Raw genomic sequence first — 285813 nt, 5'->3', positions numbered from 1 at the left:
AGGGGTTACATTCCATGACCACCACCAGTAAATGGTGAAATTCTGCCTCTTTCTCTTCTCTGCATAGGGCCTCACGATCCATGAGGGGCCTGATCATGCATGTGCAAAGGATGATAGCTGCGCACATACGGCACCAAGTCAGCCCAAGGCAAGAGAGAAAAAAAGGGATGAGTAATCTGACACGCACATGTTGCCGCAATGATTGGCAGCACGCAGCATCTGACCAATCAGCGGTCAGATGCGCTGACAGGAAGTTGGATGCAAGTGTAAAGATGGACTCCAAACGGCAATAAAAATCGGGAGCAAAGAAAAGAAAGAAAAGTCAAAACAAGAGAAGGCACGTGCTTAACATGAAGCACTTGTGCTTCACTTCAAAAATAAAATTCTGCTTAGGGCCCCCGATTTGGCCTGGGGCAGCCCTTTGTGTATCATTTCGGGGGGTGGACCTTTCCTTTGATACCACAGTGATGCCGACGGCAATAATTAATTCCTGCATAATCATATTTATTCATGCTTTTTGCTGGAGTTATGATCTGGGACTGGTTGTGGATGGTAAATAATTGAGGTTCCCTTAAAAATATTTATTTTGACACACTAACACAAACCAAAAGGGGGTCATCAAACCAAACGCCTCCCTCATTCACACTGCTCATTCATGGATTTCTAACCCGCAAAGCAATCCGGGTAAGATCATGTTTGGGAGTGTGTGTGCGTGGGCTTCCCAGCATGCCTTGCGGGTTTTAAACAGTATTGTTTTGTGTAAGTGTCTGTTTCAAAACCTGCATCGTCCATGTGGTACAGTGCCTTATTTTTGTTGCACCGTGAGTGAGGTGGGCATTTGGGTTGAAAAGCTCCTCTCAGTTTGTGATGTATGAGTATGCTAGCAAGTTGGAGTTTGCCTCTGACTCATTTCTGTGCAACTCAAGCTTTACAATTTAGGGCTAATGAGATTGGTTTTCGACCAATAAGCTGCTTGATTATGGAGCTCAAAAGAGCAAAATGGCAAGTTTTCCTACAAGTAAAAAAAATGTCTTTGCTTCAAAATTTGTGGGGTTGCAAATGCTGAATCTCCACTATGCAGGGATCCATTGTATATACTCTATGTACAACAAGACAATGTAACAATCTCAACAAAATAATACAATTATTCTCCTTGTCGGTCTTGGACGTGGACGTGTACTTTGTACGAGCCATGCTGGACTGAGTGCAAACAGTAAAAATGAGAAATGACAAGACAACGAAGGGCCCCAAGAGGGAAGAGCGTCACGTGTGAGGAGGGAAAGTCGGCATGTGTCGGTCCAAACACCTTTCAGCTGTTCTGGGTTGAGCTGTGTGCTGGATTTATTACTACCACATGACACTGACGCAGCCCAGAGGAAACGGGAATCCTGTCCAAGAGCTCCCATCCCTCAGAGATCACTACGAGGTCAACGCAAGCAGACCTGCTAATGCGTGGGTGATGTCACAACCTCGGGGTCTCCTGTGATGATGTCAGGAGTGTATGTGTGTGTGTGTGTGTGTGTGTGTGTGTGTGTGTGTGTGTGTGTGTGTGTGTGTGTGTGTTGGGGAGCTTGACAGATAATGTGAGCATTTGTGTGTGTTTCGGTTCACTTACGACACACAGACACACTTTGTGTATGTGGGGTCCAGGAAGTAAAGTAGGTCCCAAGGCTGAGGGGAGGATGTCTTATTTCATCTGTAGTCACTTCCTACACAACAATAGCGTTACTCTTATGCATGTTGTACTCTTGTTTATTGCTCTTATGCTGACACCAGGAGAGAGGGAAGTACACCTCCGGGACATCATTGTGATACCAGATGGGAGATTCTCCCAGAAGACCATGCCCACACATTGAAGGGAGTGCATACAGGCACGTACGTGTTGTTTTGAGGAAATTCACTGAAGCTGGACCAGTTTGTGATGTCATTTTTACAATTTCTAAGTAGGATTCTGACCCCAGTCAATCATTGAGAGCTGGGTTGCTACATTTAAGTGATGCCTTAAGTTTATTGTATTTCATTTTGTGGTAATCTAGGAGGACAATCAGTGTTGATGAAAAAGTCTTATTCAGTGGGAAGCTGTTTTATGGAATACCGGTAAGTGAATACATGCATTAAATCTTTAATAGTGGTACAAGTACGCTGTACATTTTACCTGTATTGTCATGCATTTATAAACCATTATTGACTTATATAAATATATATTGCTCTGTCCTGATTTCTTATTTTTTTGCATGTTTGTCACACTTAAATGTTTTAGATCATCGAACTAATTTAAATATTAGTCAATGACAACGCAACTAAACACAAAACGCAGTTTTTAAATCAAACTTTTTATTATTAAGGGGGAAAAAAACCCTACATGGCCCTGTGTGAAAAAGTGACAATTCCAGCGTCCCTTGACGGCCCAAGGATCCAAAAAATACGTAATTACTAATAAAATTAGTAATTACTTAATAAAAGGGAGACAATGTGATTTTTTTTCATGGGACCCAGAATTCCTGGTTGCACTCCTGCTACTGGCTATATGATACGAAAAAAGGAACCATAAAAATCACCTTAATTTAGACAAAAACATACTTTTGGAAGAGATCATGAAAACGTACTTTTGGAAGAGATCATGAAACTTCCAGAGGATGACCTGTCTTCTTTAAGGAGACCTTGGATGTGAGAGTACATTGGTGGAACTTTCACGTAAGTAAAAAAGCACTCGGCGAACTCTATGTCTTCCGCTGCTGAGAAAGGCTGGTCATCTCGCCCGATGAATTCAATTATTTTTCGGGTTATTAGCGTAGCCTTCTGACTTTCACACACGCGCGAGTGTTAGCCACACGACTACGTTAACTGCGTTTTGTATGATGATCACACCGTGACCCTCGAAAACTCACCATACTCTGTCAATTGTTTGGTCTTCAAATACCGTATTAAAGCTTTTTAAAGGTTTAAAGTTCCACACCGCAGACATGATTGTTTTTGTTATGGCACGCCTGTGAACTGTGAAGCAAAGTGGGAGGAGGACGCTGCCCAAGTTAGGGCAAGTCACTACACTGTGCTGCAAGCTGCCATAGTACTAGCCACAGGTGATCAGCTTTTCTGATCGGCATTGAAAGGCATTTATCGCCACTTGCCGATCACGTGATTTTTTTCACGGAAATCGGCCAATACTGACCAGTGACCGATCGATCGGAGCCTCTCAAATGGCAACACAAAGGGGAAGCGTGATGATGACAATAGAACCACAAATGGAACTTACTCTGTCGTAGAAAGTGATCTGGCTGCTCAGTGCAATATGCAGTAAAATATCAATAACACAATTGCATTTTACCAAGCAGATGTAGCTGAAAGCATAATGGCTAATGACTAGCATGAAAATTAGCCTTACTTTTCCTCACAAAGTATAAAATTATCAAAAAAGCTTGCCAAAAAGCTATATGTTATTTCCTCACTGGTAATGTGTACTTGTTTTCAAAAGTGTTTTATTTTATTTTTATTATACTGTGGTTAATTTGTACAGTTAGAAAGTTACAATGTTACTGAAAATAATCCCTGTGCAGGTAATAAACGTTTTATGATGGAAATCATTTCATGTTACATTATTTCCCATGGGAACTGATATTATAATATTATTCATTATTAAGTCGACCACATTTTGTGTTAAATGTCAGTTCTTTTTCAATGGCTGACTGTATTAATAGGCTGCTTCTTGGCCAACAAAAATCATCATGCAAGTTCGACTATAAAAAGTTACTGCTTCCAGCCAAAAATTGGTCAACGTATGAAAATGCAATTTCCACTTTCCATAGTATAATTGTCTAAAAACTTAACAACTTTAATATATGTTGACAGTGAGTGACGGTATATAGGCCTTGTGTGCCCCATGTCCTGAAAAACGTCCAGGTTTTCCAGATGTCCTCCTGTTTTTTTGCCCTATGGAAAAGTAGAAGCTTGCATCCGACGTGAGTTGACACAAGAAGGATGAGGCAGGTTATTCCAAATCTGTGCGTTACGCTCCCACACTTCCCACTGGTCAGGATAATAACAGTGGCTGGAAAATCCACTGGCCAAAGCATACAGGGGACTAACCAAAGCTAATACACCAAACTGAAGAACTGAACTGTATAATGTTTGATTAGAAAATGCCTTGGGTGTTACTGAAACAATCATGCCAAGGGTTTTCTTAAAGCATCTTGTCTAAATGACACATTAAAACCTTCGGTAGGACAAGACAATGTGTTTATATCTCACAAAAATGGTAGCCAAAAACTAAAATATGAATACATTTAAAAAGTACAGACTACGGGGTGATTTTCATTTATTTAAATGACTATTTTCATGGCAACCTGTTTGACGTGCCTTCTAGTTTGGTAAATACAAAAAAATTAGATCAATGTAATAGTTTGGTGTTTAACTCACAAATTACACTTGATTTGAACCAGGTGGCATAAAAATGCTCTAAAACCAACCCTGTTGTTTTGAGTGGAATTTACTTGCAGGGTGTTGATCGTATGAGTTTTACATTCAAACATCTGTTGTTTATTCATGCAAGTTCTTACATTCTCTTAAAGGGATCATGTTCCCAGCTATATACATGTGAATATTCTCATTCATCCTGGTCATTGTATTCTCATGGCATTGAATCAACCACAGCTGGACTGTTCTGTCTCAGAAGACATTTTGCCTCTCATCAGACTTCATCAGTTCATGCTCAAAGACTAGATAGGACAACTGTAGTCTGAAGGGATGGTGTGGGATCCAAGTATTTATTCTTTAAGATAGAGGCACACCCCAGCCAAGAACGGTTTCACTCTTTGGGATACAAAACGACTGTCGTTAAGATACAGTGGCTTGAGGCCTCTACCAGCGACAGTCATTTGGGTGGACTCTCCCTCCATTCAATTCAGTTGTAGTGACGGTCATGGACGCACCTGAAACCAAAAATGTGTGAGAAACTGCCTATCTGGTAGCTGTCCTTTCACCAAACAACTGTCGCTTGGCTGGCAGAGCCTCACTCTGCTGTGTCTTAGTAACTGTCATTTTGCAGAGTGACACCATTACTGATTGAGTGTGCCCCTACTTTAGAAGATAAGAACAGTAGTACCTCGCATAACGTAAACCCCCTTTTACGTAAATTCCACTCAACGTAAAGAATTTATTTAAAGTTTTTGCATCGTATTACGTAAGAAATTCCATATAACGTAAAGCGTCAAGTCGGTGCAAGTTCAGAAATTCCATTTGAATAGCTCACGCGACAGAGAGAGGGAAACAATTTTCCATGACTAACAGAGTACACTTGGTGACGCCTTCTGACGCTTCACGCTCTCATTGGTTGATTTTCGGGGCACCGCCTCCGCTCTCATCTCATTGGCTGATTATCAGGGCACCGCCTACGCTCTCATCTCATTGGTTGACTTATCCAGCGCGTACGTGAGTTTGTGTGAGAGACAGGCTTCTCCCTTCAACTTCCCTTCCTCATCGTAGTCGCCCTTAAACTAGTTGATTGTTTTTGTTTTTCAGTTTTATTCATTTATTTTTATATTGGAATGTTACTCTACTGTGTTTATGCTAACATTTTCTTATATTTTCCCACCATATTTGGTGGACTTTGAATATTTTGAAGTGGCAAAGGGGTGAGTTTGGGAAGATCTTGGAACGGATTAGGCTATTTACATGTATTTTACGCTTCGTATAACATAAAAACCCTATAACATAAACGTTCTCGGAACGGATTATTTACGTTGTAGGGGCGTCTACTGTACATGCAACCTGCACCATTCCCTCAGACTAAAGCTGTCCTATCTCGTATGAAGCTTGCTCTAATGAGAGCCAACACATCTTCTAAGAAAACCCGAACAGTGCAGCTGTGAATGACTTAATGCCCTGACAGCGCTGTACATGTGAAAATCAGTATTTTAAGGGACATCACAACGATGTAAGCGTCCATTTTTCTCACACTGCGATGACATAAAAATTTGCATTGCCCCCCTCCCCTGGCTGCAAGGATGACTGAAGCCTTTTTCCAAAATACACATCAGAATAAAGAGGCTCAGAGACATGGCGGAACTGACTTAAATGCTCTCCCTTTTGGTTGGCATAGTGTAGCAAGCAGCCACTTAGCTCCACCTTCACAATATTATGTCCATGACCTTCTTCTAGTTGATGCCCATTTTGCAAAGCAGCAAATTGACGCCATTGAAATGCGACAAAAACTATTTCAATATTTGTGCTGTCATTTCAGCTATTGAAAAAAAAAAAGCAAAACCAACTTTTTAATACGATAAAATGTGTCCCCAGACCCCCAAATGTGAGAAAAATCATCTCCCTAACACATCATGTTTTTCATTTCCTCTTCTGCCTTCAATGTTTTCCAGCTCAGGCTGCTAAGGGAGAAGTTGGAGAGCATGGATGTGGATGTCCCTCATCACCTGGATCACCAACTATGTGACGGGCATACCATGTGTCTGACTGTCTGATCAGCAACATAGGGGCTCCCCATGGAATAGCACTTTCTTCCTTCTATACTGTGGAATTTTCAAGTGTTGTTCCGGATCGTGTCATACAAGAAAACATTTGAATGACAAGGACAGAGCACTGGTGGATGACTTTGTGATGCGGGGGAATCATCTTCAGCTGAATCTGAAGAAAACAAAGGCGATGTTTGTCAAGTTGAACAATAAGAAGGCCAAGCTCCTCTCAATCTCAAACGCAGATAAATTCTTTACAGGTAAGTACCTTGGTGTTAACTTGGACCGCAAGCCTATGTGGTCCACAGAGGCACACCTGTATTTCTTCAGAAGGTTTAGGTCCTTTAATGTTTGTACGAAAATGCTCCATATCCTCTACCAGCCAGTTGTGGCCAGCGCCATCTTCTTTGCTGTCACGTGTTGGGAAACTGGAGTCAAGATGAAAGATGAAAACAGGCTGAAAAAAAGACCTACCAAAAAGGCTGAGTCAGTTGTGGGCATTAGGCTGGCTACATTGGAGGAGGTGATCAGAGACAGAACGTTGGCTGAGATCAGAGCGATCGTGAACAATGTCCCTCACCGTCTCTACATCGCTCTGGACACAGCAACAGACTTCTGCAGCCCAGATGTGTAAAGGAGCGCTACAGCAAGCCGTTTCTGCCAGAGGCTATCAGACTCTATAATTCACATGTAGCCTCCAGAGTTTCTGTTGTTCTTGTTGTGTTTATGCTGGATGCTAAAACATGACTTTCCCCTTCTAGGGGATTAATAAAGTTTATCTTCAGGATTGGCCACAACCTATGGCTTCTTTACGTACAAAAAAAAGCAAGAAATGCCGAGGTTGCACGTGTGGCGTGCTGATTTGCGAGCCGTAGACTGGCCGCAGACAAGGTTCTTTATCATGCCAAACAAACACTACGGGCGCCTACGTTTTTTTCAGGTCGCATGGCAAACTTACACACTTCGTATGTCTTCGTGCGTCGTCCGTACAGCCAACGTGTGTCTTTCGTCTGTTCTGCTGGTGTCAGGTTTGTTAAAACCTGACACTTTTTTGTACGTCGTACTCCTATGTGTGTCGTGCACAACACATGCACCCCACATGCATAATTACGGCGGCCACCGCACGTTCAGATATTTCGTACGTCTTCCATGCGCATCGAGATCTTACTCCTTCATGGTCACCACAACCACGTTCTCCACGAACAAAAAAACCCCTGCATTTTGCAGAACGTCAAAAATGGGACGTCCTGTTGTGAGCTAGGCTTTATGATGTTACTTCATTTTTCCTCGTTTGAGCCTAATTTCTTGAATTAAAATTCACAATATGAAGTGAAGTTGGGATGACAGCCTTACCTGTTTTAAATGATATGCTGTTGGTTGTTGTCGCGTGATACGTAAGAAGCTGCTAACTCAAGTTGCACTTCACTTTCTGGAGTGATCTTTAACCTTTTCAAAATACTTCCACACTTTGGATGATTTTTTTAGCAGCCATTATTATGAGGCAATAAGTCGGTCGATGTTGACAGTGTTCTTAGTGTTCAAAGCTCACCTCAGCTCCTTTGGATTGTGCCACTGAAGCGGGTGATTTTATTAATGCGTGGTAAGTATAGGTCTTCTGTTAAACACACGTCATTTTAAATTCTTTATTACCACAAATTAGGCTGTTTTTGCTCAGCAGCAGCTGTGGGAACTCCCATGTTGGCAGAATGGTCCAATCTTTAACATTTTTAATAAATGTTACAAAAATGAGTAGGTCTCTGCCATTTTAATTTGATGAGAGCAGCTCTTACAAGAAAAAAGGTTGAGGAGACCTTTGGTGTATTTGTGATTAGTGGATAAAGTGGACAATAGCACTTCTTGTCTGAGACAGGTGTGGACAGCTCATTAGCATTAAAGCTACAGACACACACAACAATGTGTTCGCAATACTTCGCAATACCCGTTAATTCTGTTTGCATGTTCTAATATACAGCAGCAGCCAAAAGTATGGACATACCTTCTCATTGATAGCAGTGAATAAATGCGTCCAAACCTTTGACTGGTACTGTGCCATGACTTCTGGGCCCCATGGAAAAAAAAATCTCATTGGGCCCCCCGGAGCAGCTTTTGTCACCATATCTCTATTTTTCGGGACTCGACCCTTGGAATTGTCCTAACATTTCCCCCCATAATGTGCCCCTGACTGTCTAAGACAAACTTGTCTGAACAGTACAGGTTCCCTTTAATTTGTGAATGAAGTGAATGAGTTCAGTTATGACATTCTCAGTCAAAGCAAATGTGTAAAAATAGCTCTGATTTTAACAACGTGGTTTATAATTTAGATCTGTAGTAGTAATACAACGCTTTAGCTAAGGCAACTTTGATCCTTTTTGATGGTCGATGTTGACGCACGCTGCAGCAGAACGGGGTTTGGAGCGAAAGTGGCGAAACGAATCGCTGATTTATGTGTTTTGATGAGGCCTCATTTTCCAATCCGGTGGCGGTTTCAGGCTGAGTGAAATGCAGTCTGACAGAGCTGTTGGTCTTGAGTGGGAAAGTGCCATGTTTAATAGTTCTCAAATGACCTTGGAGGAGCATGAAGACATGGAGCATTTAATGGTTCCACTCCCACTGATACAAACCCATAGCTGCTGGTCCCAGCCAGTAACCTCAGTTCCTCACAGCAGGAGGCAGCTTTGTGGCAACACTGCAACAGAGAGGTGAAGAGCAGACGTGGCAAAAAGTGCATGCTTGTCAAGATTTGACCTTGTACTTGGAGTTCTTTACCGATCTTAGCGGGAAAGGTGAAATTTGCTGTCCTTCTGTTTCGGGAATGCAGGAACAGGAGCCTTGATGATGGTCTCCACATGAATTTCCATCTCTGGAGACCTTTATACTCCATGACGGGTCTAAATAGAGAGATTCTGAACAATATGAAGTACAAATGCATCTTCAGTGAGGTCCAGCATCGGAGTTGTAGCAAAATTCTGCTCCTACAAAGATAATAATGCTAAAATTTAGAGATTATATTATTGGCCGATATTGGCATTAAAATAAGATACCGGATCATATTGGTATTGACTTTTCTTGATACTTGATACTAATAGCACCCCCCAGGAAGAATCACTCTAAGCCACATGTATCTGCAGCATAATAGGAAGCAACCAGTGGTACTGAAAAAAAAAAACTACCTCGCTATAACCAGTTTAGAATTACACAGATTATATGACTCCAGTTTTATACTTTGCACTTTACTGTGTTCTTATACCGATATTTTTGCTACACAGAAATGTGCCGATGTTGTGCAAATGTTCCAAAATGTATTATTGCCGTTGATAGCAGGACATGTTGTAATAGTTGACTACTGGCCATGGTTGTTTTGAATGAAAAAATGTGACACGTTCTCTTTTCCTTTGTGAAATGCAACCAGTGGCATGACAGCAAAATAAAAGAAGCCTAATGTGTTCATTACACAACAATAGTTTGACGGAAGAGCTGCTGCCAATATGCTGGCAGTTTCGGTCGATATCGGTATCAGTAACGAAGTGCTGGAGAATATCGTTTTATATTGATAAGACAGCCATTACTGAGCATCTCTACGAAGTGTTTACGACTGAGTTTAGCTGGAGGTGTTTGTGGATGAGTGTAGAGTGCAGGAGCAAAGACACTTGGTGGATGTCTTTCAGTGGATATAAAAAGCATGAGGACAAAATGTCACACAAGCGCCTGTCTGCTTACACAACAGCACTCAGCGTTTTTCTCAAGCAAAGATGCATCCACAAAAGATCCTAACCCGAGAAAATGAGCACTTTGAAATAAAAGGACACAGTGGCCATGGCAGTCGCCAAGTGGTTAACCAAAGAAGGGACCAAAGGGCTCGAGGTTTGATCCCCCTTGGAACCTCCAAAGTCGACTACTTTTATATTTATACCATTTGGAGTTCAACCAAGTATAACTTAAATGTAAACAAAGTTTTAAAACTCCTTCATTAAGCCCAAAAGGAAAGGAAATAGGAAATACATCAATGTCCTGGCAACACTTAAGTGTCATTAATAAAAGAACAGTGATTCACCTTACAGCCACACCGCAGCACGGCTTGCATACGCCTCCACCACACCTCATCACAGTTCATGGTGAGTGCACAATGTGTCTTTCTCAACTTGCATGCCAACCTTTGCTATAGACGAGCAGCAACACTTACCTGGATGGTGCTTTTTCTTTTACTTTTATAAATGTACTTCATATTTTGTTGTGTTTTGTTGATGTTGTGTTGTTTCACTGTAAATAGTGAGAAACTTACAAATACACCTGTTCCATGTTGAGCATATAAAGAAAGTCATATAACTAATAAACATTTAATAGAATTCAATTTTTACATTACAAATTTGTGTTACACGCGCGGGGGCAGTCAACGGGGGAAGTTCAACACCACCAACCCCATTGCGCATCCGAAGCAACACCACAAAAAACAGCATGAGGATCCTCCACTAGACCCCGGAGGTGAAAAACAAACCTTCAACCCCCCCCAAGCAGCCAACACCATCCAAAACACTCATGGAACATGAGAAATTGAGTTTTTCTCTTACAGTACCTTCTGTCGCTGACTATAGTTCTACGTTTGAGGAACATCATTAGATCAAGCCTTTTCTAGCAGTCCACACCCCAAAACAAGTAATAAAAGTATGTATGATTTGTGCTGATATTGGATTGGATTGATATTGGTCTCGGCTAGGGATGCTCCGATCAGGGTTTTATGCTGCCAATTCCGATACCGATCATCCATGAGTGAGATTGGCCGATACCGATCACATGGATTAACTGTACATTTTTCAATGTTTTTATGATGACTGCTATTGGCCAGGGCCGCCAGTAGACAATTCCAAGGGCCCCTGGCAAATAGGTCATTAATTTAACAACAACAACACACAAATAGTGTTTGGAGGACAAGACATACAGTACGTAATTAGTATGACAACAATAGACACTTGAAAAAGTTACATAATATCCACTTCCCTGTGGGACAAAAACAAGCTCCAAACTAACTGCATTGCTTGTTTGCTTTAAAAACAAAATGTCACTGTGGTAAAAAGCCACATTTGGAGTCCAAAGACAAGAAGCTAGTCGGATAATTGTAGCTGGCTAGCTTGCTAGTTAGCTGCAGACAGACTAGTGTTGATTCTTGGCATTTACCGGCATATGCCGAACACACGGTGGCCGATCTATCGGAGCATCTCTAGTGTCGGCCAGCACTCAATGCTGCAATGTCGGCATGGTATTGGAGGTGAAAATGTTGGACCACCCAAAAAGTAGAACAAAGCAGCGGTTTTCAAAGTGAGGCGGACATCCCCTGGGAGGCACAGAAAAAACTTCAGGGGAGTCGCAGCAGCTTTTTTTTTTTTTTTTTTCAAACTGCTAGGCTAACTTCAGTTATTTCAAAGGATAACTGCCAAGAAACCTATTGGTTGGAATGATTATCCGTTAGAACAGTATTTCCCAACGTTTTTTGTGTCTTTTTGTCTTACTCATACGTGTTGTTTATTTTCCACAAGTAAAATGTAACACAACTGTTATGATTTTCGAACAGCTGTGCCACAGGTTATTGCCTCCATGGGGGAACTAGTTTTAGCGCACATGTTCCATTTTATTGTCTGGCTTAATGTGAAATGATTGAGAATATTTACTTATCATCTTGGAAATAATTGATTAAATGTTTCCACATGCCCCCTGCAATTTGCTCAGGGTACATGTACCCCTGGTTGGGAAGCACTGCCTTAGAAGGTAGTACGCCTATCCCTTAAGTCATGAGAAACCTTGCATCGTTTTTACAAAGCTATGCAAACCAGAAGCTAGGTACACACTTGGCACTCCCACAAACCCACGCATGGCTTATTGTCAAAGCTGTTCAAAGCTTGACAAGCTTGCTCTGCCTTCACTGTTTCGCAGACATCATTTATTGTCTCCAAGCTTCTTTGTTTTGTTCTTCTCCATTGCCAGCTACTTTACATCTAAGTTCCACGGAACAAACTGTGCTGTGGGTGTATAATGGACAAATCACAAGGAATAATCTCAATTTATAAGACTTGTTTTCTCACCAGGCTGCATTTATAGTTGAACGAAGTAGACAAATGTTATTCTGTCCTTTCAAATGTGTTTAATCCGGCCTGTTTTGCAGACATGTCTAAATTGGGCAGAATATAAATATAAAGGACAGCGTGGTGTGTTATACAATGATGATACACCAAGGAGACACCTCAGACATTATAATGTTTGGACGGAGGGGTTGAGTTCTGCCCCACTCAGTGGGTAAACTCCACACACTGCAGCCATTCAGCCTGCCCGGCGCACTGGATAAAGTTAGGATTGTTTGTCGGCTGGCCGTAATGCCAGGAATGCTCGCTGCTGCCCCCCTCCCCTCTGCGTGAGTGAGCATCTCTCACACTATATTTTGCATCTTCGGCTGCACTTCAGGCTTGCGGTGACACCCTCGTGCCCCCTGACATCAGTAGTGGAACAGTTTCTATTTCCCCCCTGAAAGCTATTTTGGGACACATCCTGATCACCTTCTGTTGAGCTTGGATATACAAGTATAACCCCCCCCATATTGGCAGTGAAGTTCATTCATTCAGTCAGCAGAGCATAAAAATATCTTTAATGCATTTGACTTGGTGCTAAATCCTGCCCAAGCTGGTGCTGCTGTCAAAAAAAATGTTGGCTTTGGCTCGGTGGAAGGATGGCAGCGACAAGCACCTTTCCAGCTCACACACACCCACTGGAGTACTGCAGCGCCTCAGCGTATGACATTTTCGGTATTTTATTGTCAGAGTAGCAAGAATAATGATGTCACGCTTACGTTAAGACATATAGTGCACTCAGCCAAGTTCATTTTCTTCTTCTACTCAGAGGGTGGGCTCAGCTTGCACACTTAAGCCAAGAGAAGAGATTTGGTGCAGCCTCATCACAGCGTTTTGCCCTGTACTTGATCAGGAAATGTGCAAATTCAGCGATTTTTACTGAAGAAATTTGGACTCACGCAAAAAGTACACTTATAAGACACTTCAATGGAAAAATATCAATATTTATTTTATGTTGTTATTCGATTTTTACATTGGTCATTATGACAGCTCCAATGATCGCCCACCACTGACAGTAGCATGTTGGCGTTGTATGTCTTTGAGAGATTGGGCATCGTGGGCATCAGGCAGCAAATTTACATGTTATAGACCCTGTGTATAGCAGTCACCTGTCCAACGCGGCCAGCGGGCACCCATTTTGTCTCCCTTGGTCAATATCTGACTCAAGTAGAAGCTTCATGCATGAAAAAGTTTCGTTTTTCAATCAATGAAGCCGTCGTGTGTAGACTTTAATTACTGAGTCCTAGCTCAGTCACAATCATTCACAAGATCCACACAAACTGTCAGTTGTTCCACATAAAAAAGCCATCTTCTTTTGAGCTTGCTATTTCCTGGTCAAACATGTAACTTTAAGAGCATTTGCACCAAAACATTACCGCAAAGTAGGCTGGGAACAGGACGTGCTCCCAGCGACGCTACAATAAAAAAAAAAAAAACATACGCTAGCATGCATGCGGCAGCGGGAGCAAAACTGAGTTCGGTTGTACTTAATTGAAGTATTTTAGAATGTACTCACGTTATTTTTCATCAATCCTCATCCACAAATCCATCAAAGTCCTCATCTTCTGTATTCAACACAAACAAAGCCGTCTTCTTTTCCGTTCGCTACTAGTCTGTTAACTTGTCAGTGTTATTCAGCTCCGAAGCAAAGAAGGAAACTTCTGTTGCTTCTGCCAACTTTATTTATTGAACGCGGCCACCAGACAGCAGCTCAGAACACACACACATCTCTCAGCATCGTCTACAAGCCCCACTACATAGCTGTCCAGCCAATGCCTGTAACAAGTGACACCGTTTATTTCCTGGTGTGAGACAATGTGCACAATGTGTGTCAATACTGTAATGCCGCTTGTTGTGGGGAAGGAGAGACTCACGTCGCCGATGCACTTTAATGGCTTTATTAACAGCGAAGAACACTGCAGGACTTTACATCCACGCCAACATAAACACACTTCCCAACTCTCTCAAAACTCACAGCTAGCACTGAGGCTAGCTCTCCTGCTCGGGACGCCCACCGTCACTTCCCGTCACTTCTTGATGAACTAAAGCTGTAATGACAACTCTGCCGTATAAAAAGTAAAATATTAAAAACAAGCGTAAGACATTACTAGCACAGCTTTGTTCTGTGGGTCGTGGATATATTCTATCAGTTATTATTAAGCCTCTAGCTTCCTTTTAGTAAGTAAAAACCTTGGCTATGATTGCACTACATTGTCACGTAGACCTAAAAGTACACTTGGAAGAACAAGAGGTGAATAAATGTATTGCAACTGATGTGAAACTGATGAGGGGTAGGATTAAATAAGCTTTGCTTCTTCCTACGCCTTTTTGGACATGCAAAATTGTGAATTGTACTATGTGATGTGCTACTGTTTGACTCATATGCATGTTCAGGATGAAATAAAACCATGAACCATGAACCATGATAATACTTGTAACAAGCCTAGTAGTGCTGTACAACTTTTATCCGCAGTCCGCAGTGCCCTCTACTGGTCAACATTATTATTTTTTTCCCCTTTTTTTCTTTTTTTTCCCTCTACTGGTCAACATTCAAACTGTACGCCAACCTGTTTATAGAGGCCACCTGTCTATAGCGGCCACTTTTGCAGACTCCCTCTAGTGGCCACTATAGACAAGTTTGACTGTATATTCATTAAAAAGTCATAACGCGGTCCCTTGCTGTTTTGCGGTGAACTATGGCCTATTTGTAGTCAAAAATATCCATATTTAAGCAAATGTTACTTGTTATTGGCCTAAATGAAGAATTTCAAGCATAAAAATGGCTAAATTAATAAGGGACGACCTGGGTACGCGTAACGTAGCCTCATCATCATCATCATCAAACAAGTTTCAGTATTTGCACAGGTTAGTGGTTGTGCAAATCCTGCGCGTGTGTGTAATTCTAATGCACAAGCACGTAAGAATTACTACTATATAAGCGTAAGCTAACGGGTATATGCGTCGGTGTTTCAAGCGACTTGAAAACAAGAAACTTGGGAATTTGCTAGCCCAAAAAAGCCCAAAGTCGCTTATGATAAACAGATCTGGCAACACTGGTGTGAGCGTGTGTGAGTCTATATTTTGTCTTATATGTTTTATGTGTGTTTAATTTCTGTTTTGATGTCTACTGTATTGGGTAATATAAGTGTAAATGTGACTGTAGGGGTGTTATTTCATGTCGAGAGGGCTCTAATGTTACAAAACCGTATTTAGAAGGTTGTAAACAGGTTTTCTATGCTCTAACTACAAAAATGATCATTAATAATTGATTTATAAAGAAGGTTTGGATACAATTAACTGAAATAAACAAGGAACCACTGTACTCCCACCCAAGCACAGGGAAAACATGAAAAATCCACACAAAGCGGTCTGAGCCGAGAATGGAACCACGTGATTGAGGCATGCTGGCTGCTGGCTCATCGGGGTCTGACATACATTTAATATGATTTTAGCAAAGCTGTCTGCTGCCATTGTGGCTGGGCTAACAAGCAAGCTACTCCTCCCACAACGGTCATATGATTTAATGAACAAAACTCAATAACGCTGGGATTATGTAGTAGTATGTACAAAGTGAGAAAACAGTTGTAGAATTGATTTGCTGTGAAATAATATACTCTGGAAAAGAGACATCACCTCTGCTCTGACAGCTGTCTTTTCTCGAATCTATGTATCTGCGTTATGGGGGGGGGGGGGGGGGGGGGGGGCCTGCTCACTGACTATCGTCAGTCAAAATCAAGGACGGCCGCTGCTCCGTAGACTCCCAGTGAAGCGCAGCTGCCCTAGTAAGTGGAATTCTTTGCCTTTTATCCAATCAGGGTCTTACTTTCTCACCATGAGCTTCCTTGCACTGAAGCTCGAGCTTCAATGGCAATTTAGCATAGCGTCCGTGTTGCTGCCAAGGGAAGGGATTGGTTCAGAGAGCAAAGTCACTCAACAGCAGATTAATGCTCAAACATACTCACAAAACTTTTAATGTTTAACTTTTAATATATAACATATAGTTTTAAGTCTACATTTATTTTAACAATGCGTTTTTGACCAGTTATTTGATTAAATGTAAAAATGAAGTTTAGCTTCCATTATAGTCAGTGAGCAATCACCGCAATTACTTCACTGTGTTTCCCTGTCATCTGCCAGCATGTTCCCACCACAGACTCACCTATTTTCTTTAATGATAGGTTAAAGTGTGTTGCTAGATTAAAAAAAAATCCCGATCGTTAAGTTGAGTACATAGGGCATGATAAATATGCAGAAAGCAGCCAACTGGCTTCACATATGAAATGAAGCTATTGTTTTGGTAATTGCGTTGGAAAACAAAAAACAAGCTGAACATAACAACAGGTTCTTGTGCAGTGATGAATACTCAAACAATAAATAACAACTGTCTTCTCTATCCACCCTGTTTCTGTAGCGTTGTAGCTTTGATGGCATCATATACTTGTACATTATAACTCCAATATCGCCCTCTTTCCTTCTTCTTTGGTGTTTGTCGCCTTTCTTCCCCTTTAGGAGTTATTGTGGGTTGGCAAACCAGCTCATTTGCGCATTACCGTCAACTACTGGGCTGAAGCGTGGAGCACGAGTTTGTCACCAACAAAAAATAGTCAATAATAATCAAATAAAATCGTCAAATTAACTGGTCAGGTTGCCAACTTATAGCTAGCCAGCTGCCGCCAGAGAGACAGTGGAGCCAGCCAAAATGTGTAAACAAAGATGGTAGAAAAGTCGAACTTCAATGCAAATCAAACGTGAGCAATCACACACGCTGGCATCGATAGGCTTAGGCTGGGACAAGCTGTCGTCAATTGACTATATATTTCACAGACTATTTTTCATCCACGCGGTAATAAGGGACGTCCCTTGTCAACTCAATATGGGACACATACTTTTATCTGGTCGCACACGTGCGAGGAGGTGAAAAATTCACTCGCAGCGTCTCATAGTTTAGTCGCAAAATGCGACCATTTAGTCACAGTCTGGAGCCCTGTTGTGGTTCTTTGAAAACCACAAGCTGTAAAAAACAAAACCAAAAACAATAGGCGAGGTCATAGTGGCATGCGTAGTTCAGCCTTGGTTAAAATGTAGGCTAGTAATGTACAATTAATTGCAATCTCAATGCAAAGAACTGCAACTACTTCATTTGCATTAGTGCAAGCAGGGCATGTTGACTACATTTACATGCATGTTTTGAATAATTGTGTTTTTTGCATGAGTTACAAGAATAAAGCATTTATCAGTGAGCATCAGGGGCACTTCAGCCTGTGTGTGTTGCTTAATGTAGTCATCTCATTTACATTTACGACACAACAAAAGACTGTCATCAGTTGTTGAGTTGTTGTGTGCAAACTTCTGCAAAAACATGGACAGACGTGGAAAAAATGGTTGGTATCCTTTTGTAAAAGAAAGAAAACCCCACAATGGACACTGAAATAACTCGAAACTTACAAAAGCAATAAAAACATCAGTAACATCATTCACCAAGCTTTGGATTGTTCACCCACTTATAGGGAACGTGAGCTGGGCTTACAACAGGCTTTTATTGCAGGTAGATTAACTCACGACAGGCACAATAATACTAACATAATCATCATAATCAATCATAATAATAACAACATGGGCTACTGTTGCAGCCATAACCCACGACAAGCTAAAACTCAACTCTGAACCCCTGAAGTCACTTCCTGTCCGCTACCCACTCTGCTCCACTACTACCACCAGAACACATTTACTGTGACAGGCATGAGTTTTATTTATGTCTCACATGGCTTTTTTTCTCTGATTATACATAATATATTGGGTAATAACAAAGTAAAGGTGACTATATAGGTGCTATTTCATGTTTAGAGGGCTCTAATAATATTAAAAATACATTTAGAAGATCGACAAGGTTTTCTACGCCATAATAACGAAATTTTTCCATTTACAAAGAAGGAATCCTACAATGCGGAAATTCACATATCATCACCAATTATCGCTTCTTATTACAAACAAGGAATTAGTGTACATGCAGCCTATCCTTGTCCAGGAAAAGCTTGGATACTTTGGTGTTCAAGATCCTGTCAACTCCTGGTCAGCTTGGGTACACGCTCCTCATCACAATTTTAAGACCAGTTGAAAAACTGTAAGATCTGTAAACTGTAAGAGGTTCTAAGTAGAGCTTCAAAATGCAATAAGAAGAAATGGAAGTGAAACAAAAAAAACAGAGTAAGCAATTTATTGCAAACAACCATAAAACTGAAGTAGGCTGATCAAAAGTTTAAGGCCATAGCTCAGAAAAAAACTAAACCGCCCCCTAAAATAGAAATAAAAATAGAACTCAGTAATGAGTAGCTGGGCTATCCTTGGTACTTAATCACCTCAAAAATGGGTGTGGGCATGCTTGATGCCAGCGTTTCCAGGAAGCTAGTGGGAATGTTGCTCCAGGTGCCATCTTCATGGAGGGCATGCACTGTCTGGAACTGGTGTCCATTTCTGTAAACCTTGCCATCCATCCCCAAATGTTCTCAATTTGATTTAGATTAGGGGAGCACACAGGACAGCCAATGAAGTAAGTAGCATCAAATGACTGTCTTACTGCGTCCAACCTCAGCAGCAATGGCGCGCTACGAGATGCCTTGCTTATGCAGCTCAACAATCAGACCGCAGTCAAAGGGAGAAATCTTTTTTGCCTTTGCCGTCAAGAGATCATGACAGTGTGAATACCTGACAGATCCACATTTTTGCCGAGATTTGGCCTTTTAAAGGCTGTGGTCTTTAATTTTTGATCAGCTGATGAACAGCCTATTTCACTTTCATGCTTGTTTGCAATAAATTGCTTACTCAAAAATGCTGTCACTCTTTCTGCATTTTCTTCTTAAGATCCAGCAGTGCAAAATGTAATTTCTTGCAATTTTTCAACTGACCTTAAAATTTTGATCAGGGTTGTTCTGTATAATCCTCCATTTTGGCAGTGAAATTGATTCATTCGTTTAACAGAGCACAGAAACATCTTCCATTTGACTTGTTTGTAAATCTAGCTCTAGCTAGCACTACTGTTTGTGTATTTCAGCTGTCTATGGAAGGACGGCAGTGAAAAGCACCTTCCAGTTTCTGCACGCCCAATCCTTCGGGATAAAATGAGTACTGCAAGGGATTTTCTTGTCGGATTAGCAAGACAAATGATGTCACGCTTACATTAAGGACATTACACTATTATTAAAATAACTACTTGTGCTACTTATACACAGACATAATGTACGTACATAAACATACATGTTTATGTATGGTTAGCATGTTGGCCAACACAGGAACAGCCTGGAGATCGGGAAGACCTGGGTTCGATTCTCCCTTGGGCATCTCTGTGTGGAGTTTGCATGTTCTCCCCGTGTGTGCGTGGGTTTTCTCCGGGCACTCCGGTTTCCTCCCGCATTCCAAAAACATGCATGTTAGGTTAATTGGCGACTCTAAGTTGTCCATAGGTATGAATGTGAGTGTGAATGGTTGTTTGTCTATATGTGCCCTGCCATTGGCTGGTGACCAGTCCAGGGTGTACCCCGCCTGCGGCCCGAAGTCAGCTGGGATAGGCTCCAGCATGCCCCCGCGACCCTAGTGAGGAGAAGCGGCATAGAAAATGGATGGATGGATGTTTATGTACCACAAAAGTAAGTTTAAAAGTTTGTTATTGTTTATGTTTTGTAAACTTTTCTAAGATCGTGTATGTAACCATTAAATTGTGTATCAGTCTGGGAGCTCTGATGCTAACAACAGTACAATAAAAAATTATTCAATCACGTTGACTAACTTTTGGGACATTTTGTCTCCATCCACTAAAGTGCAAGCGAACGTTCAATAAAAGTTTGATCGTTTGTCACAATGTGTCTTGCCAGTAAATCAGAAGGCCTTTTTTATTTCACTTTTAAATGATAACCTTGTAAAATATTTTTATATCAAACAATTTATTTTGCTCTTGCTTGATTGACGTTCTTTGACGAACATTTATTAATAACACGGAACAAACTAACATATTGACAGTTTGACATTGTGTTCTATTATTAAACCTCCATTTCACTTCTCAAACAAAAGTCAATGCAAGCCAACTAACTTGGTTTTGGAGCAGGGCCAGTGGTCATCGGTACTTAATGTACCTACAAACCAAAATAAGCGGTCCAGCGTAGGTGATGAACATTTCACATGGGCACACATACTCAGCTGTGGTGCTCATGCCACAAATGCCTGTTTTTTTTTGTTTTTTTTTACAAACGGGGAGTCATTTAAATACTATACATGCCCTCCTTTATATGTATATTTTAAAATTCTCTGTATACACACCTTCTTTTACATTTTCATACTCCCTGTTTATAATGTTGCTATGTGGTGAATTGACAATAAAGACTCTTGAATCTTAAAAAGGGGCAGCCAGGCAGGACGTGTTGTTACATCAATGAATTTATATCAACCAAACACATTTCTAAATATGGAGTTTTATGTTGGGCCAGGGCCTGCCAACGCAGATGAAGCTTTGCAATGAACAATAAAATGCATAGAAATGCCATACGGGAGGCACTTGCAGTACCAATGCTTCCTGAAGGGGTCAGGCGTGCGTAGGCTGGAAGGTGCTTGTCAACTGCCGTCTTTGCACGTAGGAAAAGCCAGCGCATTTAAAAAAAAACTTTATTGAAATAAAGACGTGCTCTGCTGAATGAGTGAATGAATGAATTTGACTGCCACGATGGACGATTATATACCCAAACTCACCAGGAGGGGATTCGACTATTACAACAAAGTAGCAGAACTTTTCCAGGAGAAGGAGGGGGTGCATGTACTTCATATACGGACAAAAGGTAGGAACACAAATGTTTTTCAGTTCAGAAAACATAAATAAATGGGAATAAGAAGTATCTGAAAACTATTTGAAAACATTTCCGACATACAAAGGCTGCCTCTGACGTTTTAAATGCTTAAGGAAGAAACACTAGGAATCTGTTGAAACACCGGAAATACAGGCACCCCGGCTTGTTTAAAGAATTCAATGTGAGTAAGTTTCAGTTTACCATCACACGTGTCACGTTATACATGATTGGCTTAACAGCCAGCCTACTATGCTTGTAGAGCCGCAGGCTTCTAATACTCGCTCGCTCCCTTACGTGAACAGAGATGGTTGACTAACGATGTAACGATACCTTACGCGTGACTTTATGAGATGCTCTCTAACAGTCTCTGAGCTTGTGTTATTTGAACTAAAACATTATTTTTGCTTTAAGTTGTAAAGCAGAGGTCTCAAAACAAAATTTGGCGTGAGTGCTGTCTGTGAGTGTTCCCTGGGAAGTTAGCGAGAGGCACTTTAGCTTGCTTAAAGGAAGGCAGCTCTTTAAATTGGGCAAGCAATAACCAGCACTAAACTCACAGTGAGTATTGGATGTGTGGTGGACAACCATACATTTGCCCCGCACACCAGGAAGTCACACTCCAAGGTTTTCTCACAAGTTGGCAGCCCTGGTTTAACAGTCATTGGTGAAGTTGCAGCTATTTCTAGCAACACACACACACACACACACACACGCAGTGTCACACTGTCCTCCTCCAGCTGAAGCAGCATGGTCAGCTTGGTCCAATCATGAGACATGTGGTTCCCTTTTGCATTCACAAGATGATGTCACTCTCATGTGCTCCCCAAGTTTAGCTCGACCTAAAAACATCCCCACATCCTGACTCAGGGCTGTGTGATCTGGACTGACTCTTCATTATTTGGCCTACATTAGGACACACAACCTGAGTGCATAAGTGTACAAAAGGAGGCACTCCTTCAGACGGATATGACACGTTCTCCAAACCTGCAGAGATCTTTCTAGCATCTTCTATTCGACGTATATTTACAAATTCTTAGTTGTGGGTGAAATGGAAATTGTTGCGTTATTGCTGTATAGTGACAATAAAATGAATCTTGGATAACGTTTGCTCTTTTCCTGATTAATGATGTACGCTAATCCTGGATATTGGGGGTGGGGGGTGGGACACAAAAACCGGAGAGGAATATCATGGTTTTATTGAGTGGCTCTGATGTTAGCTGTAATTGCATCCTGTAAAATGATTTGCAGTAGAAGTCATTATCGATGTGCTGTTTGCAAAACACACACACAATTTCTGCTATGGTAATGGTAATGGTAATGGTAATGGTAATGGTAATGGTAATGGTAATGGTAACGGTAATGATAATGGTAACGATAATGGTAATGGTAATGGTAACGGTAATGATAATGGTCACACAGATCATATTGGCAAAGTAGAGGAACTTTGGAAATCCAATAAAAATAGTTATTTATTGTGTCCGCCGCCTTCACACACGTTTATTATCGTGGGAAGCGCCTTGAACGCCTTCTGTTTTACTTCTAACACAAACCAGCTGCAAAAGCTAAGCTATAGTTCTAGTTATAGGCTAAACTACTTCACCTGAATGAAACGCTAAGCTCTCTTGCTTTTGTGTTTATAGCCTTGGTACACAGACTAGTTCAGGGTGTGTTGGATTATTGTTAGGTTGCCATTTGGGCGATGGTATCAGGCTATAGACAACCTCTCATTTGCGATGATTATTATTAACGAGTCGATCAGGTTTAAATAAGGTTTTGTGTTTTGTTTTTGCAGGCATTCAGTGATCACCATGCACACGCCTTGGGATGGTTTCAGTGCATACGTATTTACAGTAGCTCTCAAGCCACAATACCTTCACAAAGCACAAGTTACTGTACTTTAAAGTACACCACATGTTTGCCCTTGAGCAATATATGTCCGAAAAAAGAAGTAGGAAGAAACAGAGCTTACAATCCTACTGCTTTCCCTTGTTTCAGATGTTATAATAAATAAATAAGTAAAAATTGACAGAAACATTATACAGTAATAAATAAGACCAGGAAATATATTATTAAGTTAATTAGATAATAATAATAAATAATAATAATAATAATAATAATAATAATAATAATAATAAGAATAATAAGAATAATAATAAAAGAATAAAATCTGATAGACCCCTTGTACGATGACTAGGCAAATCCAGAATGTAATGTAAAGACAAAACTAACAGAAACAATACAGATTCATAACTTTTGATCAATGAGGAATTCAGGATAAATGACATCAGACATTGTGGTTGTCAGCATTGCTCTTCCCCCATATATCTTGTAAACACCATATGCTTGGACTGGTTCATGGTAGTACTTTGCTTGCGGCCTTACTCAAGCCCTTCCAAAAGAAAAGGATTTCAACTGCACTCACAGACTCCGTCCTTTTGTACGTCTGCATACTCTAATGACATTCTACACGTCATCCTGCCTTTACAGTCATGCTAATGCTAATGCTAAACCTTTTCAGTGTTTTTGGCTTCATAGGCAATCAAAACCGATGGACAACCAACTCCTGCTAGTTTGGAAATGTGACGCGGGGGTCTTTTGTCACAATCCAAAAGACTGGTAAGAAAGCATCGGCTTACATTGTAATAGCACAGTTTAAAACAAGGTGTCAAAGTCAATCGCACAGGGGGCCAAAACTCAAAGCCTACTTTAGGTTGTGGGTCGAACTGGACATTACCCCCCCACCCCAACCCCCTTTGTATCTTTCCTATGTACTGTATATTGTATATTTCTGCATATTGAAATAATTAAAAAGCTTAAAAGCGTGTTGTCCTTTTAACCAACATCATTGGTGAATGAAGCACACTCATATGCATCGTCAGTGCCCACACACAGATGCTCGTTTGAAGTTGCCAACATGACAGGACGTGCCCCAATAATCCAGGCTGAAAAAATAGTACTTAGTATGGTCAGATTTGGAGAAAATGTCTCATTAGCACGGATGACTAGATAAGTAAGCAGCCTACACACCGTTTATACTGGTACCCTGTTCTATTTACTCTTTCACTGTGTCAAAATAATTGCTGTGAACTTTCATATTAGTAGTGGCCTAAAACTTCTGCCCAGTACAGTACAAGCACAATGAATCATCCTCACATGGCGATCAGTGTTACTGAAAATGGGAAGGAGTCTTCCACAATGGGCCTCTGTGCCAGCAATGACAAGTCATCGATCAAGCCACGCAGCCTGGAGGCTTGTGATCCTGAAGGGCTCCAAAAGCAGCGAGGTCCTATGCAATGTTTAGCACAGGGATCCTGCACATCTTGCTCTGGAAATGTTATTTGTTGAGCCTTCAGTTTACACGGTGCGAGCATTCTGAAGCAATTAACTAAATGACCGCAAAGTAGCACAAAGCTGCTTCCCCGGCGTGGAAGCGATGTTTGTGCCGACTTGACTGGAATGTGGAGGTGAAATGGTTGATACTCGCAGTAACAGAGCAGGTGGGGGGTCGGGAAAGGCTGAGCAAATTTTTGCACAGGGGCCCCTTTGGATGCTTAATGTGACCATATGTGGAGGTAAGTAAGAAATAAGTTCCCATTGGAAACATCAAATAGTACTCGTACCATCCAGGGACTTTATTTCCTACTTACTATTTTATAATACCTTCTCAAATGGCGTCTCTGACCTAATTTATTCATTTTCTAAAGCGCTTGTCCTCAGTAGGGTCTCGGACGAGCTGGAGCCTATCCCAGCTGACTTTGAGTGAGAGGCGGGGTACACCGTGAACACAGGGCATACGTACACAAACAATCATTCACACACACATTCACACCGATGGACAATTTAGAGTTTCCTAACGTGAAACCTAATTAAAAACCATGTTTCTTCAAATAGCGGACTCCTTTCTAGTAGACGGCGTGTATCAATTAATTGTCCACTTGAAACACATAGTTCATTGCATAATTATCTTTATCTGAATTTCACTTTCACTTGACATACTGACTACACAGTAGTCCTGGGGTTACGAACGACTTCCGTTCTTAGCCTGTGATGTAAGTTGAGGTTTAGTGTAAATGGGAAATTGTTTCAATTATACCAAAATGAACTCCTAAGTAGTTCACGCTGTACACAGAACACATGAAAGTCATATCATAAATAATAAATACATGACATACAAGACTTACATGAAACAGTAATAAAAAGAGAACGACTCCTTACTGTGGTTATCTTGCAGGCCTTTCTACCTTCTTAAAATATTGACCAAGGCTCGTCTGGAAAGATAATCTTGTTTTCTTCTCCCATATCTCCTTGTAACAGCGCATGGAATCCATGACCCCCGCTAGCATTCAATAATCTTTATCCTTAATAGTCACTAATAGTCACTAATGGTCACTACAGGTCATCCAAATGCTATTTATTTATTATGCAATGTGTAAAACTAAGACAGGAACATCAAATTAAAAGCACAAAACGAATACAGACCCACTATCCATCAGTACAAGCCTGGAGTTTGTTTGGGATTTCTAACTGTATATGATTTTTAAACTAAAATAAATCCCATATTTCCAAAATTGATTATCATTAACATAAAATTCAGCGAACTTCAGAAAAACTTATTTATTTTTTAGTTTTGATTGCTTTGTGGGTTTTTTTAATCATTGCGCCTAAAAGTTTCCCAGCCCCGTGTTTGGGAATCCCTGTAGTAAATGACAAAACACACATTATTAAGTGAAAACATTGTACTCACATGAAAGATTGCCTCAAAAAGGATGCACATTTTGAAGATTTACGACATTTTCAACGGGTTTCCTTGTTATACGCATGCACAGTAGCACTAACTGGCAGAACTGGACGAGGGCACACGTCTCATCATTGCACCGGCGCAGTAACGAGCTAGACTCTTGAGGGAGCCTCATGTTTACCGACCGGCATTACATTTGTCATTAATTTATAATTCATTTGTAATTCATTTCGTATCTATGAAACCTCATAACACAGAATGCCGTAAACCGAGGACCACCTGCATTGTTGCTGGTCCTTCCGGGTTCGCTTGGACCACTCTGTGGGAGTGTGCATGTTCTTTCCGTGCGTGCGTGGCTTCATTCTAGCTACTCTGACTTCCTCTCACATCCCAAAACCATGCACGTTAGGTTAAGTAGGGACTCTAAATTGGCCATAGGTGTGAATGTGAAAACCTGTAGAAAAAGAAAGGAATCAATGACCAAATATAGACTCTCTGTGGTCTCCTGCCCGTCTTGTTAAGAATAATGTAGCCAAACAAGCAATAAAAAATGATTTCATGCACGGTGTCTCCATTCACTTCCATAACTGTCCTTGAAAACACATACCAGCCCTTCAAACCACACCTCCTCCATTTGCATTGGAAACCATCAACAACAAAACAAAGCATTGAAGAGGAAAGCTAATTCCTTTGTTTTAATGAATGTTGGCAACCTTCAACGTAACCATGAATGTGAGGTACATTTTGGCAAACAAAGTCTGATCGACCAGTTGGCTGAATTCGCCATACAACTAGGAATTATGCGTATTTAACCGCAACACGCATGCCGGTTGCTCATGTTGTTTTATCATGCAACACTTTGTTACAAGCTGAGAGGAACATAGACGACATCAGAGACATCGCTACATTTACGTTTCTTTGTACACCACGGATGTAGAAGTAAAGAGCGTTTGCTTTGTCAATAAAATAACATGTAGGCAATCAGCATGCAGCTGTGAAAACATGGATCTGTTTCCGGTGTGAACTCGTAAAAGCAGGCATTTGTGTTTGTATGATGACTTTGTATGAAATAAAATGTGCCTGAAAAAGCCAAAAAAATGTCAACAAAATTTCAGTGCACAGCAATGGTAAATTAGCATATGGGTCAGTCGCCCGAGACACCTTGAATAAAGAGAAGAAACAGTGTTGAATATTTTCTTCGTGTCTGTTGTCTGATGTCAATTTCAGCCCGTTTGTACGTGGCTATTTTGTGACATGCACCAAAGCGTGTCACAAAAAGATGATGAAATAAATCATACAAAACAGTGGAACTTATGTTTCACCTGCTGTCATTCACAAAGTGGAACACCTCATTGTGTACCAAACGCGTTTTGCTGCATCCAAAACTCTGACAAAATGTACATGCGTCGCGATCGGAACCAGCATAGTTCGCACACAATGTAACTAAAATTCAATAGCGGAAGGGCTGATTTTTTTGAGAAGGCATTTTTGGGATGCAAATGTATTGCTCTTTTGAAGGCATATTGTTTTGAGAAGCCAAACTCTTGACTTAATTGTCCCCAGCAACTAAGCGGAACTACTTTCTTCATCGCAGAAATCTGCCCAGAACTGGACTTAGGAGACCAAGTGGGGGGGGGGGTCGCTGTTATTGGACTACAATGCTGATGGGGATTGAAAGGATGAGAAAGCGAAAAATGGAAAACGAGATTTTAGTAAAGTGCCCTGCTGCCAATGAAATATACCAAAAGGTGATATTTTCAAGCAGGTTTTTCTTCACAAACTGAAGCAAAACAAGTGATACATTATTTTAATATACAAATTGATTAGAAAATAACTTGAAAGTTTGTTGCTGTGTCACGCTCTTGGGCTCCGTGTCAGGAGACAGACCCCATTTTTGTTATTTCAATTATTATATAATTATAAATATTTGTTTCTGCTAGTCCAGTTGGGGGTTCTCCATAGAGCTTCAATCATGAGTGATCTCCCCTTCCTGACGCAACCCTCCCATTTGACCGGACTTGGGACTGGAACACCTCCAATCTGCACCGTCTGCATTACATGTACCATTACGCCACCAGGGCGTGTAACTCATTTCAATTAAGTGTCTCTTAATGTGGTAGAAATATTTACAATTTATTACATATAATTAAAATGTGTTTGTAATAAACACCTTGCTCCTAATAGACATTTGTTGCTCTCTGAAGTTGGCTAAATAAACATCCCCAGCCACGATATGAGGAAATACGGTATTATTGAATGGACTAGCTCAGAGGTCGGCAACTTTTCACATCAAAAGAGCCATTTGGGCCCGTTTCCACCAAATTAAAACCCACAAAACCAATTTGACCACTAAGTTCCATAGTTCCAGTTCCAATTCCACTCTCCGTATTGCTTTAGTTGCCATTGCTCATCAGCGACAAAGGAAACTAACAAGCCAAATAGTTGACCAGTGACTCACTGAGTTGACCAACCAGAGAACACTGCCCCAAGCAGTCCGGTGAAGTATTGCTCAACTCCACGCAGAACTTTGAAAGGCATGAAGGCATCAGAAGGGACACCGTAGTGACTATGCAGAGGCATAAACCAGCTGGAGCCACGGCAGAAGGATAATCTTTAACCTCGTTGTACCTTGTATAATGACAATAAAGGTATTCTATTCTAAGAGGTTGCAGACTCCTGGACTCGCTAAACGATCTGCCTGCCATGAGGCAGCATGAATTTCAGTAAAAGACACCTTTTTTGTCTCACAAATTTAAAGCTGAACGTGACAAGAAGGCCTTTCTGGAATGCCCCGGGTTGCATCTTCTCCATCTTTGCTGTCGCTGTATTCGGATATTGTGGCAGTCAAGCAAACAGGGCTGGCTTTCCAGTATCATGGTAGGAGAACAGGCCAGCCTTTGTTAAAAAGCTTTGGTATCAGTGGAAAGAAGCCATTGTGCTATAGAAAAGGCTCCTTATGGTTCATGTCCTCAGATTGTAATGGATCCTCAGGCATCGCTTAACAAATGCAACTCACTCCAGCCAAAAGTATACATGCCTTTCAATGGACCTGCTGACTGGAAAGCAGCCTCCTTGTTGAGATCAAGTAGAGGACAAACAAGCACTCATGGTATGCATCCATCTATCCACAGCAGCACCTGCTACTTTCCTTTCGTACTCTTCCAAATGGTTTCACTCTGTGCTTGTAGTAATGATCGCCGTGCAAAGCTGAACATTTATAGTCATCAAGGTCTGTTCTCAAGCCAGGATTGAAACACAAAAAAAAACACAAAAAAAAATGAGTTTTCCTTTTTTTTAATCTCAGAAAAATGAATGCTTCTGCTTCTTAAAGACAGACAGAGTATTCTAGAAAAAAAAAAAACCTGAATGCACAGTTTACAGACGTCTCGAGAACATGTCACGGGTCACGTCAGGCACTTGGAATCGTACACCAAGAAACACAAATTCCCTTTCTAAACGAGAAAAATACATCTTTGGTCCATTAAGTCATTTTACAAAAATAAAAGCCAAGAGTATGAAAAAAAAACCAACCAAAACACCAGCTTTAAATGTTTCGTCTTCGAAAGATTGCATTTTGAACTCATAAAGCTTTTTAGTTTTTTTTGTTTTTGTTTTTAAATAAATGGCTGCATCTCAAAAAAATGACCAGCAATCTTACAGATGTCTGTGTTGGCTCAATCGGACGTACAGCAGAACAGGATTATGTTTTTAATCACATTTGGCAAACTTGTTTTTGTGTTGTCCAATGCGGTTTCTGTAAAAAGATACAAAAGCAATCCATCTCTGGGAGTGTTTGCCTCAGCTGCAGGGCAGCCATGTCTGATAGGAAGTCGTGCATGGGGACACCTGCGGCGCTTGCACGTGTGCAATGTAGTAATTGCTGAAGTTAATGTCCTGCACGTACGGAGCCGGCTGGTAGTAACACGTAACGTTCGTCACCGTGGGGATGGCATTCTGCTCGGCCAGCACCTTCAGCGCCAGCATGGAGATAAGGCTGAGCGTCTGGCGTCGCTCGTGACCCATCAGACACACGGTGCTCTCGTTCACCACCTCGTACAGCGTCATCAGGCACTCGTACCGTTTGTGCTCCATGCCGGCAAAGTGGTTCTGGAGATAGGCCTCCAGTTTCCTCTTCTGCTCGCCAATGTCGGAGAAGTCAATGAAGAAGCGCGAGCACATGTAGCGCTGCATCTGCTTCATGTCCGCCTCGGAGGAGGGCCGGAACCCTCGCACCAGCAGATGGCAGTACTTCAACAAGCCGCCCCCTCGGATTTCTTCAGGGCTTCGCGTGGCTATAGTCTTCCGACACAAATGATCCATGGCCTCCTGGAAGTCGCCGTACACGCTTTCGCCGACTACTGTGGGGTGAAAGCTCTCTGACATGGGCGTCTCCGAGCAGCGGTCAAACAAGAGCAGAGAGTCGAGGCAAATCTGGAAGGAGTCCACGCTGAACTCAAACTGCCTCCTCAAAGAGTCTACAAATTTAAGCTCCACATTCTTGCCCGTGTTGTTGGACAGTGAGATGAGGCTCCAGCGGTCCGTGTCGTTACATACTTTCACCAGTTTCTGCACGTAGGCCTCTTTGAGGGTCAGCGCCGTGATGCGTTCCTTGGAGACCCCGGCCGGAAGGAAATCAAACAGGCAGTCCAGCACCACGTCTTTCACCAGACGGAACACCTGGTCATCCTTCAGCGACACGCCAAAGATCAAGTCCAGGTCCTTATAGCCCAGTCCGGTGTCTTGGTGGAGCACGTGACTGGCGGCCGAGCCATTCAGTCTCACGTCTTTGACACACACGCCCTTGTCCTCCAGCCGAGCCCGCACCACCTGGACACACACACACACACACACACACACACACAGCAGGTCAACAAAGATGGTCGTACAGCCAAAACATCTTGAGTGAAAATCAATCAAGTTTGCGAAGGTGAGATCAATGCTCCTCCTCTGTGAAGTCCATTTCATCATTATCAGCTGAAGTTTGAATGAAAGCCAAGAAGGCTAAACACAGAGCAGCAGACTCGTCTCATCTCACACACACACACACACACACACCATACAGTATTCCAGAGGACTCTACACTGGCTGGTGGTTGATGAGAAAACCTTTGCTTTGTGGCTTAACTTCCCAACCTCTGGGTCATTAGGGGTCAGAAGCATTTCCCTTCCCCTCTCCTAGTGACCTGGAAAATGGTTCAACGAAAGCGTTTTACCACACATACGATGAGGAGGATCCACTGCTTGGAAAGAGGCTGGCAGCATCAACCCAAATAAAAACACGCGGGAACGTGCATGGATCCAAAAGGATCCATAGGAAATAATGTTAATTTATCGGTTGTCTGTTCTCACATCCTTTATCAAACTGCTGGCCCTCGCAACTTTCTTCAGCCCCATCGTGGATTATTTAGCGGCCAGACTCAAAAGTACACTGACAGTGAGTCAGCAACACATAGGGTGCTTTGTTTGGGTACCTGATTTTGCGGAACGATACGGTACACGGCAAAAAGACTTGTTAAGTGCAATACTGTACAAAAATCAAGGCAAACTTTTAGGAAAAAGGAAAACCAAATCTGTGGGCATACAAAAACACAGGTTTGACTGTGTTCTATTTTTTAAAAAATGCTAGTTAACTAGTTACCAAAACATATTGTCCTTTTTGAATGGATTATTAGTGGGTGTATCATTGCAAATAAACGGCTCAGGATCCAAAGCATACCACACCAACTGTCTATCAATGTACTGTATGGAACAGAATGTAATAACCCAATTTACACGACAATGGGTCGCCGTCTAACGCACTCGTACACAATCCTAATTCAGCCCCGTGGTATTGACCTGTCAGATTAGCGTCTGTTAACTCTCTCCCATGGTGATCAGATAACAAGTCGGATCTATTTATACAAACTAGGTCAGGCTACAGACATCCACTTCTTTCCTTTTTTTTTTTTTTTTTAAAGCAAAGGCCACCTCACGCAAATGAAAACTGCATCATGACTCAGCCTGAGAGCAAATGCAGTTCAAACTCCAGCGAGGAATTTTCGAATTCTGCCTGCGTTGATGTCACATCCTGGAATGTGGATGCTCCGATTTACATTATGCTTCTTACTGGAGCTGGGAGCGTGGCTGCCGAGGTGAAATCCTAGCAGGGACGAGGCGCATGTCTTGCCTTATATAGTAAGAGACCATTGATAAAACAGAGAGTGAGAAAATGAGTTGTCAACGCTGGCTTGCACGTAGGAAGTCAAACTAAACTAAAAAAGGGGCGCATGTGTACATGATAAAACCATGATGAAAGTTGTTGCTATCAACCCACTTCCACCTTGGACTTAAGCACTTTAGCATGCCACGGCTGATGTTCATCCACATGCATAAGCAGTCACTGCTGGGGATCACTATTCCTACTCCTGCAACTGAATATTTTAGCTGGTATTTGCACACACCCCCAGAGAAAAGCATATGCCTCCACTTCAGGGGGCTCCAACCTGCATTTAAGCTTCCTGCATTGCTCAATGGAGCATTCATCTTTCCATAACCACAAGTATGAGCTCAGGGCTGGATATACGCTCGCTTAGCTCATGCAGGGTATGTCAACGTGGGAATAGAATGACTGCGGCGTGACTCTGAGGGTTGGGAGAGACTGTAGAAGTGGAATTTTGACTCAGAAGAAGCAGCTTTGCAGATAAATACGTAACCAACTGTCTGTCTAGACGCCACAAGCAGGGAAAAACAGTGTAAGTCAGACACTGGAATTGTTAGGAAAGAAGAGGGGGCTCTGGCGTGTCTGTTTCATGCATTTAAAAGCCCTCTTTGTGCTTGATGAATGACAGCCACTCATACAGGAGACAGAAAGCGTGAGGTTCAAAACGTTGTTGAAGAAAAGGATTTACATGAATGTTCTCTGCAAACATTTGTAAAGTCACACTAAGGTAAACTTTACTACTCAACTATACTTTGATAAATTCAAGCAGGGAAAATTTAAACGCACCCAGTGTCACGTCATGTATTCATAATGATTTTGTGTTTACCTGAACAATCTGTCGGGGACTCATGGACAGAGTGGGGAAGTTTCCCCGGCCGTGGATGGGCACAGCCTCCCCCAGGATGGAGTCCAAGCGCTGCACCTGATCCCACGACAACACGCAGAACCGCCGACTGTGATCCGAAGAATCCACTTTCTCCATAGCGAAGGACGATCAACACCCCGACAGATAATTAAAAAACAGGACAAAAAAAATCTCCTCCTGTGGGATATTCCTCTTGGTGTGTTCCGGTGGTTGGGTCTTTGGTTTCTCCTTCTTCTGCTGGAGTTTGAGGAAAGCGGTGTTGGGTCAGCTGGTGTGCGCCGAGAAGTCCGCCCAGCCTGCAAAAGAGCAGATTCATAAGGAAAGTCTCGTGTTTAAAGCTCCTCCCGCATTAGTATGAAACCCTCTGATTGGCTGCTGTGTTTGGTCATTAAGCACAGACTTGCAGGAAACACCCTTCTTATGACGTCATCATCCCCGACTCCCTAAGGTGCATTCTGCTGACTAACTCAATGCTTTTGAAGCTGTGCATTCCTGCACAGTGTTAAAATAGCTTCCTCGGGAGCCATGTTGTTACAAAACGACTGACAACTTATGCAAACTCTGCTTTATTTGCTCGAGGTATATTTGCTGAGCATGCCGGATGTTATTTATTTCTGCAACGCCCGCTTCACCACCCTACCTGGCTGCAGGCCTCACAGGCACCCATGCAAAACTAAGCTGGGTTTTAATTTACATATGCTTTCCTCCACCCTTGTCTTATTTGAAATAAAGCACCATGGTTTGGCGGTGTCTTGCTCAAGGGGCACCGCTACAGTAGTCCAAAAGCAGACCAGCATTTTCTTTTTGTCCACAGTGTCACTCGAACCACCACTCATGACTTTCTGGTACCAAAGCTCAGGACATCTTTACGCAAAAAAAAAAACCCACATAGTACGAGTGGTACTGTACATAACATAAAATGTTGGTGAGGATAAATGTGCAGGAATTTAGTTTCACAATGGCACCATTGGAACATAATCATAAACTAACCTGCTAAATAAGAAATCTGTACGCCAACCATACCTGTCATCCCCGTCGTTTTCACCAGAAAACTATTGTATTTTGCTCTTCCTTCCTTGCACCCCCACATTTTCATAGTTCCATTAAAGAAATATCCTGTCTGCTTGTGCCGGAGCAGCACGGCTTCTGGTTCATTCAGCCAACATCAGTCAGGCCTTCAAAATAAAAGAGGCATGGCAATAAAATAACAGGGTTGCACCACAGCAAGCAGTCAGGTCTGTCCATCCGCACCCCTGGGGGGGGGGTCGGGGACACAAGTGTAAATTCTTCTGGAAGATTATAATTTCACTCACAGTATATTATCTTATTTTCCTGAAATATTTCCCTTATTTTATAATGCAAATGTTGACAAGTATGACACCAAATTGCAGGATAAAATGCAAAACTCCTCTATGAAATATGAATTATGTAAGAACTGCATTTGATTTTGCACTAATCCAGAATACAGACAAAATTTACAGTCAGCAACCAATTCAGTGATAAAAGTTTGCATACCAACTATTGTTTGCATGGTCATGGCAGGAAGGACAGAAAAGGCTGCAAGATGGCCAGCAGCAATGTCACTTTGTATAGAAACATGACACATATGACGTGCACCAACTGCTTGTGCTCCTGAGCCTTATTCAAACCGGCTTTTAAATACTCTTCATTAGCATAGTACGACGGAGTATTACCACTTTGAAAAAAACAAAACAATCGTAGATTTTGAGAATAAAGTCGTACATTTGCGAGAACAACGTCGTACATTTCCAAGAAAAAATGTAATATTACGAGAATAATGTCGTAATATTACATGTCATCGTGTCATACGTGTCAGAGGGAAAATAGAGCATAGGTCTTCTTCAGCCCTTCTCACTTCCGTTTTCCATAACCTGCCCCCTCCACCTGCCCAAGGCCAAAGGTCACATAAGTCCCCGCTTTTCATAGCTGTCTCAGGCAATGCCTCTGTTGCCCCGCCTGCTAGGACTGGTAGGGTACTGATGGCCCATGGGCTTGCCCCGGCGCGGCTGGGGATATGGCTTGCATACCGCACCTGGCTGCTGCCTGCGGGTAGATTGCAGGGCACCTGGCTACCGGCTGAGGGAATCTGGGTGGCTAAGGAACTCTGGTGCCTTCCTGCGCTGGGGGGGCTGGTTGCTGCCTGGAAGAGGGGCTTGGTTGCCCCACATCCTCATCCGTGGAGAATTTCTGTGGGGTGGATGTTTGCGGTGCACACTACGGCCTCACTAGTCTCCCATCAGGGCGGTGCACAGGGGGGCTGCAGCTATGGTCCTTTGTCTCCTCTGCTGAGGGGTACCTGTGAAAGGGCCTCCATTTCCTGGGCATTGGGTGGTCTGCCCACGGCGGGTTTGGGGTGTTGCTGGCTTTGGGGTCCCAGGTCTGAGGGCCTGCTGGGTATGGCCTTTGATGATCTCTGGCAGTCTCTGCCCTCGTCCTTCCCGTTCCTGGGGGCTGCCTCGCGGCGGGCGGTGTCCTCATGCTCCGCTGTGGGACCCTTGGTGGACTGGGCACGAGGCTGCCAGGAGGCGGGGTTTCCACAGAACTCCAGTGCCCTTGGGAGCTGGAGGGGGGCCCGGGTGGTCTTGGCTGGGCCCTTGGTACAACCCGGAACACCCCCGGGGGGAACTAGCACCAGCTGCAAGCAACAAATTATAACAAACACTAGCAAGCATTTACAGTCTGTTTTCAGCATCTTTAATTTGCTACTGAATATGATTAATATTATTGTTATCACCGCTCTTTCTGTCCTTGCTGTTATATTATTATGATAGTAATGGCAGTAATCATAGGAGTAATAACAACCATACATAAAGATGCTTTTACTATAGTTATTGCTGTGTCTGCTGGTTTGTCTCGCCCTCTCTTCTCTTTCCCTGATTATCCCCAAGTTCTCCAACAAGTCTCCATAACCAGTCCGTAGGTTTTTCAATCAGGTCTCACAAATACAGTACACCCTATGCTATTCCTGCACCCGCTGACTATCTGGCCTATCCAGCACTAAACCTGTGGCTACATCTTAGTCCTTTCTCTTCCCCCAACAATTCCCCAATATCCCCTACTCAGACTCCAATCACAGTCAATAATGTGAGCTGATGCTGTCTTTTCTCTCTTTCTTCTTCTTCATCTCTCTAGCCATGTTCTGTTCGGTGGTTTTAACAATAAATTTGCAATGCAACTAGAACAGGAGGAGTACACCAGACTCACCTGTTGTAAAGCAAAGCTGTTCTCGGAAAACAATCATACAGTTCACGCACACTGCATGACTAAGCTGCTGAACAGGACTGGTTAATTAAAAAAGAAAGAAGGAAAGAACGGACGGAAAAGGCTGCAACATGCATGCCAGGCCACTAGCAATGTCAGTTTGTAAAGAAACATGACACACATCACGTGCACCAACTGCTTGCCCAGATGGAAAAGCAATAGAACAAAAGTTTATGCTTCATATATTGTGCATCATACAAGGCTTATATGATTTACTCTTGGAATCGGCCACTTTTGCATTTTTGTCATACAAAAAAATCATTTATCATATATTTTTCTGGTAAGTACCCAAATCATACAAGTTTCATTTTCTACAAATTTACTAAGGATCCTATACCTGCTTTCACTGTCTGATGCATTACATACAAGTTTCACACAAAAGTGATACAAAGATTTATATACATATATATATATATATATATCTTTTCCATACGGTGTGCTCCTGAGCCTTATCCAAAACCGGCTTTTGAATACTCTTCACTCTTCACACAGTAGTAGTGTAGTAAATGAACACTTTGCTGGAGAAGTGTTAGAAGCCCAGTGGTCCACCATTGTTGTTTGGGTTGTGTTGCAGTATCTACAGTATCTACACTAAACACTTTCCATTTCCACAGTTGTAAGTGTTGAGACAGAAACACACTGAAACCTCTAAAGTTGAACACAGTCCAGTCCGTGATGCTGGTTGACTTCCAAATTGTTCTAATTTCAAAGCAATTTTCCCATAGAAAATAATGTTAACTGAATGAACGTGTCCTAAGCTCAAATTTTCATAATCAGAAAATGTTAATTCTTAACTGTACACACAATGTTTTAGGTAACAATTGCACGTACAACAGAAGTTACCACTGTACAACAAAACTAAAATAAAGTATAACGACTCTTTTTTGGCTTAATAATGAGACATTTTGCATGCAGGACCTGAAAAAGTGATATAAAACATTGTAAATAAGTCATCATATACGTACTACACTGAAATCCAGAAGCTGCTTGTCCACGTTTATGTGATATACAAAACCATAAAACATCGCTTGACAACATTATTGCATGTATCATGTCGTTAAGGCGAAAAAAACAATCATTCCGTCGCTCACGATTGAAAACGCTGTGATGACCTTTAAGCTTCTGCTTTTTCCTGTCACTTGATGGCACACATATTTACACATTCTCCACAGCCGCAGCACTGTATTCATATTCATTCTCAATGTGCCACACATTTCTAGTTCTGCGGTGGAGAAGCCAGGATGGAATCCAGTAAATGTAGGACAGAACCTTAACGACAGAACCAACACAAAAGTGTAGACATTACTCACAATAGCAGACATGACTCTTTCACTGGAGAGACCTTAGGTTGAATTTTCTCTCTTGTGCTATTATTTCCCCTTCAGTGCTTTTATTTTGTTATTTCTGTTTCCTGTCTGGTCTCATAAGCAGTACCTTTACTCTTGTTAGTAGAAGCTGGGAGCACACCTGGTTGTGATTTCTATGTGAGTTCTATTTAGTTCAGCTGGGGCTTCTGCTAGTCATCAGTTTTTGCTTGTACTTGATGTACGCTGCTGAGATTGGCTGGCGACCAGTCCAGGGTGTACCGCGCCATGCCCCCGCGACCCTAATGAGGAGAAGCGGTATGGATGGATTGATGGATGGATGGATGATGTACGCTGTTTGTATTTCCGGTGTGTTGTGCCTGGACTTGTGTTTTTGCCTTCCTATTCCTGGGACTCTTGTTGTCTGTGTGTTGGATGCATTGCATTGCAACTTCAGTAGCTGTTTTCTAGTCCTCTGGTATTATTCTCTTGCTCACTTGCATTCCTGTTTTCACCTCCCATGGAGGTCCCAGTCCCAGCTGTGCCTCCTATCCTACTTTGTCTTTTTGTGTGCCGTTTTGCTCTGTGTGAGCTGGGGCCTCATCTATAAAACTTGCGTGCATGCAAAACAGGGTCAAAAAGTTGCGTACGCCGTTTTCCATGCCAAGGATGGTACCTATAAAAACACAACTTGACGTGAGAATGTGCGCACCGGTACGCCACCTTTGTAGTTTGCGTACCCACTTGAAATCATATCCATTCATACATTTTCTATACCGCTTCTCCTCATTAGGGTGGTGGGGGTATGCTGGAGCCTATCCCAGCTGACTTCGGGCGACAGGCGGGGTACACGCTGGACTGGTCGCCAGTCAATCACAGGGCACAGATAGACAAACAACCATTCACACTCACATTCATACCTATGGACAATTTTGAGTCGCCAATTAACCTAAGCCAATTAACCGGAGAAAACCCACGCACACACAGGTCTTCCCGATCTCCTGACTGTGAGGCCAACATGCTAACCACTAGGCCACCGTGCGGCCCCTTGAAATCATATATTAGAAGTAAACATGCAATGGAAACCAGAAAAGATTTATCCATCGCTGCATGAAAATATCACGCCATTATTGATTTGAAACATTTGTGGAAAGTGTTATTTGACATGACACTAATGGATATCATTTGTCATTTATCATAAACACCATTTACGTACCAGCGTACAGTACCTTCACTAAAAGATATAGGAAAAATACTTATAACCATAATTATTCCATTAATATGAATTATAACAAACATCAGGTGGTCGGTTAAATAATTCACAGGGCTAACGTGTCCTTTGTGCTCAATTTCTTGCTTTTTGTCGGACAATTTGTCAAAAAAAAGTTTTTCGTTACATATGTCAAGTATGTCAACAATAGTAACATTTATGTACCAAGCACGGCCTTTATTTGTGTGGGCAGTGTCAGGGCCGTGCGCGGAAACTTCCTCTTTCCTTCTCCACAAGTGATGGGCTTTTCTTTTGTTGTGCATTTGAAATAACACACATTAAAAGAATTATAAGATACCTAATATTTTGATGGTGTTAATGTTGTCCGCATCATGGGGTTCAAATCACAGCAGGTGACAATTGCTATCAAAAGTCCTTTTCCTTTTCTCCTTACATTACTATCGTTTATTTTTTACATCATATTTTCTTGCCAACGAGCAATGCAAAGGTTGTAATTTCCCTTTTTAAAATGACCCACATATTTCATTGCACATAAAAAACATCCCAGGCAGTCATATCACTCCACACGGCACATAAGTGCACCCGTAAAATGTTTATAAGGGAGTGAAGTTCATTATAGGATTGACCCGTGTGCAGTTTTAGTGACTGTAATAAAACGGATACACAGAAACACATGCTCGTACGCACTTGAGCATACACGTCATAATATTTTCCTCAAATGTGTGTGTGTGTGTGTGTGTGTGTGTGTGCGCGTGAGCTGAGTTCCCAGCAGGAGGGTCACTGTGCATCCAGGAGGTCGGGTGAGTGGATGAACCCAGAATTTTGGGTCCCCCTGTGGTGTCAACAAACAGTGTGGCCATGACAACACCATCCGCCCTTGTCATATGGACAGATGTGCTGCCGTCCTGACGGTCCCCACAGGTGCCTTTGCGAGACATGTGCGTCATAAGACTATAAATAACACACCATGTGTCATCTGTGCATCCTGGGAGCAAAAAAACAAGCCAGCATTGAAAGGTTATAATGAAATATAATGGAAAATAAGTAAAGTCTAATAACATTGACGTAACGATTCTGATGAATACAAAGTAATCAAGCCACTCAGGTAGGAAATGGAACAAAACCAGCAAAAAAAGGTGATTTCGGGAGCTCCCATCAATGTTTGTACAGTCATAATATAGTTTCATATTAGTTATGTGACATCAAACATTGACTTCATTGTTTGTTAAACAGATTTTGTAAACACAAATTGACTTTAATCTTGTTATTTATTTTTTTTTTCATGTCAGCATGTCCCTATTGGAGCCTTGTCATTTTAAACATAATTCATAATAATGTTCATGAAATAAAATGACTAAAAGATCCAAACCTTTGTGAAAAAGTGATTGCCGCCTAAACCTAATAACTGGTTGGGCCACCCTTAGCAGCAATCAAGCATTTCCGATAACTTGCAATGAGTCTCTTACAGCGCTGCGGAGGAATTTTGGCCCACTCATCTTTGCAGAATTGTTGTCATTCAGCCACATTGGAGGGTTTTCCAGCATGAACCGCCTTTTTAAGGTCATGCCACAGCATCTCAATAGGATTCAGGTCAGAACTTTGACTAGGCCACTCCAAAGTATTCATTTTGTTTTTCTTCAGCCATTCAGAGGTGGACTTGCTGGTGTGTTTTAGATCATTGTCCTGCTGCAGAACACAAGTTGGTTTCAGCTTGAGGTCTCTCTTTCAGGATTTTTTAGTAGACAGCAGAATTCAAGTCATCCAGGTCCTGAAGCAGCTAAAACAGCCCAAGGCCATCACACTACCACCACCATATTTTACTGTTTGTTTGTTTTTTAGAAATGCAGCGTTACTTTTACGCCAGATGTAATGGGACACACACCTTCCAAAAAGTTTAACTTTTGTCTCATCAGACCACAGAGTATGTTCCCAAAGGTCTTGGGGATCATCAAGATGTTTTCTGGCAAAATTGAGATGAGCCTTGTTCTTTTTGTTCAGCAGTGATTTTCGTCTTGGAACTCTGCCATGCAGGTCGTTTTTGCCCAGTGTCTTTCTTATGGTTTAACTTGAGGCAAGTTAGGCCAGCAGTTCTTTGGATGCTGTTGCGCGATCTTCTGTGACCTCTTGGATGATTCATTGCTGTGCTCTTGGGGGAAGGTTCACCACTGTTCCATGTTGTCGCCATTTGTGGATAATGGCTCCCACTGTGGTTCACTGCAGTCCCAAAGCTTTAGAAATGTCTTTTTTTTGCAAAACAATATGCATTCAAAAGACTAAAACATTTGCGTCACAAAAATGCCTCCTCAAAAAAAATCCCACCTCACAACCGCTCTGTTGCTTTCTCTCCCGTCATGTCACTGCATGCTGTGTGTTCCACAGTGTTTACATGCACAGATGACGAAGCCAAACTCTTGACTTAAGTGGCCCCACCAACTAACCGGAACTACGTTCCCCATCACCGAAATCCAACCAGAACTCGGCTCACGGGACGAAGTGGGGGGGGTAAGTCGCTGGTGATGCACTACAATGCTGTTGTGGATGTCAGACGATTTCATGTCAAAAAATTCAAACCATCCCTTACGCTACAAAACCACATGTTGACATAAACAGACCGTTTGTTCAGAGAAATGATCCCTTTGAGTTGGCAGTTTTTTTGTCTATGTTGACTTTAGTGACCACTTTTTAATAATAATAATAATAATTAATAATAATAATAATAATAATCGTCATAACAAGGTGAACCAGTACTTGATGAGTTGGTCGACTTAGACGGGTCGTCGACATAAACTGGGTTATTTGTATATGTTTACTGCAGTAAATACTGTCAGATATGAACCCAAGACATTTACTGAGCACACTAAAGATATTTATGCATCTATACACTAGTTTTGTGCACAATTCCCTACTTGACTCACACCACCGTCATTGGCTCCTGTGTTTATCCTGCCTGATCCATGACAAGTGACACTGTGAGTCTAGTAGGTGCGGTGAGATATCCTGTATTTAAACACTCCCTAGACAAATTAGACATTTAAATGCTGCTGTCTTAAGTGTGGCAAAACCCTGGGAAGTTCTAAAACATTTGGGCCTCGATGAATTTATCGATTCCTCCATCAGCTCACGGATGTCATGGAGGAGAGGAAACATACGTTCCACCCTGACATCACAACCTGCGCCCTGTAAACATGTTGAAATGTCGCCGAGCAACCAGCTTTGTAGTCGTATTTTACACACGTGCAAGGGCGGACCTATCACATTGCACGCAGCCGTGACAGCCAATCACCTCTCTGCATTAGCACAGCGCAGACATGTTATACTAGAAGAACAGGTCTTGGCTATAATTAGATATGTGTGTACGTAACCAGGCAGCCAAACAGCTGCTGTAATTACTCTGTTTGACATTGCATTGTCTAATTGCGACGTTCATTCTCCTGTTTTCAAAGATCATCGTGACACATGATAGGGTTTTCTCATTCATGCTGTCCTCTGCTCTTGGGTGGACAGGGCCATCCGCACCTACACCTGCCTCTGTCCACACAGAGAGAAGGTGTGATAAGAGCTTTGTTGACTTTTCCGGCTTGCCCCAAAAGAAAAATCTATGGGTGAGAGGAGCGTGGTTATGCAAGTACGCCGCACTGTTGACGTCAGAGCCCCTGCTTGATTAATTACAGTGGTACTCAGCGGTGTGCTCAAAACAAACCACATTACAGATGAACCTGGCATGTGTTTAAATGGCAATGATATAAAAACTGTGACTCTTTAACAAAACAATCACAAATGTGTTTTTGAGTTATGTCCTATTTGTCTGAGGATTTTCCCTGGTGGTTTTACGTTTTAGTGGTGGCCCAGTATGGGAGACGTTATTGCATAGCTGAAGTGCTCTGAGGCTCAACAGTCAAATATAGTGTTGGGCTATGTATTATGTAACACTCGCTTCATTTTACGCACTGCGAGGACGGAAAAGCAGCCCTTCGATATAAGCTGTGTGGAATGTTGAGGGCATTATAGAAAGAGAAAAATGGAACGCAAACAGTGGCCGAGCGAGACACGGAGCTACACAGAAGTGTAGCCAGATAAGAAATTCCTTTAGAGCAGGGCTGTACAAACCTCAGGGAAATTTAACCTTGATATTCTTCTCTTTTGTGTTTGGAAAACACGCTAAAAACAAGGTCATTTGACAAGATACAAAATAGAGGCAATTTTTCAGATATGTTTCATCTAAAATTTTTATTCTATCTAATATTTTGTGCAAGTCATATATAAAAGTAGACCATGGATTATTTTTTAAAAGTTGTCTAATTTACAATAAAAAAAATTAACACATCATTCCTGTCTTATGTTATTTTATGTGAATTACTCCCTTTAATTAAGTACACAAATAGTTACAGCGCGGTGCGCCGCAGAAACATTGGCTTTGTGCAGCTCACACGCAGCCACACCGCTATCAACAGCGGACAGTAGCGACTATAATTAACGATAAGGATTGTATTGGAACGCCAACCTGGACGTTATAAGGATGACAAGGATGGTGTCAATCAACAACCCCTTTATTGCAAAAACAAACTTCACTGAAAATCAACGGCAATCACAAAACACAAACCTGCCAGGTCGCCGATTCCTTGAAAGCGACGATTGTGACAGAAAGTTTGGGTGTGTTTTGGTTTTTATTTTTTTGATTACTGTTTTATTTCATTCTTGTATTTTGTGTTTTATCACTGCATGACATGTCCTTTGTGTGTTTTGTGCACAGTGTCAGTGACTTGGGAGTTCATTTAGCTATAATTTAGGTCAAAGATCCAACTTACACCAAAACTCAGCCTTCATCACAATCCAGGAATGAAACTTGTACGTAAACAGACTGCTACTTTTTTTAAGTTGTTTAAATATCTATTTACATTACGTTTAATAGGAAATTTCTGTAATTCTTTTTTTTACATAGCAAGCAACACTTTGCTCATAAATGTTTATTGTTTGCTTGTCAGTGTGGCTCATATCTCTACCTTGGTAATGTTCTGATGCAGGTGGTTTTTATTGTGTTGTTTTTTTTTTATATGCAGAATCAAACAAAAAATAAGCTGCGGTCTGCAAATAGACCGCGGGCCAGGCTTTGGACATTGCTGCTTTAGAACTTGTGATACAATATGAAGTTCCACGTTAAATCAACTGCCTTGCCTTCATAGGGCAGATGAGAGAGACTACGCTGCAAGATGTATATATTTTTCTGCCAAACGTCTCTTCACCTTCAAGGCTAGAAAAGCCAGCCAAGCACATACTGTATATGCACATTGACTTACTGTATAGAGGAGGCTGTGTAGAAGAGAGGAATGTATAGCTTTGGTCATAAAACTCCTGCACCTCCCTCTCCAGGATCTTCTCACTTGGATAGATTCCTTAACGGGAGCTCAAATCATATGATGCAGTGGTATCATGACGACCCCAATAGTGCACTTATGTGTTTTCCACTCAAAAACTACACAAAGGAAAACAAACCCCATGTTGCTTTACTTTTCAATCCACATTTGACCTTTCCACACTGGAGCGAGAAACAAGTAGACGTCTAACCGCAATGTGCAGACACTGGTTTAAGAATAAAAATAAAATATACGAGTGCTGCCATTTTCCCAACACGTGACCCCAGTGTTGGAAGCCGTCATATGAAAAGCTTCCAGACTGGAGAACTGCGTCCTTTCAACTTCGGCAGAGTTTACCAGAAGCAAGAGGGGAACCCCTATTTAGCAGAGAGCTCTGGTTTCATTCCCAGAAATCACGCTCGCCTCTGCCCTCACGTCCCAACAAACACGAAGGAGCCAGGTCCAGTCGAATCACCAGGATGCCTATGGGCCCCGATAAATTCCCTCAGAGGCCGTATCTGTTAAGATCCTCCCCGCGCAGTTTGAGTCATGTCAGGAGCACATTTTTCCAAGCCTGCAGTGTTCTTTAACCAGCGTCCAAATGAGCAACCAGTAAAAAAAAACATGTTGCAGCACAATTCTCAGCTCATTATCCACATTTCTTATCGTCACTCCCGGAGCGCCCCCCAGGAATGCGTCAGCTCCAACATGGGTGAGACATCTGGATGTCCTTATGCGCTTTAATGCACTAAATATTCAATCCCGTAAGAAAACTCCCATAGAGCAGTTCAAAGCTACAGTATATTGCTTTTAAAAAAGAAGTTGGAATGTTATGAGAAAAATGTTGCAAATTTGCATCAAGTTGATGACCACTGAGGATGTTGTCAAGTTCTACAAGTTTGACAAACAATTCAATGTTTTGGTGTTTAATGATCTAACCAGATCAGGGGTCGGCAACCCGCGGCTCCGGAACCGCATGCGGCTCTTCAACCTCCTTGTTGTGGCGCACTTTGCAACCCCACTGTTTGGCATCTGTTACACATGCACACTGTAACAGGTCAAATTAAGACAGATTACAACTTTTTCAAGTTTGTAAGCTATTGTATTTTACGGCTCCAGACAATCCAAACAATTTTTCTTCCGTGGGCGAGCGGGCGAAATGGTTCTTTTTGATAGTGATACAGATATACATTGCCTACAAGTCAGATATTCACACACAAGATGAATAAGACTTTGATCTTGTAGCTCCCACGAAAAAAAGCAAAAGACGTCTTTGGCAGTCAACGTTACTTTTTGAAAAGACTTCAAGAGACGTCTTTGGCAGTGAAAGAGTTAATGTGTTCTGAAAAGTACTTTGCACTTTGTACATTTTTTTCTAATCTACTTGACTTCACTATAAGTGGTTTGTTACTTAATGACCATGGTAGCACTTTCATTAACCCTGATCTAAAACCCAAACATTGCCATAATATCAATACTGTACATACATATAAACTCATGAGAAAGAACACAACTGTCACCAAACGACACCAAACATGAATCAAAAGTCCCTCTGTCAAGAAACGATGTGCCTGCTTGATGATCAATAAAAGCGGCAACCAAATAAAAACTGACCTGTAACCCATTTTGGGTCCCGACATTACGTTTGGGAAACCCTGCTAGAGAGAGAAATAGCTGTTTGTGTGGGAATTTTCAAATATATTTGCAATACACTTTTCACTGAAGAGAAAGGAGCTTATTGAGTGAGAGCTGCTTGGTTATAAGTTTAGAAGACTCATGGTGCAGGCTTGAGTTTCACAAGCAGGGAAAAAAGCACACATGGCTCGAAGCTGCTGTGAGATTTGCAGCTCTGACGGCCGATGTCACGTTTGAGAGCAAGTTGCAAAAAAGTACTCAATTAGATTTGAACTGTACATTTGCAACTGTGTGGCTGTCGAACACAATGCCTTAGGTATCATTTCACGCAGAAAGCTTCCTTTTAGATAAACATGCAAAACACTTTGGGAACATTTAACCCCTTCTAGACATGCAAAGGCATGTGCAAAAGCTTGTGCTATAAATCAAATAAGGTATGCCTGGTCATGCCCTCACAGTGACTCAGCATACATCCAGTTATCTGTCGGTCACCCCGTCCCACCTCTTTTTTTCTCCACCTCACTCATTTTATTGTCATTGCCGCATAAACCTCAACCAGGTCCAAGTGTTTGAAGTCCGGCAGCCTTTATTGCCCATTGCATAACTCCAATTCTTACCAAACCAGATGTTTACAATTTATTCATTTTTGCAGTACAGTACAGCAGTGCAGGAATTTTGCTTTAGTCAAATCAGAGATAGGCCGAGTGGTTAGCATGTTGGCCACACGTTCAGGAAGACCTGGTTTGGAATCTCTGCTTGGGCATCTCTGTGTGGAGTTCGCATGTTCTCCAGGTACTCGGGTTTCTTCCCACATTCCAAAAACATGCATGTTAGGTCAATTGGCGCCTCTATAGGTATGAATGTGCGTGTGAATGACATATGTGCCCTGCGATTGGCTGGTGACCAGTCCAGGGTGTACCCCGCCTCTTGCCCAAAGTCAGCTGGATAGGCTCCAGCATACCCCCGCGACCCGAATGAGGATAAGCAGCATAGAAAATGGAAGGATGGATCAAATCAGGGACACGCTGCCAAGTACGATGTAAATGTAAGTGCACTCAGCAAAATGTACTCGAGTAATTAGCGAACAACAAACATAACTAGCGTGAGTGCGTGCTTGCGTGACATGTTTCATACTCAAAGCAGAAAAAGGCGAGACATAAGCTGACAATAGTTTCAGCCCTGAACAAAAAGAATTCCCTGCTAGGTTGGCTGGTTACGCAGTGTCTGCACCGATGTGAGATGTACTGCCAAATCATTAAGAAAAAAGAAGTTGTGGGAAACCGGCAAACAGATTAGCATGCAAATTGCACACGCCCTCACATTGTGTGGTGCAATACTACATGATAAAAGGAACAATAAAAGTGAAAGAAGATTCCAGTCACAACCTGTGCAGCTCTGTCAAATTACATCTTTGAGAGGATTAAGGCTCTGGCCACAATTTGGCATGTTCACCGTGAGGAGTATATAATTGTGTTGCCAGATATTTAGACGATACTTGGTATTTACTTATTTTCAAAGGAAAATATATCTACACTGCTTCTAAGCTGCACATTGACTACTCTAAGTTATATGCAAGTTTCATTTCTATAGTATGGTGCCTGGTCGCTGAAATGTCAGGAGTGTACTCACTTTTGTGAGATATTTATCCATCTTAAGCCAATGAAACAATGATTGTTACACTGTCAAACACCGCAATCAATAGATAATTGTATCCACCCACGTTCCATCCGTTTGCATTCCACTGTGGCTGGTACACATTGACACACATACCTGATGATTAGGTAAGCCACTTTCAACATTCAGCTAACGTTTGTGTTCGCACGTGCCCAAATTCTGCTAAACATACTTGTAGAAAAAAAATCAAGGGAAGACATGATCATGGATTATTCATGTGGGGTGGCCAGAGGGCTTGCTGTGTGTCCCAGCAAAGTGTCAAGAGGATGGAGGAGATACCAGGAGACAGGCCATGATGTGTTACAGACTGCCCAGGAGCTGACTGATGCCTTGAACTACGTGAGACGGGAAACCTCCAGTAGGCAAACCGTTGTTGCATCAGAAGCATGTCTAGATTTTGTAGGGAGTACATACAGGCACATGGAGATCATACACACTACTGATCATTATTATGAGGTGTCTGGAGGATGTTCACAGAAATTGGACAGACCTGCGATCTCATTTTTCAATGTATCATTCTGAAGCCAGTTGTCAATTTGGTCATTTTTATGTTTTGAATCTGGGATGTGTGATTTAAGCTCCCTTTAATTTTTGAATCTATTTTAACTTAAGTCAAAACACAAACGAGTGAGTAAAAAATATTTTGTTGTTGCAGCCTTGCAGAAGAGCAGCGGGCTATTTGGTGGCGCTGTAATTCAACATTGAGAAACTTTATCTACAATGTGCAGGCTAACCACTGGATTCCGCAGCTTCATGTGACAGTGACAGGGACACAAATGTGGATTCCTTCCACTCAGGGTGAACTACCTGCAGCCTCAGGCCACAGCACACTTAAAACTGACTTTGACATCACCAGAATGAAGTAATGCAAACTGACTGACTCACAGCCACTTTTTTTTTGTTCTAAGAGACACATGAATGCACTGATGACAGCAGGCTAAATGTGTCTCACTGAAGGGGAACGAACACATTAGAGCAGAGGTCACCAACCTGGTGCCCGCGGAAATGCATTCTGAAATACGAAATGTGAGTTGTGGGCACCAGCATTTTGTTCATGTTCTGGTAAAACAAGCATATTCGCTTTGTTTGGGTTTAAAATAAGCTCTGAAAATAAATGTTACAAAAATGAGTAGCTCTTGGCCATTTTCATTTTGTAAAAGTAGCTCTCACAAGGAAAAACGTTGGTGACCCCTGCATTAGAGAATATACCTGTATGTGCCCTCTCACCCAAAGACAGCTGGGATAGGCTCCAGCATGCCCATGACCCTAGTGAGGACAAGTGGTGTAGAAAATGGATTGATGGATGGCGGGCGGTGCATTTCGTACCTGAGCCTTCAGTGGGGGACTTAAGCGATCCAATTCATCTCTTAATACCACTACTATCAAAATAAATAAATAAATACCACCACTATCACGTCACAATTATACAAACCATCAATATTATACAAAAATGCAATATAACAATGTATCATTACATACGAAAGCAACAAACCCACTCAACCCTTCTTTGAATGCATCATCTCTAAACAACTCCAAACCTCTACACTACAACATTATCTGCAGCAGTTCAGAATCAATATTTATCTAACAACATGTCAAAAACATTCAATATTAAATAAAATACAACACACTCACTCGTAAGCACTGGTCTCGAAGACTTCCAGTGGAAGTGGCTAACAAACCCTTACATATAAAAAATATATATGCATACAGCATACAGTTATATGTATATATCCTCACTTATTTGTTCATATATTTTTGTACATACAATGGATCAGAGGACAAAGAAATGCTGACGTTCCTGTACGCCTGCTAGCTGGCCCTATGAGGTGAATGCGAAATCAGATTGGTTAAAGGAACAACCCCATTACCAATAGTGTTTAAGTGACATGGGCCAGAATTCCGGATTCTGGCGGCCCTGGGGAGATTACATTGACATGGCAACACATAGAAGCTGAAATCCGATTGGACAAAAAAAATCCAACATGAGTACATCCACTACTGGAAGCAATGCAGCCAACAGACACGCTACCAGATGAAGATATAGACTGTTGGGAATAAATTAATACAATTTCATTGAACAAATACTAGAATTTCAGTTGTAAATGTAGGTCAGTGCTTCCTATAGTGTTTAGGCCAGCAGAAAAGGCTTTGTTGGGCCTGACTGTGCACCACTGATATGATCTACTATAAAAGCCGTGTCAAATATAACCCTTTTACCATTTTAATAACGCTCAGTTTTGATTGACGCTGTAAGAATATTTTTAATCAACAATATATGCAGTGGCTCCTCAGATATTCACAATTCAGCACATTTGCAGATTTGTAATAAAAACATTTTTTTTTTTTTTTTTTAGGTATAACCCATGCTGGGAAGCCCACGCACACCCAACATGCTATACTGTACTTCCTGCTGGTGACGTCCACAGGAAAAGAGCCCCAGAAAAAGATAATGACGCTGCAGGAGAAGGTTGAACTTCTGGATATCTTAAAGGAAGGATAAACGTTTGCTGCCGTCAATTGCCCTTATGGAGTGAATGAAGCAAGCATTTTTTAAAGTTTAGAGTGTCAGCTCACATTGTGCCTTATATGTCTTCATCCATCGTTTATTACCTTTCATAACTGTGTGAGGCTTAATTAAACTTGGATTACATGATGCATTTAGCTTGCAGGAGAGTTTGGAGAGGGACGAGCGAGCCTGAGCAGCGTATGGTGGTGCCTAGACGCAGCAGCATAACCAAGACAACAGGCATCTCAATTACATGCGTTTTGCAGGTGGTCTAGGAATGTAACCCCCACAAATAACATGGATCTACTGTATACTGTTTTGTAGCGCCAGTAGTGGTGTAAAATCCCTTGCAGTAGTACACCACAACACACTGCAAGCACTGTGGTAAACGTTTTGTGAAATGAATAATAATATGTCACTGAAAACTAAGTAGAAGAGGGATGTTTCTTGTGCTGGGTTTCATTACAGCGTGCAGCTGTAACCAACGTTTTGAGCTCAGTCACAACAAAGTGACTAAAGTTTTGTCTGCTGTGACATTGTACCCACATGTCCCTTAAAATTGTGGAAGAAAAGCAGCAAAGCTCAGCATTTATCCATCCACCAGGGCAAAATGTCTGTCTGATCTAAGCCATTCTTTGGTTTAAAAAAAACAAACAAAAAAAAGGCCTCTTATTTTAACTCAAGTGCACCCTCTTATTGCAAAAGCTGGCCACTGGTCTGGCTGACTGGGTGGCCTTTTCTGTAGCAGCTACTCCAGTTGAGGTTAAAGAGCATGTTACACTTCAGCAAGCGAATAATCACCAGTGGCCACACAAAAGCATGGCTGACAAACAACAACTCTGCACCGAAAGGCCACCGTCTACTCATGCCACCATGTTAAATCACAACATTGTCCGTTCTCAGCTTTCAATCCTCTTGCTAACATTTGATATTCTTCCTGGCAGTGAAGGGCCCTGGTTCAGAATACAACACAGCTGCTGAGCTTGTGACGTTTTGGCATTTTCCCTCTGCAAGAAACAGCGCCAAAGTCAGGCCATCTGTTTCAAGTTTGGTTGTGATGTACTGGTTGCCAAACAGGCAAGGCTTACCGTGGAGTCTTTTGAACTTCAATGGTCGTAACTGTGACGTTAAATTTGAAAGAAATCCATGAAAGTTGGTGCCCTCTGAGTTGAGAAAAAGCTGAAAAGGTATTCACTTCTTATTTAAGTAATGCACCAATACTACATGTGCAAAAGTGTTACTAATCATTTAGTTAATCAAGCAGGGTTTATGTTCCAGCATGCCTGTACCATCGTGAAAAAAGCAAGCTCAATAAAGGCATGTTTGGCGCATATCTGTCAACATTTGCGGTTGAGTATAATGGAAATATCAGAAAATAAGGGTAATTGTGATTGCGTGTAAAGTCTCGACTGACTATTGTGGTGTGCATTTCACTTTCGGCCACAGCAAGTCGGCGAGATGCCCTTGCAACCTTGTTTTATTTTACTGGCATGCTTTTATTTTGAGGGTCTGACTTTAACGGCTGTACTGCTCTGCCAATACCGGAGATAATATTTTTTCATGACAGTTAAAATATGATTCAAATGCTAAAAACTGTTTGAACAGGAGGGTGCTGAGAAAGGCAAAAATACAAACGTTTCCTTGGGAAAACGGGAGAGTTGACAATTACGGCTTGGATGAGTTTGGTGTAGAAAAACAGCAAAAACATTAGACAGACAATTACAGTGGGACCTCCAAAGTAGAGCACAGTCCGTTACGTGTGGCTTGTTGATTTTCAAGTTGCTTCTAAACATTCTTTACCGGAGGAAATAACGTACAGTAGTCCCTCACCACTTTGTGCTTCGAATTTTGTGGCTTCACTCTAACACGGCTTTTCAAAAATCAATTAATTAATAAATCATACCGTTTCGTGGCTAAATATGGCCTATTATTATTTAAAAATGCATATTTAATAAAATCTAACATATTTTTTTGCCTAAATTAAGCATTTTTAAGCATAAAAAATGCTAAATGAGCTCAAATATATCAATATTACCAATGGGTACTGTTCACATTTGAACCGATACGGTACCAATTTTCAGTTGTTTGTGTGTGTTTATGTGGTAATAAATGTTAATTTACTATTCTATTTACTTTTCAATATAAGATATTTACCTCGCGATATTAAAACTTTAACAAATATATCAAAACTGTTGTGACTGTGTTTGTTGTAACATTGCAGTTCTTTCACAAAATTCTTCAACATGGAACTACGAGATGTTTTTTCTTAATAATCCCCAAATTAAAACCCAGCTCTACATACTCCTACACCTTTTAATATACTTCCCAGACTGAAGTAATACAAAATGCAAATGAAAGTGACGCAAACTCATCCATAATTGGTTAATTGGATACTACATTTCAGAGTCTCAGATTAACCTAACATGCATGTTTGTGGACTGTGACAGGAAAGCGGAGTACCTGGAGTACACACACGCACGCACAAGGCTCATCATGCTCCTCTGCCTCCAGACAAATTTCCTTCAGTAATTACAGATTCAGCTGTCTCTTAAAAATCTAACAGGGCACAGAATAAACACAGGGCTATAAAGAGAGCCAAGCAAAGCAATTTGCGACACTTTGCTATTATATTCCCAATGTTTTTGTATGGTGACGCCACAGTGAGGATGAGTTGTTCTCACTAACACACACACATTCCTCACCTGTCTTCCAGTATGGCTTCAGAGCGCCTGCTGTCCACATTGTGAGATCACACTTCACACGCAGTCTGAACACATGCGCTCAACATGAGCCTCCTCATTGTTTCCATGAAGGAGCTGTCAAGGATGTTTGACGCCAACTATCACTGATTTACTCTCACCACAGTTGGGGAGGAGGGACTCTAGGGAAGCGAAAGGGAAAAAAGGAGCAACAGAAGTCAGCAAAGTCATCGTTTTATTGAACGTTACAGCTCCACTGTGACATCCTACAAACACTAATATGTTTGTTCATACAAGCACTGCTCGTATTTGTCTACACAACGCAGACAGTCAAAATCTATGTGCCGCATTAATGCCCACTTACAAAAGAATACAACACCAAAAGGCCTTTTAGATCTACTTTTGCAGCTGAAGAGCTGCCGTCTAACTCGACTGCAAGTTCACAGCCTGCCCCCTAGTGGCAATAATTAAAGTCTCACCAGGTCACGTTTCAACCAGCAAAACAGGAAAAGACATTAAAATGACAGGTGACGATGTCGTCTCATCACATTCCTAAAACATAGTTGCTGTGAAACAATTGAAACCTGCACTTTAACGTCAAGCTGTCATTGCACCCTGAGGCAAAGAAAACAGAGGCTGTGAAACCAGAGCTGAACAGGAAACTGACTCACCAATAAACGTCGTTTTACAAGGACCAGAGGCCTGACACGAGTTTGACTTAAGACTTTTAAATAAAAATTTAATGCAACAGCATAGCAAACATTCTAATTAACGCCCTACCATGTTGAGAGTAGAGCAGGACAAACTAGCAATATTGTGATATATTATCGTGATATCTCATACAACTAGATCAAATATCGATACTGTCGCATTCTGATGTCACATTATGATATGCAATGGAACCTCGGTTAGTGTCCGAAAATGTACGCTACAATTTGCCTCAGTTTGCATCCATTATGGTGGGCATCTTCTCGTGTTATTAATACACTGCGTGAGTTCAACTGTTTTCTTCATCTTTTTTTTTCATCACAAAACATCGTTCCTTGATAGCATCCTACTAGCTAACAAAATGGCAACCAAAGACAGAAGTAACGTCGCCCGTCTATGACATCATCAGCAGTTCACTCTCAAAAATGTTAACAAAAAACACGTTTTACAGTTTTACAATTACAGTATAGTTTTACATGCATAAAACAATTCTAAATGCATATAAATGACGAATGAAGGGGATGATTGAACATTTAAGGTTATTTTTACCTTAATTGAAGACATGACTGTTCAAGACAAGATGTGGCAGCAAGATCAACCATCGCCACCTTCCTGTTTTCGGTTATATCAAGAATCACACCTTCCATGAAGGTAAAAGTAACCTTAAATGTTCTTTTACACCTTTCATTTATCATTTATATATATTCACATGCATTTCGAATTGCTTTCTACACATAAAAGTAATTGTAATACTATAAAAATGTCTTTTGTGTTAACATTTTTGGCTTTCTGGAATGGATTAAATGGATTTACATTACTTCTTTAGGGAAAAATTGATTTGGTTAACACGCGTTTTGGTTAGAGTCAGTCCTTCTGGAACGAATGAATGACGCTAACCAAGGTTCCACTGTATTTCACTTTATATAACGTCCATCCCCAAATCACCTTGCCACCCTTTCACCACTGCATGCATAAAGGAATAAGGTGATACGTCATAATAACAAAATGTAATTAGACCTACAAGCTTTTCATTGGATTTTAGATTCATGAAAAAGTTCATTTTTGTATGTAACTAATGTTTTGTACGTTTAATGTGCAAAGCATTTGTTTCTATAAGTTTCCCTTAAGTTAGACAACTATCACAGATGCTTTTTCACCAATATATCGATTAGCACACAATTACTGAATCAAATAGACATTATCGCAGTCTGTAGTCACATTATTATAAATCTGACTTTTTAAGTTCCCTTTAAGTTCCCTTGCCAGGCTTCCTATAAGTAATGTTTTTTTGCCAATATATTGATTATCACGCAATCGCTGTATCATGACTAGTATTAATATTGTTGGAAAAATACCATCGTGTTATTGTGAATTCCACCACTAGTTGTGAGTCATGCTTAAGCCTTGAGTAATGTGTGTAGTCTGAACTACAACACATGTTTGTGAGTTTGCAGGTCACATTCAAGTGGAATATCAAAAACGGGGGCTCTGCAATTGAACAAATTCACATATGGCTCATTCTGGCCGTGTTTAAACTGCCTCCTATTATCGTATCCTACGAGGACACGGTCTGCAAACCTATCAAGTAATTACATTTGTCATCGGACAATGATTCCATAATGCGCATAACATGCAGCACAGATGACAAAAACACAAAAATATTTACAGATTTCATGACCAAAAAAAAAATAAGAAGCTGCATCTTAACCTCCAATTCTATACGTCTAGTTGTCCAGCTAAAGCAGGGGTTCCCAACCACCGTGACAAGTAGAGGTAAAGGGTCGTACACCAGGAGATTTGACAAGATATTCAAATGTGTAAGTGGTCAAAAAGGCTGGGAACCACTGATCTGACCTGCCACTTCACTGTAAGTCAATAACTGCTATCCAGCTGACTTGTTCACAGATTTGAGGACTTGTTTGCATAAAATGTGAGCAGGAAATGAAACACTGCAGCTGACCTGACTCTATGGCTTGTGGTTCTGTAAAAAGCATGTGTGGAGTGTCTTGATCAGTAAATTAATATTGTGCTTTTACTAAATTCTATAGGGAAGTAACAAACACAACAGGAGCGCTTGTGAGAAAGCCCCTATTAGTCCTCCAAAGTAAGATGGGTACCCTCACGGTAGCGGGATAAACCCGACGTCAGGTGTCCCACCGACAATCAATGGGGCGCGACCAAGTGAGGGCGAAGGTGACGCCAAACGGAACGCCGGGTTGATGGAGTGCATCGAGTCGCTCGTGATGCTCCCAGTGAACAGAGAGCAAGGCTTGACCGGGGGCTTTCGTGAACACCCCAGTGTGAGTGACGACTCAGGGGCGGCGGCTGCCGAGTTGGAAACCTCCAGGCCCAGTGGGGTAGTTTTGGGGGTACCAGGAAGGCAGAGGCCGTGAAAATCAGAGAAGTGGAGCACCCTCTCGAGTACGTCCTTAGTCCTCTGTGTGCACTGTGTGAAGAAAAAGAACAGTTAGGATCAGGGAAAGCGGCATTCTTCTGTTAGTGTGACATCACAACACTTTTAAAAGGTTAGTTTGTAAAGCATCCAGGATTATGAGGGAAGTGAGCACACTGACAAAAGATTGGTTTTAAACACTCAATTGAGACGCACGGAAAAAGGTTAAATGCTGACAGCGCACACAGAATGCAACCATATGGAAGACGGTGAAGATGGATGTGAAACTCCTCCTCTCTTCCCTACTGTGGCTCTGAGGGAAGTGGGAAACAAATGTATGTTTACTTGCATCACCATGCATGCACTGTACAGGAGGGACGTTTTATCCAAATCAACAAAGCACAGGATACGATATCAAGGAGCGAAACGTGATCTCGTTCCAACAGGGTGTGTGTGTAGACATTCACTTGGCGGTGCAGACCAAATGGTAGTGAAACATGCACACTCACACGTTCAGACATCCAAGACAAACCATCACAAGATCACACCCAATAGTACCCTTGATTTGCACAAAACAAAAACAAGGCGCTCCAAAGACTGAAGCACATCATGGAAGAAACAAAATGTTGTGGATAAGTTGTGATTGGCTTCCCACTCAACCTGACTCTTACCATCCGCAGTCTGCATGCAGCCGTACTTTTCAGGCTGTGCAGGACAAAGAAAAATCCTGACAGTTCTCCTCCTGGCGGGGTGGAATGGATACAGCACAACACTGAGCATTAAAAGGTACAACACTAGTATATATGTATATGTACAGTATATGTATACACACATACACACACAGTGTATATTCATTTTAAAAACAATTACAGCGGGTATGATGTATGTTTTTACATATATGAACAAATAAACTGCATCTATGACAGCCTCCATGTTGTGAGGCTTTCTACATGAGTGTGTGTGAGTTTGTTTGAGGCAGGTTCTTCCACACTAAACCTATCCACTATGTCTTTATTAACCTTGCTTTGTGCAATTGGAACAGAAAAGGGCCTTTCTTAACTTACTCCCACAAAGCTGGAGATACTGATATACAACTGTCCATAAGTGCTCTACAGTAACCTCTCATTATTTATAGAGGTGTGTCCCAAAATTTTGGTCCATTTAGTGCAGGGGTGTCCAAAGTGCCACCTGGGGGCCATTTACAATCTACGGGTGTTTAAAAAAAAAAAAAAAAAATTGTATTGGCCCTTGGCAGTTTCTAAAAACACAGCTAAACAAGACAACTAAAAAAATAACAGTGAAAAATGAAAAAAGAGAATAGTTTTACAAGAAGACAAAATATGAAGAGAGTAAAGTCATGATATTAAGCGGGGGAAAAAAAATCGCATAAAGCGGGAAAATTAAAGGAACATTTTTTTGTAAAATTAGGTTGAGAAAAAGTTATATTACAATTATAAAGTTATATGATAATAAAGTCATAATATTACAAGAAAACATGTACACCAAGAAAGTTTTTGAAAAAAAAACACATTTTTAAAACAGCAAAACGTGCAATGTACGGAGAAAAGGTTCATACTAATAATACACTTTTGTTACTAATAACACAAAGCTGAGATGCAGGCTGTTTTATTTCTTTGAATATAAGAATCTCTGCCTATCTACCAGGGTTGGTTTAAAAAACATAAAAGATGCCCCTGCACCCTCTGACTCACATTTTCATCATGCAGCCCTTGGTGGAAAAACTTGGACACCCCTGATTTAGTGTATCAGGTACACAGGGAATACCGAAACAAAAATACAAAAAACTTACATCACAGACCCAATAGCCAAAATAGAAAAATAATGTTTATTTACATAAAACACTTGCACCTGTGTTTAAAGAAATAAGGCACACAACATACGGTACATAATATAATGCACAACAGAGCAGCAAATGAGCAATAAAGTGCAGATGTATATACTGCAAACTATGCAAAGCATTGGCAAGGAGGTAGACCCAGCAACATGTTGACTCCCTAAAGAGCCAAACAATCGGTCAATTAGCATATAAAGAAATGTGACAGGTGCCAGACATTGTGCGTTTGTAGCGGTCTGACCAGCTCAACAACTGAAACATCAAACACACAATCTGCCTGTGCATTTTGACTCTCCCTTCTAAGATAAGTCACACCAGAAATGTGACTTCCAGAAAACAAAGCAAAAGAAAAGAACAAAAGCATTTATTTTACGCATTTTGCACGGAAACCAGTTCTTAGTCATCACTCCTGCTACAATATTTGACTATATGCAGACCGACTTGTGTTTGAACGAGTATTGGGGTCATGCTCGAATGGAAAATCAAGTTGCAAGTTGCAATATTAAAGAAAATTGGGCAAATGTTTGTACTGCTTACTGAGAAAGAACCACATAAAAATAAATAATCTCTTGTTGGCTTCACACCATCATCTAACCATAAGGGATTAATATTAATGGTTCCCAATTATACAAAACTAATTTTTGTTATGTTTTTATGACAGTAAGAGTTGGTTTATCAACACCAAGACAGAAAAAAAATCATCTCCCTCACTTGTTTGCTCCACTTTTGCGGGCTGCGCTCAAGTTATTAAGTTTTCACATCATAAATGAAAACCTTCCCCTTGGACATGGCCGCCCTGACCCACTCTGTGTATACACCCACCAATTCACAGAAAAGAGTTTTGCATATTAAAAAAAAAAAAAAGAAGCAGGCTACACATCTTAAAATAAAAATAATAAATGGAGTGACTATCCCACAGGATCAGTAAGTTTGATTATCTATTTTTCTTCCAACAAATAACACTAACCTAGCATGATTTTAAAATGTGAGTATAGCTATGTTAGTGTTGCTGACATTTGGGTCCTCCTGTCCCACTCCTTAATGTTACGTTAGTGTGTGTGATATGACATCTATTATGTTGGACTGGTGCAGAGTTACGGTGTACATGTAAGAAGAGCATAATGTGCACAGTAGTGCTTCTTGGACCCACACACACTGTCGGAGACAGGCGTGTGCTTAACAAAGTGTTCTCAGTAGGGCTTACTATAAACACTTTAGAACTGTCCAAATTCCAGCAACAAGGCTGGATTTTGGGCAGCACACTTCAAATACACTATTGTAGGATTTCTTATTTCAAATTGTTAAAAACAAAAATTACGATATGGGACATTTAATATCTGACTCTCTTGAGACACTCAAAACTGATGCATCTAGGGACTTGACATTCACTTTTTCTTGCAATATTCTTTATTTCTCAAAACTTGGAAGTATTTACTTTTTTTTTCCAGATTGCCCTTAATTCACCGTCATACTGTTTGTAATTGTTGAGTTGTCTTAGATTTTCCTATTGTTTCTACTGAAGGTGAAGCAGGACTTTTTATTTTTATTGGATGTGTTTAGTTCTTATCTATCAAATGTGTGCCTTTCTTAGGTAGAGCCAGTGACTTTTTATTCATTCAACGTTCACACGTTTACTCGTGCCTGACTGAAGATTTAGAGAATGAAGGTGTAAACACACAGACACACGCACACGAGGAGAAGACACTACGACAAGACACGCGGGGAGGGGGGGGACCACAGTTTGGTTCACCCTACCATGTGTGTGTCATTCTTGGCTGCAAAGGAAGGCAGCTCGATCTCTGAGGCAGAAGCAGCAGGGACGGATTCCTCAGGTGGCAGGAAGCCTCTCCTGTCAATCAGACTGCAGAAAACAAGAAAGACATTATGTCAATGTAATGCTAAGTTATAGGAACATCATACAAAGATTATGAGTTGGTTATTTTACCCACCTTGGAGGCATGGGTCCACATAACGTCACACAGCAGTTGGCTAGGATACTGTTGTAGGTGTACGGGTTCCCAGACTCCTCTGCACCTCTTTTACTTGACCATGAGCCCTTAATCTATGAAGTGAACATAGAAAAAGGACATCCATTATTGCATCACTTCTACAAAACAGGAAATACTAACATGACCTATATGGGGTTAAGATTACTTACATCCTCATTTGTTGTGAGATTAGAGGCTACAAGGTAGGTATGGAAGCCTGAGAGTCCAAGAATAGACCAGATGGAGAAGAAACAAATGACTAGCTCCACCACAGTGCACGAGGACAGTTAAGAAATACATAACACACCAACACATCACAAAATGAGGTACACTTGCATGCAGTCATATTTTAAAAAACTGAGATTATTATTATATAGGTGTGTATCATCGTGGTTGTACTTTGCTGGGAGATGTTGGATTTTTTTTCAATTTTGTAGCGAGTTAGAGGGTATGCTAAAATAACAAAAAGACTACCGTAATTTCCGGTGTATACGACGCTACGTTTTTCTTAAACCTTGAACCCTGCGGCTTGTACAGCGGTGCGGCTAATTTATAGCTAAACTCTAACCTTGTGACATCTCCTTTACTTCAGAACTACTAGTGATTGTTTAAATACTCTACCGCTCGCAAGTCAGTGAGGAAACGTTAGCTCTTTCTTTGGCAGGAGCCAATCACAAGCTATCAGTGAACTCACGACAAGCTTGTCAACCCATTAGAAATCTCAGGAGGTCATAACAATTTGACTCACGGTGTCATCTTACAAAGAGCGCTAAACTCATCACACAGCAACTTAACATTCAAAAGGTAGCAAAAAAATATACAATAGAAGTACCAATACAAGTTTAAATTTTTTTTAAAAAAAACAACTATTTTAACATTTTTCCATAATGCATTGCGTCCAACCAAAGCATTCACTGGTGCCTGCCAGGGTGCTGCAAAGATGTCAGCCTCCCTCTGGGCTCCCTCTGGTGGACAGAGGCAGCATTGCAGCGCCTCCATTCATTTTCTATGCCGCTTGTCCTCCAGTGAAATACTTTGCTGTGACAAAATGCATTATGGGAAAATGTTGAAATAGCTGTTTTTTTCCATTTTAAACTCCTATTGGTACTTGTAATTTCCTAGCTACCTTTTGAGGGTTAAGTTGCTATGTGATGACTTTAGCATTCTTTGTAAGATGACACCGTGAGTCAGACTGTTATATTCAGTAATGACCTCCTGCGATTTCCAATGGGTTGACAAGATTGTTGTGAGTTTTTTCATAGCTCATGATTGGCTCCTGTCAAATAAAGAGTTGCCTGGTCCTCGCGGACTCATGTGTGCCACAATAATGTTTTTTTATGATGTGGTCATGTGTGGCTTAAAGTCTGGTGCAGCTTATATACAGTATGTCCAAATTTGTTTTTTCCTCTAAATTTAGTGGGTGAAACTTATGCACTGGTGTGGCTCATACATTGGAATTTACAGTATATTCAACCTAGCTACAGAATAAATTCCAGAGAATGAGAACAAAAATTCTCTAATAGCCATTTTACACACAGTAACTGTCTATACAACATTACATATGTGACCAAAAATTTAAAAGTGATATTGCACCTTGCAAGGTCAATTACTACTGTCCACAAAAGATTCATCTAATATTGTTGTTGTCACTCTTTCCAGTGTTGGATATTTGTGGCATTGTGCTCACAAGTGCTAGTGTTTATGAGCAAGTCCCGGCCCTGTGGAAGACCTCCTGTGTGGTCCCGATCCCAAAGACATCGCGTCCCAAGGAGCCTACCCACTTCAGGCCTGTTGCCTTGACCTCTCACCTGATGAAGACCATGGAGAGGATTATCCTGCAGCACCTGCGACCCCTGGTGGGCACTCAGCTTGATCGGAGTGGACGACGCAGTGATCTACCTGCTGCACAGATCACTGCTACACCTGGAGGACAGCGGGAGTGCTGTGAGGGTCATGTTTTTTTACTTCTCCAGTGCCTTCAACACCATCCAGCCGTCACTACTCAGAGTGAAGATGGAGAGTGTGGGAGTAGACCAACACCTGACTGCATGGGTTATAGACTACCTCACCAACAGACCACAGTATGTGAGGCTCCGTCACTGTGTGTCTGACATGGTACTCTGCAGCACAGGTGCCCCTCAGGGTACGGTGCTCTCCCCTTTCCTCTTCACCCTCTACACCTCGGACTTCACACACACAACTCCACACAGTGTCACATCCAGAAGTTCTCCGATGACACAACCATCGTTGGTTGTGTTTCAGAGGGGAATGATCTGGAATACAGGACGGTCATCAGGGACTTTGTCAGCTGGAGTGAGCTTAACCAGCTGCAACTCAACACCAGCAAGACAAAGGAGATGATCATTAACTTCCAGAGGAAGACATCTCACTTTACACCGGTGAACATCCAGGGAGCGGACATAGAGTTGGTGGACAGCTACAAATTCCTGGGTGTTCACCTTAACAACAAGCTGGACTGGTCCGTCAACACCCACGCCCTCTACAAGAAGGGCCAGAGTTGCCTCCACCTGCTGAGGAGACTAAGGTCCTTTGGTGTGTGCAGGACTCTTTTAAGGACCTTTTATGACTCTGTGGTGGCCTCAGCCATCTTCTATGCTGTGGGCTGCTGGAGAGGGGGCAGCACGGAAAGGGACAGGAGCAGGATCAATAGGCTGATCAGGAGAGCGAGCTCTGTCCTGGACGGTCTTCTGGACTCCGTGGAGGAAGTGGGGGAGAGAAGGATGTTGGCTAAGCTGACATCCATCATGGACAACACCTCTCACCCGCTACATGACACTGTTGTTTCCCTGGGCAGACTGTTACACCCACGGTGTAAGAAGGAGAGGTTCCGCAGGTCCTTCATACCGACCGCTGTCAGGCTCTACAACACCTGCACCACCTGAACCATGTTGTAGTCACTATGCATTCTTTACACTGTACTCTTTACTTGCGTATCTTGCTTGCTTGCTGCTGTAACAAGTTAATTTCCCCGCTGTGGGATAAATAAAGTACATACAATCAAAAGAATGTTCTGAACTTCTGTTTCCATACCAGTGTCTGTTTGGAAGCGCAATGCTGCCTGAAGGAGTTGAGCCGTACCTGAGTTTGTTTTATGGAAGGTGTTGAGGAACTTTGCCAACATAGTGTTCAAACTAGTTGAGCCTGAATCAACAGTGAGAATTTTGCTGGTTGCAGCCAGGTAGTGCTTATCATTTTGCCTCATTTGCTTGAAGGCAATCAGTTCCATATATGTTACCAATCAATTAATCTACCTATCCTTTGTTTCAAACCTTCGAATCTGACGCTAAGAAGAGAACGGAAGTACTGTATGTATGATGACGTCAATACACTGACATGAGACTTGAAAGCCATCTGCCCTAGAAGCATTGCGTTGCAGGGTGCTAATACTGATCCTATTACGCACTGGCTTAGACTGGAGAATGCCTCCACAACTGTGTATTATTTCTTGCCACAGTCACACAGTGGAAAGATCGCACCAATTTCCAAAATAGTTTGATTATCCAAGAAAAACCTTGGCACGTAAAAAGGATATCTGGCAGGGCTTTCCTGGATGAATTGGATAAGGCTTTGACCCGATTGAGAACCTGGAAAGAGACATACACATCAGAGTTATTTTTTATACTACTCCATGGCTCTAATGGCAACTGAGCAGAGTGAACTTACGCAGGGTAATATGTGCTATGACACAGCCAAATATGAAGGACGTCAGGAAAGAAAGAGAGATGATGAAACTGTAGAAAAAGCGGTAATTGCGCTTGCCTACACAGTTGCCCACCCATGGGCAGTGATGATCGAACCTCTCTGAGAACAAAATATCCAAACATTTCATTGTAGTTACAGAAGGTCGACAATAAGAGTTAAAACCTTTAAGAAAATCAATGCACATGTTAGAGGGTTTGGATTTATCCAAGCACCAAAGTTCATTTTTATAACAACAATAGTGTTTCTGCTCCAAAAGACTTAATAACTGAAGAGAGAATACAGTGGAACCTCCGCAGTAAACTGCAATCTGTTCTGTGATGACGGCAAACTTCCAATTATTTTTCAATTAGAGTTTAAATAATCAGTTTCAGAGTCAAACTGTGGATATCATTAAACCTTTACTAAATGTATTGGCAATGTTTGAAGTCATATTTAAACTTTAACGGTCATGCAATGAATGCTAAATAAATACAAATAAAATAAATATGCACACATAAATGTGCATGCCCAGGAGACCGTAGGGGTGCGAGGATTGCTGAAGGCAGCTGACTTCATGCATCCTGCTTTTTAACATTGTTGACATTAAATATAAAAACCACTTGATATCATACTTTGAGTCTTTGCAACACTGACACCCTTCTGTGGTAGCGTCACAAAAAACATTTTTTTGGGTTGAACGCCAAATCGTGCAACTTTTGGGGCATTCAACTTTGGAGGTTTGACTGTACTCTAAATAGCAACTTATTAGCCACATCCCTTACCCACACAGTTGTCACAAAGGCTGCAGTGTGAGGTCCGAGGAGGGCGGAACATTTTACAAGTAAAGCAGTACTTGAGCTTGACCACTTGCTGGTTGATGAGGATCTCCTTAGTCCGTGGAGGAGGGCGATACGTGGAGGATCCTGAGGTATCTTCAAAGACACACAACGTGACTACATAAATGTGCCAAAAACAAATGTGCAGCTGTTGTACTTTTTCAATAGTGAGGCTCAAGTAATCTGATTAGGTTTTGGTCTGCAGTTAAATCAAGTCCCACACACATCCCCCATATGGCAAAGCTCTTTTACCCATCTGTCCCACAGTGAGTGTTGAGCTGGAGGGTGCGTGTTTCTTACCTATCTGCTTCTCTATGTCTGCAGCTTCGTCTGGGGTGGCCCTGGGTAGGATACCTGGGTCTGTGAAGCTGGTTCTCAGCAAGGAGAAGACCACAAACACAAAAAGCACCCCTCCAATCACTGGTATGAAGACGGTTAGATGCTCCACCAGAAATGGGCAACTACAAAAAGACAACATGTTTCTCTTATTTTTGCAGTGACATGTACCTGTATACATTGCAAACAAACATTGTGGTACCACTTACTCGAAAGCAAAAAAAAGGCCACAGGTGATAATGATAAGACCCAGGGTCAGAGGGAGGACGCCGCTCTGTCTGGCTAAGATGATACGCCCGTCGCAGAAAAATCGGTTCTTTCCTGGGAACACTTCCCATTTTCTTCGCAGACGTTCTGCTTTCTTGTCGGTATGGTTCTGTGCCGAAGCGGGCGATACCGACAGAGCCAGCGGGTCAATCTGCTGATACTCACAGTTCCTCATCCTGTCAGCAGAACCACCGCGGTTCGGAGGTAGATAAAGGCACACGCTATAGTTCCACAGGGGCTTTCAAAAGAAAAAGACCCGGGTTTTGAGTCATTGCAAGGGGCTGACAGCGTTAGCGTCCCCCAATGTCTGCCATCCTCAATGCTAACGTCGGCTAGCTAGCGGTCCCAGACATTCTTCTTCGTAATTGACTTTTACGACGTGAACCTTCTTCCCAGTCAAAATGTCCATTATCATATTTGGACGTTACGCTCCAACCTGGAAAATATTTAATACATTATTGGAAAAATATTACAATAAACAAAGTCCGAGTTGAGGCGAAAACAGACGAGCGTCGATTCCAGCTTGATGCGGCAATTCCTTATCGCTTCCCGTCCTCCAGTGACGTCACCACAGAGTTGTGAATTGACTTCGCTTTAGAACGGAGCAGCCTAATATTTGTACATCAGCGAAATATTTATCAGTTGTTCAGATTCAATATTTTTTACCGTATTAAACCGAATGGAAAACGACCCGTTCTTTTTAACACAAACTTATTTTGTTAATCGTGTTTTGTTTAAGGGAGTCACTTAGAACATTATTACCAAAAGAAATAATTTATGGGAAGCATATAGACTCAATTGCAAAATGTAAAAAAAAACGTCTTAAAACAAACTATTTTTTTTTCATTTAATTGGAATCAACCCTGAGGTCGGTCTCCTAATGAACATGAAGATTTCCCACACTTATGAATGCATGCACGTTTAACGCCATGATTTTCCATTCACATCTAAAAGTTAAAAATTAAGCAGAATATTCAAAACATGTACATAGAGCACAGTTCTTCAACACAAGCATGAAACACATTCAATTAGCATTTTTCTCCCAGAATTACAATTATGATCAGGACTCGCAAGAATAAACATAAAAATTTCATGCGCACCCCACTCAGGTTTGTATTTAAGGACCGTAATAATTACAAAGACACATGATGTAAATTACTCAGTTAATCGCAGCTGCTCTAAGCTCTTTGTAGAACCAAAATGAGGCACAACATTTTGTCATGCTTTGACTTTTCCTGTTTTCATGTGTAACAGGTAACGTTAAAAATAGTTCTCTCACAGATAAATATGGTATTTTTGTTCAACATACTCCAGGTTATGTCCATGGTAGAAAATTACAGTGCAACGCTAAGCCCAACAGCCAGTAAGAGAGGAAATATCCCAGGATGCTTTGTGTGGTGGGGGAACAGATTTTAAAGTGTGGTAGCAGAGCAATGATGGGGTTTTGGAATGGGTGCTTGCATCCATTTTTGGAATGGGTCTTGAGTTGAATGTTGGGGGTTGAGGTTTTCCTTCGGTGAAGAAGCGGCTCGTTGAGGAGGAGCAGATGAGCGCTGATCCAGAAGGGAACAGGAGACGAGGAGGCCATAAATCTGGTTAGGACCTAGAAACACATTGAAAAAAAATTTTTTTGTGGAATTCTTCATGGCATATTTTAACAGAAATACTTGCTTTCCTTACCTGCACATGCATGCACAAGGTACCAAATACCAGTAGAACAGTTGAGTGCACAACATATACAAATACTTTTGGGTTGAAAAATCCTGGTATGGGTTTATCAAGGCCTTTATTTGAATCGGTCTCCCAAAGTCCAAGTCTTAGGCAAAGCTCTGGGTTAGCTTGAAAATAAGCATAAGCTGCCATTACACCCAGAGTTGCCATAGGAAGAGCCAGAAGAAAGTTTGGTATTTGCCTCAGTTCAAAGTAGCGGAGAAAGCCCACGTTCCAATACACATCCTGGATATGAGAGTAAAGCAGGGGGAGAGGTCGCATGCACCAAAGAGGGGGAGGACTATTTTCATCTGGAACACGGTAGCCCTTCCGCTCAGCCAAGGAAAGAAGAGCTTGGGGGATGCGTTCTAAAGAGGCTGAAGGCGTACAAAAAGTTCTATAGCCGTAGTACTGGAAAGCACAGAATGGAAGGGCAATGATTGCTGTACCTAAAAGAGAGGTGAGCAGGAGACGGGTAATGACCCAAATGTAGTGCAGCATTTTCCTGTGGCCTTTTGTCGTTGCGCGATATAAACGAATCTGGGAGACAGCGTGTAGTGTTGGAAGATAGAGTAGAAAGCCAATATTAACCAGTCCAATGGCTCGAGCTGCAGTTGCTATACTGAGCGCCAGGCAGGCTCGAAGGGTGAACCCTTTCTCCAGGAGGAAGAGCCCGCCAAAGGTGAGAGCAGAGAACAGACACTCAGAGTATCCTGCCGTCATGAAAACATTAGCAGGTGTGATGCAGTAGAGTAAAGTGGAGAGCAGGGCCAGGCGCCTGTCCTGCAGAACTGCTCTGCTGAGCGCGTGCAAGGCCACCACACTCAACAGGAAGAAGGTACTGTTCCCAAGAGCAACAGCCACCATCAGACGGCCCCTTATGCTCAACCAGCTGCTGAGGGGCCACAGCAGCATCTCCGCCAGGCCTCGCAAGACAACGGGGAAAAGGGGGAAAAAAGCAAAGTTGTGCTCATAGATGTATCCTCTCTGTGCGATAAAGAGGAAATGCTCAGCGTCCCAGTGACTGAGGCCACCAAATAACCACTCCACTGCAGAGTCCAAGTAGAGAGGCTCCTCTGTTCGTGGCGGTCTGAAGGCTACAGCGTCATGGTCGGGGATGGCAGCATTCAACAGAGCCTGTTGAGTAAAATTAACATCACATGAACTGACGTTTATAAACTACAGTTTATAAAACATATACGCGCAATTTCAATATAGTCTGTTTTCCAGAGCAGAACTATGCTCTGTTACATTCCATTCCTATTAGCTAGTGGCTAGATTATAATAAGATTAGCCTGTCGCTCATTCATGATGCTTACCTGCAAAAACAACGAGAGACCCCTGGTTACAGTCGCGAATTCTAGAACAGTTCTGTAATCCATGATAGTCGCAGATTGAAAAGACAAAACCTGTTTTTCATAAGACTCAACATCGTCGAACGACGCTGAAGTTGGTTTCCGATTCGCTAGCTTCCGATTCGCACTTGGTGGAACACTGGACTTGTCGCATTTTATATTAAATACAACTAATGCACTAACAAATTCAAACCAATTTTCAAATGACTGCAATTCAAATTGCTGCTTTTGTTAAGATTTCGAATAATAGGGATGATAAAAAATATATTTTCTTTCCTCTTATTGTCAGTCACGCTACCTTCGCCCTACCCAATTCACTTCGGTGCCACGGCAAATATGCTTTTCAAAATAAAAGCTTAATGAATGAAACGAAACTCCTGCAACCAATGGGTGTCATTATCAGATGCAAAACACGTGTTCACGAAGGTTTGTTCGACGTGTATTTACTAACTCTGTTTCATTTTGCAATCAGGCAGGCTAAATTTATATCTTGTGACCACATAATGTGCTTTAGTATTCTCGCCAAAAGAGGGCGCGCTAAACAACTGCAGTCGAATCAAAACTCAGTAGTGCTTCATGCGTCTGACTGCTTTGGAATACCTTTAACGCACCTAATGACGTTTGTCTGTTTCAGTGTACAGTATTAAATTAATTTTACATATGCCCAACTTGCATCATTGCAAAAACATTGAATTTGACGAAATGTCTGTTATTTCACTAAAACAAACTGTACAAAGACTAAATTAAATTCTGTATAACAAGACTTGATTTTAAGAAGCGGTAAGACAAACACCATCAAACAGCTTAGGAAGATTTAATGTACATTTATTCTTACCACGTGGAACATATAGTATAAAGATTTCATACTGAATAAATGATATTCATTGAGCCAAAAAAGGGAAAGGGGGGAATTTACATGTTTTAGCTACATAGTCTGAAATACAAATATGAAGAATTCATGACTGAAGAAAAATCGTCAAATGCGTGTACTTCATCTAGTTTGTTGGTACCAGGAAATAACAGGTTTGAGCTGTGTCTGTTGCACTACAGAGCTGTGGAGAGACCTAATCAGCAGGAAGTGGAGGATGCCGAGTCAGCCTCCATCCCTCACCAATAATATGTGAGAATAGTGACACAGACAGAGACAGACACAGGAAGAAGTGTAATGTACAACATTATATATACACACCACAGCAAAGCTGTATTTGAAGTTGAAAACCAGTCTTAAGAGGTGATTTCTTTTCATAGGGGTATTCATACAATCAAGGGATAAGAGGAGGTAAGGGTGTTTTTTGATACTTTGGGGAAGAAAGCCATTTTCTGTTTAACAACCAAACTAGGACGACATCAAAACTCTAGCAGAGCCGCATCGTCCTCTTCTGTGTGAAACGCGTTTTACAGATTGCTGTCACTCAAGAGCAGTATGGTACAGAAAATGTCCTACAATCTACTGCACACTGCACAGGCCTCCCTGGTGAAGGTGTCTATTGGCAGCATGTTGCTGCGGGTTGGTCTGACTGGTGATAATCCAACTACAGCAACTATAACCAGTAGGCCACTTTTGTCGGTCTACGTCACCTCTGAGACTCATTGTGCCCTCCAGGGGAGAGCGAGGGCACACTGCGTCTCCCAAACTCACTGTAAACGAGACAGCAACTTTGGTTACAGTTTTTGTTTTTCAGCTATTTATTTATTTATTCATTTATTTATCTTTATTAAAAAGTACTTTCCCCCCAAGTGCAGAACAGTTTCTCAACTGTGGCGGCGCTCTGCTCTCTGTCATCCAGTTGGCATTTCTTTCACAAGTAGTGTCACTTTGTGGGCTTCTCTTGATTCTATAATCCAGCACAGCTCTGTGAGGACAGTCTAGGAGCAAGGATCATTGAATGGAATCTGTAGATTTTCATAAATAAGAGTCACTTTTAACCTTTCCTTGCCCTGTTACACACAAGCCATGATACCAGGGGAAGAGGAAGTGGGGAGGGCCTCCCCTCCCCCAGAAAAATAGAGGAGCCACAGCTCCCTACAGCTGTCAGGACTGGCCAATCAAAAAGAGTACATCACAGATAACATGAGAGACCAGCGAGTTCATGAGGGGTGACACTGAAAGGTCAAGGAGCCGGGACTCATGTAGTGTGAACTCTGACTGGTTCTCCTCCACCTTGGCTAAAGCATGTAGAGCCCGGGCAGCTCGCCTCATCATGTCCGGGCTTGTGGGCTCGAAGTGCATCCCCTGCAGGTGTAGTAAAGAACTCTGGCTCTGCTGAAACTGAGTGGCGGCCAGACTATCCTCCAGGAAGCCCAGCAAGTTGCCCACACTGCCCTTCTGAACGGCAATTGCCCGTGCCGCCAGAGTATCACCCTGGGCTAAGTTGGCCAGTAGAACCACAGCCATCTCCCTGCAAACAGCTACCTTCCTGTCTCCAATTTGCCGCACAAGATTCCCATAGAGCTTCTCCAATCGACTAAAGGGTGGGGTGGCCAGGATGAGATCCACATTGTTGTCTTGGATGCTTAGCTTGCTCAGCGTCTCCAGGACCAGTCTCTGAGGAGACAAAGCACTGTGTGGACCCAAGGTGGGGAAAGGATCTTGGGCTTCAGCTGAAGGGCAGACAGCCCAGTGGAGAAGACCATCCAAGAGAGGCAAGCAGATACTCTCGGAGTAAACAGACAGGTCTAGTTGGCCTGAAATGTTTGCCAAAGTGACCAGTGTGTTCTCCCTCAGGAGCTCCAAGCAGTCCCACCACCATTCATCCCTCTGGCCCATCCCCTCCTCCGTGTCCTCGTCTTTCTCATAGGTGAGCGGGGCCTGTTTACGCTCAGGGTGTCGGTGGTGGAGCAGAATGAGGCGACCTAGTAGCAGGAGCAGGCCTGGATGCTTGGACATCTCGTGGTCATTGCCCGGAACAAAGGAGAGGCTGCGGACGATGTTGGAGATACAAACGCAGCGTCGCGCCAATGAATCCTGCCAGTTTGCTAGTGAAACAAGTGGGCCCTCATCTTTACTGTGAGGCTCATCCTCCAGGATGGCATTTGCCTGATGTGTTAGCACACTACCCACAGAAGGAATGGGTCTGTTATTCTCCTGATTATTCTCAGACACTTTTGACTCTGAACTGGATTTGTTTTCCTCCATAGCAATGGTTAGGCTGTCTAAGACTGTGGCTTTCCCTGAGGAGGATGCCTCCTTCGACCCCTCGTCTTCCTGATTCTTTTTCTCCTCTTCTATTGGCGAGTTATATTCAAGAATATCTTCTCGGACTCGTCTTTTAAGCAAACTTTGGGGCACGGGTATTCGTTCTCGACGTTCCAAAAAGTCTTTACGAGGTTCAAAATGTGTCTGAATGTGATCAGTTGAGTCTCCACCACCTGCACTCCAATGAAGTAATCCACTGTCAAACTCTTGAAGTTTGCCGTGATTGTTGGCCTGGGCAGCAACAAACGGGTCTCTCTTTCGTACCACCTTTACAGGAAATTTGTCAAACTTGCTGCCCTGTTTAAGTTTGTCCTGGGCAGATGAACACTGTGATGTGCCCGTTTGGTCAGATGAGGAGCCCTTGCACTTTCCATCGTCGCCTTGGGCCTTGTCATTGCCTTCACTGGAACACCCCTTATGCTCGTCCTCCTGCTTTATATGAGCTGGCGTTTCCATTTCTTGTTCCTCCTCATCCTCATCGTCATCATCTACATCTACATCTTCTGTAAGTGGTTCTCCCTCCTCCGTGCCATCCAAGACATCTTTCAAGGCGTCCGGATCAAGTAGTGTCCTCTGGCCGGGGTCCCCCACCTCATATTCCCGCAAGATGCCAAAGATCTCAATGAGACAGCGTCGGAAATACTCAACAACCAACTCTAGTAGGCCAGGCAACTAATGGGGAAGATAAATATGACAGTATATTATAGACATTAATACCATGTGTGACATAAATGCGATAAACCAACAACTAGAAGGAAGTCTCACCGTATTGAGATCAAAGGTGGAAATACTGCTGTCATCATAAAGGAGAATGTTGATTGTGTCCAAGGCCCAGGTACTCTCAGCCAGTAAACCAGACTTTAATGACATCATGACTCTCCAGGCCTCTGGAGTTCCTACATCAAGAAGAGGGGAAAACAAACTATGACCACCAACTCTGAGATGCCCACTCCATCATCTATTTTGGTTAGCATGTATAGGGTCGAAGGGACATGCAGCCTCTCTCAGTCTAGCAGCAGCAGAGGACGGCACTTTACAGGCAGTCCACAATTAACCAAACATGGGGAGAACTCAGAGAGAACCCGCATAAGCAGAGAGAACACATACAAACAGTATACAGACTCAAAGACAGAATCTACCCGAGATACCAGCAGCAAAGGGACAGACAATTTCAACAACACGATGGTAAAGTTCTGCTAGAGATACATACCAATATCTTTCATGGTGAGTCTCCGGCGTGGTTTCAGGAGAGGATGGCTAGCTTCGATAGAACCCATGGGGAAAGGCATGTCCCGTCTTATTAAAGGTGACTGTGCTGAGGAGGGCACTATATGTGATGCAGGCACAGGAGGGCCAGCCTTTTGCATTTTCATTACTCCGTGCATGTAGGGGGATTTACTTGGGGATGTCCTGCTTTCCATGGGGCGGGGCATGGAGGCTGGGCTGGATACTTGTGGAATGTGGTTCTGCACGCCCTGTGGGGACTGGTAGTTGGACTGCACAGAACGAGGCATCGGTTGACCTGGCCCGGCTGGACCGTAGGAAGGCTGCCGCGGTCCCATCTGACTACCCCACTGGTTTTCATGATTCATTCGCTGTTCTGATGACATCATCTCTTCAGAGCGGTTCATGCCAGGGTAACCAGGTCCCTGGGTTGGGCCCCCAGGACCACCCTGCCGACCATGGTAGTTCTGATAGTTCATGTCTCGTGGTCCCTGCCACATGCCTCCCTGAGGGCCCTCTGGGCCCGACTGCATCATCTGAGGGGGTATGGTGGGCTGAGCATTGGGGCCGGTCCCTCCCTGCATCCTGTCACGGCCAAAGGGAAATGGGTACTGATTGCCTGGGCCAGGGGGGCGGCGGTCAGAGCCTGGGTAAGGTCCACTCCCACTGTATTGATTGTATGGCTCTTGCTGTCCCGAAGAGGGTGCAGGGACACCGCCTTGCTGTTGTTGCTGTGGTGGTGGTTGTCCACCTGGGAAAGGCCCGCTGTATTCTGACTCATGACGTTTTGAGGGAGGGTAGCCTCCTTCCACCGGACGCTTGTAACTCTACACAAAAAAAGGATGACAGCGGGAAAATTAATTCACACTTTTTGCAGAAACTGAGAAACAATAGCATGGCTTTACAAAACTAGCACAACTGTTTTATATTTGTGCTACAAAGCACAAATATAACATGGTTGGAATCCAGTGTACTAAACTATGCACATTACCATGCAGTTAGACATTTACCTGCTGTTGCGCTGGGTACATTCCAGGCTGCTGATTGGGGTAAGAGCCAGTAGGGGGCGTTCCCTGCCCAGGATACTGATTACCATAGGAATCATGTCTGCAAATGATACACTGTCAACGTCTTCTTGGCCATGAAAATAAAATACATCTCTTATTCAAAGATTAATTCAAGGCACAGTAATCCCTCATTTATCGTGGTTAATTAGTTCCAGACCGGACGGTGATAAATGAATTTCCAAAAAGTACGATGCCTTATTGATAAATTAAATATTTTCGTAATTTGAACATAAAAAACTCATTTACGACTTTCTAAATGTGGGATTTAACATTAGAACCCTCTAGACATGATGTAACAAGCCATAGTCACCTTTAAACTCTCATTATCCAATAGAGAAAACGAGCCATTTAAGACATAAAGAAGACTAATGTTGTGTCGGGGGTTCAGAGTTGAGTTTTAACTGGATTTCAGCCACAAGAGTAGCCTGTCTTATTATTTTTATGATGATGATTTTTATTATTGTTGTTATGATGATTACATTATTATTATTGTGCCTTTTGTGAGATGATTCAAACCTGCAATAAAAGTTGTTGTTCCAGCGATCAAGTCTGGTGCGTGTGTGGTTTGTGTTGAAATAAATGTGTTTTGGGACATGTGGACAGGAAGTCATGTTGAGGTTTCAGAGTTGAGTTTTAGCTGGATTATGGCCACAACAGTAGCCCGTTTTATGATAATAATGATGTTATTATTGTGCCTGTTGTGAGATCATTCAATCCTGCAATTAAAAAAAGCCTGTTGTTCTGTCAATCAAGTCTGGTGCGTGTGTTACAAGTGACCAGTGTAGAATACATTTCATCAACATCTTTGAATGACTTATTTGTATTTTTTGTTCATTTAGCCATTTTTATGCTTGAAAATGATTAACTTAGACCAAGACTAACAACAATTTGCTTAAATATGCATATTTTTTTTTATTAATAATGGGCTTTAGTCAACCACAAAACAGCAACCATTTATTAATAAATTTTTGGAAAAAAGCTATAGAGTGAGATTTCAATGTTCGAACCCCGAAGTGGCAAGGTTAAATCTTCTACTCTGACAGTCAAGTCCACGTTTTTTTTTGTTTCAAGAGCACTTCTACCAACATTTCAGTCACATCACAATTGTGTGGGTCTGGTACAAATTCAAGCATAATAAAGTCTCCTTTGAGTATGCGGTCATATAACGCATTAAAAATAAAACTAAAAATTCGGCAGTCTTTTATAGTCATCTTCCATCCAATATGTAAAATGCCATGATCATATAGACAACATCGGCACAGTAAAGTAAGACTGCATAAAGAGATTTTGTTAACTGACCGTGGTTGCTGTGGTGGGAAGCGATTTGGCGAATACATCCCAGTGTCGGTGTTGGCAGGCATCATCGAATTTGGCTGAGGAGCACCAGATCCCATGTTGCCTTCTGGACCTATTCCTTGCTCAGATCTGGGAAAGAACATAATCACCACAAAGCATAGCAATAAGAAGCTATACAAAGGCTAGAAATACACAGACATCCTCATTTCAACTCAATGCAAGTCATATACTGGATAGACTGAAAAATGTGCACATTGAAATCAATTATTTCAAACAAAAGAACTGTCAGACTAAAATACAAAATGGGATTCTTGTGCACCGCATCATGACCAGATATTGGTGGTCTCTTTCAAAAAGGTCTTGGACAATTTTTTTGAGCAGTATAATAGTGATTCAGAGTGTAACTAAAGTAAATCCCTTTGTTAATTAAGATATTAATTACACATACAGTATATTTTCCTGACCTCCAAAGGAAATTAGCCTCTGGTTATCATCAACTGGCTTTAGTGACCTTTAAATTTCAAACTACCATTCACTATTTCTGACCTCCTGTCGTAGCCTGGTCCATAAGGATACTGTTGTCTGGGCCCCATTGGCATCGTGCCCATAGCCCCGGGTGGTCCTCTGTTGAATGGAGGCTGCTGTTGCTGTTGTGGCGGTTGCTGCTGGTCGCCCACCCCGCTGTTCGGGCCATGGTTAGCAGGAAGAAACTGCTCCCCAACTGAAGATGCAGTCACAATTAAAGTCAGTTTAGTGCAAATTAACTTTGCCGTTAAGGAAGCATTTTATGATCCATTCAGCAAGCCGTTTACCTTTTCGCATGTTGCCGAAGGGATCCTTGTTGGGTTCGTAGGGGCCCATTCGCCCTTGCATGTCTGGGGTGTTCATGACAGACTGATAGGCAGAGTTGGGTGTCATGTTTTTACGCGGGTAAGCGGGGTCGCTTCCTTCAGAAAAGGGGTCCTGCAGGTTAACACTGCTTCTAGGACAGAAGGAAAAAAATGAGGGTGTGAAGGATATTGTAATAGTGGGAAAGACAGGATAGAAATTAATTAGTTTCACCAATATAATGTCATTGAAATATTGTAATAGTGTTATGAGAGAGTCACCTGGAGCCGGGTGGCATGGGGGGCATCTGCGAATGCGGAGTGGAGGCTGGGGTTGGAGGCTTTAGGTCTCCGCCCTCAGCCATAGAGCTGCTGGTTGACTGAGGAGTCTGAGGGCCCTGCAGAGAGCCCGACCCAGCTGTGGAGCAGAGGGACGCTTCAGTTTGAAAGTAGAGAGAAGCACACAAATATGACAAATCACTTTAATGACATGGAAATACAAAGAACATTAGAAAAACAGTGCAAGGGTTTGGTTCTAACCTGGTGAGGGAGGTTGGACTTTTGCAGTCTGGTTCTTCTTGTTGTCCGAAATCTCAGGAGGTGGGTCTTCACCACGCTCAATCTTACACTCAAAGGCGTACAAACACTGGATGTACTGCTTTTTCAAAGAACTGGCAGCACTGCTAGATGTACCCACATTCAGGCTTGTGGCCAAATCACGCCATTTTTTGTTCTTATTCACCTGAGACACAAAGAAAAGACATAGTCACGCAAAAGAGACAAGAAGATATAGGAATACATTCAAATGAGAAAGATCAGTAACTACCTGGGTCATGCCGCCAATGTCTTTAACTGACACATACAGCCGAAAGAGATCAAGAGGTTTGCGTCCCACAGCAGGTAAGTTGGTCATGCCCATGGCCTTTTCCTCAATGAACGCCAAATAGCGGTCAACCCACATCTTTCTTTCAGGCTCTGGTCCTAACTCATACAGGCGTGTTATCTTTTCACTGGTTGTGGTGGAAGAATTGGACTTCTGTTTTGTACGAGAGAAGTTAAACCCTTGTTTACTAAGTGTACATGTTTATGAAAACTATCATTAACCTAACATAATACATTTACCTTAGATTTGGACTCTGGTTTAGGTGTTCCACCACCATCTACTTTGTTATTCATTTTATTGTTCATCTCTGGACTCGCGGCCATACCTAGACACATTGAAGGATGTTAGTAATACTACTTGAATTACTTGGCATTGAAAACAAAATGTTAAATCTAAGTGCAATCAATCTGTACAGTTTACCACTTGAGTTGTTGGCCATGTTTGGCCCCATGGGATAAGGCGATCCACCTTGCGTGTTCATCATTCCGGGCATATTGTTCATAGGAGAGCCATAAGGAGGGCCAGAGCCCATCATGCCTGGAGGCATATTGGGATAACCAGACATCCTGGATAGGGTACAAAAATCAAGAGTGTCTAGCACTACAACAGAGTCAAGTAAACCAAAAGGAGGCTTGAGCATAAACCCACCTGTTGTGCATGGAGTTAGTGGCAGGGTGTTGCATGGTTGCAGGATCCTGGGGCTTTCTGTTCATGCCTGGGGGTGGGCACATCCCAGATCCAACCTGGGGTGGCATGTTGCCCATGTTTGGGGGCATGTTTGGGCCCATGTTGGGACCCATGCCAGGGCCATAAGGACGTGCCCCTATTTGATTCGGCGGAATCCTTCCTGGGGGCATGCCAGAGTATGGCTGTCCCCCACCTTGACCTGCCATTGGACCCATGCCAGTCCCTGGGTAGTTGGCATTGGGCATGCTGCCATAGCCAGGTTGGCGAGGATAACCTAAAGAAAATAGAACATATCACAAACTACTCGATATCTGTGTATTAACACAATTAAGTGAAAAGTAGATGTCTTTCTGCTATGTGAGGCAGACTTTTCATTCAACTGTGTGCTAGCAGTGAGAGCTATGTTCCCAGAGCAACAAGCCTTCGTCACAGTCTGAGCTCTACTGACAGGAGGCTCTGCTACGTCAGCTGACTTTCTGCTTCACAGCTATTAATAGCTGCAACAGAGTTAGAGGGAATGACTAGCGATAGCTTGCTATGCTATGCCTGTGCGCTGTAGAGATGGAGGCCACAGGTTTGTCTACTCGGAAATGTACACTTCAAACAGGTAGTAAATCAAGTGGGGAAATTGTTTGATACACAATGATACACACCTTGGGGGCCATATTGTCCCCCCTGTTGTCCATATCCCCCCATGGAGTTATTTTGTTGATATGGACCCATCCCAGGATGCAGCTGTCCACCTGAAGACTGGCGTGGTGACAATGCCGAAGCAGACTGAGGGGAACCGTAAGGTGGCATCTGAGGGTTTCTCTGCATAAACCCTGTAATATTTAAAAGGAGACAGGTCTTGTTCAGAGGCCAACCAATATCTTACATCACAGTTGCACTGAATGCCCTACGTATTTAAATGACAAACCCCTCTGTGTGTGGACAGACCCTAGGTTCCCAAAGTGAGGTATGCAGATTGCCGTAGGGGGTACGTGAATAAAAATTAAAAACAGCTTGAGTATATTAGCGCAGAACACTGAGGTTTACCTAATGTGCTCGAACGCCTCATGTGAACAGTCACAGCCGGTAATGCAGTGCAGAAGAAAGGTGACAGCATGAAGTTGTTCATTGTTCTGTGTTCATTAGATGAACAAATAAGTAAGTTTGATGATGGACATTGTACATTAACTGTTTAACCTTGAGGATTTTTCAAGATCATTTACATTGTGTGCTAAATGAGAGATGTCTTCTTACGTGGTGCTGTGACTAACTACTTCTGAGCTGACATTTGTTTGCATGCGTAAGTAAATTTATGTTTTATGATTTCACAAATATGTCTTGATTTTCGGCGGTGCCTGAACACACCATGAGTGACACAGATTGAGACTTATGTGTATGGCTTTCTCCAATGCTACACAGACAAACACGTATTTTTCTATTCTTCCTTTCACCTTGTCCTTGTTCAACAATGTCAATGTTGTGCGTAAATGCACAGTGGGAAGCTTTAATAATGTTATATTCTGTGCATTTTCACTTGGTGCATAACCTGATGCAATATGTGCTCATATGTCCATTTGGCTCAGTAATTAATTCCCTTATTGATGTATGTATGCGATGTGCCTTTGTTTTCATAATTATTTATACGTTTTCGTGTAATATTAGTTGCATTGTACTAAATATTTCCATGTTGTTACAGACCAAAGCACAGCAAAAGAGCATAAAGTCCATCACATCTTACCACAGCTCGTCACCACTTAAATACTCAACACACATACAAATAAATTCACCAAACAGAAGACAAAAACTGTCAGCAGATACAGTGGTGTGAAAAAGTGCTTGCCTCCTTCCTGATGTCTTTTTTTTGTTGTTTGTCACACACACACACACACACACGTTTCAGATAAAAAAAAAATGTAAATATTAGTCAATGACAACACAACTGAACACAAAATGCAGTTTTTAAATTAAACTTTTTATTATTAAGGGAGAAAAAAAATCCAAACCTACATGGCCCTGTGTGAAAAAGTGATTGCCCCCGGTTAAAACACAACTTAACTGTGGTTTATCACACACCGTTCAATTTCTCTAGCCACACCCAAGCCTGATTACTGCCACACTTGTTCGCAATCAAGAAATCACTTAAATAGGACCTGCCTGACAAAGTGAAGTAGACCAAAAGCTCTTCAAAAGCTAGACATAATGCTGAGATCTAAAGAAATTCAGAAACAAATGAGAAAGACAATAATTGAGATCAGTCTGGAAAAGGTTATAAAGCCATTTCTAAAGCTTTGTGACTCCAGCAAACAACAGTGAATACAGCCAACCACAAATGGTGAAAAAATAAAACAGTGGTGAACCTTCCCAGGAGTGGCCAGCCAACCAAAATTACCCCAAGAGCGCAGTGACGACTCATCCAAGAGGTCACAAAAGACCCCACAACAACATCCAAAGAACTGCAGGCCTCAGTGAAGGTCAGTGTTCATGACTTCATAAGAAAGACAATAGGCAAAGACAGCCTGCATGGCAGAGTTCCAAGACGACAAGCACTGCTGAACAAAAAGAACATTAAGGCTCATCTCAATTTTGCCAGAAAGCATCTTGATGATCCCTAAGACCTTTGGGGAAAATACTCTGTGGTCTGACGAGACCAAAGTTGAACTTTATGATAGGTCCTTGCACCTAATGGACCTAATGCTGCATTTCAGAAAAAGAACATCATACCAATAGTAAAAAATATGGTGGTGGTAGTGTGATGGTCTATGGCTGTTTTGCTGATTCAGGACCTTGCTGTGATAAATGGAACCATGAATTCTGCTGTCTACCAAAAAATCTTGAAGGGAAATGTCCGGCCATCTGTTCGTGACCTAAAGCTGAAACATACTTGGGTTCTGCAGCAATAAAATGATCCAAAACACACCAGCAAGTCCACCTCTGAATGGCTGAAGAAAAACAAAATCAAGACTTGGGAGTGGTCTAGTCAAAGTCCTGACCTGAACCCTATTGAGATGCTGTGGCATGACCTTAAAAAGGCACTTCATGCACGAAAACCCTCCAATGTGGCTGATTTACAACAATTCTGCTTAGATGAGTGGGCCAAAATTCCCCTACAGCGCAGTAAGAGACTTGATTGCAGTTGGTACTGCTAAGGGTGGCCCAACCAGGTATTAGTTTAGGGGGCAATCACTTTTTATAAATAAAAAGTTTCATTTAAAAAACACATTGTGTTAAGTTGTGTTGTCATTGACTAATATTAAAATTTGCTTGATGATCTGAAACATGCGTGACAACAAGTGTGACAAACATGCAAAAAAAAAAAAAAAGAAATCAGGAAGAGGGCAAACACTTTCACACCACTGTATCATCTTACCCATCTAAAACCATCTCCTTCTTAAATTAGTAGTCTATGTGCCGTTGAAAAAGACATTATTTCTTAATTTCTTATGTGACTGTGAAAAGTCACTGCGTCCACATACAACAGCATTTTGTCCACATAAAAACACATTCATTAGCTATATGTGTCTTGGCCAATTAGAAACCCGGAATAGTAAAATCAGCTGTCTCGGTTGGGCATTTTGACAGTTAAGTTCCTCTATATAGTGAAATACACGATGTAGTTTAAAATTGGTGCGCCACTGTACAAAGACTGGTACTTGCAGGACTTTCTTCATCCTGAAGGGGTAGGGGCATGCGTGAGCTGGAAGTTGCTTGTCACGGCCGTCCTTACATATAGAGGAAATGCCAGCGTTTTTGACAGCAGCAAGTCAAATGCATTAAATATGTTTTTAAGCTCTGCTGAATGAATGAATTAATTAATTAGACTGCCAAGATGGAGGATTATATACCCAAGCTCACCCAAGGTGATCAGACTTTTACAAAGTATTTGAACTTTTCCTGGAGAACGATAGGGTGCATGTACTTCATATACAAAAACCGTAGTAGCACAAATGTCAACGCAAAGTGGCTCATGAATGCGGCGCCCATGTTTAATGACCCTTGATTGCATTTCGCTTGGTTCTTCTGAATCATGGCAGCTCAGAAGTCGAAGACGAAAAAGCGAAACTTCACTGAAACTGAGGTGGAAGTCTTAGTTGGAGAGTGGGATGCTTGTAAAATATTTTATTTTAGAATATTTGGAGGACACACAGTGGCATTACAAACAAGAAGATGATGAGCGGGTGCAAGTAGCGTCCTCGGTCAACAGGGCGCACCGTGGCAGAACTTAAAAAAAAATGGTCTGTAATCAAGAACCACATTTCCATTTTTGTGAGCATGTTTCTACATTTTTCCTAATTGATACTACATTTTAGATGAATATAAGCTCAGCAAAATCTGTTTAATTTAAAAGGACGCAATGACCCTATAAACCCTCTACAATTATTTAATTGACAACCCGATGTTTGTTATATTAATCAAACATTATCATCATGATAATAAAATAAAATTAAGTATTCAAGCGCTGCCTAATAATGTTTATGATACATGACAAATGATGCCCATCAGTGTCATGTAAAATAGTACTTTCCACAAATGTTTTAAGTCAATAACGGTGTGGATGTTTTAATGGAATGACGCCGAAATCTTCACTTGCTTCGATTGCATGTTTATTTCTAACAAATGATTTCACCTCCCCACTTAAAATGTGCGTCACTTTTTGCTGTGCCTCAAAAGTGCATACGCCAACTACAAAAAGTGGCGTACCGGTGCGCACAGTCTCACATCAAGCTGTATTTTTATAGGTACCATACTTTGCATGGAAAATGATGTATGCAACTTTTCGTCCCCATTTTTGTGTACGCAAGCCTTACAGATGAGGCCCGTGGACACATTGGAGCCGGATAATGTAGCTGGGGAGAGAGAAGTCTGGGCTTCCCTGCTTAGGTTGCTTTTTAGATTTTAACACTAATTTTAAGAAAAACTACAATAAAAAAATATGACTGGACATAATGTCATTTAACCGAGTCACGAGGCTACACTCTTGTGCTGCATTAGTGTGTATGCTAGCAGGCCTACCTCCTCCATAGTGGCAAAGCTACTGTACGACTGACAAGATGTGTCACTCTGTTCGGCGTTATTACTGTATATGAAGTGTGCTGAACCAATGCACAGAGTGAACTCTCTTCCTGCCTTTTTGGAGGTGAGAAATTAGGAAAACAGACACACATGCACACGGCACTATATGGAGGCCATCAAAATTATGAAGTTCATTTTCATATATCATTAATTTTTTCATTTATCGCAAGATAGTTTTTGTTCTGAACAAGAAATCTCTTTTTAAAATCACAAGATCTCGTGACACCCCTGCTATTAAAAAAAAAAAGAAATCCAAAGGAGTCAGTGCCTCACCAGCCATTAACCTCACTACATGTCACTGGTCTTAACCGTGGGCTGAAGTTTTACAAAAGATGATTTATTTTTAAGGCAATAATGTTTGCTTGTGGGCAATAGGCCAAAGGGCATATCCATATTTATGTGGACAAAGCCTTACTGTTTTACCTGAGAGTGGCAGTAATAAAGTATATAAGATGCACACAACAGGCTATTATTACACTTTTCAGTGTTTCCCACAAGACTGCAATCCGTCTGTGGTCTTGGGGTAACATCATTGTGCAATTTGCATAATCTGCCATGATGACATTTACAGTATCTTAGGTTTTTAAACCTTATTTAACAAGAGAACATGAAATTGACTTAAGGGTGTTGTTTTGTTTAGTGATGCGGTAGACGCGTGTGCCTTACAACACGCACAGGCATTTGAAAAAACAAACGTTCATGATGAAATCTCGCCATGTTTTAATCTTACAAGATCTTGAGATCTTGTGACAACCCTACTATCTACTTCACTGGTCACCAACCTTTTGGAGCCCAAGATCTTTGGTCTCGGCCGTGAACCTGCGCAAGATCTACCATTTGATTTATTTTGTAGAAAGAATTTTAAAGTAAATTAAAAAGTGATTGTATTTAAATACAAAGCTTTAAATATCAAAGCTTTGTGTTATTATTGATTGTTGGTGTCAACATTTCAGCTTTTTCTCAATGTGCCCTTTGCTCTATTTTGACCATTGCTGTTTTTTTTTTTTTTATTAATTTTATTTTTTTTCATCAGTGATGCATTGACAAATTAGCCACGGTCCGCAGATGGCCCCTGGGCCGCACTTTGGCCACCCCTACTTCTGTGGATCTTCGTTGGGGTCAGGCTTGTGGCGTGAACTCTATGAGCAAACTACAAATCAATTTGGCTTGTTGACTCAGTGTCGTGGGCGAGGGACGCGATGGTGGTTGAGAGGAGAGGGGCTGCGTTACAATAGTCAGTCCTAATGAGTAGCGTTTTTTGGAGGTGCACATCTATGGAGTTATTTTTGTGCCTTAATTTTGAGGTAGCAAAGGCTTATTTTGAGCCTCAACGTGCAATAATTACTGTTGCATGAGCAGACACATCGCTGTGCGCTGACACTTTCTCTCGTTGTCGCTGAACCTGTGAGCGTGAGGCAAGACGGTGCGTAAGGTGTAAGGCGTACGAGCGTGTTCAGTGATCAAAATGTGTGCCTGTTGGTCACTCTCCGGGAAGGAGGGCACTCATGTAATAATATATTTTTTTCCCTAATATTCTCGCGAATGAATCCCACAGATCGACTAGTAGCTCGTGATCAACAGGTTGGTGACCCCTGATCTACTGTATAGAGTTAAACAACAAGCTACACAGACAGTACCATTATAATATGTTCATGAGCAAGGTTGAACAGGTAGCTCCAAATGTATCTGTGCAGGTCCAAATTTATTTGTGGCGGACCTCCTGATATAAATACAGGGAAATACTGTTTTTACTTCTGCATCATGCTTGCTAAATGTAATGGGTTCAAATTTATATTGCAATTGCAGTTTTTCTACACGTTCAAATCCTTACTCTATATGGACAACATATGACCAAAAAAATAATTTGATTGTAGTCTTCAGCATATTCGTACCACCATTCTTCATTGACATCTTATTTCAAAAGAAGGTATCCATCCATCGATCCATTTTCTATGCCGAGTTGCTAGGATCGCAGGAGTATGCTGGAGCCTATCACAGCTGATTTGGGCGAGTGGTGGGGTACACCGTGGACTGGTCGCCAGTCAATCGCAGGGCACATATAGACAAATAATCATTCACACTCACATTCATACCTATGGACAATTTAGAGTTGCCAATTAACCTAACATGCATTTTTTTTGCAATGTGGTAGGAAACCGGAGTACAAAGTACACAGAGAAAACCCACGCACGCACGGGGAGAACATGCAAACTCCACACAGAGATGCCCAAATGGAGATTCAAACCCAGATCTTCCTGATCTCGTGACTGTGTGGCCAACACACTATCCACTAGGCCACCGTGCAGCAAGAAGGTATCCATCAGTTTTAAAAAAGAATAAATACATGCAGGGCAATTACATAATATGGCGTGACTATGCATTTACTGAACGTGGTTTTACAGTTACAACTGCCTCCTCTGAGGGCAACCATAAGTCCAATGCAGCTCGCAATGAGAACTAAATTTGACACCCCTGTTTTACAAGATAATTGCATTTACAGTTACCTCGGTCCGGACCCATTGGAGACTGGCTCATGCCGGGGTGAAGGCTTCCATCTGACTGCACACTTGATGGCCTTGGCGGCATCTGATTGCCTTCAGAACAATATTAGCTTGGGTTAGCATGAATTTGAACAAGATAGTTATAATTACACAGTTAACTATTAATGTGATTGAAAGGCAAGTTGTGTGTCGTATCTAGCTATCGTGTTGACATAATCTGATAGATATATACAGTATGTGTGTGTGTGTGTGTGTGTGTGTGTGTGTGTGTGTGTGTGTGTGTGTGTGTGTGTGTGTGTGTGTGTGTGTGTATATGGGATGTCCGATAATATCAGCCCACCTTCTCAATATCGGTCTGATATTGGCATAAAAATGTAATATCAGTCAATATCCCCATAATGAAAGCCAATAATAAACATAATGCTTTTTATTGGCTTATGGGCTCCCGTATTTTCCAGTGTGCATACGATGACCTCATCAAACCGCCTCTCAAGAGTGTAAACAACCGTGGGTGGCTATCAGCACGCTAGCTCGCGCCTTCCATCCATCCATTTCTATACCGCTTATCCTCACTGGTAGGAATGTTAAAATTATCTGAAGTAAGCGACGGTAAAATCTGACACTGTGTGCTCGCTCAATCGGGAGAGTCCGTGGGGACGTCCATGAAAATGCTGCTTTTGCATATGATATCAGGTGTATTTTCATTTGCATACATCTTTGTTGGGTAAATTACTTCTTCCTCTTCAATTTTGTATCGGATTTACATCGAATGTTGGACCACATCGACTCATACAATGGCTTTGAAACTCATGGATCAGAGCTTCAGGACAAGACAAGATAAAAAAAGGTATTTAGGATATAAATTCACTTTAAAATATATCTGCAGGTGAAATTTCATTAAAAATGGTCCAAAAATTGCAAAGTTAAATACACGACAGGAGAAATGTGATGTTGCACATATTGGTATCGGCTGATATTGGTATGGGAAATTGAGAGTTGGACAATATCGGCAAAAAAACGGACATCCCTTATATATATATATATATATACACACACACACACACACACACACACACACACACTTTTTTAATGTGACAAAATCAGCTCACCTGGCATGTTGGCAGGGGACAGCGGGCCAGTGCGAGGTGTGCTGGCGCTGGCAGGGGACCCCGCCGGGGAAGGTGATGGGCCTCGGATGCCTGGCAGGTGTGGAGACGTGTGAGGGGAGAATGGTGATTGGGCCGGGTTGCTTTGCTCGCCCTGACTGCTTGAAACCCCCGGCGTGCTCACACCAGGGCTCAGTGCACCCTCGGTACCAGTAGGCAGGTCATCAATAGATCCTGATAGGTCCTGAAAGCGTGTGAGGGAGCAGACTTAGAGTACATTCCGACTGTAAATTGATTAGGCCTAACTTGACATCAAAACTCTACAGATTGTCATAGTTAATGGTTAGAGTATGTAATTTCCGAGGGATTCATCTGATATACATACAGTATGCTTTGCCAATAATACTAAAATTAAAACCACAGAATAATCTACCTTTGATGGAAAAGCAAAACTGTACTTTGAAAAAGAGTTTGTATTCCAGCTGATGCATACATGACTGACCGGGAGGCTGGAGGGCCGGCCTTGACTATCCTCTGGACCACTTTTTGGCTGTGAAGATGGTGGTGCGTTTGACTGAAATGAGTCCTGGGATATCTCCTAAAAAAAAAAAAAAAGCAACACACGCTCAAGCACATTTCCAGACATACAGATTCCTGTGAAGTAAAACATGGTGGTAGAATAGGATCCCGATCTGAGGGCAGCACCTGTTGTTGAGGAGGAGGAAAGCGCTGATAAGGTGACTGCTGTGCTTGCTGCTGAGGGTTCTGTGGGTACGCTCCAGACTGGCCCTGCGAGTGTTGTGGTGTCTGGGACTGTGCCTGCTGTTGCTGCGAGGGCGTCTGCTGTGGTGGTTGCGTGGATGCTGTGAAGTTGGCCTGTCCCTGGGATCCTGGGGGAGCCTGGGAACTTGGCTGCTGTGGGGTCTGACTGCTTTGGCCCTGCTGCTGGTACGGGGACTGGCCAGGCTGTGGGGCCGATGTTTGGGAATAGGGTGGCTGAGACTGTGGGGGCCCTTGGGGTGGACCCGTTGGGGGCATATGAGGCTGCTGATATGGGGGTCCTCCTTGGGTATGCGACGCTGAACTCGGTGGTGGGTGCGGTTGTCCGGGGTAAGGGGTTTGGCCTCCTGGTTGCCCTGGTTGGGGCTGAGAGTAGGGTGTTTGATGCTGGCTGGGGTGGGGCCCCTGACCAGGTTGGCCATAATATGGGCCCTGTCCCTGTGAACCGTATCCACCAGGTCCTTGCTGTCCATAGGACCCCATCTAGAACACAAGACAGATGGTGAGCACAACTAAAGAAAAAGGCAGAAGATCAACAAGATCAATACAGCCGTATACCTGTGGACCATAGGGCATGCCGCCCATGCCTCCAGGGGTCCGTCCTTGCATTCCAACTGGGTATCGTTGAGGACCTGGGGGGCCATATCCCTGACCATGATATCCAGGACCCTGCTGCCCTGTGGAAGGACCCTGCTGTGACTGCTGACTGTAGGGGCTACCAGGACCGTATGGTTGCCCTCTCATTTTCCCCATCGGGTCCATGGGACCAGGCTGCTAAAAAAGGCAAAAACACCAACAATAGTAATCAAAAATATGAATAATCACAAGCAACACACAACTAAATAATATAAAACACATTGTTGTAGAGTTATAAATTCCACAGGGTTAAAAAAAAACAATTACTGTCTGTAAAACTGGCTTTTAAAAATTATTTCTCACGGTTGCTTTTTCCACCTATTTCGCCATCATTTCACAAGTCAACAGTGCTATATATATCCCCTTTCAAACAGAGGGCAGTCTGCCCAATTACAAACATATCCCAGCTGTGCTCCTGTTTTGAGCCGTGTCCAAGTATTTTTTTTCTCCCTGGAGAAGGCAGTTTGGCTCTGGATGAATGACACCAGAAATTAAGGAAGTACTTTCAAAACAGCCTGGGAGTGAAAGAGAAAGGAGCGTGACCTCATTCATAGTCCAATAGCAACAATAACTCTTCTTAAATATACTTACATGCTGAGAATGCAACACCTCACCTCGATTAAAAAAATATATACCAACATGGCCATCCTTTTATGTAACACCAAGAGAATTTCCGAATGTAGTGGAGGAAAAAAAAAACATCTGAACAAGCTATTTGCAAGTGGTATGCCTGGCGTGACATTTTGCAGATGCAGGGTAATGAATTGAAATAAATAAAAGCAGCACATGGCTAATCTGCATAAGACAGAGAGGAATGCAGAGAGGAAACTCCCTTGGTGGGTGAGAGATGGTGGACTGCTTTCTGATTGGCTTGGGTGGGGAAATTTGGGGGTGGGGGGGGGATTCTTTGGAGTCACACTTGTGTAGCATGCCAGACACAGTAGCGACAGGCGCACATCTTCACAGCCTGGGCAGCAAATGTTGCCCCATACTGTATTTCTATGAAGATTTAAATGAATCTAGATTTCGCGCATCTGTATTTATAATTAGCACAGAATCAAGAAAATCTCCAATGACCAAAAAAGGTGGCGTGGAAATGTGTTCATAAGAAGCACAGTAGATTGTGCACATTGCTTTCAATGTAGGGTAGCTGCAAACTTAAACACCAGACACTTTACACTGCTATAGCTACAACATTTGCTTAACTGTACTACTTTGTAATAAATTTTCAGTACTACCCCTCTCATATTATCAGCATTTTCAGTATTATTCCTAGTATATTTGCACCATAGTACACCCATTCAATATTCTGTTCTATATATTTGCACACATCTGGTACCTTCATTCACTCAACTGTATTACCTCTGTTATGTTATATTTGCACCATGGTGAATTAACTCTGTATTGCTATGTATATTTGCAGTATCTGGGATATTCTTTCCGTTTCACCACTGTTATGTACTGTATATCTTGTACCTTCGTTCATTACACAATATTACTTCCGTTATGCTACATTTGCACAGATTCCAATTCAGTCTGGTGGCAGGCTTTTTTAATTTCATCATTTATATTTTAATTTCTGATGTTTTTGTTTTTTATCCTTTCTGCACAGTATTGTTTGTTTCAGAGAGAACCGTTTTGTCAATTCTCTGTATGTAGAACACATAGTAACTGTGACAAGATAGAATTAAGAAAAAGCTTATTGAAGCTCAGCGATTCCAAACCACTGTGCAGCGGCACAGTAATGTGCCACAGGAAATTGGCCAATTTCACTTAATTGGCACGAAAAATTATTATTGAATTACTACAAATGTTCGTTTTCAACTAAAATGCGCCAGTTTCCCCACCAAGTAAGTACATTTTAGAGTAAATTGAGATGTGGTCGTCCAGCCATTGCTTCACATTCTCAATTCAAAATGTAAGCAAACAAAATATTGTTTCAACAAGCAATATGGTGGGAATGACTCATTAGTAATAGATATGACGAAAGGGGTAGGATTAAAGAAGCTCTGCTTCTTCTAACTCAATTCAAGTGTTGAATTGTGTCACTGTAACCGTGTGATGATTCTTAATATAACTTATGCATTTGACACAAACCATACCATACATTCATTGTTTCAGTTGATACAGTTTTGTTTCTAATGTAAAATATGTGCCTTGGCTCAATAAACACTGCTCTGGCTGGCTAACGAATACCTTTTGGCCTGCAACTATTCCAATGGTTGATTTGTTTGTACACGTCAGATGTAGGGGAGGAGGTTCTGCACGTGTTAGTAATGCCATCTGCACCATTTACCATCATGCATTAAGACATGCCAAAGGTAATTAGAATATACGGAATTGCATTTAACACGATAATCAGCAACACTATGTGGTGAGTTTGTATAAAGCTAGTGGAGGCTGTAATACCTCTCGTGACCGTGATGAGTTAACGTTGCTCTTATCAGCAACTGTTGCCTTGCATCACATGTAATTATAAATGGCCATGAGCTGCGACCGAGGAGCCAATCAGATCGGAGCTAGCATGTCAACCCAAGACCAACTATCTCCTGGCTTTGACAGCACGATTTTACCTCCACAATTCAAATCCCTGTTGCACGCTGCAATCTTACATTTGCAGCCTTGCAGACAGTCGCTCGATGTGCCCCAAAGCTTGGCCGTTTACGAGCGACAATCACTCTAACCAGACTCACATAAGCGTTCGTATTCATCGCAAACAATTACGTCATTTTGGTGACATTTTACTGGGGATTTAAGGTTGCTGTTTTTTTAAGATGCTACTTATCTAACAGAGGGATCATTAGGAACGTAAACGCGTTCCTTCTGTCATAGCCACCAAATTATACCTTTGCGCCAATAAATATAACATAAGGGGATCTACAAACCAACTCATAAAAAACACGATAGATTAAGTATATTCGATTAAGTATAAACAATGAGAAAGCTAACGCATTTTTTAAATATCTAGCTAGCAATGCTAGCGGGGTTAAAACGAACCGTTGTCCCTCGATGTGGATTCTAGCTTGTTCACAAAGTCGGGCCTTCGCAGCTCAGTCAAAGTCCTCAACGTTGCGTCGACTTACATCACTATCAAACCTCACTCTGGTGTCCGTATATAGCTTTAAAAAAAAGAGATAAAACGACTGTTTTGTGGACTGCTGTGAGTGAAAACACACACACGAGAGGCAGCCATTTTAGAGTCTTAGCGAACTAGCGAGACAATGGCTGGCCTACTACGTTTTGAACTAGTTAGGAGGAGGGAAGAAGACGTTGGGGGGGAAACATATCAAGTTAGGGTTAAAATGTGATTTTTTTTTTTACCTGGCTTCTAGCTAGCGGTTGCCCTGCGCTTCCCGGGCTCATAGGCGACGGGTGATGGCTTCTTTGTTGCCAAGCCGGATTGCTGCCTCCGTACTGGCCGCTAGCGCCCATGTCTGCTGGTCCCTTGCTAGCTCCCTCCTGGCTACCGTAGTCACTAGACGGGTAGTTTGTATAAGCCCTTGTGGAGCTAGGGGAGGTGAGAAGCTTATTGAGTGTCGGTGTCGATGTCGGCTGAGGGTTTCCAATGTTATATCTCTGGTTATTGTAAGATCCAGCCATCGCTGTGGGTCCTCCCGCTGGTGCTTGCTGCTTAGCTGGCTGCCCCCCAGCTGTCGGCGCCTGTGTACTGCGAGGAGAGTTCATAGCGTATGCTTGGCCCGGGTACGGCGTCCTGTTCGGGAAAGGGCTGTAATTGTTAAACTGGTGGTTGGAAAATCCTTGCTCATGCGAGTTAGGTTGATAAGAGTCCATAATATTGCTCTGCTGAACCACCGGACCTGCCGCAGCTGCCATGCCAGGGCTTTGTTGTCCGCCATGTTGATGAAAAGGGGCCCGACTGTAGTGCTGACTGTATCCGTACGACGGGGGAGGAAAAGCGGGGTTGTGGTGATGCACCATACCAGGGTGGTTATTTCCCTCCGGTCCAACAGTGTCATTCTGGCTATTATTGTTAGCCCTGGGCGGGTTCCCATTCCCGTTCTTCATCTCAGATTCCCCTCCTCCTCCTGCATTTCCACCGTCGGCGCCGTCCTGCAGATCCCCCCGGCCCGGCGATTCGCCGTCCAAGCCGGGCTGCTTTTTATCGGACTGCTTCTCCCCCGGTACCGAATCCTCCTTCGGTTCTCGATCCGGTTTTTTTAGCTCAGAAGGCGGGCTTGTGTTGAGAGTGGCGGCGCTAGCGACCTGAGCGGCCATGATATTACTCCCCCCACCTCTCTCCCTCTCTTCGGCGAGTCAGTCACAATCAAAAGCTAGCATTGAACGTGAATAATTGTTTACAACCATTTATCCCGGTGCCGATTCATCCCCGCCCCAAGAACCGGACTGAATCCGGCTGCCACCCCGGTGGTTCCGGTTCCGTAAATGGGGTTAAAGAGCTGATGGAGGCTCCATACAATGCGTGGAAAAAGAGCTAGAGAAATTGTTGTGGGAGTTGTGTTAGTGCGCCCGGGTAGAGGCAGGGAGCGAACCCAAGCAACACGAGGCTTGGTTAGATACAGCCATTTTACTGAGCCGCACGGAGGCCTGCAAAACCCGGACTGGTATCAGGCCCTGGATCGCCAACTTCGGCATTGTGTTTTTTGCATTACGCTTATTTTCTTCACATTAGAACCGAATCGTCCCACAAGTATACTAGTGCATAACTTTACACAAATCACAATACACTCAAAAAGTAGTTAGCTGTTTGTTATTTTTTCCCTTTTTGGTCTTCTATGTAGGATATTTTCAACTGAAACCACCACATAAATTATATTTATATTTTTATATATATATACACACGCACACATATACACACACCCCAATTGTTTTTCCTCCAACACTGAGCTGCATTAAAGCGAGCAAAGCCTAACCTTGCAGCAATAGACTAGCAATGCACATTCCCCCTCTTTTGCATGCCCCCTCCCCTCTGTGGCTCAGTGCTGTGCAGGGTGTGGGGGATGGGTGCAGGCTGCAGCTCTCTCACCCCAATAACATTGAAGCCAACAGCCAGACCTTATCTTGCAAGCAAGTGAGGGATTGGAGAAGGGTGTTAGTGCAAGTATGGAGCAAAATTCTCCCAACAATAACAACATTGGTGCTTTGGCGTCCATGAAACGCATCGTGGGTGCGTGCGCAGAATCAAGCAAGGGTGTGTGTGTGTGCGTGTGTAAAAGACGGATACTTGCTGATTAAATGGGTGAAACGCAGAAACAGACGATTACTAGGCTAGATGGTGTATTGATTTAAATTAAATGCAAGCCGCTATCTTTCCATTTGTCACTCAAAGACTGGGTTCTGTCTCTCTCGCGCGCGCGCACGCGCGAACACACACATACACACACATCATCCTCTAGGGGGCTTGAGAGAAAAAAGGCAGGAAGTACCAATGAGAAGGCATAGTTGATCACATGTGCAAACATCGGAACAGAATTTAACATTCAGCCTGACACACCCCCCTCAATGCATGGAGCCCATATGAAACGTTATCACTCTCACAGACACAGACACACACACACACACACACACACACAGCAGTGATGTCATTTCACAGATTATTTTAGCATGAGTCCACTGAGGAATGAAAAGTGCATGCATTTTTAACGCTATACATGTATGTTTTCATATTTTTTTTCCATAAACATGGTAAAGACACAAAAAGAAAAGTAGTGGTCTCTACGTAAAAGAGTTGGAACAGAGAGAGAGAGAGAGTGTCTTCCATCCCAAAGACCAGACACAGGGCCAGTTGTGCAGAAACACAGATTTAATGTGGCTTCCTCTCCCCGCCTGACTTAATTTTTCTGCTCTGGCTGAGGACAAAAGATGGAGCAGAGTTTTAGAGATCAGACTGGAGGATTTGTGAGCACATCTACTGCCATCTGCTGGAGGAAATTACACATGCACCTCCCAAAGGATAGTTTGAAGTCACCTTCTCACTTTAGCCAATTCAATTCTAGCAATTCAAATTGAACATGAATGAATAAAAAACTAAACTGGAGCTTTAACAGTTAAGGTGTTTTAATAAAAATATGTGCAGTCATTCAGTGCAAACTTCAATACCATTGTTCCTGTTCCTGTGTGTCTATTCTTTAATGGAGAAGTCCAGGTCCGATGGAAAGGTCGACCAGGTTTGTGTGCTGGCGTTCAGCAATTCAAAAACTCCATCATTTCCTCCTCCACAGTCTTCCCATTTGTTTCAACATAGCGTTCTTGAACTCCGAGAGTGCTGGGGAGTCAGCTGTTAAGGTAGACATTAACAGTTTTAAGTGTTTATTTCAACAATGAGCTTACAGCTGACATTAAACTGCAATGAGAAAAGCAGTCAGCTTTTCAGCTCGGTGCCGTAAATCGTGGGGGTTAAACGGCCTGAGTCATAGTTGAGTCACCAGAGCTGCAAGGAAAGGATACGAGCCGAACTGGAAGTCTGCCCCCACGGCGGCTGACATCATTGCCTGAAGATTTCTCTCCTCCAGGTCTCCAAAGCAGTAGCCGTTGGCCTTGTCCACTGCCTGCAACACCTGCATCATACTGTCTTTGTCCTATAGAGAGTAGAATATAAGACAACAGAATAATAGCATAGAATGCATTCAGCAGTCTGACAGCCAATGGGACGGGAGAATACTACTGACTGACAGATGGGTATGATGGGGCCTGTACAAATGTTACCACAGTTACCACAGCCCAGAATGTCTGCAAGACACTGACTGACATCCAAAAACCTTGTCTCACAAAAAGTTGAAATATGTGCTTGGTTTTGGACTTTTAAAGTGATAGGTCTCTGGAATATGGGTAGCCATGGTAACAAGCAGTCATTCAAGTCACGGTTAGTTAAATAAAACGCAACATGTAGCTGATGCAAATCAACTCCCAACGGATGCAATTACAGTGGAACCGCCAAAGTTGAAAATTCAACACATTTTCTTGAAAATTAAAATCGAAATGTAAAAAAATGTAAGTTGAACAGTCATCGTGCTTGATGTCACAGGAGACCTCAGCATCAGGGAACATCGAAAACAGGAGTGTTCAATTAAGAATTCCATCAATATAATGTATATAAATGACACTAGTTGACAGTATCACTCTGTAGACAACTCCCTGTTCCATCTTTAAATCATGAGTAGTTTTACTTTATTTTAGTTTTGCATTATATTGTATTATATTATGGTTAACTTCTGTTTTTCTTGTATGACAGTTAAGAATGTCATTTTGCATGTACAGCTAATATCGATTTCATGATGGTGACCCTGGAATGAATTAATTCACTGTACATAATTTCCTGTGCAAACAGATGTTTGGAAAATAACTTACATATAACACTGACACACGTGGCATGGAATAACCTGAAATAATGTGTTACTGTATATCAAAAGCAGGAAAATTCAGATCTGAGATTAAGTAATCTTCTGCCTTTTCTTTTTTTTGCAAATGTTCTACACAAGAGGGAAGAAAGCTAACGCCAATAAAACAAGCTTCCATTTGTACTTCTTTGAAACTTCCTACACATAATGAATAAATTACATTTATGTTTGTTTAAAAGAAGCTGCATGAGCCATGGTTTTATGAATCACACAGTGACCACTGCCTTAGTCAAAATATAAATGGATGCTGCCATGGCTCAAAAGCTGTAGCGTGAGCCACTTTGTTTTGTAAATCAGTGCACCGTTACAGTGCTTGTGGCCTGAATACATGAATAAAATATGAAAGAAAACATTACGTTAGCAATGTGTAACTAGAAACAAACAGTGATACCTGAACATTGAGAGACACAAAGGAGACAAGGCTGTAATCTTCAATGACTTCTGCCAGCTTTTCGTTTAGATGGCGAAATTTTTTAAAGAAGGGATCTGCAGCCAGGTGATCCAGTAGATATTTCAGGTCCATCACTTCAGTGTAGAAGTCAAGATTAAATGCTGTTTAAGAAGACACATATACATTCATATTAAAAGAAGCATTATTACTATAATGAACTGAATTAAGAGCAAACGGTATTACAGTGGAACATATATAGCTACAGCTGAATAAGGTCCAACAATTGCCTTCCAAAAATACCTCGAGAGTCTCATAAAAGGCAGGAGTTCCAATCCATGATGTCACACTACATGTCAGCTTATCACGCAAGACATCAGCATACCGTAAAGCACCGTGTATAAACCACACTTTTTTTTCCCCACTGGTATGAAGCAAAAAATCGGGGTGCGGTTTATACACGATGTCAGGTCTGTGAACAGATGCAGAAATTGAGAAGCCCATTTTAGAATAGCCGTCTGTGGGTCAGACAGTTGCTTTGACTTTAGCGCCCTCTGCTGTACAGTTGCTGAAAATGCTTGTCTATGCAATTTCTTTGTAACTTATCTGACGGCTGTCTGTATTTTCACACAGTGAAACGATCTCCTTATAAACTGAAGCTAACCTAAGCTTCCAATGTAAAATACAATACAACGTTGGAGTTTATTCAAATTCACACTGAAGCAATGCAATAAAATAAAAATAGTGAAAAAGAGAAGCAGTGAAAGATATCAAATTATTTAGATTTTTTAAATTATTATTATTATTATTAATAATCTGTGCTTAGCCATAATATTAAAAATCTAGATGCCGAAGTTCAGATTTGTCCTTTATTCTTCTTTTTGAAATTGCTTAGTACCTTTATGCATGTTGATTTGAGATGAAAGAGTTGGCAAGCATTTATGAACTAAAAATGTTTTTTTCCCCCGCCGTGAGCCTGAAAATGGGGGTGCGGTTAATACACGGGTGCGGTTTATACACGGTGCTTTACGGTAGCTCACAAGAGCTCAGTTCAGCGAGCATCAATTATGTTTTGCTTTTTCTTTGGTTCTTCACTTACTCCAAAAAGAATTACCACACTCAACAAGCAGGTCTCACCTAAAGTTGGCATACGTCACTTGTTATCAAAGTTAGGGTAGTGCTTTTATGTTCTATTGTTAATAGTGGTTAGTTTCTTTTTACAACAATTAAAATTTGTTCTCAGGGTTACTGTAGAGTTTTATTGTTTTATGTTTAACAGTTAACAGTGGACCGCCTTTTAAGCATGACATCACATTACATGTCCGCATATTGCGTGAGCCCTTGGCATAGCTCACAAGAGCTCAGTTCAGCGAGCAACCAAGGATTACTTGCATACGTTTTGCTTTTTCTTTGGCCTTAGCGGCACTTAATCCAAGAGAGGTTCAAATCTCCGTTGGACATCTCTGTGAGGAGTTTGCATGTTCTTCCCGTGCGTGCGTGAGTTTTCTCCGGGCACTCCGGTTTCCTCCAACATCGAAAACATGCATGTTCGGTTAATTGGCGACTCGTGAGTGTGAATGATTATTTGCCCTGCGATTGACTGGCGACCAGTCCAGCGTGTTCCCCGCCTCTCGCCTGAAGCCAGCTGGGATAGGCTCCAGCATACCCGCGACCCTAGTGAGGATAAGCGGCATAGAAGATGGATGGATGAACAAAGGCTACAGTGATACAGGTGGTCCTCTGTTTACGTCATTCTGTAAAATGTTTGTTTACGGTTTGCATTTTGCACATTTGGATCTGAATGATGTTTTAAGTAGAGCTACAATATGCAAAAGCAAGAAGGGGGAGTGAGACAAAAAGCACTTTGAAAGAGTAATTGATTGAAAACAACAATTAAACTGAAATAGGCTGTTCATCAATGTCCCATGTTTGATGCTCCCTGGCAAAGTCTAAACGGGCAGTTTTGTGGTGTTGAAGGAGACAAGGTCTTTGAATTATTTTTTTTGCTTTTTAAACCCTTTTCCCGTAGATGCCATCTGATGGTTATTGCGTTGCAGTCAGCAGCAGTAAGGGCCTTAATTCGGGTCAAAGACCGCCCTGTGTCTTGATGGACAGCCAATCAGATCCTCCGGCTCAGCACAGGTGTGATTTTTTTGGGTCTACCACTTGACTTTTTTGTTCCATAATGCTCAGGATCTTTCAAAAAAATTTAGAATGACTGATTTACTGCTCCCAACCTCAGCAGCAATGGCACGCTGCGAGAGGCCTTGCTTACAGTATGCAGCTCGACAATCCAACCATGTTCAAAAAGAGAAAGCTTGTTAGCTTTAGCCATCAGGAGGGCATGACAGTGTGAATGCCTGACCGAAAATGACAATTTTGAGCAGATTTTGGCTTTTATAGCCTGTGGTCTTAAACTTTTGATCAGGTGACAACCTATTACAGTTTGTTTTTGTTGGGTTTTTTTTTAATTACAAGTTCCAAATGTTTTTTGTCTCACTCCCCCTTCTTGCTTTCGCATATTGTAGCTCTATTAAAACCTCATTAATATCCAAATGTGCAAAATGCAAATTCTAGCAATTTTTGAGCTGGTCTTAAGATTTTGAACAGGTCTGTATTATGGTATTGGAATTGCACTGCTGTACTGTATACTGTGTACACTCAAGGCATTTCGCCTCACATGGATTTTGTCAGAAGTGAACCAAACAAGCAATCATTCCTACCTAGTTTTCCATACTGCTCTATTAAGTCCATCTTGGAGAGGATGTTGACATGAGGGAGCTCCACATGCAGCATGGTGGACAGTGAGGTGCACAGCACTGAGATGAACTTGGCCGGGTCAGCACAGTAGTGAGAGTCCACAAGGTGCACTGATGTGAGCTGAAAGAAAAATAATCAAACTATTGATGTGAATTTGTAAAACCAAACTGACGATGTTTAGTACACTCACCCTAAAATTCCACTTCCCCAACTGTGAGAAAATGTTTTTCACTGAATTCTGGTGCGTGTAGAGCTCCACCTGCCCAGGGCAGTCAAATAAGAAGTAACAGTCGTGGTGCTGCTTCAACTTGTTTTCCAACCAGTCCATGTTGGCTTCAACATACTCCATGCAGTAGAGGAGGCCGCCATTGGGTCCCAGCTTCAAACCATCCATCACATCATCCAACGTGATCAGCTCTGAGATATCCACGGCACAGTTGTATGGAAGTCCTTCATTAGCTGGGTCCATGTTTACCACAACTACCTTGCGTCCGAGTTGTGTGAGGAACTCCTGCATCGCCCGGCAGTATGTCGTTTTACCCGAACCTGGCGGTCCAATCACCACCTGGCCGAAGCGAAGTGATGGTGTTGCTGCTTTTTGTTCGGACATCTTGTTTTATGTGCTTTCTAGAAAGTTTACGTCAGAACCAGTGAAGTTAAAAGTCGCATCGCTCCACTTTACTATACAATGCTAACTGCTACTCTCGTGTTTGTGTCGTTTCACATCAAGCAATACCAAGTATATGACAACCGATAGGACGTTAGCTTCTTTTGAGTCCAACTAGTGTTACAGAATCCTTACGTTACAAAGTTAAAAACTAAAAAAAGTACAATTTTATTGCCCGGCAATCACCCGCTGCTTTGTATGTACATGCGTAGCAAGTCCTAGAAAGTAGCTTACTTGCTAACTCATATACATCCGGGTTAAGTGAACTACACCGTTTCAAAATAAATGTTTGTAGTTTATGCTTCAAAAATGGTAATCTATTAAATACTATAAATGTACTTGTATATATGGCTACGATTTTGTTTCGTGTTATTGGGTAGTACACTGTTTTATGTTAATATATCTTTGACAAGTTAATTTATGTTACGTTTTGAGTTGAACTACTGAAAGAATATAATTGTATGGATTCACAACACAGAGTAAAATATTTCAGGAAAGTATTTAATAATTTTGATGATTATAGTTTACAGCTACCAAAAACCCCAAATTCATTATCAAGTAAAATTTGAAGAATTGACAATAACTTCAATATCGTAAAGAACTGTTTTGTGCTGTAATGTCATCAACTGCAAAACCCTTTAAAGGAAAACTGCACTTTTTTTTAAATTTTGCCCATCGTCCACAATCCTGCTGTGAGACATGAACACTTCTTTCTCTTTTCCATTTATATATAATGTGACATGCATATTAACCAAGCTACAGACAATGTTATTTTTATTAACATTGTTACGCTGAAGAACTACTTTACTGGCGTATTGACACCTTGCCACACCACACCGGCTAGCTACTTGCCGGCTAGCAGCTTGCTTCATCCCACACACACGCACGCAGGCAGTGCGTCAGCGCTGCACTCACAATGCTCCAGGCCACTCCTGAAAGGTATGGCTACTGTTGTTATTGAGTTTGGAAAAGTTAGCTAGGGGTAGCGTTCGTTTCTATGCCGCTATGTGAAATCAATGCATACAGGAAGGAAGTTCAGGTAATGCTTCAAAGGACCAGAATTCGGCAAAATCCCGTAAGTATGCCATGTTATCATGAAGGTACCTCTTACTACATGGTCACAGAATGTATATAAAACCATAAAACCATGTTGGAGGTTTTTTAATAGCAGTATGTGTAGTTGGCATAGGTATGTCCCATTACATGCCGTAATCAGATGCCTCTTTTTTTTATCTGTTTTTATATCTTTAGAACATACAGAAAAGAGAAAGACATGTGTTCATGCCTCACATAAAGATTGGGGATGATGGGCAAAATTTTAAAAAAGTGCAATTTTCCTTTCATTGATCACATACGCTACCGGTCAAAAGTTTTAGAAAACCCCAGTTATTGATTGAAATTCAAGTTGTTCAAGTCCAATGAATAGCTTGAAACAGTACAAATGTAAGTGGTGAAGTGCCAGAGGTTTAAAAAGATAGGTTGCCCAAAACTGAAAAATGTGCATTTCAGAATTATACTAAAAGGCCTGTTTCAGGGACCACAAAATGGGTCAACACTTTAAAGCTGTTCTGCAGAAATGGAGGTTGATCAAGCCTTGGCAGTTGGTGCAACTAATTCCTACAGGTGTTCCAAGTTCTGGAGTACTTACTACCTCCTCTGTCTGCATAAAAACAGTGTTCGGAACACACTGTGGTTCTATACCCTTGTCAACAGTGATCAGTTGAACAGGATTGTTCTGGAGAAAATAATTTGTTGCTCCAAAAATGGCAAGAAAAAAGGGAATTAACAATGGAAGAGAGACAGACCATCTTAACACTTAAAAATGTAGGTTTTTCCTCCAAAGAAACTGGAATGTTCTAAAACTTTTGACCAGTAATGTAGTGTGAAATCCATCCATCTTCTATGCCGCTTATCCTCACTAAGGTCGCAGGGGTATGCTGGAGCCTATCCCAGCTGACTTTGGGCGGGAGGCGAGGTATCACCAGTCACAGTCTGAAATCATATCACTTTATCACAATATTCTAATTAAATGAGATGCACCTGTACACCTCAACTATTTACATTACATTAAACGAATACAGCATTTTGTGTGTGTCTGTGTTGCATGTAATAAAAACAATACAGTACATCTTGTAAACAGTTTCCCCTTGTGGGATTAATACAAGTTTAATAAATAGAGGCCTAAATGTTTAAATACCTTAATTTAAGGTACTATTTGTTTTAGGAAACAACAAAAGACAAAACAATGTTTCATACAATACTTTTAAAAACATCAAAATTGGCAATAAATGAATTACTACCAGGTAGTTTGTCCAGTCTGATGAAAAGAAAAAAAAAATATGTTGTCATCTTCGCGGTCCACCGCTGCCACCTGGCTGCCAGCCTCTGTACTTCATGCTAGTGTTTGGTTGGCGTCTGAGCAAGCTGTCGCCTCTATCCATGTCTTTGGGTTGATCATAGATTGTAGTCACATGGAATGTTTTTCTAGGTTTTTTTGTAGTATGTATGAGTAACTTTTCACCATGATACCTGCAAAATACACACAGTACATCACCGTAAGTACACAGACTGACTGAATTTAAAAATAATTAACTTTTAATATCATTTGCAAATTTTGGGTAACGCTCCTCCCCCAAAAAAGGCCGTTTTTTTCCCCAAGGAGAGCGCATCTCATTCACCCATAATTTATAAATACATGATTATACCAGTCAAATGTAGAGCGGGACATGTTAAAAAAGACCACAATTATGTCTTTATCTTCACAGATGATGTTTTTCCGTTAAGCGTTGAGATTTCGCATTTTGTTCGGCAGTCCTACAACGCACCGTAGTTGCTGTGAGACACAAAAGTGAAACTTATATATAAGTTCAACACTGTGACCCCAATTCCATCTATTCATCACCTTACATTATCATTCATTAGTTGTGAGTACCTTTACATTTTCTACATTTTATGATTTAAAATGCATTAAGTAAGTGTGTGAGGCACATTGAAGGGAGACGGGGGAGTGTTCGAAAGCTGAATCCTATCTAATCTAACAACACTCTTATTGCAAATGCTGATCTGAAATTAGAGGAGAACATCAATATCAAGCTCGCAGAAGAGTTTGGAGGTGGAGAGGGAGCAGTGTGTCAAAAATGTTATGACCGTCTCAATTACTTGCAAATTTTCGCCATTTGCTGGTGGTCCCGGAATCTAATCCCCCTCAAAAAGCAGGAATGTACTGTATACTAATTATCGTTCCTGAAGGGGAATGCTGGAAACCCTGCAACGACGACAACACACAGGAGAGTAGTAGAAGAGAGGTGTCAGAGAGTTTAATTTTAAAACTTACCCAAACCCTCGTTTGCAGCGTGGATGCTGGCCTTCATTTTCCAGGGCTTCAGAAATCCCAATTTGACTGCTCCCCAAGCCTTCACCATCCTTCCAGCCCTGCTTCTCCATCACACGACGACCGAAGCCCTAAATGAAAAGCATAAGCGATGAAACCTGAAAAAATCCACTGCCAACAATAGGGTAGATATGAGTTGTGGCAACGTCCATACCTTTGTGAACCTTTCAAAACTGCCAATGGTCTGGTTGTGTGCCACTCCAGGTTCAAGACCTTCTCTTAGCCTTTTCTCAAGTCGCATTCGGACATAGTCACGAGCATCCATGTCACCACCGTCTGTTCAAAGAACCAAACCAGTTTAGCAAATTATGTCAACAGATCAAGTAAACCTTCTTCAACCAAGATGATCAAAAACTGTACACAGGTATACCAAAATACCTTTATCGTAGTAGACACTCATGTCAACATCCCAGTCATCTGCTGTTTGCTCATCAAAATCTAAAACAAGGACAAAAATAGACAGAAACGTGAACATCTCTTAGACTATTTTACTTATACAATTTATTAATTTTTTTTTACATAAAACAAACATTCTTATCCTTACCGCCTTCTTCTTCCTGCCAGTACTGCGCATCAGTGTAGAAAACCAAGCCTGAGCCGCCCTTTTCCCACTTCAGCTCTATTTCTTCCTCATACAGCCTCTCTTTGCTCCGCTCTTGGCTCGTAACGTCGTCATGCAGCGCCTCATGGCGCTCCCACTCCTCACAGCAGTCATCATCCTGCAAGCAAAGACGAATAATTGGTAAGAGTGTTCAGAACTCCAGCAGGGAGCAAATATTTGTCACTTGTCAAATCAACAATGAAAAGCGATGATTCTTAAATGAGGTCACATTTCATCCAGATCCAATATTTCCTCTGGATCCCAGCGAACAAAATGCAATCCATTCCCACATGAGCATAAACATATTACTGTAAATCGATATTGCTGGCAAAAGCGCAATCTTACATGACTGCTGGTTACAGCTATTTTGCCTGATAAATTAAGTCCATGAAAATGTGATTAATGTACAATCAATTCCTCACAAGTGACTGATTGTCAATATTTTGAAATATTGACTATTATACCCATCCCTAGTTGCACTAAAACATCATAAACTATACTTGCAGGAAACATACTGAATAAATTCTTGATCTTACATCATCTGCATTTGATTGAACGTCCTCCTCTGCCTCCTCTTCTCCTCCTTGTGGTTCATCGCTCTCAGTTGTCTCAGAGTCATCAGCCTGCTGCATCGGTCCTGACGTTCGAGCTGCAAATTTGCCAGGGCCAGATATCTCATGCCCAGCAGCTGTTAAAACAGTCTCTTCTGTAGCCGGTAGTGTGCAAGTGTCCTGGTACTGGAAAGGCACGTTGCCGTAGCGACGGTTGGAGCCAGTCTTGGGGAAAGTGAGGCCCAATTTCCGGATGAGGCGAGGAGGCAGGCGGCAGGACTGGATGAGCTGCAGGAAGACTTTGACTGGCGTCCCTACGTTTCCATTCTGCATCAGGGCAGGTGGATTGAGCTCAGATAAGCTGTTGAGGTCAGAGAGGGTGAAGTGCTCAGTTTGGGCAACCCGGTGCCTCTGCTCATACCTCGTCTTATAAGGGAACTGCGGATTGTCTGGGAAAAACAAAATCACATGAAAATATGCTTCAGTCCACTGCAGCAATGTCCAACACACTCAGTCTGACCATCTTTACACGACCTCTGCAGCAGTATCAAAAAAGCCACTACAGTATGTTTAACTTGTTGACTCTCATGCAGCTATGTACGGTCACCAAAGTATTAGAAACAGCTTTCAGTCCGATGCAGTTCAGTTGTACAACACCTTTTACAACTTTGTCCTTCACTTTTGGTCGTGTGTGTACAGTCGTCCCTTGTTTATCACGGTTAAGTGGCTCCGGACCCGACCACGACAAGTGAATTTCCTCAGAGTAGGATCCACATGGTCACTTTTATATTTGTATTACCCAAGAGAGTAGATATAATCAGAGAAAATATTATATATTTGACATAATCTCACACGTTAGCAGCGGTGGCTATTGTCTCATCAATGTATTGTTAACAGTGATCATTTATGAATTAATTTTCGAAGACCGTGATGTAGTGAAAGATGACTGTACTTGCATTGCTTGCGAACAAACTGCCAATAAAAAAAAGAACTGCAGGCTTAATTAAACACCCCTGCGTCCATAGAGCTACACTAACCGTTGTGTTGTGAAACCTTAACTCTTTTAACAACACATCTTCTGGACAACCAGCTGCCCTTCGAATCGATCCAGTGGTTCCCTCCGTACATCCTGGCAAATCTGTCAGCTTCTTTTCCGTGGACAGACACGACACAACAGCAAGATTTGGCTGTCTCCTTTTTGTTGTCGGTGCTGTTAGCAGCTGCCATGTCGCTCCCAGAAGACTTGTCGCCGTCCTCCTCGCTATCCCCACACACCTGGGGCTCCCGGAGCACTTCTGGTCTATGGCGGTAATGAAAACAGTGGAAGCCGCAGCTCTCTATAAACTGGCTGAAATAATTCCTGAGGTCCGCTGAGTGAAAAGCGACGGGAATGTTGCTGATAACGAAAAACACGGGAGCTACTCCTTGAGACTCCGCCATGTCTACCGTTGTTTGCAACGGAAATTACGATTATTCCGCATCCGGTATAGGACGCCGGAAACGGATGTGACGCCCAATTTCTGAACGCCCAACTTTTAGAATGAACTATGTGAACTATATGAAAATTTATAAAAAACTATATTATCACATGATTTGAAATTTAGATCAAGTCCTTATGTTTTATAACTAAGCTTGTGCTTTTAATGGTTTTTTTGTGGACAAATAAATACCTACGACAGTACTACTGAAGAAGTGTTCACACAGAAATGTAGCTTAACTAATTATGGTTTATTGACGGCGAGTAATTAATTGGGGTGGATTTGATGTCTGCTGTAACTGTTCCGTTGTTTTCAATCTTCAGTGAAAACATGTTAATTAAAATAAATTGACAATTGAGGCCAAAGTCTGACTTCACGTTTCACAACTCTGTGGGAGTGTATATATATTTATATATATATATATATTTTTTATAACACATTATTACATGTAAAAAAGGAATTCAAATACAAATGTCATGTCCCATGTCACGCTATCATGTTCCACATGATGGAGAAGAAATAAATTCAAGGTTAACTGGTTAGCTCACTTGCTCGCTAGCTTACTAGCTAGAAGCCGTCACGAGTACCTGCAGCAAAGGAGTTGCGCAATGTGGTGTAAACAATGAATAAGTGGAGTGTAAAGGTGACTATGAAGGTGTTATTTCATGTCTACAGGGCTCTAATAATGGTAAAAACTGTATCTAGAAAGTCAGAAACAGGTTTTCGGTGCTCTAACTATGAAAATATTCCATTTGTTAACACTGCATCCTATATCGCGGAAATTCATTTATTGAGGTCAGGTCTGGAACCATTAATTTCCTGGCTGTGACTCGCCATCTGACTGTGGCGCGTGCACATACACAAAAGCAATCTTGAAGAAGCGACTGACAATTTGGAGTCATTTTGTGGTTATGATAGGCTTTACTTTCAATCATAGCTAACATTAGTAGCAAAACTTTGCCGAATCGCTATCATTAGCTGACAAAAAACATGACTAAAGCGTACGTAAGTGTTACGTCTACTCAAAGCAGGAAGAGGCGGGATCTAACCCTATTCCTACGTTCGAATGTTGGTGCCTTCTAGGCAGCTGGAGGAATCTGCTACATACTGTCACTTTAACACGTCACTTACTGTAAACACATTTCTATTGATTTGGTCTATTTTAAGAAAGCTCCGATCAGGGTTTTATGCTGCCGATACCGATCATCCATGAGTGAGATCGGCTGATACCGATACTTATACCGACAACTTCATACTATTTTGTGGTCATTTGTCATTATATAAAAGGTATAAAGTCTGAATTCAACAGTTGTAATAGAAAATTATTGAGAGTCGAAGAAAATATTCTTTGACCCTTTGGTGAGTTCAAATCAGCTGATTTATGATGGTGATACTATGTGTTTATGTTCATTAAGAACCACACACAAATAGTGTTTTGAGGACAAAACATAATTAGTATAATGACAAGAGAGCAAAATTGCTCAGCAAAACTTGAAAACGTTAGTACGTACCCCATGAACGTGATATCCCGTGGGACGAAAATGAGCTCCGAACTAACCGCATTGCTTGTTTGTTTTAAAAACAAAATGTCACTGTTGTAAAATGTCACATTTGGAGTCCGAAGACCAGAAGCTAGGCGGATACTTCTTGCTAGCGAGCTGGCTACCCGCTGCCACTGACAGCAAGGCAAAGCGTGTCAACAAAGATACAGGATAAATTGAACGGCAGTAGGTATGATAATGGAGTGATCAAACACGCTGGCATCGATTGGTGTCGCCTGTGTCAAATTGTCAAACGGAATCCATGAGATTTTACAGACTAGCTTTGAACCTTACGTGACACAGATCGTTTTTTGTGATCGCCTTAGAACGGCATTTGTCGGCATTTGCCGATCAAGTGTTTTTTACGGAAATCGTTCGATATTGATCGGTGTCCGATCGATAAGAGCATCAATGAAAATCTATTAAATGTACTTTGCTTGTGTCTAATATTCAGGTTGCCCTATATAGTGAAATTGTTAATCACGTTATCTTTTAAATAGCATTAAAGCAATACCAAATATAAGATAAATAGGATTTTTTATGTGTTGTAAAGTGATCCATTGTATATTAATATGAATTGCTCTTTTTTCCTTTGTCTCTCAGAGACGACCAAGAAATGTATTCTATCTGAGGTCATTAACCCAGAGGCTAACTCTCCAGTTGGCCTTCACCTCAGTGTTTGATAGTAACAGGCAGTAAAACTGTACTCATGTGTCTGGACCCTGACATCACTGCGAACCGGTTACACCATCTACACCTCTTTTTTTTGCATTAGACATAACCACTGCTCCTAGAAGTCCAAATATAGTCCTGAAGGGTACCAAACAAAGAAATAGCTACAAAACCAAAAGTGGTTTTAATTACGATGGCAAAAGCCCAAGAGGCCTGAAGAGAAGAGACTCACCCTGAGGCCAAACAATGCTAATTTGGTGGCGGTGGAGTCATAATCGGGGGGATGTTCATTGATGGAAACATGAATTCCAACATGTACTGTGAGGATAATGGTGTTAATGGTGTTCATACTAAATAGCCCCAATTTGGACATGTTCAATATTTCTCTAGTTGAATGCTTTGATGTTGGAACGGTCTGAATCGTTTGAGAAATGTGGAAGTAGTTCAAACTGTTTTGATCAAAGGCATTTTGCATTCTGGAAGAAAAAATGTGGGAATTTTTGTGGTGTGGTAAATAGCGTGAATTAATGTCCTGATTTTGTTGAATGAGAAATGTGGAAGGAGGAGTAGACAATAGCAGTTTTACGGAAAAGTGTGAATTATAGGAACATTTATACATTTTTTTCAGTATAAATAGATGTAGCCTGAATGTCCTGAACATGTTCAACAGTTTGATGTTGGAGTGGCTTGAATCGGTTGAGAAATGTGGCAGTGGAATAATAATCATTAACTGTAGGGAAAAGGGGGACTTTTGGGGAAAATTTTGAAATTTGGATCACCCCCAAAATTTAATCAGCTCTTCCATATCCCATTTCCGGCAATTCCTGAAAACATTCATAGCTTTTCAAGTTATTACGAACACAGACAGGTAGATAAACAACATAACGTCTACGCTGCGCTTGGCGGATCAAATGTCTTTTTTTTTTGCCAAAGACAGAAATGCTGGTGGAGAACAGCTCTCACCTTTGACTGAATGACCCTTTGATACATTAACAGTAGGCCAAGGTCACGTGTCAAGTTCCAGACATGGCGTTCACGAGAGTTCATTAACCTGAGAAAATTAGGAAATGACAGTATAACGCCAATGAAAAACATTACAGCATGCGTTATGTTATATATATATATATATATATAGATAGATAGATAGATAGATATAGATATATAGATATCCTTATGTGTAAAATGATTGCCTCACTTCTTGTTTGGAATCACTTTTTCGTGATTAACAAGTTCATTCTCGTATTCTTTCTTAAGGACATTCAGCATTGCATAATTTAGCCATGGTTATTTTCACTTCCTTGATCACTGAATTCAGCGGTTGCTCCACTTAAGGAATGAAGGACATTTTTATTTCAACTTTACAGCCTCGAAGACGATAAGAGTCTGTCCTCCGTGTCGGTCTCTGCCTGCTCCTAACCGCTATAAACAAGAGTCTTATCACGTTTACAATTGTCCACATGCTTCACGAAGACTGATGGCTGCCGAAGTGTATTATCGGGCATTTCACCCATGAAACACGCTCTTTGCCACAACATCGTGTTTTTACATTTCAAGCTGTTTTTTTTTCTTCATTATTACCAATGCCACCCGTGTGTGTGCTTGTTATGATTCAGCAATATGATGTGATATGATTCTTTAAAAATGAAGTTAAGCAAATATCCGGCCACTGGTATTTAATCTTTTAACTGCGCATATTAACATTTTGAACTGACCTTGACTCCAAAGCGTTGAAACTCAAATTTCAAATTAAATATAGCTGCTCTATTGTCATCTGTGAAACTGTAACTGTAGAGTAGGCGAAAGAAAACGAGGCAACAGTAGGGAATATAAAATGACTCACTCAGATTGTGCTGTTTGTTTATTTGCAACAATCAACGTCATCGACTTATCAGTGTCAAGCCTCCGTGCCAGGCACTGCCATCATAACAAAGTGGCCTATACTTACATTAATGACACTTGGGACGCCGCACAGCCTGACACAGGCCACATAAATGGAAATTCCTTAAATTTTATTGATTTATTTCCCCCCCCTCCCTCCCACAGAACAAGCAAGTACCGTATGCAATGACGGTTTGTTGGTTTTAGGGTCGTGAACTCATGGACGTTACATTAGTTGTATTTTAAGTAGATTTAAAAAATGATATTTAAGCATTATTGTCAACTTTTTTGGCAAAATGCATGCCAACAGTTGGTTATGGTGGTTATGGTTATGGTTTAATTTATTTCGAACATGCATACAGTGTAATTGAATGCTTCATGTTACAAGTCACAGTTCCACATGTCCGAAAAGGAGTAGGAAGAAGCAGAGCTTATTTAATCCTACCCCCTCTTTGTATCACATCCATTGCTAATGCATACATACAGTATGTATACATACAAACACACACAAACATATAATAGCCCTTGCAACAATTATGTCGAGGTCATTGTTACTGATGTAATCCTTCTAGCTGCATGGTTCTTTCTTGCAGGTTATTGTCTTGGTAATATGATCTTTAATATTTATCCAGATCGTTGATATATTTGATATATTTGGACCTCCATTTAGCTTGATGTAGATTTTACCTTTGGTGCTCCAAGTGCTTTGTATCTTTTCCTGCTTCCTCAAGTCTCGTGCTTTCTTGGCGATGTCAATGTTGTGTTTTGTCAGATGCTCATTCATGTAGACGCTTGCGCCTCTCAGCTTCTTTCCCTGTTTCAGCAGTGCGGTTTTGAATTCCCTGCTGGTGAACTTAATGATGACGGGTGTGGTTTTGTTTCTGCCATATAGTGGGATGCAAGTGTCGATGCTGTCGATATCTACATCCACCTCCTTCGATTGTAGGAAGTTAGCAGTCTGTTGCTGTATTGAAGGAACATCTCTTGACCTGGGTGTAATTTGGCGGCCTGTGAGGACCACATCATTCCTTCGTGCTTTCTGATCCATCTCGTCAATGAAGTTTTTCATTTGCTTAGTGATATTTTCCTTTGCTTCTTTCTCTTCCTCAAGGGTGGTGCGAAAGACAGCGTTATCCTTCAATAGTGCCTTGATGTCATCCTGTAGAATGTTGATATCATAATAATAATATCATAATGCTTTGTTTTCTTCCGTAGGGTCTTTAACCTCCTTAAGAGCAGCACGCAAGGCAGCGTTGTCTTCCATTAATGCACTGATATCATCCTGCAGAGCCTTGATATCTTCTATAGGGTTTTTAACCTCCTTAAGAGCAGCGCTCAAGTCTGCATTTTCATCTTGCAACTCCTTGACTTCTTTTCTTAGTGCTTTGATAGCCTTGCTCTGTGCTCTATTTTCTTCCATAATGTTTGTGACACCATTATTGACATCATTATTTGTAATAGAGTCATCTCTGGCATCTTCTTCTTCAGAAAATCCTCGAATCCTGGAGTTGTTTTTTTGTCCGACAGCCTGACTGACCTTATTTCTGATTTTGAGTCCCTAAATCCAGATCCAGTATCATTTTGCTTTGTGTTTGGCATTGTTGCTAAGGCAACCGCTTTGAACTTCAGCATTTAGCCAGTTAGCTTGACTTGCGAGCAGGTATCGACACTTGTAACTGGTTTATGTCAAGGAATGCGTACGTCTCGCCTATCCAAGTTAAAGTTGGGGGATTCAGCAAGCAGTGCTGAGCTTGTGTTCATGAAGTGTAGTCAGGAAAGCACAGAAATAGTTCCAATTTCCAGTATCTTCGACAGAGCTCCTGCCATACACGTCCTTCCCAGTCGAGGGGAAAAAAAATTGAAATGTTGACATTTCATTAAAAATGTTTGTTATTAAACTTCTAAACAACTCATACAGTTTGTCTTTAAACAGGATAGTTCTGAGTTTTTGACATGAAGTTGTATGCCATCCCCATCAGCAGTGTAGTCCAGCAACAGTGACTTACCCCCCACTTGGTCTCCTAAATCCAGTTCTGGTCAGATTTTGGTGATGAAGAACGTAGTTAGTTGCTGCGGACGTTTAAATAAAGAGTTTGGCTTCTCAAATCAATATGCTTTCGAAAGAGTACGACATTTGCATCACAAAAATGCCTTCAAAAAAAAATCGGACCTCTCAAAACGCTGGGCGTTACGTTGGTCTCTCACCGTATCCCTGCGCACAGTCGCCTGCACGTTCACGTGTATGTGATAAACACACTCGCGGTAATGCCACTCTGCTTCCGCGACGGAGCGCCGCGGGCCATCTTGTTCACGTATGTGTTCCACAGCGGAAGAAGATGCGAGCGTCTCAGGCTTTTTCCCAAAGTCAGGTGGGATAGGCTCCAGCGTCCCTAGACCCTTAACAGGATAGCAGTCTAGAAAATATGGATGGTTAATGTTTTTGGAATCAACGCAAGCACCGGAGGGACAGAACTTGCAAATGCCACACAGGAAGACTCAAACGGACATTTTCAGAACCTCCTTTCTTTGATGCCATTGTGCTGTAGAAAAATATGTTTGAGGTTTTAAATGAAAAGATCTTTCAAAATAGAGGTTAGGATAGGAAAGTGGGTTTGTGGATTTCCAAATGACATCACCAGGAGTGCCTCACTTCTAGGTCAATGCCCCGTCGCTCTGCTTTGGCCTCTCCAGCTCTGCAAGTGTGAGCTGGCAGTGAACGGGGGGCACAGACCTTTGCAGTCCTTGGTAGCTTGGTACTGCCTGGGTTAATGACACCGTCCCAAAGATAAGGCCCAGCCCTCTCGATATCCAGACATTACTCCACCAGCTCATTTTCATTGAGAAAAGCTTATCAGTTTCCCAGGGTTATTCCATCAGTCACCTGGCGGAGCGCATGGTTGTTTTTCACAGAGAGTGTATTGACAAGTCAAGGTCCACCTAGCTGGGTGGCTTTGCCTTATAAATAGAGACAGGAGAGGCAGTGAGAGCTCTAGTATCCTCACAAGTTCACTAAGAAAACCTCTCTGTGATGGATAACCAATGTCACTGTTCTGTCGGCAGCGTCAGACTGTTAAATCCTATCCTCTTCAACATTCTCAGCCAACTGGATAACAGCAGCCCAAGCTCAAACAACTTCAGCTATCATTCGATACCTCACCGATGCAACTGCGAGCTTCGTCGAACAGTGTGCTTGAAAAGGCCGTCGGAAATTTGCAAAGAAGCCTCAGCGGTCCTGGTCAAAACCGTCCATTTCATGAAGAATTTACCTGCTTTTAACCAGCTTCCACCCAACGACCAGTTCTTGCTTCTCAAAAGCTGCTGGGCGCCACTCTTTATCTTGGGCCTGGCGCAGGAGCATGTGGACTTCGAGGTGACGGACGTTCCGGCTGACAGCATGCTGAAAAAGATTCTTCTGCGGCGTGACGGGGGTCCTGAGATGGATTGGGAGCAGCCCACCATGGCTGGTGTTGGCAAACTGAAATCCTGCCTCAAAAAGTTTTGGAGCTTAGATTTGAGCCCAAAGGAGTATGCTTACCTCAAAGGAACAACCATATTTAATCCAGGTACGCGTGGCCACACCACAACACATGCTTTACTGTGTCTGCTAGACCCATCATCATGTCTTGCATCCAACAGACGTTCCAGATCTAAAGGCGTCTCTGTTCATCGAGGGACTGCAACAGGAGGCCCAGCACGCCTTGAGCGAAGTCGTCCAGCTCCTGCACCCTGAGCGCCAGGAGCGTTTTGCCCGAATCCTCCTCACAGCCTCCATGCTGCAGAGCATTACACCCAGCCTCGTCACAGAACTGTTATTCCGGCCTGTGATTGGCCAAGCTGACCTGCTGGAGCTCCTGGTGGAGATGCTCTTCTGCAGGTAGACGTGGACTTCATCAAACAGAACGGAGCGAAATTGTTTTCACATCAACGCAACAAAACGTGTGAATGAGCACACTTGAAAAGCATCCCAGGAAAGATGTGGCCTTGCAGAGAGAGTCGGTGATGTGCTTTAATGTTGAGGTAATATTATGTTTGCTTTGTTGTAAATTATATTTGTCTGCATTTACAGAACAACATAAATAAATCTATTTTTCTACATGACTCAAATTCCTAAGCTCTGCCTTTTGAAATAAGACTATTTGCTTTGATGTGATGTTCTTCCCTTTTCTTTAGCGAACACGCTAAAATCAAAACAATGTAGGTCAACATATCCCAAGCCAGTGGTCACCAACTTTTTTGAGCCCAAGATCCCTGGACCCTAGGCAGGAGCTACCCTCCCACCCCACTGTGATATATAAAGTGGTGTGAAAAAGTGTTTGCCCCCTTCCTGATTTTTTTTTTTTTGCCTGTTTGTCACACTTAAATGTTTCACATCATCAAACAAATGTAAATATTAGTCAGTGACAACACAACTCAATACAAAATGCAGTTTTTAAATGAAACTTTTCATCATTAAGAGAGAAAAAATCCAAACCTACATTGTCCTGTGTGAAAAAGTGATTGGGTTCTGCAGCAGGACAATGATCCAAAACACACCAGCAAGTCCACCCCTGAATGGCTGAAGAAAAACAAAATCAAAGACCTTGGAGTGGCCTTGTCAAAGTCCTGACCTGAATCCTATTGAGATGCTGTGGCATGACCTTAAAAAGGCGGTTCATGCTGGAAAACCCTCCAATGTGACTGAATTACAACAATTCTGCAAAGATGAGTGGGCCAAAATTCCTCCACAGCGCTGTAAGAGACTCATTGCAAGTTATCACAAACGCTTGATTGCAGTTGTTGCTGCTAAGGGTGGCCCAACCAGGTATTAGGTTTAGGGGGAAATCACTTTTTCACACAGGGCCATGCAGGTTTGGATGTTTTTTTCTTTGTAAATAATAAGAAGTTTCATTTAAAAACTGCGTTTTGTCTAATATTTAAATTTGATGATCTGAAACATTTAAGTGTGACAAACATGCAAACAAAATAATAAACCAGGAAGGGGGCAAACACTTTTTCACACCACTGTATATGGAGAACAACCAGACCAAGATCATGTGGGGACTTCCAAATCCAGACTGAGAAACTGGTGATGGCCAACCAGCCTGACACAGTGGTGTCAGAAGAGAGCGGCGGTGATCAATGTAGCAATCCCAAATGATAGCAACATTCGGAAGACGGAACATGAAAAGCTGAAGGCTGAAGGGAGAACTAGAGAAAATGTGGGGTGTGAAGGCAGTCGTGGTGCCAGTAGTGATTGGGGGCAGTCACTCCCAAGCTAGGTGGATGGCTCCAGCAGATACCAGGAACAACATCTGACATCTCCGTCCAGAAAAGCGCGGTACTGGGATCAGCTAAGATCCTGCGCAGACCCATCAAGCTCCCAGGCCTCTGGTAGAGGACCTGAGTTTGAAGGAGATACCGCCTGGGTGAGTGAGAAAACATTTTTTTATAAATAATTCTGAAGAAAAGTTTGAAAAAAGTGAGGCATATTTAATGACAAAGCTTTGTGTTATTATTTGTTGTTGGTGATGATGCGGGCCGTGTTGAATTTTATTTCCAAAATGTGATGCGGGACAACAAAAAAAAAACAAGCTCTGGGCCAAAAATGGCTCAAGGGCCGGACATTGGACATCTCTGACCTACAGTACAGCATTGTAGCTTTTCTTTTATGGATATGTGCAGTTAGAATGTGTATAAATAATTTGGGACATGGAACTCGTTTTGTTGTTTTCTTTTAATTAATATTGTTTAATATAACATCTTACAGTCTTTTTTTTTACTTTCCTCTGTCACTTGCAGCTCAAGAATAGCCATTAAAAACAGATAAAAATGTACTTTGATTGAAAATGTGGCATTGCATGAGTCATTTTTGAGTTGGATAAAAGATTATATACAAGATACAATAGCTAACCACACTGATAACTGTGTTTCGTTTGTTATTCTTATTATTCATGTAACCTGCTTGTGGTCATTTGTCTCCCTCTAATGGAAAAACGTGTCAATGATGTTTCTCCAAGAGGCTTGACAATAAACAGGATTTGTAGCATTGAGGCCTCCACGTTACATGCAAGACTACTTTAAAGTGCAAAGAGGAAGATGCGGTGACATTGCGTTGTACTACATTTGGTAGACGGCAAGCCCTCACGCTCGTGGTATGTTCATTGTGAAACTGTGAGCGTTTTACCTGACACCTCATACAGGTAAAACAGGAATGTGCTGGCACAGAGGCGCAGGAAACGGGGTTACACGGGATGCGTGCAACAAACACACGCAGAAGCAAGTCATGACAAACTTTGGCAGAGCTAAAAAGAAAAAACAACAACACACTGCTGGATGTGCTGCCTTTTCGAAACGGCACAATCTCTGCAAATGTTTTGGGTCAGAGGCAAATGTTCTTCCACCGGGAGCACAAGACAAAATGTCTCATTTCACTTCCAACAACAGAGATTATATCATCTCTTATTATAGCCGTTTCATATCAATTTCTTTGGCATTTTTGACCAAATCCACAAAAATCTGGTTTCTACACTGCAAAAGACAAACCCCAGGATTTTATTTCCTATTTGCTAGAACCGGCCGAACAAGTTCCTGCTTTTGACATGGAAAAACCCTGCCTTTGCACATCATCACGGTCACCTCAGGGTGATAACAATAACAGTGCATGTGCTAAAGAGGGAAAGTAACCTTAAGAGACAGGGCTAGGAAATAACAGTCATCATGATGCTTCCAATAAGAAAACATGTACGCAATCATTACGTGTAAAATAATAGCATTCATTTTGTAGTTACATATATTATCATATTAGAGCACCCTTTGAAACCAAGTTTTCTTTTTTTAATTGCACAGCAAGCTGTAGGTTCCTCACAGCTGCCATACAATATTATTTTGGAAGTTCCTTCTGTATTCAGAATGCAATGCAATGCAATTATAATGCACATTTGGATGAAAAGCGTTGTGCTCACTTTAATGCTGATATTGTTGTGATCACTGCTCAGTTCTGGTTGGTTGGTTGGACATTGTGCTCGATAGAGGCCAAACAAACTCGTCGAGTGCAGCGATTATTTTACATAATAACACTAATACTGCATAAGCTGCACAAACTGTACAATATGTACAACTATTATATGCATCTTAATACACAAATGCAAACAATCAAATAAAAATATACATCTTTATTGAACTAACATGGAACAACACAAGCAGTAACTATTCTGTCCAAAACAGTGCTCACCGCTTAATTCATTAAAAAAAAAAAAAGTCCAAATGCCACATGTGGTTTAACAACCCAGGGAGTAATTTAACTACTGTATATACACAGGGTGTCCCAAAATAACGTATACACTTGCTGTCATACAACGTATTAGAGAAGATGAGGGGTTTTATTTTCAGGAAGATGGAGCACGTCCACACTACTATCGCGATGTTAAATCCTTCCAAACAGGTGGATTGGACGGAGGGGTTTCGTTGAATACCCTCCGCGTTCATCAGACCTCACTCTACGAGACTTCTTTTTTTTTTTTATGGGTGTACCTAAACGCCAAAGTCTGAGCGCAGTCGTTGAACGTGAATGCACGCAAAAACCAAGGGAATTGTTTCGTGATGTTTGTGATTCAGTCAGTTTGAGAACAGTCGGTGACAAAACAATAAAATAATGTTTGTAAATTGTTTTACACTTGGAGAATTTAACAAATTATGATAAACACCTAGTTTACAATTATTTAAAGTGTGTATTTTTTTTGGGACACCCGGTATATGCATGTATATATATATATATATACACACCTGGCAGGAAATATGGCTTAAAAACAAAGGAGTATCAGCTCAAAACATAATTCAGGAGCATTAAAAAGGCCTGAGTCAATGAGCCCTGACAAAACCTGCACAATTGCTTCCATAACATTCCTGCAGTCTGACTGCCAAAGCTACCTGGAGTGTACACAAGCACTCTTTTAACATGACAATGCCACTCCAAGCACTTTACAAATACGTAGTATAAAAATGAATGCGCTCTCTCTTCGTATATAAAAAGTGTTGACTGGAGAGAGGGCGATGACACCATAATAGCTTGTAACAGTAGCAGCACTAAAATGAGCCAGCCAGCACTCAGTAACAGCATAAATGAAAGCAGGGATGAAGGATAACCCGAACGTGACCGTTTTGGCCTTCAGAGAAGCAGCAGGGGAGCACCTGACGAGTCTGTCTCTGTGTCATGCTGGTAGGGGGAATAGGCCATGGCGGTGCTGGATGAATATGCTGAAAGAGAGACATGGGATTAGCTCATCTTTCAAACAACATGAAAATACGTTTCCTCTATTCATGGGGAGAAAGTGGACATGCACTGAGATAAAGAACTCAAACAAACCGGCCAGGGAGGCTATACCATGAGGAGCAGCGTTAAAGGAACTGTAGGAATTTCTGGCAAGTACTGACTGTGTACTACACGTATACACATTCCTGAGTAGTCTTTTCACTGTTTGACTGTGTGCTAGGGGGGACAAGACTGACATATTTATATATATATAAAAATAAATAAATCAATTTAAAAAACCCCGCAAAAATACTGTATATGGTAAAGTTTTCCATGCAGGAAAATACAGTGGAACCTTTAAGGTAAGGCTTTCCAAAGTGCAGCCCGGAGACCATATAAGCCCCTTCTGAAAATACAATTACTGTAAACAAAAAAACGAATAAAAACAACAGCAAATATTGAGGAAAAAAAGACCATTTCATGAGAATAAAGTAGTAAAATATTAGAAGGGTAAAGTCATAATATTAAAAGCAAGAAGTTGTAATCTGACAAGAAAAAAGTCTCTTATTTTTTACAAAAATAAAGTTGCAATATTATGAGGGGAAAAAATATACAATTTTACCATTTTAGCAACTTTAAGCATAAAGTAGAAATATTGAAAAAAAAAAAGTTTTTATGCCAGAATGCAAAGAGAAACAAGCACAACAAAGGGAAATTAGGTTGGAAAAAAAGTTATAATGTTACAAAAATCACAATATTATGGGAATACATTCATAAATTCACCATTCTTAATAAGGGTGTCAGATTCAGACCAAAAGTCAAAATAATTGAACTGTACACGACTAAAAATAGCAGCACTTTAACAACTTTTATTACAACCTGTCTGTACAAAATAACACTCTAAAATGGCGTAAGACAGTCAAAAGTGATCATTTCAACAACAGCAAAGCATGCTGGGAAATGCGTAATCTTCATATTCCACAGTTGCAAACTCTTCCGGGTTACACATCGCAGGGATTGTGATGTGTTTGTGTTGATATAAAATACTGTAGCCTTTGCCCCAACATTGAGAGAATGACGAAGAGGTGGCCAAAACAAGCATAGTCGTATACCCGCGGACTATGGGAAAGTAGAAATTTCAAACAGGAATGAACGGACGCAAAAAAAAAAGCCCATTTCCCCCACGCTGATGTAAAACAAAATGCCCATCCACACGAGTCAAGTTTCAAAACAATTCTGTCCACATAAAAACACATTCACCAGCTGTCATGCGCATTTTGCCCCAACCTGAAAACGCAACCACAGGGCCCCTGTGCGATTGAGTTGAACACCCCTGATCTAAAGGATTAACTTCACAAGTGTGCTTTGCTTTTTCTTTGTCTTTTTAAAGTCTTTTTCTATATATAATGCCACCCTAAGGACTACTACATGATGATACACCGAGAACAGGATATGGAAGCACACAAGATCCCTGCTACAGATCCAGATTTCTTTTCTCTGCTGTGAATTGTATTGTAAATTATTCTTTTTTTTTAAGGTCACTTATGGTTGATGGCGCTATTTGTAGGGGGAAAAGAGTGCTGCAGCTATGAATCCAGCAGAGGGCGCTGTCTGACAAGTCAGTTCACTCAACACTTTCCAGAAGGAAGATGCTTGACAAGACATGATGTCGTGTAACTCCACATTTTGTAAGTGCAATACTGTATAGTGTATGCCTGTGATTCTTTTGTAATGGGTACAACTGAATTGAAAATGCATTTTAGGACATTTTATGGGTGCGTCCATTAGTCACGGCTTATCGCCATTGTAGGGATCTCCTGTTATTGTGACATAGGAAATGGTCTGGCTACTCTGGATGATGCAATGTAAGCAAATCAATGACTGGATTATGAATTACAGACACAAATTAATAATATTACAAAGAAGATGCTAAAGTAAATGTACTGCGTGTATGTAGTCTAGCATAAAAATGGCCAGTGAAGTGCGCCAAGGAACGGCACATTTTTACTGCTTTAAGACGCATAAAATAATAAAAAAAAAAAAAAAGCAATGAGGGTATGGAAACGGGAGTTCAGAACATTCAGAAAGTGAATTCAAGGTAAATTAGCATGTCAATATCTCTGCATCCCCTAATATTTACTGACATTTGCAGGACTGAGTGTCACTGTAAACATGCTTGCTTATATCTGATTATCAGAACCAAGAAACATTGCGTGTGCTTAATGTAAAGACACTCAATTGCCTTTCTGTCAACTGTCCTGTTTTTTTGATTTTGTTATTTAGCATTTCATGATTGCTCATCAAAACAACTGGTGTAAAAGACATCTATTCTTTATATAAAGACTTATATATGGAAAAACAAACTTCACTATATCATTATAGTAAGGAGTAAATATCAAATAAATAATCTTAAAATGTACTTCATAGTTGATCAAATACAAACCCCTTATAATGTCATTTCAATTTGGGTTACTTTTGAAAATCAAGAGTGAGAAAATATTGTTATTTTTTCCCGACAGAATTCTACATGTATTTTTTTCCTGTGTCTTGTAAAATCTTCTCACTTTTTTTTTTTTTTAAGCCAATACAATCCTTGGCAGCGGTGTGAAAGTACCAGAGACACAAAGACATGTAACAGGACACCCTGTTCTTTCACCCGTGTCTTTGCAGGACACAAAACAACAAGCTGCTGCACAGTAATCCATCTGAAATCCTAGTTGGTCTCTAAAATGACATAAACCACAGGACATCTTGTGGCATATATTTAATGTGACTTGATCTGCTGCTACGGCGTGTGGTGTCATGTGACACGCTCAGCTCGAGGCGTGGACACGGATTGATCGGTGGGTGTAAGGTGACCGACCCGATAAGAGATTGTAAAACGGAGAGAAAAGATTGCTGCGCGAAGGAATGTTGCGCTTTCACTGTTACTGGGTGCTATGTTACTGGGAAGCAGGAAGGAGGGCTTCCAGCTTAATACCATGATCCCTGTATGAGGATGTGGGTCCAACCACTAATCATATAGTGCTTAATACGCCCCCTAGTTTCTCAAAGCAGGCAGTGGTACCACGGAGCAGTTACAGTATTATTGTTTTATTATTATAACAGTATTATTACTATTATTATTTCCCTGAATGACAGTTCCAAGGGGGGTAATGAGACAAAAATGACACGCATATCCAGTATCCTTGTATTAAAGTGAGAGTAGACTTTCTAGCCTGGGAATCAGCCCTTGCTTTGAAGATATAGTTGCCCATCTGCAGATTCATATACTGTATATCAAAGTACAAAATAACGACAAGAAACATTTTTATTCTTTCTCTGCGCCCCGGGGTCAAATGATTCACGGCCCAGTAGTCGCCTGCCGACCGGTTGCTATTTTAAAAAGTTCCCCCGTTATGCAAAAGTGACTTTTTAATGACAATCTCACAGTATTGTGCATCCTTAGAGCCTGTTTACGAGCAGTTAACTCCTTCAATTGTTTGGTCCACTATTGAGCTCAAGTTTTGAAGTACTGGGTTTTCACAGAGGACAGCTTTGTAAAAAAACAAATAAAAAGAAAAAAAAGGGGCTTCGCTACACATCTTAAAATGAAGCCTGGAGCTCTGCCAACTGTCAGTACATTTAATCATTTCATTTTTCTTCAGTGTAGAGGCGAACACAGTATGATGTTAAAATATGACTACAATGTTAGCACTGTGGCTCACATAGTTATGCTAGTGTTGCTAACGTTTGTGTCCTCCTGTTTCACGCCGCTGTTGTATGTGACACATGGCATCTACAGTATTACATTGGACAAGGACAGCGTTACAGTGTAAATGTAAAATGTGGATAAAGTGCACCATAGCGCTCCTTGGAGCCACACACTCTGTCAGCGACAAGCTTGGACAAACACAGCTCATTAGCATTAAAGCTAATCATTAAAGCGAAAGACACACAAATCGGAGTGTTCCCAGAAGGACTTATAAAAGCCTTTTTAGACTGTTAAATTGTAGCATCAGCCAACACAAGGCCACAATCTAGCCAACACAGTCGTCGCTTGCCACTTTTCGGTTCAAATTCCGCGGCTTCACTATCACATTTAAAAATATATATATATTAATAAATGATGCTGTTTTGTAGTTGAACACAGCCTATTGGTCAAAAAATATGCACATTTAAGCAAATGTTACATATTTTTTGCCTAAATTAGGCATTTTCAAGCATAATAATGGCTAACTGAACTAAAATACAAACACAGTGGAACCTCGGTTAGCATCCGCCCCAGTTAGCGTGTTTTTTTTGTTAACGTCCAGAATTTAGGGCACAATTTTGCCTCGGTTTGTGTGCATTCTCTGGTTAACATATAATATGGCGCACATACTGTCATGTTGAGGAAAAGGCTTCTTGAGACGTCATCTGTACTTCTGTGAAAAAGGTGTCGGACGTTTCGCTCCTCATCCGAAGAGCTTCGTCAGCAAACTAATAAGTGCTGGTAGCTTAGGCCTTAAATACAGTAAGAGTGGGCGGAATTGGTGTGCCAACACCCTCCTCCTATTGGTACACCAATTCCGCCCACTCTTACTGTATTTAAGGCCTAAGCTACCAGCACTTATTAGTTTGCTGACGAAGCTCTTCGGATGAGGAGCGAAACGTCCGACACCTTTTTCACAGAAGTACAGATGACGTCTCAAGAAGCCTTTTCCTCGATGGACAACTCCTGTACGACTGAGAGCCTACACAGACATACTGTCATGTTGTTAACACACTGCGTGACTCCAACTGTGTTCTTAATGTTTTTTTTTTGTTTTTTTTTAATCACTAAATGTCCTTTCTTGTTAGCATCCTATTAGTGAACAAAACAAAATGGCAACCGGAACCAGAAGTCAGCACGTCTATGATGTCAATCGGCAGTTGACTGAGAAATGTTACTGCAAAACACGTTCTTATAGTATTACATGCATACAACAATTCTAAATGCATATAAATGACGAATGAAAGGGATGCAGCTCTCAGTGATCTCACAACAGGCACAATAATCCCTAATAAAAACACGGGGTAATGTTGCTGCAGTAAACCACGCCAAGCTAAAACGCAACTCTCAACCCCCACAGTAATTTCCTGTCTGTCTGCCTGCCAATCAGCTCCCCTAGAGTTTTATTTCTTTTCTTGGGAGAATGAACAGAATAAGATTTTCATTGCATGGTATAACTGCTGTTTTACTATGCACATGACAATAAAACTCTCTTGTATCTTGTATCTTGTAGAGAACACATTAATGGCAACACACAAGAGCATGAGTCTAATTCATGTCTTAAATGACTAATTTACTCTTATGTCTACTATATTGGGTAATACGACTGTAAAGGTGACTATAGGGGTGCTAGTTCATGTCTAGAGGGCTCTAATAATGTTACTAATAATATACTAATGTATTCACAAAAAAACTGTATTCAGAAGGTCGTAAACGGGTTTTCTATGCTTTAACTACAAAAATATTCCGTTTAGAAATAAGGAATCCTACTTCGTATCGTAGTCGGGTCTGGAACCAATTACTGTACACTACTGTAGGACCTCTGACTTGAAATAGTTGAAAAAAAAACTAATATGAGACCTTTAGAAAGCATTGTGGAACTCACTTCTCCCGCTGTAATGCCTCATCTTCCTGGCCAGCTCGTCTGAGGGCGTCTGCTCCGACACTTTCACCTCTGGAACTACAGACGGGGAAAAAGAGGAGGACAAATAAATAACTCTCATGGTCATGTGTGTCTGGTGGTTGACAGTCGTTTGCTGTCAACTACAAATGTGTGATGGGATTTGAGGTCGAGCAAATCTTACAGTCACTGCTCATGAAGGTGTTGGTCATGGTCTCGTTGCCGCTGTCGGGCAGCGTGCCGTCACTCCGCCCATTAGGACGCTGTCCTGCAGAATGATGACTCTTGTTTCTCTTGCCCTTGCGGGTGCTGATGCGAATGACTCCGTGCACCAGCTTGCACTCGGCCTCCTGCTCCTCCAGGTTGTAGTCCTGAGCGATGCTGTATATGAGCTCGCTGATCTCATTGGTCTTGCGGGAGAACGACGAGTCGGAGGTGCACTTGGCCAATTGATCAATCTGGTGCAGGGCGTACAGCTCCAGCAGCTTCTTGGTGATAAGCGAGTCAATATCTGTGCCCGTGTCACTCAGGTCATCCAAGTCATAGTCCTCACGGGATAACAGGCTAGTGTTGCTGATTGGCCGCTGGCTCTCCCCGCGGCCCGGCGTTCGGGTCCGTTTAGGGGCAGATACCGGATACCTCACAGTATGACCTGCGATACGCACATCCGGGTAGCGGAAGCTGTCACTTGTGGGCAACTTATAGGATTTAGGGGACTTGCTGGATTCAAGTGGCGTGGAGTTGGTAACAGCTATGCCATTCGGCGGGTGGGGCTCACTACTTGCTTTAGGGGGATGGTCTGTGGAGCTCTCGTTAACAGGCAGGCAAGGCTCTCGGCTGCCATAAAATCCACAGGTCAGTACGCAACAGATAAGGGCCTTGCAGCCGCTCCAGCCCATAGAGGCACAGGAGCCACAGGCATGTCTGCCGGTGGGCGTGTTGTCTGCGGAGCCAGGAATGAAGCCTATAGTCTCTGAACCCCTTCCGGTCCCATTGCGTGGGGGTGCTTTGCGGCTGTGTTTGGTCTCAGAGTAGCGGGAGTGGACGTTGTGATGATGCTCTCCATGAGGATCCTTGTAGGAGTCTTGGTTAGTTGTGCTCTCCCTTAGTATAGCTGGAGCATGACTGTACTTCCCTAGTCTGGAGCCATGATGTTTGTGGTGGCGGGATGCCGGTGGGGGCCCAGTGCTGCGGCCAGGCATGGCTCAGAACCCCTCTGACCTGATTGTTTAGAGACAATACAAAAATTAAACTCCACACAGCAATGTAGCTAGTATGATATGACTACTCCCGACACGTTACACTGGATTACATTAACAAAGTGAATGCAATGACTTGTTTTGCCCTCAAAGCTTGCTGAGCAAAACTTGCAACAGGAAGAGTAACACCCCCCAAGAATAAAAAAAAAGAGGACCACTTACCGCATAAGAGTGAGCGGCTCACGTCAATTTCTATCCCAAATGACTTGAGTGCGGAAGTCGTAAGGAATGAAAAGGTTCTCCCCTAACGTCTTAAAATGAACGAAAGGGTTCCAACTTACAAAAAATGTATTTGCTTTCACCAAAAAGTTGAATGAAAAAACGGGAGAAAAATCCGACTGGAATCAAGGAATTGCGTCCTTGTGAGGGCACTTTGTTGTGTTGTCGAGAGTCGCCCAATGTTTGGCTACTACCTGCGGCTAAGGCTAATCCTTGCTAGCACGGCAGCCACCCACAGGTAAGTGGTGACGTCATAATAGGCGGATATTAATGCGCAGGAGGAGCAGGGATACAAAACAAGTATAATAGGGGGAAAAAGTTAACTAGAAAGATGTATACACACATATTCACACATACAGCCGAGCCAGCAGGTGTAGCGAAGAAAGAGATTCATCCTGCCCTATTTTCCCCACTGTGGACGCACTTAATCACCCTCACTTTCAAATGGAAACAGCAAGCCCTCCTCACCTGCTGTGAAATGAAGTGTGCTCACGATAAAAGTCGCTCGAGAAAAATAACAGCAAAGATTTATTCATTTTGTGGGTAACACACATTTAATGTAAGCAGCTTTAACAGCCTCGTAACACTATATACAGAATAAGTTCTATGCTACACAATGATGATATATGCTATCATTTACTTGCCATCATGCCACTGAGAAAACTAGGATTTTCTTCATACTCATTAGGTACACCTGCATATTTCCCTCTACAAAGATGCCTGGGAGGTATTAATGTAATCTTTATTACCCTCATTGTATTTTGTAGTGGTGTTGCTGCTTTTAAAATGTTGCCCCTCTTGCGTTGTTAAACAAAACAGCTCTCAGTATGATGCAATGCATATTTACTCGACAATAATAATAAACATCCATCCATCCAGTTTCTATACCGCATATTAGGGTCAAGGGTGAGCTGGAGCCTATCCTAGCTAACTTTAGGAAAGAGGCTGGGTACACCCTGCACTGGTCGCCAGTCAATCACAGGGCGCATACAGACAATGTGCCAAACAACCATTCACACTCAGTTTAGTCTTGCTTTGCGATACATAAACATGCATGCTTTTGGGACGTGAGCTCTCTTGATGGGGAGGCAGATTTACTACGTATACGCAACCGTGCTGCTCCCAATAATCAACATGTTATTAAATTCTTATCAAAGTAAAAGCATCATTTATGATACAGCTCTTCTATTGGCTCTCATGTTTGTTTAGCGTGCTTTTAGCGTGATAAATTCATATAACCAGAAAAATAAATTTCAAGAGAAACATTTTCCAAGCTCACCATCAAACCCAAGCTTCCAATTAAGTATATGCATTATATTTTTTTTTACAAATGTAACATAACTATACAAATAAAAATGTTCTAGTGCTATCCAAGCAAGAAGGCACTTTGAAAGTAAGGGTTTATTTGTTATAACTACAGTACATGCACAAGCTCAGAGACATAAATGAATCTACTGGCAGTAAATATCCTAATCTACAACATGTTGTCTTAAATCCTTCTAGCTTCAGAGGGAGATCTTAAGTTTCCACGTGGGGGTGCACTCATCTTTTTGACTTGTGTGCCTGCAGGAACAATGCAAGTGTCATTGGGCAGCTGCTGTGACAGAGATAATCCTGAATGCTCTCGCGCTCTGCTACCGCCGTCGTTGTGTGCCGAGATGTGTCCCAAGCGGGGGTCTGAGTCGATCTCATAACGGTAATGATAACCCTCCATGACATCATGACACGCGTCTCTCATTTCGATAATCCACCTCTTCATGCCTTTGCGATTGAGGTAGACCACGAAGAGAAAGATCATGCCCACAAAGCCCAGCACCAGCCCCAGGAAGACGTAAGACGTCTGTAAGGAGAGGTCAGTCATCTCTGCTTGGATTGGAATGACACATCCGATGGCTCGCACCCCGAGCCCTCTCAGCCGTGTATTAGTTACCAGCTTAGGAGAGGCGCACCTCACAGCCTCCACATCTACCTGAGCCCGCGATTCATTCAACCAGGTAACAAAACTCTGGATCTCACAGGAGCAGGAGTAAGGGTTGTTTCCCAGAAGGATTTGGATGTTCCCAAGTTTCTCCAACTCTTTGAGATCATCCTCTCTGAATGTCCTGAAGGCGTTGTGCGTCATGTCAAGCACCTCCAAGTTGTTCATGCCGGAGAAGGTTCCGCTGTAGACCGCCATGAGAGAGTTGTTGGCAAGGAAGAGCTGCTGTAGATTGGGAAGGTGGGAGAACATTCCTGGTGGAAGAAGTCCAAGGTGATTCCCAGAGAGGTCCAGACGGAGAAGTCCCCGGAGACCACCCCATCGAAGAGCTGTTGTGAGGTCCGTCAGGGCGGTGAAGTTGTAGAGTGAGCGGCTCAGGTTGAGCTCCTGCAGAGGACTGCCAGGGATGCTGAGAGCCTCTGGGTGGATGAGTGCCAGCTGGTTGCCACTAAGATCCAGGAAGCGCAGGTTGATGAGGGCAGAAAAGCTGTGGGAAGCCATTTCTGTGATCCTGTGAAGACAACTTCAACGATTAACATATCCACAGTGAGTATGGATTAATTCCATGCATTCTCACCCATTGTTGCTTAAAATGACATTGGAAACATTCTCCAGCTCGGCAAAGGAATGAGGTCCAATCTTGTCAATATTATTCCCTGTGATGATGACAGTCCCTGCATATCCTGGGATACCTTGTGGCACCGTGAGAAGATCCTTAGAGATACATTTCACTGTACGCGTGACAGCGAAACACTCGCAACTACCGGGACACGCCGAGCACCGGTACTGGGCACAAAAAAGTAATCCCAGAAGCACACAGACTGCAGAAATACACATGTCTAAATTGTAACCAATAAGGACACAAACAAGAGTACAATAGGACAACAGAGTATATTTTCATGCAGCAGATCTCACAAACTAAAAGAACACTGCAGAGGAGGCAAAAAGCGCTCCAGCAATAGTCCCTCCTCATCTGCTGCACTCTGGGAATAAAGGGTCTTGTGAATTGATGGGGGTTCTTGTCGCGCAGAATCTGCTGGATGAAAAAAGTGTGGAGTTCCCTTAAAGGTACAGCGGACAATCAGAGCATCCAATAGCTGTGACCTCCACAATACAATCAGACATTTGTTAAATGGATTAAAAAAACACAATCAAATACTGATATGGTACAAACAAGTGCCGTAATAGTGTCATACAGTTAGGGATGCACCGATACCGATAACTTCCTGCTTCTCAAGACCGACACCGATAACTTTTTATGTTGATTATTTTTTTAAATTTGGATGTAACTGTAGTTTGTGCACAAAGTTGGATTTGACAAACTGTACCTTTGACAAACTGTCCTTACCAAATATCATGACATAATAAGAGTAAATAAGCCATTTAATATGTAATTAAAACTCTTGCTTATGTGTCTCACAGTAAGTGTATTCCCTAACGGACCTTAGTGACGGCCGGACAGATGTGTAGAGGACAAGAAGTGACGTCGGAGGTTCAGAGTTGAGTTTTAGCTTCTTGTGGGTTATGGCCCCAAAAGAAGCCCATGTTATCATTATGATTATTATGTTGTTATCATTGTGCCTATTGTGAGGTAATTTAAACCTGCAATAAATGCCTGTTCTAGCGATCACGTCTGGTCCTTGTCTCACCGAACACTGACACCTAGTGGCCAATTTACAATACTACACTCACAATTAGAACGCTTCTTCTGCCTTGTATTTTAGTTCACTTGTTTATTTAGCCATTTTATGCTTGAAAATGCTTAATTTAGGTCAAGAATACGTACAGTTTGATTAAATATGCATTTAAAAACCAAAACAAAAAATAGGCCGTATTCAACCACATGAAAGCGATCATTTATTAATCAAGATTTGAAAAACTGCGATAGAGTGATGGTGCAATGTTGGAACAGCAATGCAGCGAGGGTTGGCTGTACTGGTAATCTTGCCTCACTGGAGCTTTTTTTTGTTTTTAAAAAGGGGCTATTGGTTATTGGAGCTATTTTTTAACCTTATCAATTTATTGGTATGATGTCATAAATCCAATGTCCAATAATTATCGTGCATCCCTAACTACATTATTGCTTGTTTTATGTTAAAATTACATTCTCTAGTTCAGTCAAGAAATAAAATAATTATTAAAAAAAATCACATTTATCAATTCCAGGTCATCTCTCTTCCTGTGGGTTCTACATCATCCTGTCTTTGGTAGTGCATCATATCTCTTAATCTCCCATATAATTGATGAATATGTTCAGCATTGAGATTGCGTAGTGATTCATGTTGTCACTTCCATTTTTCATCATGGAACTGTACAGTACATTAGCCAGTTGGGGAACAACATTCATCATGAAAAATACATGTGAAAGTCAACCGTACCACTCCACTGTACTGTATTGTCATTTCTCAGCAAACACATCAGGGAGCTTTTGTAGAGAATACAATATGGTTCATAATAAATAGGAAATACTTTGAGGGATGTTATGGCCCTTAAGTACCCTCCTGGACATGACCACGTCACTACACACAAGTCTCTGACAATGAAGCAAGAGGCAAATCAAAGAAATGTGACTAAATGAGTTTGCTGTTGTGCTGCATTACTGAAGGTTGAATGTTAGGACGAACATGGCGAAGACTCCGCAGAGCATGACGAAGGGCAGCCAGGTCTTGAGGAACGCAGGCCAGCTGAAGGATAGAGAGGGTAAAGTTTGTTAGAGGGTTTGTTAGCAGCATACTGTGAACCCTTCCCCTCTCTCCTACATATAGTATAGACATGTGAGGCGTACATATGGCGCGGTCTCTTTTGCTCCCACAGTCCCAGAGCTCGTTGTCCTACTGTCCTTTCCCCCCACCCTGTACAGGGAGCCCCAGCGGAGAGGTGACCTCCAGCGGTGGCACGTAGGGGAGCGCTTCTGTCAGTGATTAATTACACAACTCCCCCTCTGTTAAACAGACTCCTGTGGTGTGGGAGTGGATGTGCAGAGGCAGCACAAACTGTGACGCCAGCTTTCTCTATGTGGGTCAGCGGAGAATAATGAGGGGGGCACTCACAGCCATATGTCTGCAAGGAGTAGGAGAGCAGGTTGAACACACTGCATGCAGGGTTGTGACGTAGATGTTTTATGAGGTTTCAAATAATACAGTAATAATAAACATGATGAAGTGGTGTTGAGCTGCTGTGCTGCAAACAAGTGGAATAAAATGAGATCAAATTCTCTTTTAATGTGTGGCATTACAGTGATGCTTACAGTTGGTATACAGTACTCTCCAAAATAATGGAAATGTGCCAAATTTGTATCACCAAAATACTGTACATATTATGTCCTAACAAATGTCAAAGTCCCATATTATGCTAGTTCCAACAATTGGGAACCTCAAAATGCCCATAATAGAGTATTGGAAGTGTGTACTCCAAAATCTAGCCTTGATGCTGAAATTTAGACAGTTTAAAAGTGCTTTTAGTATGTCCAACTGTGTTCAGTAGGTCTGTAGCTTTAATGCTACTGAGCAGTGTTTGTCTTCGACTCATCTTTGCAGAATTGTTGTCATTCAGCCACATTGGAGGGTTTTCCATCATGAACCGCCTTGTTAAAGTTCATGCCACAGCATCTCAATAGGATTCAAGTCAGGACTTTGACTAGGCCACTCCAAAGTATTCATTTGGTTTTTCTTCAGCCAATCAGAGGTGGACTTGCTGGTGTGTTTTGGATCATTGTCCTGCTGCAGAACCTAAGTTCATTTCAACTTGATGTCACGAACAGATGGCCGGACATTCTTCTTCAAGATTTTCTGGTAGACAGCAAAATTCATGGTTCCATTTATCACAGCAAGTCTTCCAGGTCTTGAAGCAGCAAAACAACCCCAGACCAACACACTACCACCACCATATTTTACTGTTGGTATGATGTTCTTTTTCTGAAATGCGACGTTACTTTTACGCCAGATGTAATGGGACACACACCTTTCAAAAGGTTCAACTTTTGTCTCGTCAGATCATAGAGTATTTTCCCAAAGGTCTCGGGGATCATCAAGATGTTGTCTGGAAAACTGAGACGAGCCTTAACGTTCTTTTTGTTCAGCAGTGGTTTTCATCTTGGAACTCTGCCATGCAGGCCGTTTTTGCTCAGTGTCTTTCTTATGGTAGAGTCATAAACACTGACCTTAACTGAGACAAGTGAGGCCTGCAGTTCTTTGGATGTTGTTGTGTGGTCTTTTGTAACCTCTTGGATGCGTCATCGCTGTGCTCTTAGGGTCATTTTGGTTGGCTGGCTACTCCTGGGAAGGTTCACCACTGTTTCATGTTTTGGCCCTCACTGTGGTTTGCTGGAGTCCCAAAGCTTCAGAAATGACTTTATAACCTTATCCAGATTGATAGATCTCAATTAATCTCAGTTAAGTTATTTTTTAACAGGTGGGCGATCACTTTTTCACACTGGAGCATGTAGGTTTTGAGCATGTAGATTTTTTGTCTCCCTTAATAATAAAAGGTTCAATTTAAAAACTGCATTTTGTGTTCAGTTGTGTTGTCATTGACTAATATTTAAATTTGTTTGATGATCTGAAACATTGAAGTGTGACAAAAACCCACCCATCCGTTTTCTATGCCGCTTTTCCTCATTAGGGTCGCGGGGGTCCGCTGGAGCCTATCCCAGCTGACTTTGGGCAAGAGGCGGTCTGGTCGCCAGCCAATCGTAGGGCGCATATAGACAAACAATCATTCACGCTCACATTCATACCTGCAGACAAGGTAAGTAGGTAACATGCACGTTTTTGGGGAGGAAACCAGAGCGCCCGGGGAAAACCCACGCACGCAATGGGAGAACATGCAAACTCCACTCGGAGATGCCCAAGCGGCGATTCGAACCTGATCTCCTGACTGTGTGGCCAACATGCTAACCACTCGGCCACCGTGCGGCGTGACTGAATAGTTCGTAGGTGTGCATGTGAGCGTGAATGGTTGTCACGTGATTGACTAGTGACCAGTCCAGGATGTACACCCGCCTCTCCTCCAAAGTCAGCTGGGATAGCTCAGCTTTCAGTAGCCAGTATTCCACCCAGTGAGAGGTCCCTTGAAAACCTCTTGCCATTAAGACTCAAGTATTAATTTGTAAAAATAGTTTTTGAATGCTTACCTTACATATTTGCCATGAATGAGCGACAGCACACACAAGTTGACCATGTTCCAAGAGGTGCTGTTGTCATAGCGCATGAGGTTGAGAGCCATGGCAACGTGGGAATGGCAGTTATCTAAGCACAAGTTGTGCTTGAACAAAACAAAAGCAGTTATTAAAAATTATACGGTACAAAAAAACATCAGCAAATAGGTAAGAGACTCCCACTGGGCAATTACTGCATGGGTGATTGTGTTTCATCTGGCAACAATTTAACCCTAACTGATGCAGTGAGCAGCTTCTCATTTGTTGAACTACCATGTCAAAAGACAGATCCTGGTGGAAAAGACATTCATTTTTGGGCCGCCCTGGGAGGGGTGCGGGGGAAGTAATGTACGTATACTCACAAAATTTCTTCAAGGTTGACAGATGTGTTTATTGTCTTTATTCTCGCTTCTATGCTCGTCCAAGCAACTCATACAGTGGTTTGTACAGATAAATCAATTAATGCTACAGGTCGACAGAAAATAATTAAGAACCACTGATCCAAGGCGATTACTAAAATAATGGTTAAGAAATATCCAATACATTACTAAAAAGTGGAAGGCCAGTGGGGAAACTTTGTGCAGTGGTCCGAAACTCCCATCATCAAATACCAACACCTTGTAATCGAAGCTAAAAGTGGCACAAGTGAATATTAGCCTGTGTGACCTTTTTTTTTTTGGGCCAGTTAGTGTATGATATCTTACCGGCCTGCATTTGTATTCCTCGGATGCATCATGCACCGCTTTGTCCCAAGTAACAGCACCGTTGCCACACACTTTGTCCACGTCAAGCTTCCAATACCTGCAGTATAGAACATTTTAATTACTGGTGATCAATATCTTAACTTTATTATCCCAATAGCGTTGCAGTTTGACTACTTACTTTGTTGGTCTTCCAAAGCCCATGCTGTCCTCCTGGAAAATGGAAAACATTTAATGAGAATGAATGCATATGGATGCTTGTACAGTATTAATGACTCACGGCAAAATGCTGAAGATGCCAGAAAAGAAAATGCAAATACAGTGACGCGTAGCATGTTTTCACCAGAGATGCTCCGAGCGATGGGCCACCGATTAGTATCGGCCAATTTCCATTAAAAAACACGTGATCGGCAAATGGTAATGGTAACGGTTTAATTTTATTTGAACATGCAGACACGTTACAATGGAATACATCACATATTACATTTCCACATGTCCAAAAGGAGTAGGAAGAAGCAAAGCTTATTTAATCCTACCCCAAATCCGTCCACAGCTAATGCAGTACATTTATTCACTTCCTGTATTCCATGGGTGATTTTTTCATACACAGAACGATAAGGTAATGTAACAATATGATGATGTAATTATCAGCATATGCCGAAAAATGCCTTTCAAAGCCGATCACAAAAACCGATCACAGTGCGGCGGCGACATGACAATGCAAACATGACATAAATGTGCATGTCTGCCCTGTCACGTGTAGGGTTGCCAACACCCGTATTGAGCCGACCAGGGACGCACTCGGCCCTGTATTGCTGCTAGCCAGCTAGCTACAATTATCCGCCTAGCTTTTCACCTTTGGACTCCAAATGTGACTTTCTCCTTTTGTTTTCAAAAGAAACAAGGAATGCTTGTTTTTTTCCCACTGGGAAGTGGATATCACGTTAATGGGGCAGCTAGTACAAATTTTTTCAAATGTCACTGAACATTTTTGCTTTCTTGTTGTCATTATACTAATTATGTCACATAAATAAAACATAGTGTGTCCAGCCCCAGCCTTATGATGGTGATACTATCACAGGGGTCTCCTAGCTTGCCACTCATAAATAAATTGGTACATAATTGAAAAATGTACAGTTAATCTATGTGATCGGTATCGGCCAATCGGTACAGGAATCGGCAGCATAAACCCCTGATCGGAGCATACCGCTAGTATTCACATGAGTGTGTGGATAAAAGGAGTAGAAAAGTGACACCAACCGACACAAAGTAAGAGCCTGCAAAATCTCTAATGACTCCAGAAGAGGTGCATATCCCCATATGACCGATGAATGGCAGCACCCACCTGCAGGATTAACACGGTCATAAACATTCATACAACATTTATCTATTTTCAATAGAGCATAAATCAATATATAATGTAACGTAATTAAGTTAAATATACAGTTTTTTCTTCGACCTAGCACAAGAATGGTCATCTGCTTAAGCTAGCAAGAGCATGAGCGTTAGCTTCTTACGAGAGAATAGGAATTGGAGTCCACACAACGCAGTAAGGATAGCGGCAGGTCTTTCTGTCGTTTTTGAACACATCTCCGTGATAATTCATCATTATGTCGATGTCGTCCGTCTCCGCCATCACTTCTTCCGCTCTGACGGGAGACGATGACAGTGACGAAGAGGCAGCGTGCCGTCAACTCACTGCAGACGAATTAAACAGCCCTTGAACGCAGCACCGTTCATTAATAGGTCAAATGGGGCATTTGGACATCATGGATTTCTGACTGCTTTCGTGTTGTACTAGTTTTAAATAAAACACGCGAGAAAATCATTTTTAAGAAATTTGAACAATTTGATTACATTTGAGTTGTAATCTTGATGAAAGATGTACATCTTTCATTAAAACTCATTTCATTAAATTTAATTTCATTAAAACTCTTATCCTTGTTGCTGCAGAAAAGTTATCAGTAAATGTTGGCTCCAAATAAGACCCCTCTTTAGATCTTTTGGTACAAGTTGTTAACATATAAGAACAATCGAACTTTCGATTCAACAATCGACTTTTAACCTTGTCTACAATACATGGGGGAAAAATATTGGAAAATATAGGACAGGCATATACATACGATTGGTGGACAGTGACCTTAAGATAAGACGTGACATGTACCTGTGACCTGTGCATATCCTCTTTGGTTTATATATTTTTATTATGTTATTTTTGTCTTTTCTCCTTTCACTTTGACCTAAAATTCTAAAAAAAACAACTTCATTTGTCTTAAAGCTACACCATATAACATGGCACAGAAATCATGTTGGCTGACCCTCTTCTCAGGAGCCATACAAGCCTGCCCGAGTTACTTTTCAGGTCTATTATGCATAGATTACGTTTGAGCATTATCACTGTAAACTCAGTAGCAGCTGGGTCACCTCATTATTGTACAATATATGGAACATGGGACGTCCTAATGACGATATACTGTGCACACCTATCACCTAAAAGTCAGCAAAAGCAGATGGTGGCTCAGATGCTGATGTATGAGAATACCAGAAAAGTTCATACCATGGCTTCACCTTCAGCATGTCGTTGCTAAACTCATTTGTTTTGCAACGGTGCTGCGTATCTGCTTGTGTAACTGTTCTACATCTTAAAAAAAGAACAAAAAACACAAGACTACTTCATTCTTATTCTTTATAGTTGTGTTCTGTTGACAAGAAAAAAAAATGGGATTACATGATTCCTTAAAGAAAATCGATGAACAAAGTAAAACACATGGAAGTCTACGTTTGACATGTGCATTGATGAATTAAAATTAGCCAGTTCATGAGCAGTATAGCCAAGGGCGAGTACTTGACACACAGCCGCTGTATCATCAAACACTGCATATACCCTAAATGAGCATTTGTGTTACTCTTAGACACAACATGCCTTTTTTCACACCAACATTTCATGTGCCATCAATGACAAAGAAAACAAAAAACTAACGAGTCTGATTAAGTTAATTGAGTGAAACTCCTGTTATAAAGAACGAAGAACACAAATCCATGGCCATTTATTTAGCTGATGGAGGGCGAACTTTGGCAGAAGAATAAAAAATAAAATAAATTAAACAAAAGGCGATCCCCATAATTACAATAATTGCAGCATGGAGCTTTCATGAAAGGGAGTGACATTTTAGTCTAGGCTTTCTGCAAAAAAAAAAAAAAAAAAACTGGAGATGGGTTATACCCATTCTGAGATGCATGTACGCTGATGGAGAGCAGACAGGAGATGCAGCAAAGCACCTTATAATAGTCTGTGATTTGATCCTCTATGGAGGTCACTGCCTGTGAGACCTGAAAATAGGTCACCAGAGTGCCTCTCCTTTGACATGTGGTTGCCAACACAAACCTCAGGGAGAAGTGCTGAGCTATGTGACAAACTGGGGGAGTGACGTGCACCCTCCTACGACTTCCTCCCCTCAGAGGCGCCCACCAGCCCTCAAAGAATGATGCAGACAGGTGGTCCTCGTTTTACAACGTTTCATAGTTATGAACACACTCCTATGAATTTATTAACACTGCACTCGAAAAAATGGAGAGCTAGTTATGTGTGCACGGCGTAAGAATACATAGGGGGGATAATACGTAGTTGCATTGTTACATTGAGCAAGGATGTCACTTTTGCTCTTTGTTACCTTTTTAACTTCAACCTCCACTGTGTCGCCCAAGCATGGGCAGACTCTTCTGGTGATAGCATGTCAAAGAAACAAAAAGTGAAGTGAAATTACACATCGCAAAACACTCAGTAGAGATGTGGTGAAATCAACACTGGCTGCATGTGTGGTCGTTCAAACGTCATGATCATCATCAAAGATAATGATGGTACTTTTCAACATGGATCTTCTATTATGAAATGGACAGTGACAATCAAGCAGCATAGTGGTCTCATTATTGAGACTTCCTCCTCCCAATAAGCCTGTCTCTCCCTCCCTTGCATCACCCCTTCCAGCGTGCAAGACAACCACAGGGATAAAAGTACGTTGTTCTGTCTTGTCTTTATTTTTTTTAAACTACCGTTTTGTTTATTTTTTGCATTTTAATCTTTGTATTACTGTATGTGTATGTCCTCATGTGTTCTGTGTACAGTGTGAGTGACTTAAGCGTTAATTTAGTTATAAGTTTTGACTTACACTAACACTTCACTTACATCACAGTCGTCGGAACGGAACTCGTTCGTAAGCCAAGGACCTCCTGTAGCGTTGAGATGTGACATGATATTCACTCAGTGCCTCAGTCAAAAAGGAGGGCAAATTAGGATTCAAACCGAAAGCGCTTTGCTTCCTACTTCCATTTTACAGAACAGCTGTCGGTTTGTTTTAGCTCGGCCGACATGGTACTTGTCCATCTGAACTGTCCTCATCGTCTGAACCATCTGGGCCTACGCCACGCAATCCTGTGATACGATAGCCCATGTTGAGCAGCATAACCTCCAGTGGATCTGCGTTCATTCGCCGTTGGTTGGCTTGAGAAGCACCTTCCATGTCTTCTACCACACGTGCATTTTCCGTCTCCGTCTGTGAGGAAATACAGGGATTAGAGGGTGATGAGGTGGGGAGACACTGATTTCACATGTACACGGGTATTTTTAGGTAATGTGTGCCACGATTTGACACCTTTATAAGTTTGGGTTGGTTGACTAGCATAAGTGTCTTATCTAGACTAACTGTGGTACAGGCTGGGAAGAGGTGCATTTTCTCATGCACAAGCACACGCATGAGTGGTTAACCTGTGTTGTATAATCAATGCAATCATTCCTCCCTCCATTTATTAATGATAACCTCCACATTGTGCAATAGAAATATCCAGAACGACTTGTAATAACCCACAAAGTCCAAGTCCAATGTACACTTGCTCACATAAAGTACAACAGAGACATGTAATCTCTTCTTCCACTAGTTATTAATGCCACCTTTCATGATAGAACTAAATAGAATGACTCAAAATAATCCACAAAGTCTTAGGAAGGGAAGTTGCATTAGTGTTGTATTAGGAGTCATGGCACATGCATGGTCCAGTGGAGGAGAGGCCAAATCAGGCCAAACCCTGGTACACTGCTAAAAATCTATTTAAAATCTTGTGAGTGGAGCCTAGTAAACGGCATGGCTAAACGTATTTAACATCATAGGATACGGTTGTTAAACTAAGTAGTTTCCAAAACTTTTATCACGGTAAACACTCCAAATAAGGCCCAAGAATTTCTTATAGTTGCCGTGCGCATGGTCTAAAACAGCAAATAAACGGCAGTGTCTCTAACTAGTGCTAGGTAAAAAATATTGGCATTAACAGCTGTGGCTGTTGGCAGACTAGTGATGTCTTTTTTTTTTAATGAACTCCACAGAATCGCAGTATAGTACAGCAGTTGCATTATACAGTACTAGCTTTTAGTAATTCTGTGTGTGCTTTAAAATGCTACTTAGTTTTTACAGCAGTACACTTATTGCACTGTTGTTTACAATGAACTCATCAGCGGTATTAAAGCAGATTGCTCCTTATTAGTGTGTGTCATTCAAAAGACATGTTCTTATTGGAGTATCCGAAATATTACATTGTTTGTACTCACTCATCATTCAACAATGTATGTGTCAACTATTAACTTTGTTTATTATTACATATACTTTTTTATGAGTGATATACAATTTATTTATATTGATTTACAAACCTCAACTTCATTGTAACACATTGCTGTATTGTTTTGTCATTTTCTTATGTTGTTTCAGAACTGGAGAGGGTCACATGTTTAATAGGAAGTGAATAAATGTATTAGCAATTGATGGGAAACGAAGAGGGGTAGGTTTGAATAAGCTCTGCTTCTTCCCACAGCTTTTGGACATGTGGAATTGCCAATTGTAATACGTGATGTTTACCAGGGTAAAACATATGTATGTCCACATAAAATTAAACCATTATATTATCATGAGGTCAGCTATGTGAGAGCTACATTTTCTTTCCTTTCTTTGCAAAATGAAGTTGTTGTATATGAGTTTCCAAACTCTAGAAATAACGACCTCTCTCCAATTATCACCTGCCACTTGTTCCTTTAAAACTACAACTAATACTGTAAAACTTCCACGAAACACACAGTTTACCTCAGGTCGGGGCTTCCATAATCGGACCACGGGGTCAATACCACTTGTTGCCAGGAAGCAGTAGCTGGGATGAGGCTGCAAGCAGTTAACTATAGACTCATCTCCCTGCAGGACTCGAACCAGATTTGTTGTCTCCTTTTCCCAGATAAAGAATGAGCCATCATCTGAGCCGCTGACGATGTACTGGCCTTTGCTGTAGAGGAAAGACTGTAGTTTAGCCTGACTCTATGAACTTATAATTATAAAATTAGAGATGATACTGGTCTTTGTTCAGCAACCAAAGCAAACTGAAAGCGCATTAGCTAGGCATTGTATTTTGTACTGCAGTGTTTCCCAACCTTTACTGAGCCAAGGCACGAACTTTACATTCAAAAAATCTCACAGTACACCACCAAGCCTGCCATGACTTATTTTGTCAGATGACTGGAAATACATAGATGGATACACAGGTTAATTATGTACCTTCTGCCATCTAGTGGAAGGACATTTACTTGTTCTGTCACTATGCATCACTGACAGACAGACAAAGATCTAAAAAATCTTTTTGGACCAATTAAAGGGGACCTATTATGCTTTTCCTCTTCTCCTATAAATGTTGTTACAATGTTGTATTCTCTTGTTAAACGATGCCAACGTGTCAGATAAAGAGGTTTGCACATTTGGAAGTGAGACCTGAAAGCAGTTTAGGATGGCTCTGCACGCTGTGTTTTACAGAGTTTTTTTTTGTTGTTGTTTTTAACTCCGAGTTCCACTGACGTCAATGGAACCCGACTTCCTTGTATGGGCATGCCCGGGCAAATACTGTAGGCCGGCTCTCCCCCACTCTGCTCTGTTCACCTTGTTATCACGTATGGCCCCCAGAAAATGTTTGTTCGGGTGTGCCTAAAGAGGCAAGCATCAGGCAGAAGTGGGGTTGTTGATTCCCGGCCCGCAAGAGAAAAATATACTCATCTGTCAACAGCACTTCACAAACTGTTAAAAGTCCGACACCTTTCCAACATTACTTGGTCGTGTTGAAGAGTCAGAAGAGCAACCTGTAAGTAATAATTTATCAGTGTCCTAATTGTGTTTATTTTGTGTAAATAATCAGACAAAAGTGGTTGTCTGTGTAACATTATCGAGTGTGCACACAGCGAGTGGAGGGAGTGTGACCAATCACAGCGGAGTGAGCTCGGCGGGAGGCGTACCTGGAGGAGGGCCGGGGGTGGAGTAAATAACACAGACCATTTAAGCGGGAGGCAGGAAATCCAAGCAAACACTACAGGAAGAGGTGGAGTCTGTAAGATCTAGAAATCTTTCTGTGCAGGACATCGTGTGTAGCTGCTCTATAGGAGTCCAGAACTCAATACAAAGGCCAGCAAATTAGTATAATAGGTCCCCTTTAAGCAAAATGTGATAATTCTCCACACGACCCCTGATGATCTCTCACTGAATACGAATGTGCCAAGACACAGTGGGTGTGAATCACATCTACTGAGTTGTTGCCGGTCGTTCTAACGGGACTGCTTGTAAGTGCCCCAGAGTGACTAACCTTCCAAAGAAGTTGGCCTCTTTGATATCGGTGGTGGTGTTGCAGTGACCACAGTATCTGTGCTTGTAGTCCAAGCTCTGTTCTCTCTGATCTAATTCATCTTCAGAGACTTCCTTCTGGGTCAGTAAGTGGAATCGAATAGAATTGCTGCCCTTCTTATTGTCTGCTGGAGTTAAAAAAAAAAAAAAAAAAAAAAGTACAAATTAGGACTCAGGGAAAACCAAACAATGCTATTGATCATGGGATTTAAATGGAAAAAAATCAATTACAGTACAGATTGATTATTGAATAATGCATGCATCTTAATAACAAACTTCAGGTACTGTAGATCCCCGCATTTCCCAGAGGTCACGTTCTGGAACCACCACCGAATGGCGAAAATCCATGAGTAAATGACACACCCTTAACAATGTCTATTTTTGACACACGTCGCACTCACCCAACAAACCCTCCTGCCAGCTTGACGTTTCCAACATTTCAACATTAATAATAAGGCTAACTTTTGTAACTTTTCTAAGTCCCCTGGCGGGGTGTGGTGAATAGTCAGAAGGGGGGTCTGAGTGGCGGGGGGAAATGTATGAATTTGTCGTACCAACATGTATGCCAATTGACTCTTCAATACGCTTGTATGCTTCACTGCTCTCCATTTTGTTGCATTTCACTGGTTCACAGTACAGATAAATATCAATAGATATTATCAGTTTCTCAATAGAATTTCAAATCGGGGGAGCGCGAAAGCATTTGTCCTCCAGTGGGGTCATGGCAACAAATGGAATCTGAGTCATTTCTTCAACTTTTATTTTTGCGCCTCAGAAACTAGGGTGCGTTCAATAACTGCTGAACAAAGTGCAAAATCTCAACGCTTCATGGAAAAACATCATCAGTGAAGCATAAAGACAAACATGTAAAAAGTGTGGGCTTTTTTAACAGTGCTACATGTATACTGTACATTTTACCTGTATTATCACATATTTAAAAAGGAATACCGACTACAGTGAATAAGATGTGTTTTCTGCAGAAGAAAACTGCAAAAATATCAGCAAATTTTCAGGACTGTGAATTCTGAATCGCGAATATGTGGGGATCCAGTGTACATGATAGTGAGTGACGCTTCACTACGATTTACAGAACATTAATCAGTGCTTTACGCTTCACCATTTTATTTTAATAAATTATATACCAAATGAGAAATGTCTATACTGATTTACAAACTGTAAGAGCTTTTAACAGTTTGACCACCTGACTCTGGTGTGGAGAAGCTGTAGGCCTTGATGTCTTTATCCAATGCGTCACAAGCGCTGCTGTGTGCCTGCTCTGGGAACTTTCCTTTGAAATCGTTGAGGCACACCAGCGCTGCCGACACATCCTCAAGCTCAAAGAGACACCGTGCAAGCCTGAAATGAGCCTTCAGATGTTCTGGGTTTAGTGTCAGAGCCTTCAGACAGTCCCTGAGTGCGTCGTAATGGTCTCCATCCCTGCCACATTTTCAAACACAAAAGGAGCCCCTTTAGGAGCCACTGGAGAAGATGACAACTCAACGTTTGCATGGATATAACGTCATGTCTCCTTGCAAAATGAGGCCTACCACTTCCGTTTCATGTAGGCTGCGGCGCGGTTTCCGTACAGCACGGCATTGCAGCTGGAATTATGAATTCCTGAACTGTACAGCTGGATGGCCTGCGTCCACTGCTGCCTTGCAAATGCATCATTAGCTTTTTGTTTGATCTTTTCCAAATGGGGAGGAAGCTCAGTCGAGCTGCAACAGAAACAAGAGTAGAAACAGTGTCCAGTATATTGACAATTTATTTCAAACAATTACTAACTAGGTGTGTCTTAGAATATTAGGCTATTCAATTCAGGAGTCTGATTCGACTATCGACCTTGGTGTTGAATAAGATGAAAATGTCATGTGATCCAGATTGTTCCATTCTGTCAACGTTGGGGTGCTCATGGCTGCTGCTGAGCATACATTTTTACATAGAATCTCTGTGTTTTTGTTATACATAGCCTGTTTTGATACAAAAAAAAACAGCCTATGTTGTGTTAAGAAATAACAGAAAAGACCTCCACTTACAACGCATTAATAGGATCACCTGCTGCGGTTGCAAAATCCAAAGGAGCTGAGGTGAGCGCTAAGACGACCCGTCAACATTGATGGACTTCTTGGCTCATAATGACTACAAAAAATGATCCAAAATGTTGAAGTATTTTGAAAAGATGACCCAAAAAGTGCAACTTGTGTCAGCAGCTTCTGACATACCCACGACAACAACCCCCATACCAGTATCATTTAAACGGGTAAGGCTGTTACGCCAACTTCATTTCATATCCTGACAGCGGATTTTAATGCAAGAAATTAGGCTGCGAATAGTGTTTTGGCAAGTTGTTTTTCAAGCCATGTCCTTCCTGTTTGATATGCACTTTCCTGATGTGTGATACGCCTACTTTAAATAACCTTTTTGTTTTTGGTGGGGTTTACTGTATAAAATACAATAATATAATAATACATACATACAGTAATACAATAATAACACTACTCACAAATGGGATACTCAACTTTCAGGTGAAATGTCAGGGTGAAGCTAAAAGGCACTATAACCTTTTACAGGTGAACTTAATTTGACCTTGTTTAAACATTTCAATGCACATGTCCAACTGTACAATGTTTCAGTACTTTTTGCACAACTTGCTGTTCTCTAACAAGGAGCTAAACAACACACGAGATCACACACCCATGGTGATTTTTGCCATTCAGCTCCCGAAAAAAGTACCGAAACAGTTGGATATGTGCATTTAAAAGTTCAGAGTAGGTCGAAGTTCACCTGTAAAGGTTACAGTGCATTTTAGCTTCATTCTAAAAGCCAAATATCCCTAACTTTTTGTGAGCAGTGTTGCTTTAAAAAACGTTTTAATGTTGTAAAAAAAAAAAAAAAAAAAAAAAAAAACGTTTCATACCTCATTTGGATGTCGCTTTGGGCAAATCGAATATGGCTGGTTGGCAAGTGAATTCCATTGGAGACGCCATTGGTTGTCTTTTGAGTCTGCACATCTCCTAGGAATCCAATGTTTCACGAACAAGCGTTACATCCATGGTTTACTTATTTTATGCACCACACTGAAGCTATTTTTATACACTGCATGGACCAATGAGAGTCCCTCGACAATAACAGCCTCCGTAAGACTTTCTTCAAGATGTGTCTTGGGAACATTTTTTCTATTCATTCAGAATGAGGTCCAAGGCCACTGATGCTGGACCTGAAAGAGAGCCTGCTGGCTCGCCATCTCTGTTTCAGTTTATCCAAAAGGTGTTCGATGGGTTTGAGGTCTTTCAAGTTCATTAGTCCATTTTGTGTCCTTTATATACATAGCACAGACCTACCTGTTGATGGCTGGCATGTTTGTGGAAGCAGCAGTGAGTACCGCCTTTGTTTAAATGTCAAGTCAAACAGATACACCTAGATAACAAACCACAAAAAAAAAATCAGTACTGAATTAACTTCTGTGACTGTCTCTTAACTGAGATGAGAAGCTTTACCTGTTCCCCACCCATGTTGACAAGCAACTCAGTTCCATCTGGACTGAAAGTGACAGAAGTAGCCACCAGGACCCTCATGCGGCTATTATAGTCTGTAAGCCTCCTTGGCAGGTGCCCTGAAGGAGAGGAGAACACACATATCTTTATATTATAATACTAATTGTACTCATGTGACTAGTATACTAATAAGAGAATAAACAGTATTTATTATTGCATGTATGTAGAGTAGCACACAGAAAATGCAGACAAGACACGTCTTAATTTTCTATTTTGGCTAACATATTGTATTTCATTCTTAATTTCTTTAATTCTTTTTCAACATATAGACCAATATTATGCATGTCAACAGATATTTTATATCAGTGACTCTCAAGTGGTTGGTCGCCGGGCTTGCCATAAAAAAATTCTCTAATGATGATCTAATGTCTGTGAATGCACCTCAGGTCTGTGCAATTCGCTTGCTATGCCTCCACGAGGTGGTGCGTGCCATGTTTATGGTCAACTTGGCCAAGCTTGGGCAGGAGGGGAAGGACAGAGTGTGGGTTTAACGTGCTGTCCGCCTGACACACAGCTTGACAACAGCGCGCAACAAAAAGACGAGGGTCTGACCGCTCCAGCTCACATTGTGTTGCTTGAGGAAATGCCACCCACAATGAAGCCTCACAGGTATAGTTTCATGCCCAGTTTGATCTATTGACCCAGACAAAGGGGTGGCCTACAGAAGAAACAGCCCTCCTATTCCTACTGTTATTAAACCTTACCTACTGAGCTAATCAGAAAAGCTACATTTGTATATTTAAATCAAAGCAATTGGACTAGCTTTATTTTCTTACAGATATATTGTACAGGCCAAAAGTTTGGACACACCTTCTCATTCAACGCATTTTCTTTATTTTCATCACTAGATTCTCACTGAAGGCATCAAAACTATGAATGAACACAATTGGAATTATGTACTTAACAAAAAGTGTGAAATAACTTTTTAGATTCCTCAAAGTAGCTTTTTTGAAAGCGTTGCAAACCCTTGGTGTTCTCTCAATGAGCTTCATGAGGTCGTCACCTGAAATGGTTTTCACTTCAAAGGTGTGCCTTGTCAGGGTTACTTAGTGGAATTTCTTGCCTTATTAGTTGGGACCATGGGGTTGTGTTGTGTGTGTCCAAACTTTTGGCCTGTACTGTAACATGTACTGAAAACATTTACACCCAATTTTTGTTCAAATTATTTTTTAATTTGTGGATAAAAATGTATTGATCCTGAGCAGGAAGAGAGCGGGATACGATGCTTGCAACATGCTAGAAAGTTAGCGCCCTCTAGGCAGCCGCGTAACTGTTGTAAATATAAAGATATTTACAGATTTAAGACGTTTTAGTTGAAAAATGTAAACTATAAAACTATATACTGTCTATCTATTTACAGCATCTACTTATGCCACTATGAATTGTACATTACCTGATGTCTTTCTATAGTGGAACTTGTTTATGTCGATGCCCCTCGAAACAAACCACTGCTTACACATTTACTTGTGAATTTCACCAGACATAAGGTGATAATCAAGGTTTTTATTTAACCTATGGCAGCTAGTTGACATGGTTTTCCTCCATTTAAGCATATTTTGATTTTGATTATTCTGTTTTCAATTCATACTCTTATCCAACGGAGCTGAGCTGCCGCAGGAAGTGACTGTGCACGTTTAAATGCTAGCTAACTAGGCAGCAGTTATGTTGCTGCTGGCGTTTCACGCTGCTTAGCAATAATGGTGAAGCTAACAATACTACAACATGTGTCAACATTAACAGACCAATTCTTTATGGAAATGACCCTTCTCGGTCACAAAAATTTTGACTTAAGCGGGCACTTTTTAGTACTAAGTACCATGACTTGATGAGTTGGTCGCAGGACGTAAGCGGGCTCCACTGTAATATCATTAGATTGCGAAGAAGGCAACCCTGTATTACCTGCAACATAATACTGCACAGCATTGTCTGGGATGGGGCTCCGATTTTCAAATATTGCGCGCACAAGAGATGATTTCCTGTTACCGGAGGAGGAAAAAAAAAAAGTTTTCAATCCAAACATAGATGGAAGCATAGATGCGTGCCTTTCCATTCACATAAGAGCAAGGAGCTACAACCCACCTACAGTTGTGAATCATCCGAATGTCATAGAGACGTACAAAGGGATCACTTGCCCCAACCGCCATGTAGTTGTTGTTGCGTGGATTGACAGCTAAACACTTGGCCTCCATCAGCTTACCACAGAACTCCGTCAAGTCAATCAGCACCTGGGAGTGTTTACTGCTCTCCCGCAAGTCATATTGTCTGCAAGTACACAAGAGAAGTGAGCAGGGAATCTCTGCATTAATTGCAAGGATGTAATTCATTCCTGACTTCTCACCGGATGACACCATCCTCTGCGGCACTCCAGAAGGTGTTGGGCCACATTGGTGCTGTGGCGATGCCTTTGACCCTGTTGGTATGATCAGAAAACATATGGATGGTTTCCTTCACTGTCAGGTCATGCACATGGACCTTAGTGTCCGCAGCACCAGTTATCAATATTCTGTCTCCGGAGTGAGGGAGGAACTGTATTGGAGAAACAAACACAGGAGAATTAATTGAATGGTCTTGTGATCTGTGGTTGAACGAGGTCTCAAAAAATATATTTTGCACAAAAGGTGTGAGTGTAATTAAAAACTGCAAAAAAAAAGCAAGCAATGATTGTCTGTCTGGTGGGACATGCTCTTCTGCACATATCCACCAATTGTCACTACTAACACGTGACAAAAATAAATGGATAGGTTATTAGTTGTGTTTTTTTCAGACATGCTGAACTAGTTACATTACAGACCATTGCATGATTGCGTTTACATAATTCCACATGTCCAAAATGGAGTAGGAAGAAGCAGAGTTTATTTATTCCTACCCCTTCTTCATGTCTTTTACTGATAATTCATTCACACCATTTTTAACATGACACAATAAATTGTGTGTTTACATTTTGTCGTTTCAGTTTGTTCGTCTCCTGTCTTAAAGTGTCACCATTTTCTAATTAGCAGAGAGGAATAGAGATTGTGTACCAATATACTGCTCAAAAAAAAAATAAAGGGAACACTAAAATAACACATCCTAGATCTGAATGAATGAAATATTCTTATTACTTTGTTCTTTACATAGTTAAATGTGCAGACAACAAAATCGCACAAAAATGTATTTATTATTTTATTCACTTTTTATTGTATTTATTATTTTTTCTTTATTTATTGGGTGTGTCTTACTGTCCACCTGTTGTCTACTCCATTTGCACAACAGCATGTGAAATTGATTGTCAATCTGTGACAGTTTGAGTTCACACAAGTGTTTGCCCCCTTCCTCATTTCTTATTTTTTGCATGTTTGTCACACTTAAATGTTTCAGATAATCAAACAAATTTAAATATTAGGTAATGACAAAATGCAGTTTTTAAAATTAAACTGTTTATTATTAAGGGACAAAATATCCAAAACTACATAGCCCTGTGTGAAAAAAACCAAACTTAACTGTGGTTCATCACACCTGAGTTCAATTTCTCTAGCCACACCCAGGCATAATTACTGCCACACCTGTTCTCAATCAAGAAATCACTTCAATAGGACCTGCCTGACAAAGTGAAGTAGACCAAAAGATCTTTAAGATTAAGATCTTTACATGATGCCAAGCTGTAAAGAAGTTCAGGACCAAAGAAAGAAAGTAATTGAGATCTGTCAGTCTGGAATAGGTTATAAAGCCATTTCTAAAGCTTCAGGACTCCAGCAAACCACAATGAGAGCCATTATCCATAAATGGTGAAAATATGGACCAGTGGTGAACCTTCCCAGGAACCAAAATTACCCCAAGCGCCCAGCAATGACTCATCCATGAGGTCACAAAAGACCCCACAACATCCAAAGAACTGCAGGCCTCACTTGCCTCAGTTAAGGTTCATGACTTGTTCATGACTCCACCATTAGAAAGACACTGAGCAAAAACAGCCTGCATGGTCGAGTTCCAAGATGAAAAGCACTGCTGAACAAAAAGAACATTAATGCTCATCTCAATTTTGCCAGAAAACATCTTGATAATCCCCAAGACCTTTGGGAAAATACTGCTGCATTTCAGAAAAAGAACATCATACTAACAGTAAAATGTGGTGGTGGTAGTGTGATGGTCTGCGGCTGTTTTGCTGATTCAGGTCCTGGAAGACTTGCTGTCATAAATGGAACCATGAATTCTGCTGTCTACCAAAAAACGCTGAAGGAGAATGTCCAGCCATCTGTTCGTGACATCAAGCTGAAACCAACTTGGGTTCTGCAGCAGGACAATGATCCAAAACACACCAGCACGTCCACCTCTGAATGGCTGAAGAAATACAAAATTAATACCTTGGAGTGGCCTAGTCAAAGTCCTGACCTGAGTCCTATTGAGATGCTGTGGCATGACCTTAAAAAGGCGGTTCATGCTGGAAAACCCTCCAATAATGAGTGGGCCAAAATTCCTCCACAGCACTGTAAGAGACTCATTGCAAGTTATCGCAAACGCTTGATTGCAGGTGTTGCTGCTAAGGGTGGCCCAACCAGGTTTTAGGTTTAGAGGACAATCACTTTTTCACACAGGGCCATGTAGGTTTGGATTTTTTCTTCCTTAATAATGAAAAGCTTCATTTAAAAACTGCATTTTGTGTTAAGTTGTGTTGTCATTGACAAAAATGTTTATTTGTTTGATGATCTGAAACTTAAGTGTGACAAACATGCAAAAAAATCTGAAATCAGGAAGGGGGCAAACACTTTTTCACACCACTGTATATGAAGAAAATAAAATGTTTAAAAAATGAAGTAAATGACAGAGTAAAAAAATACATAGAATTAATAATAAATAGAAAACAAAATAAGTAAAATAAGGAAAGCAATTAAAAGTGAATGTATAAATCACAATTTTTGTGAAAGAAATCTGACAGAAATATTGTATAATTCATTGAAAAAATGCTGGATACGGATTAATCAATAACTTTTTAATAATGCTCTATGAATGAAACATTGTTTTACCGTTGAAATTCGTGTCCAGATCTTTATTACTTGTCATATACTTGAATAGTCTCAAAAAAATTGCCTGCTACATAATAAATAGCCAACAGTGCCACCTAATGCACACAAGATTTATTGGCAGATGAAAATGATAAGCTAATGCCTAAAATATTTCGATCACATACAGGAATATAGGCATATATTACGGCCAATTATATGTCAGTGTTTTACACCTACATGTCATAGAAGCCCCATTCATACGGCCTGTAAAAGCTGGCCTTTTTTTTTGTGTTGCTGTGGTATGGGGCACAAAGCTGACCTGGCAATTTCCTGCTTTCTGATGAATGTAGGATCAGAGGTTGGGCAAAGTTTGTGTAAAACAATACAACAATGTCGAGACAGAGGTGTGAAGTTTAGCGTTCCTGTCGCCCTGTTGTGTTGATACCAATTGTCATTGTCCAACATCACACCAGACGCTGGCACTGATCTAACCATCTGACTGTGGGATGGCCCATCACTGTGTGAAAGCACACACAATATCCCGCTTCACTGAGTTCTGTATAAAAAGCGAACGTGTTACTGTTCTGATGCGGGATGGCCAAAGTACCACATGACTGAACTGTGATAAAGTTTTATATGTTATGGTAATTCCTAATTTAATCAAAATACTTGCAATATTGAAAACTGTGACTACAGTGCTGACAGATTTTCTGGCCAAGTGTCAAATCTAGGTTGATTAAAAGCAACAGGCAGAACAGGATTAATGAATGGACTCCAATTCACACTGCTGCCGTCCTCATATTCACTCACTTCACCCACATGCCACGGAACAAAACACTCTCCATATCAGTCTGTCTTACCTTGACAGAGAATATGTTTGCTGCATGTCCTGTGTGCATAGTCGTAAGCTTCTTGAGCCTGAATGGATCCCAGATAATGGCATGCTGGTCGTCTGAGCCTGAGGCCAGCAGACTGCAAAAAAGGTATGACAAGGAATTGTTGATGAAACGGCAGATAAAGTATATTTGATACTAGGGGTGTCACGAGATGATACACAAGATTGGGTCTACGAGAACAAGACGAGATGTTGCTTGTAAGAAAAGTGAGACCGGATCGTGTCTGAATGACCCATCGAGCGAATCGTTTTTTGGCTCACATGTGTGTAGTTTGCGAGATCGGGAGTATGGTGACAGAAGTGAGGGGAGCGTGAGGAGCTGGGTCACAGACTACCATGGAAAGGAGAAGAAGAAAATAATTAGGCAAGACGACAGTGACAGATCTGATAGTGAAGGAGACGGCTACGAGCAGAAGAAGAGGAAGTCAGATAAATGTGCCATCATAAGATTCAATGGAAAAGGACAAGAATATATTAAGAAAATCAATCCCATTCATACTAACACAACTCTGGCAAACAAGATTGGAAATATATTGCACGCCAAAGTCCTTAATGACGGGAATTTGTTGTTCCAAGCAAGGTGAAATATCCTATGAGGGTTTATGTGCCAAAACCATTAAGGTGTTTTAAATGTGAAAGATTTGGACACCTAACTCAAGTATGTAAGGTGTACAGAAAGTGTGGTGATGGAGCGCTTCCAAAGTGCTGTAACTGTGGCGGGGCTCACAGTGTGACTTAGGGGGATATGACTCCATCAAAAGGGAAAATTAAATTCAGAAAGTAAGAGCGGAGAAAAAGCTTTTTTTATGTACAGGCCGCAAGAGTTACAGCGGAAAAGAGCCAGGAGCATGGGGACAAGTGGTACAAAAAAAAAGTCCATAATGAGTTTTGTGTTGACAAAAAAGCTCTTGTAACGTATGTAGCAGGAGTCATTGACAGTACTGCTGACGTTAAGTCAAAAAATGTTAAAATTCAGCTGATAGTCAAGGCAGCAGTAAATTGCTTGGCCATTGTAAGACTGACATGGGACGAAGTGAGGGAAAATCTCAGTAATCAGTAGGGAAACACCATGTATTGTCTAATTTGGGTTTTTATTTTACAATGGAATGCACAAAGCTTGCTGGCAAATGGCCCCAAGTTCAATCACTTCAATCTGTTCAATTGAAAGAAAAACCTGATATTGTTTGCATCCAGGAATCTTGGTTAAAACCTACTTTGAATTTTGTTGTGCACGGATATGCAGCTCATCGACGAGATAGAAAGGCTGAGGGAGGAGGAGGATGTATAGTGCTGGTCAAATATTGAATACCTTGTAGAGTATTGGAGGAAGGAGAAGAGCTGGCATATATAGTGGTGGAATAGAGGGGAATAACTGGTATTAATCAACTATTATAACCGATATAAAAGGTTAAATTTAGACAAGTTGCTGGAAATACAAGACCAAAACAGATCAAGAAAGGTCTGGTGTGCAGATTTCAATACTCATAGTACCACATGGGGAGCTTCACAGACACATACAAATGGGAAAATAATTGAAGACCTGATGGATAATAATGAACTAGTATAGTATGTATGAATGATGGAGGAGGCACCAGGACCAATTTAGCAACAGGTGCAGAGTCAGCATTAGACATCACACTTGTGTCTAACTCTTTGGCTGGAGTCAGGTCCTGGAGAGTTCTGAAAACTACAATGGGCAGTGATCATTATGCAGTGGAATGTTATGAAGGAAAGAAATTGGAAGGAAGGCAAGGCTGTGGAGTTGAAAAATTGAGAGAGGACAAGGCTGACTGGGGTAAATTCCAAAGACTGTGAAGAGAAGATAATTACATTAGACAAGGATGAACAGCCACTTAATGCAAGCAATCATTGCACCAGCAGAAAAATCTATACCCAGGAATAAAGGCAGGAGTAAGAGGAAGCTGGTACCATGTTGGACAGAGGAGTGTCATCAGGCTGTAAAAAAAAAAAAAAAGGAACAGGGCATTCAGATTGTTTAAAAGAACTCAACATACAGAACTTAATTCTGCATAAAAAAGGCTCAAGCAGCAGTGGGAAGAACAGTAAGGCAATCAAAAAGCGAAAGCTGGAGGAAATTCTGCAGTTGCCGCACGGTGGCGGAGTGGTTAGCATGTTGGCCACACAGTCAGGAGATCGGGAAGATCTGTGTTCAAATCTCCGTTTGGCATCCCTGGGTGGAGTTTGCATGTTCTGTGCTTGCGTGGGTTTTCTTCGGGTACTCCAGTTTCCTCCCACATTCCAAAAACATGCATGTTAGGTTAACTGGCGACTCTAAATTGTCCATAGGTATGAATGTGGCTGTGAATGTTTGTTTGTCTGTGTTCCCTGTGATAGACCCGCCTCTCGCCCAAAGTCAACTGGGATAGGCTCCAGCATGTCCGCGACCCTCGTGAGGATAAGCGACATAGAAAATGGATGGATGGATGTATTTCTGCAGTTCAATTGGAAGAACAATGCAGGTGAAAGAGATATGGGAATCAGGAGAATGGGAGGGGACAGCAGAGAGTGGGGAGTACCCAGTCATGAGACGAGGAAAGAAGAGCGGTGACAGAACAAGAAAAGGCAGAAATAATGGACAAGACCTTTGCAAAGATACACAGGTCAGAAAACCTGTCCGAAGAAGCTAAAAGAAGAAGAAGAAATTACATTAAGTCAACATGCAGGGGTTTTAGACAGGAGGGAAGGCAATAAACACATTTTGGATGAGCCATTTACACTGGAAGAGATGCTGAGGGCTATTAACAGAGCCAAACCAACCTTGGGGGGTGGGGGGACTCTCAAGACACTGTTAGAGCTCTATAATAATGTGTGGGAAGACTGTCGACTACCAGCAAAGTGGAAAAAGGCAGTGTTCATTCCAATACGGAAGCCTGGAAAAGATCCAATAAAACCACCAAGCTACAGGCCAATAGCACTGACCTTGAATAATGGAACAAACAATAACAGAAAGGTTAACCCACCAGGTGGAGAAAACAGGCAAGATAGAGTGGCTTTAGGAGGGGGAGGAACACAATGGATCCAATAAAACGGCTAAAAACAGAAATAGGGAAGGCCCAAGCAAGCAGAGGGTGAGAGAGTGATTACAGTGTTTCCTATAGAAAAGGCGTACGATATGATGTGGAAGGAAGGCCTGCTGATAAAGCTGTCAAAAATAGGAGTTGGAGGGAGGGCTTTTAACCCAATAAAAGATTTTCTGTGTGAAAGGAAAATTCAGAAAGAAACACAGTAAACACAGTATTTGGTGGGGAATGGAACGCCTCAGGGGAGTGTGAATAGCCCACTGTTATTCAGTCTAAGCATTAATTTCTCAAAACTGCCTGAAAAAAGTAGATATAGACAGTAGAGCCTGACCGATTTATTGGCCGATTATGACGTATCACCAATTAATCAATATCGGTGAATATGTAACCGATATATTAACTTTTCGCTCCCTTCTTGTGTGTGTCGCTGTGCTGCTCCCTGTCTTCATACATTCACAACTTAATGTCTTCATTAAAATAATTTTGAAAATGTTCCAAGTAATGTATTTAGCTGTAATTTTATATATTGCATGTTTCCAAAGCAGCTACATTGTTACACTAAATGTGGTTTAGTCCCTTGTATTAAGTCTAGTAATGTGATGCATGTTTTCATTATTTCTTATTTTGCTTGCAGTCCACTTTTTTTTCGCTCCACGTTTTAATGTTTGCTTCAACATTTGTTTTTCAGCTGTTTGGAAATACTCAGTGGCTGCAGATAAAACTTTAAATGGCTAGTAAATATGACTAATTGATATTTGCAAGATGTTTTTGTGCTTATTATAAGCTTATTATTATTATTATTATTATTAAGCTTATTATAAACACATATTGTATTAGTTTAAAAACACTTCACCTTAGCCTATGTATTATCACTTTCAGCCCAATGCAGCCACTTATTTTAAAATGGTATCCAATTCTAGGCTAATTACCAAAATGCACTAAATGTATGTATTTTCGTTGCATAGGCAGAGGGGAAGAGCAAGGTGTGGAGCCACTTGACAAAAGACTAAACAGGCGTTACATCAACTGCAACATTTGCAGCACGTAAATTAGCCAGGGCTCCAGCACTAGCAAAGCAAAGAACACTACAAATTTGTGGCAACACTTAAAAGTAATTCCCAAAGAGGCATGTCCTTATTTTGACAGTGTTACTAATTAAAGTTCCTTATTTTAATTTAGTAGTCTTCTGCTTCTTTGTGTTGAATCGCATTTTGGGTATTATAAGAATTTATGTTCATGTACAATACTGTATATTAGGTATGTCCTGATCCGATCTTCAGTATCGGCATCGGCTGCCAATCCGCTGTATTTTGAAGATAATATTGGATACTATCGGCTTCCGCAATGGGATCAGCCGGTTGCCGTATCACGTTTGTAACTGTGGGCCACACTCCAACATGTGGGACAGAGAGGATAGAGGAAGACACCTGTACTAAATCAAGCCAAAGGTCAAAAGATTCAAGAACTGGCGGTAAGAGCAGGAGAAAATAAGTGATGAGACAAGATTAAGGATAGGGCACGGTGTTGTCAACAAAACACTGAAAGTTCTGGGGAAGCATGACACTGGATTATATGAAGAATGTCAGGAAGAGGAGTCAGCTGAGCATGTGATTCTGAGGTGCAGGAGGTATAATGCACAAAGGGAGGTGATGAGGAGGGAACCGATGGGCGTGGGAATGAAAGAAATAACGCAATAGAAGAATTACTGAACATGGGTGAAAGGACACATCAAAGAAAGTTGTTTGACTAAGAAGCACAGGGTTGTTTAATACAATACGAGGGAAGGTGTACTTACTGTGGAGAATCAATGTTATATTTATTCTGGGGAAGCAAGTATACAGTGGTGTGAAAAAGTGTTTGCCCCCTTCCTGATTTCATATTTTTTGCATGTTTGTCACACTTAAATGTTTCAGATCATCAAACAAATTAAAGTATTAGTCAATGACAACACAGCCGAACACAAAATGCAGTTTTTAAATGAAACTTTTTATTATTAAGGGAGAAAAAATCTAAACCTGCATGGTCCTGTGTGAAAAAGTGATTGTCCTCTAAACCTAATAACTGGTCGGGCCACCCTTAGCAACAACTGCAATCAAGCGTTTGCGATAACTTGCAATGAGTCTCTTACAGCGCTGTGGAGGAATTTTGGCCCCCTCATATTTGCAGAATTGTTGTTATTCAGCCACATTGGAGGGTTTTCAGCATGAACTTCTTTTTTAAGGTCATGCCACAGCATCTCAATAGGATTCAGGTCAGGACTTTGACTAGGCCACTCCAAAGTATTCATTTGGTTTTTCTTCAGCCATTCAGAGGTGGACTTGCTGGTGTGTTTTGGATCATTGTCCTGCTGCAGAACACAAGTTGGTTTCAGCTCGAGGTCACGAACAGATGGCTGGACATTGTCTTTCAGGATTTTTTGGTAGACAGCAGAATTCATGGTTCCATTTATCACAGCAATTCTTCCAGGTCCTCAAGCAGCAAAACAGCCCCAGACCATCACACTACCACCACCATATTTTACTGTTGGTGTGATGTTCTTTTTCTGAAATGCGGCATTACTTTAACACAAGATGTAATGGGTCACACACCTTCCAAACAACTTTTGTCTTGTCAGACCACAGAGTATATTCCCCAAAGGTCTTAGGGATCATCAAGATGTTTTCTGGCAAAATTTAGACGAGCCTTAACGTTCTTTTCGTTCAGCCGTGGTTCTCGTCTTGGAACTCTACCATGCAGCCCGTGTTTTTCCAGTGTCTTTCTTATGATGGAGTCATGAACAGTGACCTTAACTGAGGCAAGTTATTTGCAGTTATTTGCATTTTGTTGTGGGGTCTTTTGTGACCTCTTGGATGAGTCGTCACTGCGCTCTTGGGGTTATTTTGGCTGGCCGGCCACTCCTTGGAGGTTCATCACTGGTCCATGTTTTTGCCATTTGTGGATAATGGCTCTCACTGTGGTGCACTGGAGTCCTAAAGCTTTACAAATATAAAGCTTTAAAACCTTTTCCAGACAGACAGATCTCAATTACTTTCTTTCTCCTTTGTTCCCTTGTTTCCTCAATGAAAGGTTTCATTTCAAAAGGGCATTTTCTGTTCAGTTGTGTTGTCAATGACTAATATTTTAATTTGATGATCTGAAACATTTAAGGGTGACAAACATAAGAAATCAGGAAGGGGACACTTTTAATCCTACAACACTTGACACGTTTTCACACCACTGAATGTTTACTTGTGGTCACTAGTGAGTCTGCGAATGCAGCCAAGGCACTACTGAAAGGGGGGGGTAATGCACCAAAGTGATGGATGTCAACCGCCATAAAACTGAAGAAGATGCTGTTGTGCTATTGAACAAACGCACCAAGGTGCTGAAACCAATGCACAATGTGAACCCTCTTCGTGCCTTTGGAGGCGAGAGATGAGGACATCAGACATGCACATAGACATGGCAATATACGGAGGCCTGCAAAATTATCAAGTTCATTTTCATTTATTGTGCGATTAAATAATTATTGTCCCAGGCGTAGTGCCCACAAGACATTTTTTTCTGAACGAGAATTTTTTTAATCTCATGTGATCTTGTGACACTCCTATTTGATACGGTTGGGAAAGAGTTGCTGCTTACTCTCCACGTTCATTCCATTCCAGACAGTTGACGCAGCCGGTGTGGCCCTGCAGAAGAATAAACAAGTCAATCTCCCACTCGTAACTGACAATGTATGCACAAGCACTCATTGGGACTGACCTGAAGCTCAGCCTCCAGGCCCAGTCTCTTAATGAAGGGGTCGGTCACATGATAGAACCTTTGGAAGCCTGACACTTTCTTGTCCTACAGGCACAGTTCACGCGATAGATTATTTCCCAGCAGTGTCACTGAGGTTCTCATCATATTCAGGTCAGTTACTCACTCTGATCTGTCTGTGCAGGATATCTCGGGTGATGTTGACATTAGTCATGACCTCATCAAAAATGAAGGGCTGTGCAGGAGGTTCCAGGTGTCACCCTTTGGATGACAGGTGGTCTGTATGCCTTGAGTGCAAGCTGCAAAGACGTTGAAACCATTATGTATATAGGAAGTCGCTACCGTTAACAGCACGAGTCTATTTAGCGTTAGCCGCTGAGGTAATGCAGCTCTCTTAAGAGCCATTCTGCACAAAACTAGTATAAACATTGAGGATACTGTTCATCAACCAGAATTTGTAACCAATGTGAGGTTTTAAAAATGCGTGTCGTTCACCAAGTGATGCTAGCTTATGCTGCTAGCCGCTAGCTAAACAAAACGTCACTTTCAGGTAACGCGAGCATTTTCAACCTTTTAATGAAAACTTACGAGTGCGAATGAAACCTCGCGACTCTCCTTCCGCCGATAAGTCCCCTGTCAAGAAATGTCGACGTGAAAAACGTCATAAATCACACTCTTTGTGAGTTTGTTGACAGAATTCTTGGTAACGCCATTGCTCACCCCAACGCAACACACTAGACCTGCGACGTTAGCGAACGAGTCGTGTTATTTAACGGTTCTTTTAAATTAACGATAAGTACCGATACCCAAATGCATAAAAGAACGGCTCCTTCTTCTGTCCTCATCTGGTCAAGACTTCCACCAGTTTCAGCAGCTGTCTATATCTTTCTCCTCTTACGCCCTGCTTTGTTGCCTCTGTCAATGTTGGATCATATTCTTCCTTGTCTATCTTCTGGTTATACTTTCATCTTCCTCATTGCTACTGCTAGACAGAGCTGCTACCAGTGACTGTTTCCTCGATAAAAAAAACGACTTATTAAAAATAAATAAATGAATGTATCACTACGAGCCATACTTTTGAACTGCTCTTTAAAGTGAACGTTTCCTCACCATCCGACTCCTTTAAAAGATCCATAACTTCCATCTGCCCGACTGTGCACTGCGTCACTAAACGCAACTTCCGTTACTGCAAACCTACATTAAAGCTTTGGTGTTACTCGCCTGCTGTCCTTTTATGCCACAGCTCCACAGTGCTGGCCCAAGTGCAGTTTAGATCCACGGTAAAAGTCCAGTTGTGCAAACAAAAACAATAAAAGCCTTTTTAACTGCTGACTCCACCATTTTACAGGGATGTAAACAACACAAGATGAGCTAGCTAAATGTAAAACTTAAAAGCAGGGGTGTATTTAGTCATTTGGGGGCCCAAGGCAAACTCATTGGGGCCCTCCGCATCCTTGTACTGCACTGTCAAATTTTTTATTTTATTTTTTTACAAAAGGTGAGTATGTATGTAACTGAGGCCAGTTATTTTCCTGCTTTTGAAATATGTTAGTTACATGTCAGCTTAAGTTACTAGTTACATAGCTATGTTTATATAGCCCCCCAAAATCAATTTTAAATATTAATGTTTATCATCTCCTAACAAGTGTGAATATGAGAACATTTTCCTATTTCCTGAGCTACATAAAGTCCTTAAAATCCTCCTGGGGGATTATTACCGAACAAGTGAATCATCTCAACACTTACTGTAAATGATAAAAACATTAAGCAACATTTAATATAGTTGATTGCTTTAATACTCACATCTTTGTGATAAAAACCGTCACTCTCAGCTTCATCTCGAGAACTCGTGCATTCTCCGCGCCTGAGGGTTGTGTGCTGAGTCCGCTCCACTACACGCTCTTCACCTATGATTGCGTGGCCTCCCAGAACAACACCAGCATCAGGCTTCTCAACGAAGCACTCACACACGCCGCACGCAACACACGCACACACTCATAGCACTTTATTTATATATTTATTCATTCATTGGCAATCATGTCTCTTCTGTTCTTTTTGCTTAATTTATTGGTATTTATGTTTCTTATGTTCTTATTAATTTTCTTGTGTTTTCTTTCTTTTTTGGGGAGAATGAACAGAACAAGAATTTCATTGCATAGCAAAACTACCTGTTTTACTGTGTATTTGTACTTTATTTATCCCACAGCGGGGAAATTCACTTGTTACAGCAGCAAGCAAGATACGCAAGTAAAGAGTACAGTGTAAAGAATGCATTGTGACTACAACATGGTTCAGGTGGTGCAGGTGTTGTAGAGCCTGACAGTGGTCGGTATGAAGGACCCCCTTCTTACACCGTGGGTGTAACAGTCTGCTGCTGAAGGAGCTGCCCAGGGAAACAACAGTGTCATTTCGCGGGTGAGAGGTGTTGTCCATGATGGATGTCAGCTTAGCCAACATCCTTCTCTCCCCCACTTCCTCCACGGAGTCCAGAGGACCGTCCAGGACAAAGCTCGCTCTCCTGATCAGCCTATTGATCCTGCTCCTGTCCCTGTCCGTGCTGCCCCCTCTCCAGCAGCCCACAGCATAGAAGATGGCTGAGGCCACCACTGAGTCATAAAAGGTCCGTAAAAGAGTCCTGCACACACCAAAGGACCTCAGTCTCCTCAGCAGGTGGAGGCGACTCTGGCCCTTCTTGTAGAGGGCGTGGGTGTTGACGGACCAGTCCAGTTTGTTGTTAAGGTGAACATCCAGGAATTTGTAGCTGCCTACCAACTCTATGTCCGCTCCCTGGATGTTCACCGGTGTGAAGAGAGATGTTTTCCTCTGGAAGTTAATGATCATCTCCTTTGTCTTGCTGGTGTTGAGTTGCAGCTGGTTAAGCTCACTCCAGCTGACAAAGTCCCTGATATGTATTCCAGATCATTCCCCTCTGAAACACAACCAACGATGGCTGTGTCATCGGAGAACTTCTGGATGTGACACTGTGTGGAGTTGTGTGTGAAGTCCAAGGTGTAGAGGGTGAAGAGGAAAGGGGAGAGCACCGTACCCTGAGGGGCATATGACAATAAAACTCTTGAATCTGACACTGACAGCAGTAATGCTGCTGTCAAGCGCGTCTGGCTCTTGCGGTCGTCGTATGTCTACGTTTGTTGTGACTGTGGAAAAGGTTGACAACTTTGGTAGTTTTAATAAAGCCTGTTTTCCTCTCGCCTTCTCTTCTTCTCCGCTCCACGGGTGTAACTCCGCTTCATTTTTCTCCAAACCGCATCAACAAGTTTGTTTTCCTACTGTCTTCCTGAATCAATCTGCACATGTGCAATAACATGGAATAGTCCATTGCATGAGAAGGGAGGGAGTGGGGAGCGGTCAAAACGATCATGATAGATTACGCATTTCGTAGTTTTAAGCATGTGAATTCAGACTAAAACAGTCATATGTGTCACGGGTGGCAGAAGCCACAGCAGGAAAATTAGGATCCCAACGCAAGACTAGGACGACTTCAAAATACAAAATAAAGTTTAATAACAAAAAGAGTCCAAACAGGTAAAGTACAACAAAGGAAAATCCACTCTGGGTAACAAACATAAAACACTGACAGCAGAAGGCTGTCAGGAAAAAACTAGAAGTAACAACAGAAAAACGCTGAAGGCAAACCAACAGGAAAACACTAGTAAATACTGAGCAAGCAAGTACAAGTACAGGTAGCGGGCCAGAAAGCAGGGAAAAGGTAGTGGAGCCGGACTGAGCGGTAGCAAGGAACGGGAGGTCAGGAAGTACAATCTGGCCTTGAACAGACGCTGCTGCCTTGCTTAAGAGGAGTCCAGATTGCCCGCAGGTGCGCTCCGGCGTCTCCGCCCACGCCGGCTGAGGTGCACTGCGGACAAATGGCAGACAGGCGGCAGCAGAGCGACAGGCAAAGTGTGACAGTATGTCCCCCCCCTCATAAGACGCCTCCTGGCGGCTTACCTGGCTTGTTAGGATGGAGACGGTGGAAGTCGCTTATGAGTGACGGGTCCAAGATAAGGGAGCGGGAGACCCAAGAACGCTCCTCAGGGCCGTAACCCTCCCAGTCGACCAGGTACTGGAATCCCCTGCCCCTCCTTCGGGAGTCCAAGATGGCCTTCACTGTGTACGCTGGATGGCCATCGATCAGGCGCGGCGGAGGAGGCGACTCGACCGGGGGGCACAGGTGACTGGAGGACACAGGCTTGAGGCAGGAGACGTGGAATACCGGGTGTACCTTGAGTGCTGGTGGTAGTTTGAGTCTGACGGAGGAGGGACTGATGATGGAGTCGATCTTGTACGGTCCCACAAATCTGGGTGCCAGCTTCCGGCTGGTTCCGGCCAACGGTAAGTCCCTGGATGACAACCAGACTTCCTGGCCGACCTGGTAGACGGGTGCCGGGATCCTGTGGCGGTCGGCCAGGCGTCGATTACGGTCCGCCGTGCGGTTCAGCGCAGCTATTGTCTCCCGCCATACTCTTCGGGCGCGGCGCAGGTGGACTTGGACCGATGGCACCGACACTTCCGCCTCCTGAGACGGAAAAAGAGGAGGCTGGTATCCATTAGCGACTTTGAAGGGTGACATACCTGTGGCCGAGCTGACAAGAGTGTTGTGCGCGTATTCCACCCAGGGGAGGTGGATGGACCAGGATGACGGGTGTCGGTGGCAGACGCAGCGTAAGGCTGCCTCGAGGTCCTGGTTGGCCCGCTCTGTCTGGCCGTTGGTCTGTGGATGGTGACCGGATGATAGGCTCACCGATGCCCCGAGTAACTTGCAGAAGGACTTCCACACCTTGGAAGTGAATTGGGGTCCTCTGTCGGAGACGATATTGAGTGGAATGCCGTGGATGCGGAAGACATGTCTCACCAAGAGGCGAGCTGTGTCCAGTGAAGTAGGTAGTCCAGGTAATGCTATAAAATGTACCATCTTGGAAAACCGGTCAACAATGTTCAGGATTGTGGTGTTTCCTCTGGAAGGGGGTAGTCCGGTAACGAAGTCCATCGCTATATGTGACCAGGGACGGGTCGGGATGGGCAACGGTTGTAACAAGCCCGCCGGAGGTCGATTGGACGACTTATTTCTGGCGCAGACAGAGCAGGCCGCGACGAACTCCTTTACATCCGCCGCCATGGAGGGCCACCAAAACCTCTGCGCCAAAGCCAGCTGGGTTCGTCTGGTTCCTGGGTGACAGGTAACTCTGGATGCATGACCCCACTGCAATACGTCCGATCTTAGTGTCTCTGGGACAAACAATTTGCCAGCCGGACAACCCTCTGGAGGCTCCTCCCCTTCAGTTGCCTCCGACACCTTCTTCTCCACCTCCCACCGAACCACGCCTAACACCCGGGCCACAGGTATGATGGTCTCCGGCGCTGTTCCCTCCTCCGTGGAACTGAAGACTCTGGAAAGGGCGTCGGGTTTAATATTGCGTGATCCGGGTCTGTAGGTGATGGAAAAATTGAAGCGTGTTAGGAACAGTGACCAACGGGCTTGTCTGGCATTAAGTCTCTGGGCGGTTCTGATGTAGGACAAGTTCTTGTGGTCGGTGATAACTATAAATGGATGAACTGCACCCTCCAGCCAGTGCCGCCACTCCCGCAGCGCGAGAACGATGGCCAACAGCTCCCTGTTGCCCACATCGTAGTTTCCTTCAGCCTGTGTGAGGCGACGCGAGAAGAAGGCGCAAGGATGCAGTTTCTGGTCGACCGGGGACCGCTGGGACAGGACGGCTCCCACTCCCGTATCAGAAGCGTCAACCTCAACAGAAAATTGTAAGTTAGGATCAGGATGTACCAGAACCGGAGCGGATGTAAACAATGTTTTGAGTGTGTTAAACGCAGAATTAGCCTCTGGGGTCCATACAAACGGAATTTTTGGTGATGTAAGCCTAGTCAGAGGTCCTGCTTTGCTGCTGAAATTACGTATGAATCGCCTGTAGAAGTTGGCGAACCCGAGGAACCTCTGCAAATGCTTCCTTGATTTAGGAGTAGGCCACTCGACCACCGCCTGGATCTTGGCGGGATCGGCACGCAGCTGACCCTTCTCCACAATGTACCCCAGAAATGGCACCGAAGTGGCGTGAAAGTCGCACTTCTCTGCCTTCACATAGAGCCTATTTTCCATTAATCGCTGGAGAACTAGTCGGACATGAGTGATGTGGTCTTGCAGATTCCTGGAAAAGATAAGTATGTCATCTAGATATACAAAACAGAATTGATTTATCATGTCGCTGAGGACGTCATTAATGAGGTTTTGGAACACCGCCGGGGCGTTCGTGAGCCCAAAAGGCATAACCAGATATTCGAAGTGCCCCAGCGGTGTGTTAAACGCGGTCTTCCACTCATCTCCATCCTTAATGCGTACCAGATGGTAGGCGTTGCGGAGGTCTAATTTTGAAAAAATGCGTGCTGAATGTAAGGCGGAAAAGGCAGAATCCATGAGTGGCAAAGAGTAGCTATTGCGGACAGTAATGCTATTGAGCCCCCGGTAGTCGATACAGGGCCGAAGGGATTTGTCCTTTTTGGCGACAAAGAAAAAACCCGCCCCAAGTGGCGAGGAAGAGGGTCGAATAAGACCGGCTGCTAGCGAAGAAGATATATATTCCTTGAGCGCCTTTTGTTCTGGAGTGGAAATGTTATACAATTTGGCGCTCGGAAAGGTGGCGTTAGGCAGTAATTCTATGGCACAGTCGTATGGTCGATGAGGGGGAAGTGTCTGAGCACGGTCCTTGCTGAACACTTGCTTTAAGTCGTGGTATTCGCTAGGAATACCTGTAAGATCTATCTCCTCCTCTGGGAAATTGAAAGAGGGAACATCGGACCGAGCCGAACGGAGGCAGTTAGCATGACAAAAGGGGCTCCAACTGGAGACGTGCAACTTGTTCCAATCTATGAGGGGATTGTGAAGCTTAAGCCAGGTTAGCCCCAAAACTAGTGGCGCGGACTGGGAGGGCATGACGTAAAAGCGGATGGTTTCGGAGTGATTACCTGAGAGATGGAGAGTAAGCGGTTCGGTTTGGTGTGTAATGGCCGCCAGGAAGCGCCTATCCAAAGACCAGACCTCTTTACTAGCAGGCAACTTAATCATACTGATATTATTTTTGAGAACAAACGCTGTGTCCAAAAAACAGTCATCAGCGCCCGAGTCAATAAGGGCGGCTATGTCAATGCTACTACCCTTGTTAATGACTATTCCCTTAATTAGAAGTCTCTTGAAGGGAACTTCCTCTGCTGTAGTGGCTGAGTTCTGGAGATACTCACAGCTCCCCATGACTGGGCTGTCCTCCGGAACAGGTTGGTTGCTCCTGGGTTTAAGCTTCGGCTCCGCTGCTGATCCAGGAGTCGATCCCTGGTGACGATGGGGTCGAATAGGGCATTGGAGGAGTCGATGCCCCGGATTACCGCAGTAGAGGCACAGGTCCAGCTTGCGACGACGTGCTCTTTCCTCGGCGGCGAGGCGTCGTCCTCCGAGTTGCATAGGAACCTCTGGCGGTGCGGCCACAGCGTCCCCGATGCCTGGTTCGAGCGTCTGTCCCTCCGGAGGAGGAAATGGTATCCTTGTCGGGATCGACACCCTGCCGTAGTATCCCTCCTTGGCGTACTCTCTCACCCTTTCCTTCATGCGATTCTCTAATTCAATAGCCAAGTTAATAAGGCCGTTGAGGGAAGTAGTGTTGTCCTTGGCGACTAACTCATCCTTAATGTGTGCGTCGAGTGCCTTGCGAAAAATACTTCGAAGGACGGTATCGGGATACCCACTCTCTACAGCGAGCACACGGAAGTCAATTGAAAAATCCGCCACCGGGCGTCCTCTCTGCTTCATATCTAATAGCTGACTAGCTGCTTCCATTCCCCGAATGGGGTGATGAAACACACATCTCATTTCTTCTAGGAACATAGGTAAGGAGGTGCGTATGGCAGGCATAGACGTGCTCGCCACCATAGCCCACGTAGCGGCTCTACCCGAGAGTAAACTCATTATGAACGCTACCTTAGATTGGTCCGATGAGTACGTGGTGGGTTGCTGGTCAAACACGAGGGAACACTGGTGTAAGAACTGGTTGCAGGAGTCCGAGTCTCCAGAGAAGCGAGAAGGGTGAGGAATATTTGGCTCACGCTGCTGATGAGGCACAGGTGCGTGTGCAGCTGCGCCATTAGGTGTATCCAAGGTGTGTGGGGACGTACCGACCTCTGGTGGCGGGTGAGAGGAGGTACTGGCAAGGCGCTGGTTTAGGGCATCCATTCCAGCGGATAGCACCGATATGGCCTCCATGATGCCTTGGAGAGACTTCTCGTGACCACCGACTAATTGGCCTTGATGCGCCAGGGCCGAGCGGAAGTGCTCCATGTCTGCGGGATCCATCTTGGCCAGATTGTTCTGTCACGGGTGGCAGAAGCCACAGCAGGAAAATTAGGATCCCAACGCAAGACTAGGACGACTTCAAAATACAAAATAAAGTTTAATAACAAAAAGAGTCCAAACAGGTAAAGTACAACAAAGGAAAATCCACTCTGGGTAACAAACATAAAACACTGACAGCAGAAGGCTGTCAGGAAAAAACTAGAAGTAACAACAGAAAAACGCTGAAGGCAAACCAACAGGAAAACACTAGTAAATACTGAGCAAGCAAGTACAAGTACAGGTAGCGGGCCAGAAAGCAGGGAAAAGGTAGTGGAGCCGGACTGAGCGGTAGCAAGGAACGGGAGGTCAGGAAGTACAATCTGGCCTTGAACAGACGCTGCTGCCTTGCTTAAGAGGAGTCCAGATTGCCCGCAGGTGCGCTCCGGCGTCTCCGCCCACGCCGGCTGAGGTGCACTGCGGACAAATGGCAGACAGGCGGCAGCAGAGCGACAGGCAAAGTGTGACAATATGTACTTTAAATTGAAAGAAAAAAAAAAACAATCAGTTTTTATGAGAAGTTTTGGGGCCCCTGGAAATCTCTGGGCCCTAGGCAATTGCCTGTGTTTGTCTAATGGTAAGCCCGCCCCTGCTTAAAAGACATGCAGTGCACCGTAAAAAAGCATTTGCCTCTATCCTCGTACAGTAGTTGCCCAAAAACAAAAATGTAACTTCTTCACACAATGCAGCATCTACTGTTTCTTGGAGGCAGGCACATAATTTCTGTACTAACACATTAATCTCACAATTTACACATTCATTCTGTCATATTTTACCAAACGTCGTGCCACATTAATTTACAACATTGTAGCCAAAAAAAGTTTCTAATTATAATAAATCCAAAATATGCCATGGCATTTGCATATAATGCAATAACTATGAACTATGGAATTTGGCCTCTACAGATGGCCCGTGTTACCTAATCCCGTATGCACCTTTGAAGTAGTCCAATATTAATTGTAGAATTGGTTCAAATTCATTATTGAGGTCACAAATTACATTGACCTTTGAAACTCCGAATATCCGTATGTGTGGCGCACGGCAATATGTGGTCACATTAAGTGCTGTATTTGTCATTTTTATTTGTATATTTGAGGAGTCAAGAGCCTTTATATGTCATTATGTGAGCGTTCATGTTAGGAGTTGCGTCTCCGTTTAACCACTAGGGGGCATTTCCGCCTCAGTGGACCAATTATGGTACACAGGCATAGTTCAGGCTTCAATCAGACAGAAGCGAGAGAAGGCAACAAACACATCGTGCAGCTCGATTTATCATTTCTGTGTTGTTTTACAGGACATAAGGCCTCTTACATATAGAAAACAAAATCTACGTATTACTTATTTGTGCGCTACACAATGATGACCAAGTGCTGTTGCTATTAAGGTTTTGCAACATCTTTTAATTCTGTGCTGATGTACATTCTTGATTGTTTCAAATTCATCATTGAGATCACAATAAACATTCGTTGCCAGATTGCACGTTTTTTTCCTAACCTATTGACATCGCTTTCCAATTGCCAAAATATTGGCAATATGCGACTTATGTATTCCACCATTAAAAAATGTAAAACTGTTATTAAGGTTCAACGGCATCTTTTTGTGTACAGGTTTTATTTGTAGGAGGTTGGTTCGATTTGAAGTTTTGCATCGCTATTTGTTCAAAGGATAACATTACTGTAAAATTGATAACATACCTTTTATCATAGGTAGAATACTTGCGACTCTTAAGAACATACATGTGTAAAATATGTATGAAACATGCAGTCTGTGGACGAATAAACTGAATGGGGCAGGCTTTAAAGGTTTTAGGAAAATAAGCAGAACAGATGCTGCTGACGGGCGATGCTGTGACTTTAAACAAGCGCCCACGTTGCCCTCGTCTGCTTTGTCTGCCATCAGAGCGTTCAGTTGCGAGTGCGGATGCTTTCCGTTTCGGCTGAGATTTGTAATTTACTACATTGATGAGCAGCGACAGGTAATGCTTCGTTATCACGTTTGACACCGTCGCAAGTTAACCCGTGGGCGAATATGCCAGTTAAGCCAGTGTTTTAGCGGCAATGTTGATAAACAGGAGGAGGTGCTGAGGTGCGAGAACATTTGGTTAGCTGCTAGCTGTAGCATGTTAGCTGTAGCATTTTGGACGGAAGCAGGTTTGTCATGGATTAAGGAGATTAAAATGTTAACGCTCCAGGGCATTACCATTGTCTACATTACTGGGAGATAGCATGACTAATTGTCGTATGGAAGTTGTCTTTGCTTAGGTCGTTGCATTTATTCAGCCAGGACTCTTTTTAGTAAGTACATTTTGACACAGGTAACGAGGGCTAGCCGTAAGTCTTAATCGTTTTTGTTCGAGTGAGACACACATTTTCTTTATGAATTAACTAGATAGGCACCAGTAAAGAAGATTAGATTAGCGTAATCACACTGATGACTGCGTCTGTCCACGAGGGGGTATTAATATTTGTTCACCCTTAAGTCTTTTGGGGGCATACATGTTTGGAAAAGCTATTATGTAACGGTACATAGCGTTCATGTTGTTATTTTGGTTGATGAGGTTATTGGGTCATGTTGAGACACAGCAGCTGGATAGTACACTTGACAGTCATTACAAATATACAACGAAGCTTCTGCTTAATATAATTATATCAATATGTGAAGTACGGCAACAGCAAAGGGAATCGACCAAAAACACCAACCACAGTAAACGGATAAAATGGGGAAATGCTCCAAATGACAAATACTGCACTCACATAAAGGCGGTATTTTACTGTCGTATTTGTCATATTGTGCTTTTGCGTTTTTGGTTTTGGATCATTTCTGTGTTTGGAGCATTAAGATGTTGCTATGCGGTTTCCCCTATTGGCTAAAATCTTGACGCTTACTTAATGTCAGTTTCTTCCATATGCTTTCCTTTCTGTAACCTTTCCTGTCATCTTTCAGGGCACGTTGTGTATGGAATGACAACCTCACAGAGATACGCTGAATCCAAACCACCTGGTAGGCTTGACACTTGCTCTTCAACTGCACGACACTCCTTTCACGTTCCCATTCCGCATGTTGTTGATGTTCACTTCTATTGCCAATGTCCCGTTGGCAAATGCACATTAGCCCGGTTTGCTGACATGGAATGGCCGGTGACGCAACCCGTGTCGGAGAAGTTTCTGAGTCATTTTGGCTGCCGGCCTGGAACGTCAACCAGTGGGGACACTGGTCTTTGCACCTCAGCACTGGACAGCACAGAAGGTGACTTAAACTTATTCTTTCTTCTATGGGTGTGTTTTTTTGCAGTTCTTTGATGCAATATCAATAGACCACAATAGTCACAGTGACCTTGAACTAAAAGACTCAAAGGTCCCTCTGGTTGCTGTAGAAATGTACTTTTAAAACCGTAGCACAGTGTCACTGTGTTTGGTGTCACTGAAATACCCTGTAACCACGGAAAAAGCCCTCAAGTTCTTGTTCTGGACCGCACAGATGGAGTCCCGGGTCTCCATGACAACAGTTTTGCTTTCATTTGCACTTTGGGCTATGACAACAATGTCTTGTCTTTTCATGTCCTTTTAGCATTCAGTGTGTTAAGTGGACATATATTAGTCAGCAAGAGAGATGGAAAAGACGCTTTTTATTATTAGCCCTTAACCTGGTTAGCACATCAGTCTGCGAGCTTCTGTTAACATTCTTCTACCTCTCAGCTCCCCCATATTGGTGGTTTTGATGTCACCGTGAAAAAGCTTTATTATCGGTTCTGTGATGCTCGTCGTGTTAATGCTGTCATTCGCCATGATGCTTTCAGCTACAAGCTCTTTATGTGCTGACTAAAATTGGGTGGAATATTTAATTCATGGCATTGTTGGTTTTATTGTAATCATCACCCTTGGGCTTTTTGTCCTCGCTGTTACACACTGAGCCAAAGTCTCACGAGATTGAGTGATGTTAAAGAAAACTTTGGTTGAACTAAAATTGTGACATTTATTTGCTTTCTTTGCTTTAAGAGCCCAAATATGAAATGATTTAAATAATACATTCAATTGTTTTCTTTGTTGTTGACTGGAAAGAGGGTACATAGCAAGAGCTCTTTTTTGTTTCTTTTTGTTGAAAAAAAACAAACAAACTGCTTTTATTGTATGGAAGAATAATGCAATTAGTGAATATTGAATACAGGAAGTAAACAAACGTGATGTGAAACGGAGAGGGGGTAGGATTAAATCCTCCTACTCTTTTTCGGACAGGTGGACTTGTGAATTGTAACATGAAGCATTTCAGTGTAAACTGTAAGCATGTTAACTTTGGACTCCACTTTTTCTGAACGTCATAAAAACAGAATTCTTTGGATGAGTAAAGTTTAGTTTAAGAAAACGGTAGTGCAGCTCCTCATTGTAATGATGAAGTGTTGGGTTTGCCACGGTATGTGGATGTGTCAGTGTCAGATGTAATATCTGCTTTCCCCTTCTTGCACATCTCTATTTAGTTATGTCACAATGGTTGAACATGATGTTGCTCTTGGAGCAGCCACTTAAAGTGACACTAAAGCCTAGCAACATGACAATTAAGTCCAAATTTAGCCTCAGTAAAGACCTGTTGCAAACGAAACGGCACGTTGCAGGATGTGAATGGAAATGAAACTCTAGAAAACCTTAGAAAGTTCTTTGTGTACTTTTTTGTTGTATTTTCAATTGCAGATGCCTTGAGTTTGCCTTAAATGGATAGTTCGGATTTTTTGACATGAAGTTGTATGACATCCCCATCAGCATTTTCGTCCAATAACAGCGACTCACCCCCCACTTGGGCTCCTAAGTCCAGTTCTGGTCAGATTTCTGTGATGAAGAACGTAGTTTCGCTTAGTTGCTGGGGACAATTAAGTAAAGAGTTTGGCTTCTAAAAACAATATGCCTTCAAAAGATTAAAACATTTGAATCACAAAAATGCCTTTTCAAAAACTCAAACCTCACAAAACGCTCAGCATTATCTGTCTCCCGCTGTGTCCCTGCGCACTGTTGCCTGTGCGTTCATGTGACGAAGACGCTCGCATCTTCTTCCGCTGTGGAACACATACGTAAACAAGATGGCCACAGAAGTAGATGCGAGCGTCTTTGTCACATACACATGAACGCACAGGCGACAATGCGCAGGAATACGGCGGGAGACAAATATATAACGCCAAGCATTTTGTGAGGTCTGATTTTTTTTAAAAAGGGGCATTTTTGTAGCTGAACAAGTGGGGGGGTAAGTCGCTGTTATTGGACTACAATGCTGATGGGATGTCATACAACTTCATGTGAAATATCCGAACAATCCCTTTAAGTGTGTGTGTGTGTGTGTGTGTGTGTGTGTGTTACAGTTACAGGTAACTATAATGATGTTATATAATTTGCAAAGGAAGGAATGCCTGCTGCGAGGATACAAGAGTAGTTTCAACTTGTTCTAGCCAGTCTTGACTCAGGAACCCTTGAGGCCTATTTTGCATTTAACGTTGAAAGCCTTTCATTTTCCACTCTTTTCGTCGTCGTTATACTTTTACGCTGATTGTGAATATTGTCTGGTTTGTGGAAGCTGTGGTTCGTACAAGTCAACAACAAAAACACTTCAAATGTGGATGCGCACATGTGATGTGAGGGGAGGAGGAAAGGTGCTTAAATAAGCGTCACCCGCAGATCACTCTGTAACTTGAGAGGTGGGCTATAAATACCCTTAACCTTTCCTGTGTGTTCCTAGTTGGATGTATTTGCTCAGTGTTCAGTACTGGCTGCTTGGGCTGTTGGTCAGGACAATACGCTTTTGCACACAAGGCCTGTCCCGCTGCGTTGCTGTCAGCTGGGCTTCTTGGAGTGATTCACTGTTGCTGCGAAATGCAAGTCTCAGACTTCTGCTTGGATTTAAAGTGTCCTGCTGCTCAGCTAGGCTGGGCATTAAAATGCACCAGGGACTAATGGGCTTGTTGCTTTGGAAAGACTGCCTGGTTTCAAGACTTGAACAGGTATCTGCTTTGTAATGTTATCGTGTCGCAATCATTTGTGCTTATGTAATAAGATCAAGACATTTTTGGGTGTGTACATGAGTAATTTGAGGGTGTTTTTACAAAATGTCCTTGTCTTGCATTGCATGTAACCACAGCATCGTCATACAAGCCTCACCAAAGCATATTCAGTGAAACCTATGTTTAATAGTGACACCTTTTTGTTTATTTGAGCTGGAGGGTGGATTATTCAACAACAAAGTAGGCCACCCACAGACCCTGCAGTGTTGTCTGTGTTGTACTGATCTTCCTCTGTACATCTGTATATGGAACAGTGAGATAATGTGTTGCTAATTTTACCCTTTTTTAATTGGGTTGCAGATTTCTGCAGTTCTAGGAGCAGCTCCGCTTTCCAGCCCATTCGCAGTCAGATACCTATACCAACAGCACATGTCATGCCATCCACGGCCGGAGCCTTGGCCTCAAAGCCCCAGGCAAATGTCCAGGAGGACTCTTTGTCTTCTGTGGAGGCTAACAGGTCTTCCTCGATGTCTAGAACCTCAAGTAGCTCCACCTCCAAATCATCGTCTCTCTCCAAGTCAGCATCATCTCCCAACCTGGATGCTCAGACCGCAATGGGAAGCGATCCTGCTGGGCCAAAGCCAGACTGCTTGAGCCGGTATCGAAGCCTCGTCAATGGGCTGGATCACTCGCTTTTCCCTATGGACCAGGGCCAGAGGTTTGACACTCCCGCAGTGGAACCTACCCTAAATCAGTCAGTCCTTTTGGGGAGCTTAAACCCTGATGTCAGACTCCGATTACAGACTACAGGGATTAGAGACAACCCAGACTGTGTGTCGGAGGCTTACAGAGGAAGTATGGATCACAGCTATAAAGTTCTCCCTGAGGCCAGACCTGGCGTTCCCAACCCCGGCGATCCGTCCAGTCCGAGGGCCATTCAGCCTGGTGGGGCTGGACCTGCTGGTGTTTATGCAAGCCCACTGAGCCTGCAGACGCAGGCTCTCTTGAGGGACCATGCGGGCACCAAAGCTTACGACCCGTTACGCCAGGACAGATGTGGTGAACTATCAAGCTGGCAGCAACAACATCATAAGCAGCAGATGGAAAGTTTACGTCTGCGCATGGAACAAATGCAGGTATGTTTTCATTCTATGGTGCAACCCCTTTGGTCTTTCAAAACCGATGCTGTTATTGTTTCTGTGATCAGCACGAGGAAAATGAATCCAGTGGGACACGCTTGTTTTTGGAACAGAAAAGTGGGACAGAAATTGGGTTCCTGACAGAGATGGTCATTGGAAAACTAGACTATACAAAGCCTGGAGGCATACAGACACATTGGCCTATTTTAAAAGCAGAACGTAAGACAAATAAAAATCCCTAGAATTAGATTTATATTTGGTTTCATAAAATGGCTGGAAATGTCATTGTTCCCATAGGTTTGTTTGTTTTATGTTCTAAATGAGTTCTTCCGTAAATGTTGTGGGTGGTCATCCCCATTGTGTACAGTAATCTCTCGTTTATCAAGGTCAATTGGTTACAGACCTGACTGTGATAAGTACATTTCCACAAAGTAGGATTCCTTATTTAGAAGTTGAATATTTTTGTAGTTGGAGCATAGAATACCTGTTTACAACTTTATAAATACCTTTTTGAACATTATTAGAGCCCTCTGGCCATGAAATAACACCCCTATGATCACCTTAATACTCGTATTAACCAGTTTAGTAGACATAACAACAGAAAATAAGGCATGTAAGACACATAAATTAGACTTGGGTTCAGAGTTGAGTTTCAGCTTGGTTTGGGTTACGGCCGCAACAGTAGCTTGTGTTTTTAATTTTTATTAGAGATTCTTGTGCCAGTTGTGAGATCATTCAAGCCTACCATAAAAGCCTGTCATTCCGGTGATCAAGTCTGGTGCTCAAGTCTCACTGAACATTACAGTAACATTACTGACTCCTTGTGACTAATGTAGAGTACTCTATATAATGTCTTTGAATGCTTCTTCCGAATGTGTTATTTGTATTTTACTTCATTTAGCCATTTTTATGCTTAAATGCAAAATTTTGGGCAAAAAATACATAGAACATATCAACATAGAACGTAGTCAATATTCTTTGACTAATAATAGGCCGTAGTCAACCACGAAACGGAAATGATTTATTAATTTATTTAGAAAAACCGGATAGAGTGAAGCCGCAAAATTCGAAGCACGATTTGGTGAGGGATGACTGTATTTATGTATGATATAAAGTCTTTTCATTGTCTCTCGGTCCCAGATGAGTGCTGGAGTGGGGCCCTACCCGTCTTTGTATCCAGCAGCCATGCACACAGAATCTGGCAAGTTGGACGCTCTGGTAAAAGCCAGTGAAGGTCTGCTAAAGGAGAAGGAGCTTATAATAGAGCGGCAAGTGTTTCCACTCATCTTTAACCATACCTCCTTTTAGCTGTCCTAAGTTGTAGCTCCCAACTCTTTATGTTTAGAGCTAAATAAAAATGTGTAAAGATGGGGTAATTGTTGACTGTTCATGTGTGATGATTTGATTTGTTGTTTGTGCAGACAAAAGCAGCATATGACTCAGTTGGAACAGCGTTTGAGGGAAAGCGAGCTGCAAGTCCATGGAGCCTTCCTGGGCCGAGGTGCTCCCTTTGGGGATATGTGTTTACTACGGTTGCAGGTTAGTAGCGTGCAAATCGAACTGCAAACCCCGTGTTCTCACATGCTGCACTTCCGTAGGCACCTCACAGCCACTCACATGACAATGTTACAGGAAGCGCAGCGGGAAAACGCGTTCCTGAGGGCACAGTTTGCAGAGCGAACAGACTGCGCCGCTCTGGAAAAGGCGGAGGCCGAGCGTAGGCTGGGTGCAGTGGAGGCTGAGACGCGGCGGCTGACTGACAGCCTGAAAGAGACGTGTGAGAGGCACACAGAAGAGATGAAGAAACAGGAAGAGAGGGTGTGTGTGTGTTTGCACTTTTTAACTTCCTTAATGTGTTTCGCAAGCTTGTAAACCACAAGAGGTTATGAAAAAAAGATGTGCAGTTCACAATGAATTGATATTTATCCGTTGAGTCCTGCTGTAATTTCTGTTTAAAGGAAGATCTTGAAGTCCTCTCAATGTGTAGATGAAATGTTACATTGAAATGCTACAAAGAAGTAGCTCACTTCTTTGACATAATTGGAGAAGAAGGTCAATGACCCTACCAACGACTGTGCAGATTCGGAGTAGAGACAAGCATATCAACAACTTGAAGAAAAAGTGTCAGAAGGAGACAGAGCTCAAGCGAGAGAACCAGCAGCGTATTGAAACTCTAGAGCGCTACTTGGCCGATCTGCCCACAATGGAGGACTACCAGAGCCAGAACAAGGAGGTGAGCGTGGTTGTGTGTTTTAATTGGGTGAAAAAAAACAAAACATTTATGAATCCTGATCTTTGCTCTTTGTGCCTTAGCTTCAGGATGCCGAGCAACAAACAGCTCAGCTACAAGAGAAAGTAAAAGAACTGGAGGCCTCTTTAGAAGCAACACGCTCACAACTACGAGAGAAGGATGCCCAGCTGGAGGAGCAGAAGCGAAGGGAGAGAGACCTGCTGACCACTATTACCGAGTATGCATGCAAGCACAAATACATCCAGTACATATTGCATAGTTTCCATGTTCTCCCTGTGCGTGTGTGGGTTTTCTCCGCGTACTCCGATTTCCTCCCACATTCCAAAAAAGGTTAGGTTAAATGGCCACTCTATAATTGTCTGAATGGGAGTGTGAATGATTGTTTGCCTGCGATTGGATGGCGACCAGTCCAGGGTGTACCCCGCCTTTCGCCCAGTCAGCTGGGGTAGGCTCCAGCTTACCCCCGCGACCCTAATAAGGATAAGTGGCATAGAAAATAGATGGACATATTGCATATACATTACTGTCCTCAAATCTATGCGCCATGCATCTTCCTCAGTATGCAACAGCGGGTGCAACAGGGCCTTGAAGATGGAGCCCGACTTCCCTCTCTGGATATGGAGAAACTCAGAGGAGAGAACAACACTTTAAGAGAGGAGCAGCAACGACTCAAAAAGGTGTGCTGGTTTTTCAAATCAAACATTTCTATGGAAAACGACTTTTTGCAGGTTGATAGGCTTTACACGCTTGACTAGTGCAGTTAAATAAACCGATAAGCGATCACCAGGCAACTATTTGCGGGAGCAATATGTCTACTTAAAGAACAAAAAAAGCATTTTTAACCAGTTTTGACAGTTTGCGCCATGTCCCAAACATCAATGACCTCTTGAGGGTAATGACGGACTAGCACATAGATTGTACATAGACATAGATTGTAGCTGCTTTGTTTTTTTTTTTGTCTGTTTCATGCCAAAAAAAAGTTCCACGCCACTGACCTGTTTAATTCAAAATATTGTAAATAGTGTCTGACGTCATTCAATGTGACGTAAGCCCAAATTGCAGGTTTGCAGAAAGCAATGGACTCATTTACTCTGCAAAGTCAGAAACAATCTAAGTGAATGAATTAGTTGTCTCCATCATAAAACCTTTAACTGTACAGCCAAAGTAACATTTTTACATACTTAACTCTTGTAAACACTGTATAATAAAACAAAACTCAGACACAATAAAGCAAAAGCAGAACGGTCTTTGCTGAGTGACACCGCCATCTAGTAGTGCGTTATAGGTACTGCTGGAATTACCAAGTCATGTCTGTCAATAAAATGCTATTTTTATCTGCAGGTTATTGAGAAGCAGCACATGATGATGGAGCAGCTCAGCTCTCAGATCCAGGTAACTGATGACATCATCATTGTGCTTCTTCTCATCATCTCTTAACCCTTTATGTATTTTCTTCTGCAGGCTTTGGAGGTGCAGATGTCCCAGGAAGAGAACACTTCCCAGGCTCTGAGAGAGGATGTGTTGGCCAAAGAGCAGAACATGTCAGAGCTCCACATAGCCATGAAAGAGGTCAGATAGCTGGATATAAACCAAGTTATTTTTTCAATCCAATAACATTTGCTCTCCAACACCGTCTTCCAGCTCTCTGCCCAAAACCAGGAACTTATGGAGCAGAACCTGACCCTGCAGGAGCAGATAGGCAATTCAGAACAGAAGAATGCCAACCAGGCCTCCTCCACCCTGCAGCCAGCTGGTGCTCGCCTGACACAGAGGCTCCATGAGGAGATTGCTACCTGCCTCAGTGACCTGCGCTCCCTGTGCAGCATTTTGACCCAAAGGGCTCAGGGACAAGACCCCAACCTCTCACTGCTGCTTGGCCTCACATGTAAGCTTCATTTAAGCCTTCTACACTCTTGAGTAACTACACAGGTCACTGGTGTGCGAGAGACCGAAAGAAAAGCTGTGACTCAGTTGATGGTTTTCATGCATCTCTCAACCCCGAAAATAAATATACAGGTACTACCCAAAAAATTAGAATATCAAGTAAAAGTTGCTTTATTTTGGCAATTTAACATAAAAGATGAAACCAACTGATTTTATTGAGCCGTTACATGCAAATTGACATTTCTCAAGCAGTTCCTTGTTGTAACTTTGCTGATTAAGATTTTCATCTTCTTAAAACCACAAACCCACAAACTCAGAAAATTAGAATACTGTGAAAAGCTTCAGTTTTGTAGGTTCAAAGAGTCAAATTCTAATCAGGCAAGTAATCCAAAACACCTGCAAAAGGGTCTTGAGCCTTTCAAAAGTCTGTCTTAGGTTGGCTCCGAAGAGTTCAGACATGGGGAAGACTGCTGATCTGACAGTTGTGCAGAAAACTCTCATTGACTTGAAAGTCAATGAGAATTGAAAGTGGACAGTCAAGTGGAAGGAAGAAGTGTGGTAGAAAACGGTGTACAAGCAGGAGAGATGACCGCAGGCTGGAGAGGGTGGTCAGAAAAGGGCCATTCAAAAGTGGGGGAACTTCATAAGGAGTGAACCGATGCTGGAGTTGTTGCTTCAAGAGAAACAACACGCAGGCGGATGCTGGACATGGGCTTCAAATGTCGAATTCCTGTTGTCTAACCTCTCTCAATAGTAATCAACGCCAGAGGCACCTTCCCTGGGCAAGAGAAAAGAAGGACTGGTCTGTTGCCCAGTGGGTAAAAGTCCTCTTTTCTGATTAGAGCAAGTTGTGCACCTCATTTGGCAACAAAGGTCCCAGAGTCTGGAGGAAGACTGGAGAAGAGCACGATAGAAGATGCATGAAGTCCAGTGTTAGGTTTCCCCAGTCTGTGATGACTTGGGCATCCATGTCAGCTGCTGGTGTTGGTACTCTGTGCTTCATGAAGTCAAACATAACCACAGCCGTCTACCAGGACATTTTAGAGCACTTCATGCTTGCTTCAGTAGAACAGCTTTATGGAGATGCAGACTTCATCTTCCAGCAGGACTTGGCACCTGCTCACAGTGGTAAAAGTACAAAGTCCTGGTTCAACGACCATAGGATTACCATGTTTGATTGGCCTGCAAACTCACCTGACTTGAACCCCATAGAAAATCTGTGGGTCATTGTCAAGAGAAAACTGTACGGGAAGAGACCAAACAATAAAGAGCAGCTAAAGCCACAACTGAAGCATGCTGGTCTTCCATAATCCCTGAGATATGCCACAAACTGATAGCATCCATGCCACGCCGGATGAAGGCAGTTATTCGGGCAAAAGGGGCCTCAACCAAGTACTAAATACAGGTGCAAGAGTTTAGCTTTGGAGGCCTCACATTTTTGTATTTAAAACCCTTTTTTACATTGACTTTATGTAATATTCTAATTTTGTGAGTTTTTGAATTTGAGTTTTTTTAAGCTGCAAGACCTGATCAGCAAAATCCATAGAAATAAAAACTTGAAATATATTGATTTGCATATTATTTGTTTATATAATATGTCAAATTCACCTTTTAAGTTGAACTGCAGAAATACAACAACCTTTTCAAGATATTCTAATTTTCTGAGTAGTACCTGTACTGCCTTTTAAGTTAACTACTATGTAATAAAAATGAAATGGTGTAAAACTACTTACCAACTAAATGTAGTAATTTTATTAAACAAAAAAATCTTATTTACGCAACAACATATTTCTATCTCTACATGGTCGCACTAGAACATTTCTGGCGTGCAATGGAGAGACTGCATTAATGATGTGAAAAACTTGCCATATTTTTTTTTACACACAATTATGGTCAACTGTGGGTGTGTAAGTGACAATACTTAGAATAGAATTTAAAAATATGTCCCGTTTGTCTTCTCAGCACCCATACCGGTGTCCGAGCAGGACGAGGACTGGATGAATCCAGAGGTGCTACACAAGAAGCTGCTTGAAGCGCAGCAGCTGCGTGGTGACGTGGAAGAGTTACGGAACGTAATATTGGACCGCTACGCCCAAGACATGGGTGACACCTGCATCACCCAATAACTTGGTTCCATTGCGCCTCAGGAGCATCTCAAACGTAAATCAGGATGTGAAGCCTCGTTAGTGAATGTCACGAGGAGAACGACTGGCTTTTCATATCCTTGCAATGAGGACAAAAGAAAGCCCTGATGATTTGATGTGTGTGTCTTCCTACATGACAGTCCAAGGGCTAACACAAAATAACTTACCTCTAATACTTGATCCTTGAATATTGTCTTTTTATTTTTTTTTATGTGATAGACGATCATTTACCAAACATGTCTTAAACTTGTGTATGAAAGTCCCTGAACTCCTTAATTTATTCAACTATAGATTTCCCTCTTTTGGGGGGAATGATTGACAAAGCGGTTGACAATCAACTGAACATATTGTTATACGTGTTGTCCTAGCGATGTTAGCACCGTGCCATGATTTAGAATGGTGAAGCGTGGAACATCTGCAACGCTGTGAGGAGGTAGAAGACTCAGAAGCAAACCAGCACTCTTGACACCATCAGGCCTTCAAACCTACCAAAGAAAGCTGGTCCTGATAAGTCCAAATGTTGGTGGCTGCTCCCTTCAATTCCCACCCGGACCTTTGCTGTAGACCTGCTTGTCCCTAAACACCACTAGGTGCCTTCCATTCTTGTTGACTCATTTTAGACCAATCAAAGGCTAGCTCTTCCAGTATGACATTTAGTCCAGTCCATACATTCCTTGACTCTGAATGTAGCATGTAGCGTGTTAGATGCTAGTATGGCGTTCATTAAGATGTGTTAGCTCCATGTTGATATTTAAGGCTGACTCACTGTTGACGTATGACTGAGAAACAGTATTGACGTGCAGTATTCATGTGGCCCTCATAACAACATTAATAATGTGCAAAAGGTTCCCTGAAGTGTTTGTTTTGTTAGTTCAACTGGATCATCGTATGTTTTATCTGAATCTCATGTGAGCAAGATGTATGGGATAGCTGGATCACTCCATAGACAACTGACAGTTTTCCTGAATAAAATGAAACAGTAAGCCATTTTAATAACACTTGATGAGGAAACAAAAAGGGATTCTTTTTCTTACACAATTATGCAACAAATGACCAGGATACAAGCCATTTCATGGGACCTTTTTGACCTGAACTAGCACAAAATGAAGCTTTGGAAAGTCAGGCTCTGCATGCCTTAACATTTCAAATGATTTTCAAAAGGGAGAAAATGTTTATCTTCATACTTTGTATTTCCATATTTTAGTAATAAAGCTTGAGTTTTTTTTAAGTGTGCTTTACTTTGTGTTTTAACTCTCAAAATATCTTAAGTATGTACAGTACAGGCCAAACATTTGGACACACAACACAGCTGATGGTCCCAACCCCATTAAAAAGCCATAATTCCACGTGTTTGTTCATAGTTTTGATGCCTTCAGCGAGAATCTACAATGTAAATAGTCATAAAAATAAAGAAAACGCGGTCTGTCCAAACGTTTGTACTGTATCTTTTCAGCTGTTTTGTCAGGTCCATGTTGCTGCCGTCGCCACTTTTTGGGTGTGGAGGGTCAGGAAATCATCTACACCCAAACATTTCTTGATTTTCAACTGTTTAGTCAGGTCTAACCCTGTTGTAAAATTGTTGTTTCAGGCCACTGTCACAGCCTCTTTCTGGAATAGTTGGACAATTTGACAGGTACAGACAAGTTCGTAGTTTTTTTGTGTCAGGAAGGTGCAGAAACCCTCAACACCAGTGCCTGGTCGGACCCAAACATGTTTTGTCAGACCGTTCCTGTCGCAAAATCTTTTTTTTTCCCAAGCCACTGCCATGAACCTGAACAAGCAATTTTCAGATGGTTTGTTAGGTCCAAATGTCAATTTTTTTGCTCGTTTTTTTGGGAAACCTTCCACACGCACACTAATGGACCCTGCACGACCCAAAAATAGACGAAAATTGAATTTTTCTGAGTTGTCATTCCTCCGCCGTTTTACCTTCCTGTCCCAAACCAGGGCTTTCAGGTTCCTGCCATGATAAAGGCTTCCTGGTAGCGTCACATTGAAATATTCCTATCCAAGAGCATTAGATCCATCTGACATTTTCAGTTCATTTTTTTTTTGGTCTTTCTTTTTTTTTTTGGTCTTTCTTTTTTTTTTGTCGTTATCATTATTTACACCTTTACAGTATACACCGTGTTGATATTAGGCCACACCCTTCTTCATTACATGCACATACCAGAAAATGGTTCAATAAAACAAGCTTCCACGGTGATATTGTTAAAGTGTGCATAGACATGTTGGTAAATAGTCTTTCACTTGTATAGCGCGTTTCCACCTCCTGCAAGGCACTCAAAGCGCTTTGACACTATTAGCACATTTACCGACTGATGACGCAGCATCAGGAGCAACTGGGGGTTCAAGTATCTTGCCCAAGGATATACTTCAACAAGATCACGGGAGGACGGAGGATTGAACCAGCAACCTTCAGGACCACTCTACCATCTGAACCATGCCACCCCCTGTTAAACTTGTAAACTGTATTCTAACAACACACACAAATCACTCCCATAAATACTGTAAATGATTGGACTGAAACTAAGCCACCTAAACTTAAGCTTTATTGTGAACCATTTTGTCACAAGGGAAAAGATGTAGCTGTAAAATAAATATCTGTCATACATGACTCAGTGGATGTAAAATGCTAAGGAATCATGAATCAATCGTGAATAGCATCTGAAATTAATTTAGTCTTCCTGTCATGATGCCACACACAAAACAGGCACAGTCTTACGTCCATCATTATGACAGAGCCGCATGTAGCGCATCGATCCACTCCTCAAGAAGCAGTGATTACTGCGTGACACTCTTGGCCCAAGAGTTAAATGCACACCGACTGTGTGCCTCGAGAACATCCAATCAAGCCAAGTCGCTTGGTCAGGTGTGAGCAGACATGTTTTGAGCACTGATGGAGAATGCGGGAGGTCATTCTACCAACCTTCAAACCTGTCCCAGGTTGGTGGCATCATCTGACTCCAGGTTTCACGTCCGACACTTTCAGATTTCTCTTCCAAACTGGAGGAATCTGTGTCACAAACCGGGAAAATGACAGTTAGGATGGATCTGATCCGTCTTTAAGATACATAGTGACTTTTAAGGACATACACATTAAAAAGTGAGAAATCTTAAGTTGAGTAGTTCTCTGTTGTAAAGACTACTGGTTGAGAAGCGGAATACGGTCCCACAGCAGTGTGGGAGCAGCATGAGGACAAGGTTCTTCCACACACACTACTGAGGCGTCTTGACTGGTGCCAATATGTCTTCCTTATTACTGATTTCTTCAATCATCCAATTCACCAAACAAATTAATAGCAACAGGAGATTAAGCTTTTTGGCAGAGGCGGTGAATATTTGGTATTTTAGTTTATTTTAAACATGCTTAAAGGTACATTAAGTACATCACGTTTATTAACATTCCCGGATGCCACAAATACATGATACAGACAAACAGTATTGTTTAGAACCATTGTATATGGGGTGATGGAGTGTGAGTGTATTACTGGTGGAAGTAATGCAGGCTCCAGGTGTCGTCCCAGGAAGGACAGCAGTCGCCTCCAAATCAAGCCGCTGCCCAGGAACATGAATCCTGTAACCAGCCAGAAAACACGAGGGTCCTGGAAATATAAACACAAACATGTACCATACTATCCAAAAAAAAAAAAAAAAAGGGGTCCAAAAGGCAGACAGTCTCACCTCTTCAAAAGATGACTCCAAGTTCATTCCGAAGGCCACCCCAATGAGGCCAAATAAGGAGAGTGAGAAGGTTCCCATGGTTAGTTGCAGGTTCAACCGCATCATCACATTTCGATGGCTAGAACACACAAACAATGGTGTGGTGTCATTTGGACCACATTGTCAAAGAATGGAACATTCCAAAAACTTTAACACATTGTTTATTGAGATCAATAAAGGACAGTGGAACCTCCAAAAGTGTTACAATTAGGAGTTCAACCACATTTTTCATCAAATATGCCTTAAAAGTCAAAGAAAGCATGGAAACCATCATTCAGCATTTAAAGCGGTTGCTCTGCTCAACCTTCCGTAGTAGTTCCCAAATGGCTCCCTTACACCCATCTTACACCCATCTGGGTACTTTTAGGAAAAAGCAGAGAGCTTGTTTTGAAAATGTCTTTCAACGTTACATTTTCTGTTGTTTGCTAATTTCTTTCCACATATCTAGAACACGGGTGGGTAAGCCAGCGTCATTGGTAGTGAAGGCAAAGGAATATATCAATTCGGAATTAAACTCTCTTTCTTTTTAGGGGCGTATTCATGGTTATGGATAGCTTACCAAGGGGGTAGAACACTGTCAAGACGTCTTTTTCGTGTCTCACTGATTGAACACACTGACCCCTTGCCTCTTCCCTTGCTCATCCAAATCAGCAGTCAGACCACAGTGTAGATGCATTCACGGCCTGGCGGTGAGTCGGATATTTCAAACTCTTTTGAAAAACGCACATTTCCTCTATTTCGGTGTTATAATAAAAAAAATTAAATCAAATTAAATCAGCATGGGAACCGCAACAAGGAGGTCTAAGAGCCACATGCAGCTCCGGAACCGCAGGTTACCGACCACTGACATAGGCGGAAGAACACGTAGGTGCGTGTTGCTACAATGAGGAAGGCCAATGTCAACTTTTGTTCTTTTTCATTAACTTTTTGCCCTTCATTATGTCTCCCAAGCGTACGGCATACTCTTCTGATGGAAGGAAAAGGAAAGCCATCACCAAGACAGCACCAAATAAAATAAGACATGGTAAAATGGTCAGAAAGTGAAGAAATGCCGACCAACACTGTCTGCATGCTTGGTCTAAGCCGTTCGACGGTCGCAACCATCATGAAGGCAAAAGAGGGCATCTTTGGAAGGATCCTCTACTCTGAAATGGACAGAATAAGACGTACTGGGGTCATTATTGAGTCTTCCTCCTCCCGATTAACCTTGCTCACCCTCTATTGTAACGTCCCTTACAATGTGCAAGACAACCACAGGGATAAAAGGTAAGGAGTCGTTTAATATTTTTATTACTGTATTTATTAGGGATGCTCCGATCAATATCTGCTGATTTCCGTAAAAAACACGTGATTGGCGTATGCAGTTAAACGCCTTGCAAAGCCGATCACAAAACCCGATTGGTGTGCGGCGACAATTCCTACATGTCAGCTGTGTCATGTAAGGTTGCCAACTCCTCAGTAAGAAAAGTAGCTATTGGCTGTCTTAGAAGTCGCTAGATGATGTCATCGGCTATTTTGCACATTGCGCATGCGTGATTCATGGATGCGCAGAGCTCCACTATACCCTCAGCGTGACGCGGAAGTTGACTGTGCACTGTTGGCTTGTGACTGCTTTGGGGGCGGGACGGACCTCTCAGTGACAACAGAAACTGCAGAACAATACGTGCTTTCACTGTTAAGCCCCCGAATACCAGAAAACTCTAACGACACCAGAAAAAATTGCTAGATTTGTTGCTAATCTCTTTTGAGACAATATGTCGCAGTGAGTGTTTGGAATGTCGACAAATTTAGCAACAAAATCGGCAAGCTGACAACACTGCACGTCTCCTATTGAGACTCCAACCGATGCCAGCGTCTTTGATCACTCCCTTAGCAAACCTATTGCAGCTCGACTAATGTTGCATCTTTGTTTACACGCTTGGCCTAGCTGTCGCTGGCTGTATTTTGCACTGGCGGCACCTAGCTAGAGTTATCCGCCAAGCTTCTGGCATTCGGATTCCAAATGTGACTTTTTACCATAGTGCCATTTTGTTTTTAAAACAAACAAGCAATGTGGTTAGTTCGGAGCTGGTGTTTGTCCCACAGGGAAGCGACTAGTGTATATCACGTTCATGGGGTACGTATTAACTTTTTCCAAGTGTCACTGAACAACTTTACTCTCTTGTTGTTATTATACTAATTATGTCTTGTCCTCAAAACACTATTAGTGTGTGGTTGTTTAATGAACATAAACACATAGTGTCACCATCATAAGTCTGGACATACTATCACAGAGGTCTCCTATCTCGCCAGCTGATTCTGAGTAGCTCACAAAGGGTCAAAGTATATTTGCTTCAATTCTTAATGGTTTTTTTATTACAACTGTTGAATTCAGACTTTATGCCCTTATACAATGACAAATGACCACAAAATAGCATAAAGATGATGGCCACGCTGTTGCTGCTTGGTAAATAAAAGTAGTGTTCAATTTAAATATCGCAAATCATAAATAAAACACAAATACTTGACAGCTCTAATAGTGATGAAAGTTGGGGACCCCTGCAACCTGGACACTCAATTTATTCTCTTTTAAGTTGAGCAGGACATATTTCTATTTAACAAAGATATTTATTTCTTTGATTTTATTCTATTAATTTTGTTGTGTTGAGCAAAACAATTATTATTGAACAGTTTATTTCCCAATCGTATTACTCCAAAACATGCATCAAATTAAATTCAGGTTTGTGTCAAATTTACAAAAATAATTTCATACAAAGGCAAAAAAAGACAATCCGTCCAAAAGTAATTTTTTAAATAATTACCTGTTTGCCAGAGGGCGTTGGAATTGTCTAACAGGGTCCCCCACCAATACCACTGATCATAAATAAACTGAAAAATGTACATTTAATCCATGGGATCGGTATTGGCCAATCTCACTCATGGATGATTGGTATTGGAATCGGCAGCATAAAACACTGATCAGAGCATCCCTAGTAGTTATATGTCTGTCATGTGTTCTGTGTATAGCATGAATGACTTAGTGTTAAAATAGGTATAATATAGATATCAGGTCCGACTTTCAGTATAAATCGACTTATAATGCCATCGTAGGAACAGAACTCGTTAGTACTACTCCTGTAGTTCTACTTTATTTTAGTTTTGTTATCAAGTTGTTGATTATAAATTTCAAAATGACACAAAAAATTGCCTGTACAGTTGTAACGTTGTTATGACGGCAATAATTTAAGCCTGGAACTAATTACAGTAATTCACTTTACATGATTTCCTATTGACATTAGCTAGATATTAGAACTTACATGTCAACCTGTGTCACGGAACAGACTGTGTTCCATTACGGAGGTTCCACTGTACATTAAAATACAGTATAATATACTGTACCTGTCCAGATTGATAAAGATGACGCTCTCTGAGTCATCTATCAAGCCTTTCAGCTCCCTGGCCTTGTTCCCCAGCTCCTCAGCCTGCATGGGCCAGTATACGCACAGTGTGACAAGGCAGCAAGGTACAAACCCTGATCATTGACACTTTTTAAAAAAGTTATCAGTGGTTCCATTACATACATTAACTTATTTGTGGCGGCCGCCATGAATAAAAATTTAGACCGCCACAAACAGATTTGGCACTACCTGTTCGCCCTCGCTCATAAACACACCATAATTGGACCTGTCATTTCAACTCTGTACAGTGGATGGCATCGTTACTCTGCGTCTTAACACACCATATACGTAGCAGGACGGACCAGTGTTGCCAAGTTAGGAAGGTATTTAGCGAGCATTCAGACCCCTCTTGATTGTGTTTTTCACTCTTGTATTTTCAAAACAAACAATCTAGTGACTTTTTCTGGTCTTATCGGGCACTTTTAGAGACACTAACAGGAAAGTACGTATCGTCCTTCTCAATGAGCAGTGGGTTCTGCCCCGCCTCTAAAAGCACTCACAGGCGGCTCCATCTTGCTTGCGAAATAAAAACACACACACAAAAAAGCAACGGAAGTTCAATTGTATTTTTAGAAACATATTTGCTTTTCATGATTTTTGCTCACTTTTTATGCCTCTGCTGCAGCGTCCATAAAAATTACATGCACAAGTCATGGCCAATTATGCAATTATGTCACCCCTGGTGCCATCAAATTAGATACTGTAAATTGTAGTCCCGGGGGAAACACTGATTAGAACATTATTTGGTATATTAGCAGTGTTTATCAAACCGTAAACATACTAGTCTTTCATTTTATCATAAGCGCAAACCTCTTGTTTTGGTATCATTGTCACCAATGTTGGTTTCTACAGGCTTCAGATGAGTACTCTTACCTGCATGTAATAATTATCCAACAAAAGCTCCATCTCCTCTGCGTGGTCAATCCCCAAACTGCTCTCCTCACTAGAAAGATAAACCTTTACTCAAAAAATGAATGTAGTTTATTATACAACAAAAACTATAGTACTGTATTTGCTTGATGAACCTCAGAGGTGCTTCAATGAACCAAATGACTTGAATGAAGATGTTATAAAACGAAATCTTATGATATATGACATGTCACATGATAGTCCTAAATCTACTGGCAGAGAAATAAATAATGCATTAAAAACAGGTAAGACAGTAATTCATTGCAGTCTGTGTATGCTATGAGTCAGTACATTCAATAAAACTGTAAAAAAAAATCAAAATCATAACGAACAGTTGAGGCAAAAAAATAATAGTTAAAAATAATTTGAATTTGTTAATAATTGAATAAGTTGTTTAGAGATATTCACGCAAAAGATCCCGGTAACTTCTAGCATAATCTAAAGCATTGTAATCCAATGCAATGAGAAAGAAATACAAGAGGTGTGTGTGACATACAACATTCTCGGGTCTGTCCACTTGGTGAGACACATTTCTTCAATGATTTCGTCCTCATCCAAAATCTTCAACACGGAATCCTTAAACACCTTAATGTCTGTCTCTAGTTCTGATAAACTGTAACAAGAGTTTTGACACACACACACAAAGACAGCGGGGGAGACACATGAGAAAACAATTGCGTCCATCATGTAGATGAATTCTGTACTCAAGTGGAAGACAAATGATACTTAAACAAGCTCACTTAAAGAAGACCACAATAACATCTCATATTCTCCAGGCCATTTTCATCATGGTTAGTGCAATTTGGCTTTTCTGACAATAATGTCAAAGTGAAAACAGATTTTTACAAACTGGTGTCAAAAATAGTAAATTAAATTAAAATTACTAAATTAAAGTGACTAACCTAATTCAACAGAGATCCAGGGAGTTGCCACCTACAGTGTCATGGTTAGTGAAATGGAGTTCACCTGAGTACAGTTTGATTGTATAGATTGTAGTATACAAACACGTGACTGGGAGGTCCAGTCTCTGGTTCAATAGTATTGCTGCTACAACTGCAACATGAAGACAAAGGAACACTCCATGCAACTCAGACAAAATGTAATTAGGACCGCAGCTGGCCACAAGAAGATTTCCAACTCACTAGGCATCCCATGTTCGGTTAAATCCATAATTGAGAAATGGAAATATATGGCATTTTTCTAAATCTGCCTAGAGCTGGCCATCCTCACAAACTGAGCGATCAAGCAGGAAGAAGACTGGTGAGGGAGGCCACCAAGATGCCAACTACCACTCTGAAAAATTTAAGAGCTTCAGCGGCCCCGATGGGAGAGACTGTACATGCAATAAATGTTGCACGGGTTCTTCACCATTTATAGCTGTATGAGAAAATGGCAAAGAGAAAGCCACTATTGAAAAAGATCACATGAACTCTCCCTAGGAATTTGTCCAAATGAAGTTTTTTGGTTTGAGACAAAAATGTAGCTATTTGGTCATCAGACGAGACGCTGTGTTTGACGAACACCAAACGCTACACATTGCCACAAACATACGATCTGCACCCTGAATTGCACGGTGATGGAAACATCATTTTGTGGGGATGCTTCTCAGCAGCAGGCCCTGTAAGGCTCATGAGTGGAGTGGAACATGAACGCAGAAAAATATTGGCAAATCCTGGACGATAATCTGTTTCAACCTGCAGGAGAAACAAGACAACAACCCCAATCATAGTGCCAAAGCCACACAGAACTAGTTTAAATATAACCAGGTAAACGTTCTGGAGTGGTCAAGTAAAGGCCAGATCTCAGTTCAATCAAGAAGTTGCGGGTGAATTTGAAAAGAGCTGTTCACCCCTAAGCCTGAGCAAGCCTGAGCTGTTTTGGGAAGAAGGAAGAATGGGGGAAAATTGCTGTGTCCGGTGTGACATATGCACACAAACTCAGCACTGTGATTGCAGCCAAAGGAGCATCCACGTGCGTGGGTTTTCTCCGGGTACTCCGGTTTTCTCCCACATTCCAAAAACATGCATGTTAGGTTAATTGGAGACTCTAAATTGTCCATAGGTATGAATGGTTGTTTGTCTATATGTGCCCTGCGATTGGCTGGCGACCAGTCCAGGGTGCACCCTGCCTGTCGCCTGAAGTCCGTTGGGATAGGCTCTAGCATGCTCCTGCGACCCTAATGAGGAGAAGCGGCACAGCAAATGGGTGGATGGATGACACAAATTAGTAAAAAATCTGTTTTCACTTTGGAAGCCCTTTTTTGTGCAAATTCTCATCAGTGATTTAATTTATTGAAAGCAATCAAAGGCTGAAGCATTCAAGGGATGAATGCTTTTTATAGGCACTGCCTTTATGTCTTGGATTTTGATTTCATTTGTTTATTTGTTGTATAAAACAGTTTACATGCAGTGAGCATTCACATAATGATCATAATACAAAGATGGTAGCTGCTGTCCATCATAAAAGTTAGTTTCACGTCATGTCGCTGGGAATGTTTTGTTACCTCTTACTGTTCTGCAGCAGTATGTGTAGTTTACTTCTATCGGCAGACAAGATTTTCGGATCCACCAAAGATTCCAAAATGTCCAATATTACTGGTTCAACTTCATTCAGCCGGGTCTGTAAATTGTTTACCTGTTGGTAGACATCATTTAGCCCCATTTCCTTACATCGGTAAAAAGTAGGTTATAAGAATGTGGCATAAACACTCACCCTGTGTTGCAGAATGGCCTCCAGAGCCCTGAACTCAAAAGGCAGGGAGTGGGTCTGTGAAGCCAGCTGTGGGGCAAGCTCTAGCACTAGCCAGCGTTCCAAACCAAGACCACGAAAATCCAACACCAAAAGGCAATGTGGGGTAATAATGGCTTTCAATGACTGTGGAGAGGAAGGAGTACAGTGAGACACAACACTCATGTTTACTCAACATCTCCACTGTTGTTTTTACTGACATTTTGTTTATGCCTGGATTAAAGTTCTCTTAGAGTTGACTCTGTTCTGTAAATATTTGATGTGAAAGGCTAAATCAATAAAAGTGTCTGATTGGGGAATCAAGAAAGCTGACCTAGTACAAATTCTAACACAATTCTCTTTCCAAGCCAGAGTACACAATCCAAAAAATATCTGCAAGAATCACTGGAACCACTTGGAGAATCCAACTTTATTTTGATGCACCCAAGTGTCAGAAGAGAAAGCCTTCAGAAACCAAGGTAAGTTACCAGCACTGCGGGTCTATTTAAGTTATTTCAAATCTACATTTGTCAAGGACAGTGCAATTATGCATTGTTATCCTTGACATAGTGTGATTTCTTTTGAGGAACAAGAACATGAATTGAAATGAATTTCAAAGTCACTCCAAATGTGTGTCACATAATGTATAAATATTGACATGGGCGCACAAACTATAAACACATCAATACGTGAGGCGTTTTTAATGCTGAAGATTGATATTCTGCTCACAGCTGATGCTTCACTTCACTGCCACATTCCTTTTTTGTTGACTGCAGAATGGTTTTAAAGCCACTGCGTCTCTTCCTGCTGCTGTTTCCTCTTTTGTTGCCCAGCTGGGCTGAAAGCCAATCATGCCTCACGTCTGCGTCCACCTGTAGCCAATGCATCCGGTCTGGTCCGCAGTGTGCTTGGTGCACTGTCCCTCATTTGAAACTTCGCTGTAACACCGTAAAGGGGCTAAGCAGAGCAGGCTGTCTCACACATTATATGTACAACCCTCAGGGCAACGTTCAAGTTACCAGGAATGACAGCAGGTAAGATGTTGTGGTTTACTTTTTGTGTGCCAACTCTAGGATGAAATAATCCTAAAACCTTAATTAGCTTTATGGGCAATGTTTTAGGTAACATTTTACGATGGTGTAAAAGGTTATGACTTAATAATAAAATATAAAATACATATACTGTATATATATTTTTTAATCACTTACAGAGTTTGCCATATTTTACTGAGCATCCAGGACAGAGACATGTATGCCCCCTTCACTGAGGGGACATACACTGGGGAATCAGACAGCGAGGTCCGTTGTAGGAAGTTGGGTGTGCTGGTGGGAGATCTACCAGTAGTAAAAGCTCAGCTTAGCTCAGCAACCAGTACAGAGACAGTTGTGCCACTTTTAGCACAATAAGTGATAAAAGTGCCACTACCACTACCTTCACTATTGCTGCATCACAATATGTTCTGACAAAAGTAATTTATTCTTCACTATTCTGTTGACCTTCTGCATTGGCTTCACAAAGCACACACAAAAGGACAGGAAAAAGCAAAACAGTGTGATTCTGACGTCTTGAAGTTCCATTTGCTGGAGTCACATGATGGCATTTCGACCTTTGAGTTTTTCTGAAAGTTTTGAGGCATACAGTTCTTTTCTCATTAGAATTTCTGCATTTTCCTTCTCACGGTATCTAACAAAACTTTGAAGGACTCAGCCAACAGCAGAGACTCTGCACCTGCAGCCCCAGGAGGTGTCCCTCCGTTTGAGGCCTGGTGTGAGGCAGTCCTTCCCTCTTTCCATCACCATGGCCAGAGACCATCCAATCACAGACCTGATTATGGACACCAGCCCCGTGCCAGCTGGATTCAACGTCACATTAGGCAGCATCATACATGGATACATGCTTGTGGAGGTCAGAAGAATTAACACTAGTGAATGTAATGGAGATCCCATATTGCAAAACACTTCTAAGAATGAGTGTTCAATGTCCTATACTCAGGTGAAGGTGGGAGCAAACCTTTGTCTTGACTTAAATCAGAATCAGAACGGGACAGGGCCCTGGTCTGTCCACCTTTCACCAAGAGGCTTTCCACAAAGTGTCAAGTTGGTGATAAATTTGGAGTGTGAGTATGAGCAAAGTAAGGAAAAAAAGAAAAAAAAAAAAAAAAAAAGAGAGGCAGTCCTTTCAACCAACACCAGAATCACTCTTATTTCCTCCAGGTGAGTGCGACTGTGCAGGAAACCGTGAGGAAAACAGTCCAACCTGCAACAGCCATGGAGCTCTGGCATGCGGCTCTTGTGAATGCTACCCGCCTTACACTGGACAAAAATGCCAGATCGACACGGAATCAACCTTTTCCAGAGATGAGAAATTCTGCCGCTCAGGACCAAATGCCCCATTTTGTAGCGGGAGGGGGACGTGCGATGGTGGCTTCTGTGTATGTAACAGTCGAGAAAACCCAGAAGAACGATACAGTGGAGAGTTCTGTCAGTGCAGCAATTTTGATTGCCCGTATCACAACAACAGGTATACTGTATAACCACAATAAGCCCTTACCTGAAAATCTGCATATACTTACATTAGATGTTTTTTGTTTGTTTTTATATTCCCTCCACAGAATATGTGGGGGCCACGGCAAGTGTGAATGTGGACAGTGTGTTTGTAACAAAGATTGGACTGATGAGAACTGCGGTTGCTCCATGGATACCGCTTTGTGCATGGCATCAAACCAGCAGCTGTGTAATGGTAGAGGCTCGTGTCTGTGCGGAACGTGTATGTGTAACCCACCCTATATGGGCCCGACATGCGAGCTTTGCCCTACCTGTTTGGGTCTGTGCCAGCAGCATGCAGAGTGTGTGGAGTGCCGCGTGTTCGGAACAGGATCCAAAAAAGACAGGTGAGAACTACTGAACGACAATAATCACTGGGGATGCTCCGATCAAGGTGTTATGCCGACACCGATCTTCCATGAGTGAAATCGGCCGATACCGATCACATGGATTACTGTGGTAACTGTCAATTTTTCGATTTATTTTTGATGAGTGCCATTGGCCAGGGGTGCCATATAAGGGGGAAAAGTTCAGACAATTCCAAGGACCTCTTACTGCCACGCCCAAAAATAGGTCATTATTAAAAAATAAAAAGCAGGCGGCCCAATGGTATTTTGTTTTTCATGGGGCCGAAAATTCGTGGCTGCACCCCTGCTGCTGGCTGTATGAACTGAAAAACCATAAACTCACCTTAATTTAAACAAAATCATGTTTGGCTTACTTTTTCAAGAGAACATACAGTATATCACTTGTGAAACTTAGAGGATGAGATGCTTTCTTTAATGAGGGTTTGAATGCGAGAGTACATCGTCTGATGGAGCGCTAGCAGGACTTCCAAGTAGCACTTATGTGGGCTCCGAGTGAGAGAGCAGTCGGCGAACTAGTGTCTTCCACCGCTGAGAAAGGCTGGTCATCTAGTCCAATTAATTTAATTATTTTTCAGGTTATTTGCTTAGCCTTCTTACTGTCACTGGGTGAGTGTTGTCCATTATTTTAACTGCGTTAGCTGCTCCTGCACCTTTAGCCTCGGAAACTCACCATAGTCCGTCAAGTGTTTATTCTATAAATGCCGTATTCAAGCTTTTTAACATGCTACCCCTGCGAGATATTTTTTGTGGCATATTTTTCATTTTATATCACTCTCACAAATGGCAGGTAAGTTCTACATGGCAGACATGTTTGTTTTGGCACGCCTGCGCAGTCTGAAGGAAAGTGGGTGGAGGACGCTTTTCCAAGACATTAGAGCAAGACACTACAATGCACACAGGCATCTCGACAGGCTGCAAAAATACAAGCCAGAGGTGATCGGCTTTTGTGATCGGTGTTGTGCATGTGCACAAGCATTTATCAGCATGTGCTGATCACGTGCTTTTCCATGGAAAACGGCCAATATTGATCGGTGGCTGATCGATTGGAGCATCCCTAATAATAATCACTGCGCATACTGTTTTCTATTCATACTGATCGTGTCATTTCACCATCAGGTGTGAGGACGAGTGTAGCTACCTCATCTTGACAAAGGTGCAGAGCAAAGAGGATATTTCTGCCCCTTGTAAAATGATTAGCAGAGAGGACTCTTGTTTCTTCTACTACAGTATCTCCTACACCCCCTCAGGGACATATAGCACAGTAGCGGCTGATAAAGAATGTCGACAGACACTGGGGAAATAATCCACCAGCATCAAGAATGTACAGCACGGGCTCCTTTAATATCATTTTATGATATGTTTTTGTTTGAAAATCCCTTCATTTGATTTTTTTGTCTTGAAAAAAACAAAATAAAGTCAATGCCCAGAATGATGCTTGCTTATTTTGTTAATTTTAGTGCAATATGTTACCAACCATAGCAAGACAGCTACTGTTTTGTATAGGCTGTTATGTGTGCTACCAGAAGAGATGTTAATTTAAGTGTTCTATAAAAAAAACTGACAAAAATGTGATTTTTCATTTGATGTCTATTTAGTGTGAAACAAACAACATACCTCCATTTGGATAATGATGCAGTTGTTTCTCGTGGCAATGCTAGTACTGTGCTGAAAGCGAAGGTCCCTTGGCTGAAGACTTAGTTCCTGACAAAGCTCATTTTTCTTCTTCTCTATACGAAGAGAAAAATAACACAAAGCAGGGTTAAAATATAACCACAGTGGGATCATGTTCTATTTAAATGGTTTTGGGACTTAAACCACAGGTAAAACAAACAAAGCCTACTTCTGCGACAGGATACCAAATAAAACCCATCCCAACAAGAGATGCCAAACGACTCAAACTCCACAGTGTGTGTTTAACTATGCTACTGCCTGCCTTAAATTTTAAAAAGTACTGTGAGAAAAGGTAAGAAATCACATACTTAAATACATTTTTTTCTCCAGTGCTTACCAAATGATGTCACATTTCCCTCCTGGTCAAACCTCATCTGTAAAATATTACAAGACATCATGTTATAACTGTTTATATTTAATTATATAACACTGATAAACTGTTTCAAGTTGTCTCTCTTTGCTTGGACAGCGAAGCCATGAAAAGGGTGGTCAGACCAAGCACGTATAAGAGGTCATCTGTGACGGAAAATTATTATTTTCTATCTTTGCAAAAACACTTACCACGACAAAGGCTGGCAGTACACTGGAAAGAGGCGCTTCAGTCATTCTTTGGCGGACAAAGGACACTGTTAAAGGAGACAGACAAATGTTTCTGTCTCACTGTCATTTCTTCTTTTTGCATTCTTAAGCTCTACGTAGAACCTCCTTAAGATCCAACAGCGCCCAATGTAAATTCTTGCCATTTGTCAACTGGTCTTCAAATTTTGATTAGGAGTGTATCAATATATATATAAAGAAGGAATGAACGGGATAAATGAACATTCAAAGTTACTTTTACCTTCAATGAAGACGTGATTCTTCACGTGACTTTTCCCAAAGACCGAATCTGACAGTCAAATCAACACCTTCCTCTTCAACAGCACCTTCCTGTTTTCTTGAATTCAATAGTGTTTCTTACCTCAATAACCCAAAAAGGGGGTCAAAGAAAGCTGCAAGTGGCAGCATTTTGACAAAGGAGGTGAGAAACAAACAAGGAAACAAACAACTGACAAAATAAGAAGTTGATGTTGAAGAGGAAGGTGTTGATCTCATTGCTAAATCGTGTCTTTGGGAACAGTCACATCTTCAATGAAGGTAAAAATTACCTTAAATGTCAGAATTGCAAAAACGTGTGTAAGTAGGGTAAGATTTTTGACAGTCAACTAATGAAGATTTCAAAAGGCAGGCTACAAGATAGTTGTTAGCTAGGGCTGTCAAATGATTAAAAAGTTTAATCAGATTAATCACAATTTGTAAATTAATTAATCATGATTTTAATCACCATTAGCAACTATGTCTGAAATATGCCATTTTTTATTGTATTTAATTAACAGAAAGATAAAAAAACAGGGCAGAATTATATATATATTTGTATGTATTAACATCTCTAAAAGAACTGAATATGTCAAATCAAGCTAAAAGATACCACACAAGTCTAAAAATCTATTTGTCTAACACTATAATACTATAATAATAATATATAATACTAGCAGAACATTTGAATCACACTTTAAACCATGTTATCATGATTCAATGAGGGGTTGCGTTCAAAGACATCACATAATTTAAGGTAAATTTAAGTTTTCAGTCTATTTTCCGGCATACTTAAATGTAGCAAATTGTACATCAGAATTAAAAGTTACGAAGTCAGTGAGACGAATAGCCACTTCCTATTTATTTACACACACATGCACTATAAAGCCGTTTTTGTGATGTTCGCAGTGTCCCTGTATGCATCTTGCGTTCTTGTAATGTGAATGATGAAGTGTCCAGGATGAACAGACTAGAAACATGTGTGTGTTGGAGATACATACAGTATATGGTGTTGGAATTGTACTGCTGTTGATGTATTGAGATCAGAAAGTTATAATATATATAAGTTATAAGTTATAAAACAGCATCAGACTATTTTTGACAGCCCTAGTGTTGGCATTAATAATTGGCAGGAGGAGTGACCATTTCAATCATGAACCACATCAATGCTATGTGTCTGTACGTGCATGTGCACAAGCAAGCACAGCATAGGTTTTGATCTGACTATTTTAATATCAAGTTGTTCTGCTTACATCTATTATGCAATATGGTGGTTATCTATGAAGCATTATGGCAGGAAGAGCGATCAGACTGACGATCCAATGCATTCTAATTGTCCTTAGACTGTGCGTATGTGTGTGCATGAGGAATTCCTATAGGTAAGAGTTTGCAGCCATATGAAATTGCAAAAATTGTAAAAACAAACAAACAAAAAAAATGTGTGCATGGCATCAATCTACTGCAGACATGCGACAAGAGAAAATCAATTTTTCCACGTATTCCCAATCCCTCATGCTACGTGAGGGTAACAGCACTCCAAGATGTATGAATTTAATACATTTATTATTGTGATTTTAATCTGTGCAGGAGTGCGCTTATGCTCTAGTGTGGCATGTCTCTCGCTTCAAATCATTCAAAGCACGTTTGGTTAAACAAAAAACTACATCTTTTACAAAAAGGGAGCAGCTGCAAGTAAAACTGCAATTGGGCAGATGGAAGTAGGTTTTGTCATTCTTACCAGGCCATGATGCTACTCCTAGCAGCAGCTTCCTGTTTCTTGCCACACAAGTAGGACCTCTTCTTCTTGACTGAAGGAGCAACTGATTGCTAGGTGCATGTAGAGCACCATCACTGTCGTATAATGGTAACATTGTGCACTTGGTGCTGACGGGGACTGCATAAGGACTCTGCAAACTAAGAGCTTGCTTCCCTCCAGTAGAGGATAAAGTAATAACAGAACTTAAAAGACGCTTTGAATGTAATTGTCCTCTGAATGGCAGATACATTCTTGAGCAGCACAGACACCCATTCAGAAGCATCATGTATAGTTTAATCTTCAAATCAGCAAAAGTAAGAATTTAACTTATCATTAAAAGCATCAGCAGTTAGAAGCTGTTTTTAAAAAAACAAAAACAAACAAAGAAAGGTCCAAACACGGACAGAAAATAGAGGCTGAGGGAGGAATGGGAGGCATTAGCCCCCCATTAGAAAAAGCATGCACGTTTTTATTATTTGGCCATCCCACTAATGTTTTTTTACTTTAGTCGAGTATGTTGTCTGTTTAGTTCGAAGCCAAAGCCGGTATCCACACGCATGAATGATACAAAAGGTTGCGCTGAAAGGTACAAAATGAGGAAACCAACCCTTATTTGCTCTATAATCTAAATATTACCACTGAATTATTCATCTTTCTTCACGTGACCGTCAGGCAGTTCACCATGTTATGCTAGTTAGCTTAGCAGCTAATCAGTGACACAGTGTGCTCTGAGCCGAATTATCGAATTAAATCATACCGCTGATACATTACAACACAAGTGACGAAAGACGGTTTACTATCGCTAGCTCCAAGGTCAACAAAACCGACAAACATACCGCGCTAGTAAAGTGACATTAAGGTTATTGTGCTAGCCTGATGGTAAAAACTTAGGGAACAGGATGTGTCCTACCCATAATGCACCGCGAGGACGCCAAAGATCATCAGAGTACGTGGCGTACTCGGACATATATTTAGGTGCTTTCGTTTCTTTCTTTCTTTTCTTTCTCTTACTCATTTTCAGTGAAGAGCAACTGCGTGCACCATTACAAACTCATGTTATGCTTATAAACATCCCAATTGTGTGGGTTTTTTAATTGTGTGCAGTGTACAATTGTGTAAACCCTACAGGTGCATCATCAGCACCAGCATCAACCAGTGAGGGAGGATGCTGCTGCAGCAGGGAGAAAGCGGGTCGACGCTGGACAACAGCCGACCTTAATCCACCTCGGCTCGATCTTTTCTGTGCACTCTTTTTTTCTTTGCACTGTTTTTGTCGTTACCCTGCATCATGTTCCCATCGTGCTGCTCTAAGCCTGCGGAAAGCGGAGGTAAGAGGAGCTCCGTGGCCAAGCTCCTCCTGGGGGTGTTCATGGTGTACCTGGCCCACACCGCATGGCTGCTGTACGGTTTCCTCAACACCAGACCCTGCGTTGAGGATCGAGAACGCTGCGTTACCTCCTACCTGTCTGCCAGACCGAGATTGCAGGTTACTGCTCACAATCCTCATGATCGTCCACAATTGTGTTTACATACCATTTAAATGTTAGCTAAATATACTAGATTTGTAATTATTTTGTTTTATGTCCAGCTGAGTGTGTTCACCTGCCTTGTTCCAGACAATAGTCAGCTCAACTTGGCTTTAAGAATTGATCCATTTGATCCTCAAACTACATTTGTGAGGTGGGTTAAGATTCACTTTTTAAATACCCAACATGATGCCGTGTAGTTCTAGGCCACTGCAAATTGCAAACACAACATTAACATAAAATAACATCGAGCAATGGGCCTGACTGTGCAGGTGCATGCAGTGCATGGACATGTAGAAAAAAAAGACAGGTTTTCCAATATAGGTCTGTTTCTGCTTATATCTCACTTTGTACCTGCTCTGTCTGTGTGTACAGACAGGTCAATGTTGTCCTACCAGAAGAAACTCGAGCCAATGGGAGTCTCTATGCCGTCGTGTACATCCACAAAGCCAACGTTTCCCCTCTAGAGGACAGCCAAGAGGTCCACCATGCAGCTCTGCTTACCACCTACATCAGCCCTGCAAATACAGTACATTCATATTCCCTTCACATTCTAAATGCATGTACATTTGTCTCAATATTATTATCCTTTTGTGTTATAAATGTACCTTGTCTTCATGCAATATGTGCAGTCTAAGTGACCGACTCCTCATTTGTTTAATAATTAGAGATGGACATAATAATTGACTGTCGTAATTGATAAATTAATTGTCAAGAATGATCGTGCATCTTCACGCAATTAAAGCAAAATTGAGTGTAGTACTTGGCTGTTGGCAGTGGCGACTAGTTTGCTGTCTCAAGATGGTTAACATGATTTGCCATTATTTTTACCTGCGGCATCAAAAATTAAGCCTTTTTAAAATAATAATGGTGAGTTTTGTTATGCACGGCACATCGTAGCACCATGCTGAGGACTAATATTTTGCTAATATTTACAATAAATACACCTCTCTGTAATATACATTGCAGTTCTATGCCACCGCAAAATTAATCTAATAAAATAATAATAATATGAATACCTCTCTGACCATGTCAATGAAATCTAAACTTTATTATTTCTTCAGGTGTACCTAATGTGTCCAGTGAGTGTACAGTATGTATCAATAGCACCTTAGGCAAAGTATTTTTTTTGTGGCTCCATTAGAGCTCCAAATCAAAGCATCCTGTATCCCATTGGAGACCCCGCCTGTCAGTCACCATGATGTCAGAGGACTTCACCTTCAACAAGGGAGGAATACCCAGTGATGTGCGCCGCTACATTAGAATGTAAGTTACATTTTCTACCTATTCCAGTAGTAAGACAGGATTGCTGAACGTCCTGTGTAGACACTGAGAAATAGGCTACAAGCCAATGCATCCATTTAATCTAAATGTCCACTGTCAGCTCCCAAGAAGGCAGACGGATCATCTACCTTCCTCTGCTGCTGATTGACGAGCTCAGCTTCAGAGTGAGGGATCTAATGGTACAGCATCCACTCATGATCAAACTAACGCGATGAAGTGTCAAAATATTAACAGTTCTCTCAACACATCCTTCAATAGGAGATCACTGGAAGCACCACCCATCTGCCCCTCACTGTGTCCTACGAGGGGATTTCTCTGAGGAGATTCCGATTTTGGGTTCACCTCCAGGAGGTTGTTTACTCCCTGCGACAGTTTGGTTCGAGTTCTCCTGCAGACACAGAAAAAAAAAAATTTAATATTGAAGCTGCGTTAAATGCCTCTCATTGTCCATGCAGGCTTCTCTGAGGAGTACATTGATGAGATTGAAGAGACCCTGGTGGGCTCCAACCTTTACCTGTTAGTGCTGACCGCCCTCATCACAGCTGTACAAGTAAGACAACATCAATGATACTGTGGAACCTCCAAAAGCTGTATAATTTGGAGTTCAACCAAAGAAAAATATTCCTCAAAAGTCAAACTAAACATGGGGTTCAAACCATCATCGTCAGAAAATCTTGTGAGACTTCAGCTCAGTGAGAATCTAAAGCAATGCTTCTCAAATAGTGGTGGTGTGGGGGGGGTGAACTGTCAAAGGGGGCGTGAGAGACAGGGAGTACTTTCAATGTTAGTGCCGACCTGCTAACATGTCCAAATTGATTGTACTCAACATGCAATTTGACTCTTGAATACGCTTGTATGCTTCACAACTCTACATTTTGTTGCATTTTCCTGGCTTCAGTTTCAAGGTCAGTCTGTACAGTATAGATAAATATGGTGGCGGTCGATGGTGCCTGGGCAACCTGGTCTTTGGCGGCCAAATGTGGTTCTTGGGACATGGAGCGTTACTTCTTGAGGTGGCTCAGGCATCTAGTCCGGATGCCTCCTGGACGCCTCCCTGGTGAGGTGTTCCAGGCATGCCCAGCCGGGAGAAGGCCCAGGGGCAGACCTAGGACACGCTGGAAGGATTATGTCTCACTGCTGCCCAGGGAACGCCTTGGGGTCCTCCCGGTGGAACTAGAAGAGGTGGCTGGGGACTGGGAAGTCTAGACTTCCTCACTGAGACTGCTTAATTTGAATGGAATGCAATGGAACTCTCAGTTTCCCAATAGTATTTCAATTCGATTACTATATAACCGTTAATCCTAGCAGTACCTGTATAACACTGCAATGGAACACCTTCCTGCTCCCTCTACTTTAAAGGTCTTCCAAGGGCGAGCAGTTTTACTTATTATTTTAGTTTTATTATACGGTAGTAACGCACTTGTATGACACAGATTGTATTCAACTTTGGAGGTTTCATTATAGTAGAAGGAAGCCTGTTGGTGCAAAATGGCTTCAAGAGTTCATTTTCCTCTAACTTTTTCCAGCTCATTTGTGAATTCCTTGCTCTTAAAAATGACATCAGTTCCTGGAGGAAAAAGAAGAGCATGGCAGGAATGTCCAGGAAATCTGGTGAGAAACAAATATGACAATTATAAATTAAAAAACAGTAAAGTCAGACTGGAGAGCAGCTTCCACATTTTCGTAACTTTGTTTGTCCAGTTTTGTGGCGAAGTCTTGGTACTTTGCTGATTTTCCTGCATCTACTGGAGGAAACCAGCCTGTTGGTGCTACTTCCTGTCGGGTTGGCCGCATGTGTAGAGGTACTTACTATGTACTCAAATGACAAAAAGCACACATCTGACGCTTTTTTAATGTATTTTGCTGTCAGGTTTGGAAGGTGTTTAAAGTATTTGGGATCAATGTTTATTGGAAACGACTCTGCGTGAGTATGATGATCACTTGACTACCGCATAAGTGATAAAATATGACTTAAATTTCCATTCTCTATGTGAAGGTAAACAAAATGGATGAAGATGAGCGAAAGACAGTGGAGTATGACACACAGGTACTTCCATCTGCTACTAGTTGCATTCGTCATTCTTTGTTTTTTTTTTTTTACATTTCACGTGTGGTGTGTCTCTGCAGGCGTCCACATACTTGTCCTACTTGATCTATCCCTTGTGCATCAGTGGAGCTATTTTCTCACTGACCTACTTACGTCAAAAAAGGTGAGCTGATCACAGACGTATTCATTTCTTCTCTGCCTCATCACGTTTAGCTGGAACGCAGTTTTACCATTGCAATACATCACACAAATACTGTTAAAACATGAAATATTAAAGTGGTGAATTCACACAAAAGGTCCTGTCTCTCATTTAACAGTTACTTTTCCTGGATAGTTAACAGCCTGGTAACTGGTGAGTTCTCTGCATTTACTAACATGACACGTTTTATTTGTACATATTTAACAATTCATCCACTCACTGATGTCCGTCCAGCTGCCAAATGCCCTCACATGACACCTCTACTAGGAACACAGGAACCCATATCATACAGCACTATGCAAAAGTACAATACTATTTTGAATGAACTTTTGACAGTAATTTAAGAATTCATTACATTTTGGTGTAGAGCTGAATAAAAGGTCCAACACAGGGATTTATTTATACAATTTGAGTCACCCCCACTTTTTTGTCATCATCCATGAACCAAGAATTAGGCTGTTAACTAAGACAAATACACTCCGCAATCATTTTTTTTAAATTATTATTTTTCAATTAAGCCCTAGTAGAGGACTACACTCGACTAAGTGACATTTTAATCAGAACCGACTGGCCCAATAGACAATATAGGCAAATACTAAGGGTGCTGTGACCGCCATGGAGCGCCACAAAGTCAGGAAAAAAAATAGTTTGATGATTTATTACTACTATTATTATTATTTATTGACTTATTTACAGGATTTTTATTTTATGGTAAGGGTATTTATATTGTATTTCACTTTAGTTGTATTTATTGGTCATTTGTTAAGCATGTAAATTGGGTGACATGTTATCTTAAAACAATGCTATTTCTTTTGTCGGCGTACGTGAATCACTGATGGAGGAAGGCGCCATATAAAATTTCGGCTAGAGTGCCACTTTGGATGGGCCGTGCTCGGATTCTAATCATATGTAGTGATAAAGTATTGCTAAAACAACATGTCTAGTGTCGGCCTAAGACCTTTGCACATTACTGTATATCATATAGGAACAACGTTCTTGCAGCAGATGTTAAAATGCTGTGTTCTCTCTCAGGAGTGTATGCCTTTGGCTTCCTGTCAATGGCACCGCAGTTATTTATTAACCACAAGGTCAGTCCTGTCATTAAAATCATTTATACTTGATACTTTATACTTGACTGAAATAGCTGATTTATCATGTCTTCTTTTGTCTTTTTCATCAGATGAGGTCTGTGAGCCACCTGCAGGGGGCAGTGTTGATGTACAGAGTGAGTGTGACGGCTTTTATTTTTGATTTCTTATTTTTAGATTACAATATATTACATTCTATTAATCTGTCACTTAAATGTGGCCACTTTTTCTTCTGAAGTCAGGTTTTTGTGTCATTGTGCACTTTCTCCTTCCACCAGGGGGTGAACACCCTGATTTCAGATATGTGTTCCTGTATTGCCATCCTCTCCTCATCTGGATCCTTCTTGACGTCTCATCAGCTCTCTTGTTTTAGAGATGAGCTTTTCTTCCTCCTCTACCTTTACCAAAGAAGGTAGCACACCTGACAATTTTTTTAATGAGACCATGTGAATCATATGTGTCCGCAGTGGCGGGTTTAGATATAAGCGGCATTCTCTTGGGGGCGCCGTAAGGTGGAAAAAAAAAAAAAGCTCAGCGCTCATTGGGTGTCATCTGCAGGTAGGATACTGGTGTATCCGATGCTGCTCCAATATCAGTCTCAAACATTTTGTGACGAGCTTGAGTCGTACAGGAATTGGTCAAAGGCAAACTTCAATTTGCTTGAAAGAAGCGCTCTTTTATTTGCTAATAGCAGCGTAGCAAACAATTGGCAATGGCAAAAAAGAACAGAGGGTCATCAACTCGAACCACTCTCACTACACAATCACAACTTGAATGCGGTGTCTCGCATAGGATGCCATTGAAGCTACAACCACTGCTAATATAAACAAAAAAGAGCGAACAGAAATAACGACACACAATCCTACTGTCCTCTCCCTTTTCCATTAGACGTTTCACCCCAAAGGTCAGCAAGAAACCCACAGCAAGAAAGTGAAGACACACTGATCAGCAGAGACTAAATCATCTTCCAACCTACAAGTGGAGGGGATTGATTTGCTTTAAAGAAGTCAAACGATGGACTCGGCAGCAATTTCTGATTCTTTTCTGATCAAGCCCATTCTTGCAAATTTCACCAGAATTGCACTGATAGCATCATAATACATCCATAATGTGTATTTGCGTTATTCTGCTTCACATGCATGAGGAGAGTGGTCATTGAACATCTCTTCTGGTTATATTGCAGCTTACTGAGTGGGCACTGTGCCTGCAGCTAAAGTCTCCCACACCTCAGCTATTACTGTTGATTTACTGTGTATTACCATGGTAGCTGTAAATAGAATGAATAAAGGAATTCAAACTGCTGGCTATGAAGAGCGCTGGAGCTGAGAGATGGACCTCCTTGTTGGATTTTGTTAACATGGGCTGTAAATAAATGTCAGTGTGTACTGTACATATGTCATGCTTACAACAGGTTGGCACTCAGTCGTGAAACTGCATGAGTTTGCAGATAATGAGAATAATTCAATGTTATTACAGTACTTGACTTCACAGTAGACAATGGCAGGTGTGCGCGCATGTTTATGTGCTAGAGTCAGTTTTCATACAGTTCCATTCCTTCAGGCAGTGTTTTGAGTAACATTCTTAACGGTCATACAAGTGTTAAGAGACACAAAATGAAATTAAAAGTAAAACCACAGATCCTGACACTGACAGAGCTAGGGAGAGGGAACAGGAAGTGAGTGATACTGCCACCTAGTGGCATTTAGCAGTACTGATGGAATCTGTCATGTACCATAAGAACGCATCTTGAGCTTTGTGGTTGCTTCATCAGTAATTAATAGTATACATTTTTGGTTGTAAAATAGATAGCATCGTAACTCTGCTTAACACACCTCAGACACACCTGGAATGCCAGAGAATAAGAAGATGTAGCAGGAGGGATCAGTGTTGCCAACTTAGCGAGATATGTAGCATTTAGTATTCATACACGACTGCAAATGTAGCGACTTTTCTAGTCATATCGGACACTTTTTGTGACTCTTAACATATCGCTCTTCTTAACAAGGAGCCAGTGCTGTTCTGAGCCAGCCCCGATTTCTCGCACCGTGCTTGCTCAGAGGGTGCTGTTATGCAATGCATAGGAGTTCTCGCTTGACGAGACAAAAAGAAACAACTTGTCAAGCAGTCGTGCACAAGCTAAGCTGTGCACGCTGGAATAAAACACGTAGCACAGAAACAAAGCGGCTTTCCTCAGGCACTGTGATTGACAGAATAAACAGAAGACAAGTATCTGTGAAACCAAACATTGAGGGATGTCTCTCTCGCACACTGCCAGACAACATTTATGGAATACTTTCAGCTGAATGCCACTGTGGTACATGACAAGGGCGGATCTGTGATGAAACGTAGCGACAATAGAAACCATACACACATGATACGACCACAACACACACACACGGAGCGGGCACAGCAGGTTTGACAGACTTACAGGTGGTGAACAGTCAGAGTGACCCTGTGGTCAGGATGCTGCTCGGCCTCGTCTTCCTCTGCCTCTTCTCTCCAGGTATGTTACAGGCTTCTTGATGGCTACATTTGCACTGGAAATTATTCCACCTGAATTGCAAAGTTTATAAACTTGCAGCGGCTTGCAACAAACCAACAGAGCAAAAATAATTCAAAGCGCTCAACACGTCTAATATTACAAGCAGTCATTTTTACGTTATATTTTAATTGGACATTTATTGAAAGTTTGTATATATTTTTATTTGCAATGGGAGGTTGAATTATTACACTGTATGGCGATAACAAGGGTTTATGATAATAATATGAATAATAAGAATAAAAGGGCACAAGTTTGATTGAATTAAAAGATGAAAAGCATTGCCAATACTAGCCATTATGCTTTCAGCTGTAAGCTATTTATGATAAAAACGTCTGCCGTGTGGGCGGCATTTTGAATTAGTGCTGCCATAGAAAAAGCCAAAGAAAAAGCAAAATATACGTGCTGAGTTAATCCTCTGCTGCTTGCAGTTCAAATTCCCAAGTTCTTGTAATTTCATGGGGAACATTCTTCCTGAAAAAATAGGTTACATTTCAATACTTAACAAGCATTTGACCTCGGGTTCCTGTGTCATTCTGTTTTTGGAATCATTTTTGTGACTGTTTTTCAATGTTATTCTTTTGTTAATCTGGTTGTAGACACTATTTTGGAAAATAATATTCTAGGCAAACTTTATATGTATTGAAAATATGGCCGCCCTAATTTATGTTAACATGTACTTGTATTAACATGTACTTGATAGCCAGATAAACTACAATATGTAATAAAACAAGTAAAAATACTCACCTTTTGACGGACACTTTGAGAGGAAATAGGAATACATTTTCATGCTAGTCATTAGCCGTTATTTGCTACATACTAGTTACATTAGCATGTGCATGACAGACAGATAGATTAAAGTACTGCACATAACACAATTAGTAAAACGACGGACCTTTAAAGACACCTGACAGATACTTTGAGATGAAACAGGAATTCATTTTCATGCTAGTAGTTAGCCGTGATGTGTTAGCTACTTGGGTATTTACATTACACGTATTTACGGTGCATGTGCACAGGTAGACCCCTAATGGTGCTCAAGCACTTACTATTTTGCCCTACATGACAAAATAGCCCTTTCTGCTGGAGGTCCTATTAATTTAAGAATAAAAATTACTTTCTCTGTCATCAATTGCCCTCACATATATTTTGATTTCTGAGGGGGCATTCATGTTAGTTCTTTAGTTCCCGACCTGCTCGGGAACGCTCACAAGACCCGCCCCTCCTCATGCAGAGCTGACTGCTGACCCGCAGCAGACAGTCAGGGTAATAACAGTGTTTCTGCAATCCCCTGACGTTGTTTGGTGCTAAATTAACCACAATATTAGAGCCGCTGAAAACATAATGTCGCCACCGGGCCAACGTTTCATCAGAAATAAAAAAAAATTAAAAATAACAACGGCTCAAAAGCCTTGTCTCGCCGTTCACTGACGTTTGTCAAGTTTAACGAAGGGACAGAGTGGGGCAAGACAAGCAGATAGTTTAAACACTGTTCTAGAAATTAGACACGTTCACTTGTTTTGTTTCATTTAAAATCGTAGTTATTGAGATGAAAGGTTGGTCTTAAATTGAGCTGCGCGACAGTCTGGTGAGGTACTGTATATTGTGGTATTATGAGTGTGATGCTGCATATACTTCAACCGTCAGAACACAGTTAAAAAAAAACCTGTACTGTGTTGTCAGATTAAAAAAAATTGCAGTAAAATGTATTAGAATTTAATAATATATTTATTTGAAAATATATACATTCAATAATAATAATTTCATGAATATTTGTTGCAATGGGTGCCCTTTTTTCTGGCTTGCCGCACAAAATGTCTGCACGTACCTTTTAGCATGTAATAAGAATTAAGCATTACAGAATAGTCACAACAAGCTACGTTTCCAGTTTAATATTAATCATATTTCTCCTTTTTACAATGTAAAATCTGTTGGATTTTTTTTTTAAACAAACACTAATACCTCATTTGGTAGTATTAGTGTGACGCTACTGTACATGTGTGCCACTTTATTGTGCCTTATACTTGCAGTGCTGTCATTGGACTGCTACGTGTGCAGTTCTTCTCTCTCTAATGACGAGTGCAACGCCAACACGCAACAATGTCAACAACCGCTGGACACGTGCATGACAGTGGTTGACACTTTAGGTGCGGGTCAGATGGAATACTACTGGAACACAATTTAGGATGTGGTCAAAGACACTTTATTTTTCTATTTGTTGTCGTCCAGGTCACATGAAAGCCATCGTGAAGCAGTGTGCCAGCAGGGCCACGTGCAACGGAGCTGCGTCGACCGCTTTTGTTGACGAAAATGGCAATGGGAACGCGGTCAACTGCTGCAACAGTCACAACTTGTGCAACTTCAGCGGGTCCGAGTCTGTTCACGCGCGAGGATTTGTCTTTGTACTACTTGTGTCTGTGTGCGCGTTACTACTGTGGTCGTGCTGAGGGTCAAGTCTCATTGGTGACCAATTCTTATGTTTATATAGTGCACACAGCATGTAAAAATGGTTCTATTTTCGCTTTTTTTCCCCACGTTGCTGATCTGTATAACAGCCACTGACACGAAATGGGGTTTTCTGCGCTCTGAGGTCATATCATAGCCGTAAAGAAGGCAGGACGGCACCTGTGCGTAAGGGTGGTCCAGAGATGTGAAGTTTAACATCCAAGGCTCTCTGTTGTGTTCACAGTAATTGCCGCTGTAAAAGTACTTTATACTACAGTATGCATCACACTAGAAGCTGTCACGTATCTCATTGTGTGGCGCTGTGTCACCGTGTGAAAGCACACACAATTGCGGCACATATCTCTCTCGCTTGGTTCTGTATAAAAGGCAAAGGCAACTGTTATGACTCTGATGCAGAAACTTTGCAGGGATCTCTGTGTGAAAGACGCTTGTGTTAATGTCAGCTGTCAGCATCCAAATGTTTTAGCCAAAGTATTTGTGTTTCAGATGGATAATTACATAAAAAATGCAGGATACATGTCTTTCATTGGACCATAATGTGATGTATTATAGTTTGTCAATACCTCAAATATTTTATTTTTAACTGTATTTAACTTTCGGATAATTAAAAAAAAAAACACCTTTTCAAAATGACTGATGAGTGTGTGCGTTTTTGATGAATTCATGTCGTCTCGTTTGGTTTTGTGATCTAACCATGATTTGACAGGTCAGAGGTCACGGATGAAAAGCAGGTACTCCAGCTTGTCCATTTTTGTAGTTGTGTTGCCAAAAGTTGTGGATATTTATTGTAGTTTTAACAATACTACAAAATGTCCATCCATCCATTTTCTATGCCGCTTGTCCCCACTAGGGTCGTGGGGTATGCTGTGGAACCTATCCCAGCTGACTTTGGGTGAGAGGCAAGAAAAAATGTATATAATAAATGCATATAAATATCATAAAGAAATATAATTAAAAAATATAAATAAATGTAATGTAAATAAAATGTTTCCAATGTGAAATAAACTGCATAAAAAAACGATTTCTTAGCTACTAAACAGTTGCTTGAGGACTCCTATTCTTTCTTTCCTTCATTTCCTGTGCCGCTTAACCCCCATTAGGGTCGTGGGGGTATGCTGGAGGCCATCCCAGCTGATTTTTGGCGATGTGCGGGGTACACCCTGGACTCGTCGCCAGCCAATCGCAGGGCACATATAGACAAAAAAAAACATTCACACTCACATTCATACCTATGGACAATTTAGAGTCTCCAATTAACCTAACATGCATGTTTTTGGAATGTGGGAGGGAAGTGGTGCACCCAGACAAAACCCACGCACACATGGGGAGAACATGCAAACTCCACACAGAGATGCCCAGTGGAGATTGGAACCAAGATCTTCCAGATCTCGTGACTGTGTGGCCAACATGTTAACCACTTGTGTGGTTTGCTATTTAATATTCTAAAAAAGAAAACATTAGATTTAATCAACAAATGTTCTTAATGTGTCTTGTGATTGACTGGCGACCAGTCCAGGGTGTACCCCGTCTCTCTTAAGCAGTAGAAAATAAATGAATGGATATTAAGAATATATATTAATAATAAACACTTGCCTTATTTCCACTTCTGCATTATTTTTATTTCATTGTTTTCTTGCTATTTGACAAGAAGGCAGATTAAGCCCAGAAGACAAAATAAAAACCAGTGTTTACTAGTACGACTTCTGTACAAATGACCAGTGATACACACCAGTACAGCTTACAATATACCAACATGAGCAGATTTACACAACAACAAAGAGATAAAATAAATGTTTTATTTTACATTATTTTAACCCTACTATATTACCCAGGTGTTGATTGGCTGGCTAAACGAGGGAATCAATCTGCTTTGATTTATTTTGGTGCTGTGCAAATAATGCTCTCCTCCATACCTGTATGTTACGCCACACACACACACACACACACGCACGCACACACACACACACACACACACGCTGTTTGTGTTTTCAGTTCAACATGTGCAAGATGAAGTTCCAGTTAAAGCGGCTCAGCACGTCAGGGCAGGGATCTTCAAAGTGAACGTGGGACTCACAGCACGTGTGTTCCTGTCGAACGTGGGACTCACAGCATGTGTGTTCCTGTCCAATCACTTTATGACACTGGTGGTGTGTGTGTGTGTGTGTGTGTGTGTGTGTGTATGTGTGAGGGAGGGGAACGGTGAAACAGTTCAAGAAGAGGTGATGGTGTCATCGTAAAACTGATGACAACCTCCTCCTCCTTGTTGGAAAGAAAACACAGACCCTCATAATCCAGCTTCCTTCTCGGTGCTGCTGGGATAGAATATTTCAGTTACGCGGAAGAAGACTGTGATTGTTCACAAGGACACACACAAAAAAAAACAAAAAAACTCATGGATGTGGATTCTTCATGTTTAGAGTCTTTGAAACCCGTTCAGAAAGGAGCTGAGAGAGGAAGACAACAGGAAGAGTAGTGACAATGAAATAAAAATGAAAAGGAAGACTTTTTTTTCTTTTTAGTGCCTCTCCTTCAGTGTCATTATGTGAAGTGTCTGATGTTATAAATAAAACCCGCTGAGACGCGGGGAAATGAGGGACCGCTTTCTCTGTCTTGGCTGCTAGTCGACATGCTGGAGTCTCTCCTTGTGTGTGCAGTCCAGAGTCATGCAGATATGATGCAGTTCAAAAGAGTCTCATGGCTTGGCTTGTTCTGCCAGTTTGGACAGAAAGCACTGCAATGGCAAAGGGCTCATCCATGGTCTTCTCCGTTTTAACATCACCACTTTATCCTTGCTTCCTCAGTTTAGTCCACAGCGAGCAAAGCTGCCAGATCCCTGATTCAGGAACTGTTTTTGCTCGGTTCTTAAAAAAAAACAAAAAAACATCACAGTGGTGCAGAGTTAAATGAAGGGATCAGCTCGGTGGAGGAAAGAGGATACCAGTCCTCCAAGAACTCTCACTTATCAGAAAGGAGAATGATCCACCAAGTACTTGACCAGCGCTTGTATGTGTGTGTCTCCTCTGACATGAGGCTAGTGTGGGCGGGACTGGGCCATCATCTTGAGCCGGGATTGGTCAATGACGTCGAGCAGATTCTTAGCGTCCACGGCGAGGGCGTGAGCCGCAGTTAACATCTGTTTTTTATAGTCCTGTTGAAGACTGGACACAGTTCATTTAAAAAACATTAGCTACAGGACGCCACAAGAGAACACAAGATTATTACAACCCCTTATACTGTATGGCTTATAAATATACTGTACTTGTATAAAAAATATTAGGGATGCAAGATAATTATCGGGCCGATATGATGAATTATGACATCATACCGATAAATCAATAAAATTAGTGCCCATAACCGATTAAAAAAAACTGCAAAGAGGCAGGTGTACCCACACAGTGCTGTAGGTGGGTTAGCATGAGCAAAACAAGAGCTCCTTTTCTGTGACGTCCTGCAAACTGCCTGTTGTAACTTCCCCTTAGCTCATTTGTAAACAAGCATGGCGATTGCGTGGGACATTTCAAGACATTTGGTCAAATGCTCTGCAAACGTTCCACAATGAGAGGAAAAAACAGCGAGCTTCAAACCTCATCACCTGAAACGCCAGCATCATTACAACACCCGGGGCCTGGTGCTCGTTTCTATAGTCGCGGCGTTTGAAAAGCGCTAAAAGGTTTTGCAATTTACAGTGTCCAATAACAAGTCTATGATACAAGCGAGTATTAGGGCCACACAATATACCTGTATACTGCATGTACTGTAAACAGATTTTTACTCTCATAAAGTTGTCATAAAGTAGGGCTGTTGATCAATTAAAATATTGAATCACTATGAATCACTTGTTGTCCATAGTTTACTCTTTATAGTTTCCCAATAAACCAATAAAATAGTCAATGTTTTGGCAGATCAAGGGCATCATCATACTGTAAAGCGTTTTTTCCAGCCTGAAATGTTTTAAACAAATATTGAATTATATTACCTGATTTGATATATGGAACATCTCTAATGAGATACAATACTTGTTGCATTTATGTTTATGGGAATTTTGAAATTTCCTTGTTAAGTTACAATAGTATTGACTATTGACTACTACTATGGCTTTATACTTATTAGAGGTGCTCAATATTGACTTTCTTACCAAGATCCCATATACCAATATTTTCCAGCACGTCATTATTGATACCGATATCAACTGATACCAATATCGGCAGGTGCTCTTTCCTCAAACTAATTTTGTGTTATGCATTATGCTTCTTTGACTGTGATTGCTGGATGCATTTCACTAATAAACATGATTCGTGCAAAATAAGACAAATAGTGCAATATGCAATGTCAGTTATAGAAAAATGCCATATTCTAAACATTGTGTCTCAATGAAATAATCATAAAAAAATCATAACAAATAGTCGACTATTATAACATGTCGTACTATAAATAGCAACAACACAATTTGTAAAGCTGCACAATTCTATTTGGTACAAATGTCTGTGCAAAAACAACGTAAAGTGCAAAGTATGAAATTCTGGGCTAAGTCCATCAGTGAAATTGTACATTGGGCTTTGCCAGTTGCTTATTATTTTGCGGCATGAACACTGTGTGGCTAGGACGGATTCTTCCTGAGTTATGATGTTACATCAGAAGCATTTAAGGAAGACACCTTCCTCCCCCCTCGCATAAATAGCGCTTTACAGTCATTGTAAATTGCATATTTACAATCCGAGGGCATAATTTGGAAATAATTCCAGACCCCAGACATACTGAGGTAGGAAGCTTTGTTGCTTGTGGAGCACGGTGCAGTTTGATGAGGTCTCTAAACAGAAAAAAACGATACGATCCGACATCCCCACTTGTGACATTGCCATTTTTTCTTTCCTTTCCAGTGTGGCCCTACACTAGTCACTGGTAAAGCCAACTATTCAAGGCGTGCTACACTGGTGTAGGACCTACCTGGTCATGACATACTGTTGCGCTAACTTCATTTTGCCAATCAGCTCTGCCAAGTCAGAGTTCAAAAGCTTTTGCGCCATCTCAATCTGCAAAAAAAGGGAAAAAACCCCATTACCATTACCAATATAACATTGATACAGATGTTGTGTTTGTGTATGTACTGTATGTGCTAAGTGTGAGTCACCTCTCTGTGTGTGCTGGCAGGAAGTTGCGGTAGTGTCTCGTCTACGGTGGCCAACAAAGTCCTCAATGCGAGGCCCACATCCTGAAAAACGGGATAATTGTCACTTTTGTCATGACAATGATCCAAAGTGGATAAACTGGAATTTAAAAAAAAAAAAGACTCACTTACCTTGACCATGGGAACGTACTCCTCTGGAGGAGCTGGCTGAATCTTGCTCGACATCTCGATCACAGCTTTCACTAATCCCGTTACGTTCTCGTAGACCTTGTCATTGGAGCGGTCTAGATTGGCGGTGGGAGGTGGGCTGATCTCTTGGGGCTGCAGCTGAGTGAAGTCAAGTACAAACATTAACGAATATGTGACAAAAGCAGTGATGATAGTGATGTGACATACGTGGATAAATGAATCATTTGCACAGCTACAACACTAAAAATACTAAACTATACAAGAAACTACAATGGCAAAACTATGGGATGAAAACCAGAAATCAGTCATGTGCAGACCTCCACCAAGGCTGAACAATATATCCATCTGACTTGTAGGATTTAAAAAATGATGAATAAAGACGCGATTTCATTCTGTATCAGTCCTGTGGGTTGCGCTAATTCACATAACAACAGATAACTAATGCAGCACAGCACTTTTTTCCCCCCACAGCACAATCGGCCACATCTGATAGTCCACTTGGAACAAGTGCAGTGTAATGGCAAAAAGTGGAAAATAAATGCCTCAGTCCGCACCTTTATCTAAATCTGCACCAAATATTAATTGAGCTTCTCTACCAAAAGTTTAGTTTTTGGTAATCCAGTCAAACAAACAACATGCTGGACACTAACCAGCCAACCAGGACACAAGAATCAGAACATAGCCTACAAATTAACACTTGGTGGAGGTAATTAATGAGGAATAGATTAAATGAATAGAAATGAGAATTGTTAGGGTTGATGACTGATTACTACTTTCCAGTAGTGCACACCATTACATTAGTAATTGAAGGCATTTTCTACGGCCACTAGATGGCTCTACGACACTGCCAGAGACTTACAGTATATACGGTAATAGTTATTTAAAGCTGCTGATAAATGTCCTCCCATTGCTTTACAATTGCATATTGCAAATTCAGTTTTCAACAACAAACATGCTGTTCCCTGCATTACACATTGCTCTTTTAACTCTTATTTCATTCTTCTTAACCGCTACCAAATTATATGTCAGATGTACTGTAAATATTTCTTAGTTCACCAGTAATGGACAGTATTTGCACACTGCATTCAGACACTTACAGTATATGCCATCCTGTACTGTATGGTGTTTTAATGTAATGTGACTATTGTGACTCTGTATTCTGACTGTGTGAGTATCTTGCTGCCTGACAGCACACTTTCACTGTGGGATAAATGAAATTCATCTGATATACTGTAATGGAATATAATCTCATTATTATGCTTCCTGTTCCCTGAAATATGTTCAAAAATAGAAAATACATATGCTATTAAATTCCACCTTGTAAAACAAGACAGCAGGTGGTCATATACTATGCTGGACAGGACTGTGAAAACCATCTGCTCACAATACACTGACTAATGTTTTAAAAGGCACCATAGACAGCTGTGTAATTAAAATTTCAGTGAGGTTGTGATTTAATATTGATAGCAAAAGTTAATATTGGTTGGAAGACGTTTGCTTTGGGGGGGGGAGGGTTTGGGGGGTTTGGGGATGTAGTATTAACAGGGAAGCGCGGGTGACAGAAATAAGGAATTAATAGAAGAGGAGTGCAAAAATGAACACAGACTGTGCTGCTTACCCGCCAGGGCTGGGGGTCAAACAGTAAGGCAGAGTGCAGGAGGAGGAGGAGGAAAAGGAGGGAGAATGGAAGCAGCCAAACCAAAACAGGACATTATTATTGCTCAAATTTTAAAAACATGCACTGTGTAAATTATTAATAAATGTTGCTGCTGTTTGCAGGTGATGTCAAAGTGATCAATACACTGTATCTTTATGGGTTTTCCATACATTGGTGCGCACTTTAGTGTGTACCTTCAGTCCATCATTGTAACTGTCTGCAGTGTTCAGACCGGCGAGACTGCTCCCTTGGCTCTGGGCCCCGGGGCGAGGGGGTTTCTTTGGTGGGGCCACAAGCTCTGTAGAATCATTTTCTTTAGTTATATGGTCTAGATGTGTTACCAGGTAATTTGAAGAACATGCTCACTCAACATTAGCATATAGCAACAAAAACAGATTGAAATTGTAATATAATAGCGCTTAAGAGCTCTGCAACATGCAGGATATATGATAAAAACACTGCCTGCTGGATGAAGACATAATCTATATCTGTATAAAGCAAGCTTAAAGAGTTATGCACTTAAATACAGACTTTGGACTTGAAATGGAAATAGAGGGAAACACTGTGGTTAGTGGGACTGTAATTTCAAGGTTACAGGCCTGTCTATTACCTGCTTTGCCAACGGGCTGGTATATGTGTTGGTTTCCCGTCTGCACAAACAAACACATCAACAATACTTTGGGTTAGTAAGCATGTACACATAAGTAGATGCTTGAGAGGAAATTAAACATTTTTACAGGCGAGACGATGCTTCTAAGAAAAGGAGAGAATTCGACTTAATGTTCAAATCACACGACATGCTGTCTTCTAGTTGTCATTTGCAGCAGTGCGTGTGGTCTATCGCTATTTACATACAAATATTCTATGTCATGACTCACAGCAAAAAACAGCAGAGAACCCTGCAGCATTTTTTGATTAACTAAATGCTCGCAAGCCTAACATGGTGCAAATTTAATTTCCTCATGCTGCCAGCCAAGTTCTAATTTTAATTTGTTTTAATTTTTCCATGTGAGTAAACAGAAGCAATAGTTCAAAAAGCCTAGCTGCAGCGGGAGTCTAGCGTGGTTGACAACCACAGACACCCCAAAATATTTGACTGCATTTTACACACCAGTACAAACTTACACACATATATAGGAGGGAGATTTTTCCCACCACAAACCACATTCTATTGGGGGGAGAAGAGGAGGAGGAGGTCAGGCTGTGTGATAAATTACAGACAGACAGCCAGAAATATCTGTGTTGTCAAGGGCAACATTAGGCTGTTAGGCCAATTTTCTTCACCTCCATAATGCCGTGCAATGCATGTATGAAAGCTGTGAAAACACCTCCCCAATGCAACCCAGCCCTTGACCAACATGGCCAAGAAGGCAGAGCTTGGACACACTTGCATTCCTGGCAAAACACGCATGGGTGTCCAAAGTGTGGTGCAAGGGCCATCTTTGGAACGTGGCTCATTGCAGAAATAAAATAAACAAAAAACCAGCCAAAGCGGAAAAATCCACCGTTGTTGCACATCTACCATGTTTATTTGTTTATCTGAGTGTTTTAGCCTGTTTCTTTGAGGTGGAAATAGTTGCATATGAGGTCTGTTTATTCGTCTGTAGGGATCGCCACTAGCTCTGCTTTTAAAAAATAACCCAACAACATTCGATTATTAGTCGGCTATAGACAAAATCTAACAAATCAGACCCGACTATGAAAATCCTTCGTCAAAGACAACCATAAAATGACCATTGAAATAGTTGCTTAAACTACTCATCAAAAATGGAATAATATTTTAACTGTGTGTGATTGTCCTGCTAAAAAACACAACAAAACAACCAAAAGCAAATTTGACCTTGAAAAAGCCTAATCTAATGCACCTATCATCTTTTCATGACCACTTGGATTTACGTAATATTTATGGACACAGACAACCAAAGACATCTTCTACATTTCATACGTCTTATAAATGGTGTCTACATGCAAACAAAAAGAGCTTTTCTTTAGGTCACTCACATACACCCATGACGAAGGGACGCAGCGGCGACACAGTGAAATGTTAGACAAAAAGTGACTAAAAGTTTGAGAAAGTTAGCGAACAGTGGAGGATGAGTTATGTCAGTTATGTTCTGACACATTTGGGGCTGTTGCTTACTAAACCAAGCCGAAGAGCATCACTGTTTCTTTGTACTGTCATGTATAAAGTGCCTTGAGGTGACTAATTTTGAAAACATGATTTGAAAAAGATTTTGAGTCTCGAAAAAGAGTTGTTGTCTTATATTCAGGGTTGTCCTATATCCGGGCCAGCACAGTATAGAAGTGGATGGAAGATTGTGAGGGTAACTGCTCTATCTGGTTGGGAAGTTGGTACAGTAAGAGCTTCAACGACAGAACAAAAAATTGCATAAATTCCTCCAAATTTTTGCCCATGTTTCGTTCTCATGTAACTTACTGTTCATAATAAAACAATGACATGAGTCTTGCACACAAAAATCTCTTTAGGTGACCGCTGACTGTAAATCTCAGTGGGATGGATACATTACTCACAACAGAAAAACATTTTGCAGAAATGAATGCATAACTTGACTAACACAATAAGAAAGTTAAAGTTCTTAACCCCTTACTCCCTAAATGTATGAACAATTATATTAAAAAGTAATTATCTGCTTGAGGCAATGATGCAAATTAGTGCCACGGCATATTATGCATTGTACATGTATATGTGGGCATTAGATGGGATACATACAGTATGCCACCTCGGCTGCATTCAGACCAAAAGCTGATTTTAGATGAATTTGCAACAGTCCACTACATTACATTTACGTGTCCTTAAATGTGCACCAAGTTGAATTTACATTCACATTCACTCAGCTAAAAGGCTTATAAAAAAAATGCTAAAATCTCCCGCTGCGGCAACTAGTGATCTCATCACCCAAGGAGCACATTAATTCCAGGTCTGAACATGGCTTCGCTGTGAGACGCCACATGGGATTTTCCTGTGACGCCATCCTTCACAGTCCAAGTATTTTAACTGCTTTTTTTTCTGGGTGTGTAATTACAGGTGGCCAGATTTGGGCAGAACCCAGTAAACTTCACTCTAAGAAGGGAGTGCATATTTTTCTGGCAGCTACACAGAAAGGGAAAGACAGAAGCATAAAGATGGTTGTTTAGGGTTCATGCAATGGTTTTCTATTAATAACCAGTGGTGACGTGGGAATCCACTGACCCCTCATTGCTGAATCCAGCACAAACAGGTCACTTCCTGTTCCTGGATCACCCCCCATTTGCTGTAATCAAAATAAACACGTGCTGCGGCCAATCTGCAGTGAGACCAACCAGAACGAACGCCTCCAGTCAGCATTTATCTCTCATAGATATCTTACGTTAGTGTAGTAGGCTATAATAAATATTAGCACAGAAAATCCAATGTACCCTTAGGGATCCAAATCAGTACAACACAATAACACTAACAAAAATACAAAATAATGATAAAGAGTCCCCACAAAATCCCCACAAAAAGGATGTAAAATGTGTGGAGTGCAATGAAAACAACTCAAGCTGGTGCAGGTATAGTTAAAACTATATCAATCCATCCAAGACTGTTTTCTAACTCTTATCACAATTGACTTGTTTCCTACTGCTGTCATGTTGCCGTCACCACATAATGATGGATACAGAAAACAAAGCAGCGACTTACTGGTGGCTGGAGTCCTCCGTCATCTCGGTCCAGACTCCCTCGAGAGCTTCTGGTGTCTGGTTTCTAAACAGACACATTCAAAAATGACAAAAATGACATCTTCACATCACCAAATTAGCAGTCGTTCAGTCCTGCAATGAATTCAAATATTGTTAGTCTTAGTAAGTGACAGTCTAACCATGTTTCAATTGAAATTTAGACAATATAGAAAAGCTTGCAAAGCAATCAGTACTCCAGCACCGGACGTCCAATAAAGCAGAGCGCACACAGTAGGAAGCAGCAGGATGCCAGTCTAACTGCTTACATACACACAAAAGTTTGAGCAACTTCCCCGCAACTTTTCAGATTGAATCCGAATTGCACTGCACCACAAAGAAGCATCAAATACACATTTTACATTGACATATATAATCCCATCACCATCAGTCCCTCTTTGCCTACCAGCTGTCCAAGGCAGGACTTGAAGACCAGCATTGCCATTGAGTTCATCTACGTATGTTGCTTGATCAGTTTGATTTGATGCGTTAGAGTCACTGCCTATCCTTGTGTCTGCCTGCACATTCAAGCGTCCAACCCTTCCTGCCTCCAGCAACCGTCCGTACACATGACTCCAAAGCCCGGAGAAGGGGAAGGAGACCCGGAGAGGGGAGGAGAGATGGAGCATGCTGCCAATGAGCTGTCACGCCGACCACTTTTCTATCCCAAAATGTTTTCTCCTCCTTCTCTTTCTCACCCCTCCCTGAAGGTACTGCATTATGAAACCAGCCTGGCAACTACACACATGTGCACAAGCACACATCTGCCTCCCCATCTTTTCAGTGAACTTGTGTGTTGTCAGTTAGTGGTTGTGTGTGTTGACTGGTCTGTAAGATTGTCAAAGACTATCATTAGCTTGGAATTCACACAGGCCACACCTGCCTTCAAACGTTCTGCATCCGACAGGAAATCGTCCTCACATGTACAGTAATCCCCTGTTTATCTCGATTGATTGGATTCAGACCCGACCGTAATACTGTCAGTGAAATTTTGCCAAGTAGGAGTCCTTATTTATAAATGTAATATTTTCGTAGTTAAAGCACAGAAAACCTGTTTATGACCTTCTAAATATGTTTTTTAAACATTATTAGAGCCCTCTAGACAAGAAGTAACACCCCTATAGTCACCTTTACACTTATATTACCCAATAAGAAGAGTAAATAAGCCATTTAAGACAGAGTTCTCAAACTTAATTTCACTGGGGGCCAGTGGGGGTAGAGTCTGGGTGAGGCTGGGCCGCATCAAGAATTGGGAGTAGGGCTGGGAATCTCAGGGTACCTCACGATACGATACAATTCACAATACATCCATGTGATAACACCACTGTTAGTTCAGTGTTGGTGTTTACTTGCCCCTGTAAGTATGTAAGTAACACCGAGCTTGCCCGGATGTTGCGGGCTGCAGTTACACTACTCTTTGATGTCCAGTCGCGGGCCGTAAGATACGATTTAGTGGGCCGCAAATGGCCCGTGGGCCGTGAGTTTGAGACCCCTGATTTAAGACATAAACAAGACTTGTGCTTGTGTGTGTTGCTATAAATGTGTTCCCTACAACAGAGTGAATGGCGGACAGGAGGTAACATCAGGGGTTCAGAGTTGAGTTTCAGTAGCTTGTGTTTTTATTAGGGATTATTGTGCCTGTTGTGAGATAATTCAGATCTGCAATAAAAGCCCGTTGTTTCGGCGATCAAGTCTCGTGTGTGTGTCTCACCAAAATTTACAGTAACATTACTGACACCTAATGACCAGTGTGGAATTGTACATATCTTCACCATCTTTGAATGCGTCTTTTTAATGCCTTATTTTTGTATTTTAGTTCATTTAACCATTTTTAATGCTTGAAAATGCTTAATTTAGGCAGAAAATATGTAACATTTGCTTAAATATGCATTTTTTGACTAATAATAGGCTGTATTCAACCACCAAATAGCTTGGCTTATTTAATATATTTTTGAAAAAACGTGTTAAGAGTGGAGCTGTGAAATCTGAACTGTGAAGTGGCGAGGGACGACTGCATGTTTTATATTTATGATTAGGAGAGTCACATATCAACAGAAGAGGCTGTCATAGGTTCTATATTGAAAAAGGCAAGGAGCACAAATTTTGTTTAAGAAACAATTTGATATCTTTAGTAAATTTAGTGTCTTCAGTGAAGTAGTTCTTTGTGAACAATGGTCTGGTTTCATGTAAATTTAATGCCTCAGTATAGGAGCAATTTGGAGATGTTAAACGAAACAAGAGGGACCAATGTGAGCAGAACGTAACACATGTTAACAGCAGCTAGGTAACAGAAAAACAAAATGCTCATTCATTAAATTACGTATTGCACCAAAATATTGTCACCAGAACTTGACGTGGACGAGTGGCTGTCTGTATATGAGCAGCCGGATATTAAAATTTCCCCATGTACGTAATACTGTCAATCCCATCAAGGGTTGCCACAGTGAGTCACTGAAATGATTTGTTTAGATTACTACCTTTCCTGACGTAACCCTCCCATTTATCAAGGCTTGGGAGTGGAGAATTCTAGTGGCGAAATGTTGGGGCACTGTCCGTACCCCCCCCCCATGTAAATGGTAATTAAATAATACGAAGAAATACTATTTATTACATGAAAATCTATCTATGGTATCCCGTCATCACAATCCCAACAACCCTAAGAGTATTTAACAAAATAATACAGCATAATAATAATAATAAGGCATCATGATGGGTGTTTCATATTTAAATATGAATGGAAATACCTTAGAAAGCCTGCTACATATTATGGAGAACAAATCACTTAAGTGAATAGTCATCTCTAGTATCTATTAAAAATGTTATTTGTATCAAATATACAGTTCCTGTGTGTTAATAGTACTGTATTAAAAAATGTCTGTGACATGACAACATGCAAAAAAGAAAAAAAAATACAATTTTTCCATGCAGACAACAATAACATGTCAAGATCACACTCAAGGGGGAGTTGCGGATATGTTAAGGATTGTCAGATCAGGTTACAGTAAATCATTAAAATGCTTAAAAAGCAATATAATATATACTGTGTGCGGAGTGTGTTACCAGCAGCCTTTCCTCCTGCTCCAGCCACCTCTGATCCTCCTCCATCTGTTGCTGTTGGAGCATCAGCTGTTCCTCCATTAACAAGCACTGTTGGCCTACACACTGCTGCATGTCTACTGCCCTGTCCTACACACACGCACGCACGCACGCACGCACGCAGACACCACGCGCACGCAAAATACGAACAAACAAACAAAAGACGACGCACGACAGCAAACATGCAACACAGCGACACATGGAAGACGACAAACATGCACACATGGAGACAAACACAGACAGCAACTTATGAGAAGCAGGAGCAACATAGTGGGCAGACACACTGAAAAAAATCATGGATGTCAATGGATTGAGGGGATCAGTGCTTTAGTTGCTGTTTTCTCAGTTGATGGACCTCCAGAAACTACACAAGCTTGTAGGCTTGTAGAAGTAACCTGATGAAATTGGTCTCCTACCTCCATGGCCGAGCCCCAGTGTGCCATGTCCTGTCCATGCGGCTGGGGGAGGTGCTGTACATGTGAGTGTGCGTGGACGTGGTGGCGGGGGTGCGTGTGCGCGTGATGAGTGTCCAGCATTGCGGCCGGCGCTGGGTAGAGGGCGCTTGGCACCGAGGGGAGGGTGTGAGGGCCAGGGTACCCTGTCATCTGACACAAAGAGGGAGTACAGGGATGTTGACAACTGCTGCCAAAACACACATTGTCCTGCACTGTATGTTAACATTAGGGCTGTCAAAACTGATATGTTAATGCGGATTAATCCATCGTGATGTGTGCTGATGTGAAAGAATCTGAGAATAAAAAATTTTCAAATGAATCATTATCATCAACATTATTAACCTGACAAAACTTTTTTTTTAATGCAATTACCCATCTGCAGCACCGAATGACTCAAAATCCCTGAAATGTCTCTGGCAATGCATTTGGGACAGTTTGTTTATCCAATTAGTGTTACCGTCATGCATGAGCATGCGGAAGTTGATCCGGTAGTGACAGGCTGCAGAACCAAACAAGTCAATATGGACAACGCTAAACAGCATGTTGGCCCTCTTTTAGTGCAAAAAAACCCATGACTGAACAGTCGACCGACAAAAGTATTATGCACACTCTGCAGAGTTTTCTTTTCACTGAAGCACTTCTACCTTAAAATACCACATTAAGGCAACGCATATGTTAGTTCAGGATTCTGCTAGCACTTTGGTTAACGTGCCACACAGCTTGCGACAAACCACCCTTACATCAAGTCAGGGCCTTAGTAAATCTACCTCAGACAAATTGACTGACACAATTGTCAACTGGATTGCAACAGACTCAATTACTGTATTTTCCAGGCTATATGTCGCTCCGGAGTATAAGTCGCACCAGCCAAAAATGCACAATGAAGAGGAAAAAACATATATAAGTTGCACTGGACTATACTGTAAGCTGGGGGAAATTGATTTAATACAATCGCAGACCAAGAACAGACATTTCATCTTGAAAGGCAAGTAGTAATAACAATAAAATGGAGAACAACAGACTAAATAGGCATCTTTGTTATTCAGTTATTCAGATAACTATAGCATAAACAACCCCCAAAGTCATTCATATTCATCGCCTTGGCACCAACCTGGGCGTGAAGACGCAACTGCACTGTTGACAAGCCTCTCCCGGCAGGATGTTGTTCAAGCACCCATTTGTGAATTTGTTCCTCTAGTGGTGGCCATTTAGCTTTTAGCCCGCAATTCACTTTTTTTGTTTTCTTCATTGCAGTTAGAGTATCCTCCGCTTTTCACCAGTCCCTCACACTCAAACTTTCTGCTGCTCGATTACCGTTTTCAAGTGTATATTTCACTACTTGCAGCTTGTAATCTGCAGAAGAGATTTTCTTTTTGGGAGCATTTGTGTTCCGTCTTTCTCATGCCTGTTGGCGCTGTCAACAGGCATGCAGACGGGACCATGTCAAAGAAGAAATAATAGATGTGCATAAGTCCGTCGTCTTCCCCTTAGGAGAAGTGGCATTACTTCTGCGAGTCATTATGCCGTACAAGACAAAAAAATATCACGAGAATGTCGACCGAGGTGAGTCATGTCCGTCGAAATATATATGCTGGCTTGTCGTCAAAGCTCACTTCTGGTCACGTGACGGCGACGAGGCTGTTGTGGGTCGATGACGTCACTATTCTCGTGTTGCCTGTATACGCGGCAACAAGCCAACGTTTTCATTTTCCCACTCTGGAAGTCATTTTCAAGATATACCGTTTCAGGCTGAAAACGATAAAATACTTTGCCTGTGTGGATAGCCCCTCAGTTGTCTTTATAAATTGATGTTTACATTGTACATTTTCAGTGATACAGGAGTGATAGGAGTAGCAGATACTGGCACACAAGCCAAGAGCGCCCTCTTGCTGCTGTCAGTGTGAAAAACATATATAAGTCGCTCTGGAGTACAAGTAGCAGGACCAGCCAAGCCATGAAAAAAAGTGTGATTTATAGTCGGTAATATAGATTAAAAATTAATATTTAATCACAGTTAATGAAAATTGATCCACAGCAACCCCGTGATTAATCTGATTACACATTTTAACCGTTTGACAGCACTTGTTAACATAACACAAAGACAAGATTCGTTATACTTTGGATCTTGAGGAACCTGTTTACATACCTGGTAGTGTCCAGGGTGCTGGGGACTGGGGTAATACCCTTCACTGGAGCGCGGACTGGGGTAACCTGGTCTACTCGGCTGTAGCCAGACAAAGAGACAAAGAAGACAAAAACTATGTTTACAATTCTTGTTGATCTAGTTTTCATGTTATATAACAGGACATACAACTAGCGCCCACTTTGTGTGGCTGTTAGCTGTCAAACTGAACTGAGATACGTGTTATATACACAAACAACAGTAAAACCATGGACTACTTAGATGTGATATCATGTCACACAGTTGAAAAAAGATGTGAAAAGATGATATGATACAGCTGTAACACAGCATCCTAAAAAGTTTCTGTCTTTGTCCACCACTTAGATTTGCTAAAGTGCATCATCTTCTGGTGGAATAGACACCGAAATTCAACAGGACATGACCTATATACATTCAAATGATATAATTTAATATACTTTATTGAACGTGCCTTAATTAAATGTTTTTCCATGCATCATAACAAAAACCATACCCAATCACAGGGCAGACACTTGTGGATGCATTACAGTCTCTATGTCCCCATTCTTACCCCTTCCCTGCCATTATTTTATAAATAATTTTGGGAAAGCATGAGTGTAAGATCTGTAGGACAATTCATTGCTTAGCACACAGACACAATCAATCACCATAAAGTTGAAAGTGCAATGCTGACATGGAAAAACAGTGCTGCCACAAAAACATGTCACAGAGACTTACAACCAGACTGGAGTGTGGCTGTAAAAATATTTTGCAATGCGATGTGATGTGATTGACGATAGCCAAACTGAATATGGCTTTTATTCTTCAATGTGCTTTCACTGTTACACAAAGGTGCCTTGAAATGATTTGTTTTTATTGTTGATAAAATACTAAACATGCATTTCCCAGGCAATCTTCAATGCTATGGCAATCATCGGTGCCTTCAGTTATGTGAACTTAGCTTGCTTTGTGGTTTAGTCATAAAACATAGAGCATGGTTCTATGTTTGCAAGCCCAGTGGAATAAGGGCGTCCTGACCAAGCTAAACATAGGCTGTGATAATCTGACGACACATCAACACAAAGCCTGACGCAGACAAAAGCAAATAGCTACCATGACATGAAACACAACGAAGGTCAATCAACAACATGCCGGTAGGCTGACTGCACAGTTATGCTGACTGCACAGCGATGCTGGTGTTAGCAAGAAATCAGTCACTCCACACACTCCACGAGGAAGCAAAGTTGCAACATTCTTGGTCGGGCTCCTTGAAAAGTGGGTATTTCAACATAACCACAATAAATAAAGTAATCAATTACAGAATCCGTTTATTCTTAAACATCTTAAACTCTGGGCATTTTTCTGGTGCAGTAAATGACAAATGGTTCTACTACACATCTACAAGGTCTACATAGATGATCTTGGTATCAAAGTAAAGGGACACTGATGGCTGCGATTGGCTGGCGACCAGTCGAGGGTGTACCCCGACTGTCGCCCGAAGTCAGCTGGGAAAGGCTCCAGCATGCCCCCGCGACCCTAATGAGGATGAAGCGGTATAGAAAATGGATGGATGGATGGATGGGACATTGATGGTTAGTATAAATGGGAAATTGTACGTACCTCTACTAATGGGTAAGTTTAAATGAAGCTACTAATTCTGTGAGGTTTAATGGTAGAAAAATGATACTTGTAATATTGGAACGGCTAATTGTTAGCTTTCAAACGGTGCCAAGTTTCTGGCATTATTCTTTTTTTTAATGAAATTATATCTCACATGCTGGTTTTATGCCGTTCACTTGTTTTCAACATTTGCCTGTTTAAAAGCTTGTAGTTTGAATTCTGTCTTCTGTTTTCTTAAAATGTGTTTTGTTAAGTTTGTAGCTGATGTGCAGCATGTGTATCACGTAGCAATTACCATAGCAACGCAGACAGTGTTGGGGTATGGACGTTTTAAAGGTTAAAGTAATCGGTTTGTTTTGGTTTGGTTTAATTTTATTTGAACATGCATGCAGGCTACAATGGAATACATCTCATGAATCATTTCACAGTTCCTCATGTGCAAAAGGAGTAGGAAGAAGCAAAGTTTATTTAATCCTACTCCACATCTTGTGCAGCACATATTATTCACTTCCTGTATTCCATGTAATATTATTCCATATAATAATCAATGTAATAATGGATTAATAATAAAAAAGTAAAAACAAGCATGACAGAACATACATATAATAATCAATATAATCTAAGATGTTCTCTAAGATCATATTTCTCCTCTCTTATAGAGAAATGCTGCATGACGTTTTTGGGTAACATGTTATTGTTAACTTTATGCATTATTTTAGCAGTTTGGAAATATACTAAATCAGCAAATTAAAAAAAAATATATTCTCAAATTCATTCTTGCACCAATGTTATCTGAATTACACACTTGTCCTGTGGATACCAAATCAGTGCTGATTTTGAGATTGTGGTGTGTGTTTTGGGAAACACGAGGAGAATGAGGTTAATTAAAATGATAATTTTACTGTTATTGTTTGAGAATATTTGATAAAATATTTATCTTGTCATTTTTAACGCAGTCTAAGGAGTGGTTCAGAGGCTCATTTCACTGCAATTTTACACAAGTGTAACTGACAAAAGTGACAAGTCTTGAAGAGGAGCAGAAAGAAGCATTTACCTGGTTTACAGGAAAAAGAATGTTGCAACACAATACAATGCATTTCCATTAGTAAGTAAGTAGTTGTTAAATGCATGTTATTGTAAAATTATATCACCTGCCTTTATTGTTCTGTGAGGGGAAAGGGTGCAGGAGCTGGGACAAGGCATGTGGACAGTTAAAGGAAGGTCAGTGCTTTGATTGGGTGGATAGGGGGTGATTGTTGTCCGAGTATAACCAGAGGGCATTGGGAATAGTTGGTCAGAGCGTGAAAGAGCAGGAGGGGGTGGCAAAGTCCTTGAAAGATTTGCTTGGCAGCTGGACAACAGAGAGGCTTGAAGTTTGGAATTTGTCTCGACGTTGCCGTTCTGGAAGGTGAGGGCACAGGCATCGGACACGATGCAACTCAGAGAATTAGGACTGCGTTGGGAAGGGAGCCTAAGTAAGGAAAGGGAGCTATTGGGGTTTGACTGGGACAAACATTGTAGGTGGTCATCAGTAGGGGGATTGGTCTTGCGGGCACAGCTGTCAGAACAAAAGTCAGCATGAGATTGCAGGTGTAAGCGGGACTTGTGGTTTGTGTGGTGGTGAGAGAAACAGCAACTGTGATAAGTTTTGTCCTGAAAAAGAGGTGAGTAAGAGGGAAAAGCGGAACAATGAGAGGAATAAAGGAGAGAAGATGACATGGGAGAGAGGGTGCAAGGAGATGAAGGAGGAGGGTTCCCTATGCAGAGGGAAAGCTGTGAGGCAATACGCTGGTTTTGATGGCAATGGTGAGGAGAGGAAGCGGACAGACAGTCCAGACTGAAGGTGGGCTGCAGGGAGGGACGGCGACTGGGCTGCAAACACAATAGAAAGAAAAACGGTAGAGAATGCAAATAATAAGGGCTTGGGAGAGGAGCTTACACACCATATAATTCATCAGCAATTATATGGCTACTGGAGAGTTTTTAAGTATTTCCAAAGTCTCTGAATAGGCAAACTTTTAACGGAACTGCACCAATGTAGCATTCTCTAATACAAGTAACACAATCACAAGCCCCTCAAAGTTCCACAATTATGCAAAACTGACTTTTTAATGATGTTATAACTAGGGGTGTCAAAAGCATTAATTGCGATCAATTAATTACAGTCATATTTAGCGTGGTTTTTTTTTTTAGATCTAAATTTATCTAATTTTTAATCCGTTGATTTACTGTGTCTGTATGCACCATTGGGCTTCTTGTGTTTGAGTTGTTGGGGGTGGAAAACAACGGTCAGTCACACCCTGAAGTGGCTGTCATTGTGTTGGGAGTTGCCCTCCAAGTTGGGAGTTGGGAGGGCAAAGTGAGTAGCGGAGAGGAGATGTGAGACTTGGCAGTCCAATGAATGGGACAGCGCTCCAAAGGGACCTTCGATAAAGGAAGAGTGATATGCCTTCTTTGTAAGAAGGAGTTTGCTTACCACCAAAGCAGCTGAAGTTTAGTCTAATACATCAACGCAAAGCACCCAGTCGCGAGTGCAGTCACAGCTAATATTAGCAGCGTAGACATTAGCAATTTAGTGAACCAAAGCAAAGCTCTTTGCCAAAATAACTAAACGAGAACACCCCACGTATGAGCAAGTCTGCGACCGACAGGCTGACATATGCCCTTGCCAAGTGGATTGTGATGAATTGCAGGCCAATAAACATAGTGGAAGACGAGGGATGAACAGTGGTGTCGCAAACTGCATCCAGTGACTCATCATACAAGCCACCGTGCTGGAATACATTTACGACCAAAATCAGCAGGATGTACAAAGGCGAAAAGAAAAACAAACAAAATTTTGATCCACCCAGAGATCATTGGACCTTAGCTGGTTCAGTGTTCAATACTTGTATTGCTCAGAAAAGTGTTCTTACTGATGTGTTAGCTTCAGTGCTTAATATGGACCTGATGTTTTATTTTCATTTTTCTTTTCAATGATTGGAATATTGGTAAAAGAACATAGCAATATTCCCCATGGTGTTACTGAAGGTTTTTAAAAAACTAAAGGTTGTAGGCAGCACTTGGGACTAGTCTCAAATACAGCAGAATGTAAATGGCTAGGACTGCTGTTCAAGTGTGTTAAAAACAATAAATAACTTTATTAATTTTGTTTTTTATTATATCTAAATATTTTCCATCTTCCACAATCATGTTATGAATTTAAATGAAAATATCTCAAGGTGAGGGCATTTCTCAGCAATCTTTAGGTGAGATTAAAAAAAGATTAATTAGATCAGTTAATAACAGATCATAATTAATTAATCTCTCCATTTTTTTTAATCTCTTGACAGCACTGTAACATGTGTCAGTACAGTAATGTGTCCCTCTAGACTGTGCCACAAAATCATCTTTCATGTCAGTTTTTCATGACATGACGGGAAAAACCTCCTTCCAACCATGACGTTGCTGCGAAAATGAGACTGTAAAGGTAGCGCTGTAGCTCATGTTAGCGTTGTCCTCCCCCACTGCTGAATGTTATGTTGTTGTATCTGATATACTGTATGTATCTATTGCGTTTGACAAATGCAGAGTTACAGTGTATACGGAAAAAATGGCTGAAGTGCACAATAGTGCTTCTTGGAGCCACGCACTATGTCAGAGACAGGCGTGGGCAGCTCATTAGTATTAAAGCTACACAAAACAGCCTGTTCCCTGTAGGGCTTGCTAAAAGCACCTTTAAACTGTTTAAATTCCAGCATCAAGGCTAGATTCTAGCCAACACACTTTCACTTTCAACATTTCAATGCAATGTTTGTTGAAAAAGCATAATGTCGGACCTTTAACAAACATGTCATGTGTTTTCTATGACATACTGAAGGTCTTTGTATTAAGTAGCCATGAGGAGGAGCTAACAGATGTTAACAGGAGGGGGACGATGGCTGTAAGCAGGGATAAAGTAGCCAGCAGCTGGGGAAACAAGTTGAGCAGTGGGGTGGTTTAAGGTTTCTGACTCATAGAAAGCATGTAAGTAGTGCATATTTTCTCCAGGCACAGTACTTAAGCTGAATAACAACTTTTACAATGAACGATGGCCAGTGGAACCATGCAAAATATACTAATATAAAAGACTGAGTCAACCTAAAACGTGTGGTCTTACTTTTGGTGGTGCCTCATCAGACCCACCCGAATCCCAAGAAACGGTGACCTGTCTCCTCATCTCCATCCTGTTCCTCTCCTTCTGCTGGACTTTCTCTTCCTCTAGTATGGTACTGCAAAAGGAGGAAAGACACAATTGTTGTAGACTTTCTACTGCATGATAACTGCTGCAGCAGTCAGCAGCTAAACAGGCATTATGAGTCTGAAGAGATAGTGTCATAATGTCCATCACTGTAATCAAAAATAATACAGTAAAACACCATTAAGCACTGTTATTCTTGTATATTGTGGCTCGGGTGTAATAAAATCCCTCAAAAGGAATGAAAAGCAGAACGGCATCTCAATCAATCAGGTCTTTAAAAGCATTCAAACTGCCTAGGATGAAGATAATATGAGATACATGAGCACTTGCAGGAAATCTTTCCAACAGATGCTCTAACATAAATACACTTCTTTAACAGACTGTTATCAGAACATAACTGTATGCTTATACTGTACGATTACATGACGACATTGCAGTAAAAATGGTCTCTGAGAAATGATAGTGCCATTACAGTGCACTAATAACCAGTACCTTCACACTGTAATGGGTACAGTAAAAGCAATCTGTTCCATCTTCAGAAACTACTTTCATATCATACCGTGTGCAGTGTGTAAAAACAGAATTTCCTCGCTACGTAGGTTCTTACTAACCCATTCTCTGTGGATAAAAACCTGCTAATCCAAACAGTTAAGCTTGTCAAAGGAGTGAGCGGATGGTTCCACAAGAGTGAAGTTGTTCGGAGGATCGAGCACACACAGTCTTTCTACTCTCCTGTCCTCAACGAGACTAAATGCTATTTTCAGAAACATCATTACCCTCCTGTTCTGTTGTCTCCTACCATGTGTGCCTGTCTGTGTGTGTCCTTGCACCTGTCCAAGTCTGTCTCTTGGCAAGCCTTGTGTCCTTTATAACCCATTTGAACGCATATTTGAATGACAGTGTCAGTGGGAACATTCCCAGTTAACTTTCCCGCTGAAATAATATGCAATATAGTAAACACGTATCAAGATTGAAATTTGCAGGACATACAGTATTTGGAGTTATGTACTTTTGTGTGTTTTATCCAACTGTCACTTGATGCATAATACAGTAAGTTGAGCATTTATTAGTCACATAAAATATTATATTTGTATAATAGCTGAAAAGCAAAGAGTGAATTAACTTTACTTTTAGCTTTGTCTTAGTATGGTAACGATTCATACTGTACAGTGCTTGACTGATGGAAAGGCTTATTATTGGATCTCGGTTGGGGTATTTGTTCCTTCACTCAGGGTATGACTATAGTCTCTCACCAGCAGCAGTACTGAGTTTATGGTAAAGACTGACTGGAATATATCGTCTGGGTAGCAGCAACGTCTGTCCCCACTGTAAGCAGGCAAAAGACTTGTTGTGCTCTGTGCATATTACTGGTATACTGTTAAAAAAACTGTTAAAAAAGCTGCATCGCAAACAAAGGTTGCCACTTTACTCGAGGACTCAATACCCAGTCCCCCCGCAAGCCTTGTCGGCCAGGGCGTGTTGACTCCACTGGCCTGGTTGTAACTGCTCAGGTCTTTCATCATTTCGCAAGAGAGAAGACAGCTGAGTCTTGGATTTTGTCTTCTTACCTTAGAGCTGTCCAGTGTAGACTAGGCATGGGCCGTTATGGGATTTTGAGGGTATGATAATAACCTTAGGGAAAAATATCATGGTTTTACGGTATTATAATTACATATGTGTTATAATAATTCTATATAACAATAATTCTAAAATGTGTTATCTTTATTGAAAAGAAGAGGAAAAAAACTTTCTGTTGAACAGTCATGTTTAAACAATATAATAGAACATAATGGAAGTGGAACATCCATCCATCCATTTTCTATACCGCTTCTCCTCATTAGGGTCGCGGGGGCATGCTGGAGCCTATCCCAGCTGACTTCGGGCGACAGGCGGGGTACACCCTGGACTGGTCGCCAGCCAATCACAGGGCACTATGTATTTAAAATAAATAACAAAAATAATAACTGAATTATTTCTAAAACAATAAATAAAATGCAATTCTTCATGAAATGAAATCGAAAATGGCTTATCCTGAGACTTATGTCACAAGACCATACGTATTTTCTTACTAAACAACAAAAAAAAACAAAGCAAAATGAAAATAAATGCAATTATTGGCTCAATTAGTGGATCAAATAAATAATAATAAAAACAAACTCATAATGTTATGTTATTATTTTATAGTGTGGTGAATGTGCAGGTCACAACTTGTCCACAAGTGTTTTGGAATTGTGCATTTGCTGAGTTTTTATTAATTTGTTTCACTTCCGTTTCCGGGTCATGTGGTTGTTGTCAGCAACTATTGCTAAGCAGTTGTTGCTTGTTGTTCAGTTCAAAAACCTAGCGCTGCTGTGCATGTGTATACCAAGGAGACCTGTTGTAAATGGATTAAATCTTCTAAATGTGCATCCCTTTGAAGGAATCTTTCATGTGAGTACAATGTTTTCACTTAGCAATGCTATATTAGTGTATATTGTCAGCTCATGCCTGTGATTTCAACACATCAAAGCCCAGTTTAAACTGTGAGGAATAACGCAGAACATGACAAAGTATTTCCACATTGTGGCTGCATTTGACCTCCACTTCCTCTCATACCGTAAGATGCTATGATGAACTATTTTAGCAGTTTTGAAACCGTGACTTTTTCCGGTAACTGGCCCATGCCTAGTGTAGATTCTTGGCAGTCAATGGATAGAACTACTAGTATATAATGGTAACATTGTAATAGACTTAAAAAAAATTTTTTTATGATGTAATCTATACTTTCCGTCACTCTAAAATGAAAGCTTTCATGGGGAGCAGATGACAATCAAACATACCAGTAATGGAGGGAGATACACTGTATGGACACATATACACTGTGGACTAGTATTTGACGATGTGGTCACTGTCCCTATAAAATGAAAATGTAGGACAACATGGAGTATACAGTCATGTGAGAAAATTAGGTTACCTGCTCAAAATGCTTTAATTCGTGTACAGTTTATCTGCTTTCTATCTTTCTGCGCAACCTCCAGCAAACAGATTTAGATATGTCAACCTGTATTTTTTTTTTAGGCACATATTCTTTAAAGTACATTCCTGTTCATGTTCCATGAGAATGCACAATTCTATTTAAAAAAAATTTCAATCCTATCAAATCTGGATAAAATTGCACATCTACAATCCCATCAAACATGGCCACATGCTCTTTGTGAACGTTAGGTCTGGACTGATTGCTTTCTCTTGTTACATAAAGTTACTGTAGGTTTAAAAAGGTGGAAAAATCATTACTGCTGAACATATCTTGAATGTTGAACAGTCATAAACTATGAAATGAGTATTTTCAATAAAGAAAATGTTTCCTTCGGTGCTTCGGTTGAAGCAGGACACATCCCCAACTTGGCTAATACACACTGTAGCAGTTTAACAATATGCAAGGTGAGAAAAAACAGTCATCAACGTAATGTTTGAGATGCAAACTACACACAGTACCTCAGTGCCTGGTGCAACATTTCTCTTATAAACAAAGAGACACAAAGAAGGAAATACTTTACCTCAAGACCAGGATGCTCTAAGAGCAGTAGCGTATCCACTCAACATCTAGTTTTACAGCCAATAAAATCCACTAATGAGGTGCACTTAGGGACCAAAATAAATAACTGCAACAGATTCCCGCCTCACTCACAAGTCAAAACTCAGATCTTCTGGTAAGGTGACTGTAGCATGCTATAAAGCAGCAAAGAAATCTGCATTGTGTGAGGAAAAAAAAAAGTCTGCAAGCTTTTGCAGTCGAGCTCTTCTGAAGCTTACTCCTTTCTTTCCTACACTCATTCTCTCTCACTATTCCGTTTTTCTCTGCTTCTATTGGCAAGCTGAAGCTCCTGGCAGCTGCCCACTGTGTAAACACACGCACACAACCACACAGACACGTTGGTCGTCTGTCTAGGAAAACTGTAAGGGAAGCTGCGAGCTGCATATTTGGCAGGCGAGACCTATAATTGATATTATGATAGAAACGTTTTCCAGACCAAGAGGGAACCCTATACCCTTTATAAGCACGACTTACTCTTGTTAATACAGTCAATGACTTTACGTGATCGCATGAGAATTAGTAATGATTCCATAATAACCAGATATTCCAGTTTTGCATTGACCACCAAGCATGGTGTACACGTGTGAGACTAATATGCTGACGTGCATGAATTTGAGCAGTGTGGCTGGTTTGAAATATGTGAATCAAAGTATTAGGCACACAAAAGAGAAAATGGGTGTACAGAGAGTAGTAGAATAAAACTACAGGAAGAAAAGCTGACACAAATAAAAGAGGAGCTATAATGGAGAAATTTTAAGGTGTGAGTCATACCGGTTTAGAGAAAACTCATAAAACCGCAGCAGTTAAAAACGCACTCTTATTTTCCTATTTTAGCATTTCAAAGACAGAGACAGAAAATGTTTGTTTCTAAAAGAACCTCTTCGTGTCATACTTATTTTTCAATGTAAATGTGAAAAAAACTAACTATTAGCTACATGACCAAAAGTTGAACTGTCTTTGCAAGCAGCAGCAGCAACTATAATCATGACAAGGATCAATTACACTGCAGATGAAAACTATACTGTCATGCGAATACAGTACCAGGGTACTCACAGTGACACCTGCTGTCCAAACAGTATAAGAAAACGTAAACAGTATTTAAATGTTTATATTTAAATGGGAATGTTGTAAAAGTCATGGAGGTGTGGGAACACCTCAAGGCCAACTTTTAAAACAAGGTGGGCCTTAAGCATTGGTGGAAAATATGTAACAGTTGTATTTTCACAGGAAAAAAAATCTTTTTTAAGCCTCTTTCACAAGAGTGAGTACACATATTCATGCTGTATTACTAAGAAAAGAGAACCAGGGCTAGGGGAGGTGATGATTCCAATGTGAGGAGAAGCATAGGAGGAAATATAACCAGACCTGGTGACGTCAAATGGTCGTTTAACTGCAGAAGTATGAGCCAGTTGTGCAGTCTACTTTTAGAACACAAATGTTGGAAAATTAACATGGCAACATTGCGGTTTCAACTCTCAAGAATTCACAATGCGATGAATGACATGTGATGTGTGTTCAAGTCAGGTAAAGGCCATTCAAAAATTCCTTCCAACATTGCAGAACTGTGTAAAGGTACCATTCAATACAGTGTCCTCCAGAAGTATTTTTGCTGTAGAACATTTGGGTTTGACACCATAAGACAAATACAGAGCAACATTTTAACTTTTATTTCCAAGTATTTACATCTGAATCAGATGCACAACTTTGTTGCACGCTTTTGTTTGAACCCACACCATTGTTCGTGTTAGGAAAAGTACTATAATATATGACAGACAGGTGTGTTTTGTTGCCCACCTGTGTCCTATTTCAGATTGAGTAGGGTAGGTTTTGCCTGCGTAAACTGCATTTTGAGATAAAAACAACATGAAAACCAGAGAGCTGTCTATGCAGTAAAAAAAAAACAAGGAATTGTGAATCTGAAAGAAGATGAAAAATCAATCAGAACCATTGCACAAACACTGGTCATAGCCAGTACAACCATTTGGAATGTTCTGAAGAAGAAATAAACCACTCATGTACTAAGTAAGAGAAGTCGAACAGATAGACCAAGCAAAACATCAGCAGCTGATGACAGAAACATTGTGAGAGCTCTAAAGAAATACTCTAAAACAACTGTTAGTGACATCTGCAACAACGTGCAGAGGACAGGAGTGACGGTATCGCTATCTACTATTTAAGCTTTGCTTCTTCCTACTCCCTTTGGGCATGTGGAACGGTGAAATGTTGATTGATGAGATGTATTCCATTGCAACCTTCATGCATGTTCAAATAAAATGAAACCAAACCAAATACTTACTTAGTACACCGATGGTTTATTTCTTTTTGACATATCAGTTGGTTCAATTGGAGCTAATAATTAAAGAATAAAAAGGCTAAAAAATTTAAAACAAAAATTTGCCAGTGCAGAAAGGCAGTTTATGCAAAAAGCATGCCTGTGCAAATAACAGCGAAGGTAGTTTTTGTTGAGTGGATGGGTTACTGTCCAGAGGCAGGTGGAAAAGGGGGGAGGTAGTGGGCATAGTTCAGCTTCCTGACAGCATGATGGATGAAGCTGTTTGTGAGTCTTGTGATACGGGCCCTCACTGAGGGCAGGAGGCTGAAGTGGCAGCGAGAGAGGTGATAGTTGTCACCACCGATGCTGATGTCGAGTGTTGAAGATGTCAGAGAGGGGGGCAAGGGGACATCGATGATCTTGCTCGCTGTGTTCACGACTCGTTGCAGAGCCTTCCGGCAGTAGATATTGCAGCCTCCGTACCACACTGTGATGCAGTCAGTGATGTTGCTCTCTATGGTGCCTCCATAGGAAGAGCACATGATGGGTGGTGGGATTCCTGCTCTCTTCATCTTGCGGAGGAAGAAGGCCAGCAATGTGGTGTTGTCGGACCAGGTGAGATCCTCAGAAATGCACAACTCCCAGGACCCTGGTGCTGCTCACACTCTCTACAGCAGCACCGTCGATTGTCAGTGGGGGGTGCTGTGGGGGTCTTTTCCTAAAGTCACAACAGTCTCTTTGGTCTTCCCCACATTGAGGAAGAGACTGTTGTCCTTGCACCACTGAGTCAGTTGGCCCACCTCACTGCTGCAGTTGGCCTCATCGTTATTGGAGATGAGGCTCACCACAGTTATGTCGTGCACAAACTTAATGATGTTGTGGGTGCTGGATTCTGGCACACTATTGTGGGTCAGCAGCGTGAAGAGCGGAGGGCTGTGATGGTCTTGAATGTTGATCCTGCAGACTCGCATGTTTTGTGGCCTCCCTGTGAGGAAATCCAGCACCAACTTGCAGAAAGAAACTTTAAGTCCAAAGTGTCCAAGTTTTTGTCTGAGCTGCTGGGGGATGGTTAAATGCTGAACTGAAGTCCAGGAACAGCATTTGCACATATGATATGATACATATGATTTTCCATCTTCTCTCAGAATCAGAATCGCTTGATTTTTTACACAGACAATTATCTGATTTTCATGTTGTTTTTATCTCTAAATGCAGTTTACACTGGCAAAGCCTGTCCTACCCAATCTGAAACTGAGCGTAGATATATCCAATACTTTTGCTTACATGAAAAATGGGTGGGTACAAACAATAGGTGCTATCTAAGCTGTGCATCCAATCCAGATGTAAATACATGGAAATAAAAGCTGAAATGTTGCTCTTTGGTCTTGTATTTGTCGTTTGATGTCAATCCCAAATGTTTTCAGTCCACAACAAAATTAAATAAATTAACCTCATTGTTCCAATACATCCGAAGTGCACTGTATGTCATAGGTTTTCAAAGTGGGATGCACCGGAAGACTTCAGGAGAGGTGCAGCAATGTCTTTCAAATCTGCTAAGCTAAGCATTCATATCAAATGAAAAATGAACTGATTTTTACTTCCTACAAACAGCCATTGAACAGAGCCCGGGAGTCTGAGCAGAAACCTCCCCATATTATATTCTCTGAGGAGAGGGTCACCCTGCCACACTTTCAAAACCCATGAGATAATGTTGAGGATGTTGTTTTAGCAATATTTTACTGACTCGTTTTACAGCACAGAACTCCACCAAGGCTGAATTGTTAACACAATAATAGTAGACTGTATTTCTGTTTTTTTTGTCCATTTAATGAACTCTTCCTTTCTCTATGTGTCTATTTACTGTTCTTCCTTTTGCACAGAACAGTGTCCATCCATCCATCCATTATCTATGCCTCTTATCCTCACTAGGGTCCCAGGGGTATGCTGGAGCCTATCCCACCTGACTTTGGGCGAGAGGCAGGGTACACACCGGACTGGTCGCCAGTCAACAGCAGGGCACATATACAGTAGACAAACAACCGTTCACACTTACATTCATACCTACGGACAATTTAGAGCCTCCAATTAACTAACATGCATATTTTTGGAATGTGGGAGGAAACCGGAGAAAAACGCACACACGCACGGGAGAACATGCAAACTCCACACAGAGATGCACAGAACAGAATATCTTAAGAATCCACACAAAGATCTGTACGCTTTCAAACCACACTTTAAATTAAGTACCTGAGCTGGGTTTTCAGTTCATTGAAGCGTGGCCTCTTGCTGGGATCATACGACCAGCACTTAGTCATCAAGCTGTACAGGGTTGGAGGGCACTGAGGGGGCATAGCAAGTCGTTCTCCATTCTCTATCCTGCCAATGACGTCGTTGTTTTTGACACCTTGGAAAGGTTTGATGCCGTACATCAAAATCTCCCACATACAGACACCTATGCAAAGCCACAAAAATATACAAATATATTTAAATATTAGGGAGTAAAGGGTGAACAGAAACAAATTATTATATTATTGTAATACTGTAGAACCTACCAAACATCCAGACATCACTGGCTGTGGTAAATCTTCTAAAATTTATTGACTCAGGAGCCATCCATTTAATAGGCAGCTTCCCTTTAGAGGCTGGGAGACAGAAATGAGAGGATGTTACATTTGACTGATTGGTTAGCAATTAATGTAGAATGCATGGAGGAGCTATTCTTACCTTTGTAGTAAGAACTGTCTTCCATGTACCGTGACAGACCAAAGTCACCCAGCTTCACACAATCCACAGTGGATACCAGGACGTTGCGTGCTGCTATGTCTCTGAAGAGGAAACACATAAGTCTCTTTCACACAGAGATTACACAAAATTGGAGCACCAGAGCTGGAATGGTAAAACCAGCCTTTATTTGCCTCTGCCTTTTACAGAAAACCCAGCGATGTAGGAACTGTGTGTGCTTTCACACACAATGTGCAAATTTCCTAACCAAATATTGGGCAGAAACCTAAGGTGAGGCTGCCGCGAGTGTCACTTCTCGGCTTAGTGCACAAGCCCTGCCTACCATCTGAGTGGACATGGTGCCTGCCATGGTGCCTGTTTGTCAGCATGTCACCAATATGTAATGTTGCAAAAACCTATATTATACACCATGACTTTTTACAGCCTCTGTAATGTCTTTAATGTAAGTATGACATCATTATTCTTGCCAATTGGACAATAAAATACACATAACACGTATAACACATGTCATACGGGTGGCGCTTGCAGTACACTTCTCACCCTGAAGGGGTGAGGGCAAGCATGAGCTAGAAGGTACTTGTCACTGCTGTCCTTCCATAGAGAGGAAAAGCTGGCTTTTTTTTTGCAAGCCAAATGCAAGATATTTTTTTTAACTCTACTGAATTAATTAATGAGTTTGACTGCCAAGATGGAGGATTATATACCCAAGCTCACCAGGAGGTGATCAGACTTTACAATAGAGTATTAAAACTTTTCCTGAAGGACAGTGAGCATGTACTTCATATATCGATCAAAGGTAAGAACACAAATGTTTTTCAGTTTATAAAATAATAAATAAATGGGACTAAAGTATTTGAAAGCATTTTGAATTTTTTTTTTTACCCAAGTGAATTATTATCCTCTTAATAAGCAACCTGTATTAACATAAGAAAAACTCCAAAGGGTTAGTGCCTCACCAGCCATGAGCCTCACCCCACGTCACAGAATAGAACTGCCAATGCTCTTGCTCCAAAATACAAATGTTATGGTGTCACGCTGTACCCCACAATCCAGTCCACCGCAACTTCATGTAACATTTTTTGGGGCGTTCATTATTATTACCGAACATTTTTGGTGAGGAGCCGTATAAAATGAGGCTACAGACCCATTTTCCATTCACCTCTTTTTAGCTCTAGTTAGCTCTAGTTACCTCGTCCATGGAGGTTACTATCTCTGTTTGTTAGTGTAATTACGTAAAAGTTACTAAAGCAACTTCCATAACACTTCGGGGGGATGGGGCAAGGGCCAAAAGGAGAGCCATTTCCATGTTTGATGACTACACTTTTTATTCCTGAGATTAATGAATGCCTCAATATACAGGGTCAGGCAAAATGATCTGACACATTTGTAGGTTAAATAAAAGGCAAATAAAGTAAAGAAACAAAAAAGTGTTTTTATTTTTGAAAAGTACATATAATGCCATTTTTTTTCATATAATGCCATTGTTTTTCGTTTCTTTTTCAGTTGCTGCCATGAATTGGACTGGTGAGCATTGCGCTTTCATTGTGGAAACGTTTATCAAAACAAACAAATCTGTAAATGCAACACAACGAGCGTTCCCTTTGCACTTCAATCTTGGTAGACATGATCCCATACCAGCTCGAAACTCCATCTTGTTATGGGTTACCAACTTCAGAGCTACTGGATCTGCATTGAGTGTGTGGACAATAATGGATCCCATTTGACTGATTTAAATTTTAAAACATAATGAAACTTTTCAAAAATAAAAACACTTTCTTGTTTCTTTACTTTATTTGCCTTTTATTTAACCTACAAATGTGTCAGATCATTTTGCCTGACCCTGTACAATCCTATGTTGCAAGAAAAGGGGGATTAGGATGTTTTGTACCTCAAACTAGAAAAAGATGCCACTCATTCTACCACCAGCAACTCACAACAACTTTTGAAGTTATTTAGTAAAATGTAAAAACATCAAAGAAGGCTGCGTACTCCACATAGTTTTCATCATATCAACTTTAAAGCACCTTGGAAGCTAGACAACACGCTTATTGAGGCCTTCAGTCATATTTTCGTTTTACTTTCAATTGGAACGCTTTGAGATCACACACAGGAAGTGTAAAGTTAGATATTTTCACACTCCCCAGCTGTCATGCATGTTAAAATCACTACAGGCAATGCAACATACCTGTGTACAAAGCGTTTGCTCTCCAGGTAGGCCAATGCTGTGCTGAGCTGGTGGGAGTACAAGATGAGAGTGGCCAGGTCTAAACTGTATTTTCTCACTTGCAAGAAGGAGCGTAACTATGGAAGGCACATGGCAGAGTGAGAGGGATGTTACAGTCATCAAGGTAGAGGAGTCACATACATAGCAATGGTTATCTTACCTCTCCCAATGTACAAAGCTCCATGATGATCCAGACTGGATTCTCTGTAATGACTCCCATCAGCTTCACAATGTGAGGATGGTCAAACTGCCGCATGGTTACTTGGGGGGGTGAAGGAATGGGTTCTCATTAATACTCACCTCTCAAGCTTCTGAATGTGATCTTTTGAGCACAAACACACGTGAAGAGCTTACGTGCTTCTTGGAGAAATTTCTCCCTGACACTGTCCGACGTTGAATTCTTACACGTCTTCACAGCCACTGACAGTGCCGGGTTCTCCTGCAGGATACAGACACACCAAAACATTTTCACACTTACTACTCATCGAGTGTTATCCTGAATGCACGTTTGAGGTCAATTCTTTTATTTTAAAAAAGTGTGTGAAAAGAGACTGGAATAATTAAAAATTAAAATATTGTGTATTTCATGTTTAAGTATTTTAGCAACTATGTGAAAGCGGATTGGGGCCGGATGGTGGCCTAGTGGTTAGCATGTTGGCCACACAGTCAGGGAATCTGGAAGATCTGGGCTTGAATCTCCATTGGGCATCTCTGTGTGGAGTTTGCATGTTCTCCCCCGTGCGTGTGTTTGTTTTTTCCGGGTACTCCGGTTTCCTCCCACATTCCAAAAACATGCATGTTAGGTTAATTGGCGACTCTAAATTGTCCATAGATGTGAATGTGAGTGTGAATGGTTGTTTGTCTATATGTGCCATGGTGTGTCCAGGGTGTACCCCGCCTCTCGCCTGAAGTCAGTTGGGATAGGCTCTAGCATATCCGCGACCCTAGTGAGGATAAGCGGCATAGAAGATGGATGGATGAAAGTGGATCCAGAACTAATGTGAATGAATGTTAGGGATTTGGATTTTATTCTTATATTAAACCAACTGTAGCCAGGGGACCATTTATAGGGGACTTTATTTCAATAAGATTTAGATTTAAGCCCCTTAAAGTCACCATGTGTTGAAAGCTGTTGCACATTATGTCACACAAAGAATTAATGTCCCTTTGTTCTCTCCTGAATGTACTGTATGTAAGTGTGATGAGTGCAGTGGTGTTCTATTGTAAACTGACTATTTTATACCACACAGACAATAAATAGTATGCAACAGGTTTTTCATAGGTGGACCACCAGTCACTGATTCTCCATAAAATGTCAATTGTTCACACAATGCTCGCCCCACACTCCAAACTGTCCTGCTAGCTTGTCGTTGCCATTCCCTTCCGATTTTGGATCAACATTTGCAATGAAAGTGACCGTTATTAGATTAGATTCAGCCCCAGAGCTCTCCCCTTCTTTCTTCATTAACATTGTTCTCATGTGACACAATCCAGGTTTAAGCCTTAAATTGCCTCACACACACACTTATTAATGTATTAGATAAGAAATGCATATTAAAGAATAACAAATGACAATGTAAGATGATTGATAAACAGATGGAATCGGAGTCAAAGTATAGACTTTAGCCGGGTCGTCAGGACAGCGCTAGAGGCTAGTAGATTAGAGAAGGCGTTTCTTCAAGCCGCGTCTACATAATCCACACTCCTTAGCTGTAGTAATCCTAATAATTACTTTAATAACGATGATAATACAGTATATTTCAGTTGTCCCTTGCTCAATCGTGGTTCGAACATCGCTCCTTCACGGTTTTTAAAAAATTAATTAATGATCGATTTTTGTGGTTGACTATAGCCTATTATTAGTCCAGTATTCTTGGAATAAATTAAGCATTTTCAAGAATAAAAAGGTTCTAAATGAACTCAAATACAAACACTTTAAGGCAAGACAAGACGCTGATGAACTGTCTACACTGGCCACTAGGTGTCACTAGTAACACGCACCAGACTTGATTGCCAATAACAAACTTTTATTATTAAATAATTACTTTTTTAAATAATTATTTTTCTAATTACTCAGAACAGGCACAATAATAACAAAATAATAATGATAATAATAGTCATCATCATCATAATAACATGGGCTACTGTTGTGGCCGTACTGCAGCTAAAGCTGAACTCTGAATCCACGATGGCAATTCCTGTCCACATGTCCTGGAAGACATTTATTGAAATACACACAAGCCTTATTTATGTCTTAAATGTCTTATTTTCTCTGATTATATCTACTATATTGGGTAATATGAGTGTAAATGTGACTATAGGGATGTTATTTCTTGTCCAGAGGGCTCTAATAATGGTAAAAATCGTGTTTACAAAGTCATTGACAGTTTTTCTATGCTCTAATTACAAAAATATTCAGTTTATTAATATTGAATCCTATCCTACTTTGGAGAAATTCACTTATCGCGGAACCAATTGACCACGATAAACGAGGGATTACTGTAATGTGTGTTCACATTGCTGCATGTTTTGTGGCCGGTTTGACTGTCGAAGCTAGTCCTTCCCGAGCCAAACAAACTTTTACGGCACACAACTACGGTGTGTTCAAGGACCTCCGAACAAAGTGATAAATGTCAATGCTTAACGAATAAATATTATCAGTGAAGCATAAAGACATAAGCATGTAAAAACTTTCTAACAGTGGTACATACGTATATGCTGTATAATTCCTAAATTATTACCGACTCACGGTGAATGAGTTGTGTTTTCTGCGGAAAATAATGGCCTATTTAGAGGAATTCACAAATTTGCAGGGTCATGAATGCAGCGTTGCAAGTATGCGTGTGTGATCCACTGTACGTGATTCATAATAACACTTCCCAACTGAAATCCAATCTTAGCAAATGTAGCAGTAGAGCAATAGAAACTTACAATTTATGGCACAGTGTTGTATGTGTGTGTGTTTACCGGGCTGATGTAGACTCCTTGGTGGACGTCCCCAAACTGACCCTCACCTATGCAGCGGCCCAGTTCAATGCGATCCCTCTGAATCTCATAGTCCTGTGCTGGATACACAATATACGTGGATATGAACACAAGCAGACAGAAAGACATGCAGTTGAGGACAAAAAGGACAAAACATACACACCAATATACACATCCTTAATGTATAAATTTGCATTTACCAAGCTTGTCAGAGCAGTGTGTGCAGGATTTGAGGGACATTCACGCAAACTATTACATTATGAGAGCGGAAAAAGTTGTTCACGCAAGTGATGTGCGTAATAATAAGTATATAATTATTCATTTATCCTCATACTCTGGCAAGCTTGGTAGCAGCCAGCATGCAACTGAAGCCGAGTATGCCACGTAACGAAGACAACAGCCAGTTTCAATTATTCTGTATGAGCATGGGGTGGTGCACAAATTTAAATGTAATAATAATAATGCGCTAGGAAAAAAGTTGATGGTATAAATGTGAGACATTGTCAGCAATATTTCCTTAATGCATAATGCTTTTGCAACATTTGTTTTTTTCTCTTTTGCTATATGTTTCTCACTGAAAAAGTTTATTTCACCCTCGTTCTTAAATCTTGTCCAAATAAATCAGACCAACATGGTCCAAACTGACAATACAAACACAAGGAGGGGAGGGGGGCACATTCAGGTCTTCATTTACAGTTGCAAGCAAACATAAAAAGATCACATCCACCACCAAATCAAAGTACCACCACACAACCAGACTTATGGTGTGTTCAAATTATTACCTTGATCTAGTCCATAGTACTCTGGGAAAATTGGTTATTGATAGGAGACAAAATAACTAACTGTGAGTACAGTAACAAGTTAGCAACCACATTTAGAATATTTCAGAAAGATTGATTACAGACCAAGTTGCCCCGTAACTTTTGAAGTGAGTGTTTTGTGCAGAAAAAGCAAGACTTTGGTAGTATAAACGATCACCTCTTTAAACAAAGTAAAAGCAAGATACACACTAATATCCTGATATTTATGTCCATCACATGTAGGTCGATTCATCTTGATCTTGTGACACCCAAACACTACAAAAATATAATACAGGCTTATAAATATAGGGACAACGTGAGATTTGAGTTTCCCCTTTTTAGTTAAGATTACTCTGTGTGACCACGGAACTTTTGTTAGTACAGTATTCAGTTAGGCATCAAAAACCCTAAAAGAGTAGTACAGTATTTCAAAATATGTTAAATACTTATTTTAATAACAATGATAATCCTATTAATACTTACTATCTGTCTGAATGTGTGACTGTTTCCATCATAAACATGTCAGGTTGTAACGTATAAAGTAAGTCTTATTTTAAAGTAAAAGTGACATTTCAATCAAAGATAAGTGTGTGTATGTGTGTGTGTGTGTGTGTGTGTGTGTTTATTTATTGACCAAATAAGGCCAGCTTATCTGAACTATTCATAAGATAAGACATGGCCAAATGTGATGGAAGCAAAATATATTTTTAAAACAAAATTTGACAGCTTTTGAAGAAGAAAAGTCATCACTCGGAGCTGAATCCCACTTCACTACAAGCATGAAGAGCGAGGGAAAGGGTAAAGACCAAATGACACACACATGCACACAAGTATGGCTCTTGTGGACTGGCCACTCTCTTAATCACACAGTGAATTAAACTAACCCTGGCATGCAATCCACAAAGAGTGACAAGTCTGACCATAAGCACTAAAGTGACTCTATACATAAACCAGTTGCAATGTGTATCAGCAAGTGGATGCCCGTCTACTTACTTGAGGGCATTGTATAGGTGTCCTCCTCATCTATGATCTCAGCATAATCATCCGTTTCTATAGGAGACAGAATGACAGGATATTAAAACTCATTTGGTGATTCAGAATTTTTTTAAGAAAACAACACTCAAAAACAGGCACATATCCAGAAAAATGTAGCAGAAAAACATTATTGGACCAAATTACCCTTCCAAAAGAATGCCACCATATCCAATGCGGAATACATGCACAACAATTACAGTCAAACGCGCACACAAGTGACAAGAACAGCACAGAGTGATGTGCAATGGGGAGGCCGATACAAAGAGGAAAGGGGAGGGATGGAAACGGTTGTTCTTTCCAGAATGTGTCACAAAAAAACAGGTTGAGTCATGGAGAAAGTGTCATCAGTTACAGACACACACAGATATACTCGACTCGCATGCATTGCAGTCAAATTAAACAGGGACGTAATAGATGATATTGTTTACCATCGCCACTAGTGTGCCCTGCAGAAGCCACATGCACCATGAGATGCATACAGAGAAGGGAGGAGAGAGTTTTAAAGGTTAGTATGCAGGAAACAGTAACATTGGTTCTATTCTTGTGGTCATGTTCATGTCATCCTGCGCAACTGGGGGTTAGTCAGAGGTTAGGAGAAAGTCAACGCAGAGACTAAGTGGCAGTGACTAAAGCTCTCCATGCAAACATCTGGTCAGAGAAAGACTCTTCACTGCAAACAGAGGGGGCTTTCAGGACACAGACTTGTCTACAGTGCCTTCAGTCACTCACAACATTAAAAGCACTAGAAAGAGACAGATAATGAAGGCCACAGCCAATCTTCTACCTGACACACACACTGCTCTGGTTCGCACTCCCTCCATCCGTTTTTCCATCCGCCTCTCGTGATTTGACACTCTGCATCGGACAAAATAAAATGATTTGGGGTTAACTTAAGGCTCCTCCCACGTCATTGTTCATCATTATGCAATATGACTTTAGGGTTTTTATATAGTCTACAGTGCTCCCTCGCGGTTCACCTTTCGTGGACTCGCTGTTTCGAAGATTTTTTTTTTGTGCAACTGTAGAGCTTTTTTTTTTTTTTTACAGCGTATGAACATTTTTACAGGCCGAGCCTGGCCCATTGTGGGAAGTTGAGTGTTGAGTTCTGCCTCAGCAGTAGGCGGCGGTGTTCTATTCTCTCTCCTCTGTCTGCAACGGCCATTGTCTTCTGCAACCTGATTGTATATAGACCAGGGGTGGGCAAACTTTTTGACTCGCGGGTCACATTGGGTTAAAAAATTTGGCGAAGGGGATTTTTACTTACGGTGCAACAAAACAAAAACTCAACACATCCATAGCAAGTTAATGCATCGCAAATTAACTACTAATGCTATGTGGGTGATAAACAACAACTAAGCGCTAAACATAACACGTAACTTAAACTGCTATTTACAAGTGCCCGCAACGCATGCTAGGTAGTCCAGTGACAACAACATGAACTATGAGCGATAAAACAATGAAGATCCAGAGTGTGTTAACTCCTTAGCATATTTTGCAATCAAGCAAAAATGTGACAAACACAGCAAAATGTTGGGAGAGAGTACCACAAGCTGCCCAGCATGTCTTGTGGCGGGAATATATGGGTGTAATCTTGGCATAGGTTTATTTGTATGCCCACATGGTGCAGTAGGTAGGTTACGTTGTGCATAACGTGTGTGTTGTTTTGTTTGGATCGCTTTTTTGTACAAGCTATAGACTGCATCTGACTATTTCCCGTGCGACTCAAGCGTGCCACAATAGCACTCCAAGTCATGTTGCCGGCTACCTATGGTTAAGGTTTTGAAAAAAAGAATTTGGAAACACCCGGTGGGCTGGATTGAGTTGCTTGGCGGGCCTGATGTGGCCCGCGGGCCGCAGTTTGCCCACCCCTGCTGTACACCATTGTGAATCAATCTCCTTCATATCTCCTGTTGTGGTCATGGATACCAAACTAGCTAGACATGTGAGCTGCTTGCTAACCGCCAATGTTTCAATGACTTTGCTGCTAAATATGGGTGTCTTTACTATCTGTATGCACTTATGAATATGCACGCACTTTAAATGTTAGTTAATGTATAGAATTGTTTTGAGATTGTTTATTTCAGAAGTTCTTATATTTTACGATTTTATCCTACACTAGCTTTTTAACGATTGTACCTTGTATTTATATGTGGTTTCTTGTATTTCACTTTATTGCATTTTTTGTACCTGGTATTTATATGTACTCTCTTGTATTTGTATTGCACTTTATTGTATTTTTGTATTGTATTTTATGATGTGAGGACTGCAGATGAAAATGAGCTCTGAGCTAAATCTGGTGCAGACATCTTTTTAATGAAATTGCACACTGTCCTTAATAAACTAAAAAAAATAAAAATAAAAAAATACTGTAAACAATAGAAGAAACAGAAGAAGCTAACCGTGTGAGGAAAATACGACAACAGGAGCAATATGTTTTAACAGGGATACAAAAATGTTACAGCGGAACAACGCCAGGACGAGGCACAGTCAGAGGAGTGAATACGCGTGAGTCACTTAATAATTGCTTGTGTCCAACCGAATAGATTGACTGAAAATTCAAACAAAATTTTAAATTTGAGAGTGTTTAAACAAGAGACAAATGTGAGAAAATGTTAATGCTTGTCTGAGAAAAGTGTATAAAGTATATGGTGAGGGGTTTTACAGCCTTAAAACATGTATAGCTGTAAAAAAATATATACAGTTGGCTACTTAGCGGATGTCACTTATTGCGGGCTATCATGAGAACCTATCCCACGCGATCAACGAGGGAACACTGTATGTATAAAGAATTGTGTTATTATAGTCACGGCCAAAACTATTGGCATGCCAAAGATGCCAACGTTTTCGGCCATGACTGTATAAATTAGGCTAATTTGTTTGTATTCCATACAGGCATGGCCAAAAACATTGGTATTTTTGGCATACCAATATTTTCGGCCATGATTATATGTTCCTTCGCATTTGCAGTTACATAACAATGTCCTTAAAACTAATGTCCACGCACATTGAGGACAAAATAGTAAGACTTACTTTGGGAGGGATGGTAGCGCTCGGTCCCCCTCTGCAAGACAAAATAAATCAGTTACAGTAGCGAGAGTCAACACATCACTCTGTTCTTTGCCATCCTGTGTTTATTTTTAGAAAAAAATAAACACAGGACGGCTACTCCAACTGACAAACAGTGACAAGCATCTCCAGTCAGAGACAGAGTTAATTGTCTGGTTGGCTGACTGTGTTTGTAGCATATTGACACCGATTCCTGAATTGTCTCCAAGATAACCACTGCACTGCAGCAAGCCTAAAGTACATACGGCAGAAGGGGTACTGTGTCCTACCTTTGTGGATTCTGACGATGAAGGAATGAGTAGCTAAGGAGAAGAGTCGGCAGTAACCGTCAATCAAGTCGGCCATGTTTTCTGCTGTAGTCAGCGACGCCGTGGTGACTGTGAGAGGCTGCACAAGCGCACAGAAACACACGGAAGGATTAGTCGGATAAAGTTGGGCTGAGTGGCGTTATATGACTTTTTAATGAGCAAATCTTACAAGTGAACACATCTCAGCATATTAAGTTGTTCACACCCGCACAGAAAAATATACTCAAGACATGATGCTGACATCTTTTTCCACTTGAACGTTCTACTGCAAACACGCCCACTCTTGACATACACATGCTGACATTGCATTCATCTTTACTGGAGGACTGTGTCACTCCAAGTCATTCTACAATGATTAATAAGCACAAGCTAGTCTGTGATAGTTACACACATTAGGATGGACTAATTGTGAATAAACTCTACATACATCAATCATTTGACTGAGCACAGCTTGTTTGGAGGAAACCAGAAAGACAACATGAGGAATGCTGTGTGTGTACTACAGTCTTTTGTTACCTCTGGAGCTCCTGCTACGTTGAGCTGCAGCATGCCTTTCCTGTCCTTTTCCTCCAAAGCGGAATACTGGATGGACTGAACCTGGTTGAAGTTAGCTAAGTGGGTAGGCTGGAAACAAGATATAAATTAAGATTACATATCATACAGCGATCAACATATTTTCTGTGACTAAACAGCTGTAATCAATTGCACAGGCAAGACAAACCAGAAGAGGGCAGTGTGGTAGATGGCTAGTAAGAGCACGAAGTGATAAACATAGCAGCTTATGCTGTCATGTAAGGCAATATACAAAAAAAAACAGACAAGCATAAAAAACAAATGGTTTCATATTGACCCAGAATTGACAAGACTTGTTAAATTTTATGATAATACTCACCGTTGAGCCCTTATCCGTGAGGTAGCTGATTCCTTCCTCTGGTCCGATTGCCAGCTCTACTGATATTACCCAACTTGACTGGAAAGACAACAGAGGAAGAAAACAGACCATTATTATTCTGTGATTTTTGTCCTATTATAATTAATAGGAATACCACTTAAATCAAATTTGATCCCTAATTTTAATGTTGGAATACTCGTTTGTCTACGGTAGGTGCATGTGCACAACTAATGAATTAAACTCGTATACGTTCTCCAAACTTGCTGACTAACAACCCGAAATGTAAGTTTAAAGTTGAAATGCACTCAAAGCTTATTTTTTGCATTGTTCAATCACAGCCAGATCATAAAAAAACGTGTAAAAAGGTAACTGTACAATGTTAAGTTCGTGAAAAATAGTGGAAAATAAAACCCAAACAAAACACACAAAACATTAATGTCAGTGATAACAGTCGTGATGACTGGACGCCACATGATATTTAGATATCAATACATAATTAACTACATACTTCCCGCGCTAATTAACAAGCATGATGGTGGCAGACATAAAAGGACACTATTCTTATTAGATTTTCAAAGTTCCTGTACTTCAGCAGAAATTGTGTGCGTATTTTGCAGCATGCAGTTACATTTAGTATCAGAGCCACTCATTAAAACCATGATATTCCTGTCAGGTGTTTGTGTTTTTTTCTTTTCTTCCAACATCCAGGATTAAATCATTAATCAAGAAAAGACCAAAAATGATCCAAGATTCATTTTATCACTTCATACCTCAATAATCTAACAATTCTAACTGTGTTTCCATTTCACCAACAACTAACAATTTAAAAATATACAGAGAATTGAAGTTGCTTTTAAAGATCTCTGCAGGTTTGGAGAATGTGTCATGTACAAAAATAATATAGCTCAAATTAAATTGCCAATAAAAAGCAAGCTGCGGGCCGCACTTCTGACACCCCTGGTCTAATGTGACAATGCGGCTAATGGACAAATGGACAACTTTCTAACCTGGCCTTGTTTAGGTCTGGTAAACCATTAACATGATGACATTCCACACAGAGTGCTAAATAAATTCCCAACTTCCACCAGAATGACATGATAAGCGTGAAAGCGTGTGAACGTCCTTCACTGTTCCTCTAAACATGAAACATTTGTCTCCATCGACTGAATACTGCCTTACCCCTAAAGCACATTTGAAGCACTCCTTGTCGAAGTGGTAGATAGGAGAGATTATCTCAAAGAATTTATGGATGCTCTGCTCATCGTTGAGGTTGGCAAACTGCTTGAAGGTCTGCTGGATCTGCTTACGAAGAGTCTTTGCCTGAGAAAGGTGGAAGAGAGACCAAAATTTGAAAAACTATTACAACGCATTGCTTTTCTTCAAGAGGCTTATGTAGCCCAGGGCCATGGAAACCATGGTGCATACTGACAACATCATGTTCAACTTGATTCTGTTTAATCAGGTACTCAAACATCCAGGTCAAATATCCCTTGTGTCAACATTCATTCCAACTAAAAGTTAATCCCACAGCCGGCTGAGAGGGCCGCACCTCACTGACCACGGACATTGCTGCCAATTTGCTGCTCACCTTTAAAGAGTCTAGAAGGCTTTTAGGGAAGAACCTTCTCAAACCAACATCTTTCCTAAAACACACAACAAAATCACAACACTTTATGCATATTCATCAGCAAAAAAAATTCTCATAATCATTGTAGCAATCAATGTTACTCTAGCAGTTCGTAGTTGGATTTCTTGTCAAGGGCATTTCCTGGCATCTCTCTGAAAAAGCGCCTGTATAACAGACAGAGGATGGTTAGAACAAACAGCAGACTTTTCAAATACTACTTATGAGTACACACTGCATCTTCTCACCTTATTTCTAAACAGCCCAATTTCAAAGCAACATCTTGATCCACCTGATCTGCGATATGTTGCATGTAGTCACTCTTTACCTGGTGAAATAAAATGGAACAGCACAGCTCCTTATATAAATGCCATAGGTAATTATAAAAGTAGATCAAGGCAGGAAAAAGTGGCATAACAGAAGCTGTTGTGGCATCATGTAATTACTAAAGTTTTTCGGGCCCGACAGATTAATCGTCCGGCCAATTTAATCAGCCAATCATGCCATTAGAGAATAATTGGTAATCGGTTAAAAGTTGGCTTATAGTCACCGATATTAACACTAAGTAGAGCTTCAAAATGCAAAAAGAAGAAATGGGAGTGAGGAAAAAAAATTGAGTAAGAAAACAAGCATTAAAGTGAAACAAGCTGTTCATCAGCTGATCAAAAGTTTAAGACCATAGCTAAAAAAAAAAACCCTGAAAGCCCCTTAAAACAGAAGCAACATTTTCTAAAACTGACTCAGTAATGAGTAGCTGCACCATTCTTGTTAACTGTTAATTGTTTTGGGCATGCCAGTGTTCCCAGGAGAATAGTGGGAATGTTGCTCCAGGTGGTAAAGATGGCTTCACAGAGGGCATCTACCATCTGGAACTGATGTCCATTTTTGTAAACTTCCCTTGCCATCATGACAAAACGTTCTCAATTGGAATTAGATCAGGGGAACACGCAGGATGATCCAAAAGAGTGATGTTATTCCTCTGGAAGAAATCCTTTGTCAGGTGGGCGTTGTGAACTGCCGCTGTTGAAAAAGCCAGTCATTACCACACAGACGAGGGCCTTCAGTCACGAGGGATGTCCCCGCAACATCTCCACATTATAAGGAGAAGGAACGTTTGTGTGGGGAAGTATTTTGAAGTATTTTCCCCTGTTGAAAAACCCAAACAAGGGCTTCAGTCATGAGGGATGCCGCCTACATCATCGCCACATAACCATCTGCCGTTTCACGTCCCTTCACAACCTGAAGTTCCATTGTTCCATTGAAGGAAAACATCAGTGTTCTTGTCATGCCAGTAACGTTGGAAGCCATCAGGACCATCAAGGTTACATTTTTTTCATCAGAGAATAACATTTTCTTCCACCTTTCAAGGTCCCATGTTTGGTGGTCTCGTGCAAATTCCAAAGGGGCGATTATGTGGCGTTGAAAGAGACGAGGCCTTTGAAGATGTTTTTTCGCGCAGATGCCGTCTTGATGGCTATTGGACTTCACTCGGCACCAGCAGCAACCTTCATTTGGGCTGAGGATCGTCCCGTGTCTTGACGGACAGTCAATCGGATCCTCCGGCTCAGGGCCGGTGAAATGTTTTGGGGTCTACCACTTGACTTTTTTGTTCCCTCAGGATGTTTTTAAAAAGTTCAAAATAACTGTCTTACTTCGTCCAACCTCAGCAGCAATGGCGTGCTGGGAGAGGCCTTCGCTTATGCAGCAAGAAAGCAACAATCTGACATTTTTTTTACTTTGCCATCAAGAAATCATGACAGTGTGAATACCTGACAGAAAATGACATTGATGGCACATTTTTGCCAAGATTTTGGCTTTTAAAGGCTGATGAACAGCCTATTTCACTTTGTAATGGTTGTTGTGCAATAAACTGCGTACTCAACATTTTTTTGTCTCACTCCCATTTCTTCTTCTGGTGGTCATAATAGATTATAATATTAGCTGGAAATATCACATTAAAAATATACAAAATACAGTGGCAAGAAATACCTCAATACCAAATAAAGCAAAATTTGTTCTGAACCAAAAATCACTCCATACTATCTCTACTGTTCTCTGGTATTACCATACCTAGCCTATTATGTGGAGATATGGGGAAATAACTACAAAAGTACACTTCACTTGCTAACACATTCCAAAAACATGCATGTTAAGTTAATTGGTGACTCTAAATTGTCCATAGTTATGAATGTGAGTGTGAATGGTTGTTTGTCTATGTGTGTCCTGCGATAGACTGGCGACCGGTCCAGGGTGTACCCCGCCTCTCGCCCATAGTCAGCTATGATAGGCTCCAGCATACCCCCGTGACCCAAGTGAGGATAACACTGATCTACAAATTTTCAAAAAATGTCTGCTTCTGAGATAAAACATTTTGGGCTGCTGAACAAGAACATGACCATTAAAAACTATTATTTGCTCGAATTTTAAAGATATGCAAGGTTCTTTATTACATATACGTATAGGGAGTAATAGACAATTTGATATGTGTGTGTGCATACAGTCACAAGATTATGGAGATTCAACTAGGCACTTCTTGTGAAGTGAATATAGGTTCTGTATTCAACATTATGTGGCCTACCTACACCCCAGGGGTGGTGTATCTTTAAAACAAGAGCTAATGAGCATTTTTAAACATCATTTTTGTGACCCAAAGTTAGCCAAGAATGACTACTTTCATTTGAGTAGCAGTTTGGGTCTAGACCAGTGTAAGCAGCATAGAAAATGGATGGATGGATGGGCACTGATGTCCATTTTTGTAAACCATCAGCATATCAGTATGTGGAATCAAACTATGTGAGTAAAGAACTCAAACAATGCTCTAAAATGAGCTATTTCAATACACAGCACAAGCAATTGATGTTTACAAAGTACAAGAAAGAATAGTCCTGAACCACTACATCATCCAACTATGTTTCTGTCAACTATTAATCCTTTCATCAGTTATTATCATATATTAATTATGACTGTTATATAGTTTATTTACAGTGATTATAAACCTTGACTCCTTTTACCACATTGTTATACTGCCTTATCATTTGCATCATTTTCCAATGTATTTACAATTGGCAAAGACTACATTTGGAATACAGTAAGTGAACAAATGTATTGTAATTATGTGAAATGGAAAGGGGGCAGGATTAAATAAGCTTTGCTTCTTCTTATTTTTTTTGGACATGCAAAACTATGAATAGTACTATGTGATGTATTCCAATGTAACTTGTATGCATGTTCAGAATAAATTCAACCATTACCATGCAATTTCAAGCTCTACTTGGAACCTCCTTAAGATCCAACAGTGCAAAATGTAATTTCTTGCAATTTTTCATCTGGGCGTAAAAGAGTGTATGCTGCTTGTTCCACACAAATTCGGATAAACAGTATTTGAAAACTGTTAAATGTTTTCCCTTCAATTTATATCGTTGTAACAGGTGTTTTGAACTATATTTAAGCCATCAATAGGAGGTATTTCATGTTTTTCTTTTAATTGAAAAATGTAAAAATGTAATTGGCCAATATATCAATTAACAGAATGTTTTATTTCCTAATAGAGGAATCGGCATTCGTCCCCCCCAAAAAATCCATATTAGTTGGGCCCCAATATTTTTCTTCATCTAGTATTTGCCTCTTCTTTGTGTGTGATGTCGTACCTGGTGATAGAGGTAGTTGAGCGAGGGTTTGTCTTCCGAGAAATGACTGAGGTAACCTTTAGGAAAGTAGCGCAGACGCAGCTCATACCTGAGAATGGCAGATATAAAGTTAATTACAGTACAAACTTTAAATATTTTCACACAGACAGAATGAATACACCTGCAGAATCCTGATTCAATACCCGTGAGACAATGGCTCATTTTTACAGTGATTACATTTCATAGCCACAGTGTGCAACCATTTTATGCTGAAATAAGTTTTAACACCACTATATACTATTTTGAATATTGCTATTATTTCTTCCTTGTTTGCTTCCTTGATTAACTAACTGTAGTTTAGGCTGTAAGACAGGCACAATAGCAATATTGAAAATAGTTAAAAAAAAAACGTTTTGAACACAAAAAACAAGATTTATTTACCACATTATCAATGGACTTTAGAGTACTGATGTTTTAATGCTGCAAATTTTATGTTATTTAAATAGCAATACAATTAATCCGTGTATGTAGCAGTCAGCCTTGTTTGCTACAAATGCAGAATTCTACTAGTTCCCTCGTACAAACTATCTCCCTCTCAAAGCAAATATTAATGTTACATACAGTTGTGAAAAATGTTAGTATGTATTGTTTGGCCAAACCAGCTCTTCTATTCCTGAACCACTGCACACAAAAAGGTGAAAGTCTGCCAAAACATGCACCAACGCCATGTTGCCTGTGCTATTATTTTTCTGACAAGTCCATAACATGGATGTAACTGTTATTAAAATCCAAACTTTGACCCCATAAGTCAGATATTTGAAATTATGAAATTTCTCCCACAGTTCATTACGCTATAAAAAACACCCAATGTACCTCTAGGATGGTTAGTTGAATCACTACAAAACCTGGTATACACCTTTATGGGACTGACAAGCACACTTCTGTAAAACTTGAGAAAAATTGGTTGAAAAACATGGCCACCATCAAGAAAAATGTAATGGACTTAGCAATTAATTTCTCAAAAGTCATTGACCATTTGTCCAATGATTATATGTATTATTATGTGTGGTACCATGTCTTCCAAAGCAGTTTGAGCAACCAATAAGGGGCACCAAAAATGTCCTCCCCATATGGTGTGTAATTTTTTTTTCACATGACTGTATTGACATTACTACATACTAATAATAAGGGCTCTATACAGTGGCAGTGAAAATTTTAATGTATGTGACATTTACAGGGAATTACCATTAACAATATGACTCATTTCAGTGTATCGAGGAAAAGGCTTCTTGAGACGTCATCTGTACTTCTGTGTAGAAGGTGTCGGACGTTTCGCTCCTCATCCGAAGAGCTTCGTCAGCAAACTAATAAGTGCTGGTAGCTTAGGCCTTAAATACAGTAAGAGTGGGCGGAATTGGTGTGCCAACACCCTCCTCCTATTGGTTCGTTACACTAAGCCTGGGCGGAGCAGTGGTATAATCCTATCCTGTTATTCACACCTACGATAAAAGGGAAGTGTCGCTCCCTGAATTGGGTATGAACGACTCTGATACTGGCTTGTTAGCATCTATTGTTCTGGCTCGGCCCTGCCTTCACCTCATTTGCAAAACTAAGAGCTGTGGGTTTTGGTCTCAGTAACCTGCTGAACACAGGGTCCAAATTAAACCTCAAACCACCATTCCGATTCAATGATGGGTTCTGTTGTTTGACAAAAATAGCTTCCTTTACTCCTCTTTCAAACCATCTGTTTTCTTTGGCCAAAATCTTTACCTCGCTGTCCTGAAAAGAGTGATTGGTAGCTTTAAGGTGTAGATGTACTGCTGATTGAGGACCACTAGCATTGTCCCTGCGATGTTGATAAAGCCTTTTTTGGAGCATTTGCTTAGTTTCCCCAATGTAGTGCTCTTTGCATTCCTCATCTTTACAGTGGATGGAATAGACCACATTGCTCTGTTTCTGGTTTGGAGCCTTGTCTTTAGGATGCACTAATTTTTGTCTCAGGGTATTTACTGGTTTGAAATAGGTAGGAATTTTGTGTTGCCATAAGATCCTCTGGAGTTTTTCGGAGACCCCCGCTACATAAGGGACTACCACTCCTCTCCTTTTTGCTTCTGTGGGCTTTTGGGTTTCTTTCCCTACTCTCTTCTTTTGACATTTGTTAAAAGCCCACCGTGGGTACCCACAGGTTGAGAGTATTTAAGGCCTAAGCTACCAGCACTTATTAGTTTGCTGACGAAGCTCTTCGAATGAGGAGCGAAACGTCCGACACCTTCTACACAGAAGTACAGATGACGTCTCAAGAAGCCTTTTCCTCGATGGACAACTCCTGTACGACTGAGAGCCTACACAGACTCATTTCAGTGTATTTTGACCATAATCTCAGTAGGAGGGAATGAGTGGAAAAAGGAGGGTGTGAGAACAATACAAAAAATGGCAGAACTCTCTCATATCAGAACAGCATTTGGTTTCATATTTTCTTGACAGTAAATGCCTCAATTTTAATCTATGGAGCATAATTTATCATTTTGTCTTATCTTATACAAAGTCAGTGACACTTTGCGGTGGCTAAATGGAAAGAACTGGGTCAGGAGAGTGGTGAGTGGGGATGCTACAAGCCCTACAAACAGATAACGGAGAAAATCAAGGCTGAGAACAAAATGAATAAAAGAACTGTGCTCAATAATGAATGACGCAAAAGGTGGAAGAGAGAAAAGGAAAAATTAGACATGTTGAAAAGCTGAGATCCAAAGAGAGAAACAAAAATGCAGGAGGGGGGAAAAAGGACGCAGAGTGAGATCAAAGTGGAAAATGCAAAGTGTGGCCACATGAGACAGACGGAGGGAAAGCAAGAAAAGGGAGATAGAGAGGAGTGTGATAGAGTCAGTCCATCCCTTGGGCTGCGGCTGCTGCTGTTCTAACAATAGCTTGGCTCTTGTGGGCTTGCAGCTTTGCCACCCTCTGAGGCACTGCTCTTCTGCTTCATGTTAACAACTTTTTCATTGTAAATTCGTTTCAACTTTACATGGATTTGAGTGCATTGCACCGTGTGCCATATTATGATGTAGTCAAATGAAGACGCCGCAGTCCAATTACAAAGTAAGTGTTGGTTGAAAATGGTCGTATGTGCTAACACGAGGCAAATAAAACCAAATAAAAAAAGTAGCAACACCTTCTGTTGCTTTCTCAAAACACTATAAGAACATCATAAAAATAATGACTTCAAGGCATCAAGGACTCAGTTCAGATAATAACCGCCAGGCAGAGTAAACACAGATGAAAGGAAAAAAATCAATATTGCAACTACCAAAAGCATGATTTATAATTGAAAACAATAAAACACTCTCAGTCAGATAATGCTGTTCTTCCCATGTGCTATTTTTTTTTCCCAATTTTGTTTTTTTTTTCAAATACGCTCCTGATCAAAATTTGAAGACCAGTTGAAAAATTGCAAGAATTTACATTTTGCACTATTGACATTAAGGAGGTTCAAAGCAAAAAAATCTTGGCAAAAATGTGGATTCAGTGTTATTTTCTGTCAGGTATTCAAGCTTTCATGATCTCTTGATGGCAAAGGGGGAAAAAAAGCCTTCTCTCTTTGAACACGGTCTAACTGTTGAGTTGCATAAGAAAGGCGTCTCGCAGCGCACCATTGCGGCTGAGGTTGGGCGCAGTAAGACAGTCATTTTAAACTTTGTAAAAGATCCTTAGGATTAATCAATGAAAAAGTAAAGTAGTAGTCCCAAAAATATTTTACCGGCCATGATCCGGAGGATCCAATTGGTTGTCCATCAAGACACGGGATGATCCTTGGCCCATATGAAGAGTGTTACTGATGCCGAGTGCAGTCCAATAACCATCAGACGGCATCTGCGAGGGAAGGGTTTTAAGAACAAAAAACGTCTTCAAAGGCCTTGTCTCCTTCAACGTCACAAAAATGCCCATTTGGAATTTGCACGAGTGTGCCAAACATGGGACATTGAAAGATGGAAGAAAGTTTTATTCTCTGATGAGAAAAAATGCAACCTGGATGGTCCTGATGTCTTCCAATGTTACTGGCATGGCAAGGAGATCCCACCTGAGACGTTTTCCACATGGCACAATGGGGTGCCATCCATGGAACAATAGAGCTTCAGTTTGTGCAGGGGCGTCAAATTGCAGCTGGCTATGTGGAGATGTTGTAGGGGGCATCCCTCATGACTGAAGGCCCTCATCTTTGTGGTAATGACTGACACAACAGGACAACTTTGCAGTTCACAATACTCGCCTGACAAAGGACATCTATCAGAGGAATAAAGTCACTCTTTGGGCCATCGTACATGTTCCCCTAATCTAAATCCAAATGAGAACATTTGGAGATGGATGACAAGGGAAGTTTACAAAACCCTAATACTGGCATCAAGCATGGCCAAACCAATTTTTGAGGTGATTAAAGAGACGCTATTGAGCTATGGTCTTAAACTTTCGATCAGCCATTGAACTGTCTATTTCAGTTTAATGGTTGTTTACAATAAATTGCTTACTCTTACTTCTTTTTGCATTAAGCTCTACTTAGAACCTCCTCAAGATCCAACGATGCAAAATGTAAATTCTTGTAATTTTTCAACTGGTCTTAAAATTTTGATCAGGAGTGTAATTATAAAACAGCTAACTACCCTGATTCTATACATCAGAACTCTCTATTTGTACAAGCATGAGTAGGATTGAAGCAACAAGGGGCAAAATTGTGCTGCAGTATTACCTCCACTCCTCCTGTGGGTGCTGTTTCTCATATTTCTCCCTGACATGAGAGACCCCCAAGTCAGGATGTAACCAATGACGTGCGTCCGTGTGCAAATGAGTTAAACGGAGGCCAAGCGAAGTGACACAACGCAATTTGTGGATTTCCGCTATTTTCTGGATGACTCCCTGTAGCAACAAAGGGGGTGAATAAAGAACAATATGAAGGGCAGAAGGGTATTATGTACTGTATATGCAAAAAGTTCTAACATACCCTGACATCAGTAGCATCTCCATGTCTTATATTACTTGCCCAGGTGCTTGGTTCACTATTTGTCTCGAAGTAGTGGAAGATCTTCAGAACCCGATCCATAGAACCCGGCGCCCTCTCAAGACCACCAGCAGAGCCGCTGCTACCAACACCAGTACCACCGGCCACCCCGGACCGGGATTTAACGCCGCACCCACCTGCTCCAGAGTGATTGAGGTTGGGCTCCAAGTAGGAAGACGTTGCCATGCCTGACTCAGATGTTCTTAGCGGGGCTAACTGGCCGTCATATTCTGTAGAGAAACAGAGAAGACACAGGTTAAAATGAGACATTGTGATTCAATTGCGCTCTGAAGGAAACCTTTTTTGTTCTTGACAGACAATTCCTTCATCAAGTCAGACCGGCCGAGGCAAACGTCCACCTCACACTGACTCTAAGTTATATTTGAGATTTCTTCGTTAGAGGAAGTCTTTCCTTGCCTCAGTCACCAAAGTGCATGCTATTATAATGGATTATATGTATATTATCATGGATGGTAAAAACTGTGTACAGTACAGGATCTGACGGACACAAGTTGTGATTTAAACCTGAAATAATAAAAAATGTAGGTGACAAATCTTTAAGCCTTGGTGCAGGTCAAGTACATTTTTTATATTTTTTCATTTATTTCCATAGTGTCCATTCACAACTAGACACATGCTCCTCATACATTAAAGATCCCAAATGTGATAGGGTTTTTTTTTTGACAAAATGTTTATTGTGTGAACTCTTACTAAGATTTAATGAGAACAACACCGATCTATCATCCAAAAAAATAAAAATAAATCCAAGAAAATATATCAAAAACTTGTAATCACGACGCTGCATGTAAAAAAACAAATTGACAGCCTCACACTCAAAAACAAAGCATCCTTGGCGGAGATCTTCAAGAATTTAAATATTGTTATCATTACTTCCCCACTTTCCCCACTGGTGCATTTAGTGTTCACTTGACATTTTGCAAACACCAATCACAACAAATTGTATCCCATCCTAATTTAAAAACATTGCTCATGGACTCATTTCATCCAAGAGCGTAGAGGTATTGTGAAAACAGCATTTTACACCACTTGACTAAGTTTTCAGCAGTGACAAGCAACAACATAGATCAATATTACTTGTCCATTACTCAACATTAACCTTGAAAACAGTAGCTTTTGCTATGTTTTACATGCTGTTACTGTTTAGCAGAGATGTTGGTGACACTGGCTTGTGTGTACTAATTGGAGGAAGAATGGGTGTTCTGTCAATACTAAAACCAAGTAAATCTAGTCTACTGTATTGTACAGATAATAAGCATATATGGTCTCTCTAATGTTGAAGGCTGAGTCATGGAAATTACACAAAACAGATTAGACGGTCAATCAATGAAGCATCATAAAACACAGAACAAATCCAAGTGGCAAGCAGATAATAAATGTGTGACAGAGATGCATCGCAGAGAGTAGTGACGAGGTCCCTGTATCGATGACTCAAATCAAGAGCAGAGAAGACCCCTGAGTCCAATCATTGCTTTCACTTGCTGCGCTATTGTGCAAAAAGCAAAGCAGGGTAATGCCACTGCTGACTAGGGGTGGGACAGAATGTCAATAATTCGATATATCATGGTATATTGCTGATGTGGTGGAATTTTTATTCCAATGCGATCTCAGTATCCTCCTCCACGTTATGTCAACACTGCCTAATTAGATCAATGAAAGCATGTTTTATTATATAATAGGTTATGTTTTGATCATTTTGTTCCTTCTCCCAAAATCATCAAGAATGGAGCAGACTGTTGCTACTTTGCTTTAAAGTGCAGGCAAACTTTGATAATAAACATAGGGGCTACACAGTGGCCAAGTGGTTAGCATGTTGGCCACACAGTCAGGACATCTGGAAGATCTGGGTTCATGTCTCTGTTTACATGTTCTCCCCGTGCATGCGTGGGTTTTCTCCGGGTCTCCTGCTTCCAAAAATATGCACATTAGGTTAATTGGAGACTCTAAATTGTTCATAGGTGTGAATGTGAGTGTAAAAGTTAGTTTGTTTAAGGTATGTACCCTATGATTGGTTGGCGACCAGTCCAGAGTGTAAAAAATATTTAATAAATATAGAAAATACAGTATATATAACTATATATAAAGATATAAAAGCAATCCTTTTACAAAAAAAGAGCCTTTTCTAAGTTTTTGTTATTAATCATAGCAGAACATTAAACACAAACATACAAGACAGAGTGAAGACTGTGAAAGTATTGCAAAAAATCTCAACACAAACAACCTAAGAGCTTTTTCCTTGCTCCAAAAACAACTTTCATTGGACTGTTATTATGTTTTAAGTAGGGCTGTCAAAAATAGCGCATTAATAGCAGTAACTAATTTATTTCATTAATTACGTAAATGATTAATCAGGATTAATTCATTTGAAAACTGCGATTAATCTGCTTAAAATTTTGAATCATTTGACAGCTCTAGTTATGAGACATTGTTTATGTTATAAGACATTAAGTGTGGTGTGTTGTCTGGATTGTGACTGGCTAGCGGAGGTCCTATAATCAAAGTCAATGGGCTTGAAGTGCTGACAGTTTGCCAAATGTCAATATCCTTATTCATTACAGGCATAGTACTGGAAGTTGGGAAATGTGTTTTTGCATATGCACTCAAACACACTGAACACACACTGCATGGACTCTGTGTCTGTGTGTGTGTGTGTTTCAGCTGGCTGGTCAGCAAATGACTCAATGTCAGTCCGGAAAAAACACTGACACAAGGTCCTTTTAGAAGGACCTAATAGACCCACAGTTCGACATAAATCAGGTGATTTTAAATAAATGAATTCTCAAGCAGTAGGAAACTCTGCGGTCCAAGTCAGACAGAGCGTATGTGTGACTGAAGGCTGCACTATGTTTTTCCTCGCCTCTCACCGATAGGACCGTTAGGTGGCACTTTCAATCTGGCTCCGACAGCCTGAAGTGGGCTTGGAGGGCATTATAAAATTGTTGGGCACACTCTGTTGTTCACTGACCTTTCTAAGCCTCTTTCACTGTCACTGAAGCAGAAAAAAGTAGTGTGGTGTTTAACAAAAGCTTTGTAATTTTCTGGAAGTAAGAACATTCACACACCATCGACTTCCACAGATTTGCTGTGATAGGCTTTTTTTTTTTTTAAATCATCCTACATAAATTACATTTCATGGGTACTCCCTCCCACATCCCAAAAAGATGCACTCCCTATTTGCACTCCCTTATTGTGTGTTTCCTGGATATCCCAGCAGACCTCAGTCAGTCATCAGTGTTGCTGTATTGCAATAAGATGACCATCCTGAGGGAACATAAGATATATAAGATAACATATGGCTTATCTTGTTAACTGTAAATATAATCGATCAAATTACATTTTCACAGCATCTGCTTGAAAATGATCTGCATTATGACCTGTTAGTTTACTTTGAGACCAACAATCAAATCATTTTCACAGGAGAGTTCGAGATACTTGAGTATAGAGGCAATAACTCTAAAGAACATACTTGTGTGTCTAACTGACTGTTTTCTGTTGGTCTGGCCTCTAAACCTCTATGTAGATGAAGCACCCAAAGCCCATTTTTTATTGCCACTTTATTACACAAGGAACAGTATTGTACTTAATACTTTACAAAAAGCAGCAAAAACACAGTCATGTACTTACAGTGGTTCATATCCAACTATTCATATCATTGAAACACGCTTCCGGACATTTTTTCTGCAATGCCAGTGCATTATAAACGGTTACACGACAAGCCCTCATATGCTAAAACAGCCAGTCTAGCATCCGTTTTTGATGACAGGTCTCAGACGGTCACTTTAAACATGCATAGGAGACATTACAGTGGAATCTCTGAGGCCAGACAATTTTTCTCAGATGCTGGTCGACCTTTGGATTTGGATTTCATAAATTTTTTCCCCTGCAATGTCAGCATCATAACACTTTAATATACAGTGTTCCCTGGCTACATCGCCCTTTGCAGATTTGCTGTTCTGCTGATTTTTTAAGTGCAATTTTTTTTAAACAGCGTATGAACGCAGATTGTGTTGTATTAGAGTGCTCTATCTGTGCTCTGTTGCATGTGTCTGTTATTGTATTTACAACTGCTACCAGCAGAGGTGTTGAATACTCATGTTGAAGACGTGTGCAGCTCTACCTGTGTCAATGTGTTTCGTGCCTGTACAAGCATATTAGGAACCCACAGTAGACAATAGCCGACTAAATACAGAGCTAAAACAGTCCTTATTGGCTAAGGGAGAACCTGCCCATTGTGTTCTGCGTCCTGATTGGCTGTAGATCATTGTCAATAAATTTCCCTTGTGCCGTCGCTCGCAAAGCAGCTAACAGTGTGAGCTGCTTTGCGAGCGACAATAAACAATAGAAGAAGCAGCAGCAGCAGCTAACCGGCTAAATCAATCTTCGGTTCAAGCTGTAGGACGAGGAGGAGGACAACGGCAGCGGCAATATAGAACTATTAACAGAATTAACAAGGATACAAAAACGCTACAGCCGAACGCGTGAGTCACTTCATAATTTATTGTAACCAACCTAGTAGATTGATCATTAAAATTCAAATGAAATTTGAACTTTCAGAGTGTTGAAAATGTGAGAAAATGTGAATGCCTGTCTGAGAAAAGTGTATTGTGATGGGTTTTACAGTCTTAAAACATATATAATAACTGTAATCAAAAAAAGTTGGCTGCTTAGCGGATTTCACTTCTTGCGGGCCATTTTGGGAAGCTATCCCCCGCGATAAACGAGAGAACAATGTAAAAGTATTTTTTTGTAAGTAGCCGTAATTTTGTGTAACGTGGTCGGAAAAATTATTAAATTATTATTATTAAAATCCTTATTTTTAAATCCCATTGTTGACAGGTATGTTGAGGAACACTGAGGTCTCCTGTGATATACCAACTTCTCACGTGATTCAAATACCAAAGCTTAGTGCGACTTAGAGGTTCGACTGTACCTTTGTTTGGACAAATATAACAATGACAGCAAAAATAGCTCATAAGAGTTCCGTTTTTTGGCAGTACAATGCTATATCTATTCATATAAAAACTTAAGTGATTTTGGTTATTATCAATAAAACCATGCAAGTTGCTAGATATCAGCTGTTAAATTAAACTCTTATGAGCTATATTTGTTATCATCATCATATTTGTCCAAACAAATGTACCTTTAGTTGTACCAGGTATTCCAATGGATCAATAAACTGAAGAAACAAGGGTGGTCTAATAATTTTTTCCGTGACTGTATTTAGTGAGTAATCAGACTTTCCGATTTAAATGGCTTTGAGCAAAAAAGGTATATATGTGTGTGTTCATGTTAAAGAATATGACAGCTGTCTATTTGGTTGACTTTATAAGCTCTGGCAGCGTCAGAGAAAGTTAGATATACGACGATACACGACACGTTGGAGAGACTATGTCTCCCAACTGGCCTGGGAACGCCTCGGGATCCGCCGGCAGGAGCTGGATGAAGTAGCCGGGGAGAGGTAAGTCTGGGCCTTCCTGCTTAGGCCGCTGCGCCCGCGACCCGATCTCAGATAAGCGGTAGAAGATGGATGTAAGTGAAAGACAAAAGTTCCTTCATAATGCTAAACATATTTGTTGTGCTTTTCATGTTTATTCCTAAAACACTGCTAATCCTAACCTTAATACTTATTAGACATCTTATTAAAATCCTATTGGGGACATTGACATTGAGACAGTGGTGCAATTATTTAGTTACTTTGTGTAGTAAATGTTACATCATATTTATGTATAGGCTCTCAGTAAGTAGCAGTCATCAAAAGAGGTATTGTTTAATTTTACTTCGGTGCCACATCGGCAGGGCAGCCAACCGTAAGCTTAAGTCGGTTATGCATTAAGTGTTTGTCAGACTTATGGGGTTGTTTTTGTAACAAACACAGTTGGATTGGATTGCTTTGATTGACAGAATGGACCACAACTGCTCTGGGACAGAGGTGGAACCTCCAAACGCTCAACCTTATTTAGCGCACAATGGGCCTCATTCACGAAAATCTTCTTAAAAGTCTTCTTAAGAAGTGTACTTAAGAAGGCGCGGGTTGGAAACTGCGCCGCATTCACGACACGTTCTTAAGTAGGGATAATCGTTCGCACCGGTGTTCTTAGGTTGATGAATGCCAACTGCGATGCCCGTGCATGTGAGCCCTAATTTGCATAGGTCACCGCCTATTATTTCCCATACAAGGTAAAAAATGTGCCGTGCGCAACGGGCAGATGGAGGCGGAGATGGCAACGCGCAAGGGCAAGACTGAGGAGCAGCTGGACAACAAACAAAAGAAAAACTTCAATTCTACTGAAATAGAGGTGCTTTTACAAGGAGTGAGCGAACACAAGACCACCTTATTTTCACGTGTATCCACCGGTCATTAGGCCATCCAAAAAGAGTCGGCATGGAGCACCATTGCAGGAAACATAAATGCCGTTTCCACGGAGAAACGCACCACCGCAGAGGTTAAAAAGAAGTGGTTTGACTTAAAATAGACTAAAAAAAAAAAGATTGGACTGCACCGGAGGGATCTGGAGGAAACGGGAGGTGGGCCATCAATCAAAAACCAAACCATTTCGGAAACTCTAGAAAATATTTACACAATCATGATGGAAAAATAAAGTAAAAATACATAGTTTGTGTGTGACAATTTATTTTTTCTGTGGTTACATTTGATTATACGCTGCCTAATTAATACAGCAGCCCCGTGCTCTGGCTCAAGACGTGGCTGGGGGCGCATGTCGTTATCTGGGGGTGCTCCGTGCGCAATAGACACACCACGTTTCATTGCGATGTTATTCTGATGATCCTGAACACCTGCAAGAACAGAGAGGGAAGCCTGAAGCCTGAAGCGGGACATCAAATATTCGTGGCTTTCAGCAAATAAATCGAATGGTCCCTTTACATTCTCTCTCTGCGCAGCGCACGTCCAGCCAGACTTTTTTTTTTGATGAATTGGGATTTGAATATATATTTATCGATGGAGTATATTTTAGTTGTTTTGATGATAAATAATTGTTGGAATATTTTATTTGCACTACATTTTTTGGGATCAGGTTGCAAAATCCATCATGAGGGCGATTGCGCATTGAAAGTGCAAGCTTTGCTTGTGCGTAAGAGTCCTCCTGAGTGTTCGTAGAATTTGTTCTTAGATCTAAGAACTGTGAGTTAAGAACACGTTTCATGAATGCCAAAAATCTTCGTAAGAAGGCTTTAAGAACAGATTTGTGCGTAAGAACGTTTCGTGAATGAGGCCCAATGTTATGAATCTTGATGGAATTTTAATTATGTTGTAAAATTTCAGACTTGACAGAGTAAACCGTCCTTCCTTCAGAATTTTCTACACAAGTGCACCAAAGCCTCATATGCATGCGCTCACATACTAGCTGAGAAAATTAATGAATCAAATCAACTAGGCCACACAGTCAGTTGGAAGGGGGGCAGGCGGCTGCCAGTCCCACTGCCCCCTTGTCTCTGTGGGGTTCCACTGACTGACAGTAAGCCTGGTAAACCACAGAGGGCTGGAGTTCAGCTTTGGCCCCACAACAGTAGCAGTGAGATGGTTTCTCTTCTTATCTAATTACTATCTGGGTTACTGGCACAATCCTGGAGGAGCCTTTCCTTGGCCTTGTCGTATTTTCTAACCATCCATTTCACTTCTTTGCAGTTGCTCCCTCCTCACAGCCATCTTTATGTTTTTCTGACTAAATCCTGCATCCTGTGCGCTCCTTTTTACTCCTCATACCCTTTTAACTGTAGCTCCCAAATGCCCCGACTAATCTCCTCCTGTCACTCACAGACCTTTTAGTTCCTTCCTTTACATCTAAATTTGATCCTCCAGTCGTATTGAACCACCTCGCTTCCTTCCTCCCTCTCATCTTTCTCTCATCCTCACACAATTTCCTCTCCCCTCCCCCTCTCGGTTCTCCGTTCTAAGGATGATTGTCTCTGTCCAGAAAAGATAAAGACTCAAATTAAACATATCTATATTGTTAAATATTTGTTAAACAATAATGACGTACAGATAATTCTTCAAATTAAAATCGCATGTTAATGCGTAATAGCCTTTTAAACAAGTCCAAGGAATCATTACCAAAGCAGCTTAACTCCCTAAAACAACAACGAAATGACCACCGCTTTCCAAATATGAAATAAAAGAAACTGCTCTGGATTCATACTTTAACGGTCCTATGCATCTAAGGCTAGATTTATGCTTCAGGTCAAAGCGCACAATTCCAAATTTATTTACCATATCTGATATGATGTTTACATTTACTCAACACCTGAAACAACATGTGCATATGCCGCAAAATACAGGTAAACAACTGCAAACTATTATAGAAACATACAGTCGTAAGTGTGAACATTGGATGGCAACATGCCATGCCACATCATTGGTCAGAACTGAGGTTTAAATGCAGGCATTCTCAGCATTACTCCTGTGCACCTCAAATGTAGCATATCTAGACCATAATTAATGATGTTTTGATGCTTTTGCTGCAGTTTTCATTAACTGTGAATGTTTTTTCACTAAAAGGTGTGTTTGTGTGCACACGTGTGTATCAGGCTCGCATTGACAGGGTATTCGATCTCTCCATTTACACTGTAGATCTGATTCCAATAATAATAATAATAATGTCTAATTCATTTTTCTCTTTTTTCGCTCAAAATTGTCTGACTTGAACCACCTACAGGAAATCTAATCTAAATATCCTCCTGGACAAATATAATACCCAAATGTTCTACAGTATTTTATGGTAATCTACTTGATATGAGCTGTGGATAAACTTTAGTACGTACTTGGTAATGGATGCTGTGCATAGATGCAGGCTCCTTTGCTCCAGCAGAGTGGTATGCAGCCACTGTCCTCCATTTGTTCTGTAGGGGATGCTGTTCCAATCCTGGCCACAGCACCCAAACTAAATTGCGGGGCATCAAAATCAGCATAGAGCCTCAGGCGCTTCCGTGTCCTATGTGTTTGGCAGCTACCGAACGAGTATTCCTTTCAAAAGATTGACATGAATGCACCGAGGAAAAAGAACCTGAGATGTATCCAAAAATGTTGCTGGTTACACTGCTGGCATCCATACGGTAGTAAAATATCCAGAAAAATTAGACCAGGATGTTAAATATCGGGCAGAGTACTATACTGGTGAAGCAATAAAGAGAGCCAACGTGTTTATTCTGGGGCATCCATCAAGTGGTCAAGGATGACACATGCTATAAGACAGGGCTTGAAAGCGTCCCACTGTATAAACTCAATGAAAATAAAATAAAAATCAACTAAATTAAAAACCACTGAAGATTATGTGGTATTATCCTCTACTGCTGTAGTCTTGGCTGCTCACTCAGTGATGCTCACTCCTTGAGACATGACACAACTACAGATCAGCTACTGCAACATGGCATGACCTTTAACCAGGAAAACACCATCACCACTTACAGTGTGTAAAATGATCCTCAATCTAACTTCAAGCCCACTCCCTTCATTCGAAGGACTTTGCTCCACTTAAGGCCCTCCAGCGGTTAAACAAATCCTCACAAAATATCAAATTCGGGTCTTCAAGCAGCAGCTGTTTATCCAAAAAAATCAATCCTTGACATGAAATCCATAGAGCGCAGGTTCCCAGCAACACCAAATGTCAGGTTGCAGGATCATAGCATCCACCTTTGTCTGGTCATTCCCTGATCTTATCCAAAGAACACAGCAGGACAGCTGAGTGAATGAAGCAGAGAAGCTGGCATCAGAGAAGAAAGCGAATGTAGGGCAAAGAAGGGCAGAGAAATGTGGAGCGCAGTGAGGGAGAGGTAGATGGGAGTGCCTGACTGAGGTGAGCAAAGCAAAAGAATAAAAAAAAAATGGAATGGAGTATGGAAAAAAAAAAGGATTAAAAGGGGTTGCACAAGACAACAGAGATCACAGAAAGCGCTCAGCTTTACATCATGCAAAGCTTCCTCACAATGCACTGGGCCTGCAGGAGGTAAACAGGTCAAGCAGGTGTTTGATGTCACAGAATGACATCAACTGACAGACCTAAAGGGATGAAGCGAAGCGCACATCAAAGCAGGAGCATCCAAATCAGTGATGTGAACCCAAGCAGAATGAAAGAGAGACCATGAAGGCTAAATCATGTTGCAGAAGAGGACGGAAGGCAAATGACGCGAGAGATCCGTTTCCGAGTCAGGCGCTGTTCTGTAGCAGCAGTGGAGCAAACAGATCCCAACATCGCTTTCCCTCACAGGCTGCCTCAGCCGATCACGAGTGTGCTGTGCATGCAGTGCAGTGCTTTTGCTGTGAGTGCACCATGGAGTGTGTGCGTGTTTGTTTAAGCTCGAGGAAAAGGGGTTTACGTATGCAAAAGCGCGTGTGTGCCTGCAAATAACCATGTAGGTGACAGCATGCATGTGAAAGTGAGATTTATGGGAAACCAAGCAAGTTTGTGTGTGTTGACAAGATACCCAAACGAAAGACGCTCTGCTACTGTATGTCTTAAGTGAAGGCTGCGGTATAAAAAAGGTGGTACCGGGCAGAGACGAGTGTGTGTTTGTGTGGTGTTGGGAGGGTATGCCGTGGAAGAAGAGAGAACAAAAATAGATGGTGAAATGTAAATAGGGTCACCAACTAACTTTTGTATAAACGGGCGTCACAGGAGCATGCGCACACACAAGGCTTTTACAAGGCTGACACATAAGGCACTGCAAACATACATTTGTCTAATTTACTTTGGTTTCCTCTGTTCATATTTCAAATCAGTCATCTGTAAATTTTGCAGTTCTGTTTTTATCCTTTCACTGCCAGGCCTACTTTTTTTTTCTCCTTTCTATTGTACACACTTTATTTGCTTCAGCCTTTTTAAGCTTTTGACCCTCTTTATGCCTGTGTTCTCCTGCACTCATTTCGCATGCTGTACTTTTAAGATTTAATTGCTGTTTTCATGGTTAACTTACCATCTACCCAAGCGGCAACATTGGAAAAATAACCATCTGGCTAACAATGGCTTATACTGCTGTGATGTTGACGAGTTTCCTGTTAAGGTAAACAACCCCCAGTTTTTGGAGTATAATGAAGACAAATAAGGAGACAGGGTTTTTTTTGCCTTTTAATTGTGTAATTTGATGCCTGTTTTAGAATAATACGAATACATGGGAAATATAGATTTTTGTTAAAAATAACACAATTAAAGAATAAAATAATAATTTAAATATCTTTCTCAAAGAATAGTATAAATTGAGTGTCCAGGTTTATGATAGCGCTAGTGTATCGAACTTCCATCAGTATTAAAGCTAATTATGACATAAAGGAAGAAAAAGAAAGCAGAGGTGAGCTATTTGTGTTTTATGTGACTGGTAACATTTCAATTGTACTTTATTTACAAAGCACATCTCCACTCAAACAGCGTGCTTATTGTCTTTCACTTTTAACCCCTACTTGCTAAATATAGCAACCATGCTTCAAAATTGTCAACACAGATCTCCTCCACGTATGAAGTGTGTTATGGTCACCACAGTACTCCCTCATGTGGGACACACAGTCCGGACAGCCCTGCTGACGCCCCGTAGGTCAGGAAAACCAGAGTATAGAGCGGAGGGAGCCACTTGCTTTGGCCGCCATGGTGCACTGTAGTCGGACACCTGCTCCAAGCAGACCCAGTGCTGCCATGGTGATTAATGGTAACGGAGATTAAGGGTGCAGACAAGTCAGAACATCTACATGTTTTGATCTGATAAATCTTATGTAACTTTGATCAAATGTAGAATTACTACAATTTCTGCTTGGATATTATGGTAACGGTAATGATAATGGTTTAATTCATCTTCAACATGCACACAAATTACACTGGAGCTCATCACACAACACAATTCACAATTCTGCATGTCCTAGAAGGAGTAGGAAGAAGCAAAGCTTATTTAATCCTACCCCTCATCAGTTTCACATCAGTTGCAATACATTTGTTCAATGTACAACCGACTTCATCATGGTAAGAAATTGATAATAGCTGATGAAATAGTTGACAGACACACAGTTTGATGGTGAGTCAGTACAGACAATGTACCCATCGAAAATGAGTAGTTTGTAGTTAATGTAAGACTGGTTAGATATAGCATTGTACGTGCACAGTGGTTCAGGTGTCTTCTTCCTTGTACTTTATAAACATCAACTGCTTGTACTTTCTTGAAATCGCTCATTTTAGTGCATTGTTTGAGTTCCTGACTTAATCCGTTCCACAACTTGATTCCACACACAGAAATGCTGAAGGTTTTTAGTGTTGTCCGTGCATATGTGTTTTAGGTTTAATTTGTCCCTAAGATCATATTTCTCCTCTATTGTTGAGAAGAATTGTTTTACTTTTTTGGGGGGGGTAGCATGTTATTGTTTGCTTTATGCATAATTTTTGATCGTTTCATAGTTTACCAGATCAACAAATTTTATTTGTGATTTTAGGAATAAAGGGTTTGTATGTTCCCTGTAAGCGGCATTATGGATCTTTCAAACGGGCCTGTTCTGTTGCATAGTTAATGAGTGTACTGTACTTTTATAGTTGTTTCCCTGTTTCTCCACACAATAAGTTAGATATGGTAATACCAGAGAGTAGTAGAGAGTATGGAGTGATTTTTGGTCTAGAACAAATTGTGTTTTATTCAGTATTGAGGTATTTCTAGCCACTTTATGTTGTACATTTTTAATGTGAAATTTCAAGTTCATATTATCTACTGTGACCCAGAGAAATGTATTTTCGTTTACCCTGTCAATGTCGTGCCTTCAATTTCTACTTGCGCATGTGTATCATTTTTATGCTATCTCCACAGCAGAATGCGGTTGTATCGTCTGCAAATAATACCAATTTCAAGTCCTTTGTGACTTTACAGATGTCATTTATATATAGATTAAACAGTTTTGGTCACAGTATTGACCCTTGGGGTACGCCGCACGATACCTTCAAACTCGCAGATGTATATATTCTCGTAGCTTCACATATCGCCTCCTGTCTGCTAAGTAACTTTTAACCCAGTTCAAAGCTAATCCTCTGATTCCATATCTTTCTAGTTTTGTAATTAGGATATTGTGATTAATTGTATCAAAGGCTTTTGTTAAATCCATAAATACTGCAGCTGCACATTTTCTGTGGTCTACAGCATTGGTAATTTCCTCAGTGATTTCCATTAGTGCCATAAAAGTTGAAATGTTAGATCTGTATCCGTGTTGGCTGTCTGCTAGTAATTCATTCTTATTAATACATTTGTCCAACCTTTGTCCTGTCCTTCAAACTTCTGATCATTAATACTTTTGCTTGTTCTGGAGTGCCATTTAACTTTATGTAAATTTAGCAGTTGGAGGTCTATGTTGCTTGAATTTTTTTCTCTTTACGTAGATGTCTAGCTCTCATTGCTATGTCCGCATTGTTTTTGGTCAAGTGTTCACTGAGGTACACGTTTGTTCCCTTTAGCATCTTAATGTGTGGTTCCAATAATGTCTCGCACACTGCCACTTCCACGTTTATTATCATTCATAGTATGCCATAGCTCACAGTCTGGTTGGCTTTTGGCTGCCCTGTTCTCGCGAGACAGCTTTTTCCCCCCACACGAGAAATCTTGTCAATCTTGTTTTAATCTTGCGAGATCTCATGTCGTCACACCCCTAGTATGTAGTATACAAGTATTTTTTTTTAACTGTTCATTCCATTCGTCTTGTCTTAACAAGAGATGAGAGAATAAAGAGAGAATTAGATGAAAGTCATATTTACATGCTGCGGCCCAAGCAAACTGAGTGCAAGAGTGTCAGTGATTGAATGCTATGTTTATTACACACAGTGTTCCCAAGGTTGAATATGTCATTGCCATTGTGCTCCAAAAGCAGCGAGACAACATCATCTCATCAAGTTTCAGGCCTCAACCTTGACGTCAGCTCTGGGACACGCATCCCACTGAGAACTGCCAAGTTAGCGTTAAGAAATTTGATTTATGTTTGAAACCTTCTCAAGCAACGCATGCTTCTAGGTCTAAATATACAACACCCTACTGGAACACAACAGTTACTTAGCAACAGCCAAGAAAGGCTTACAAGCCATAACATCTGGAGCTGTACCTCCAAACCTAATTCCATCCTATGACACATTAACACCAGGGAAATCTTTCAAAGAGCAAGAAATTGCTGTTCCCGAGAGATGCTGGCCAAGCCAAAATTAAATAGAAAGAAATGAATTGAGGACTATAAAGCTGGTTATCACATTACAGCATATCATTGCAATACCTGGTTTCACTGCACCACCATCTGTGTGCGGTATATAGGTTACATTAGACCAGTGGTTGCCAAACTTTTTACAGTCGCGTACCCATTCAGACATGTGACCTGAAGCCGTGTACCCCCTACTCCTGCACATTTATTAACTTGATATATGAAACATAATTAATGGGTTAATACATTTTATAGTAATTCCAGGTAAAAAATATTTTGCATGGTCACATTTTGCTAAAGCTTCACATGAGCACTGATACAGTGTAAATAGATAAGTAATCATCCTACATATCTTGTATTCCAGTTTGATGTTGGCATCCTTCTGTCTGAATGGGTTGAATTTGAGCTTCACTTTTGTCCATTCGCGATGTCTATGGTTTACTGATGGTTTACTAATGATGTGCATATTAATTTAATACCACAGGGAAAGTTTATTTATTTACATCCCTCCATGACAATAACAACCCTGGGGGTACGCACACCCCACTTTGGGAACCTAGGCACCAATCTCATGCGATGCCATGTACTCATTGCTTTTGACTTTGCACAAGTTTGAGTTTATTATTGTTTAGGTTAATTTACTGCAGAAACCTCATGGTATTAGCATAAGTGCACAAAACTGCTTTACAAAACAAGTATTGCTTACATCCAATGGTTGAAATATTACATAAAGTCGGAACATACTGTACATTAATTACATAATAAGGATACAAACAATCTGGTACTCACCCGCATAGTGTGATTGTCCGGAAATATCTGTAACACAAAGAAAAAAAAACGGTAATTTTGAAAGTGAGGATACATACGCAATTGCCACACTTAACCATGAAACTTTAACTTGAACTAATCTGAACCAAAATGTAGCACTTGCTTGCCATAGTTGAGTGTACAATGAAAAGAAAATAACCAAAATGATAACCAAAATGACAACATTTCTGGTTTAGGTTCATATTCTCTTTAAGATAAGACTTGTTCGCATCTACAAGTAATGCAAATATTGTACACATTCCAAATAATGTTTAGAATAACATCATGACGTCAAAACAAAACAAATGTATTGCTTTTTCCACAAAAAAGCTGGACCCCGAAGACAGGACGCTTGACTTTATGTTACACTTTGTTGCCTTGGCAATTTTGCATCATATGCTGATCAAAACCATTATTTGTATATATACTGTATTATCAACAATTGCCAAAGATGTTTTGTAACTTCTTTTTCTTTACGATAAATGACCTGGATTCAGAATAGGCAATCTGAAAAAGGTGTTTACATTTCTCAAAAGTTTTCAAAATATTTACTATATTCTGGTTAAAACAGGAATACTGTCTACATGTAAACACGGTGAATGAAGACCAGTATACACATGCCACACATTCCTGCCATAGATGTGTCATAATTAATGCGATCGCTCTCCCAAGTACTGTCAACTTGCGTGATATCAATAAAACAGGATACCTCTAAATAATGCACAAAGTCAGGAATGTTACCGCGATATAGCACGGGCCAATGAAGTGATGGCACATGTAAATAGGCCCTATTGCTGTGGAGCAGTGTTAGTGCACGCCAGTGCAGGAAAGGGGAGGGAGGGGGAATCGCGTCCGTTTGAACCATGCTGGTTCCTTCCTAATTTCTGACACTGACACTGATCTGTTGCAGCACATCTTTGATCGTAAGGTGATTCTATCTTTCATCTTTGTCGCTGTCTCAGTGTTTTTGAGCTACAAAGGCCGATTTTTCACACAATTTCTCCACGCAAACTGTAGTCTCCATATCGTGTGTACCAGGCTTAGAGTTTTGTGACAGCATGCAATTCAGACCATGGGTCCACTGATCAGATATCAGATAAACTGTTTGGAAAGGACTGAAAATATGTTCAACAGCAAATTATCATACTTTTATATGGCCTTTACCAACCATTTTGCTGATTAATGGTTGACATGGTTACAAATAAACAGAATACACATAAATAGTCAACACACTGTTGGTCTTAAGAATTGCTCACAGCCCCATTAAACTGCCTGTTATCTATTTATTAGTTCCACATATTCCAGACACAAAACAGCACAATCACTACACTACCGACCCAGCTTTTTCACATCTACGATGACCCAAAATTCAAACCGGTTATCAAAGACAACACTGAAACATCTGTCACTATCGCTGCTGCTTCAAAGCGCTCCTCTCGTATAAACAGTCACTTCAACACATTGCACTCCTACGCGTGGTGCTGTCAGTTTTCTTCCTTCTCTCTCCAGCTCGGAGCGGAGAATGACTGCCTCTGACTGCAAACCCAGGATTGATGCCATGCTGGGAGCATTGCGCAACACAACTTTCATTGTGACAAAAACAGACCCAAGCAGCTCTACAATCATCACCCTTCAGAACACAGTAATGAAGTTACCGTCACTGTCAGCCTCTGTCAGTTATAAACTTCATGATAACACTGAGATCACTTCTGATAAAGATGAAAAACTTTCACAACACATTTTTTCCATATTTGGCTGCACTGTCAAATCCAGTGGCACTCTCAACGCTGATAACTATTAAGTTCCATTTTCTTGTTTTTTTTAGTGTGATAGCTCGTACAATAACTTTTTCTCACCTTTTCTCTCATAATTTCTCATTATTTTTGTTAATTTAATGTTAATTCTTAATATTTTTTATTTTTGGACGTGCCCCGGGCCAAGAATAAAAAATGCTGCAGGCCGCAAATGGCCCCCAGGCCAGACATGGGACACCCCTGTTTGAAAAAATTGTGCACAAATACTGCTATTATGTATGTAATTATGTAATTGTCTAATGTGGAGGGGTGCACGATACATTACATGAGGAATAATTAATAGGAATAATTAATAATTAATACACTCCACTGAGGCAAGATTACCCGTACTGCTCTGTAGGTGGGGGTGAGCAAATCAAGCACTCAGTTTCTGCTACGTGTGATGTGCTATAAACACATGTGGCAAACAAACAGTGATCGTGTGGGACCTCCCCACTCATCCAACGCCCTGCAAATACTTTGTGATGAGAGAAAAAAAAACATCAAACCTCAACACACCAAACCCCACCAGCCACCCGAAATGCTAGCATCGCTACAACAGCGCCTGGAAAGCCCACAAAGACAGCGGCGCCACCAAAGAAGCTGCCCAAAAGGCAGCCACAAAGAAAGGCCTGGGGCCCACTCCCATCGCCACAGCATCCTCCACCATCACGGAAGCCACCGTTCCCCATCCTGCAGCAAACCACTCGTAGCAATTATTTGTACTTTTAAAATACCGGTAATTTTTAAATGTTTTCTTAATAGTAGTGATGTCATGGTATTTAGGACAGGGATTGGAAACCCGCGGCTCCGGAGCAGCATGCAGCACTTTAGCCTCCTTGTTGTGGCTCCCTTCACAGAGCTCGAATATTTAAATAGAGTTCGAGTGGAGAAAGAGTGGAATGAAATCAATGGTATCGCACATCACCAGCGCACACACTACAGCAATCTTTACTCCTGTAAACACATGGAAATGCGAGTGATGTCGTGCTTTTGCGCATGCGCGTCACTTTCCAGACGCTTTGCGTTCATTTTAACATGTCGCCTTTGTTTAGTAATGTGAACGACCACATAAAACATATTATTTAAAAAAATAAAAAATCTTGAATTGTGTATCATACCCTGCAATGTGAATGTAGCCTATGTCATATTCAAAGTTCTAAGTTCTGGAACTTACTCATAGAGAAACTATTAAGTCCAAATACTGAGTGGCAGTGGCTCAGGAGGTAGAACAGATCGTCTAGAAACCACAAGGCTGGCGTTTCCATCCTCGCTCCCTCCAACCAGTCACGGTTGTTTGTCCCTGGGCAAGACACCTCACCCGCCTTGCTTGCAGCGCTGCCCACACTGGTGTATTAATGTGAATGAATGTTTGGTGGTGGTCATAGAGGCCGTAGGCGTGAATTGGGAGCCACGTTTCCGTCAGACTACTCCTGGGCAGCTGAGGTATGACTGAGGAGTGAATGAATAATGGGTTCACTTCATTATGAAGCGCTTTGGGTGCCTTGAAAAGCACTATATAAAATCCAATCCATTATTATTGTTAAATATTGTTCCACCATTACTGATGATCATTTGTGCTGGGGGCTGGCTATCAACAGCTACTGTCCAGACTACGCATCCCTGGCTGACTCCATTCAGAGCTAGTACCGTAAATCACCGTGTATAAACCGCACTTTTTTCCACCTCTAAGAAGCAAAGAATCGGGGTGCGGTTTATACACGATGACAGGTCTTTGACCAGACTCGGACTGAAAAATAATATCAGGCAACGCTTCTACTTGTACAACGCTTCAGCGGAAGATCACTCGTACTACAAGCCCGGTCACACCGCCTGAACTTTGTTTGCTGTTGCGTTCCTGAAGCAATGAAAAAAAATAATCACCGCTCGTTCACCACCGTTTAACAGAAGTTGGACCCCGTTAAGGCAACTCCGTATCCGCTCGGCCACCGCTGATGGTCCCTCCTATCGCTCCGAAGGTTTTGAGCAGCACAAAATATTATGAGCGGCCAATTTTCCGCCACGGCAAAGTTCATCACCGCTCCAACAACGCCCAGTCAAAGTTTGGCGCCGCTAGACCCAAGTTCGTGGACGCTTGGGTCCGCTAGGCCAGAATTTGGCTATAAATACAGGGAGAAATTGACCAGAAGCGCATTTGGGAAGCCGCCTGTGGGTCAGACAGTTGCTTTGACTTTAGCGCTCTCTGCTGTACAGTGGCTGAAAATGCTTGTGTATGCTTGAATAAACGCTGGAGTTCATTCAAATTCACACTGAAGCAATGCAGCATTATGTAATTCCATTGCAGATGAATTGATGGACGGCAGATTTCTCCTTTCTTCTTCTTTTTGAAATTACTTAGGACCTTTACGCATGTTGATTTGAGATGAAAGAGTTGGCAAGCATTTTATGAACTAAAATTTTTTTTTCCCCCGCCGTGAGCCTTAAAATGGGGGTGCGGTTAATACACGGTGCTTTACGGTAAATAGAGTGAGGTAATGACAAAACATGTACAAAGTTGTATTGTACAATATGGTTTCATGCAGTAATGTAAAGTACACTAACATATATTGTACATATAAAGAATACTAAATATATTTTTTATATTGAGTAAAATATGTGGGCACCCCTGATCTAGAGGGTCCCACTGAGTAGCAGCACTGATCAGGGTTTCCCCTAGGATTTTCTCAGGCTGTGGTGGTGGGCTGCATGGGAGGGCGGACTTTACTTTATTATTATTTTTCTATTTTAAAAAAACTCACGTCTAATTTTTTTGAAATATTACCCAAATGGGTCACTTAAATTTATTTTTTTTAAGTTCTGTTTGCATTTTTTTTAATAAAAGCATTTTAAGTCTTTTTTTTTCTCTTCCTTTTCTGTACCGAAAATTAAAATTGTATTTGTAATAATAAGTAAGTGGTATAAGACATATGGAACACCCAACACCCACTGATGTATAACCCGAAAAGCATGCTGTGTAACACACACCAAGTGTTCTTGAAATCACACAGTTCATTACAATTTTATTATTATTATTATTATTATTATTATTATTATTACTAAACTCCTCATTGTCTTGTTCTGCTTAAAAAGAACTTCCAATGGACTTCCTGCCGCTCTGTCCTGGAAGGACAATTGACATTATTTTTTGGAAAATTATCAATATCAATTTTTTAACTTTAATAACTTTGTCCAATTTAAAAATGCATGTCTTGTTTTTGACATTTTACATGGTCTTACCCGAATCCCCTTGGAGGATTTTACTCAACTGAAGCCTGTGATCAGGATTGGCACCAGGGCCACAGCTCGTGGGGACAGTGAGGTAGCACACAGACGTACCACTTTTGGACAAACAGTGCTGTTAAAAGGTAAAGTTAAAAGGAACAACGTACTGAAACAGCCTTCCATTATAAGGTAAGAGATTCTCAGACATCCACAATCTTCAAAAACACTCTCAAAAAGTGGATGAAACAAAATCAAATCTGTGACTACTTTTATCCTTTTCATGTTCTACATTTATTTTGGTCTTTTATTGTTTATTGTGTTTTGTTTTTATATTGTAATTATATTACAGATATACTACAGTATACTACAGATGGAAACTAGCAGTTGTGCTATAATCTGGCATATTTGGTTGCAGATGTTCATTAATATGCATTGTCCCTAATAAATAAATCAATAACTATAAATGACATGAATACAGGGCCGCACGGTGGCCTAGGTTAGCATGCTGGCCACACAGTCAGGAGATCGGGAAGATCTGAGTTCAAATCTCCGTTGGGCATCTCTGTGTGGAGTTTGCATGTTCTCCCCGTGCGTGGGTTTACTCCGGTTTCCTCCCACATTCCAAAAACATGCATATTAGGTTAATTGGCGACTCTGAATTGTCCATAGCTATGAATGAGAGTGTGAATGATTGTTTGTTTGTTTGATTGGCTGGCGACTAGTCCAGGGGGAAGTCAGCTGTGATAGGCTCCAGCACTATCACTACCCACAAAATGATGTGTGTTTGTGATGTAGTTCGTTACGTAATATACAGTATATGTTTATATGATATATATATATACACATTTATATAATTTCTATATTTACAAATTAGATTGAGTGTGGATAAATCAGTGGTCGTGATTTTCTTTGTCCGGCCGTAGCAGGTATGCAGTATGACTAATTGCAACACATACTTATACTCTTACTGTTCTGCTTTTAACTTCAACATGTTGCCTCGTGGACAAGAAAAGGTGACATTTGATAGCTGATAGTAGAGATCCTGCGTTTAACCCTTTGCAGAGGTGGAATGACCAGACATGGCTGTCTCGATCTACTGACAAAGCGGTTTTCCTCAAACTATCAAGTGTGAAAACACTTTCATTACATTACATTTGAAGTTTGTTTTATTGTGGCTTCACCACGTCCATAACAACAAACAACACAAGGCAGCTAAAAAGTGCAATCTGGTAGCAAAATTCAGAACTCACAATGCAAATATCCAAAAGAAACATATTTCATTCCTTCCGATCCATTCGTTTGTCAAACTACCCCCTTTCCATGGCAAGTACTTTTATCAAAGCAAAATATAGCAGGCTGACACTACATCAGAAGTGTCCTTGTTTGCGCTGCAAACTCAGCCAGTGTGTGACGTTTCCACATGCAACTGCTTGCATGGTGTCGAGCATTGCAAATTCCTTTCCAGCCCTCTCAGCCTGTCATACCCTCTGTACCTGCCTCGCACCGAGCACCCACACAAGAGCCCAAATAAGACTCTCCGAGCCAACAAGTTGCTACATACCTCTATTGGTGCAACCAAGAAAATCCCAAAACTGCATGTTGGCAGCCTTTTGGCAGAAGACTACACCTCCTGTCTACACAGAAGCTTGTATGTGTTCCCCTTCTCCTCCCCTCTCCACTTCCTACTTGTGCTGTATGTCTTCACGTAGGAAAGGGAGAACACACGCCTCCCACTGATTGTTTCCGATTGACACACCTTTGAGTGTCATTTCATAACAGCTGCCTCCCCACCTTTCGCTTGTTTCTCTTCCCATGGTGCACCCCAAGCTGCTCTTGATTTCAATTTCACCCAGTAGCCCCTGCTTGTCCCTTGTCTTTATTTCACCCTGACAGAAGCCAGACAGGTGTGACCATCGATCCAGCATCATCACTTGCTTCCTTCATCCCTGCCGCTTTGGATTAGTGGCAGAATGTGAGAAGTGATGCCCTTGGACACGTGGAGAAAAGCCCAAAGCTGTCAGATGAATCATATTGATTTAAAAAAAGGTCTATACATGCACTTTTAAAGATGTTTACAGGTAGAAGCAACTTATTACCATAAAACCGATAGTTATACGAGGCAGCACACTTGTGAACAATATCAGTGAAGGCCTGAATCCGAATCCACGCACTAACTAGACAACCAGCGTCTGACCACTGGAAGGAGAAGCACACCATTAAAACGATAGTGAGGGCAATTTCCTTATAATTCACAGTCACAATAAAAGCTGACATGTCCAGGAATAGCTGTAGAGGTGAGTCAGGAAGACCAACGATCGTCTTACTTGTATCTAAAGACTAATCTTCATGAATGAGTGCTGATCATTGCCAATGACAAGGATGTAGTTTAAGGCTGATGTGGTGTGCAAAAGACAAATGACATCATGCTGTATACCATGTACACTTAACACATCAGGCAGTTTGAACTGGTGATTTGTGGCACTGTATTAATATTAGCATGAAAGCAGTCAGTAGTGTGCAGTGTTGTGACTGAAGACGGTTAAACAAGATTTATTATCTGCAGCTTTTCTCTCCCATTCCCAAAAAACATGCATCATTGCAACAATGCGGCTCATCTTGAAACAAAACACATGCTTCAGTATTGTTGTTGTGCATGACGTAAATCCACCTCGGTGTGGACCTTTGCACCCAAGTTACCAGAGAAACCCAGAGGGGTGGTTTCGACCACTGCACCACTGGTTATCTGCTAGGAATACAAATTACTGCACCGTGTCAAACATCACCACACTGTCTTTGCCGCGAACTGTGTAACAGTCATTCAAAATCCCCATACGTGTAAGCAATAATACAACCCTCATGCAGCATCCACCTAAAGCCCATTGTCTGTCTGTTAGCCCTTTAATGCTAAGCTAGCACAGCTAACGGTGGGCTATTCCCACCCAATCCGCCCCCAAGACGGATCAATGCTCACCCGCTTAAGTCTCCCACAGCCAGGCCGCCCCTACTTCCCGTCACTGGCCAGCTTTTCAGTCAGTCCGCTTGGATTTTACACATTAGTCCCAGTGATATTAAAATCCGACTTGCAGGTTGTGCCTACCCGCTGTGGGTCCCTCTGTCTGATTGTGTGACTGAACAGCGCCGTGCCCGGTTGCCGGTGTCACTGACGCTAGCCGTTAGCTAGCAAGGCTGCCTCCGCTATGCTGTATCTGGAGCCCTGAGCTGTGATTGGCCGAAACTACATATGTTGGTATCAATTCGATACCAAGTAAATGCAGGGCTGGGAATGCGCTGTATTGCTGATCCCGATAGTTTTTAAGCTTTTTTTTGTCAAGAATCTTTGTATGATTTTGTGTTTAACACTCGAACTCCCAAGGCAGTCATTTTGACTGTTTTCAAAATTTTCAATGTCATAACTTGGTTAAAAAAAAAACTATGTACCCATAGGACCCTGGCTTTTCCTAAATGTGTGTATATTTTATTCTAACATTGTTTTATCATTAAAATTTCAAAACACAAAAGAGATCTGAGTATTACTACCTCGAATGACCATAGCAGTCAAATTGTCCATGATGGATGTCAGCTTAGCCAACATCCTTCTCTCCCCCACTTCCTTCACGGAGTCCAGAGGACCGTCCAGGACAGAGCTCGCTCTCCTGATCAGTCTATTGATCCTGCTCCTGTCCCTGTCCGTGCTGCCCCCTCTCCAGCAGCCCACAGCATAGAAGATGGCTGAGGCCACCACAGAGTCATAAAAGGTCCGTAAAAGAGTCCTGCACACACCAAAGGACCTCAGTCTCCTCAGCAGGTGGAGGCGACTCTGGCCCTTCTTGTAGAGCCCTTCTTGTCATATTTCACTATTTGCTACATTTTTCCCGCCCTTCCTCCTGCTCTATTGGCTGTTTGTTTTTTATGCTCTGTGATGCTAAAACCTAGCTGTAGCTTCACTCTAAACCCAAGAGAGACAAAAATGATAAGTAGAAAGAAGGTGACAGCTATGGAGGCTTTAGCCTTGCTTCAGAGAAAATGGTTGCAGTTGGAGTTTGCATGTGTAATTGCAGAGAAGTTATGTTGTGTCAATTCAATCAAACACTCAATCACTATAGTTTTCATTTAGTGTCCTGATGTGTTTTTTTACCTATTCCACCAATTTATTTTTAGATCTCTTTAATGATAATCCAAATTATATACAAAGAGTCAAAATGACTGCTATGGTCATTCTAGCAGTTGCAGAATTCTGGTAGACCGAGTGTTAATGTGTCATTATTGTAATCGCAAACACAGGACAAATATTTTAGGAAACTTCAACTACGCTGGCCTTAAATGTGCAGCAGTGTCCAAATGCTACAAATGAAATTAAATGAAGCAAAACACAAACACACCTAAACGCAAATACGATGGGAAACAAATGCAAATCGTTCATCCTCATCCAACCTCTAGTATCGATACTGTCGATATTGGGGTCGACCAGCCCACTCCCAAACCCTAGCTGTGACAACATCGCTGTAGCTGTCAGAGGACAGCAGGCCCAGCAAGGTCAACATAACCAGGAGGGACCCCTCAGACACTGTGTACCCTGAACTCACGCCATAACTTATGCAACATTGATGTTGGAAGGTACCACATCCAACTGATAGCTTGCTCTTCTTACTGAGAAGGATATAAACATCTTTTGTATCAGGGTCCCCAATCCCGGGGCCACGACCAGGTACCGGGCCATAAGTCGTGCCAAACCGGGCTGCAAAAAAAACATTCACATGCAATATCAAAATCAATACACACACACCTTTTTATATATATTTTTTCAATTATTAATGGCTACATCAAATTAAATGCAATGGTATACTGGCCATTTTACATACATTTTAATTATTAGAATAGAATAAATCTTTATTGTCCACTGTTGGAGATGAAATGCTCCACAACCTACTAAAGGTCAAAGGACCACTTTGGAAAATTAATTACGCCAAGCCTACACCACCAAAGTTGTCATCCATAAAAACATGTAACAGACACAAAACAGAGGTGAGATAAAATAGAAATTATAGTAGAGGTAAGATTGTACTGCCGGTAAAACATAAAGGTAGAGCACTTTGTCACCTTAAAAATAGAATAGGGTAGAAATAATCAGAAAGTGTCAAAATAAGGCTGGAAATAATACACGAAGTTTGGGAAATTGTAACAATACAGCAGTGTATTACGGTGATGACAGGTGCAAAAGTTGACAGAAGTTGGTTGACATATTCACATTCATTGGTGGAGGATCGACTGCCACTCATGGGTTCCCTGAGTGTGACATCTCTGTACAAACATTGTGCTAACTTGTTAAGACAGGCAAAGGTAAAAGTACGAACAAAACGATAACAACACAGTACAAACATAAGACAAAAGGCCTTTAAGTAATAAATGGAATTGAATTCTGATGTCATGATGTGCATACCATGTACGTATGACATTAAATTTTAATTCAACAAAACATACAAACCCTTTTACGCTAGTGCTTAAGTGACACAGTTTCAAAGCGGACGGGCACTGAACATTCAAGTGTACTTTCTTCCGGTCGTGCCGCAGTTCTCAATAGGCCTGTAGGGGATACGCATATGACATTGGACTTCAGGTGCTATTTGTATAAAACATGCTTTAACAGAACATACTTGCAAAAGACTTAGGCTACCACTAACTTTGTTGTTTTAATGATGTTTTTAACAATTGGCAATTTGACACATACTGTATACAGTTGGCAGTATTATTAAAAAAATACAGCACAAAACCACTTCCCACTTCCCGTGCTCCCATAGATTAATTAAAACGTAATTTTGGTCATAAACGCTTGAAAAATAGTTGCAGCACGCAGCTAGTTACAGCTAGTGTGTGTTTCGGCAGAAGAATACATTATGTTCCGGCGCAGCTACACCGAGGAAGGATATCATTGTTTATTAGTTAACTTTTTGCACTTCATTATGTCTCCCAAGGAAAGGCATCACCATGGAAGTGAAAATGAACATAGAAAGCTCATAAAGCTTAAAAAGTCACAGAAAACCCACTTTTTTTGGTCTCAACGGCTCGACTGTCGCAAGCACCATTGAAGGATCAAGTTTATTGATTTCTAATGAATGTTAGAGGGGTCATGCAGTGGTACTAGGAAATAAGGAGGTTATCCGACCGGAATAGCGGACAATATTTTAAGAAGGTAGAAAGGCATGCAAGACAACGGAGTTGTTCTGTTTTTATTACTCTTTCATTTAATTCTTGTATTTAATCTTTTTATTTCTGTATTTTATATGTCCTTCATGTGTTTTGTGCACAGTGTTAGTGAACGGAACTCGTTCGTAACCCGAGGATCACCCGTACAGACGGGTGGCACATGAGCCAATTAAGAATCTATAAAAAATTTGTGAAGATCTCGATAAAGGTGTAGACCAGGGGTGTCCAAAGTGTTTTTTATTGGGCTGCGGCATATACTAAAAATAAAATTAAAGACGGCCCCAATCAAAACATTGCGAGAAGTTTCAGGGGCATTTTGAAAAGAAAAGCTTAAGCGAAAACAGTTTATGCCACAGCTGACAAACATTAACAGCACAGATCATTTCCCAAAATATATTTTATTGCTTCTGTAAGGCCAGGGTGTCCAAATTGTGGCCTGTGGTCATTTGCAGCCTGCACCTTGTTTTTTATTGGCCGTCAGTACATAGAAATAAAATAAAATTTAAAAAAACCCAGCAAATATGAGGGAAAAAAAAGAGCAAAAAGGTGTAATGTAACAAGAAAAAGTCGATACTAATATGCTTTGTCACTTAGAACACAAAGTTGAC

The 285813-nt window shown here is 41.4% G+C and overlaps 17 protein-coding genes across 46 annotated transcripts; 5 read left to right on the top strand and 12 right to left on the bottom strand.

The window, feature by feature from the left end:
• Positions 1-29412: 29412 nt before the first annotated feature.
• On the bottom strand, positions 29413-33487 carry tent5ba (terminal nucleotidyltransferase 5ba). The gene is made up of 2 exons (XM_054781615.1): positions 33159-33487; positions 29413-30961 (listed from the first exon to the last, which is right to left on the bottom strand). Exons 1-2 carry the CDS (start codon positions 33312-33314, stop codon positions 29933-29935), a joined length of 1185 nt encoding a protein of 394 aa, XP_054637590.1. The 5' UTR covers positions 33315-33487; the 3' UTR covers positions 29413-29932.
• Positions 33488-53100: 19613 nt separating this feature from the next.
• zdhhc18a (zinc finger DHHC-type palmitoyltransferase 18a) lies at positions 53101-65524 on the bottom strand. Of its 2 annotated transcripts, XM_054781280.1 has the most exons (10): positions 64909-65521; positions 64664-64824; positions 64310-64459; positions 63510-63647; positions 63379-63430; positions 59996-60098; positions 59787-59899; positions 59593-59698; positions 56654-56724; positions 55897-56036 (listed from the first exon to the last, which is right to left on the bottom strand). In XM_054781280.1, the coding sequence occupies exons 1-9, from the start codon at positions 65139-65141 to the stop codon at positions 56683-56685; spliced, it is 1098 nt and encodes a 365-aa protein (XP_054637255.1). In that variant the 5' UTR covers positions 65142-65521; the 3' UTR covers positions 55897-56036; positions 56654-56682. The 2 variants fall into 2 exon arrangements, with proteins under 2 accessions (XP_054637254.1, XP_054637255.1); XM_054781279.1 differs by lacking the exon at positions 56654-56724 and having other exon boundaries at positions 53101-56036; positions 64909-65524.
• Positions 65525-65854: 330 nt separating this feature from the next.
• pigv (phosphatidylinositol glycan anchor biosynthesis, class V) lies at positions 65855-68496 on the bottom strand. Its single transcript, XM_054781278.1, has 3 exons — positions 67996-68496; positions 66647-67813; positions 65855-66569 (listed from the first exon to the last, which is right to left on the bottom strand). The coding sequence occupies exons 1-3, from the start codon at positions 68056-68058 to the stop codon at positions 66282-66284; spliced, it is 1518 nt and encodes a 505-aa protein (XP_054637253.1). The 5' UTR covers positions 68059-68496; the 3' UTR covers positions 65855-66281.
• A 177-nt stretch (positions 68497-68673) lies between these two features.
• On the bottom strand, positions 68674-91826 carry arid1aa (AT rich interactive domain 1Aa (SWI-like)). Of its 9 annotated transcripts, none has more exons than XM_054781269.1 (20): positions 90617-91826; positions 87218-87433; positions 86585-87142; positions 86373-86477; positions 85883-86123; positions 84777-84866; positions 77865-78035; positions 77173-77485; positions 76945-77090; positions 76764-76849; positions 76468-76677; positions 76182-76383; positions 75924-76077; positions 75627-75793; positions 75361-75535; positions 74818-74943; positions 73462-73558; positions 72438-73278; positions 71993-72123; positions 68674-71899 (listed from the first exon to the last, which is right to left on the bottom strand). In XM_054781269.1, exons 1-20 carry the CDS (start codon positions 91529-91531, stop codon positions 70064-70066), a joined length of 6780 nt encoding a protein of 2259 aa, XP_054637244.1. In that variant the 5' UTR covers positions 91532-91826; the 3' UTR covers positions 68674-70063. The 9 variants fall into 9 exon arrangements, with proteins under 9 accessions (XP_054637244.1, XP_054637247.1, XP_054637248.1 ...); XM_054781272.1 differs by having other exon boundaries at positions 75627-75796; positions 75924-76059; XM_054781273.1 differs by having other exon boundaries at positions 75924-76059.
• A 538-nt stretch (positions 91827-92364) lies between these two features.
• gpn2 (GPN-loop GTPase 2) lies at positions 92365-98732 on the bottom strand. 2 transcript variants are annotated; one of them, XR_008572024.1, is made up of 6 exons: positions 98010-98732; positions 97783-97939; positions 95063-95223; positions 93722-93852; positions 93374-93539; positions 92369-93123 (listed from the first exon to the last, which is right to left on the bottom strand). XR_008572024.1 is itself a non-coding variant. In XM_054781656.1 (5 exons), exons 1-5 carry the CDS (start codon positions 98427-98429, stop codon positions 93458-93460), a joined length of 951 nt encoding a protein of 316 aa, XP_054637631.1. In that variant the 5' UTR covers positions 98430-98732; the 3' UTR covers positions 92365-93457. The 2 variants fall into 2 exon arrangements, 1 of the variants encoding a protein (XP_054637631.1); XM_054781656.1 differs by having other exon boundaries at positions 92365-93539.
• Positions 98733-99454: 722 nt separating this feature from the next.
• On the bottom strand, positions 99455-104478 carry gpatch3 (G patch domain containing 3). Its single transcript, XM_054781755.1, has 7 exons — positions 104067-104478; positions 103015-103478; positions 102422-102596; positions 102256-102315; positions 102032-102153; positions 101821-101948; positions 99455-101015 (listed from the first exon to the last, which is right to left on the bottom strand). The coding sequence occupies exons 1-7, from the start codon at positions 104467-104469 to the stop codon at positions 100832-100834; spliced, it is 1536 nt and encodes a 511-aa protein (XP_054637730.1). The 5' UTR covers positions 104470-104478; the 3' UTR covers positions 99455-100831.
• Positions 104479-111571: 7093 nt separating this feature from the next.
• On the top strand, positions 111572-112638 carry nr0b2a (nuclear receptor subfamily 0, group B, member 2a). Its single transcript, XM_054781993.1, has 2 exons — positions 111572-112161; positions 112235-112638. The coding sequence occupies exons 1-2, from the start codon at positions 111627-111629 to the stop codon at positions 112474-112476; spliced, it is 777 nt and encodes a 258-aa protein (XP_054637968.1). The 5' UTR covers positions 111572-111626; the 3' UTR covers positions 112477-112638.
• A 1697-nt stretch (positions 112639-114335) lies between these two features.
• Positions 114336-124148, bottom strand: kdf1a (keratinocyte differentiation factor 1a). The gene is made up of 4 exons (XM_054782776.1): positions 123880-124148; positions 122643-123679; positions 122444-122518; positions 114336-116830 (listed from the first exon to the last, which is right to left on the bottom strand). Exons 2-4 carry the CDS (start codon positions 123658-123660, stop codon positions 116742-116744), a joined length of 1182 nt encoding a protein of 393 aa, XP_054638751.1. The 5' UTR covers positions 123661-123679; positions 123880-124148; the 3' UTR covers positions 114336-116741.
• Positions 124149-124329: 181 nt separating this feature from the next.
• LOC129185554 (trophoblast glycoprotein-like) lies at positions 124330-126757 on the bottom strand. The gene is made up of 2 exons (XM_054782775.1): positions 126492-126757; positions 124330-126425 (listed from the first exon to the last, which is right to left on the bottom strand). Exons 1-2 carry the CDS (start codon positions 126749-126751, stop codon positions 125426-125428), a joined length of 1260 nt encoding a protein of 419 aa, XP_054638750.1. The 5' UTR covers positions 126752-126757; the 3' UTR covers positions 124330-125425.
• Positions 126758-128451: 1694 nt separating this feature from the next.
• Positions 128452-133494, bottom strand: LOC129185556 (transmembrane protein 222-like). The gene is made up of 6 exons (XM_054782777.1): positions 133288-133494; positions 133031-133115; positions 131952-131983; positions 131774-131870; positions 131046-131176; positions 128452-128598 (listed from the first exon to the last, which is right to left on the bottom strand). Exons 1-6 carry the CDS (start codon positions 133404-133406, stop codon positions 128511-128513), a joined length of 552 nt encoding a protein of 183 aa, XP_054638752.1. The 5' UTR covers positions 133407-133494; the 3' UTR covers positions 128452-128510.
• Positions 133495-134442: 948 nt separating this feature from the next.
• On the bottom strand, positions 134443-156422 carry wdtc1 (WD and tetratricopeptide repeats 1). Of its 3 annotated transcripts, none has more exons than XM_054781454.1 (16): positions 156257-156422; positions 155835-155967; positions 155672-155755; positions 155552-155598; positions 148855-148966; positions 145354-145541; positions 145095-145277; positions 144915-144991; positions 142959-143074; positions 142803-142878; positions 142379-142475; positions 141009-141179; positions 140663-140898; positions 139424-139589; positions 137893-138085; positions 134443-136320 (listed from the first exon to the last, which is right to left on the bottom strand). In XM_054781454.1, the coding sequence occupies exons 2-16, from the start codon at positions 155880-155882 to the stop codon at positions 136123-136125; spliced, it is 1992 nt and encodes a 663-aa protein (XP_054637429.1). In that variant the 5' UTR covers positions 155883-155967; positions 156257-156422; the 3' UTR covers positions 134443-136122. The 3 variants fall into 3 exon arrangements, with proteins under 3 accessions (XP_054637429.1, XP_054637431.1, XP_054637432.1); XM_054781456.1 differs by having other exon boundaries at positions 139424-139586; XM_054781457.1 differs by lacking the exon at positions 156257-156422 and having other exon boundaries at positions 145354-145425; positions 155835-155898.
• A 7923-nt stretch (positions 156423-164345) lies between these two features.
• On the bottom strand, positions 164346-196377 carry mrs2 (magnesium transporter MRS2). Of its 3 annotated transcripts, XM_054781462.1 has the most exons (13): positions 195433-196377; positions 193404-193468; positions 193180-193216; positions 192786-192898; positions 188246-188407; positions 188037-188167; positions 186030-186146; positions 185498-185567; positions 184566-184648; positions 181149-181266; positions 180956-181069; positions 180394-180480; positions 164346-164486 (listed from the first exon to the last, which is right to left on the bottom strand). In XM_054781462.1, the coding sequence occupies exons 1-12, from the start codon at positions 195734-195736 to the stop codon at positions 180421-180423; spliced, it is 1374 nt and encodes a 457-aa protein (XP_054637437.1). In that variant the 5' UTR covers positions 195737-196377; the 3' UTR covers positions 164346-164486; positions 180394-180420. The 3 variants fall into 3 exon arrangements, 2 of the variants coding, with proteins under 2 accessions (XP_054637437.1, XP_054637436.1); XM_054781461.1 differs by lacking the exon at positions 164346-164486 and having other exon boundaries at positions 169114-180480; XR_008572008.1 differs by lacking the exons at positions 164346-164486; positions 184566-184648 and having other exon boundaries at positions 180449-180480.
• cep85 (centrosomal protein 85) lies at positions 165934-178945 on the top strand. 3 transcript variants are annotated; one of them, XM_054781452.1, is made up of 14 exons: positions 165941-166044; positions 167013-167069; positions 167181-167315; positions 170407-171182; positions 172326-172453; positions 172607-172724; positions 172818-173003; positions 173266-173418; positions 173499-173653; positions 173996-174113; positions 174778-174828; positions 174898-175005; positions 175078-175321; positions 177283-178941. In XM_054781452.1, exons 2-14 carry the CDS (start codon positions 167030-167032, stop codon positions 177444-177446), a joined length of 2376 nt encoding a protein of 791 aa, XP_054637427.1. In that variant the 5' UTR covers positions 165941-166044; positions 167013-167029; the 3' UTR covers positions 177447-178941. The 3 variants fall into 3 exon arrangements, with proteins under 3 accessions (XP_054637426.1, XP_054637427.1, XP_054637428.1); XM_054781453.1 differs by lacking the exon at positions 165941-166044 and adding an exon at positions 166139-166363 and having other exon boundaries at positions 177283-178942; XM_054781451.1 differs by having other exon boundaries at positions 165934-166044; positions 167013-167315; positions 177283-178945.
• LOC129184929 (integrin beta-1-like) lies at positions 188588-192738 on the top strand. Of its 2 annotated transcripts, none has more exons than XM_054781460.1 (7): positions 188588-188739; positions 189037-189294; positions 189961-190165; positions 190253-190376; positions 190474-190780; positions 190872-191150; positions 192288-192738. In XM_054781460.1, the coding sequence occupies exons 1-7, from the start codon at positions 188699-188701 to the stop codon at positions 192472-192474; spliced, it is 1401 nt and encodes a 466-aa protein (XP_054637435.1). In that variant the 5' UTR covers positions 188588-188698; the 3' UTR covers positions 192475-192738. The 2 variants fall into 2 exon arrangements, with proteins under 2 accessions (XP_054637435.1, XP_054637434.1); XM_054781459.1 differs by having other exon boundaries at positions 190253-190391.
• Positions 196378-196379: 2 nt separating the features above from the next.
• LOC129184928 (lipid scramblase CLPTM1L-like) lies at positions 196380-202978 on the top strand. 2 transcript variants are annotated; one of them, XM_054781458.1, is made up of 17 exons: positions 196380-196936; positions 197039-197130; positions 197352-197505; positions 198121-198242; positions 198361-198439; positions 198519-198636; positions 198716-198810; positions 199787-199871; positions 199962-200062; positions 200131-200184; positions 200257-200307; positions 200388-200470; positions 200625-200659; positions 201539-201594; positions 201687-201731; positions 201873-202006; positions 202483-202978. In XM_054781458.1, the coding sequence occupies exons 1-17, from the start codon at positions 196739-196741 to the stop codon at positions 202526-202528; spliced, it is 1548 nt and encodes a 515-aa protein (XP_054637433.1). In that variant the 5' UTR covers positions 196380-196738; the 3' UTR covers positions 202529-202978. The 2 variants fall into 2 exon arrangements, 1 of the variants encoding a protein (XP_054637433.1); XR_008572007.1 differs by lacking the exon at positions 202483-202978 and having other exon boundaries at positions 200388-200469; positions 200623-200659; positions 201873-201917.
• A 988-nt stretch (positions 202979-203966) lies between these two features.
• Positions 203967-207622, top strand: LOC129184931 (prostate stem cell antigen-like). Its single transcript, XM_054781463.1, has 3 exons — positions 203967-204097; positions 206164-206280; positions 206363-207622. The coding sequence occupies exons 1-3, from the start codon at positions 204058-204060 to the stop codon at positions 206578-206580; spliced, it is 375 nt and encodes a 124-aa protein (XP_054637438.1). The 5' UTR covers positions 203967-204057; the 3' UTR covers positions 206581-207622.
• Positions 207623-207816: 194 nt separating this feature from the next.
• On the bottom strand, positions 207817-282146 carry LOC129184924 (focal adhesion kinase 1-like). Of its 12 annotated transcripts, none has more exons than XR_008572006.1 (35): positions 267809-269921; positions 258956-259242; positions 258704-258870; positions 253987-254074; positions 250588-250667; positions 250444-250506; positions 250304-250358; positions 249895-250035; positions 248716-248793; positions 248340-248447; positions 247785-247902; positions 247480-247510; positions 245234-245304; positions 244878-244895; positions 244408-244464; positions 243397-243417; positions 242597-242694; positions 239984-240068; positions 239790-239890; positions 239591-239706; positions 237388-237488; positions 237216-237305; positions 236911-237115; positions 228737-228848; positions 222985-223062; positions 220800-220988; positions 220348-220473; positions 217253-217315; positions 214181-214220; positions 213765-213868; positions 211896-212051; positions 211728-211808; positions 211544-211629; positions 209559-209757; positions 207817-209460 (listed from the first exon to the last, which is right to left on the bottom strand). XR_008572006.1 is itself a non-coding variant. In XM_054781442.1 (35 exons), the coding sequence occupies exons 1-35, from the start codon at positions 280600-280602 to the stop codon at positions 209631-209633; spliced, it is 3405 nt and encodes a 1134-aa protein (XP_054637417.1). In that variant the 5' UTR covers positions 280603-280712; the 3' UTR covers positions 207820-209630. The 12 variants fall into 12 exon arrangements, 11 of the variants coding, with proteins under 11 accessions (XP_054637424.1, XP_054637425.1, XP_054637417.1 ...); XM_054781442.1 differs by lacking the exon at positions 267809-269921 and adding exons at positions 273972-273998; positions 280566-280712 and having other exon boundaries at positions 207820-209757; XM_054781440.1 differs by having other exon boundaries at positions 207820-209757; positions 267809-268724; positions 269043-269921.
• Positions 282147-285813: the final 3667 nt, after the last annotated feature.

Source organism: Dunckerocampus dactyliophorus, chromosome 7 (assembly GCF_027744805.1).
Source record: "Dunckerocampus dactyliophorus isolate RoL2022-P2 chromosome 7, RoL_Ddac_1.1, whole genome shotgun sequence".
NCBI lineage: Eukaryota > Metazoa > Chordata > Actinopteri > Syngnathiformes > Syngnathidae > Dunckerocampus > Dunckerocampus dactyliophorus.
Note: the sequence above shows the minus strand (reverse complement) of the source record. Positions and strands in the feature narration are given on the sequence as shown.

Bases quoted from the DNA above. Each gene is read 5' to 3' on its own strand.
- gpatch3 (XM_054781755.1), bottom strand. From the start codon at position 104,469: ATGGCGGAGTCTCAAGGAGTAGCTCCCGTGTTTTTCGTTATCAGCAAC. The intron at 103,479-104,066 runs GTTAGTGTAGCT...TGTTTTTCCCAG, and splicing joins TAAGGTTTCACAACACAACG to ACAATCCGCAGTTCCCTTAT. The intron at 102,316-102,421 runs GTAAGGATAAGA...TCCTTGTTTTAG, and splicing joins CTGGCAGGAAGAAGAAGGCG to ATTTTGATGAGCAAACAGCA.
- LOC129184931 (XM_054781463.1), top strand. From the start codon at position 204,058: ATGCTGCTCGGCCTCGTCTTCCTCTGCCTCTTCTCTCCAG. The intron at 204,098-206,163 runs GTATGTTACAGG...TTATACTTGCAG, and splicing joins CCTCTGCCTCTTCTCTCCAG to TGCTGTCATTGGACTGCTAC. The intron at 206,281-206,362 runs GTGCGGGTCAGA...GTTGTCGTCCAG, and splicing joins GACAGTGGTTGACACTTTAG to GTCACATGAAAGCCATCGTG.
- LOC129184929 (XM_054781459.1), top strand. From the start codon at position 188,699: ATGCACCCAAGTGTCAGAAGAGAAAGCCTTCAGAAACCAAG. The intron at 190,781-190,871 runs GTATACTGTATA...TTCCCTCCACAG, and splicing joins TGCCCGTATCACAACAACAG to AATATGTGGGGGCCACGGCA. The intron at 191,151-192,287 runs GTGAGAACTACT...TTTCACCATCAG, and splicing joins ACAGGATCCAAAAAAGACAG to GTGTGAGGACGAGTGTAGCT.
- wdtc1 (XM_054781454.1), bottom strand. From the start codon at position 155,882: ATGACTAATGTCAACATCACCCGAGATATCCTGCACAGACAGATCAGA. The intron at 155,599-155,671 runs GTCAGTCCCAAT...ATTCTTCTGCAG, and splicing joins GCCTGGAGGCTGAGCTTCAG to GGCCACACCGGCTGCGTCAA. The intron at 144,992-145,094 runs GTGGGTTGTAGC...CTCCGGTAACAG, and splicing joins CGGATGATTCACAACTGTAG to GAAATCATCTCTTGTGCGCG.
- LOC129184928 (XM_054781458.1), top strand. From the start codon at position 196,739: ATGTTCCCATCGTGCTGCTCTAAGCCTGCGGAAAGCGGAGGTAAGAGG. The intron at 198,440-198,518 runs GTACAGCATCCA...ATCCTTCAATAG, and splicing joins TCAGAGTGAGGGATCTAATG to GAGATCACTGGAAGCACCAC. The intron at 202,007-202,482 runs GTAGCACACCTG...CTTTTCCATTAG, and splicing joins CTCTACCTTTACCAAAGAAG to ACGTTTCACCCCAAAGGTCA.
- gpn2 (XM_054781656.1), bottom strand. From the start codon at position 98,429: ATGTCCGAACAAAAAGCAGCAACACCATCACTTCGCTTCGGCCAGGTG. The intron at 97,940-98,009 runs GTGAGTGTACTA...TTTTTCTTTCAG, and splicing joins TGGGGAAGTGGAATTTTAGG to CTCACATCAGTGCACCTTGT. The intron at 95,224-97,782 runs GTAGGAATGATT...CTTCTTAAACAG, and splicing joins AGAGCAGTATGGAAAACTAG to CATTTAATCTTGACTTCTAC.
- LOC129184924 (XM_054781439.1), bottom strand. From the start codon at position 267,881: ATGGAGGACAGTGGCTGCATACCACTCTGCTGGAGCAAAGGAGCCTGC. The intron at 250,036-250,303 runs GTGAGCAGCAAA...CACCTTTCTCAG, and splicing joins GCCTTCTAGACTCTTTAAAG to GCAAAGACTCTTCGTAAGCA. The intron at 214,221-217,252 runs GTAAGTCGCTGC...TTGTTTGTGCAG, and splicing joins ACGGAGGACTCCAGCCACCA to ACGGGAAACCAACACATATA.
- arid1aa (XM_054781268.1), bottom strand. From the start codon at position 91,531: ATGGCCGCTCAGGTCGCTAGCGCCGCCACTCTCAACACAAGCCCGCCT. The intron at 77,486-77,864 runs GTGTGTATCATT...TATTTTCTTTAG, and splicing joins GGGACAATATGGCCCCCAAG to GTTATCCTCGCCAACCTGGC. The intron at 76,678-76,763 runs GTAAATGTATTA...CGTACAAAACAG, and splicing joins AACCAGAGTCCAAATCTAAG to AAGTCCAATTCTTCCACCAC.
- LOC129185556 (XM_054782777.1), bottom strand. From the start codon at position 133,406: ATGGCGGAGACGGACGACATCGACATAATGATGAATTATCACGGAGAT. The intron at 131,984-133,030 runs GTTGGTGTCACT...TCCATTTTCCAG, and splicing joins CAGGCTCTTACTTTGTGTCG to GAGGACAGCATGGGCTTTGG. The intron at 131,871-131,951 runs GTAAGTAGTCAA...TCTATACTGCAG, and splicing joins GGCTTTGGAAGACCAACAAA to GTATTGGAAGCTTGACGTGG.
- LOC129185554 (XM_054782775.1), bottom strand. From the start codon at position 126,751: ATGTGTATTTCTGCAGTCTGTGTGCTTCTGGGATTACTTTTTTGTGCC. The intron at 126,426-126,491 runs GTGAGAATGCAT...TTGTCTTCACAG, and splicing joins GTCATTTTAAGCAACAATGG to GATCACAGAAATGGCTTCCC.
- cep85 (XM_054781451.1), top strand. From the start codon at position 167,030: ATGACAACCTCACAGAGATACGCTGAATCCAAACCACCTGGTAGGCTT. The intron at 172,454-172,606 runs GCAAGTGTTTCC...TTGTTTGTGCAG, and splicing joins AAGGAGCTTATAATAGAGCG to ACAAAAGCAGCATATGACTC. The intron at 174,829-174,897 runs GTAACTGATGAC...TTTCTTCTGCAG, and splicing joins AGCTCAGCTCTCAGATCCAG to GCTTTGGAGGTGCAGATGTC.
- pigv (XM_054781278.1), bottom strand. From the start codon at position 68,058: ATGGATTACAGAACTGTTCTAGAATTCGCGACTGTAACCAGGGGTCTC. The intron at 67,814-67,995 runs GTAAGCATCATG...TTTACTCAACAG, and splicing joins GTCTCTCGTTGTTTTTGCAG to GCTCTGTTGAATGCTGCCAT. The intron at 66,570-66,646 runs GTAAGGAAAGCA...ATGTGTTTCTAG, and splicing joins CCTTGTGCATGCATGTGCAG to GTCCTAACCAGATTTATGGC.
- kdf1a (XM_054782776.1), bottom strand. From the start codon at position 123,660: ATGCCTGGCCGCAGCACTGGGCCCCCACCGGCATCCCGCCACCACAAA. The intron at 122,519-122,642 runs GTAAGATTTGCT...CCCCGTCTGTAG, and splicing joins CACCTTCATGAGCAGTGACT to TTCCAGAGGTGAAAGTGTCG. The intron at 116,831-122,443 runs GTGAGTTCCACA...TCTCTCTTTCAG, and splicing joins GAGGCATTACAGCGGGAGAA to CATATTCATCCAGCACCGCC.
- mrs2 (XM_054781462.1), bottom strand. From the start codon at position 195,736: ATGATGCTTCTGAATGGGTGTCTGTGCTGCTCAAGAATGTATCTGCCA. The intron at 186,147-188,036 runs GTAACAAAACAT...CTCTTGTTACAG, and splicing joins CTGCTGCAGAACAGTAAGAG to TTTATCAGAACTAGAGACAG. The intron at 184,649-185,497 runs GTAAGAGTACTC...TGGCCCATGCAG, and splicing joins TGGATAATTATTACATGCAG to GCTGAGGAGCTGGGGAACAA.
- tent5ba (XM_054781615.1), bottom strand. From the start codon at position 33,314: ATGGAGAAAGTGGATTCTTCGGATCACAGTCGGCGGTTCTGCGTGTTG. The intron at 30,962-33,158 runs GTAAACACAAAA...GTGTGTGTCCAG, and splicing joins GTCCCCGACAGATTGTTCAG to GTGGTGCGGGCTCGGCTGGA.
- nr0b2a (XM_054781993.1), top strand. From the start codon at position 111,627: ATGGATAACCAATGTCACTGTTCTGTCGGCAGCGTCAGACTGTTAAAT. The intron at 112,162-112,234 runs GTACGCGTGGCC...TGCATCCAACAG, and splicing joins AACAACCATATTTAATCCAG to ACGTTCCAGATCTAAAGGCG.
- zdhhc18a (XM_054781279.1), bottom strand. From the start codon at position 65,141: ATGAGGAACTGTGAGTATCAGCAGATTGACCCGCTGGCTCTGTCGGTA. The intron at 64,825-64,908 runs GTAAGTGGTACC...GTCTTTTTGTAG, and splicing joins GGCCTTTTTTTTGCTTTCGA to TTGCCCATTTCTGGTGGAGC. The intron at 60,099-63,378 runs ATATCCTTTTTA...GTCCTCGTGCAC, and splicing joins ATCCAGGAAAGCCCTGCCAG to TGTGGTGGAGCTAGTCATTT.